General features: G+C 44.8%; 11 protein-coding genes and 2 long non-coding RNA genes across 28 annotated transcripts; 8 read left to right on the top strand and 5 right to left on the bottom strand.

Moving 5' to 3' along the window:
- The first annotated feature begins 2063 nt into the window (after window positions 1–2063).
- On the top strand, window positions 2064–13536 carry OAZ2 (ornithine decarboxylase antizyme 2). Its single transcript, XM_039339542.1, is given in 6 exon segments — window positions 2064–2232; window positions 8482–8557; window positions 8559–8639; window positions 10251–10426; window positions 11623–11708; window positions 12369–13536. Coding segments are annotated over 6 exon segments (585 nt in total). The 5' UTR covers window positions 2064–2212; the 3' UTR covers window positions 12515–13536.
- Window positions 13537–15046: 1510 nt separating this feature from the next.
- ZNF609 (zinc finger protein 609) lies at window positions 15047–90995 on the bottom strand. Of its 3 annotated transcripts, none has more exons than XM_039339536.1 (10): window positions 90711–90995; window positions 68350–69233; window positions 36398–36623; window positions 25050–25137; window positions 22062–24438; window positions 20755–21121; window positions 20047–20222; window positions 18625–18826; window positions 18371–18449; window positions 15047–17301 (listed from the first exon to the last, which is right to left on the bottom strand). In XM_039339536.1, exons 2-9 carry the CDS (start codon window positions 69100–69102, stop codon window positions 18376–18378), a joined length of 4263 nt encoding a protein of 1420 aa, XP_039195470.1. In that variant the 5' UTR covers window positions 69103–69233; window positions 90711–90995; the 3' UTR covers window positions 15047–17301; window positions 18371–18375. The 3 variants fall into 3 exon arrangements, with proteins under 3 accessions (XP_039195470.1, XP_039195473.1, XP_039195472.1); XM_039339539.1 differs by lacking the exon at window positions 90711–90995 and adding an exon at window positions 73603–74047; XM_039339538.1 differs by lacking the exon at window positions 90711–90995 and adding an exon at window positions 72840–73574.
- Window positions 90996–99813: 8818 nt separating this feature from the next.
- TRIP4 (thyroid hormone receptor interactor 4) lies at window positions 99814–140540 on the bottom strand. The gene is made up of 13 exons (XM_039339535.1): window positions 140416–140540; window positions 139429–139595; window positions 138791–138927; window positions 137698–137925; window positions 137079–137157; window positions 135696–135825; window positions 133496–133711; window positions 131860–131983; window positions 129725–129912; window positions 125211–125335; window positions 122210–122301; window positions 107121–107223; window positions 99814–100082 (listed from the first exon to the last, which is right to left on the bottom strand). Exons 1-13 carry the CDS (start codon window positions 140523–140525, stop codon window positions 100015–100017), a joined length of 1767 nt encoding a protein of 588 aa, XP_039195469.1. The 5' UTR covers window positions 140526–140540; the 3' UTR covers window positions 99814–100014.
- A 6039-nt stretch (window positions 140541–146579) lies between these two features.
- On the top strand, window positions 146580–151694 carry PCLAF (PCNA clamp associated factor). The gene is made up of 4 exons (XM_039339534.1): window positions 146580–147172; window positions 148293–148370; window positions 149838–150003; window positions 150939–151694. Exons 1-4 carry the CDS (start codon window positions 147121–147123, stop codon window positions 150997–150999), a joined length of 357 nt encoding a protein of 118 aa, XP_039195468.1. The 5' UTR covers window positions 146580–147120; the 3' UTR covers window positions 151000–151694.
- A 1077-nt stretch (window positions 151695–152771) lies between these two features.
- CSNK1G1 (casein kinase 1 gamma 1) lies at window positions 152772–185645 on the top strand. Of its 9 annotated transcripts, XM_039339524.1 has the most exons (14): window positions 152772–152892; window positions 156820–157215; window positions 158763–158803; window positions 159109–159178; window positions 159925–160076; window positions 161236–161470; window positions 162716–162801; window positions 163330–163414; window positions 165015–165163; window positions 166100–166201; window positions 167973–168080; window positions 170421–170527; window positions 180717–180774; window positions 181452–185645. In XM_039339524.1, exons 2-13 carry the CDS (start codon window positions 157038–157040, stop codon window positions 180769–180771), a joined length of 1368 nt encoding a protein of 455 aa, XP_039195458.1. In that variant the 5' UTR covers window positions 152772–152892; window positions 156820–157037; the 3' UTR covers window positions 180772–180774; window positions 181452–185645. The 9 variants fall into 9 exon arrangements, with proteins under 9 accessions (XP_039195458.1, XP_039195454.1, XP_039195459.1 ...); XM_039339520.1 differs by having other exon boundaries at window positions 180717–185645; XM_039339525.1 differs by lacking the exons at window positions 180717–180774; window positions 181452–185645 and adding an exon at window positions 177393–179059.
- Window positions 185646–187194: 1549 nt separating this feature from the next.
- PPIB (peptidylprolyl isomerase B) lies at window positions 187195–193485 on the top strand. The gene is made up of 5 exons (XM_039339530.1): window positions 187195–187386; window positions 189429–189542; window positions 190670–190763; window positions 192293–192477; window positions 193061–193485. Exons 1-5 carry the CDS (start codon window positions 187210–187212, stop codon window positions 193181–193183), a joined length of 693 nt encoding a protein of 230 aa, XP_039195464.1. The 5' UTR covers window positions 187195–187209; the 3' UTR covers window positions 193184–193485.
- A 664-nt stretch (window positions 193486–194149) lies between these two features.
- On the bottom strand, window positions 194150–204532 carry SNX22 (sorting nexin 22). 2 transcript variants are annotated; one of them, XM_039339531.1, is made up of 7 exons: window positions 203756–204532; window positions 200868–200951; window positions 199962–200066; window positions 199576–199661; window positions 198587–198619; window positions 196903–196976; window positions 194150–194610 (listed from the first exon to the last, which is right to left on the bottom strand). In XM_039339531.1, the coding sequence occupies exons 1-7, from the start codon at window positions 203843–203845 to the stop codon at window positions 194453–194455; spliced, it is 630 nt and encodes a 209-aa protein (XP_039195465.1). In that variant the 5' UTR covers window positions 203846–204532; the 3' UTR covers window positions 194150–194452. The 2 variants fall into 2 exon arrangements, with proteins under 2 accessions (XP_039195465.1, XP_039195466.1); XM_039339532.1 differs by lacking the exon at window positions 198587–198619.
- A 152-nt stretch (window positions 204533–204684) lies between these two features.
- On the bottom strand, window positions 204685–227415 carry SNX1 (sorting nexin 1). Its single transcript, XM_039339519.1, has 15 exons — window positions 227224–227415; window positions 223058–223160; window positions 221959–222095; window positions 220343–220409; window positions 218420–218463; window positions 213403–213544; window positions 213111–213189; window positions 211891–211966; window positions 209782–209895; window positions 209552–209645; window positions 208035–208240; window positions 206853–206996; window positions 206480–206560; window positions 205826–205897; window positions 204685–205113 (listed from the first exon to the last, which is right to left on the bottom strand). The coding sequence occupies exons 1-15, from the start codon at window positions 227356–227358 to the stop codon at window positions 205063–205065; spliced, it is 1545 nt and encodes a 514-aa protein (XP_039195453.1). The 5' UTR covers window positions 227359–227415; the 3' UTR covers window positions 204685–205062.
- LOC120306374 lies at window positions 215036–230021 on the top strand. Its single transcript, XR_005556257.1, has 3 exons — window positions 215036–216057; window positions 226254–226396; window positions 229911–230021. It is a non-coding gene; the product is annotated as an uncharacterized LOC120306374 (long non-coding RNA).
- A 4688-nt stretch (window positions 230022–234709) lies between these two features.
- On the bottom strand, window positions 234710–251995 carry PATL2 (PAT1 homolog 2). Of its 4 annotated transcripts, none has more exons than XM_039339513.1 (18): window positions 250929–251995; window positions 250149–250260; window positions 248975–249300; window positions 247723–247791; window positions 246515–246580; window positions 245049–245195; window positions 244715–244801; window positions 243584–243714; window positions 243420–243497; window positions 242481–242646; window positions 240090–240207; window positions 239918–240015; window positions 239564–239608; window positions 237837–237985; window positions 236882–237041; window positions 236157–236297; window positions 235332–235429; window positions 234710–235239 (listed from the first exon to the last, which is right to left on the bottom strand). In XM_039339513.1, the coding sequence occupies exons 1-18, from the start codon at window positions 250965–250967 to the stop codon at window positions 235086–235088; spliced, it is 2184 nt and encodes a 727-aa protein (XP_039195447.1). In that variant the 5' UTR covers window positions 250968–251995; the 3' UTR covers window positions 234710–235085. The 4 variants fall into 4 exon arrangements, with proteins under 4 accessions (XP_039195447.1, XP_039195450.1, XP_039195449.1 ...); XM_039339516.1 differs by having other exon boundaries at window positions 248975–249230; window positions 250929–250947; XM_039339515.1 differs by lacking the exon at window positions 245049–245195.
- On the top strand, window positions 237845–242476 carry LOC120306375. Its single transcript, XR_005556259.1, has 3 exons — window positions 237845–237979; window positions 238757–238847; window positions 242341–242476. It is a non-coding gene; the product is annotated as an uncharacterized LOC120306375 (long non-coding RNA).
- Window positions 251996–254703: 2708 nt separating the features above from the next.
- On the top strand, window positions 254704–260555 carry B2M (beta-2-microglobulin). The gene is made up of 4 exons (XM_039339533.1): window positions 254704–254862; window positions 257738–258016; window positions 259120–259156; window positions 260027–260555. Exons 1-3 carry the CDS (start codon window positions 254790–254792, stop codon window positions 259131–259133), a joined length of 366 nt encoding a protein of 121 aa, XP_039195467.1. The 5' UTR covers window positions 254704–254789; the 3' UTR covers window positions 259134–259156; window positions 260027–260555.
- Window positions 260556–262219: 1664 nt separating this feature from the next.
- On the top strand, window positions 262220–273582 carry TRIM69 (tripartite motif containing 69). Of its 2 annotated transcripts, XM_039339517.1 has the most exons (9): window positions 262220–262823; window positions 263818–263913; window positions 264230–264463; window positions 264838–264860; window positions 265606–265730; window positions 266127–266590; window positions 271304–271443; window positions 273237–273322; window positions 273543–273582. In XM_039339517.1, the coding sequence occupies exons 1-8, from the start codon at window positions 262329–262331 to the stop codon at window positions 273241–273243; spliced, it is 1584 nt and encodes a 527-aa protein (XP_039195451.1). In that variant the 5' UTR covers window positions 262220–262328; the 3' UTR covers window positions 273244–273322; window positions 273543–273582. The 2 variants fall into 2 exon arrangements, with proteins under 2 accessions (XP_039195451.1, XP_039195452.1); XM_039339518.1 differs by lacking the exons at window positions 271304–271443; window positions 273237–273322; window positions 273543–273582 and having other exon boundaries at window positions 262243–262823; window positions 266127–266997.
- Window positions 273583–284296: the final 10714 nt, after the last annotated feature.

The following is a 284296-nucleotide window of genomic DNA, read 5'->3' as shown; positions in this document are numbered from 1 at the left end:
CTGCCATAAAGAAGAGGGAGTCAAGCTATTCTCCAAAGCGCCTGAAGGCAGGACAAGAAGCAACGGATGGAAACGAACCAAGGAGAGAAGCAACCTAGAACTAAGGAGAAACATCCTGACAGTTAGAACAATTAACCAGTTGAACAACCTGCCTCCAGAAGCAGTGAATGCTCCAACACTGGAAGTTTTTAAGAAGAGACTGGACAGCCATTTGTCCGAAATGGTATAGGGTTTCCTGCCTGAGCAGGGGGTTGGACTAGATGACCTCCAAGGACCCTTCCAAATTTACTACTACTACTATTATTATTACTATGTAGAAGCCATGATGTCATGTGTGAATGCAGCCACACAGCGTACTAAGTTGAAGTATGGTTAATTGGGTGTAATGGTGAGGGGGCTGGCTTGGAAACCAGGAGAGTTTTAGGAGGCTGTGAGTTCTAGTCCCACCTCAGGTATGAAAGCCAGTTGGGCAAAATTGGGCCAGTCCCTTTTCAGCCCAACCTACCGCATTGGGTTGTTATTGTAGGGCAGGGGTCTTCAAACGTGGCCCTTTTATGACTTGTGGACTTCAACTCCCAGAATTCCTCAGCCAGCAAAGTCCACAAGTCATAAAAAGGGCCGAGTTTGAAGACCCCTGTTGTAGGGGAAAAAAAGGAGGCAAGAGTATTAGAATGCTTGGCCTGAGTTTCATATAAAAAGCAGAATAATAATCTAATATCTTGGCTTATCAGATCTGTGAAAGATGATGATCCAAGATGTCAGGAAAGGAGCACCATATTTGCTGCCATTTATTGGCCACAGTGGATTGAAATCCTAATGTATGACTCAGTATATTGAGTGAACCCAGACACATCGGCATGGACTTAGTCCCGCACAAACAAGCTGAGTGCTCAAGGATACACACAGCACTAATTCCCCTTTTGGCACCACACATAAGAAAACACACAGACCTTCGATGCTGACCAGCCAGTTGGCTAGGGAATTCTGGGAGTTGAAGTCCACACATCTTAAAGTTGACAAAGGTCAAGAAACGCTCCTCTATAAACAACTCAGCTTCTAAAAATGGAAAAAGACCACCAAAATTAACAAACGAGATCTTTAATAAAGGTGATCCTTATTTAGCAACAGCCTTATTTAGCGACCATTTGCGGTTACAGCGGTAAAGAAAAGCTAATTTAACCTCGCATTTAAAACTTTGCAGGTCTATAGCTATATCTACACACACACACACACACACACACACAGAAATGCACACATGCAGACATATACACACGTTTCTTTTGTGTAAACATATATATATATATATACACATATATACACATATATATATACACATATATTTAAAGTCAATCAGATAAAAATAAAGAGCTCTGGGATATAAGGTAAAAGGCTTTTTTTAATTAATTGCTGAGCTTTTGTTAACAACCTGTTAACGTCATCAGATTGATTTTAAATGTTCATACCTGGGATTCCAATATTCAAAATTATCAAAGGCATATATATATATATATATATATATATGTATAAACAAATAAACATAAACAAATGCATACACAAACACACACATATATAAATACAGATGGTTGTTTTGTGTGTATGCTTGTATCTGTATATATAGATAAAAACACACATAAATGCAGACGTATATACACACAGACACGCATATATATAAAAAAACACACACATACATATATAGCATATATATACATATATACATACACACACATATATATAGACAGCTATTTCTTTTGTTTGTATTTATATACACACACACACAAAGATACACATATATATGTACAGTATACACATATATATACACATATATACAAAACAGAAACACACACAAAACACACACGTATAAAAACACAAACACACCAGCCCAGATAAGATTCGGTACTTTCCCGAGGGCGGCCCACGTGCCTTCCCACGCCAGCGCTCCCCGCGGCGCCTGCGCAACACGCTCGGGAGGCGGAGTCTCCGCCGGGCTCCCCCCCGCGTCTTTGTTTCGAGCGGCCTGTTTCCCAGGCAGCCTGGCGGCGGAGGGGGCGTGGCCATGCAAATGAGTAACGGGGCGGGCGGCGGCAGCGGCGGCGGCGGCGGCATCGGCTCTCGCTCTCGCTTCGTTCGCAGCGCGGTCGGTCGGAGCTCGGCGCTCGCCCACGGAGGAGCTGCTTGAGGGCTGAGAGCGAGCGCCTCCCCCCGAGCCCCGAGGATGATAAACACCCAGGACAGGTCCGCGGGGGGGGGGCGCTGGGCGGGCGGGGCCCAGGCCCGGGCCTTCTTCCCCCCGCCAAGCCTTTTTGGGGGGGGGGGCTCCACAAGCAGCCCCCCCCACGCTGGCAAGCGTGGATCAGGAGGGGGGGAAAGGGCAGCGAAGGGGGGGGCTCCAAAGAAGGGGGGGTCGCTGCAGGGTTGCGGGGGGGGGAGAAGGGGGCTCCTTGCCCCCTCCCTCGGGCTTTGTTCCCCCCCACCCGGGGGAGGGGGCTTTTTGCAGGGAGCCAAAGAGGGGAAAGAAAAGTGGGGGGGGGGAGAGAGGAAACAAAAACAACAGCAGCAGGCCGGAGGGGGCGGGGCGGCGCTGCTGCTCCTCTGCACGTCCACACCGCCCGTGGGAGTGGGGGGGGCGGGTCGGCGGAGAGGGTGGGGGGGATCCCCTCCACCTCCTTGAACTCGGAAGCTGGGAAAGGGGACGCTGCCCCGGTTTTGGCCCCGGCTGGGACCGCGTTTGCACGCACCCAGGCAGGCAGGCATGCATGCACACGTTGCCCCCCCCCCGTGTTCCAAAGCTTTCTCTCTTTAGGTCCCCCCTCCCTCCCCAGGGTGGTCGCCCAGGGATTCCCCCCACCCCCCGATTGGCTTCATGGGTTGCAACACTGCCCGGAGGTCTTCTAGCTAGCGGAGGGAGGGAGGGAGGGACTGGTTGGGAAGCAAGGTTGGGTTTCAGGTCTGTTTGGTTTCAGGGAAGCCTCAGGTGTTCTTCTGGAAGGGAGGCGGTGGGTGGGTGGGTGGGTGGGTGGGTGGGGGCGAAGTCCTGGTTTCGCTTAACAAAGAAACACATCTGGGGCAAAGAGGGGGGGGACCCTCTTTGGGGAAGGTCCAGACAGCAGGGGCAAAGGGGGGGACCCCCTTTGGGGAAGGTCCAGACAGCAGGGGCAAAGAGGGAGGACCCCTTTGGGGAAGGTCCAGACAGCAGGGGCAAAGGGGGGGGACCCCCTTTGGGGAAGGTCCAGACAGCAGGGCAGGGTCGGGTTGCAGAAAAGTGACCAGGGAGCCTTGGACAATAGGTGGACATCGGCAACCTTTGACTACCTGGCTGAGGTCCAGAACTTGGCTCTCTGTATTGGGAAAGGTCTTGGAGAGTCTATTGTGACTCAGCCTGGGATGGAGGAGGAGGTTCTGGTCCACCTTTTTTCCGGGAAGTTACTGGTCTTTTCTTGACCGGTGCCTTTGGAGGTCTTGCTAAGAGCAGTGAAGTCCCTGTGTGGGCTTGACGGGAACAAGGTTTCCTCAGGGTGGGATAGATAGCAATAGCCATAACACTTAGACTTATATACCGCTTCACAGTGCTTCACAGCCCTCTCTAAGCGGTTTACAGGGTCAACATATTGCCCCCGACAATCTGGGTCCTCATTTTACCAACCCTGGAAGGATGGAAGGCTGAGATGATATGGTGTCACTATTGCAAAAAAGAATCCCCAGTGTTGGGATCCTATATTGGCCTGGATAATAGCTGGCGTACAGGAGCCTGTCTTTTGTGCTAGGGAAATAAAAGCTTGTATTTTGAAGTTGGCTGTGTTTTCTGGGAGTATTGCTCTTTCCCCGATCTGCTTTTTCCTCCGATAAAAGCAGTCATAGCTACACCCAAGATTGTACATGCAGTTACTTTTGTTCCCAGAAGTGAGTTGGCCTTTCACACCAAACTCTTGATGGAAAGTCGCCATTATATTGGGGACAAATGGAAAGGAGCTATCACCTAGATCAGGGGTCCTCAACCTTGGCAACTTTTAAGACTTGTGGACTTCAATTCCCAATTCCCAAAGCTGGCTGAGGAATTCTGACCTAGATGGAGAAAGAGATCAAGTACACACCTCTGGCCTGTTTTATTTTCTGTGCACTCCTGCAACATTTGCAGTTGAAAGGAGGTTTGCAAAGGAGTTTGAATTCCAGCAAGCCTAGCAGTTTCATGCTATGGTGATTAGCCTTCTTCCAACATGATAATTTGCACTTTGTGGAGTTTTATATTATATACTAGTTTGCATTGGACAGAAGCCAGTAACTATTTTTGGAAGGTGTTGCATATATTTTCCTTGCATCGGGTAGGTTTCCTAGAAGTGTTTATCTGAAGACAGTTTTGGGGAGTGGAGGGAAAGTTGTGTCTGCTTAAAGTAGTTTCCTATTTATTACTGAACGACGGAATTCTGTCTGCAGGAGTTGAAGGATTTGAAGTGATAAATGCTATTTTAACGACGAAAGGAGCGCCTTCAAGCTCAGAGTTGAATTTAAGGATCAGGCTCCGTCAAGTGCTTTCAGCAACAGCCTTTCAGAAATGCAGCTCCCTTCCTTTCAAAACAAAATGTTAATATCTGTTTAGGAATAGGGTGGTGGTGGTGAAAGTTTTATCTTATTCATAAATGTTTGCAAGTTAAGCTTTCACTTTAATGGCAAGCAATGTGTGATTGAAATCGTTTGCAAAACAGGAAGGCTGTTTATTTACAGTTACTGCAAGGCAGGACTTCTTTATTTTATCGAGGCCATGAGTAATTGGTGAACTTTAAAAATAAAACTACAGAGCCCTTGTGGGTCTGGTCCTAAATTTATCTGAATATGTGGTTAATGGTTAAATCTGGATGCTGCCTACCCATAAAGCTCTCATCAGGGAGGATTTTTTAATCTACTTAAGACCTTTGGTGTTACGTAAACAGTGAAGTAATTCCATCTCCCCAGAGACCCACCAATCAGCTCAGCGATAGGACTGGGAATGATCCTTTTAACTATACTGTTTACAAACGGCCACATAAACTTCCTTGCAAGTGTTCTTCCCTCTTCCAAGTGTCAGGTCCAACTAATCTTAGATTTGTTTCTGCTAATAAGTTGGCTGAAAAAAACATCAGGTTTGGCATAGCAACTATAAAATGTGTTTTTCATTGTAAAATGTGTTTTCCTTTGGAGTGTCTGCTGGATAACCAGATTTCTTTTATCCCTATCTGCAAAATGCTTGTTTTTCTATCTTGGGTTTTCCTCTGCTTGAAAATACAGCGCTGAAGGAGTTGGAACTGTAGAGGAAGTTTGGCCTTGTAGTTTAATATCCATTCTGTTTAGTGAGTTATACACAACCCTTTGTATTTATCAGTCTGTTTCCCACGCTGGGCATGTGTCTGCCAGGAAATGTTTATAATTCATACACCCGACATTCAAAAGACTGCACCTTTGTTCTCAGTTCAAAACAGGAAAATATAGGCCAGCCAGTACAATGCATTAAGTTGGTTAGTGTGTTGATAATTCAGAATTTTTACACCTCTTTTCTCTGTTTTGTATCTCCTGTAATTGGGACCACAGCATCTGGAATTTGCCTCCAACAAAGTTATTCTCCTGTTTTTTGTTTGTTTGTTTGTTTTGGTGCTTTTGAGTCAGTGTTGATTCTTGGTGACTGCCTGGACAAATCAATGCAATTTTCTTGGCAAGGTTTTTCAGAAGTGGATTGCCCTTACTTGCTCTTTGCCAGCCCTGAGAAAGAGCAACTGGCCAAAGGTCATCCAGCTGGCTTTGTGCCCAAGGCAGAACTAGAACTCCTGGTCTCCCAGTTTCTAGCCTGATGCCTTAACCCAGTGGTTCTCAACCTGTGGGTCGGGACCCCATTTGGGGTCAAACGACTATTTCACGGGGATCGCCAAACGCAGTCCGCCATTTTTTTCCCCTTTTCCTTAGCTGTGCTACTCCCTTTTATTCTATTGGCTTTTGAAAGCCAATAGAATAGACTCTCTTGAATAGAGTCTAATTCTATTGGCTTTCAAAAGCCAATAGGAATTGTCCAGGCTGTCTCTGCCCTGCTGAGCCCGCCAAAAGTCCCAGTCTGCAAACGGTGCTGCACCAGTTGAGTAGTCCTTGACTTACGACCGGTTGGAGATCGCGGCATTAAAAAAGTTGAGAACCGCTGCCTTAACCACTACGTGAAACCCTGCTAGTTGGGAATTTACCATTCATAATTCATTTAGAAAGGAACAGGACCAGGAAACCTGCTCTTTATTATGCATAAATACAGTGTTACTTCTTTTTTAAAAAAAATATTATGCAAAGCAAAAGTGTGGATGCGGCCCATACTAGGACAAATTCTGCAACATTCACAGATAATCAGTGGAATTGACTTTGTAAACTGTTGCTGCTGTTGTAGAACGAAATCAGATGCATCCTGAGAGGGTTTTTCTCCTCGTCAGTTGAGTTAAGGATAGGATTAGTCTATAGATCAGGGATGTCCAACCGTGGCAACTTTTAAAACTGGCTGGGAGAATTCTGGGAGTTGAAATCCACAAGTTTTAAAGTTGCCAACGTTGTACATCCCTGCTTTAGGGCCTTAGTCTGGAAGAATGAACTGCTTCCTAATGGGGGTTGATGGTGAGGATCTTAATTTTCATTGCTATATTTGATTATTCAAGCTTCCTCCGAGCAACAATAATGCTGTATTGTTGAGTGGAGAAAACAAGCACATCTGCCAGCTGTATTGGAGGCTACAGTGGGGAGGGGTGGACAAAAAAAAAAAAAAAACATAGTCTAGCATTATGCTTTACCAGTCTCCGCCAGACACCAGCCTGACAGAAGAGCTGTTTTTCAGTCAATTATTGCAGTGAATGTGGGTGATGAAGAGAGCTAGGCCAAGTCAGTGTATGCAGACTCCCTTCCTAGCAACCTCAGTTGCAGCGGCTTTGTGTCACTGAATGGGCAGAGCGAATTTGGGATTAAAAAGAAATGATTTTTTTTAATTTTTTTTGGGTTGAGAACAAGCTGCTCGACTTCCAATTTAGCACTCGGTTGGGTCCTGCTGTCTAACTGTAATTGTATTCCATTCAAGGTAGTTGAGTCTGTTGTACAAGAACAGCTTCAAGCCTCCGTTTTGAAAATTAGGATTAGCCCACTTGCCAAGGACGTGCTTGAGGAGCCAGGTGTCCTGTTTAGGCAGCACAGTATACAACTACCATTTCTCTGGTTAAGTGAGATTTGTTAAGTGAGTTTTGCCCCATTTTACAACCTTTCTTGCTGCAGCCGTTAAACGAATCACTGGGGTTGATAAGTTAGCAACCCGGTTGTTAAGTGAATCTGCCCTTCCCCCCCCCATTGACTTTGCTTGTCAGAAGGTCATAAACATGAACCAGTTTGCAAGCCTCTGGATTCTGATCACACACTCCTGGGTCTGCTGTGAAAAACGGTGAGACGTCCTATTTTTCAGTGCTGTTGTGCCGTTTGAACAGTCACTAAATGAACTGTTGCAAGTCGTACGTACAACTGGATTCAGCCTGTGTGTGAACTGGTTTGGGGAGCTGTCAGAAAGAGGCTACGAAACGATACCAGAAAGAGACCGCAAATTGATACCGCTTTCATCTGAGATTTCTGCTTGTTTTGTGTACAAAGTTTAGAAAATATAGGCTGAGTTTGCAGGTGTCTTCTTAGAATGTCTTCAAATACATTCCTAGCTCTGAGCGAAAGGAACGATAACACACAAAACCCTGATATGAAATATGCAATGTTGTGCATCTTGGATTACAGCTAGGCCTGTTGGGGAAAATGGGAATTACAGCGTCTGTTTTTACAAAACCTCAGCAGAGCCGAAAGTGTGTGTCTCTACACCAGTACCAAGGATATTGCAGCCAGCTGCACCTGTGCAGGTGTTATATGGAGTTTAATAGATGGAGACAAGGGTGTGGTATGGGAAGGATGCTGTTAATACCTATTGTATCTTTCCTGCCAGATTGAGATTTCATCTTAAACCAGTACAAGGCTATAATCAAAAGATGAATGCTGTACAGCAGTATTTCTCAACCTTGGCCACTTTTAAGGTGGGCAGATTTCAACTCCCAGAATTCCCCAGCCAGCCTGAGAATTGAAGTCCGCCCATCTTAAAGTGGCTAAGGTTGAGAAACAGTGCAATGCTGGACACAAAGCATAACCGTCCTTCGCTGGGCAGCTACGTGGGTGGCGCATTGCCTAAATATTAAAATAATATATTGCAAGGTTGAACGCAACAGCCCTAGCTTGCTTCTGGAAAACATGTAACCCCCCCCCCCCTCCCTTTAAAAGGCCTGGTCGCTCTGTCATTTGTTGAAAAAAAATGTGGTTTAATCCTGCTCTTGTGGTCATTTGGCCAGCAGAAAAATGGGATTGTTCAGACTGCCCTGTGGCTGTCTTTATCTTGATAGTGGCTGTTGTGCTTCTGAGTTTTGTTTGGATCTTGCAGGGGTTTGTGGTCCTCACCTTGTGCTCTTTTTCTTCCAGGAGTATCTTACCTTTGAGTAACTGCCCCCAACTACCGTGCTGCAGGCACATTGTTCCAGGGCCTCTGTGGTGCTCCTGATGCCCCTCACCCACTGACGAAGATCCCCGGTGGGCGAGGGGGTGGCAGGGATCCTTCTCTTTCAGCTTTGATATATAAGGTGAGCCTAATTCCGCCTCTCCTGGGCTTTTGCTGCGAGACAAGAAGCTTTTTTTCCTTCATAGAACTCCAGGGACACTCTTGAGCATTTTTCATTTCTGTGTCCCCAGTCCACAGCCCTGTGTAAATTCAAGCCTGCTGCTTCTGGAAGCTCATTATTTTGGGGGCTGGTTGCCTTGGAGATCTTTTTAAATAAGTGACTTCTGATACTTTTTCTAGCACCTCTCAGTGTTAATTGCTTTGTTACTTTTTTTTTTTTTTTTTTAAGAATCCAACATGTGAGAAAATACAATGAAACCAGGCTCTGCGTCAGGTCAGTTAGATTTTGAGTTCACGAAAAGAAGAAAACAAGTACGGTTTCCAATTCTCTCCCTAGGGTGATGCTTTGGTAATCATCCAACTGTTCTTCTCCCTGGAGCTGTTTCCATAACACTTACAAAGCTCACACTGAAGCGTTAGGCACCTAAATATCTTAGAACTGGGAAGCGAAAATAATGGGCCACATGAAGAACTTTGCAATGATGAAATTTCTGGGTCAGTGTAGAACTACTACCTAGGGCAGTGGTGGCGAACCTATGGCGCGGGTGCCAGAGGCGGCACTCGGAGCCCTCTCTGTGGGCACACACGCCATGGCCCCAGCCTCGCCTCCCCCCGCGACCCCCTCCTCTCCAGCAGCCCCCCTGAAGGAGAGTCGCCCTCGAGCGTGGCCCACACGGAGCAGCACAGCCAAGGACACGGCAGCCAGGCAGCGTAGACCAGACTCTGCCCTCACACCCCATCATGCAGTTGATGCTGCAGGGCGCGGACATAGGACGTGGCCGCCATGGCGCTGCTGGGCTGCCTGGGCAATCTGCAGCGGGCCCTGGAGGTAGTGAGTGGTCCTGTGGGTAGGCGGGGCGGGGGGGGAGAGTGGGGGGCGGGGCCAGGTTTTGGGCAGTCTCTAAAAGGTTCACCATCACTGACCTAGGAACAACTTTATAGGTATTAAGAGATGTTTCCTCTTGTGTTAGCAAGGAGAAAAGGGTCTTTTCTGATGCTGAAGCATCAATACGAGCTGTTACATCCACAAGACTTGGCTACCCCATCAAAAGGCACATTGTTACGAAGCTTAGAGATGGATGGTGTTCTGGATTCTTAGAAGCGGATAGTATTCTGGATTGGTAGAATCAAAAGTAATGCAAAGGCCAGGTTTTTTTTTTCCCCTTGTTTTTCTAAAGCTGCTTTACAATCGGTTCCCAATTTATGTCCTGCATAAAGTGTAAGATGGAGCAGCTATCAAGCGACCACGCTCGTAATATAGCGACACAGTTCTGTGGCTGCCAAGGCTAGTTTTTCTAAGACCATTTCTGTTGGCACAATCCGTTTTTGAAAATGGGTGAATTTTGTGCATTTCTCTGAATGAATCGGGGTACCTCTTGGAGATTGATTTATTAAATGTACTCAGTTGAGTCATGGAGGACAGCGGGTTGAAGTTTCATGATTGTTTTTTTTTTAAAAAAGCAGAAGCACGGGTTGGTGTCAGTTCCCATAAAAATGAGGAATCGGCGAACTTACTTCTTGTTCCTGTGGTTCTAACCCTTGAAAAATGTTTTTTTCCCCCTTTCTTAAAAAGGATGAGAAGCTCACTGTTAACCAAGATCTTCCAGTGCACGATGGGAAACCACATATTGTCCACTTCCAGTACAAAGTTACGGAAGTAAAGATCTCCTCTTGGGATGCAGTGCTATCCAATCAGAGTCTTTTTGTGGAAATTCCTGATGGCTTATTAGCTGATGGGAGCAAAGAAGGGTAAGATATGCACAAGTCTCCCAAAGATTATACCCCAAGGAACATAGTCACCAGTAGGAACAGGTTGTGCGCTCCTGACTTCTACAAATTGCTGGGCATAGATTTATCTCTCTTTAAGCTCCTGGTATTTTGAAGATGGTGTGTGTGTGTTTGTTTGTGTGTGTGTGTGTGAGAGAGAGAGAGACAGAGAGCGAAAGAGACAGAGAGAAACAGAAAGAGAGAGAGATAGAAAGAGAGTCACAGAGAGAAAGAGAGAGGGAGGGAGGGAGGGAGAAGCATCATCCTGCCCATGCATACTGATTTGCGATCCAAAGAAGCTCATGCTGTTAACATTTTCCCTTTGGGTTAAGCTGGCTTGAGTCTTCCATTTATAAAAATGCTTCAGCCAGTTTATTCTTTCCTTTTGCCATAATTCTTTGGTTCCCTGCGTTTCCCCTGTCAAAATGCTTTAAGTACAATTGCATAACTGATTAATTACAGCCAGCTAAAATAAGCAGCTTGGAAGATATAATTAAAATGGATGTTAACCAAATCCCTTCTAAGTTAAAATCGCTGCTGCTTTCCGCCTCCGATTAAAACCTGGTTGATCCGCTACTTGCTTGATCAGTAGGCGAGATATCCTCAGCCAAGCAAGAAGAGCAATTTTTATAAGGCTATTTAAATAGGTAACTCAAAAACCATCTGCAATGTGACACTATTCCCTAGCCCATGCAGTACAGAGGATTGTTACAGCTTAATATTTGTTTATAACTCTAGCTGCAAAAAAAAAAAAAAAGAAGTTATGCATAGCCCACTGCCTACAAGTTGGATGCAGCTTGCAGAAATTGGTCTGAAGTACCAGACCACCAGGCCTCCCCCAGCACACAGCTTCCATAGGAAGTCTCTTATGATAACAGTCTCCTGGTGTTCAAATAAAATTCGTTAATTTTTCAGACCTCAGTGCTTGAAATGCTTCCTGCCTGAGCAGGGGGTTGGGACTAGAAGACCTTTAACTCTGCTCGTGTTATTTTGTCCCCACTTCCTTTGTTTTGCACTGCTGTGCAAATAACCACTCATGCTTGGTTGGTGTCTTGACCACCTTCCGTTTCCCTCCCCAAATTCTGCGCAGCCGGTTTTCCTCCGCATGCTTTCTTGCCCAACGTAATGCTGGGGGGAATGAGCTGAGTGTAATCTTCTGTTTTCTCCCCACCTGCCAGATTATTAGCGCTGTTAGAATTTGCTGAAGAGAAAATGAAAGCAAGTTATGTCTTCATTTGCTTTCGAAAAAGCAGAGAAGACAGAGGTAAGTGCTTAGAACCTGCTTCATTCAGAACACTTTGTGGGTGTGGCATTTCCCCTTCCAGTTGAGTAATGACCCAGGTATAATTGCTACCAACAGATACCTTAAATTGCTGGCACAATTTTTTCTCTTCCCCGTAAATTTCTGAGATCGAGTTGGATTTCCAGGTCGGAATATCTGCTGAATGACAAGAACAAGCAGTGTTCCGCGGGCTTGAGATGCTGTCGTGTGGTTTAGGCCATTTGCAGCTTTCACCACGAGCAGAGCAAACTCACTTTTGTTCAGAATACGACTTGGAGGAATTGATGGAGTGGACAGCAGACAGGCAGTCCTTGACTTACAACAGCTCCTTTAGTGACCGTTCGAAGTTATAGCGGTGTTAAAAGTGACTGAGGACCGTTTTTCAGACGTTAACGACTGTTGCAGCCTCCCTGTGGTCCCGTGATCAAAATCCAGCCACTCGGCAGGCTGGTTTCAGAAACCTCAGCAGAATGGAACCATACAGCGATGCCCGATGTATACAGAAATCCAGGGCATTTGCTTTAGGTCCACATGCCTTGAAGTCCACATGCCTTAAAATTGTCAAGTTTGGGAAACACTGCTTTAGGTATAAAACCGGCCCATGTGTTGTTGATCTGATTGTGTTCCTTTTCTTCTTTGCAGCTCCGTTACTGAAGACATTCAGTTTTCTGGGTTTTGAAATTGTGAGGCCTGGTCATCCTTGTGTCCCATCGCGGCCAGATGTGTTGTTCATGGTGTACCCCCTGGATCAGGTCTCTTCTGACGACGATGACGACGATGACGATTAGACCTAGTGCAGCGTTTCAGTGGGGCCTGGACATGCGTCGAGCACGAGGGGGGGCTGAAATGCCTCTTCTGAGGAAAGGGAAAACAAAATTTTTCTGGACTGAAACTGCATTTCTTATTGTTAGAGTGACCTGTATATCTTCTGAGTTGACTTTTCCATTGAAATGTGTTACCTAGCGAATAATATAAAGTCTGCACATGTAATTGCACAATAGTAAATGGAAGGTAAATGGAGCTCTGAGGGGGCCCCTGCTGTTAAAGCCTAGTGAAGACATCCTGTCCAGCCACACGGTGGCTAAGGAGCCCACAGACAGAGAGAGGGGGGGGGGGAAAGCCTCAATTACTCGTTACATACATGTTGGGCTACCTATTAGTTTGGGTATTTGGCTTTCATTTTAAATGCATATTTATAGGTTCACTCAGACTCTTAAGCAGGGGGGGATGTTTTGAGCGTGGAAATATGAGGAATGGTAGCTTTTTTTTTTTTTTTTTTTGCAAATAGATGATTTGCACCACTGGGTTAATCCATATTCTGGGGTGCTGACAAACTCTATCCTCTTTCCGGCTTTTATTAGGTTAGCATTAACTCTAGCGCTGCTTCATTTAGAAGGGGAGGGGGAGTGAACGGAAGGTGTGAAGCTGTCCTTGCTTCCGAAGGGCATCGCCATTCCTTTCGAGAGGATCAGGGCAGTCTTTGTGTTCTACTGTGGAATTGGAGAAAGAACCAAGTCAAACGAAGCTTTCCCTTCCTTTGGAAGAATGTCTGGCCCACACCGAAGTCTGTGGATTCTGGAATCGTGACTGGCACCTTGATTCGTCCCTTGATTAGGATTCAGTCCTGCGCATCTTCAAAATGCATTTGGAAACTTTTACCTAAAAGTAGTTCTTGTAGTTGACATTTCGTGTCCCCATCCTTCCCTTCAAAATGCCCTCTTGGAATAGGAGATGATTGCTATCATGCTTACTTTTCCTTAAAACAGCCAGTTCCTTCAAACGTCATTCACAATATACAATTCTAAAACGGTTCTTGTCTATTTACTTGTGTTACCCAACGCACTTTTCACTTCTCAGGCATTTATCTTGTGCAAAGTGGGAGCCATCTGGCTATCACAGAAGGGAAACTCTTAAAAAACCTAGGGGTGAACGATAAGCTGCCTCTTTGCAGGAAATTCTACTTAGTATTCCGTTATCGTCTGGGAGGGTCTTGATTTGCCTCACTGCTTTTTAGGGCAGCAAAAAGCAGTTATTTTTCAGGCTTGCCGGTTGGAGGGGGGAGTATGTCTTTGGCCGGTTTTAGGGGAGGGAACAATATATAATTGATATGGGGATAAAACAAAACTATCTGTACCCTCTCAATTTTTGCTTGTAAAAGGCTGGATCTCGCAACTATAGGCTTTAATATTAGCCAAAACCTGAAAATTTATTGGAGTAACGTATTGATAAGGGAAGGAAAAATAGATAATAGAATAGGTAGGCAATGGAAGATATTCCTCCATAGAGGTCAGGGGTAGGCAACCTTGGCTTTTATGACTCGTGGACTTCCAACTCCCAGAATTCCTGAGCCAGCATGGGAGTTGAAGTCCATGAGTCATAAAAGAGCCAAGGTTGCCTACCCCTGATATAGGTTTATCATTTAGGGTTACCTGGTTATTTGATAAGCAATTCAATCTGTGCTGTCCAGTCCAATGTGACACCCTCGGATTGAGTTGTTACCCAAAGTGCTGAACCAACATCCTTTGTGCCTATCCACATCTGCGGTCCTACATATCTGTGGAATACCATATTGGAAAGGGCAAAACATTAAATCAATTTGCTTTGTGAAATACCAAAATTTGAGAGAGTAGTGTGAAATGTTTTCACACCATTTCCACTCCTGTTTTGTTTTTGTTTTTTACATTGACTTAACGATTTCCTCTAGACTATATCTTTGGTTTTTAATTCTTCACTCAGGAAGTTCTGCAAAGCAGAAAAAAAAAACCCTAGTGAACAGTAGACTGCAAAAAACTGTCTACTTACTAGACCAGTGATGGCGAACCTTTCAGACTGAGTGCCCAAACTGCAACCCAAAACCCACTTATGCATTAAGTGCTGGGTGGGCATGGCCAATTGGGTGGGCGTGGCTGCGGTGGTAACAGCAGACTGGGTGGGACTAAAAAGTTCAGTCAGTCAATCCCAACTTTGCAGGATCTTTTCTTTCCCCGCGAGAAGTTGAAATTGATTGAATCTTTTTTTTTTTTTTTGCACACGGCGGTGGAGGCCTAAAGCGAAAAGGTTTTATAAAACCCAGCTGACGGCCTAGGACTGGGGCGACGGCGTGTGTGCCCACAGAGAGGGCTCTGAGTGCCGCCTCTGGCACCCGTGCCATAGGTTCACCACCACTGTACTAGACTGATCCAGCTGCTCAGGCCAGAATGCTCAACCTCTATGTAACTGCACAACTGCAGAAGCAACGTGGAACCTGAAAATGTATTTCTAGTCCTTACACAAGTTCGGGAGGTGGGCTAATGTTAAGTTAAATAATTTTTACACAAATATGACTATCTGTATTTTTTTTTTAAAAAAAAACAACAACAGCAATACACTAACACCAATACAAACAAAAGGCCAAAGCTTTGCATGCACCCAAGAGGGCAAGGATCCTGCTGCTGAGGTAGGGCCTTTCTTATACAAATACCTTACCTAGTAAGGTCAGGAGCATAAAGTCAGGCCCGGAAGAGAACTCCCGTCATTCCTTATCCTTTTTTTTTTTTTTTTACAAGAGCTTGCTACAACACGGTGCTTCTGTAAAGGCTCCGCCTCGAAGTAGGTAACCCTGAGGTTTACTCGCTGACACTACAAGACTCTCTCGCCTTGTCGCATTTTGTGGCTGTTGCATTTTGTGGCTACCTGAGTCATGACTTCATAAAACCGTATCAGGTGGTGAGCGCTCTACTATTGAATGTTCTTACAGGCCTGTGCTGGTCAGAAAAGGCTTGCAGCCTCCCAACTTTTTTGCCTTTGAGGTGGTCCTCTTGTTTGGGTGAGAAGTCCTAGGTCAGGGGTAGGCAACCTTGGCTCTTTTAGGACTGGCTCAGAAATTCTGGGAGCTGAAGTCCACGAGTCATAAAAGAGCCAAGGTTGCCTACTCCTAGGTGATAGCTCTAAGGCAACCATTGGAAGCTCTCCCTGCAGGAGGCCTTGAAGGGCAAGTGCCAAAAAGGCAGAGAGGATGCTGCAGCACACTTCCTAGTGTGCTTTGAGACGGCGGGAGTTGCTACCAAACGAGACTGTGCCCCAGGGTAAGCAGTCTCTTCTGCTTGCTGCCCCCCCTCCCCCAGGTACTTTGATGAAAGCTAGGTGAGGACTCCAGCCGGGAAAGGAAAAAAGAAACCCCGACAAATTTCAAACAATTCCTTTTTACAGTATGTACAAAGTCCAAGAGGCAGCGGGTGGCCTCGCGCAACATACAGACAGGAATAGAAAGACAAGAGCTGGGAACTTGCACCGCTCAGACAGACCGACCGACCGCGCCCATTCCTGAAGAGTCAGCTTGGGAGGGCGGGACTTGGGCCCCTTACCATTCCAACTGACAGCTCTGCAGGAACCGGGGGTCAGATGGGTCCGTCAAGGACACTGGCAAGGGGTAGGGAATGAGAGACAGCCAGGCAGAGGTCCGGCAATGCATGGGGGGCTGGGGGGCATTTAGCAGGAGGGAACTGCTTCTTGCCTGCTTACCCGTGTAGAAGCTGCAACCGCAGCAGGGCTTTGCAGGGAGGGGGCTGGTGGCTAAATGTCAGCAAGGTCAAGCTTGGTTCTTTTCGAAACCGCAGGGCACAGCCAGCCCTCGCTTCATTCCTTGCCGAGAAGGGAGGGTTTTCCAGGTGTGGGGAAGGCCTGAAAAATCAAGCAGCTCTGCCCCAGACAACCGGGCCACGGCAGCAAGGCTTCCTTCCTCTGTGGAAAGGGCTGGGGAAGACAGGAGCGACAGGCACCCTTCAAGCAGAGAGGAGCGACTTGACTGCCGGGCCACGGTGGGGGCCCCGACAGAAGCAGGACCAGCCTGCCCGAAGGCCATGTGATCGGCAGTGCTGAGAGGTTGTTTTGTGCTGGGGAGCAAAGTTGCTGCTGCCTCGCAACACGCAAGTCCCGCCAGCAGGGAGAGGGCTTAGAAAAACGGCGGGTGGGACGGCCTTTCCGGGAGCAGCAGGCCCCAAGGCAAAGTGCTACAGAGACGTCCGGTAACCTTTTTCCTGACCGAGAAAGGCCAGCGTTGAGGCAGGAGAGCCTCGGGCTTCCGGGGCTCTTTGCGAGAGTCCACCTACCTGCTTGTGCCACGTGACTACTTCTCACCAATGAAAAGAATGGAGAAAGAGAACCCCAAACCCACCATCTGGACCTTCTCTTCCGCCAACTCTGGAATGGCTTTCTCGGCTGCAGCCCAGGAACCAGGGAGCCGCTGTGTGGGTGGAACGCGCAGCTCGTGCGCTCCTCCTCCCCAACGTTTTTTTTTTCCCCCAAAGGTCCTGCGATGTCACGCTGCTTCTTTCCCAGAAGAGTTCTGGAAAACGGCCAGTCGCCCCAAGTCAGATGAATAAATATTTCGGCAAGTCCCAGCTCCGTAACTCAACTCGTACGGGGCTCAGCGTGTGCTCAGTGGGGGGGAGGGGCAGAGTCTGCATCACACTGTGGCAGGACCGTCAGGCAGAACAATCAACGCCATTCAACTGGTGTCTAATGCAGTTTCCAGCGCTTCCTCATGTGAGCCGGTCACATGTCTTGGTACAGCCCGGGTTACCTTATCGGTCGTGTCCTGTTGGAAAGAGAAGAGAGAGAGGTCAGCAATCTCCGTCTCGGCCACAGGGTGGAGCCAGAGTCACAGCGGCTCGGAAGGTGGACCTGGCGGATCTCGCCTTCCCAACAGGAGAGGCGGGTGGGCTTAGAACAGACATGTCAAACACAAGGCCCGGGGGCCGGAGTGGTTTCATGTGGCCCTTGAAGCCATCCTGGAAACAGTGAGGGAATGGCCCCCCGCTGCCTTGGCCCTGGCCCAGGCCGGCCGGAAGCCAATGTACAATTTTGGGGTGGCCATCTATGCTAAAACGCATTCAGCCTTAGCTCCACAAGGCATCTGGAAACAGCGAGGAACCAGCCCCTGCCACATCGCCCGCGCCCCCTGGGTGCATGCTGGGGAGGGGTCACCCTTTGTGAGGAATGAAGAACAGGACCATGCCTTGGCGCTTGCCCCGGTCCCACCCCCTTCTGCCAGAGACCCCCAGATCTGTCCCACTCCTGCCCAGGCCCCTACTGGCACCCTTGACGCGAACGATGTAGAGCTGGCCACGCCCACCCAGTAGGCCACACCCACTTCATCCACGTCCACCCAGTTGGCCACACCCACCCAGGCCCCACCCAGGGCAACTGCAATGCTGATGCGGCCGTCAATGAAATTGAGTTTGACACCCCTGGCTTAGAACTAGGAAGTGGGCAGTTCCCTGGTAGAAAACCCACTACAAGCAATGCTAGCTAGTCTTACATCCATTGCCCAACTTCTAATTTTCATCAGAACCTAAGAATAGGAAAGCAGTCCCAAAGGTGCTTTTTCAAAGGGCAACTGGACTTTTTTTTTCTCTCTCTCTCTCCTTCCCCTCCTTGAAAACCTTTTGCTTCTCACCCAAGAACCTTCTTCAAATCTGGTCAAGTTCAAGAAAGAAAGAAAGACAGAAAGAAAGAAAGAAAGAAAGAAAGAAAGAAAGAAAGAAAGAAAGAAAGAAAGAAAGAAAGAAAGAAAGAAAGAAAGAAAGAAAGACCTCCAAGAAAGTCCAGCAGCCTCTTTGTTCCTCCCCACAGCCCCTGAGGCGGGTGTGTTGGGGTGTCCTTACCATTTTCACCTTCGGGGCGGGGGGTACAGGGAAGGAGCGGAACCTTGCTGACTGGCAACAATGGCTGTAGATGAAAGACCTGTAGAGGAACGGCAAAAGATATTCCCCCAAGACCATTAAAATCGCAAATGTGGGATGGGTGGCTATGTAAACTGAATCAATCCATCGAAATATAATACTGAATTTGGAATCCTCAGCCTCCCCCCCCCCATCAAATAACACCCCTCTACAGAAGTACCCCATCCCGTTCTCACCTGTTGCATAGGGCAGGTTATACTGGGCTGGGAGCAACGAGTAGCCCAAGTGGTGATGGTGGTGATGCGTAGACATCAGACGCTGTGAAGGGGAGGAGCGGGGCCGGTCCACACTTCTCTCGGCCCCACTGGCTCCCCCTACACTACTGCAGCCTGCGCTGTTTCCTCCTATCCCACAGCCGCTGCGCTCCTTCTCGCTTATCTGCACAGCAAGCAGAAAAACAGACAGTTTCAAGCCCAAGCGTGAATCTGTTAAGGAAGGGCAGGTTGTTGCCCTGCAATTGTCGGTTGGCTTTCTCCAGTCCCTGCAAACTCCAGCCACCAGGCACGACAAGTATCATATGCTCCAATCACGGGAGGATCCACGAGAGAAGAACCACAGGCTCCGCTCCAATCAGGGCAGGATCCACGAGAGAAGAGCCACAGGCTCCGCTCCAATCAGGGCAGGATCCACGAGAGAAGAGCCACAGGCTCCGCTCCAATCATAGCGGGATCCACGAGAGAAGAGCCACAGGCTCTGCTCCAATCAGGGCAGGATCCACGAGAGAAGAGCCACAGGCTCTGCCCCAATCAGGGCAGGATCCACGAGAGAAGAGCCACAGGCTCCGCTCCAATCATAGCGGGATCCACGAGAGAAGAGCCACAGGCTCTGCCCCAATCAGGGCAGGATCCACGAGAGAAGAGCCACAGGCTCCGCTCCAATCATAGCGGGATCCACGAGAGAAGAGCCACAGGCTCTGCCCCAATCAGGGCAGGATCCACGAGAGAAGAGCCACAGGCTCCGCTCCAATCATAGCGGGATCCACGAGAGAAGAGCCACAGGCTCTGCCCCAATCAGGGCAGGATCCACGAGAGAAGAGCCACAGGCTCCGCTCCAATCATAGCGGGATCCACGAGAGAAGAGCCACAGGCTCTGCCCCAATCAGGGCAGGATCCACGAGAGAAGAGCCACAGGCTCCGCTCCAATCATAGCGGGATCCACGAGAGAAGAGCCACAGGCTCTGCCCCAATCAGGGCAGGATCCACGAGAGAAGAGCCACAGGCTCCGCTCCAATCATAGCGGGATCCACGAGAGAAGAGCCACAGGCTCTGCCCCAATCAGGGCAGGATCCACGAGAGAAGAGCCACAGGCTCCGCTCCAATCATAGCGGGATCCACGAGAGAAGAGCCACAGGCTCTGCCCCAATCAGGGCAGGATCCACGAGAGAAGAGCCACAGGCTCTGCCCCAATCAGGGCAGGATCCACGAGAGAAGAGCCACAGGCTCCGCTCCAATCAGGGCAGGATCCACGAGAGAAGAGCCACAGGCTCTGCCCCAATCAGGGCAGGATCCACGAGAGAAGAGCTGTACGTTCTGAGCCAGGCTCAACCAAAAGGCCCGGCGTTGAGAACTGGTTAGTGCAGCCCCCCCACCAGCACTCACCGTTGGCGATTTGCTCTTGTAGTGGCTGGCGTGCTGCTGCAGGATGTCCAGGGCCTTGGATTCAGAGCTGGACTTACAGCCAATAATGGGACTAGCTCGGGATTTTTCGCTTTCCTCGCTTCCAGAGGATTTACTGCCGTAGGGGGAGAACGAGTAGCTGGAGGGTAGGTAAGAGCCTGTGGGAGAGACACCAGTCAGCATTTCTGCCCTGGGTTGGCCAGAAGAGCCAGCCTCCCAAGGGAACCAACTGACCATCACACATTCTACAGCAGTGGTTCTCAACCTTTTTAATGCCGCGACCCCCCAACCGGTCGTAAGTCGAGGACTACTCAACCGGTCGTAAGTCGAGGACTACTCAACTGGTGCAGCACCGTTTGCAGAACGGGACTTTTGGCGGGCTCAGCAGGGCAGAGACAGCCTGGACAATTCCTATGGGCTTTGGAAAGCCAATAGAATTAGACTCTGTTCAAGAGAGTCTCTTCTGTTGGCTTTCAAAAGCCAATAGAATAAAAGGGAGGAGCACAGCTAAGGAAAAGGGGGAAACAAATGGCGGACTGCGTTGTTTGGCGACCCCCGTGAAATGGTCGTTCGACCCCAAATGGGGTCCCGACCCACAGGTTGAGAACCACTGACTTAGAGCCTTCCCTCCTGATGCATGATAGAAATCACACGTAACCAACCACAGGGTTCCCTTTCAATTCCCCCTACCTGGATAGTTCTGCATCATGACGGTTGGCATGCCACGATAGCTGGAGTGGCTGGGGTCGTACGACTGACTGTAGGAATAGCCGTGCATGTAGGGGATGTAGGACTGGTGCTGGCTGAGGGGGGAGGACACGGGCACGTGGGTGCCGGATCTGGCTTCTTTCCCCACTAAGCGTGAGTCCTCGCTGGAAGGCATTTTGCAGTCAGAGTTGGTGCTCTCTTTCCCATCGTCCTTCACGATGGATTCTTTGCCACGGCTCCTCTCCTCCTTTAACTTTCGCTCCCTTTCTTCCTTCCACCGCTCATCCTCCATTTTGATGTCAGGGTATTTAGCGGGGTAAACGTAGGTCCACATGCGGGGTTCGGCCTCCTGCAGCAACATAGGGTTGAGTCAGTCAGGGGACTAGCAATTCCACAGCCCAGAACTCGCCATATTGGAAGCTGGGGGAAGCGCAGGTGGAGTATTTGAAAAATAAGAGTCCATGGAAGCAATTCTGTATTCACACGGATCCCTCCCACCTTGTAAAAGTTGTACCTCTGGGCTTTGTGGGTTTCCACCTACCATTCAAATCCCTCTCTGAAGCATCGCATAACAATTCACCCAAATTCTTAAATTCTAGTTACATTAGCAAGCAGAAGTAAATATATATTATAAATGGTTCATTCCTATTGATTAGTGTTACTTCATTTATTACCACTGGCCTACTTTATTAAGACCGATCAGCAAGCTAAACACATCTCATTCACAGTGAGCTGGCCCAGCTTTCGAAGCACTGATCAAAGTAAGACAAAAGCTACACAATTCTTATGCCTTTTCTGCTGTGTGCATCCCTAAACATCTATTTGGCTGTCCAAAAATTAAACATTAATGTGGGTGGGGTGGGGGTGGGAGTGATTAAATACCATCCAGGGTGAATTAAATACCAACAAATCTGAACCAACCAACTATAGTTGCTCTAGCCCAGGGGTAGGCAACCTTGGCTCTTTTATGACTCGTGGACTTCAACTCCCAGAATTCCTGAGACAGCTATGCTGAGGAGAAAGGGAGAGGTTTCCAAGCTGAGTCATGCTGGCTCAGGAATTCTGGGAGTTGAAGTCCACGAGTCAAAAAAGAGCCAAGGTTGCCTACCCCTGCTCTAGTCATACTTATTTTGGCAGAGATTCCAAGATCCCTAACTCGGGAAACCAAACAAGCATCCACATTAATGCTCTTCTCACTTCCTCTCCGTGTAGTTTTCTGGACCCAGAAATCAGCCAGTTTGACAACAGCCCTCCCAGTTCACCCACCCAGCATCCTCCTCTTCGTTTACCTGTCTGTACCAAAGCACTGGGTCCACCTCAGCCTGACGACCGCAGTCCAAACCCGCCTTGGAGTCTGCCGTCTCTTTGCCAAGATGGCTTTCATTTAATTTCCCCTTCAGACCTTCTATAGTCTGGCCTTGGAGTTTTGTGGAGTCCTCTAACTTGGGGATAATGACCGACTTGGCTACATCGCTTCCCTGATCCTTGGCCTTATTGAGTCCAGGTTTGACCAGGTCAGTTAAGCTGGGTGCTTTGGTCAGAGTGGGTGGGAGAGAAGTCTTCTGCTTCCACTCCTCCTTGAGGACCACCTCTCTTTCCTTCAGTCCCAGATCCAACTTCTTCTCCAGCCCGCGCTGCTGCTGCTCCAGACTCTGGCGCTGCTTCTGCTGATCTTCGTACTGTTGCCGATAGGCTGGGTTGGTGCTGAGCAGGTGCGCATGATAGCCTTGCTCACTGTAGCCGTAGGGAGGCACGTAGGCATATTGGTTGTAATAGAGCGACTGCATGTACATGTTGGACCTCTGCTGTATGACGGACGGCTGCTGGCTTGAGGGACCCAGCTCTGCCTTCTTCTCCTCACAAGTCTCATTCTTCTCCTTCACCTCCGGGCTCGGTGGCTCGTCATCTTTCTTCAGCTTCAGTGCCTGGCTCTCTATGGACGTCTGGTTGATGGGGTTAATGGGGCTGGGACTCGACTGGGCGTAACCTGGTGAATAGTAGGCCTCAAAACCTTGATAGTAAGGAGATTCCTTGTTCTGAGGCTGAGAAGGAAAGAGGGCTTTCTTGGCCCCTTCCTTGGCCATCGGATCCGGGTCCTTGACCTTCATGCTCTCCAGCTTCCCTTCCCCATCCTCCCCTGCATCGGAGATGTCAGAGTAGGCCGGGCTATTCGTTTTCACAGAGCTGGCTTCGGCCCCGTTGTGGGTGACCACATGAAGTGGAGTCATGGGCTGTGTGGGTGCCGTGCTCTCTAGCCGGCTGGCTCCCCCGATGGATGGGCTTGGGGCATTGTCAGTGAAGCTGTAGATTTTATCCGCCTCGGCTTTAATGCTGGCCAGGCGGCTCTGGTGGGGGTCAGAGGAACCGTTGAGAAGGCTCTCTCCCTTCACCCCCGGATCACTGGGCTCCCCACGGAAGGGACTCTTGCCTTCCTCAGCCCGACCCCCTGTCCCAGGAGTCAAGGGGCTCTCCGCTTCCTTGGGCTCTTTTTTTTTCTTGTCCTTCTTTTTCTTGTCCTTGACAGGGGTCAGTGTCGGGCTGACGGCGAAAGGCTCACCCATTACCGTTGGCTTAGGCTGAATGGGCTTCAACTGGGGGCTGTTAGGCATGGCCTGAACCACAGTTGTGGTGAGACCTGTGGAGGAGCCAGGGCTAGCAGCAGTGAACGTGGCTGCCTGAAAAGTGTAGATCTGGGGTGGAATGGCTGGGGCTATGGGCCGGGCAGACTTGATGCTCTTTGAGGTGATCTTCTCGGGCTTGATGCTAACCAGTTTTTTCGTTTTTTCCTTGTCACTGCTCCTCTTCTCTACGGAGTCAAAGCCGTCATTGCTCGTCTCATCGGGTATCAAAGGGCCGTCCTCAGAACCGTCATTAGAAAGAGCACTGGAATCGGGATCTCCTTCGGCACCTAATTTCTTCTTGCAAGTAGCTTTGAGGTTGAACTTGTTGGATGAGGAGGGGCTGTGTGGTTCTATCAGCCGCACTTTAGGAGTAGTTGAACGGGCCGGCGAAAGAGAGCCCTTCTGGCTACCGGAAGCACCATTGCAGTTGCTCAAGTCGGCTGGGAGAGAGGATTCCTCTCCATACTCACTATCCCCGTCAGCCTCGGGCTTGCTGTCATCATCCGTGTGTGCGTGGGCCTGGTGATACTTGAGTCCATTAATGTGCTTGTATTTTTTGCTGCAGTTAGGATGGGGGCAGTCAATGAGGATAGGAGAGGGGCAGTTCCTATCCAAAATGGCAGGCTCCACTTTGATGGTGGTGGTGGTGGCGGCGGCGGCGGCAGCCGCCGCCGCCGCAACTAAAGGCGTCGCCGTTGAGCCCATGGAGTTTGTGCGAGCACGTTTGCTTCCCTTTGAGTCCTCAGAACTGGAATTCACTTCCAGATCAGAGAGAGGCTTGCTCTTTCGCTTGGTCACGGATGAAGGACTGGCCTTGACCTCCTCCGAAGTGCCGCTGGGGGGGAGGCGGTGCTCCGAGGAGTTCTGGCTGCCTCGGCGTCCTTTGCTGTTGGTCCCTGCCCGAGTCTTGCTGCTATTGCTGGAGCCTTTGGTATCTGAGACTGTTGTGCTTTCGGTCATTGGTGGGTTGCTACTGGGACGCACGCGCTTGCCTCTCCCTCGGCCGTTCCGCATCTCCAGGTCGCTGGTGGGAGAGTCGCAGAATCTAGGAGGCAGGAGAGCAGACGTTAAGAAGAAGCTTTGAGTTTAGCCCTTGAGCCATTCTCTGACTCCCTATCTCCCAAAGCTAAAATGTTAGCGCCAAGGCAGTGGTGGGATCCTAGGCAAGCTCAGACCGGACTTTCCCAGCTTTTAGCACCTTCTCTCTAGCATTCAGAGACAAAAAGAGGTTTCAGAAAAAGCACAGTCCCCCCTCTGACAGTCGTTGAACAATCCATTAGCTAACCTTTCCCAATTCCTCTTAGTAGTTCAACAAAAAGGTACACAACAGTTACTCAGCTGAGATACACTACTGACTGGTTTTCTAGGTAGAAGTTGCCTTGCCAGCTTTCTACGAAAAAAAATGAGAAGGCTGATTACCCCAGGTACGTTTTCTTCAAAACCTGTAGCTGCTTGAGTTCTTATGTCACATTGATTTTTTTTTAAAAAAAAGTGCTGCAAGAGGAAGAAAATGCACAGGCCGAGAGTTTCTCAATATTCCCTAAAATTATAGAGTCTTTTCCCTAGCAGACTCTCCTCTCACCCCGCCTACAGCTCATGAATGAGCACATAATATCAGCACACAACACAGAGAGTCTCTTCATCTGGTTATTTTACCTGGGTGGTGCCCAGTCATGTTGTGTGCAATCCAGCAGCGTACCCACATATGTCTTATTCCTCCAGGTAACATTCACCACCAGCATGCCTGTGAGGAGGAAGAAGAGGATGGTGAGTGCCCGGGTCTTTGGGGACAGCAACAGTTTCCCACCCTTTTTCCATCGTTCTCAACCACAGTGCAAAAAATATCCTGCCAAACAAGTCAGAACAAGTGTGGGTGGTGACTAAAATTCTATGCAGCTACTAAAATCTATTCTGGGTAGCTAAGTCAGCAGGAGAACCTAGACCAGGGGTGTCAAACTCAATTTCATTGGGGGCCGCATCAGCACTGCACTTGCCCTCGGGGCCGGGTGGGTGTGGCCTACTGGGTGGGCGTGGATGGAGTGGGCGTGGCCAGCTCTACGTCATTCGCATCAAGGGGGCCTGTGGGGGCCTGGGCAGGACTGGGACAGATCTGAGGGTCTCTGGCAGAAGGGGGTGGGACCAGGGCAAGTGCCAAGGCATGGTCCACTGGAGGAGCCTCACTGTTCCTCTCAGGCCACGTGAGGGGGGGCTGGATGGTGGCGCGGGCTGCCCGGAGCCCTGGTCAGCAGAGGTCAAACTCCCAGCCTGGCCCTTGAGCATCCACAGCCCCAAGCCCAGCCCCACTTCCCCAAGGGGGCGCCCAGCTGCTCTTACCTCCTCCTCCTCAAGGCTGCTGCTGCTGTGCTTGCTCTCCTTAGCCAGGTTGCTCATGATGGGTACCAGGGCAGAGTCAGAGGGAGACCCATTCCCTCTCCACGGGAGGAGCCCCGGCTTTGTATCCAAAGCTTCCTTAGCAATAGGATGGGAGACCCCCAGGATAGGCCAGGAGGAGGGGGCAAGGGGATGGTGAAAGGGCAGCAGGGCAGGATTTCCCTCAGACCCTCCCTCTCCTTCTTTCCTTCCTTCTTTCCTGAGGACAGAGTGGTGGGAAAATATCTGAGATGAGGGAGGAAGAAAAACAGACAAGAAACGCGGCTGGGGAGGGGTCGCCCTTCGTGAGGAATGAAGAAATGCACCATCGCCTGGAAGTGGCCAGCGCGATGGTGCATTTCTTCATTCCTCACAAAGGGTGACACCTCCCCAGCATGCACCCAGGGGGCGGGGGCAACGCGGCAGGGGCTGGTTCCTCGCTGTTTCCAGACGGCCTTGTGGAGCTAAAGCTGAATGCGTTTCAGCATAGATGGCCACCACAAAATTGTACATTGGCTCCCAGCCAGCCTGGGCCAGGGCCAAGGCAGTGGGGGCCGGTCCCTCACTGTTTCCAGGATGGCTTCGCGGGCCACATGGAACCACTTTGCGGGCCTCATCCAGCCCCCGGGCCTTGTGTTTGACATGTCTGACCTAGACAATATTTGCTTTGGGCTTCATAACTACTTATTTCTTTCATATAGGAAGATCCTCCCCGCTCGAAAAGCTACTGGCTGCAAAAACTACAGACCAGACTCATAATGTTGTTGAGCTTGGATAAACATAAAGACATTTTGGCAATAACGTCAAGAAAATGGCAAGGATACGGTCACGCGGAATCAATTCTGACTCAAAAAGCATTTTTACCCATCGACCTTGATGGGGGTGAGGGTGGGGGGGTAACATAAATAAGAGATGTTTTTGATCAAGCCAAAAGCCAAGCTGGTTCAGCAATTTTTTTCCATCGTGTTCAATCAAGTGCACCTTTGGAAGTTTTTAGAACACAACCCTTTTTGCAATAATGCAACTGGTAGTGAGGAACACTGTCAAGATGTTAGATAGCCACCCTATCTATTAATTGTAGTGAGTTTTGCAGATAGCTTCTCCTGGTACAGACTTCAATGATCACTTAGATCAGTGGGTCTCAACCTGTGGGTTGGGACCCCATTTGGGGTCGAACGACCATTTCACAGGGGTCGCCAAACCACACAGTCCGCCATTTTTTCCCCCTTTTCCTTAGCTGTGCTACTCCCTTTTATTCTATTGGCTTTTGAAAGCCAATAGAATAGACTCTCTTGAATAGAGTCTAATTCTATTGCCTTTCAAAAGCCAGTAGGAATTGTCCAGGCTGTCTCTGCCCTGCTGAGCCCGCCAAAAGTCCCATTCTGCAAACGGTGCTGCACCAGTTGAGTAGTCCTCAACTTATGACGGTAGAGTAATCCTCGACTTACGGCCGGTTTTGGGGGGGGGGTCGCGGCATTAAAAAGGTTGAGAACCACTGCCTTAGATTATCTTGGGATACCTGCTCTCTGGAGAGTAACCCCAGAATTGGAGACCCTAGCCGATCCCTTATCCATAAACAAACCCATAAATCGTCTATTTTTAATCCTGGTGTATTGATATAATTATTTTCAAGATCTTACAGTAGAAGTCCAAATAGTCCTAATTTGTCTAGTTCTTTAATTAGTTTATAATTTTCTTGGATCAGGCTGGGAAAGTGGTTATCATGCATGACTCTGCTTTTCTTCATCAGTTCGTAGCAACCACAGTGAGTCAAACCAGTTCTTCAAGGTAATAGGATGATTAATCCTCTTTACAGTAGACTACTTACATTTCTCTTATGGTTTGCCATTCTAGGATAACTGCCTTTGGGGGTGGTGCTCTCTGCTGAAGTGGATCAGCAAAATCTACCTTGACTGCTCAGACACTACCACAGCGGTTCTCAACCTGTGGGTCGGGACCCCATTTGGGGTCGAACGACCATTTCACGGGGGTCGCCAACCAAGCAGTCCGCCATTTTTTCCCCCTTTTCCTTAGCTGTGCTACTCCCTTCTATTCTATTGGCTTTTGAATGCCAATAGAATAGACTCTCTTGAACAGAGTCTAATTCTATTGGCTTTCAAAAGCCAATAGGAATTGTCCAGGCTGTCTCTGCCCTGCTGAGCCCACCAAAAGTCCCAATCTGCAAACGGTGCTGCACCAGTTGAGTAGTCCTCGACTTATGACCGGTTGAGTAGTCCTCGACTTACAACCGGTTGGGGGGTCGCGGCATTAAAAAGGTTGAGAGCCACTGCACTACCAGGTCATTTTGAGCTGTCCAAGTCAGTATCCCTCCATCCTGAGAAACAATGATAGTCTCCTTTTCCTACTATTTGACTAGCTACTGTTCATAAAAGGGCCTGAAGAGGCTAATGGGAGAGATAATATGACCTCCTTACGTTCCTATGTTCTTTTGGTGCAAGTATACAAACAACAGCCACATGTGGTACTCATCTACTCTCTATATTGCCAGCCTTTCCTAAACTACTGTTCAAAAAAATCAGAACTAGTGAGGTCTCATAATGAAAGACAAAGCATCTCCAGCCACAAGTTTCCTGTTATCAAAAAAAACAAAGCCCTCCACTGAGTCCTAGTTCATATTTTACATATACGTTAAGATCCATATACTGAAAACTAATTTTCATCTGAACAATTTCTTATGAAATAAATACATATCTGTTTACCAGGACCAGTCACAGAATTTGGATTTCTATCCTGAAGATTTTGAACAGGGTCTTGGTCAGAAAACGATTGCATCCTATAATATCAGACGTTAGCAGAATTTAATTCAAACAGGCATTCCTTCCAATGACTACCTGCCCTGATTTTATCACAAAATCGCAGGTGTGCTCATGCAAGAATCTGGGAAAGCAATGTGGGCAAATCTCTAACCCTTTGGGGAGATTAGAGAGAACAATTTAGAATGGGAAGAATGCAAAACAATCTAGAGCAGTAAGATCAGTAGCACCTGCTTCAGTCATAACTTCTGTTTTTTTCAGAAATTAACTATGTTATTAAAAAAAACTAGTATCTCTCTCTCTCTCAAGCCAAATCCTAGTCTACACTACAAAATTCTTTTTCTTTGGACAAAAATCTTCCCAGATATAGAAAACTGATATTAGCATGTTCTAATACAGTGGTTCTCAACCTGTGGGTCGGGACCCCATTTGGGGTCAAACGACCATTTCACGGGGGTCGCCGAACAACGCAGTCCGCCATTTTTTTCCCCTTTTCCTTAGTTGTGCTACTCCCTTTTATTCTATTGGCTTTTGAAAGCCAATAGAATAGACTCTCTTGAATAGAGTCTAATTCTATTGGCTTTCCAAAGCCAATAGGAATTGTCCAGGCTGTTTCTGCCCTGCTGAGCCCGCCAAAAGTCCCATTCTGCAAACGGTGCTGCACCAGCTGAGTAGTCCTCGACTTACGACCAGTTGGGGGTCGCGGCATTAAAAAGGTTGAGAACCACTGTTCTAATATTAGCCAAAATAGTACAGAAAAGAAACAATACGAATCAGAGCAACTTCCAGGAAATAAGGTAAAAACAAAAGCAGGTTGGACCACATTTGAAATACAAAATAATACTTTTCTTTTAAATTAATATTAACGAGCAAAAGTTGTTTTGTATGCTTTGAAATATTTAGAAAATGTCTCTCTTCCACCAAAAATCATCCTGTTTTGTTAACTCACACACTGTTCATATATTCATAGGAAATTACTGTGTCTGTTCAGCAGTTAATGATTTACAGACCTGATTAGCCCAGTAAGAGTGGCCGATTACTAGAAATGACAAGAAGGTTATCTCAACATGGCTGTAGCTTCAATCATGTTGCCCTCTGCTTCAGCTTCTGTAGATATTTCACCCTGAAAACCTTTCTTAAGTTTTGCAGGATTGGACTGGGAAGATAATGGAAAATGATTCCTTCGCCATGAAGCAAAGCACATGTGGGTATACATTCCGGTGTTTGTGCTTTATGCAGAAAGCAAGCTGGCAATATGTGGTGTTGCAAGCACTCAAGTGGGCTGTGTAACACATACCGGACGACTTTGGGCCAGTCGCTCTCTCTCTCAGCCCAATCCACCTCACAGGAGTGTTGTTGTGGGGAAAACAGGAAGGAGGAGTATTGTGTGTGTTCACCGCCTTCTTGAGTTTTTTTTTTTGTAAAAAATAATAAAGGCGGGATATAAATAAGATCAATAAATAAAATTCTCTCCAATAAAATTCTCAGGCAGAATTACTGTATTACTCGAGTGGTAGTACAGCAGAGAAAAAAAGGAGACAGCTTTGAATAATGGGCAGATGGACTTGGAGACTTAAGTTCTGTAATACCAGGATGGATTTGGGGATGCAGGGGAGAGACCAAGGGGGAAAATCTTATTTTTGCTCTGGAAGTGGCTTAGAGGGAGGGAGGGAGGGAGGGGGATGAGCAGATTCCTTCCCCTCCACCTCTCCGGTCCCTTTGCCTTCCTAAGGGAGATCCTCTTGCTAACTCCGGAGCCGCCAAGATGACCTTCCACTCCTCCTAAGGCCTTCCTCTCTACTTGGGGAGGGACCTCTCTTCCTGCAGGTGTCAGCATCAAGCAGGAGGCGCCAGCTTTTCAAGGCACGGCAGGCTTTGTACAGTTTCACGCTCGGGCTTCACACACCGCTTTCCTGCAGAGCCTTACAAGTTAATTGTGTGGCAATGCGCCAGCAGCTGCTTCCATCTCCGTGCTGGCAGGTCAGATTAGAAAGGACGTCCTGGCAGCTTGCCCGCTGCCATGATCACAGGAGAAAGATGGAGAGCTCTGTAAAGCAGAGACCTCAGTGGTGGTTGAACTCAATTCCCCCCCCCTCTTTTGCCTGCTGCTCTGGCAACCAAACAAAGCACAAGACTAATTGTAACTCCTGCCTGACACACCGTGTCCTAGATTTAACCTACCTCAATCAATCATGCACAGGGAGGAGGGGGGGGTTGAAAGAAAACCCTCCTAGCAAATAAAGGCAGAATTATTTTATGAAATGGAAGGTGATTTGCAAAGCAGCCTTTTAACCTGCCTGTCGCTGAAGAAACACCACCTTTGCTGGCGAAGAAAGCCGAGAGGGAGAAACGGGAGGACCGTGTCCTGCCAACTCTCCCAATGCGGGGCCAGCGATGACCGCTACATTCGGAATAACGATACCGACGGTTTATTATTTAGAAGCCACTAACTCAGGGGTTCTCAACCTGTGGGTCGGGACCCCATTTGGGGTGGAGCGACCATTTCACGGGGGTCGCCAAACAATGCAGTCCGCCATTTTTTCCCCCCTTTTCCTTAGCTGTGCTCCTCCCTTTTATTCTATTGGATTTTGAAAGCCAATAGAATAGACTCTCTTGAATAGAGTCTAATTCTATTGGCTTTCAAAAGCCAATAGGAATTGTCCAGGCTGTCTCTGCCCTGCTGAGCCTGCCAAAAGTCCCATTCTGCAAACGATGCTGCACCAGTTGAGTAGTCCTCGACTTACGACCGGTTGAGTAGTCCTCGACTTACGACCGGTTGGTGGGGGTCGCGGCATTAAAAAGGTTGAGAACCACTGCACTAACTGCTTTGAAAGAGCATTTTGTGAAGCAATAATACAAGATAAAAACTTGATTTTAATGGGGCCAAAACAGATAAGAGCTGTCATCCAGTAGTTCAGCTACTGAGCCAAAATTGTTTTGTGCTGGTATATAGGCTGGTTTAGTCAGATTTTTCAAAGTGCAGCCATTTTGTCACTGGGCAATTCACGGAGAGAAGATTGTACCCATTTGGCATTTCCAAACTCCTTTCCTACATTATTATGGTTACATATCTGTAACTCGGGAACTGCTGTGTGGTGTCCAAATATAATCTGCCAAAGAGACACTTCTCTTAGGAGCATTAATGTCCCCAACATTCAAAGCGTGGTTTTATTGGAAAAACTTTCGTTTCACCTTGTGCTTCTGTTTGTGTTTGCTACCTTGTGACTGCACATGAAAACTAGCATCATTAAGAGAGTCTTAATGAACCAATCCTGCTTTGTCAACATTAGTTCAATGGGGTTTTTACTTCCTTTTTATTTAAAGGAAAAAAAAAAACATTTCCCCTCTCATATAACACACATTCTTTTGTGTTTTTTTAAGTTCGGATTTCACTTGTTTGTTTCAACCATGGCAATTTTGCTGTGCTTTGCACTTGTCAGCCTAAGTTCAAAATTATTTTTAAAGCATCTAGCTCTGAATACATGAACATTGTTTATTCAACTTCAGTACTGGACTGGGTAATTCCTTCTTCCTCTTAAATTTTTTTTTTTTAAAGAAAGCCACAGGTCTCTAGTGCTACAAAGAGAAACCAGAAGTGTGAGAAATGTTATTCTTCCTTTTAAGTATCCTCCTTTCACCAATTTTAGTTCCCCACTGCTTATTACCATTAAAGGCTAGAGAGGCTGGGGGGGACGTGGATTTTATTTAATAGAAAGGATGTTCCGACAGCTCCGGCGATGGCCACTGACACTTTCAAACTGGCATACACGCTGCAATTTGTACACTAGAGCTTCATCACGAAGTTTCAGCTCTTGCGGCAGAATTTAATTATGCAAAATTCAAAGAGCTGGCCTGCTATAAGCTTACAATGCAAGGCCCCCCCTTTCTTTCCACTGGAGACTTGACAGAACTGCCTGCCCTCTTTCAGAGAAAATGTATACCTCTCAAAACAAAAAAAGAAAGAGAGAGAGAGAGAGAGAGAGAGAGAAATATTGCAACCCAGAGTGCTTCTCATCCACTAGATAAAAGGGAAGGAGGAAGATTTGGAGGAAGATGATTCTTTCTGATGGTTCCTTTGTGCAGCAGCTGCTGTTGCCATGCAGTGATCCTTGTTGCTATGAAGATCTGTGTGTCAGACAATGGGGTTGTTTTTTTTTTTTAACTGCAAGCCCCACTGCTATTGGCTGAGACATTTCCCAGGTGTGGGGCAACGGTACTCCAAGCCTCCCCGACTTTGAAGGTGGCGGAAACGGGTTTGCCTCCCACCTGGAGCAGATCTGCAGCCATCAAAACCCCTCCCCTTCCATTACTGGCTCCCCTCCAGATGGCATCCATCACAATTAAGAGGAAATGGGAAGCAGGCGGCTGGCAAGGCTGTGAGTGAGTGGAGAGGGCTGCGTTTTGGTATAATTAAATCCATTAATGATCTCAGCAGATCAGCACTGCAAGTAACCGAATTAGAGAAACTGCTATGATTGCCGTCTTAAGCGTCTTTACAATATCCTTGCTGTTATTCAGCATGATGTATGTCTGCACGAGGCAGGTGAACAGAACAAGCAGTACTGTAGTTAGAAGTCTGTTTACTCAGCGAAAAGAGCAGATGGCTCTGAAAAAGCTCTCTGTGGAGCCTGCAAGGACAAGGGCTACAACTTGGCGCAGAGGTCAATCATTTCAGAAGAGACAAATTTAGCCGTTAAGAGCTCTGAACCAGCGTTGTTTATGCCCACAGGAAACATTTCCACCCCTTTGCCCTCCTGCGTAACTGGGGCATCCTTTAGACTCAATTAAGGCAAAAAAATAATAATAATAAAAATGACAAATTTCTTAGTTAATTGGCTTGTAATCAGTTCAGATGCAAGAGTTCCAATTTATCTGAGTATCAATGAACTACATGTTTAATTGTACTGGAAACTGTGGCTTGAGCAAAACTTAACAAATGAAGTCTTCATTTTATACTGAAAATAAGCCTGGTGTCTAATATCATGTATGAACTAAGTTGCTAGGTTGTTGTTAATTGCGAAGTCGTGTCCGACCCATCGCAACCCCATGGACGTTCCTCCAGGTCTTCCTGTCCTCTACCATCTTCTGGAGTCCATTTCAGCTCACGCCTACTGCTTCAGTGACTCCATCCAGCCATCTCATTCTCTGTCGTCCCCTTCTTCTATTGCCCTCAATCTTTCCCAGCATTAGGCCCTTCTCCAGTGAGTCCTTCCTTCTCATTAGGTGGCCAAAGTATTTGAGTTTCAACTTCAGGATCTGGCCTTCTAAAGAGCAGTCGGGGTTGATCTCTTCTAGGACTGACCGGTTTGAACGCCTTGCAGTCCAAGGGACTCGCAGGAGTCTTCTCCAGCACCATAGTTCAAAGGCCTCAATTCTTTGGCGCTCAGCCTTTCTTATGGTCCAACTTTCACAGCCATACATTGCAACTGGGAAAACCATGGCCTGGACTATACGCACTTTTGTTGGCAGGGTGATGTCTCTGCTTTTTAGTATGCTGTCTAGATTTGCCATAGCTTTCCTCCCCAGGAGCAAGCGTCTTTTAATTTCTTGGCTGCAGTCCCCATCTGAGGTGATCTTTGAGCCCAGAAAAATAAAATCTGTCACTACCTCCATTTCTTCCCCATCTATTTGCCAGGAATTGAGAGGGCCGGATGCCATGATTTTGGTTTTCTTAATGTTGAGTTTCAAGCCAACTTTTGCACTCTCCTTCTTCACCCGCATCAAGAGGCTCTTTAGTTCCTCTTCACTTTCTGCCCTTAGCGTGGTATCATCTGCATATCCTAGGTTGTTGATATTTCTCCCGGCAATCTTAACTCCAACTTTTGTTTCATCTAGCCCTGCCTTTCTCATGATGTGCTAGGTAAGTAGCCCAAATATGCAAGCAATTGCATAAAACATGTTCAGTTTGCTGCCCAAACACTGATGTTGTTAGTGGTACTTGGCATCTCAAGGATTTGAGGGAAAGAGAAGAACCAGCATTTTTAAAAATCTTCTGCTTGCTCACCTAGGAAAGACATTTGCTTGCCACAGACAGCAAAAGTAAATGAACAAGGATCGTGGGAATCTGTTTCCTGGCTTGGCATCATATATAAGAGAAATGCATTCATCAGGCAAAATTGTATCACCTGAAATCTAAGTGCCATTGTTAACTAAGGAGCCACTGTCTTGCCCAATACACAATTAGAAGACACAGCAATATAATAATGCAAAATTGATCTAAGATGCAAAGACTTTGTTGTGAGGGTTATATTATTTCTCTGACAGTACGAACCATGGCACAGCTGGAGCAATGTGGCAGACAAGAACTCTGCGTGTTTACAACGAGTGCAGGCTAAAAATAGTTAAGCGGCAGGAATCACAGAATAACCTCTAGGCAAGATCTGAAATTATAGCTATCCTAGAAAAGGGTAATTCTGCAAATGTTCAAGATGGTAACAAGCAGGAAAGGATGAGTATCGTCATCTCAGTTGCCTCCTGAAGTAGTTTTCTCTGAAATATGTGGAAGGTGCTCAGATCCTGATCAGCAGGTAGACCTTCTTGACAATTTTCAGGAGTTCTGGTAGGGTGATGGAGCTTGGGTTTTTTAGGATGTAAGTGCCAGTGTCAAAACCTGACCAATTTGACAATAGGTTGGCCCCTTCTTTCATCAACAGCTCAGGAACCAATATTTCAAATTGCCACTAACGAGAAATAGAAACATCCACCTAAACGCAACTTGACATCTAACAGAGCTATCAAATGGTGAAAGTAAGAAAACGCTGCACGAGCTTTCTATTTTGGTCTCATCCTGTCTGGCGGGTTCACCTATTCATTAGAATGTTTTTCAGTTATAGAGAAAAAGAAAGCAATCAGCAGAAACCCCAAATATACCGAAGGCGATAAAGCTGAGGGATGAGATAGTTGGTTCTGATCTTCAGTCAACCAGCTTCACAAAAGCTCCTGAAGATACACAAGTGTGTGGGCCAAGTAAGTTTGGAAAGCACATTTGTCGGCATGCCTTTTTGTCTTTCCAAATTATAACCTCTCAGAATCTGTCAATTCCACTCTGACTGGCATCACATCAAAATGGATCAGTAACAGCCAAGGATATGCATTTTGCATCTCAGCAAGATGCTTCTTTGTATCACTCTCTCCAAAGATAATTGACTATCTCCCAATTGTTACTGGCTCCTTGCCAAGGCAAATCATACCTCTTTAGAAGTTTCTAAAGGGGTAGCTGCATTAATCTCTTGCGGCAGAAACAACAAAAAGAGAGTTTTATGATCTCTTAAAAAGACATTTTTGTGGATCCAAGTCTGCTGAAGATACAGTGGGAAAGCTGGTGGAAGAGGGCATTCTAGCTTACGAAACAAAGGAAGGCACTCATTCGTTTTTTTTGAAATGGAGATCAAAGGTTTCTCTCCAATTTAGAATATTTGCTCATCTTACAAACATTTACACTGCGTTCAGAGGTGCAAATATTAAAAGAGCTTAGCTGAACAATGACTTGGAAAGATGGCTTTAGAAAATGCAAGCTTGAATGCAAGCTTTAAACAAAGAACAGATTCATGAACGAACAAAGCTTCAAATCAATGCATTCATCTTTTTGACTCTAGGACAGGGGTAGGCAACCTTGGCTCTTTTATGACTCGTGAACTTCAACTCCCAGAATTCCGGAGCCTGCTGGCTCAGGAATTCTGGGAGTTGAAGTCCACGAGTCATAAAAGAGCCAAGGTTGCCTACCCCTGCTCTAGGACACAGGCCCAATATATGCGTATGCACATGCAAACCTGCAAATTAGAGTGGGGGTATGATCTACTATATTGTATCGATCAAAGTGACTAGCACTGGTCTAAAACAAGTATACTGAAGGACACCTACCGTCTTCTGTCTCCTGCCACACGATGCCTTCCAGATTAACGCTGGTGCCAGGTTCACAGGGGCCCAAGCATTCTGGTTCAGTAGCTAGTGCCACATCACAGGTGTTCACCCCTACAGAGCGAGTGCGTACCATTATCTGTTCACAGGGTGACGAGATATCATTGTTAACAACGGGGACAAGAAGATGCAGTGGTAGCACTGCAGGGGTGGACACAGGAGACTCCATCTGGAAAGACAGAAAACGAAGCAGTCACAACTGAGGCATGACAACAACTGAGGGATCCCTGGGTCCCACCACCACATGCATCTTCCCAAACCTGGGCTACACTTGATCTTACCTTCAGGAGTGGTTGTAGTAAGTTCTTCTCTAACGTATTTATTGGTGAAGAATTTTAGAACAAGGGTGTCCAACTCTGGAAACTTTTAAGACCTGTGAACTTCAACTCCCAGGATTTTCTAAGGAATTCTGGGGAGCTGAAATCCACAATGTTAAAGTTGTCAAGATTGGACACTCCACCCCACCCCACTTTAGACAGGCTGACCTGGCCATTCTGACCAGCTATGACAGGGGTGTCAAACTCAATTTCGTTGAGGGCCGCATCAGCATTGCACTTGCCCTTGGGGGGGGGCAGAGTGGGTGCAGTCTACTGGGTGGGCATGGATGGAGTGAGTGTGGCCTACTGGGTGGGCATGGCCAGCTCTACATCGGGGGCCTGTGGGGACCTGGGCAGGAGTGGGACAGATCTGAGGGTCTCTGGAAGAAGGGGGCGAGATCAGGGCAAGCGCCAAGGTATGGTCCATTTCTTCATTCCTCACAAAGGATGACTCCTCCCCAGCATGCACCCAGGGGGCAGGGTCGATGCGGCAGGGGCTGGTTCCTCGCTGACGGCCTTGTGGAGCTAAGACTGAATGCGTTTCAGCATAGATGGCCATCACAAAATTGTACATTGGCTCCCGGCCGGCCTGGGCCAGGGCCAGGGCCAAGGCAGCGGGGGCCGTTCCCTCACTGTTTCCAGGATGGCTTTGCAGGCCACATGAAACCACTTTGCGGGCCTTGTGTTTGACATGTCTGAGCTATGGGAAAAGGTTTAGCCTTTCCCCAAGAACACAATTATATCCATTCTTCGGCAATTGTCTCTCTGCTAAGCTGCCAAACTAATGGATATTCATCTGGAGAGAAAAAGAGGTAAAAAATCTAGGCAGACACGTTCATTTACTTGTTTAAAACATTTGTAGAGCTGCCCATCTTATATCAAAGTGCCTCATGCAAGTTTATGCCTGAATTGTGCCACTTTAGACTTCAGATAGGATTTTCATACGGAACAAATGTTCCTCCTTGATAATGGGATTCCTACACGGAGCAAATTAGCATTATAAACGTATACAACTTTCTCCATGACATCTAGGTTTTCCATCTGAGGGTACGTATAAAAGTCCAATCTCTCTGCCTGGTGAAGGACATGGGTTTCCTATGAAAAGGCACTTGATGCCTGCTATCAAGTGTCTATATTGTTATTCACCCAACCCAGAGATCTAACTGTTGCATATAGCAAAACAATCTCACTCTCCCAATTTAAGCATCCACCGGAAAAAGTTAATAGATTTCTAGGCTGAAACATGAGAATGCTGGCTGCTCACCCAGAGCGCACTCCTTCCATAAAACAAGGCTTCTAACTTGGCTATTGTTGTCCCTCGCATCATCAGCTAATTCAAGAACTCCATGACATGTCACTCTGCAGTTAAGTGATGGTCTGAGTGTCTTTTGGTAAGTGCAGACACATCCAGGGAGATATAGCCTTCAAGATGTCACTCTGGGAAATCTGCCCGCCTGCGGCAGACTGGAGCTTGGCTTTTTGGTTTCAGATGAGCCCAGAGCTCATCCCCTTTGTCAAAAGATAACCTGCATCCTCTTTCCCATGAGTATTGGTGACCATAAAATCAGAGGTTATTTATGGAACGTGACTGCCAACAGCCATGCACTCTCATTCAAGCTAATTCTGTTTTTGAACAGTTGCCAGATCCTTGGTTGCTGCAAATTCTCTCTCTCTCTCTCTCTCTCTCTCTCTCTCTCTCTCTCTCTCTCTCTCTCTCTCTCACACACACACACACACACACACACACACACACACAGCTAGCACTGTCTTTTTGTGAAGCAATTAAACACAGTGAAGCGGAGCAAGCTGAATCTTGCACGCTCAGCGTTGCTTGTCCAGAACATCAGAGGAGCATCTATGCCTTTTTTTTTTTTTCTGCAAACATTTTTACAGAAGGGAAGAGTTGCAGCCCTGATTTATTAAACCCCTTCAACTGACAGGTACAGCCATGCCTAGAAGATAGTAGAATTATCTTGAAGCCCGCCAGGGCCTCTGCTGGACCAGGAAGAGAAGGAAACGCTTGTATTTATCCTTCGGTGCACACAATCTCATTAAATCTCCCCCATCACATAAGCAATAACTGAGGGAAACAGCTGTCTACCCTCTGGCAAGGTTCGGTGCCCAAGAATGTAGGCACTGCTGAGTTCTGGGAATGGATTTTCACTTCCAGTCAAGTTAACACAGCAGGGGGAAAAAAATCACCCTGAGTGTCACTGCCTGTTTGCCTGCATTAGGCCCTTTTGCTTCTGTGTACATGTTTGCTCTGGACAGCTAGCCAAACAAAGCCGATCTTATCTGATCAACATTTAATACTGTCTGCCTTTTTAATCTGTAGTGATCGAGCTGGCTGTGTTTGTCCAGGCAGATAACAGAAGCTATACCCCCCCCTTTTTTTTTTCCAAGGGCAGTAAGCCATACCTCAGATGTGCAAGCTCCCTGATGTAACCCCCCATTTGCAGGGCGACTGCGTTCTTAGCATAACACAAATGCCTTTCTCGCTCGCTCTCCTTGAGTTTGTCTATATGTATTTGTGTCCACAGGGAATGGAGTAACTTACGTTTTGCTGAACAGGATCCTTGACCCTGTTGAGTACCCTTGTGGAGGCATACTGACGTAGTCAGCTTTCTGCTCCGCTTAAGAGAGGCACCAAGAATGAAGGATAAACACGGTGCCCTGTTTTCGGCGAAGCAGAAATTCTAGGCTTTCCCAGCACAAAAAAACAAGGGCAGTGGGGGCAGCTAGACACCTCACCCAAGTCAGAACATAAGCAACACATTATTACTGCTTTATCACTGCTAAGATTCCGGAAACAGAAGTCAATCAATATTTATTGGACCAATCAAAGCAAAATTTAAAAGAACCAAAACAGAGTGAAGCAAATAAATACAATAATGTATTAACAGTTCATATATGTGAGGGTTTCCAGGCTAAGGAAGGCTGTATTAATCAAAGATGCCATGCTATTTCCCTTCTTTTTTTAAAAGCAGCTCTGACAGTAGTAACTAAAGGAAATAATTTTTGATTCTAACATTACAGGCTGGATTGATTCTCTGCACAATAGGTGCATTCCCAACACTGCCAGCTTGAAGGTCTTACCACCAGGTAGAATAAAGTAGAGACTTCTGCCTGCTGTTTGGGAGAGAAGAAAACAAACCTAGTCAGCTGCTCCAGAAATCTTTATGCTCTAATCCTGAGCAGATGTTCGTTCCTTCTCATGTATTACAGCAAAACATTTGGCAAAGAACGAGGGACCGTCAATTTGTCTTGGAAGATGGAAATTGGTTCACCACAACACTTCCCTGGAGGCAGAGTTGGGGCACTTCTTGAAGGGTTTAGACTCAGAAAAGTTGTAGGTTTGCAAACTGCTCAGCTGCTCTTCTACTATGAAAGGTAATCAGTACTCAGCAGAAGAAGGCTAATTGCTACTCCAGCTTTGCTAATTATCATTTGGTCACGTTTGTAATCTGCATTACGCCACCATGCATTATAAGCAGCTTGCTGCGAGCCATCTAATAAGTGAGAAGCCTTTATGGGATTTCATATTTCACTCTGCAGTGGAAGAAATCTACTGTCATTTATCAGCTGTTGGGGCACAGGAGGAAAAGGGAATGGCGGCTAGCTCAACCTTCCCCCATTAGCTTTTGAAAGGATGAAAGAAGAGACAACAGGGGGGGGGGGAGAAAGAGAGCTCTTAAAGAATTTATGACACAATGCTGCTGACCAACGTACATCTGACGGGGAGAAAGGGGAAAGGGAGTTGTTTTTCTATCATTGATCAAGTTTCTGCCTTAAGCATGTATGAACTGCAAATGAGAATAGGATGTTTATCTAAACAAGGATATAGGTATTAGTGAGAGAAAGTTTTTGACCTCTTTAGAACTATCTGTAGTCCTGCAGTATAACGACCTGTTGCTTGCTTTAAGTCCTACCATAGATAAAGAAGTTCTGATTAAACAAACACCTCAACAATGTACTATGTCATGTCTTTATTGAATACACTCAGCCAGCATTTACCATCTTTGTTGGGAAAAATACATAATAAAGCTTTAAATTTAGCCTATCGTTAATACTATATTTTAAAAATTGAGCTGCTTTTCTGTACGCATTTTTGTCACTTTCTGTTCCATTTCTTTCCCTCCCTTTTTTGTGTCGTCCCCCGTTCTAGAATAAATAAATAAATAAATAAATAAATGGTTCACATTAGCACTTGCAAAAGTTCTAGATCAGGGGTAGACAACCTTGGCTCTTTTATGACTTGTGGACTTCAACTCCCAGAATCCCTGAGACAGCCATGCTGAGGGAAAGGGAGAGGTTTCCATGCTTAGCCATGCTGGCTCAGGAATTCTGGGAGTTGAAATCCACGGGTCACAAAAGAGCCAAGGTTGCCTACCCCTGTTCTAGACAAATGGTGTTATCTTTAAGGGGAGCTGTCACATGACACGTTTACTAAATGCTGATGCTGAAATCTTTCATGAAGTACATGGGTTGCAGAAGTGTAATGTACCTTTTTATTAAACTGCAGTTATGGATACAAAATGCAGGCACCTATGGGATTGTAAATTAACTTTAATAATTAGTATATTTTATTCCTTTTGTTCTGTCAAACATTGGTTAGAAATTATTTTGCTAATAATTGGTTATTAACTGCCACTAAATTTCTGTGATGTAATTTGAGGGTGCTCTGGGAATTGCAAAAAAAAAAAAAAGGGGGGCGGCTTAGAAGTGGTATAGGTTGGCAGTTATCCAGCTGCTGTTATAGTGTGCTTTAAATAAACACTTTTCACCCTTCTCTTTCTTCCTATTAAATGAAATTTATTTATGTTAGATTTGTCTGTTGCCCATCTCATCTAAATGGCATGGGGTTGCAGGACGCAAAATGGAATTGTTACATGTCTAAGTTGTCATATGCATATATCTATAATTTGCATTCTGCTGCAGTGCTCTAACAATTCACTGCAACGTTTTAGATTTCAACTTTAATGTGAGTTATAGCCAACTGAAGAGAGAGAAAGCACAGGGCATTATGATACTATTTGCTCTCTGTAAGAACGAGATGAAAGCATTTCAAGATTAAGTAAACATCAAAGCACCAGATGTATCTCCAGTGCCAAATATTTACATTGCCTCCTCTGAACCTAGTCCCCTACAGGTAGGTGGCATTAATATTCTCATATTAATAATAATGATAAAGTTGGAAGGGACCTTGGAGGTCATCTAGTCCAACCCCCTGCTCAGGCAGGAAACCCTATAGTACCATTTTGGACAAATGGCTGTCCAGTTTCTTCTTAAAAACTTCCAGTGTTAGAGCATTCACCGCTTCTGGAAGCAGGTTGTTCCACTGGTTAATTGTTCTAACTGTCAGGAAGTTTCTCCTTAGTTCCAGGTTGCTTCTCTCTTTGGTTAGTTTCCACCCGTTGCTTCTTGTCCTGCCTTCAGGCGCTTTGGAAAATAGCTTGACTCCCTCTTCTTTGTGGCAGCCCCTTGAGATATTGGAACACAGCTATCATGTCCCCCCTCGTCCTTCTCTTCGTATTTTTTTTCTATTTAATACAAAGCCAATTTATTAAATCATAAAGAACCTGTGACACTTGTGACAATGAGAGTTACCTCATGGAAAGTCTGATGTTTGAACACATTTGGTCTAATCAAAAAGGTATATTTTAGAATGCTAACCCTCATATAATATCAATTTAGTATACTAGCGACATAATGTATATATTATTCCTCATTAAAGAGAATACAGAGTACATTTTGTCATGGATGTTAACAATTCTTACCTTCTGCGCCTTTTTTTTTAATTCATGAGGTTTAAACATGAAGTTTAAAATATTAGATACAGAAACAAGGCAGTGGAGATACCGAGCAATTCTAAAACAAGCAAGGACAGTCAGTCCTTCAGGGCAGAATGGAGCAGGCAACCTGAACCACTTCAATACTAATACTAGCGAGAAGTAAATGAAAAGCTGATAATTTCATGAGGATTACTAAACAATGGAAACCGCCCCCCCAAAAAATCTTCAAGTTTTGGAATCGTGATCAAATCCATAAGAAACTGCAAGGACTCAATAACTTGATTCATAATGTGAATACGAAGTGTATTGCAATGTGAAAAATGTTAATGCTCACGGCAAAATTTCATGTATTCCCCCCCCCCGTTCAATTAAAAGTTAAATGTAGCTCATGAACAGAACATGATGACAAGATCTCTTATCACACCGGCACCTGTGGGTGGTACAAGAGCTGTGCCTGACTCTGTCACGCAGTGTCTTAAGATGTACATATTCCAACTGTCACTGTCAAGAATGCCTTGTACTATAATTGTTATGTGTGGCAACATCACCTTAACTGCATTACTGTGCAATTTTAAACATAGTACTATTTTAAAAGGATATGGAATAAAATTTGCCTTTATAGACTTTTTTTTTGCTGGCAAAGACTTTCTCCCCAAAGCACAAATATATAACCCTGGATGGTAGAGTTACCATTTTAAAATCTTATTTACAGCAGGCTCTGAGAACATCTCAAATTGAGATTATGTTTAAGAGGATACATTACTTCCTTCTCATAATAAACATGGCGAACAAGATAGGAAATTGTTCACATCAAAGGTATATAGTTCTAAATGCAGATTTGTTCGTTACAATGACTCCAATGTCATAATACTTGCTACAGAAACTGCTAAAATGGCCAAGCACTTCTCGTTTTATTAAATGGCTTGTAAATATTATCTAATAAAAGCAAATGCAATTTGCATTGAGATGACTGAATCTTGATAATCTATTTTGTTCATATTCTAACAGCTGTGTTGAATTAAATATAGTTCAATATACAAACAGTAAAAGGTGCCTACAATACTTTTTGTGTAACTACATTGACAAGTAAATGTAAACATATGTGTAGCTTCTTAATTTAAAACTGCTCTTTAGTATTACATAAAACTCCATAATTTAGTTTTAATTAACACAGTCCTATTAATTTTTGACAGATTGTTGCAAATCCAAGTTAAATATGGGCACATGAACTGCCAATGTGTGTGTATGTATAGTATGTGTGGATATAGATATAAATGAAAAGCTAATACCTGAATATTGACTGGCTGTATGACAAGATGTCCCTACCACGTTAGACTCCAGAACGACAACACTGAAGAGGTTACAAAAAAAGTTTGCTTTTATTCAAGTCTACAAGATATGGCCTAAATTAGAAACTGATGTCTTTACCACTTTAGCATTACCAACATTCTCCTTAGTTGGTCCATCTACAGACGCTACAAGGAATGTGTTTGGAGAGACCAGCTGTCATATTTATGGTTGATAAGGTCATTTCAGGCAACGTATTTGGACCAGTCTTCAGTTAATTGGCATGACTAGAGAGTAATCATTTTGCAAACTTCCAGCAAGGCAAAGACTATTTCAACCATCTGTGTGTATCCAGGGTGTGGTCTCCAGATTCTTTTTTAAGCTTGGCTAATAGCAGGGGGGGATTTCTTAGTTGCTGCAACTAAAAGCCACATATGCTTATCAGGAACTAGATCCATCCCTTTCCTCTGTCTTGTGAGGAGTTAAAATTGTACATATTTAAAGTGTTAGTTTGGACTCTCCTGGAATGGCTATTATTTTCCTTGAAAATGTGGTTCCTTGTCCTTCTTGCTCATAAGACCTATTGCTTCATAACTGTTGTTTTTAAGACTTAAAGGCACAGTGTGAAAGTACCTGCAGATTTGAAGAACATATATTTTACAGTGAGTACAGGTTCAATGTTACCGAGCGCCAGCAGGGAAAATCAAAGAGATGGAGAAATACAGTAAAAACAAAGCAAAATAAACACAAGCTACTTCTTTTGGATGCGATTCCTCAAATTGCAGGACAAGTGGGCTGGCTTAATACGTTTTCTCTAACTCTGGCTTTTTGAAGAAATCACCAATAGATTACCAGCAAAGAAAAAAAAATCCAATTTATATTTCAAAAGTGGCTTAACCATTTCAAACTGAGCTTAGCCCAGCACAAAAGAGAAAATGTGATGAACAGACTGGCTAGAAGTGAGTCACACAGACTAATCCACTATGAACATAGGCTGAGGGCTGTTTCTAGGAAGAATCTTCTTTTTCGAGTTCTATGTCATTAATACTTGAAAACTTTCTTTTATCATTTGTTCTCCATTAACTACAGGTAGTCCTCGACTTACAATAGTTCACTTAGTGACCATTCGAAGTTACAACGGCACTGGAAAAAAAAATGACATGACCGTATTTCACACTTACGACCGTTGCAGCATCCCCAGGGTCACCTGATTTACGTTCAGATGCTTGACAACCGACTCACATTTATGACGGTTGCAGTGTCCTGGAGTCATGTGATCCTTTTTGCGACCTCCTGACGAGGAAAGTCAATGGGGAAACCAGGTTCACTTAACAGTCATGTTGCTAATGTAAGAACTGCACCAATTCGCTTAAAAATGTGGCAAGAAAAGTCGTAAAATGGGGCAAAACTCACTTAACAAATTTCTCAGCATCAGTTTTGGGCTCAATTGTGATCGTAAGCTGAGGACTACCTGTACAATGGAGAGTACAGTGTAGTTTCATGCACTTCTTATTTCTTGTATGTTCCATTTTCTTACCATCAAGTATTTTTTTTTTTTTTTGGAGAGGACAGTATTCACCTCTCCCATTAATTCATTCTCCACTTCAGAAAAGCTTTACACAGCTGGAAGCTTATACTATATTAGCTAAAAAGATTAGCTATTTTCCACCCTAACATTAAACATAAAACCAGGGTTTTATAAATATGTTTGGCAGGGTGAGAATGAGGCCATCCACAGCAACTGTGGCAAGCTCTCCCTACTGTTATTATTTTCACTTCCCTTTCCCCTTCCCAGCTGTATCCAAAACAACACATCATAGTCTGTGCTTTAAAGTGAAACTGGGGGTTCGCTTCCCATTATGATGCACAGCCCTGTTCCTAACTAAAGGGGAAAGCATGATTTATTGATCTTGGTGTGATAGCAAACAATGAGGAAAACAAAACCGATGTGCATGAGAAGTGTTCAATTGGCCAGAATACTGAGATATTTAGTCCTCTTTGGAATAAATCCCAATGTTTGGGTTACTTAAGACGGGCAAAAGAAAGGTGAATTCCGTGTAGTAGATTGTACAACTGAGATAGTATGACATATCCTCCCACTTTCCTTAACTAGCCACCCAGAACTATATGTGCGATGAGAAACCAAATTAACTGCAGAAAAGGGTTCCAAGGAGAGAAAATTAGAATAACTCCATCCTCCTCTGAAGTATACAACTTGCAAGTACTGGGGCATGCATATCATAACAAGTTGGAGGCTTTAATAATTAATAGACTGAAAGAAGATGTCTTTTCTTGCCTGAGGGATAAACAGCTCTGAAATTATGTTGTCTTGCCTACTTAACAGACTTTAGAGCGCCAAACATCTTTCGCTTCAAAAACGTACGTTAGGTTATAAATTCTCCTCCAACCTGTACACAGCATGTGGGTTAATATTTGCAACAACACTGCATGCTCATTTGTTCTCTCTGGGTCTCTGCTGGCACAGAAACTTCTATAAGGATACCAAAAGTTTTGACACGCGTCGCTGTGTCAGGGCTCCCCGGTATGGGTTGAGGAGAGATTTTTATATTCACTAAATTTTTTTTAAAAAAATAAATAAATAAAGAGATTTTAGCAAGATGGTGGCCTTTTATATTAGGACTGTTGAGTTGAAGGACTGGTTTTTCCATTATAAAGAATAAACCATGGGAGAGGAAAGACCAACCCAGTATAGTAAATAATTTTCTCCATTTAATCTATGTCCACACATTAAAGCATGCATAATCTGTCCCTTTTTTCAAAACAAGTCACAATGGTGGTTTTAGTGTCCATCATCCTGGGCTTGGAAATTAATTTGGGCTAGGACTTAGATTAAATCTATCTTCTACTTTGGATGGAAGTTCAAGGGAGGGTTCCCGGGCTGTGGGAAAGAATGGAAAGTTGAAAAAAAAAAAGATAATTAAAGAAAGCAATACAACAATGTGGTCACCAAAAAAGCTGTATGAAGATATTCCCACATGATCTCCAGAAGTGGAGTTTGCTTTGAAGAGCATCTATGCCATTTTGCCATCCTAATCTATATACTTGTATGTCATTTTAAACTGAAAAATAGAAAAAAAAAATGAAAAAAAAGTAGAAGACTCTCCACTTAGTTTCACTGCTCAGTAAGAATTTGTACCTTGACTCTTTTATCTGCTTTGGTAAATATCGCAGCACTTCTATCAACTTTACACTCCTGAGTTATTGAGATAAGGATACTGATATCATGGCTCCACGAAATCCTGACTTGTACTTGAAGCATTCATTGTGCAGACACTGAAGTCACAGGATCACAAGTTGTAGAAGATACATTAGTTTAGGCAAATCAATTGTTGCTCACTGGGTCTGGACACGAATTTTTATCCATGCAAATGCTGCTTGGACACATACTCAATATGGATGTTTCAAAGCTTTGTTATCTCCTAAGATCACATGATGAGCAGATGTTTAAAAAGTGTATTTTGGGATTTAGAAAGTGTTTTCCTTTGATTCTGGAGGGTTTGTTTAACCAAAATAAAAGGAAAATATACAGGAAAATGTTTTAAGTTTGGAGAGGCATATTATTTGCAACTTTAACATATGCAAAGCACCATCTTAATCATTTACAGCAGGTCTGCTCATCCAACACTTTATATAATATGGCTGAGCAATCATTTCACAAACTAATAGTGCAACTCCACTAACTATACAGAACAACCAGGCATAAACATCTCATGTGAGTTGTTTAGTCACAGTGTGTCCAAAACCAATAAAAATAGAGTTGCTTTTCCATATGATCACAAAGAGCTTTGGGGCTCCCACAAGAAAGATGATCTGATTGCAATTCATGGCAGATAGTTTGCCTATCGCTTGTTTGCACTGTGTGACTTTGCCACCCACAAATTCTCTGAGTGTAATGTTTGCACTTCTTATTTGCTTGCAATGCAAACAGGGAGTTACATGGATCACAGCAAATTATAGCTTTTGGGGAAGCACGAGCCTTTCTACACATTAACCAATTTTCACTCTCCGTAAGAATGGAAGCTATTTCAAATTTTCAACTATACAAGGCTGCCTATGTGAATCACCATTTCCTCATATTAATGACAATCCCCTTTTGGTATTGAGAGGAAAAGAACATCCCCTAGCACAGTGGTTCTCAACCTGTGGGTCGGGGCCCCATTTGGGGTCGAACGACCATTTCACAGGGGTCACCAAACAACGCAGTCCGCCATTTCCCCCCCCCCTTTTCCTTAGCTGTGCTACTCCCTTTTGTTCTATTGGCTTTTGAAAGCCAGTAGAATAGACTCTCTTGAATAGAGTCTAATTCTATTGGCTTTCAAAAGCCAATAGGAATGGTCCAGGCTGTCTCTGCCCTGCTGAGCCCACCAAAAGTCCCATTCTGCAAACGGTGCTGCAACAGTTGAGTGGTCCTCGACTTACGACCGGTTGAGTAGTCCTTGACTTACGACCGGTTGGGGGGGGTCGCGGCATTAAAAAGGTTGAGAACCACTGCCCTAGCAACTGAAAGGTAGAAATCACCATCCTGAAATGTGCATGTTTTTTGTAGTCATCTAAACCAGGGGTCCCCAACCTGTGGGCCATGGCCTACTACTGGGCCGTGGCTTCTTGGCCACCAGGCCACCTGAAGGGATGGCCAGTGCACTCACCCCCACACTTGCAGTAGTGCCATCCCGAGCATCCCACTGGCACCAGAGCCATCATGAGCATCCTGACAGTGCTAGCACCGCCCCATCCCGAGCATCTCGCCAGCGCTAGTGCCTCTTTGACCATCCCACCTGCGCTAGCACCATCCCATTTGCAGCACTTGCGCAGCCCGTGTGTGCATGTGCTGGTGCGTGGCCCTTTTGCACGGGCGCATGCGCTCACGGCCCATTTGTGCATGCGCGCGTGCTCATAAAAAGGCCTGCCTCCCTTTCCGAGCAGCCAAACCAAAAAGGTTGGAGACCTCTGATCTAAACTGAATGCCAGGAAGGATTGAATGGTAGACATTTGCTCCAAGCTGGAAAGAAAAACAAAATATAGACCATTATATCAAGATTTAAATTCAGGAGAAAGGAAGAGGGGAAAACAAATTTCAGGACTACATACAGAAGAACCAGAGATGAGGTGAGATGGACCACATTTCATGCAACACTGCAAAAGCAGCTCTGTTAAATCAGATCGACAGTCTATCTTGTCCAATATCTTGTTTCCCACAAGGGAGCCTGGTTTCCCACCCAGCTGCCGGTTAGTGCTCAGCCAACAGGTTTTATCTTCTCTCATTTGGTCTGATTCTTTATTAAAGCCATTAAAACTAGCATCTACTATCATTTCTCACAGTATAGAATTCAGGAAAATTACCGTAATGCCGGCGTACAAGGCGACCCGGCGTATAAGACGACCCTCGTCTTTATAGCCAGGCCACATTCCTAGAACGTCGTCTTATACGCCGGAAACTACCAGTATTTCCGGCGTATAAGACGACTCGGTGTATAAGACAACCCCCGTCTTTGGCACCGATTTCAGCGCTCGCGGAAGTCGCCTTATACGCCGGCATTTACGGTAAGTATGAAATGAATGACGAAACGCACTTTCCTTCCGCCGTCTGCCATCTACGGTCAATCAGTTCCATTCAGCCATTTCATGGGATCCATAAAACAAGCTGTTGCCCAACTATTTACACCAGGGGTCTCCAACCTTGCCCACTTTATGATTTGTGGGCTTCAACTCCCAGAATTCCTCAGCCAGCATGGCTGGCTGAGGAATTCTGGGAGTTGAAGTTTACAAGCCATAAAATGGCCACGATTGGAGACCTCCGATCTACACAGTAAGTGCATAAAGGCAGCTCTTGCCTTACAATCATTCATTTAGTGACTGTTTGAAGTTACAACAGCACTGAGAGAAAAAAATCACTTGAGGATAGCAGGCAGGTAAAGGTACATTTATTATAATAAACTATAATAATCCCAAATGTTGAGGGGAGTACAACTATAAGAGGTTCACCTGATAATTTCATGCACTTTTTATTTACCGCTTAAGGTATGTATGGAAATTCTCTCTGGAGCCTAAGCGTGTTGAAGCTGGACTACCTATTTCTGCAGCTACAGAACTCTAAGTAGCTAATGCCACTCAGATCCCAGCAGGAAAATTACGGTCAGGAGAAAGCTTGTCAAACATAGGAATATTTGCAATGATCACCCACTGGTTGACTCACTATAACTGCAGTTCACTCTTTCCTGTATGGTTTAATAGCTTCTGCTATTGCTGCTTCCTGATTTACTATGTTAAAAGCATTCATTGCACGTGTTGTAATTTCTCCATTCTCTAACTCTTCCTGGTTAGCTGCATACTGTACCACTTGTAGAGGGCTGGTATATGCATTTGTCACAGTCTTGCTCCTAACCAATCCTACCAAACAAACCACTGCCTACTACTGTATTTCGGAACAGCACAATGAGATGGGCTTGCCAATTTAGTGCAGGCAATTGCCTTTTCTCCCAAAGCTGGATCTAGGTTTTAGAATTGTTGAGAAATTAAGAGATGGAGGGAGGACAGGATTGTCCTGGACCTGGTACAGAACCATATTAAAGGAATATTGTCTTTTTTAAAGACCAAGATTTGCCAAATGCATGAGTTATTGGATTGGATTAAAAGATACAAAGAAGGAAGGATATGAAAAATCACAACATTCTGTTGTTATTCTGCTGTGAATGAGCAAATGTGATTATTATTATTATTATTTTTTGCCATCTTGCTACGAGAACTTTTTGAATACATTGAATCCCTACATCATCTAAGCTATTTACTCCATCAGTATTGGACCTTGGAATTTATCCAACCCAATCATCATATACAAAGATACAAAATGGAATAATTCATCTATATCCTTGGTTTTTTCCATGTCACTTGCCCAGTTTGGAAATTCTCAGATATTCCATTTAACCTTTCCAATTCTTCTATTCTCAGAATGAACAATCAACGCCATCAAATTTTAACTTTATAATGTTCCTCTGGCTTCTCAGAAAAACAGCAAGACAAAATACATTTAGCACAAACCAAGAAACAAACAAAATCATGGCATCTGGCCCTCTCAATTCCTGGCAAATAGATGGGGAAGAAATGGAGGTAGTGACAGATTTTATTTTTCTGGGCTCAAAGATCACCTCAGATGGGGACTGCAGCCAAGAAATTAAAAGACGCTTGCTCCTGGGGAGGAAAGCTATGGCAAATCTAGACAGCATTCTAAAAAGCAGAGACATCACCCTGCCAACAAAAGTGCGTATAGTCCAGGCCATGGTTTTCCCAGTTGCAATGTATGGCTGTGAAAGTTGGACCATAAGAAAGGCTGAGCGCCAAAGAATGGAAGCTTTTGAACTATGGTGCTGGAGAAGACTCCTGCGAGTCCCTTGGACTGCAAGGCGATCAAACCGGTCAGTCCCAGAGGAGATCAACCCCAACTGCTCTTTAGAAGGCCAGATCCTGAAGTTGAAACTCAAGTGCTTTGGCCACCTAATGAGAAGGAAGGACTCACTGGAGAAGAGCCTAATGCTGGGAAAGATTGAGGGCAATAGAAGAAGGGGACGACAGAGAATGAGGTGGCTGGATGGAGTCACTGAAGCAGGAGGCGTGAGCTTAAATGGACTCCAGAAGATGGTAGAGGACAGGAAGACCTGGAGGAACATTGTCCATGGGGTCGTGACGGGTCGGACACGACTTCACAATTAACAACAACAACAACAAGAAACAAAAGTATAATTACTTGCCGTTTGGGACAGGCTATCAGAAAATCAAGCCTCTTGATGCGCCTGGCTGACGTGATAGCGACCAGGAAGGTAACCTTGAGAGACAAGGACCTCAGAGTACAAGTTTTGATAGGCTCAAATAGCGATTTGGTGAGGGCCCGTAGGACCCATGACAATTCCCAGGAAGGATACCTATGTACCATGGGTACTTTTGTGTTGGTGGCACCCTTGAGAAAGGAGCGTATCCTGGGATGCTGGGCCAAGGGAGCAGAATTGACGCAGGTAAGTAAGGTGGACAGGGTCGCAAACTGCCTGCAGATGGTATTAGGCGCTAAACACCTGTCGAGGCCCTCCAGCAAGTATTCCAGAATGCTTGGAATTGTCATGTCCGAGACATCTAGTTGCCGCCTCTCGCACCAAGTGTCTCATCAAAAGGAATGGGAATATTTGTGCAGAAGGCATAAAGGAAGATAATCTAGATGTATTGCAGAGACAAAAGGTTCAATGTTCCCATATAGTTAAGAATGTTGCAGAGCATGATTCGTGTGTTCATCTTCTACATAGAAGACTTGGCCATGCAAGCTTTAAAGTTTTGCAGCAAATGCAAGAGTTTGCAGAAGGGCTAAATTTGAAGGGATGCAAAACATATTTGGACTGTGCCGTATGCAAAGCAGCGAAGTCAAAGACATTCCCAGTTAGTAAATATAGCACAAGACCAACAAAAAGAGCTCTAGAACTAGTCCATGCAGATCTGGTGGGACCTATGCAAGCCAGTTTGGGAGGAGCAAAATATGCACTGGTAATTGTTGATGATTATAGCAGGTATTCATTTTGCTACTTGCTTAGAGATAAGACAGAGGTGCTACAACAATTCAAACAGTGGGTAAGTTTTGTAGAGAGAAGGTACAGACAACAAGTGTGTCAGTTGCAAACTGACAGAGGTACTGAATTTATGTCAACTAAATTCCAACAATGGTTGGGGCAGTTGGGGATAAGACACAGACATATAAATCCTTACACAGCAGCAGAGAACAGTGTAGCTGAAAGAAAGAATGGTGTTTTGCAAACAATGAAAGATTCATTATTAGAAGATTCTGGTATGAGTAGGTCATATTGGGGAGAAGCCATATTGACTGCCAATTATATAGTTAACAGGCTGTGGAGTTCCTCCATTAATAATACTCCATATGCCATTCTATATGGGAGAAAGCCATCACTGGCACATTTGAGAATTTTTGGAAGTACTGCATGGGTACATATTCCAAAAGCAATCAGAAGAAAGGGACAGCAAAAGGCAAGAAAGCTCAGGTTTGTGGGCTATGAGTCAGGGTTAAAAGGATATCGCTTTAGCGATGGAAGTAAAAGAATTGTAATTTCAAGGTCTGCTAATTTTGCAAAACAAAATTGGGACAGAATTAATGCAAATTCTGGGTATGTCTCACTTAATGAGGGTGATCTATTTAATGACAATAACTCATCTAATGATGGAAAAATGGTTATTGAAGATGTCAATGTTCAGGGAGGAGAGGCTGAACAAGACATGAAGTCAGATAGACTTGAGACACAGGAGCAGTTAATACCATGTAGGTCAGAGCAATGTAATAAAGGAATTCTGCCTGACAGGTATTCTGCCAGCAAGGTAAAGATTTGCAATGTGTGGTATGAGCTAAGAAGTTATAAAGAAGTGTTGGCATTACCAAAAGCTGAACAAGAAAGATGGAAGGAGGCCATGGATAAAGAGATGAAATCCATGGGAGACCATGAAGTATTTAAATCAGTGACTTTGCCACAGGGAACCAAAGCTGTGGGTTGTAAGTGGGTATATAAGAAAAAGATATTGCCAAATAATGATGTACAGTATAAGGCCAGGTTAGTGGCACAAGGTTTTCCACAATTAAAGAATGTGCACTACAATGAAGTATTTGCGCCAACTGTGAAAAGTGAGAGTATAAGATTAGCACTGGCATTGGCAGTGGCATATAAGCATAAAATCTGGCACTTTGATATCACAACTGCATTCCTCAATGCTGAGTTAGAGGAAGAAATTTATATGATCCAAGCACCAGGATATGAAATTGCAAAACCTAACATGGTGTATAAATTAAACAAGGCTATTTATGGGCTGAAGCAGTCAGCCAGAAACTGGAATATCTGTTTAGATACTGCTTTAAAGGGTCTTGGATTTAAAAGTTGCAAAGCTGATAACTGTATATATACTAGACAGTTACAAGGAGGGAATTGTCTGTTATCATTTGTGGATGATCTTTGCTTCATCGCGAAGGATGCATCAACAAGTCAAGGAATTTGCTGATAAATTAGGAAAGAAATTCGAATTAAAGAATTTGGGAGAAATAAAAAATATCTCGGTGTAGAGATACAGAAAAATGAAAAAGGTGGTTATATTCTCAGTCAAAGGAGAAAAATTGAGCAGTTACTGGAAAAATATAATATGAAAGATTGCAATACTGCTCCCACACCCATGAGTACGGATTTTTATAATAGTTTAAGTGTGGACAAAGGTGAAACCTGTGATCAAGAGATATATCACTCAGCAATAGGGAGTTTGTTATATCTATCACAGTGGTCCAGACAAGACATAGCTTGCGCAGTAAGCATTTTGAATCGTTTTACTGCTGCACTTACAAAGTTACATTGGATAGGTGTAAAAAGGGTTCTCAGATATTTAAATTTGGGTCTTCAAATACAGATTACTGAGGAATTGAAATTAAAGTGTTATGTCAATAGTGACTATGCAAATGACATAAACACAAGGAAATCAAATTCTGGGATTATAATATTCTTTGGAGGGACTCTGATTGGATGGAAGTCCAGAAAACAAACAACTGTTGCTATTTCAACAGCGGAAGCAGAATTTATTGCTTTATCTGAATTGTGTTCTGAAGTAACATGGTATGTACAGTTGTTGCAAAATTTAAATATTAATGTAAAAGAATCTGTAAAGGTATTTGAAGACAATGCTGCCTGTATAAAAATGGCAACTGGTGACAGGGTGAAGAACAGAAGTAAACATGTAGACATTAAGTTATTGTAATATCAGGGAAGCTGTAAAAGGAAAATTGATTAGTTTACATCATTATTCTTCTGAGGATAATTTGGCAGACATGATGACTAAACCATTGGGTAGTGTTCACTATGGAGACTGTATTAAGTCAATAGGCCTGATGTCTCTTCCTGTCATGAAGGGAGGAGTGTTGGGATATTCATGAGTAGGAAGAGTCATGTGGTAACTCAGTCAGCCAATGTGAAGAAAGTGCCACTGAGTCTGTGCAAAAGGTATTGAGTTAGGAGCTGAATTTTCACTCTCAGTTTTGTCTCTGTATCTCTCTGTAAGAAGTCTTCATTGAGCTATGTTGCTGTAAAGAAGAATGTATGGTATTGTAAATATTTTGATATGAATATAAAGAAATTTATTTGAATCAGCTAAATGCAGTCAACTGTGAGAGCTTCTGATTTATTTTTTCACCAACGGAGAAATTAAAATTCTTTAACAGTAATGTTGTCAATGTAGCTGCTGGTTGAAAAGAGGCAGGGAGGTAGAGCAATGTGTTACCAAACAATTCTCTCTCCATGGTGCATTATCAGATTGTTGTACAGTTTATTTAGCAAGGAAAACCAAATAACAAGAGCAAAGCAAATAACTAAAGACAAACATCCCCAAACTTTAGGACATTGGGTTAACTTTCCTGGCCTTCATCATTCATTTTTTTCACAGGGGGCGGGGTGGGTAATATTTGCAAACGGATAATTGAAACTGGATGTGGTTTAAATTAAGCACTAGCAGACTGCCCAGTGTAGGTTCATCTCCTTCCTCCGTCAATCAGTCTTTGCTTGCTCCTTGCTAAGCTATTTCCCGGAATTCTTTGATGGACGTGTTAGGCAAGGATCCAAGCACATGGATGTTTGGAAAGAGGCTGCACTCTGGCTGTAAAAAGCATTTTTAGAATTAGAACACAGAGAACTTGAGCACAACCAGTGCTTGGAAAGAATGTTAATAGGCTCTTTCCATGATTTTATACCAAGGAATAAACCATGTTTTTCTAATAAAGGAGTTGCTGCTCCTAAATACAATTATTCGTGCAAGACAGAAGCTTGTATTTTGCAGTCGTGAAGAGAGCTTTCTTGATTGATCACATTTCACTAGAGACACAAAAAGCTACATATTGCTAGAATTCTTTTTAACCTAGACGGTCTTACCCATGAAAAAGAACCCTACTCCTAAATGGCAGTAAGTTCATTCCAAACGCACAAAAAAGAAAAAAGAAAAGAGAGTACAGTAGCTTCCATCTGTTCAACAGATGTGAAGGGATGATTCCATGCACAAAGAAGAGCAGAAACTAAGCATGCAGTTCATGGTTATAGCAAGTTGTTGCTCTCATTCCTATCCACAGGATATTCAGATTTTGCCATTAAAGGAGAGCAACAAAGCAAAATGCAATTCCTTTCCAATCTGAAGAATCCATATCCTCTCACCTACGTGCCAACTGTAATCGATAACATATCCAGTCGACTCCAGAATTCTGACTGCATCATATTGTTTGTAAGAGCTTTGGCCTACCGTTGTTGAAAAAGTTTAAAAATGATTAACAATAAAGCTCTAGTATTTCTCAGAACAATTATGTGATTTGCAAACTAGACTAAGGAGTGAAAAAAGAATAGAGTTTTAACAAGTGATAGGAATTAAAATAGTAACAAGTCTTTGAAGGCCACCATGCTGAATGAATGGGGTGGAATGAATAGGGTGACAGGAGAAAGACTGAATAGATTAATCAAAGGATTAAACAGACGATTGAGATCTGAGACTGCATTCACAATGTCAAGCCAAGATTTTAAACTACAGTCTACTGAACAAGCCAGAGTCGCATGGTTTATACATAATAATACTACACCATAATTTTATATCTTACTAAACCAAATAAAAAGTCATATTATGACTAGGTACATGCAAATCAAGATATTTTTACAATTAAGAGAGATCAGCATTTATTGGCATGTTCACAACAGCACACTGCGCAACATACAGCACTGTGCATATTGTCTGTAATCCTTCATAGTACATCAGTGGAAAGGAAAATAGTTTAGGAAAATATTCATTCCATTCCAAATTATTTAACTAATAGAGAATATATAACAAAGATGAATAAGTCACATGGAAATAAATGATACTTATATGTAGCCTGAACAGTAACCCACATCTTCAGAGTATTCTAAAATAAAGTTCAATGAAAATACCAAGGATAAGGTATGCACTTAAAACCATACCTATATGATTGCACCGTTCAGGATATGTATTTAACACAATTAATAGAATTTACTTTCAAGTAAAATGTGATAAATCAAATTCATCATGTTGACTACAATAAGTATCTTCCATGAAATATGTGTGGCATTAGCAATATTTGTAGCAGTGTACAACATAAGAAAACTATTGCACTTTTTCTATTTAATTGTTATAATTTAATTTGCATTTTCTAAAGAAACTTTTAGATATACAGGATAAGGAGTATGCGTTAAGATGAATATATACTTCTAAAACTGCCTTCTCCAATGTAATGTTCTTCAACTGTAGATTAGAATTCCCAGAAATCCTGAACAGCAAGTTTATTTGAGGGGAAGGATTCTTTATAACATCCAAGATAAATCCTGATAATAGCTCCGGACACTCCATCAAGCATGTTATACACACTGGTTGTAATAAAAATGTTGGAAACATCAGAAAAAGTATACAAAAACGCACAGATAATTTATTTATTGAATGTCAGTGGACACCCAACTTCTCTTTGGTTTTCACTGGCTTCAGCTGAGAAAACCTTAACCTTCTAAGGGTTGGATGTATTCAGCTACTCAATACAAGATTCATTCAGCAATTGTTACTTGAGGCAAAAATGTCAGGAATGTTTCTGCATTGCAAAATCTATCAGATTGGCATGACAAAAAGGAACATCAGTTGGCAGGACCACTGATGGGAGCACACTTAGCTATCCAGACAATATGTTTAGGAAGTATTTACCTGTTGGACACAGAGATTGGCAGAACCCAATTTCAGCATTTTTTACATGAAACTAATTTGGTTTAAATCCTATTTCAAACAAACCCACATTCAGCATACCTAATAGAGAATGAGCCCAAAGTAATTTAGCGGAGCTGTTTTCGCTTCTGCAGCTGCAAAGGGAAAACCTGCTTTTGTATGTTAATACTTGCAGCATTATTATATCTGAATACAACAGAAGATGCAGATAACAGTGATAAGGTAGAACGGACCTGATTAAAATCGTTATTTTGCATTTAACATTTCTTTCTTTAAAAAAGCAAAACTGCATCCATCTACCTCCCCTTGTTCATTTCCAGTAGACCCAGAATACGTTTCATGGCAATATTCTGTTAGGGCAGTGGTTCTCAACCTTTTTAATGCCGTGACCCCCCCAACCGGTCGTAAGTCGAGGACTAGTCAACCGGTCGTAAGTCGAGGACTACTCAACTGGTGCAGCACCGCTTGCAGAATAGGACTTTGGGCGGGCTCAGCAGGGCAGAGACAGCCTGGACAATTCCTATTGGCTTTTGAAAGCCAACAGAATTAGACTCTATTCAAGAGAGTCTATTCTATTGGCTTTCAAAAGCCAATAGAATAAAAGGGAGTAGCACAGCCAAGGAAAAGGGAGAAAAAATGGCGGGCTGCGTTGTTTGGCGACCCCCGTGAAATGGTCCTTCGACCCCAAATGGGGTCCCGACCCACAGGTTGAGAACCACTGTGTTAGGGTACCTTACAGGGTATTACAATGGATGGATGGAGGCACAATCATGGAACATAGAATCAAAGGTTCCCTATTAATAACAGAAAAACCTCTATTTCCTTAGGTGTAGTTGTCTGTATTATGTTCCTGCTATTATTCCCCTGCTCAGGAACCCAATGACTTGCCAGAGCTTTTCAGCTGCAGCACTTAGTTTCTATGAATTTGCTGCTTTTGCTGCCAACCTAAGTGTGATTCCAGTGCTGGCCCATTTCCCAGGCATGGGCAAAGGCACCAGTTTTCCCCTTCCATTTGCTGACATATCAAATCCTTCAAAAATTACCTCCTCTGGCAAGCGGACCTGAAGAGCAGAACAAAAGCCATCTGCCATAATGCCTGCTAGGAGAGTCCAGAGGCTCTAAATCAACCATGCAATACCTTTAGGGGCTTACTAATACGAGATGCAGATGGGTCCTGAACCAGGCTAACGAATCTGGAAAGCACAAAACAGGAAAAAGATAAAAAAAAAAATGTTTTGTGGAAATATAACGGGGTTTCAAGCTATCGCTAAATATATCCCATCTTAAATAATAGACGTTTCAGGTGCACAGAGGACTTTGACTCAGCACACACCTTTCCCTTTCCGAGGTTCTCTCCCAGGAAAACTACAATGAACCATACCTGATCACCTATCTTATTTCTTAAGACACAGTGGGCACGCTAAGCCCAATATGAGGCCCAAGGGCTGTTCTTCTATCTCAAGAACCCAACATATGTCACACAGACAGCTAAAGAAACGAGGATCCTGCTATTAAGAACTGAGAACTGTTAGGAGTGGGGGCATCTTTGGTATCAACTACATCAGGGAGAATATACGTATTTTTAATTATCAGATGCTCTATTACAGAGGCCCCCAACCTTTTAGGCACCAGGAACCGGTTCTGTGGGAAGAGATTTTTCCACGGACCGGAGGGGGCGTGGTTTCGTGTGCTGCCTGCATTCCATGGATGGAGCTTCACTTGTTTGCTGATTCTGGCATGCTGAGGCCTGGTGCTGGTCCACAGACGGGGGGGGGGGGTTGGGGACCTCTGCTCTATTACATCATGGAGGGTTGTTGTTTTTTAAGAGAAGCATAAAAGCATATTAGATATCCTTTAGGAAACCTTACTTTGAACAAGTATTCTTGTGAGCATACTGCATTAAACCTTTCCTTGACTATTAATATATTAGGCTCACATTAAACCATAAACAACAGTTTTAATAGCTTAATGTACTCTACGAACCAAGTAATCACAATAAGCCATAATGCTTTTTTTTTTGTTTAGTGTGCTGTGTAAGCTACTGTAGTTTACCATGTTTGATGTTTTAGCATCCGTAATAACCACACTGCCCAAATGTGATTTAGAGAAAAAATAATTACAAAAACGCCAAATGTTTTAGTTTTTTCCTATGAACACAGTGGTAATCTTATAGGCACCACTGCATTTGTCGTTCGGCCTAATGAAGATTTAAAAAATGGAATAAGCTATAACGTGTTTGGCTAATGTTACTGCCTAAGCCAAAATAATTCTCTCATAGGTTGAGTGATGTTTGAACAGTCAACAAGGAAACGGAAGGCAAAATAAAACCATTGGAAAGACTTCTTCAGAGCACTATTCTTTTGCTAGAGGCTAACAGTGGCACTGCAGATGCGAAGCACAAGGCAACAACCCACTGCACAGCTCAATGGCGTTTTTACAACTCCGAAAATGTTAGAGTGCTGTGAAAAAGAAATGGTGGTGATGCTTATCTAGGATCATAATAAAGATCTGATTTGATGAAATGGTGATCTCAGGTTGATTGAAGCAGTGAGTATGTAAGCACGTATGTCTCAAAAGGAAAGCAGAATAAAAATGAAACAAATCATTAATGTGTGCGTGTGTGCGTTACTTCTCACTGAATGCATCTCTTCTACTCACAAGGTTGGTGTAACAGAACAAGAACAGTGTATTTCTCAATTACAATACGTCTCCAGAAAAAAAGCATCTCAAACCTATGGCATCTCAGGGTTAATGGTACATGCCTTTATATACATACTGGATACCAAATTAGAAGCCAATGCACCAGATTTTGGCCTGGTTTCTAAAACAGGGAAGGGGGGGGGGAGTAAAGAAATAAACCTTCATTTGCACATCCTCCAAAGGGAGCCCAGTCAGCAGCTAATCAGGGAGCACAGCAAAAGGAGCAGAGTTTGAGCAGCAACTGGAAGCTCTAATAAGAGAGGACCACCTTTTGGTGCATTCCAGAAATATTTAGGTCAGAAAGCAAAGGAGGTAACACATCACAGTAAATAAGTGGAAATTTGAATGCAATAGTTCGGTGGTGGCGAACCTATGGCATGGGTGCCAGAGGCGGCACTCAGAGCCCACTCTGTTGGCACATACGCCACCGCCATCAGGCCGCCACTGCTGCCCAGAGCAGGAGCCCCACCCAGCACAAAGGAGGCAAAGCGGCCGACTAGCAAGCTCGAGTAGAGGTGGTTAGACTGGAAGAAAAGGGAGGGGGAAGCATTTTACATGTGCGCATGCGCACACGGGGCCGCAAGCACGCATGCGCTGCAAATGGGGCGGGGCTAGTGCCTATATGATAATCACTAGCCCTGCCCCATTCTTGTGTGGTGCAGCGCCTTGTATCTGCAGCCTGCGACGCAGCGGCTGCCATTTTTGCGCCTTGCAGCACAGTGGCCCATTTTTACGCCCCTGTTTTTTCCATACCAGAGGTGGCACTCAGAGGCACCTCCTTCCCCCCCGCGCGAGGGCACCACAATGCTGATGCGGCCCTGGCACTTTGTGATAAATAAGTGGGTTTTGGGTTGCAGTTTGGGCACTCGGTCTCTAAAAGGTTCGCCATCACTGCAATAGTTAATAGGTGGTATCTCCACTCCTAGAATGGAAAATAAAAATCAGTGCAACTACCCTAACGCCACAGATAATTCCTGACCTCTTTGCAAATCTACTGGCCTCAAAATATTTCGGGTGCATTGGGAATTCTAGCTACGAATAAATAGCCTTTTGGACGGATAGGTGGAAGGGAAAAAGTAAACGTGAATAGCAACAGCAGTGTAATATCTGCTTGGCTACAAACTGCTTTTAGTAGGAATGGGTATATTTACTGCTGCTGGCATTTTTAGAATCACAGCAACTGACTGGCACCACTTAACGGGAATGATAAGCATGCCTCTACTCTAGCTCGCTGGCCTTCAGCCCTTGTCATCGGGAGCAGTTGCCTGGCTTAGAAGGAAGGAAATTGATGGCTTGGGAAATTGTCTCTGACAGAGCCGCTGCCCTTTTTGTCACATCTCCAGGAGAAGAGGGGTTCGAAAGCTTGTGGCTATACTTAGCTCAGCATTGTTTTTGTTTTTTTCACACCGAAGTGCTTATGGCGAGGGCTTTGCCCATTATTTTTCCAACAATCCCATAAACACCATATCCCTCCACCGACAAATGTGTGAGAAGCCCTCCAAATGTCAGCTCCCTCAGTTATTTCGAGTGTTGTTATGTTACTTCTCTAACTGCCCTGGTGCACTTCCTAATTGCTTTTGTGTCCAAACCACTGAAGAATTACTTAGAAATTTTAACAATTCAAAGTTTGGATAAATGAGAGGAAAGGGATTCAGAAGGCACAAGCTTTGAAAGTCATCCCTCCTCCTTCTAGATCTAGACAGAAGCCCAGCTTATTATTACTGTTCATTCCAGCCAGATGTTTGGACTGGACCTAGCATTTTCACCCATCTATTGAATCCTTCCCAAAGACCTGGGATGGTGTTAAAAGGTATCCTGGCAGGATGTAAGCTGTTCCAAGTAAAGCTGCCATTTGCAATTAAGTGATGGTGATTCTGTCAATGCCATATTATTATTATAAACATCTGCCTACTTCAGGTCCTTGGGAAGGGCTCAATAGGTAGACAAAAATGCCAAGTGCAACATAATTCCCCTTAAAGATTAAGAGGACATGCTATTAGTTAATCTGCAAGCTCAGGCATAACTATTCTGCTTCAAGAAATACTTAAAGGTAACAAATCCCCTCTAAGTAAATAACCAGTAGAAGCTCTAGGAATTTAAGGAAAAGAACAGACAGAAGCTTATCTAATCATAATAGTTTCAGCATAATAAAAAGATGTGTTTTGAACTTAAGCTCCCAGGATTGCACACCACACCACCCATTAGAAGTATTTATTTGACTTTAAACATGTAATCTATCAACTCTCAAGTTACACAGCCTGTGTTTGTGTCCAACCTTTTGGTTTGCTTGTGCTCATTGGGTGAAGAGGAATTGTCTTGGGCTGCCTATAAAATATACAATATAGTTAATGTGCAGCATACAAATCACATAACAATAAATGATCTTGTGGGGCTGCATTACAGATAGACCTGATGACCGTTTTTCACACTTACGACCGTTGCAAGCAGCCCCAGGGTCACATGACCAAAATTAAGAGACTTGGCAACTGACTTGATATTTACGATGGTTGTCGTGTCCCTGGGTCATATGATCATTTTCTGTGATCTTCTGACAAGCAAAGTCAATGGGGAAGAGAGATTTGCCTATTAACTGTGTAACTGACTTAACAACTCCAGTGATACCCTTAGCAAATACGGCAAGAGAGGTCGTAAAATGGGGCAAAATTCACTTAAGAAACATTTCACTTAGTAACAGAAATTCTGGGCTCAATTGTGCTCGTAAGTGGAAGACTACCTATACTAGCAGACCAGAGCTACATACAGCCCGTGGGCCATGAGGCTCTTGTGAAGGTCAAATTAAATTGGTACCACATTTGCAGATAAAAGCAATGCAGAAAACCACTTTATATGCTGTATAAATCTCAGTGCACGCTTTATCTAGAAAACTGTATTTTTGAGTTAATTTGAGAAAGTTCTATTTTGAGTTAACTGTTTCATGAGAAAGCAGACAAATAAATTAAAAAAGGAGAGCTGAAGTACGTTAACTTCTAAAGTCTTACTGAAGTGTGTTAACTTTTACAGTCTTTATCAACCCTTTTACCTCAGAAGCAGACAACTCTGAACACAACAGCTCCAGAAGGATACCCCAGCAGTCAGCTGAATTTATTTAAAACTGACAAAATCAAACAAGTTTAATCTTGCCATTAATTATGACTTATTATGAGCCATATTTCCAAAATCTCTAAATACATATATATCCATCAGAAAAAAAGTCACATAATGCAAAATACAAAATAAGCAGTTTAAAAGGTCAGGATATTTGGGGGGAAAAGAAATTAATTAAATTTCATTTTCACCAACATTATTCACTGTCAGGTGCAAGTAACCAGGAACAGGAGTTCAAAGCACTATAAGTTTATTACAGGCTACCTATGCACAAGACTTTGTTCTACTAACCGTCAAGGCAAATTGGCAGTAGATAAGAGTCAACAAAATTCATAGAGAGCTGGACTTAAGTCTCTTGTGGCTGCACCAGGATTCCAAACCGATGACGCATTTGACCCCACCTTTGGACTCCACCTGGCCATCTCCCACATTCACTATACTTCTCCATGCCTTTCAATCCTATGTTGCTCTCTGTGACCACAATAAAATTTGATTTGATCCTTGCAAACTATATATGCTTTAATAGTTTTTAATTAAGTGAGAGCTGTTTCATAATATCCCATTGTGTGAAGCGCTAAGGACCAAGTCCAGATTTCTACATTAGTCTGTGACATGTAGATTTATTGATTGTACAATTTAAAAATATCAGATTCCTAAGGCTTCCCCAATTCATACAGAAACAAGCAATTCTTGAACTCTTTACCTGAACAAGGAAGGAAGGAAGGACATACAATTCTCCCTTAGCAGCCATAATTTGGGAACCGGTTTTGCAATAGTTTCAAAACTGCCATCAGCAGGAGAGAAGGTTAAAAATGATGATTGAAAATAATCAGTATTATTTAATCAGTATTAAATATTTACTGTATTTCACTTTCTTATCTTTTTATCTGAAGGTCCTTCATGCTTTGCTGTTTAAAAAAACCCAACTCTATTTTCACTAGGCTAACTCTGTGCCAACTGAAATGCAAATGAAACTATAAATATTTGTTGATAAGAATTCTTTAAAAAAAAAAATCAGGTCCATTGTTGTTCAATATGATTGCTGTGATTCAAGTCTTTATTTCCAGAACAGATAACTCTTACCTGTTACCTGTTACCTTTTATCTAGTTTCCATTGGTGGGGAGGTGTTTGCTTTTGGTTTGCTTGAAAGATTAGGCTTCACATAATCTGTCTTTGGCTTTACAATCACTAAGGAAAGCCTGTTGATCTGATTCAGACAAGAACATTTCTGAATGTTCTGAAACTCTTTTGGTTTCGGAAATTAAGATTTATTCTCTGCATTCAGAAATGAAAAAAAAAACTCCACTAATAATACAGTGGTTTCATATTCTTGTATTTTAGAATGAGCTAAATTTTTTCCCACTCATATGGAACAAAGTACCACTGTTTATGCTAAAGTGACACAGGACGTTTTCATTTTGCTTCTGCCACAAAGAAGGGAGGGTTTCTTCTCCCTCCCCCAGTTTAAGATTGTCATGATAATCTCAACTGGGCCTATAAATAATTACTGACATACATTATGAAAAGCTTTGATTTGTAAATTGAGATTGGTGCCTCTCCCCAACTATAATTTTTAGTAGGAGAGTAACTGAGTCTTCTAATCCTTGACAATGACAAAGAATGCATTCAGAACACTATGTGTGCAAGACCAGCTGCCCGTACATACCTCTACAAGAAGCTTATTAAAATCCCATCTTCCTCCATTTAATAGCATCATGTCAGCATCCCGTATCTCAGAGGAGCATGCTTTCTCTCTATCCCATCCCACCCCGTAACTCTTAAATTAAAACAAAGCTGCAACAAAAGCAGGGGGGGAAAGTGAAGCTGTATTGTCCACTGGTTACCCCTTGTTCTCCATTTGTCCTAAATCAAGCCAGACAGTCACAGCAGAGAACAATGATAACAGATGGAGCTGCCAGTCCACTAGGTTGTTCCTCCTACTCTCACAGGCACTACAGAAGTTGTTGCCCCACAGCAAGAAACTGCCATTTATTGTGCTATTATCAGCACAAGCAGTACATAGCCAGAGTACTGCCAGCTGCCAGCCACACAATCTCTGAGCTGGCAGAAGGAAGCTCAAACATTAGTCCCCTGATCTTCCAGTTATTTCTTTTCCAAGGTCATGGGCAAAAGAGCCTATCACAAAAGAAAAGGAAAAAAAACCCCACAAATATTTGGTGTTATACCTTACAGAAACATCTATCTCCCAATTAACACAACAGCCTGGGCGAGAGATTTACAAGGATGAGTAGAATCTTTTCTGATGCATGCAAAGTCTCTTCTGGAAAACCTTTTCCTAACTGTTTTATTTTCTGTTCAAGGCCAAATCTAATACACAGGATTCTTCTAAGGTGCCTTGAAGTGGACTCTGTTGCTACTCCAATTTTGTAAGGATATGCATTACTGCCAAATTCAAGCTGAACAGTTTTTCTTAAATTTTTTTGCCCTACAGGTAAGTGGGAATACAACTCCCACTGGATGTGCTGCCTGGAGATAATAGAATGAGAAGCAAGCAAGACTCTTACTAAGGCATGTTTTCCAATTAGGTTTACCACAGGGCATTTTCCTTGCTATAAAAAGCAGAACCAGCTCTATGCTCAATTTGACAGGACTAATCAATTTTGTTTTAGAATCTGGAATCTAAATTCCACATATTACAGAACTAGTGTGACAGTTTTCTGTAGACATTTGTGGGTTGAAAAAAGGCGTAATACCGCCAGTTTTTTTTCCTCTTTATACTGCACAGAAGTAATGACAGTTAAGCTTCAATATAAACACAAACCATTACCTATAATCAATAGGAAAGAAGTAAACTAGCTCAGTAGTACGGGCAATAAACATACAGCGAACCAACATCTCCATTCACTTGTTAAAAAATATCTGCCAATCCTTCAATATCTGCTATTTTAGCTGTATTCCAAAGTATATTCTAGCTCATGGTATTGATAGAGAGGGAAAGAAATTAAAGATATAAAGATACTAATCTTCCCTTCTTATATAAGCCTCCTGAAAATGCAGATTTCAGTTATTAAATATCACGAGGCTTCCAAAGCACTTAAAGCAAAGTATGTTTTCTTTTTCCTCCACAAATAGCTCTTGCCATAAAAACCATGATAGGAAAGTGATGAACCTTGACAGCACTCTGGAGAAAATGATACTGAATAGGCATTTCCCCTTTTTTTTTACAGTGTAAGCTCAGTCCCACTTCAGCAGCCATCTGGAAGGCATCAGGCTGGGGAATGGCTACCCTGTAGTGGAGAAAACAAGTGTTCACAAATCCTATCTAAACCCAAGTGGTAGATTTTTGTTTCCTTTATGAGATAAGTAGGTAGCTTATGTGCATTTTCCCCTGCTTTCCCACATCAATATTTTCCACATAAAAATAATAATAAAGCAGGATCAGGCAATGCATACATGCATACATAAAGCGTTGCTATTTCCAGAATCTAGGCAGAATAAAGTAATACGCTATCAGCTGGGCTACAGATCTGATTCTCTGAAAGCCATTAGCTCTAAGCATTTCCTAGATGAGCACCTGAAGGGTCAAGTAAGCCTTATGCACCATCCATGAAGATGCTCTTTTCTCCTCAAAAACAATACATTGCTATAAATAATTCAGTACGGGCAGGGGACACTTCACAGATGTGCTGGGAGATGCAGTGGCAGAAATAATATATCAAGTTATACAGCTCACACAAGCTTCTAAACCAGTATTTCTCAACCTTGACCATTTTAAGGCATGTGGACTTCAACTCCCAGCATTGCTGGCTGTGGAATTCTGGGAGTTGAAGTCCACCTGCCTTAAAATGGTCAAGGTTGAGAAACACTGTTCTAAACACACAGTCTGCCTTTAAAATCTTTGGAAGCAACCGAGAAGCTTTATCTGTTTCATTCCTTCTGTTCTTCCTAGGAATACAGCCAGTCCTCAGTTAATGACCACTTGTTCGGCAACTGCTTGACGATAGGATGGTGCTCAACAAGAGGAACTCATGACTGGTCCTCTAAGTTCTAGCCGTCCAGCGCCCCGTTGTCACATGACTGCAATCTGTGTACTTGGCCACTGGCTTGCACTTTCAATGGCTGCTGTGTCCCATGGCCAGGGGATCAACATTTGCAACCTTTCCAATTGGCTTTCCACAAGCAAAGTGAATGGAAAGCTGTCAGGGAAAGTTGCAAGACACTATGCTAAGTCTTCCCCACCCAACAGCAGCCACCACCCTCAGCCTCCCCACCCGACAGCAGCCACTTACCAGCATGCCAGACTGCTACATGGGACGTGCAACTTCCTGTCATTTTTGGGTCGTTGGAATTGGCAAAGTGGTAATGAGGTTCTTGCTTAACAATTCACGATCCTTGCTTAGTGACGGCAATAGGGACTGCTGGGATTGCCAGTGTGGTCACAAGACACATTACAACTGCATTGCTCGGTGACAGAAATTTTGGTCTCAATTACTGTTGTTAACCAAGGACCACGTGCCTACGATAAATAGCCCGAGTTACAGGCTACACTAAAGTCACTACCATTCTGTACAAACAATATAAAGCACAGGATAGGAAGTTCCCAGATTCTTTTATAGCATCAATGAAGACGATTAATAGCTACACCTTCATCATTCCATCAATTGCATTTCAGAAACAACCCTTCACGTCAACAGATTTAAAAACTACAAAATCAACTTTCCAGTTCTTCTGGGCCAAGAATGACACCCACTTAACTATCAAGATTCCAGAACAAGGGACACCATATAGCAAAATAGGACATCATATAAACTACGGGACAGCATACTCCACCCGTTATTAAGGAAAACACTGTGGATATTAATATTAAAATGATATTAATGGTTTCAAGCAAAAGCAGCGTCCAAGGAACCCCCCCCCCCAAAAAAAAACCAACCTGTGTCTTACCTTCTCTGATTTGACCTTTTTGAGCTGTCGGCACTCGCTCTCCCCATCTTCCAGTTCTGATTTAACTCCCAAAGGGTTGAGCGCAGATCCCGTGTCAATAGCTATACCTCCAAGCTGCTCGGCGGCGGCAGCAGTAGGATCAGGTCCTTGGCCGCCGTCGTACTGCCCAACCCTGACCGCCAAGGCAAGCGGCTGGAGGACCGTGGGCTCCTTTTCTGCTGGAGTACCCACACCCTCACTCCTTTCTTTCTTACTCTTGGAAGAGCCGCCTTCCTTCTCCTTCTTTGAGTTCGCCACGCTGCGAGAAGTCTTGGCTGATTTCTCAGAGCCTTTGGGGGCCATGGCAGCCACCAAACCCCCAGAGTTCACGCCCTCCCCCGAGCGCCCCTGAGCCTCCTTCTTGCCAGCAGTCCCCTCGCTTGGCGTGAAGAGGGAGGATCCTGGGGCAGCCTTACCAGTGTCCTTGCTACTTTTACTCCGCTTGGATTTGGACTTGCCTTCCTTGTTCTGCGGACCTGGCACCGGAGTCACAAACTTGATGTTCTCTGGCAAGGTCGCCACAGCGTTCGGGGCTGGCAGGCCCACCTCCTTGGAGCCCGACATTTCCAGTTTCTGCTGGTCCTTCTCCAAATCCGCGTCCAGGTCAATGATGAGATTCCCTACTCCAATGTCCCATTCATCCCCACTGTCGTATGTCTCAACTGGGTTTGCATCCACTCCTTTCCCTCCAGTAGCTCCACTGCTCAAGGACATCTTAGAGTTAACGGCCACCTCAAGATTCGAGCCTGTTGGCTGCTCCTTCAGCCTCAGGGTGTGAAGTAGCAGCTTCAGCTATGTTCTCAAGCCTCCAGGGATCAAGAAGGACCCAGGTGATAACATAATGGCTGAAAGGAAAAGCAGGGACAACATATAATTACATTGCCATTATTTAGGAAGTGTATTCTAAAATCGTACACAACACACCAACAGGGGAAAGGATTTTACATGCAGAGTAATTGAATAGCATCACCTAGTCCTGCTTTCATTTCAGGCTGAAAATTACGAAATAGCGTTTTCCCTTCAGTCAGCCAAATACCAGCAAAGGGCAGTTTCAGATGTGCCTATGAACCCATGGCTGCCCTTCCATCTGTGGCTTTCTTTAAGCGTTATTGGGTGTCTTTTTCTGCTCCACGCTAAGCATGAGATACTGATGATCGGTACTGTAACACATGGGGAACACTTACGGGAACACAACAGCAACACCGTTTTTCAGAGAGATGGGTACTGTATTTTCATTTTATTCTCTAATTCCACAAAGCACAAAGATTATGCTTCGGTAGCACAAGGATGCAGATTGATAAAATAGATCGGGAGGAAGGAACACAAGTATAATATTAGCAGTTAATTCATATGATTGTAGTTGCCTGTACTATTTTCCATGCGTTCCCTCACAGATTCTCTGACTTTGGCTGCAAACAATCTGCTCTCTGACAGATCATTATGGAGATTTTTCACCTCAGGAGCTGGTATTAGAGCAGGAAATTTAAAAAACACAGCAGTGATTTTGCCTTTACGGTAGATAAATATAGAAGCATAAGCAACTGCAGAATCAGGAATGGCTTGGAAAAACTGCAGCCTCTCGCTACCCCACCTTCTGATAGAGTACATAGCTTACAGTACTACTATTTGTCTCCCAGAAATATTCTGGCTGATTGGCTTGTCACATCTTCTCCCTAAGCCTTTATTCCACCTAATGAGATCAGAAGCAACCTTCTTCCTATCTGGAGTAGAAGGGGCAGAGCCACAAAATGAATTATCGACGTGCCCTATCTTTTTTTAATGTACTAATAGAACAAGAAACATGTCCTACAGTCAGAAGAGCAGGAACCTGTGCATACTAACACTCCTTGAAAATCATCAGCCTCGTGCAATTTCATTTTTTGTTGCCGTTGTTCAAGAGGCTGGAAGAGAAATTACAGCATTCTACAGACATTTCTGCCAAATTGAAAAGGCTTATGGGAATTAAGATTTGCAGAAGGATGCCTGCTCAGAAGCACTGTTGTATTAAATATAGCCCAAATCCATCTTCAAGCACGTATCAGGAGACTGCATACATGGTTTATCCTAAACCAAGTTAATAATGTGGTTACTATTAATAATTAAACCTCCTCGGTTTAATACGTCTTTATAAGTCATGACAATTATTTTGATCCCAAGACCGATTTGCTTTTAACACAGAGAAAAGCATTGTGCTTTTTGAGGATTGAATGTTGTGATACACAGATTAAATTGTCATACTGAAAAATGGCAGATGACAGAATTTGAAGAGTTGCATTTCAGTCTTGATTATAAATCTGGCATGCAGTGCTCGGCTCCAAAGCAAGAATGAAGCTTCAGATGGGGTTGGTGTATTTACTGTATCTGCCAGAGGTTCTTTAAAGAAGACATGCTTTTTTCCAGACTTACACATGGCCCCTGAAAAATATGTTTACCATTCAGCTACAGTGTAAGCTCAGGAAAAAAAAAAAAAAACAGCATCTTTAAGGAGCTGCTGGCAGGCACAGTAAATCCACCCTTGCTGGATCTGGAACGCCTTTCCAGCTTCAGATCTGAATACTGCACACCTGGCAAATAAAAACAGGGAGTGTTAACTCTCTTTATGCCAACCAACTCTGTCAGTACTAAAAAAGTAAATATCTTCCACGGCAATCATATCTTTATACTCATCACAGAAAACTGCAATCAAATACGAGCTAATCTTGTTTTTTCTTATATGTTACAATTGCACTTCTGTCATAAATATTACCTGCATTCGGTACTTGAATGCTTAATAAAGCAGACTAGGCTCTCATCATTTGATCAGTTGAGCAGAAGCACACATTTTAAGAACATAGAAAAGATGTATGTGGAAACTTTGGCTTTTCTATCTATAGATTAAATAAGTAGTCTACTTTCAAGCTCATCTCAAGATACAGTGATTTTTACCTACAGCAACATAACACAATTCTCCAAAATTTTCCTTCTCCCTCAAACATAAACAGTTCTAGGCAAAATATTACTGTATGTTGTTCCTCCCGTGTTCACATAATCGCACAAAAGGCTGCCTATAGAAACTATGCCTTGCCTTGTAGGACAAATAGCAATAGCACTTAGACTTATATACCGCTTCACAGTGCTTTATAGCCCTCTCTAAGCAGTTTTACAGAGTCAGCCTCTTGCCCCCAACAATCTGGGTCCTCATTTTACCAACCTCGGAAGGATGGAAGGCTGAGTCAACCTTGAGCCGGTCAGGATCAAACTGCTGGCAGTCAACAGAATTAGCCTGCAATACTGTCTTTTAACCACTGCGCCACCACAGCTCTATATGCGCCAACAAATACTTACTACAATGGGTGGAGGTGTTATACTAATACAAATTAGAGTTCATAATATGAATTCCACTTCTGGTGTCTTAGATCCATGCCTGTCTAGGCTTCTTTGGGTGTGGTTGTGTAGGTATGGGTGTGTGAATAATTTCTGCCCAAACTCTTGTTAAAATAACCCACGTCTTCAACAACACTAAGATTACTACAGTGTGCTTGATCTGGGATTATTTTTGAAGGCTACTCAGAAACAGGAGTTGGTACAAAAGGGGTGTTGTCTTACCTGAATGCCTTTTCTCAGCACAGAGATGGAGAATGCAGTAGCCTTTATAGCAGCAGATGGAACTGCTACAATCATATTATACTCATATTTCAGGTGTTACATTATTATATTGGCTTTATGGAACTTGGCTCCCAAGTATCTTCAGGATTGACTCATCCAATTAGAAATGCCCATTCTGGGCACTTGTTCTCAACTGGGGTGCTTACCATAAACCATGTGGAAAAGGGGGGGGGGAGAAGGCTAGGAGTACTTCCCTGTGGTGTCCCCTACACTTGGAACAGCCTTTCCTCAAAGACCATGCTGGCAGCTATCGTTGTAGAAGGCAACTGACATGGATTTTTCCCAGAGCCTTCACGGTGCAATTTGTTACCATGTACTCTAGAGTTGTGTCCTGGTTATCATATATATTAATATCCTATTAATAATATTGCTTGTTTTATTGAATGTATCTCAACATTTTATCGTATTTTTAGTTTTGCTGTATTTTTACTATAAACTATGGATCTCTTTTATATGGCGGCATATAAATATAACAGAAATAAGCCAGAAGTTTGCCTTTTGTATGTTACACGCAAGTCCCAATATTTAGTTTTTTTTTAAAAGTATGGCTGGAAAATGTAACTAATAAACTCTGTGCACTGCGGATTTAACCAGAGGTCTGAAATCATACATCCTACTAATCTAACTATACCTTAGCTTGCGGCTTGTGGCACGCTGCCCCTCAAAAATGTGTAGTGCAGAAATCAGAAATAGGCATCCAAACCCCAAGAAATTACTGAGATCAGTCCAAGCATAGGAATTCTCCTCCATTTCCTTCTTGTCATGCAGAATTCTACCCGTGCAAAGCAGAAACTGCATGTACTCACTTGTACAACTGGCAGTATTCCAACAGGATTCTAAGGGAAGTCTTGGAACAGAAATACTGAGAGAGACAGCTTCTCACTTGGGAAAACCACACATATGCAGGGCCAGACATAAATATTTTAACTCCATTAAAGGCTGCACGAAACCACCATCAGCTGCATCTGCATTCCGAGAAAGAGTTATGTCACTAAAGAGCAACTTGACAGTTCACTTCCAAATTGTAGTCTCTATAAGGACACCTCCTCTAGATTTCGCAAAGACTCTGTTTTGACTTCTCACACAGTTTCTGCTCTCTTGCTGATCACAGCAGCCTGCACGATGCTGACCTTTGGCGGAGAAGTAAGAGGCAAAGAAAGGCCAAGTGGGAACGACAACGTGACGCCGAAAGATGGATTGATCCCACCAGCAGCTTCAGCTACATACAAAGAGAACGTCTCCTACCAGCTACATTCAAGCCTGCAGAACTCTTGAGTTGCTTCCAGACATTACCCACAGCAATTTTCAGCCTGATTAACTTTCAGGAACGCCATCGCTGAGGAACAACAGAAACGGTGGAAAATCTCCAGCGCCAGGCAACCACAGCTCCAGAGCTTGGCCAAGCTCACAGCATTTCAGATGGTTGCCTTGCCTTTCCAGGGCCGGAGCAAGCCAGCTTGCGTGCCTTCTGGCTCCAGGCGATCCCCAGGAAAACAAGGGAGAGCAATCAGAGCAGAACAAAGCAGCTTTTGAGATGGATCTGCCTCTGACAATTGTTAACAGACCTACCTTGGAGGGCCCAGAATAATTCCACTTTGTAACCCGGGACCTTGTTCCGTTAACCCCATCCAGCCTCTGAGGTGCCTCCTTTTCCGGAGAGGGCTGTGGAAGCCCGAGCAGCTGCCGTATTCTAGGGCCGCTCCTCCCGTCATCCTGGGGTTGGCAGCCAGCCCACGGCTCTCCTCCATCCACCACCTCGACACAGGCTCCTTTTTTGTTTCCTGACTAAAGAAACTCAGGGGGATGCATCTGGCTTGGCAGAGGACGCTGCTGCACTCTGAGCTCCTAACACTACAGAGCGGAGCTCCCTCCAGCTGCTTTGTTCAGGTTGAATCTTTCTTCTCTTTCTTTTTTTTTCCTTTTTCCCTGAGCAACTCCCATGTCTTTTTGTAGCCTCCTCTTTAAGATGTTGCTCTCTCTCTCTCTTGCGCTCTCTCCAGCGATGAAAACAATGTTGAATGAAAGCCAGCTGGCAGCCAGAAGGAGATGAAGGAATCTGCACAAAGGAGCTTCCTAACTCACTGCTTTCGTTCAAGGAACTGTCTGCTGGCAGGGGGAGGCGACGGCGGGGGGGGGGGGAGGTTTGCTTCTCTCTTTTTGAGGCAAGATCCCCCTCAGACTACAAAAAAGTGAAAGGGTTACAACTCCTGCCCCCCCCAATCCCTTGGCCCTGTCTATAATATGCATGCCCAACCACAAAGATTGGGATGTTACAAGGGAAGCAAGATCAAAATGAAAGATAATATGCCCACATAGGATTATCCACACCTGTCTGTGACTTAGAATAACGTACAAAGTCGTTCTAATTACGAAGGGTCTACGTGAGTCATTATTTATCCGGATTCTCATCTTAGAAATAATTGCACATCAAACAGTCCAAACAAAACCACACACAGAGGATTTTACTCGACTCACTCTTTATGACGATTTCTTTAGCGCACCACAGATGGATTATCACCAGGGTACAAGGTGGAGCAGAGAGTGCTTAAAAAGTAATAAAAAGGCAAGTTTACTTTGTGTCAAGGGGTAACGCTTTTTTGACACAAATGACTACAGTCATAAAATATGTCCATTAGGCTGCTTCTGAGTTATGCCCATGTATATAATTATATGACACTCTTGTAAATGAGGGAGCCAATAAACAGCAAGACTTCAGAACAGTTTGTATGATCTGAAAAAGCAGCTTAATTTTTTTAAAATCAATGTTGTAAATCACAATGCAGCAGGCAATAGGTTACATTGCCCCAAATAACAGACATGGTAGTAACAGGTTTATGGATAAAGGTGCTTATTGTGCCCAAGAAAGTTTCTACCTGCCTAAATAATCAGACAATCTGATTCTTGAATTTAGTATTTTTTTTAAGTTCAAATATTCAGTTCATGTATTGTGGCAAGATGGATGGCAAAATAAATAAAATAAAAACTATTTTCCTGTTCAAATGTTCCAAGATAACATGATGACTATAGCTTAAATTAAACCCCAACATTTCTAGCTTTCAGTTGGAGATAGCAATTTAAGCGACAACTTTGTGCAATTCAAGGGATAAAATGCCAACACCCCTAACATTCATATTTCTCACAATCAGAAATGGTTTCTTATGTTCTCTATGTAACTTTTATCCTCCCAATGAAAATACTGATCTTTTAAAAATAAAGCAGAGTCTTTTTAGTTGAGAAAAATGACTTTTTTTTTTTACCATGTTGAATAGATCTGCTTTAAGATTCATCCCACATGGTAGGTTTCTTCACTGTACACATAATCTTGCGAGTTCTCCTTTGCGACTGTTCCAAACTAAGTTTGTATTTCATGAACACACAAGAACCGAATGGAACCGAATGCTCTAAATAAGAACATTTAGAGCATGAAACTCTATTAGCCATGAAGGTTAATTGACACTTCCAAATTGAGAGGCAGCATGCCACTGAATGCTTTTTAATGGAAGACAACAAAGGGGAAGGTGATTGCTTTGATTCCCTTTTTGTGAGCTTCTTGAGAGCATCTGGTCAGCCTTTATTGGATTGAGGATGCTGAATGAAGAATTCTGATCTGGCCCCACAAGGTGGTTCTTGTGTTTTCCATTTCTCATCCCTCTTTTCTAGCCAACCCTCACCTCTATTCAAGTTTACACAATAACAGCCCCAAATAAATTGACCCTCAAGATGGACCCATCTTGCCATTTCTGAAATTAAATGCCTGGAAGACAAACAAAATGCTTAATCTTCTCTTACTTTAAGGCTACATTTTGACACAATAACAGGTAATCAAATTAACAAAATGGAGGTGCTGTGTTCATACAACCAGCTTATGCCATTTTCACTCTACATCCTTTCTCCTCAGAGGAGGAACTACATCAAGGAATCACAATAGGAAGGGACTTTAGGAGAGTTATCTGCTGTAACCCTGTTCTTACTGGAACTACCAGTGGTGTGTAACAGATTACCATCCAATTTCACTTTGATCTCCAGCAAAGGGGAACTCACGACTTGATTCTAGACTAATGCTCTTGTTAATGTAGCCCAGGATAGCATTTGCCTTTTTAAGAGCCGCATCACACTGCGGGCTCATGTTTACCTTGTAAACAACAAGGAAACCCAGAACCCTTTCATATATATTACTGACAAGCCAAAGATAGAAAAGAAAGGGGGGGAAAATACAAAGACGTATCTTCCAGTCTTCTTTATAGCAGTTATAACTACATAGTTATACTTCATATAGTTATGGGGTTTTTAAAGATAAATTGCTGTTCCATGCCACTGAGCATCCAAGGAAGAGCAATTATAATAATGGCTTATTATTATTTAGTACTGCCAAGTGGAAAACATCCTGGGCAAAGACAGGTAAGGAGAAATAAGCCTAATAAACCACAAGCAACAATTAAAATGCTAGCCTGCAGAGGAGTGAGCAAGGCGTACTAGGTTTAATGGTGACCTCAAATATGTCCCCAAAAGCTCCTGTTCACTCCTTCAAACACCACTACAGGTGGGCAGCAGACAGGTTGAACTAAAGGTTTCTTCAGAGGGATTAGAAATGGGAAGCTTGGGATGCCGTGGTGCCTTCAGGGAAGACAATAAATAAATAATAAAGCCAAACCAGATTCTAGACATAAAAGACGGTTGCTGTGTTGGCTAACAGCTGCAGTTCCATTCGTTCAGCAACTAATTAAGTAAGGCGTGTTGGAACGAGATGGGCTTTGTATGTAATAGACTGTTTACCTGCATTTGTCATCTTCTCCTGTCATGATGTGAGAAAGTAAAAACTGCGGTGGAAAGATTTGTTTTTGCCCTGAAGCAGAAAGTTACCCTCTTCATTGCAATGGAATCCCCATTCCTGACTATCATATCTGTAGGGTTCCCATCAATTTGAGAGAATGGAAAACAAGACAACTGTATGTGGACACCCCCTCTCACATTGCAATGAAATACAAGAGATCTATTTTACTAGATTAACCACATACATAAATTAAATGCATTGTATCAATGATATGTAAGATTTGTTTTTGCACGGCTGCTGTCAAATCAATGTTAATATGATAAAAACATAACAATTACAAACGGCAGCAAGCCTAACTACTTAATATATTAGTTAATAATTAGCACATGAAAAATAAAAACAACAAAATTCAGATTTTGCATGTAATTGAACAAATGACCTTAAAAATAAGCTTGATGTCTAAAACACACACACACACACACACACACAGAGGGAGAGGGAATGGTATTGTGTACATACATGTTTGTTACAAAAAAGACTTGAAAAGATACAAGAAAACCAGAGAATGAAACATAGTAAATATTAAGGTAATACACCATGTGTCTCTGATATACACTTTTCCTCTTTTGTTAATGAAAAGAGAAAATGAACCAGACAACTTTAAACAATATACCTAGAGGAAGGGTTATTTTACAAAGTAACATTAGCTTTGCTTCTTTTTCCACAAGTTTTATTCCTACTGGCCCATTCCTAAAGCATATATTCTTTTTCCATTCTGCAAAATATTATAAACTAACGTTTTATAAAGCAAATATATATATACATGCGAACTAAATTAAGTTGCTAACTTAATAAGCATGGTTTAATCTGAAAGCAGAATATGGATTTCTTTAATGCATACAAAAGAACACACCTAGTCCTAATCTATCTTCTGATTATTCAATCGAGACAGAACAGTAGTGTAACACAAAAATCAATATTTAAACCATGAAAAAATCTTCATCTTATTAACAGCTCCATCTTGGCTACTTTTATGCAACTATAAGTAATATAAACGTACAATTATTTGATTTCTAAATATGAGCTATTTTTAAAACAGATTTAATAGGTAAAACACACGAGAACCCTATTTTATACTTCTAACTGCAGTTCTGTTTTGATTTTCTTCTAATGTCATGAAACACACTGCAATTTCTCTCTCAAAGGGAAATGTAGAGATATTTAATATTTTTAACTCAGCTTAAACAGCTGCTCTACATATCATGAGTGTACCTGAAATATAAAAATGCACAAAAGACAATGCACACAATGAACTGGTAGCTTTTCAGTCCACTGTGACTGAGAGGGTCAGAGTAAAACTCTTGAAAACTACCAATGCCAACTGGGACCTCATATTTTCTACCGTAAATTAACACTTGCACTTTCTGGGAGATATCCTTCTAATCACTAAAAAGATGGACCTGGAATAAAAGGCTTAAACTTCATTTTCTCTGTTCTTTTTTTTTTTTTAAAAAAATCTACCCGGTAGAGATTAAACCCTGCTTCTCAACTGCATGAACTGACTTCAGCTGAAAGGTAATATAAACAGGACACTTTATTATTCAACAAACAGCTCACAACATGCATTGTGATTCCCTATGGCTTGTGTATCAGAGCGCAGAAGGCTCACTAGTTGACATGAAACAAGATCCTTCCAGCAAATAATTGGGCAGATGACCTAAAGAACAAGATCTTACTGGGGTGGGACTGTACCTGAAAGGAATCTCATATTAAACCCAAGTGCCATTCTTGGTCACTTCTGAAAGTGGAGCTGTAAAAATGGAATCTATTACCGGGGGGGGGGGGAAGAGGAGTATGTATCTGTGAATGTCTATCCTATTAATGTTTAGGAAGACAAATCTAACTATCTGGCTACTTTGCAATTCTCCACTAATGGAATCCATGCCAATAAGGCTATAAGGCTGATATTCCCTTAATAGGGATAGCAATAATGTCTCCCGTAACTGTTTACTGCTAACTTACAAGCCCACAGGATGGACCCTTAACCCATCTGCTGATAGAAGAATAAAAAATTCACCTCCCCAGATTGCTTGCTCTACAGGAGATAGGCAAACTATTTTGCTCTCTAGGATTAATAGGATTTGGATAAACATTTGGAAGAACAATCTCCTGCACCCAATGAAAACTTAAATTTATCTTACCTATAAAGACAGGATCCAGTCTTTACATCAATTTTTCCTGATGGAACACATCGAGGTCACCCTGAATTGATAGGCTGGGCAGTTTTCTAAACTGCCTAGCCAAGACTAAGACCATCAGTAAAGATGCTCATAAAGATATGCTTAATTGGCTCAAAAGGAATTGGGGTCAACATCCTGAGGACCAATGTTAAATCCCATGATGAGAAACGGAGAATAACTGGGGGAGAAATAAAAGCCTGAAAGAAACTTTCCCTATCCGTCCAAAAGTATAATTTGAATGGTGGCAGCGTGTCTTGTCAGGGCAGTGGTTCTCAACCTGTGGGTTGGGACCCCATTTGGGGTCAAACAACCATTTCACGGGGGTCGCAAAACAACGCAGTCCGCCATTTTTTTCCCCCTTTTCCTTAGCTGTGCTACTCCCTTTTATTCTATTGGCTTTTGAAAACCAATAGAATAGACTCTCTTGAACAGAGTCTAATTCTCTTGGCTTTCAAAAGCCAATAGGAATTGTCCAGGCTGTCTCTGCCCTGCAGAGCCCGCCAAAGGTCCCATTCTGCAAAGGAGAAGGAGGTGCTGCACCAGTTGAGTAGTCGTCGACTTACGACCGGTTGAGTAGTCGTCGACTTACGACCGGTTGGGGGTTGCGGCATTAAAAAGATTGAGAACCACTGCGTCAGGGTATTTGACACCAGGTTTTTATCTAGATCACCTTATAGCAGGGGTGTCAAACTGCCGGCCCATGGCCCGGATGCATCATAGCAAAACTGCACCCACCCCATTGCCGGCAATGGCCCCCCCGAAAAAAATCACAACACATCGCGACACGTCACGTGACGTTGCGAGTTTGATACCCCTGCCTTATAGGAAACCCAGAATTTCCAGTATTCTAGATTCCTTCTCCTGTATAGTCAGACAAACATCTGCCAGATCATCTGATGTATCTTTCCAGCAGATAATCTTCACTCTGAAATCTGAAAACTGGGGTTCACCAAGCACCCCTGTTCCAACTTCCAAGCACAAGCACAATTTTTGGTCTGGGTAAAGAACAACGCCCTCCCTCAGCAATTCTGCTTTGCCCAAAGAAATTTCATAATTATTTACCTCCATGCAGAGAAGGACAGGCTCGTGAGCCAGAAGGGAATGATCACAATTACTCATGCCTTGAGAAGCTTCGTCTTTTATGCTATTCTGGACACGATCTGTGTCAGTGAAATAGTACAGAGCAAACCCCTCTGGCCATGACATTACCAGATCATCTATCTCCTCTGCTCCGACATCACGGAAAAATGAGAAATGGCTCACCTGCCTGCTCTGTTGCAAACAAGATGATCAATAACAAACCGAATATCTCAGTTATCTTCTAGGACAGTGTTTCTCAACCTTGACCATTTGAAGGCATGCGGACTTCAACTCCCAGAATTCCACAGCCAGCAATGCTGTGGAATTCTGGGAGTTGAAGTCCGCATGCCTTAAAATGGTCAAGGTTGAGAAACACTGTTCTAGGAGATCTTTGGTAAAATGTCCACTCTGACTGTGGTATCTTCTGGTGGCTGAGCCAGTTCACTGTTGTGCTCGTTGTTTATGTGGTCTTCTGTTTACCTCATTAAGGGATTCACCTCCTTCTAAAGCAGTGGTTCTCCACCTGTGGGTCGGGACCCCGTTTGGGGTCGAACGACCATTTCATGGGGGTCGCCAAACCACGCAGTCCGCCATTTTTTTCCCCCTTTTCCTTAGCTGTGCTACTCCCTTTTATTCTATTGGCTTTTGAAAGCCAATAGAAGAGACTCTCTTGAATAGAGTCTAATTCTATTGGCTTTCAAAAGCCAATAGGGATTGTCCCATTCTGCAAACGGTGCTGCACCAGTCCTCGACTTACGACTGGTTGGGGGTCACGGCATTAAAAAGGTTGAGAACCACTGTTCTAAAGGCCCATTGATCTCATACCTCCCTGGGGGAGGGGGGGGTTTGATGCCAGACTTGGCTATATTATTGTCCATCTTTACTAGGAAATCTTTTCCCTTCACTGGATGCTTCAAGTTCAACAATCCCAGATACACTGCCTGAATCTCTAAGCAACTGATTGGCAGGAAGGCCTTAGATTGGGCCACAGGTCCTCAACTGAGAGACACAAAATGACTTCCTCATCCTGTTGTTGACATCTATGGTTATCTTTTCTCTGTTTGGCTGTTTGAGAACTATACTTGGGGGTTAGAATAGATTACTGCAAATCCCCACTTCAGGGATCTTCCCCCTGCACAGGACTATCGGGGTCACTCAGATCCTGGAGGCTATCTATTCCTGTAACAAGAGCAGAAACAACTGGACCAGTTTGGAATGAACATGTGGGGGTAATACTATGTTCTGAGTTGTTCTGGAGATAGGAAGAGGTCTTCCCTCTTTCAGTCTATCATATATTCAGATGCAGTATTTATCTGAAGGGAACAAGGGAGCTCTTCTCTATGTTTATCACAAAGTTATAATCTCTAAGGCAGTGGTTCTCAACCTTTCCAATGCCGCGACCCCATAATTCAGTTCCCCATGTTGTAGTGACCCCCAACCACTTATACATCAACGTGTGCCAGGGGCGTGGCCAAAGAAAAGGGGGAAAAAATGGCGGACAGCCTTGTTTGGCGACCCCCGTGAAATGGTCATTCGACCCCAAATGGGGTCCCGACCCACAGGTTGAGAACCACTGCTCTAAGGAATTGCAGTTAAACTAATTCAATTATTTTTCCATTGAGGGAACTGTGATTAAAAGATCATCCAATGGTCATTCTAATGAGCCCTCAGGTGCCTGATCAATTATGCCATCACTTTGAATAAAAATTCCAACATTGGACTGAAGGGGACAGACATGAACTGGCCCGATAAACTGAACCATGTACACAAATCTGAGATATTTCCAGTAGGCTTATCAGCCTACCCAGCATGACCATCAACAAGTTATAGAGGCTAGCCAATTGTTTGGAATAAAGGCTTCTAACCTTAGTCATCCCAGTCCCAACGCTGAAGGTCAACTGTCTGATGAACCTGTTTGGTGGCTTGAAAAAGAATGGCGGTTAGGCCAGAGTTTCCTGGTTTGGAACATATTCTATTGCACTGATTATCCATAAATGATCTATGACATCTCCTATTCTCCATTATATCTCCCTTTCTTTGAAACTGAGGAAGGTAGGAATCTCTCCTTCAGTTTGTCTCTAAACTGTCCCACATGCTCCAATTGGATTGTCTACTTGCCAGGAGACCCTCTACCGGGGAGCTGATAGCATCAATTGGAAGGATATTTCTTCTGAAAATTTTCTCCCCTACCCTGATGACTATTTCTATGTTGTCTTGAATATTCCATACTTCTAAGTGAAATCATCTAGGAAGAAAAAGCAAAAAGGCAAAAAGAAGGTAGGTGGCCTTTTCCTGCATTTATTTTCTTGTTTATATTGTTTCTGCTGCTGACAGAGCCGTCCTATTGGCCTTATTTTCAATTAGGACCAGGTCGATCAATTCCCCAGACATTTTCTTGTAAGTCCTGCTCACAATAGTGGTCTGGAGCAATGGTTTCCCTGAAACCACAAGCTGGCTAAGGTCCTGGAGGCTTCTGTCTGCACATCTGCCATTAGCTTGGCTATTCTATAGACCTTGGTTATCTCTTTCAGATCTCTCTGCTCTTTGGGTAATGCTCTGAATAATTATTAGGGCCAAATTGTCGCACCTCTACCCAGCATGGATATTAGGCATCTAACCTGATTGCAAACTGTGCAGCTTCATGAATCTACCGGAGCAAACTGTCTCTTTTCCATTCCAGGGGGTCTCACAGACTGATTGAAAAACCTCTGGAAATTTTACCTGGTGCTGCCAAAAGAGATCCCTGACAGTGGCTCCAGTTAGCATGAGTTACCATCATGTGGTTCCTTTTCTGAACCAAACTGCCTGCTCTGTGGGTGAGGCCCTTGGCCCATTCACAACAGTGCAATTATCTAATGAGAACTTCAACTGGAATCGCTGTGATGTAGACTTTTCCTGTATAACTTGAGGCCCTACTAGAGCGCAGGCTGTTTCTGTATATGACAGCATTTACATTAACAAATCTTATCAAGCAGCTGTTTAATATTAAAAAAAGGTATTCAGCTTGATAAAGTACAATCAAAAATTTCTGAAGTTGATTTTAATGTTTCCTGGTGCATTCCAAATGCTGTAAAGCTGGCTTTATCGCCTTAGAAGCCCTGATCTGGCAAAGCAGACTACTGTAGTGTAAAGGCTTAAGCTGATATATTATCCAGAAGGCCTAGTCCTCTTAACTCTACTACATGATCAACATCACTCCTGGGTTTCAAGGGAATCAAAACTAAAAGGTTGCAGCCTTTTTCCAACTCCCCTAATAAAATAATGTGTATGGGATTTGATATACAAAACAACTTTAGCAGAACCACCCATTGCTACTTAGTTGAAAATCCAACTAAAATTCTCACTTCGCCCTAACGCTTTTAGTGATTTTCCCTCAAGATGCTGGCATGCTTTTTCTCTGGCCTCTTCTAGTGTCTTACTCTCTGACATTTTGCAAGGTAGACTTGCTGGTATCCCCTAAAATGATGCTTATATCCATGCCTTTCCAGAGCTGCTGAGTCAGTGGCATGCGTACCAGTGTGCTGCTTTTTCTACAGGGATACTTGTCATTTACTCATGGCACCTCTTTTAAACAAATATCCAAGTAGACAACATTCCTTTTGTGTCAACCTCTTTTTTTATAAGATTTCATTCCAGACAGAATTTACACAGTGGCAAAATATGTCTATGGCTATTAGGAAAAAAAAATAGCATTGCAGATTCTATAAAGGTAAATTAACTTTGACATTTTGCTACATTTCAAAGTGGATTTTGGATTTTCTTTGCAATTTCTTCATATTAGGCATTCTTTTTCCCTTTCACAACTTTGGCTGAATAAAATAAAGCAAATCCATAAATTAATCTAGATTATAAAATACAATAAAATAAGAAATTGTTTTTATCTTTGTTTAGTCCAAGTGTTTTTTTTCCTGATCTATCATCTACATTGTGTAGCTGTATTATACCTTTATAATCCTAATATTAGAACTAAGAAGCATTCTGATAATTAGATCTTAGTGTTAAGGTTTTACAGATTTGCACAAAATTTAATAATCCCTGTAAGATCAGTATTAATCTGTTATTTTATACCTTAATCTTGTAATTTCATGTGGCCTCTGGTAGTGTCAGACTAGATTTTTTTGGGCTATTTTTAGTCTGTTATGTCATGTAACATATGACACCATTTACCACATTTTATTATCTTATTTTAATTTCAATAGCGAGAATAGTTTTAGTTAGATCTTAGCATCCTATTATGTGTTATTTTTTTTATTAAAAAAGTTTTTATTTTCCATTTATTCATACAAAATACAATTAAATTCCTAACCATTGGTGCCACCTGCCCATTCCCCCCAGGCTGCGTCCACCCTCTCTAATCCTTTCCCACTTCCCTCCTCTTTCTCTCCTCCCCTCCTACTCTCTTCCCCTCCCCTTCTCCTCTAACCATCCTACTTCCTCCCTACTCCTTCTTCCCCTCTCATCCCTCTCACACACATGAACGCAGCATAGGGGAAATGCCCAAGCGTTTACCATGTCTATATTATCATTACCCACCCACTCACCCACCCACCCACCCTCAACCCTCCCCCCCTCGCTTCCCAGAGCAGAATACAGGGTTATTATTAAAAAAGTTAACAATAATAAAAAAGAAAAAAGAAAAAAAAAGAGAAAAAAAATCATACTTAACCTTTAACTCCCCTTAAATTAAGTCATATAAACAAATCTCTACAACAGTTACTATCTAATAACTATTATGTGTTATTAATCCATATAATTATGCTGATTTACTGATTTTTAAAGCCAATCACTGAATTGCACTTTATATGAAGGCTTAATTGCAGGAGAAGATGCTGTCTCTGGGTGTTTGTGTATCAGAAGCTCTTCATGCGCATACTCTGGATACAGAAGTTCAAAAGCTTGGAAATGTCTGTCCAGATAATTCTGTGAATCCCCCAAGATGAGCTCACTCTCTGTCAGAAGTAGGAGGCTCACAAAGAAAGAGCAAGAGCACAAAACAGTTGCGAACAAACAAAAGCAGCTGCTATTGCTTGGCTACAGTGATCTGATTCCAAGCCCAGATCTCTAGTGAATTAAGCACAAAGACTACAGCAAACTATATCCTTCTCCAGTATCAGCAAATGAACCTAGCTAAACTGCCACCTGCCTGCACAAAGCTCAGAAGTCCCCCAGCATCGGCTCAAAACTATTTACAGAACCAACTAAATGCTTCTTTTGACACCCTTCCCCTAACCTTTCAGTAGCTGCTCACCTGAATCAGCAGGTATCCCAGGTTTGCAAGAACTAGAGCAGCACAGGAAAAACCAGGCTCATCCCAGCATGGCTGTTCTTTACGACAAGGAATTTTACATACATACCGGAACCTACTACTCTCCGCACCAAAGTTCCAATCCAATTCCATTCCCACACACAAACGCACCCACAAGATTTGAGGAGGAAAATTTGAGCTTGTTTTCTTGAGAATTTCTCCAGGAGCAAATGGTCAGAGAATCCAAACAGCAAGCTGTTTGCTGCTTAAAATTTATCACTCCCTTTTTCCAGCATATACCCAGCACCAGGCCAGATGTATGTGAGTATCACCTGACATCATTTTTAGGGTGTCCTGGACTCTTGGCGAGGACGTGCAGAAATCTACGCAGTTTTCTTGACAGCTTTTGTTGGAAGTGGTCGCCATCTTTCGAGGACTAAGAAAGAGTAACTCCTCTCGCTTTATCCCTAAACTTACAACAGTTCATTTAGTGACCATTCAAAGTAATAAAGGGCACTGACAAAAGTGACTTATGTCCATTCTTCACACTTATGAACATAGCAACGTCGCCATGATCACTTGATCAAAATTAAAATGCTTGGCAACTGACTCGTATTTATGACAGTGGCAGCGTCCCAGAGTCACGTGACATTTTGTGGCCTTATGACAAGCAAAGTCAATGGGGAAGCCAGATTCACTTAATAACCATGCTGTACTTAACAACTATGGCAAGAAAGGCTGTAAAAAGGGGCAAAACTCACTTAACAAATGTTTCGCTTACCAACATAAAATTTGGGCTCAATTGTGGTCGTAAGTTGAGGATTGTCTCTAGTAGAACCTCTAGAACAGGGGTCTTCAAACCTGGCCCTTTTATGACTTGTGGACTTCAACTCCCAGAATTCCTGGCTGAGGAATTCTGGGAGTTGAAGTCCACAAGTCATAAAAGGGCCAAGTTTGAAGACCCCCTGCTTTAGAACAAGGGAAAGACTGCTTGCCCTGAGCTCGTGAGCCAGTCTCCTGCTTACTAGCTCAGTGCATCCTTTCCCCCCAAACATTGTTAGTTCTCATTTTGATGATATTTTATCACATAAAAGTTGATTGGATATTATTGCTGCAATTTTACCTGCTGTTAAATTCTGCTTGTTCTTATTCTTTATAAAAAAAAAAAAAACCTTGAAAAGCATTATAATCTCTAATTAGGGATTGTAATTTAAGAATAAGAAGCATTTTTATCAATAAAACAGCATTAGGGAAAACTGCGGCTATCTTAGCAAATTAGGTCATGATCAATCTTAACTAAAAGAACACACTTGAAATTAAAATCAGCAAATTACAATTTACATATTTTATACAAAGTTGCTTGATGGCACATTTTATTCTGATGGTATTCAAAAAAATCTATAAAATTTAGAGTGAAAGAAAGAAAATCAGTAGCTTAAAGTATTCATTTTCCTGTTGCTTAAGCCTTTGCACATGCGCTTCCATGCTTTCAGGACAAATTTTGATATATTGGTGTTTAGTTTAACAACTGATTACACACATTCTCCTAAACCACCAGTTAGGATGTATAAAAGGGGATTTCTCTCCAAATTATTCTCTATTTCCTATGGAATAATGTGAGCAGACCATTGTTGTCTGTTGTATTTCTAAAGTGTATTATTTATTTAGCCAAATGCATATGCTACCCAAATTTCACAAATAAAACATTAAAAACAAGAAAAAACTATGAACAAATGAAAAATAAAAGATAGCGATAACAAAAACAAGACGGGAACAAAATTATCCCGAATAAGGGTTATTTATGAGGTTCCAGGTGTGAGCTGGTCTTGAATCCTTGTGTCTGGTCCACAATTATTTCCTGTTGTAGAGAGTATGAATTAGCTACCTTTGAAATATTCAGATTGATTCATTCTGTGGGAAAAATGAAAAGTTCTGGGACAAAGCAGAACTTGATGTGGACAATGTACCTTGTTTTGCACATTAATCACGCAGCAGTTTACTTTGTTTAGCAAACAGACTGTGCTGCTGCAATATGAGATCTGAACAAGTGAAGTAATACTTGTAAACTGGAGAAGAATTTGTCACCCACACATCTTCAAAATACAAACATACTGAGACAAAAGTAGTAAAACAGCAAGGACTGAACAGTCTTATGCTTTCAGTCAAAATATGAAATTATTTCTCATTCACTCTTTATAAACATTGATTTCTTACACCAAAAGATGGTACTAACCCACCACCACCAAAATGGCAGCAAAATCTCTGAACATAAGACTATTTGGTAAAAATTATAACTCCTACCTTAGAAAACCGAAACTTGTCAAAGAATCTGTATGGTGATTAGACATCAAAGTCTCTGATTTCTCATTTCACACAATGGGAAAGCATGACAACAAAACCACAACATTCTCTACATCTGTCTTGAAATGAAGAAGATCCCAGAAAGCTATTCTGGCTATAAAGCTAAGAAAATCTCACAATCACAATCTAGATGGTATTCAGAATATAATGACTTAAAACTAGACATATATGGATTGCTAATAGTACAACTTTCTGATATTACAGTACTAACAAAAAGATTAAATATTGTTAACGTTCATTTCTCTATTAATATCCAACACAATGGAAGTCTAGTAAGAATATTCAGAATACCAAGAAAGTAAGGAAAAAAAGATTATTGTGCAAAAAAACTACTGAGATGCATTAAAAAATTAACAGAAAATAAACCTGAGAAATCTTAATATTTATTTTAAAATAGTAACTAGCTGACTATTTAAAAATATTCCTTAGGATTTCCACTGAGATTACTTGTCATCTATAATTCTGCAAGACAGTCTGTAACAGATCAAAAAATAATAAAAAACATAACAGTATTTGACCAAAAGTGCTAGCTACTGCTTGTACTAACATTCTGTGCCTATTTACTTATACAGAAATCCAAAACTTTAAGGACTTAGTTCCTATCAAGTTTACACTGCAGAGGTAGGACACAGAGTAAATACAGTTTACTCATTTGAGGTAATAACTTGTTTGTGCAGATCCTGCACCTCTATCAAAAGAGCAAAACAAGGTATGAACTCTTAACTATTCCACAGATTTAACCTGATAAGCAGTTTGCTGGAGATAACTGTGGATGTATTTTCCAGTACATTAACATTTAAAGATTAAGAATTCCATGCAGTTCACAACACATGCAGGCCTAAAAGATTCAGCGTAATCTATACTAAGATCACAAAACAGGACTAGGTATAAATTAGACCATTTTCAAAGCCATGATACTATAGTATCACAGATGGGCCGCAAAATAGATCAATGAAACGGTTTAAGTTTTTGAAACTCATCAGAAGTGATAACTGCTACAACAGAACTCCTATAACATACACCTGTCCTTCTGAGAGGTAAAAGTAGAGCTTTTAATTCTATCATGCTAGGGCGCTGGTTTTTGAAGAGAGTGGTTGATGGAAGCTAAGATACAAAAGGCGAGAATTCAGCTTCAGAACAGCTCTTATATATCGGAAGCAAACCCTGACAAAAGGCATTTGTTCCCAAGCCAAATAACCAGTCCAAATAAATCCCAAATGTAGGCATAAATAAATAAAGCTAGCTGCAACCAGTTTGGCTCAGGCAGGACCTTTCAATCTACCCATTCATTTCCTCCTACAACCATCCGCAACTGTTAAACAGCTTTTACTTCAACCCGCTGAGAGCACTGCTGATGAGCTGTCATTTCTCACTCTAGATTCAGGAACTCTTCAAAGACAGAAGGATGGTCTGTACCATGTGAGGCAGCCAGACTGGCTAGAAATATCATGCAAGAAACCAGCCCTGAATGCCATGTTCCTGATACACCAACTATAACTTTCAGATGAGGCAACTCCTTCAGGACACTGAGATTTTATGTAACTGTTGAGAGATGCAGAAAGCACCAGCAGGATTTTGTTGCATCAGACCTACGACAAACCTGCCAATAACTACAGGTAGTCCTTAAATTACAACCACAATTGAGCCCGAAATTTATGTTGCTAAATGAAACATTGGTTAAGTGAGTTTTGCTTCCTTTTATGACTTTTCTCGCCCACGGTTGTTAAACCAATCGTTGCATTTGTTAAGTGAATCTAGATTCCCCCTTGACTTTGCTGCTTAGAAGAAGGCTGCAGAAGCTGATCACATGACCCAGGACACACGGCAACCGTCATAAATACGAACCAGTTGCCAAACCTCTGAATTTTGATCATGTGACCACGAGGATGCTGCAACTGCCGTACATGTGAAAAAGGGCCAAGAGTCACTTTACAGGGCCCTTGTAACTTTGAACGGTCACTAAATGAACTGCTGTCAGTCGAGGACTACCTGTATCCACCCGGGACAACTAAGAACTTCCATGCAACAACTTTCACATGACCAGGACCTAACCCAGTCCTGGTCCACAAGTAGGAGGTTGTAAAGATATTTTACCCTCTGTAAATATCTTTACAACCTCCTCTAATGAGCCGAAACCGGGAGCAATGAGACTTCTCCTGTTGTGGTGGTGTGTCCAAAAGCCAAAGACCCAAAACGCCACCGATTAAACACGTGACAATTCGAGCCTCTCCGAACAAGCTCAGCCGTCAAGCACCCTCGCCCGACACTTGCCCCGTCAAATGGGTCCCCGGAGCCGAGGCAGGCAAGCCCAAGAGACCGGCCGCCGCAGCCCTACCCCCCTCCCCATCTCGGGGTGCCCCCCTCCCGGGCTTCCCGGCCGCGGAGACGCCGAGTTCCCCCCGAAAGCTGCGAAACTCGCCGGCGGCGCTTTGAAACGCCCGGGGGCAGCCAGGCGCCGCGGGGCTCCTCCAAGGGGTCTCCCCGAGGCTGGCGGCGCACGGGCCCGGAGCGCCCGCGGGGCCCGAACCGCCGCCGCGGCCTCAGGCGACACTCGGCGGTGACCCCGGCCGTGCCCTCTGCGCGGAGGCGACCCCGCAGAGAGGGAGGGAGGCCGGCCAGCCCCCTCCCCGCTCCCCTTCCTTCCTCCCTCCCTCCCGCCCAGGGGGGCTCCGATCCTCGGGACCCCCCGCCGGCCCGGAGCGCCCCTCTGTCCGGGCAGGGAGCCCCCCCCATGGCGGCCGCTGGGCGCAGCGGGGCTTTTGTGCAAGGGGGAGGGGGGAGGGGAGGAGGGACGCCCCCCCGCGGGAAAGTCCAGCCCCCGCCCCGCCCCCTTGGCCGGGGGAGCGTCCCCCCCCGCGCCGCCCCCGCCTGAGGCGACGACTCCCGCCGCTCCGGCCTCAGCAGGAGCCCCGAGCCAGGCCGGGGCCTAGCGTGCCGCCATGAGGAGCTCGCCCGCTCTCTCGCCCCGCCTCACACTCACTCGCGGGTCCCGGCCGGGGCCGGGCGCGCCCCTCAGCCGCCGCCGCTGCCGCCGCCTCCTCCATGAAGCCTCGCTCCGCCGCCGCCGCCGCCGCCTCACGGGCCCGCCATCCTCCTCACGACCGCCGCCGCCGCCGCCGCCTGTGGGAAGGGGAGTGTGCGCGCGGCCGGCGCCGCTGCCTGCGATCCGGCTCTTCCCGGCCCTCCCTCCGCGCGGCCGCCCGAAAGGGAGGAGGGAGCCGAGGCGCTCGCTGGAGCAGCCGCCCGGCCCGGCTCGGCTCGGCGGGAAGGAAGACGCGGAGGCTGGAGCGCCAGCGGGAAGCCCGGGCGGGAGAAGCGTTCCTGGCGCGCGCGCGCCCAGGAAAACCCGGAGCTTGGAGCGGATCGGGAAGGCGGCGGCGGCGGCGGCGGCGGCGCGGTTCCAGAAGGCGGGAGGAAAGGTCGTTCCGCGCCGCCCGGACATCGGGCAGGGCCTCGGCCAATGGCTGCGCCTCCCTTCGAGGGGGTAAAGCGGGTGGCAGGAGAGAGGGGTCCCCTGCCCCGCCTGGCCGCCTGCGGAGGAGTCGGGGTGCAGGGGAGAGTGCCAGCTTCAGTGGTGGGATTCAGCCGGTTCGCACCACTTGGGCAGAATCGGTAGCTCGTTTTGTGTTGCCCGGGCCCAGAATGGACTTCCGGAAGCGGCATCCACGTAGAGAACCGGTTGTTCCCCTATTTGAATACCACCACCACCGGTGCCGGGGACCCTTGTGAGGCGGGATGCATTGGGGTGGGCATCCTCTGGTCCTGCAGAGGGAGGGGGGGTGATGCTTCCAAGCCCACCCGGCCTCTAGCAGGACTCTTGGGCAGGAATTCTGGGGGGGGGGGTAAATGTCTACGGAGGTTCTCAGTCATCCAGGTACGGTTGTCCCAAAGGTGCTTTCCTTCCCCCCCCCCCCAGGAGGCAACTGGACTGTCTTGCGTTTCTTTTGAAGACGTTTCGCTTCTCACCCAAGAAGCTTCTTCAGCTCTGACTAGATGGTGGGAAGGACTTTTATTGCTTGCAGACAGATGGTCATTTGCATTCCTTTTAGAGCAGGGGTCTTCGAACTTGGCCCTTTTATGACTTGTGGACTTCAACTCCCAGAGTTCCTCAGCCAGGCACACATGTGCCTGGCTGAGGAATTCTGGGAGTTGAAGTCCATAAGTCATAAAAGGGCCAAGTTTGAAGATCCCCGAGTTGTTGAAACCAGGGTGACCTGAGTAGTGCAAATGTTTGTGTGCAGCTTTCTTGGGAAGGGTAGTAGATCATTGATATGGGGGGGGAGGACTAGGGCAGGTGCCAGCATCCTTCACCTGAGACCATCCAGGTTGGGACACTGCTTGGAAATGGAGTTCGGCAACATCTGGAGGGGGGACAGATTTCTCCACTTAGCATAATTGTTAAGGTGAGGATTTCTTGTACTGTATTTTGGGAGGGCGTTTGAGGACAGCTCGAGCACCTCCCACAGAAAGGAACAGGAGTGATTTTCAGGTAAACCTGTTTCAGATTCTGATGCTAAGTCCATTTGCATATTCACCTCAACCGCCTTGAGACCCGTGCTTTAGGAATAAGCCAGCCCAGGACTAAATTGCAGGGGTGTTTTGCCCACTTAATGAGGTTTGGGCTGAAATGATTTGAATGGCTACCTCCACCATGCTTAGAGCTGCTGTGCGGTTTCCAAACGCTCTTTGCATAGAGCCCAGGACAATCCTTGGGGACCACGCAAGCAAAGTTGCACTTCTGAATCTAGACATCTCACCTTATAGCAGTGGTGGCGAACCTATGGTACGGGTGCCAGAGGCGGCACTCAGCCTTCTCTGTGGGCACACGTGCTGTTGCCCCAGCCTTGTTTCCCCCCGTGACCCCCTTCTCTCCAGCAGCCCCCCTGAAGGAAAGTCATCCCTGAGCATGGCCCACACGGAGCAGCGCAGCCAAGGACGTGGCAGCCAGACAGCATGGACAAGACTCTGCCCTCACACCCCAACATGCAGTTGATGCTGCAGGGCACGGGCAGAGGGTGTGGCCGCTATAGTGCTGGTGGGCTGCCTGGGCGATCTGCGGTGGGCCTTGGAGGTGGTGAGTGGTCCTGTGGGCAGGCAGAGCGGGGGCGGGGCAGGGGGTGGAGCAGAGGCGGGGCCAGTTTATGGGCACTTGGTCTTTAAAAGGTTCGCCATCATGGCCCTATAGCAAGTGGACTCATAAATTCTGCGTTTGCTCTCTCCTTCAGAGAGCTGCTTAATCCAAAGCCATTTCCAGGCAGTGGAGTGTGCATTGCATAGGTCAGTGATGGCGAACCTTTTACAGACTGAGTGCCCAAAAACCGCCTCCACCCCATCCCGCCCACTGTGCCCCACCCCATCCCACCCCTGCTCCACCCCCACCCCAAAATTCCCAGGGCCACTCACCGCCTCCACGGCCCGCCGCAGATCGCCCAGGCGGCCCAGCAGTGCCATGGTGGTCACGCCCTCTGCCCATGCACCTGCAACATCATCTGGGTGTGATGGGGCATGAGGGCGGAGTCTTGTCCCGGCTGCCATGCCCTTGGCTGTGCTGCTCTGTGCGGGCTGCGCTCGGGGGTGACTCCTCCAGGGGGGCTACTGGTGAGGAGGGGGTCGCGGGGAAAGGCAGGGCTGGGACAATGGTGTGCATGTCCACAAAGAGGGCTCTGAGTGCTGCCTCTGGCACGCGTGCCACAGGTTCGCCACCACTGGCATAGGTCTTAAGATTTTTTTTTTTTTCTTTAACAAAAGCATTCAAGAAAGAGGAACGGTAGTACTTGGCTTACAACCATTCATTTAGTGACCATTTGAATTTACTTACAAGCAGTGCAGCATCACCGTAACACGTGATCAAAATTCAGTTGCTTGGCTACTGACTCATATTTATGACGGTTGCAGAGTCCCAGGTCATGTGATCCCCTTTTGCAACCTTTTGACAAGCAAAGTCAATGGGGAAGCTGGATTCACTTAACAAAATATGGCAAGGAAGGTCGCAAACTGCCGCAAAGCTCACTTTAGAACTGCCTTGCTTAGCAAAAGAATTTGGGGCTCAGTTGCGGTTGTAAGTCGAGGATTATTTGTATTAGAAGGAGAATACCAAATCGGTCAGACTATAGTAGTCCTGGGTGTGTTCTTGCCGTTTACCCACATTTTTAATATCTATCCTACAGTATCACTGCATGCCATCAGGTGGCATTTAGGTGTAAAGCCCTTTTAAAAACATAATTATACCTATCAGCAAGTAATGAGCCAACTCATCATCTTGTATTTGTTTGGAATTCATTGCAAGATGTTTGAGTTGTAGTTGAGGTGTTGCAACAGAAAATTAGGGCAGTGTTTTGTTTTAATAAGGATTGCTTCATTTTACAAATCATTTGCGGGAGGAACTTTTTCACCTTCTCCTTAGGAATGCTAACTTAGATACTTCCGTGGGGTATAGCTGATCAGTCTCTAGCACAGGCATTTAAAAAAAAACACCACCACACAAGTCCTTAGGTCTGTCCCTCAATGGTGCAAGAATGTTGGTCTGGTTTTATTTATTTAGAGTATGGCAAAATGAAAATGTTAAAACACACATCCCAATTACATTCTCAGTGAGCAAACCTGAAACTAGAGATTCAAAGTAGCTGATTCACATAGTCAATACGTGATGGAGTTGCATAAAGTCTCTGGGATTTCCTTGATACGTGGGACAAAGAAGACTCCCTGAATTGTGCAGGAACCGTACACTTGGGCATCCCCTGGGCAACAGCATAGAATCGGCTCATTCTTACACAACGGCAGCCAGACAATCCTTGTGATCTTCTGGCTTAAAACACATCACGATGACAAGGCCTCAGGAAAACAGCTCTTCCGAGGACGTAGCGTAGAGATGTCTCAGACCAACCATCCAAATAGAGGAAATCTTGGTGTGGGTACAGGAAGCTACAACCTTAACTGAACCGTGTGCCCATCCCGGCTCAGCGCCCCGATGCCCTCTGTCCAAGATCAGGTGCTGGCGCTGAGAAGAGGAGGGGATGGAGACCGTTTTCCTGACTCAGCACTGCAGATTGCCCAGCTGAGAGCCCCTTCAGGGCATGATTTACAAGGCTGATTGCTGATTAGATTGTTCTGTCCAGTTACACCATAAATAAAAACTGCTTACTCTCCTAAGGGGAGTCGTGTGGGCCGCCCTGACCTGCAGCTGCGTGCTTCTTCATAGCCCCGGGAGATTTATTGCTGTTCCAGAGCTCCATCCGACGGTCTTTAAATTAGTCCTGTTTGGCCTTCCTTCAGCTGGCAGTCCATTATCCTCTCTGGCAGCCGTTTGGGGGGGGGTCTGATCTTGGCGTGCCCTCCTAAGAGCTCTTGGCCCGTGGAAACCTCTTCAGCCAGCGCCTCACTGAATCTATTTCGGATGCTTGAAATTGAAGTGGAAGCCAGAGCCTTAGGGCAGGTGGTCCTCGACTTACGACTTTTAATTGATCCCCAGAGTTTTGTTGCCAAGGGAGACATTTGTTACGGGAGTTTTGCCCCATTTTACGACTCCACTGGCCACAGTTGTTAAGTGAATCATTGCAGTTGTTAAGTTGGTAACCCTGTTGTTAAGTGAATCTGGCTTCCCCATTGACTGAGGGTCAGATGGTTGGAAAAGGGGATGATATGATCGGGACACTGTGACCAACATAAATACAAGCCAGTTGCCAAGCGTCCAACTTTTGATCATGGGACCACGGGGGATGCTGCAATTGGTTATAAGCATGAAAATCGGTCACAAGTCGGCAAGAATAATATTTGCACCATATTGGAAAAATGAAAGAATACGACCGGATAATGAAGAAATAATTAAAAAAAAAAAATTAGAATGCGCAGAGATGGGCAGATTGACTATGAGCCTGAAAGAAAAAGAAGAAACAGATTATTATCAAACCTGGGATTTATTTTACCGATGGCTAGAGGGAAGCATAAAGGATTAGGAATTAAATATGTATTAGCGTGTTCAAACTCAGACAGCACATTGGTGGGAAAATTATTATTGTTATGTATGGAAAAAATTAATAAAAGCTTATAAAAAGAAAAACGGTCATAAGTCACTTTTTTCAGTGGCGTAATTTTGAACGGTTACTAAATGGACTCTTGGAAGCTGAGGACCACCTGTACCTCCGAGTAACCAGCTCTCCATTTGGATAGTTGTCCCCCAAATGAGATCAGAGGCGTTTGCTGTCCTCTCAACCTGGGTACGATGGCCGCCCAGCATCACTTGGACAGCGTGAGAGGCCTCCTGCAAATTTAATAAATGTGTTCGGTGTAGGACAGGCCTGCACAACAGCGAAACATTCAGCTTTTAGTGTCTTGCACACCTAGCTTGCCTGCTTGGTTCGTGGTTTGTGTGTGAAGTGAATCCACAAAAATGGGGTTGGGTTGGCTGTGATTGAGTTATGTGCAGAATGGCACGGGTGAGGGCAAATTTTTGTGAGCTTTCTTTCCAAAGACCTGGCAGCCACCTCGGCTCAAAATGAAACGAACACATAGGCTGTTATTATGTAAGCAAACAAAAGTTTAAGGAAGCAAACTAACCTACATACCTGAAGCGCATCGGGTGGCAGCTGGCTTGGAGCCGAGGCAGTGTCTAGGTCAGGTAGGCAACCTTGGCTCTTTTATGACTTGTGGACTTCAACTCCCAGAATTCCTGAGCCAGCAGGGATGGGGAACCTTGCTGATTGGCCATAGTGTGGTCAAAACATTCGATGGTCAAAGCTGTGGTACCCCACCAGTGTCTGTTTGTGTATTGTAGAGTTATTCTTGTCTGTGAAAACTGATGTGTGGGTTCTTTTCCAGGCACAATTGACCACATCATGGTCATCAGCCCCTGATCCCCACACCCTTTTTTAATGTGCAACTTTACTTTTTTAGGAATGCAACCAAAATAAATTAGTATTTTGGGGGGTAACTTAAGGTCCTGTTGATTCATTTTCATAGAATCATAGTCAAATGGGACCTAAGAGGTCATTACGTCCAACCCCATGCCTGCTGCAGGATTCACTACATCAGGGGCCCCCAACTTTGGCAACTTTTAAGACCTGTGGACTTCAATTCCCAGAATTCCCCAGCCAGCCGGGAGTTTGAAGTCCACAAGTCTTAAAAGTTGCCAAAGTTGGGGACCCCTGCACTACACCATCCCCAATTTTCTTTTAATTTTGCAGATTTTAAAACGGCTGCCGATCGCTTAGCCCCCATGTTGTACAAAGATAGGAAGAGATTCTTGCACCGTAGACTGTATTGCTTCCTGGCAGTGACATTGCTTGTCTCAGGGATCTGATGCCCACATGAGTGTATTCATTTATCATTCAGGTAAATCTATTTTCCCTTCATGGGAAGAAAGGCTAGGAAGGAGCAATGGGGGGGGGAGAGGAAAGGACATTCAGAGGAAAAAACATTGCTTTCTTTGTTTGATTTCACATTCTCTGTCTCCTCCCCCAAACACTATCAACCTTCTGTTGGGAATTCCATACAGTATTGTCATTTAAAATAGAGTATGTGTGTGTGGGGGAGGGGAAATCACGCAGATTGTCTCCTTGGAAGCATTTTGCAAAAGGACTCCCCCTCTCCTTTTTTTTTTTTAGCATCTTATTTGTGAGTCTTCCCCAACTTTCTTGATAGTTTAAAGCAGTATTCATTGCGATCCAGATTCTATGGGGCTACTTGGAGGGCAGATCCATGCACACCATACCGCAGTAGGGATGTTCTCAGAACATCTGTTTGCTCCCCTAAAACCATCAGCGCATAGTATTATCCATGGGATATTCCTGAATTTCTGAACCCCTTCCTTGTGTCCCGGCTTTCCTTCACTTTTTTTTTTTTTTTTTTTTTTTTACTTTAAGCCATGTTTAGCTGTTACACCCAAACTGGCTGGATTGCATCCACCATCTGGAGCCACAGCTGGTTTAGTAACTTGGTTTGGTCACTCAGGAGCAAATCATGTGCTGCTTTGACAATAAGGAAGGGGAATCTCTGTCCTAGACCGGGTTGAGCCATAGCTCCTTGCAGACCCTAACACTGATGTTGTTACCTAGTTTGGTAATGAAACATCTGCAAGAAAACAAACTCAGAGAGCACCAAGAACCCCACACTTCTGCTCCTTCCTCCACGTCCTCAAAATCTTTTTCCCCCTCAATAATAATAATAATAATAATGGACCTTGGAGGTCATCTAGTCCAACCCCGTGCTCAGTCAGGAAACCCTATACCATTTCGGACAAATGGCTGTCCAGTCTCTTCTTAAAAACTTTCAGTGTTGGAGTATTCACTGCTTCTGGAGGCAGGTTGTTCCACTGGTTAATTGTTCTGTCAGGAAGTTTCTCCTTAGTTCCAGGTTGCTTCTCTCCTTGATTAGTTTCCATCCATTGCTTCTTGTCCTGCCTTCCGGCGCTTTGGAGAATAGCTTGACTCCCTGTTCTTTGGGGCAGCCCCTGAGATACTGGAAGGCTGCTATCATGTCCCCCCTCGTCCTTCTCTTCATTAAACTAGACATACCCAACTCCAGCAACCGTTCCTTATATGTTTTAGCCTCCAGTCCCCTAATCATCTTTGTTACTCTTCTCTATACTCTTTCTAGAGTCTCAACATCTGGTGGATGGAGCTCCTGGCCCATGGCATCGGAAAGTATAGTCTCCAATGCAACAAGAACACTGAATAGGCAATTACAGCCCTTAAGCCCAATAATCAATGTGCCCCCAAGGTCGCTCGCCCTGTCCTTCACAGCCTCCCACCTATCCTAAGAGTTGTACCTTGTGAGAAATGGCACTGCGGCAGTTTCCACAAGGCAACCTTCCGACTCATTTGGGGAGAGGAGAAGAGTTGGTGGGAGATTTGAAAGGAGTGTCTGGATAAAAGATGGCAAAGGCTGCCAAGGGGAGGCGGCGTGCCCACGCACACGGGTGTCCATAGGAACTCCAAATGTCACCAGGAGGCAGAGAGCATCGGCAGGAGTAGCTGCCAAGAGAAGAATCTTTCAGTTCAGCTCATCCGGCTGCGTTTTGGCTGGCAGCACTGGATCCTCTCCAAATGGGCAGGTTGGAACGGCAACCTTGCCATGAGCTGCAGTGGGCAGCAATGGCGCTTGGCCTGAACATTCATTCCAAGAATTCAGACGGGGGAGGGGGAGGGAGTCTTCGGTTTCCTTCTCCCCCAAAAGTTCCTTCCTCAAAACATCACCCAGCCCTTGGCCCCATCGTTCCCAGTCCTCCACCCCTCCTCACACAGACTCCAATTCCCTGCTTTCCCACCGTCTTCCAAAATTGAGAGTTGCAATCCCAACCTAGTGCAAGGATACCGGGCTAAAGAACACCGGTGTGAATGAACCAGAGCGTTATCAACCCTCAATCTCTTGCAGAACAGTTCCGTGAATCCATCGGTTGAAGAGAGGGAGCAAAATGCACTTTTCCACTCTCGGTGCAGGACATTTCAACTCAGACGCACAAATCCACCCTTAGCCAGCTCTTCCGGCTTCTCTGCCGATGCCCACGGGCACGGGTGTGTTTGTGTGAATAAAAGCAAATGATTTGAGGCGAGGTGTCGGGTTAGGAACAGGAGGAGAGCCGTAGACAGCCCATCCTCAACCCTACTGTTGACCTGAGTCCCACTCTGTAAATTAATGAAAGGGGTGAAGGCAAGTTGGCTGGCTGCTGCTTTACACAACTCTGACACGTCTTCCCAAGCCAGGTGCTGTTGGGATCCCCTTTGGCGACCCCCCGCCAGGCAATGTCAGTGGGGAAGGTAGATTCGCTTTACAGCCATGTTACTAACTAGCAGCTGTAGTGATTCACTTAACAACTGTGGCAAGAGAGGTCGTAAAACGGGGCCAAGCTCACTTAACGGCTGACTCGCTTTGCCACGGAAACTTTGGGGTCAATTGTGATCGTACGTCGAGGACTACCTATATAGATCGCAACATCCATAACTAGGAGAAAGGTGGAAACTATAATCCAAAGAGGACCCCAAACAGTGTCCAGCTGGTCTAAGACCACCCCTCTAAATCCTGGGGGGAGATGTTGAGGCATAATTCGACCCTCTCCAAGGACCCCCTTTGGTCACAAACAATTCAGCGCATTTTTTTTTCTTTTTTGGCTGCGATTATAATGATGCAAGATAACAGCAATTTCCTTCTTTGTTTTCTTCTGCTTCGAAGCCTTGAGTTCCTAAGGTGCTTCCTCATCAGCCCTCCTGGGGGCCTCCGCTCCTGTTCTTCTCCGGGGTCCGGGAGAGTAGGGTGGGGACTGCAGTAGAGGAGGAGGAGGAGGATTTGGGAATTCAGATGGCTACTTTCTGCTTCATTAACCCTTTCTTGGCTCCCTGGTGAATCTTGGAATCCAGCTTCCCTGAAAAGAGAGATGGGAAAAGAATGGGGATGGGGGGGGGGAACTATTCAGTACTTATTCTTCAAGGCTGTTTGTAACTCAAATCCATTGCAGGCTCTAAGATCTCTCTCTCTCTCCCAGCCCCAGTGGGCTGCTATCCTTGAATTTTCCCATTTCAGATCAGAGGGCAAGTCCCAAAATCCAGCTGCGGAGCAGAAAGCCTTGAGTAGAAGGCAAGAAGCAGGGAAGAGCAAGAAAGAGGACTGTATGCCCGGCAAAATGGAATGAAAGTGGGCAGTCTTTGCAAAACAGGTCCCAACGAGCGAACGCGCCACTTAATAAAGCTTGGAAACAGCGGGCAACAGAGATTCTGGATGCAAACATGGCTCTCCTCAGGACAAAAACTTTCATGTAGCCTTATAGTTGCATTCTGAAAGTCTATGACAGTTTTTCTTAAGATGAGTGGGCTTCAACCTGCCTGCTGCCTCGGGAATTCTGGGCGTTGAAGTCCACTCACCTTACAGTTGCCAAAGTTGAGAAACGTATTTAATTCAATCCTGAAGGAGGCCTCCAATTTTTCCTTCTTCACCATCTCTTCATCTCTCTTCACTAGGCTAAGCCAACAAGTAGGTTTGTTCCACTCCACTCAGGACTGCAAATCGTAACCGATGACTTAGCAACCCAACCAACTCTGGCTCAGTCGATAAGCCACGGTGAAAACAAATCTGGCTTTGCTCACTGTCAGCTCCCATTTCTTTTTCAGCTCCCTCAAGGCAAGCTGCTTACTAATTTCACACGGTTTTTCCTTGTTTTGCTCAAACCCCCAAGTTGATTCAAAGCCGGCAAGATGAAGCAGTGGAGAAGAATGAAAAACCCGATGAGGGGGGCGTGATGCAGCTGAAGTCCAAAACATCTCCTGGGGGGAAAACACTTGTTATCTGGCTGAGATTGTCGCCAGCTTAACCACAATAAGCAAATGCCCCGATAGATATGGGTTTGAAGGACAAAGCATCCTAGGACACATTACAGGCTGCCGGTGCCCTGCCAGGAACTATCACCCGGGGCCATCACACCGTTCAACCAAGCAGTCTGCATTCTGATGTCTTGGACCGAGCAACTGGACCCTCTGCCATAGGGCTTCCGCCTCGCAATGCCCCACCTCATCTTCCTCCCCCACTAGGCCCCACCATTTCAGTAACTCTGCACGGCACGTCAAATGAAAGGGCTGCCAACAGAAGATCCTCAGATTGCCTAGCTGTTTTTTTCTTGCCGGATGAAAGGCAGATAAGAACCTGCTGACCTGAAATGATAGGCGAATGATGGCGAACCTTTTAGAGACCGAGTGCCCAAACTGCAACCCAAAACTCACTTATTTATCACTGGGTGCCAGGTGGGCGTTGCCCACTGAGTGGGCATGGCTGTGGTGGTCATGGCAGACTGGGTGGGTGTGGCCAAGATGGGCGTGGTCACCTTGATGTTGCTCATGGGGAGGGATGCCTGTGGGGGACGGGACGGGCTGGGGAAGATCCAAGGGGTCTCTGGCAGGTGGGGCGGTGGGCAGGAGGCTCGTCCTGCGGGGTGAGGCGAGGCAAGGTGAGGCAGGGCGAGGGTGCCATTGTCGCAGAGCAAGGCGAGGCAGGGGATGGGGCAGGTGCCTGACACCATCGGCCCCCGCACTCAGAGGCCAGTGAGCCCATGGGGGCCGACAGTGTCCGTCAGCAGCCACAGCCTGCCGGCCCCTCGACTGGTGCACTCTGGGGCTCTGCAGCCTGCCGCCAGCAGTTCAGAGAAGTCGCCTTTGAGCTGGACGGCTGGCCGACAGCTGAGGAGACGATGCAGTGGGTCGTGCCTGGGAAATGGAGAGAATGTGAGGCCAGGAGGGATGGGATGGAGGGGAGGGAAACCAGCCGTGCTGGGATGCATCCAGCCATGTGGGACCTCGGCAAGTTAGCAGGCAGCTGGTTGAAGAGGGACAGTTGCCATTTCTGGGGCATGGCGCGTGTCCCCACAGAGAGGGCTCTGAGTACCGCCTCTGGTCCGCGTGCCATAGGTTCGCCACCACTGAGATAGGCAATCTGGCAGTTCAAGCCCTGGTAGCAGCGTGGGACGGGGTGAGCTTCTGTCACTCGCCTCTAGCTCCTGCCCTGCGAGTAGATAAATGGGCACCATTCTAGTGGGAAAGGCTAGCTATGCGAAGAAATGGGAGCCAGTGTTGGACCTGCCTGGGTTCAAGGCAAGATTGGCGGAAGAGGCCCTGGAAGATGTCATCAACCTGAACGCCGCTAGCCAGCTGGGACAAGCTACTTTGTGCAAGCTACACACAGTGGATAAACATGCAGGCACAAAAGCGAACAAACTAGCAATTAGGCTGCCAGGACTCCTCTGTAAAGTGTAAATCTCCCTGACAAATGTAAGCCATGCCAAATAAATACGGGCAGATATTTCCCTACAGGAGGAAGAGTGGTGGGGTGGGGAAGGCACAGAGCGAGTCTTAGTCCACACCCTTGGTGCCCTGGCTTTAATTTTTGCATGCTAGAGACATACTTTCCAATGCTAGCTGTATTATTTTCTCACCTGCCCTAAGCAACGGTTCTTGGCCCGATGTCTGTCTAAAACGGAGCCAGGAATATCTGTCAACAGCGTGCCAGGGACCCTCCTGTCAGAAGCCAACCAAGCCCTCGGGGAGGTGAGGGAAACCATCACTGACTGATAGAAACAGACAGGAATTGGATTCTGGAAGGGAGAAAGTTGATCTCCCAAGGAGAGAGGCATGCCACACACTCACTGCTTGAGCAAACAGGCAGAATCGAGATTTGCCAGGCGCATTCCTGTTCAGGGCTGTCTCGCCACAGCTGCCTGATCAGCTCTCACAACAACAGGCTCTCTGCTTCGCGAGACAAAGCCACAGTGGACGTCAGGAAATCAAGCCACATCAAGTCACACATACCAGTGTGTCTACTACAAACACAGGAGGGCGAGCCAGTTGCTGCAAACCAGGCCACCCCTGCAGAGATACCAAGGCTGTTTCCCAATAGGGGAGACTGCAGTGATTTTACCATGCGTGGTTTTTTTTTTTTACTATAATAAAATAATGGCTGAGAGGGGAATGCCTGCCGCAGGTTCACTAACAGGAGAAACAATGAAACAGGAACAATGTATTTCACACCAGAATGACCTCTGATGTTCACGTAACACCTTGGACTCACTATTTAAAAATCCCCCCTCCTCTCAAAGCAGGAGGAGGGGATATTTTGCTGATTGCCCAGGAATTTGGTTGCTTTGAGGGCTCAGAACAAAAGGCCATGGATTTCGACATTCAAACACTCTGGAGATGCGGAAGGAGAAGCAGCTTTCTTTGGAAATCACAACTTGGCACTTACTGAAATCCCTTCTGGCGTTATTCATCATCTCCTTCAGAACTCTTTAAAGGCAGACAGCCAAAAAAAAAAAAGGGGGGGGGGGAATGTGATTGGGTCATCTGTGCATCAGAGAAATTGGAGATTAGGTGAGACAACAGGTTAGAAGTCAAATGTAGAATTTCAACTGACCCTCAGTGGGTTGTTTTCCCTGTCTTAAATAAAGTCAACAAAAATTATTTTTCCATCAGGAAATGGTTAGGATTGAAAGATTGAAAACTCCTGACCCCTGAAGTTACACTGACTCCAGTTCCTCAAATCAAACCACATGATTGTATAACGTCCTTTAGAGACAAAAGTTAGGATGTTACATGTCCAGTTCTACAATTATCGTGGACCAGAAGTGAGACACGTTCCTTTCTTATTCTCCCCTTTCCTTTGAGCGTCTGCCTTCAAGGAACATTTTGTGGTTTGTCAAACTGCAGTTTCCTGCAATTTCTAAAATAGGAAACTGCTTTAAGTACCACTTACAAACCAAGCCAGATTTTTTCTTGAATCAGGACACCTAAAGATGAAAAGAAAGGAAGAAAAAAGGAGGACTTGTGGAAACCCAAGGCTTATTTTTCAGGACTAAGATCACCCCATTTAATTTAGACCACTGATGTAGGAGATGACCAGGCTGAGTTTGAGGAAGGGGTCAAATCCGTCATCAGTCACGGAGTCCCTTCAAGCCCGTAAAAGATCTAAGTCCAGCTTACCATGAATTCCTTCTACTCTTATATCCTGCTAATTTCCCTGGCTAATAGTAGCTGAGATTCTTGTAGAGAGCTTAAGCTTTCAATAAATCTTTATGCCCTTTTAAACTGCCTGAATCTCCTGGTTTTCCTAGCATTTGACAACTGATTAAACAGAAAATCTGCAAGATTCTTTCTTTCTTTCTTTTCTCTCTCTCTGTGTGTCTCTCTGTATCTCTCTGTCTTTCTCTGTCCTCTCTCTCTCTCTCTCTTTCTCACTGTCTCTCTCTCTCTGTCTCTATCTGTATCTCTCTGTCTCTCTCTCTCTCCATCTCTCTCTCTCTGTGTGTGTGTCTCTCTGTGTCTATCTCTGTATCTCTCTGTCCTCTTTCTTTCTCTCTCTCTTTCTCACTGTCTCTGTCTGTATCTGTCTCTGTCTCTATCTGTATCTGTCTCTATCTCTCTCTGTCTCTCTTTCTATTGCTCTGTCTCTCTGTTTCTCCCTGTCTCTCTCTCTCTCTCTGTCTCTCTCTCTCTCTGTCTCTATCTCTCTGTATCTTTGTTTCTGTTTCTTTCTTACTGTCTCTCTCTGTCTCACTCTCTGTCTCTCTCTCTCTGTGTCTGTGTCTCTCTGTCTCTCTCTCTCTCTGTCTCTTTCCCTGTCTTTTTCTGTCTTTCTGTCTCTTTCTCTGTTTCTGTCTCTCTGTCTGTCTCTGTCTCTTTCTCTGTCTCTCTCTCTCTCTCTGCACTCTCTCTGTGTTTCTGTCACCCTCTGTCTCTGTGCCTCTGTCTGTCTCTCTCTCTGTCGCTGTTTCTGTCACTTTCTCTCTATGTCTCTCTCTCTCTCTTTCTGTGTCTCTCTCTCTGTCTCTCACTCTCTCTTTCTGTCTCTCCTTGTCTCTTTCTCTCTCTCTCTCTCTCTCTCCCTGTCTCTCTCTCTGTCTCTCTCTCTCTGTCTCTGTTTCTCTCTGTCTCTCTCTGACTGTCTCTCTCTCTCTCTCTCTGTCTCTATCTCTCTGTATCTTTCTGTTTCTGTTTCTCTTTCTCACTGTCTCTCTCTCTGTCTCTCTCTCTCTGTGTCTGTGTCTGTCTTTTTCTCTCTGTCTGTGTTTCTGTCTATCTGTCACTCTCTGTGCCTCTGTCTCTCTTGTCTTTGTCTCTCTCTGTCGCTGTTTCTGTCACTTTCTCTCTATGTGTCTCTTTCTCTCTCTCTGTCTCTCTCTTTCTGTCTCTCTCTCTCTGTCTCTCTCTCTCACTCTCTCTTTCTGTCTCTCCTTGTCTCTTTCTCTCTCTCACTCTGTCTCTATCTGTCTCTCTTTCTGTCTCTCTCTGTGTGTCTGTCTGTCTCTATCTCTTTCTCTATCTGCCTCATTCTCTGTGTGTGTCTCTCTCTTTCTCTCTCTCTGCTTCTGTGTCTCTTTCTCTCTGTGTCTCTGTTTCTCTCTGTCTCTGTCTGTCTCCCTCTCTCTGTCTCTCTCTCTGTGTGTTTTTCTCTCTCTCTCTCTCTGTTTGTCTCTGTCTCTCTCTGACTGTCTCTCTCTGTCTCTCTCTCTGTATCTTTCTCTTTCTCTTTCTCACTGTCTCTCCCTCTCTGTGTGTGTCTCTCTCTCTCTCTGTCTCTCACTGTCTAACTGTCTCTCTCTCTGTCTCTCTCTCTCTCTGGGCCTCTCTCTGTCTGTATTTCTCTCTCTCTCACTTTCTCTCTCTCTTTCTCTGTCTGTCTGTTTCTCTATGTCTCTCTCTCTGTCCCTCTGTCTCCCTCTCTCTCTTTTTCTGTCTCTTTCTCTTTCTTTCTCTCTCTCTGTTTCTCTCTGTCTCTCTCCCACTCTCTCTGTTTTTCTCTCCCTGTCTCTTTCTGTGTGTGTCTCTCTCTCTGTCTCTCTCTGTCTCTTTCTTTCTGTCTTTGTCTCTCTCTTTCTTTCTGTCTCTCTCTCTGTGTCTTTGTCTCTCTTTCTCTCTCTGTCCTTTTCTGTCTCTGTCTCTCACTCTGTCTCTCTCCCCCTCTGTCTCTTTATCTCTTTTTTTCTCTCTGTGTCTGTTTCTCTGTCTCTCTCTCTTTCTCTCTCTCTCTCTGTTTCTGTGTCTCTCTCTGTGTCTCTGTTTCTCTCTGTCTCTGTCTGTCTCTCTGTCTCTGTCACTCTTTCTGTCGTTGTCTGTCTTTCTCTCTGTCTCTCTCTCTCTTTCTCTGTCTCTTTGTCTCTCTCTCTCTCTCTCTCTGTCTCTGTCTCACTCTCTCTGTCTCTGTTTCTCTCTGTGTGTCTTTCTGTCTCTCTCTGTCTCTGTCTCTTTGTCTCTCTCTCTCTGTCTGTCTGTCTCTCTCTCTCTCTCTGTCGGACAAATGGCTGTCCAGTCTCTTCTGAAAAACTTCCAGTGTTGGAGCATTCACAGCTTCTGGAGGCAGGTGGTTCCACTGGTTAATTGTTCTAACTGTCAGGAAGTTTCTCCTTAGTTCTAGGTTGCTTCTCTTCTTGGTTAGCTTCCACCCGTTGCTTCTTGTCCTGCCTTCAGGGGCTTTGGAGAAGAGCTTGATTCCCTCTTCTTTGGGGCAGCCCCTGATATATTGGAAGTCTGCTATCATGTCCCCCGTTTCCTTCTCTTCATTAAACTGGACATCCCCAATTCCAGCAACCGTTCTTTATATGCTAATCATCTTTGTTGCTCTTCTCTGCACTCTTTCTAGAGTCTCAGCATCTTTTTTACATCGTGGTTACCAAAACTGGATGCCGTATTCCAAGTGTGGCCTTACCAAGGCCTTGTAAAGTGGTATTAACACTTCACGTGATCTTGACCTGTGTGTTGGGGGACGTTGCTGGCACCACTGCTGCTGCTTGCCCCTAGTCCCACACTGCCTGCCAGGACTGTGTAGCTGTCAGATAAGTCTAGGAGACCCCCTGAAGAAGGAACGACCCCCCCCCCCGAGTTATTTTGCCAGCCTCCTCCCTCCTTCAGGAATAGATATCTCTACTTACAGATTTTATGTTTGCCCTTGATGGGAAACTTAATAACCATCTCCTGGGGGTTAGAACAGATGAAGACAAATGGAGAAGCCGACTCCTGGCTCAGCTGGGGATACTAGAAGGAAAAAAGAGGAGAGAACAAAAGCATCAGCATTACAAATAGGTCAGTGGTGATGAACCTATGGCATGCGTGCCAGAGGCAGCACTCAAAGCCCTCTCTGTGGGCACGCTCGCCATGCCCCGGAAATGGCAACCATCCCTCTTCAACCAGCCGCCCACTAACTCACCAAGGTCCCACGTGGCTGGATTCATCCCAATACCCATGCGCTCACTGGGCTCTGTGTGCAGGGGCTGATGGTGTCAGGCAGCAGCTGCCTCGGCCCCTGCCTCGCCTTGCCCTGTGACAATGGCACCCCTGCCCTGCCTCGCCTCACCCCGCAGGATGAGCCTCCTGCCCACTGCCCCATCTGCCAGAGACCCCCTGGATCTCCCCCAACCCTGCCCAGCCCCCACAGGTATTCCTCCCTACGAGCAACATTGAGGTTATCATGCCCACTTTGGCCACACCCACCCAATCTGCCATGACTGCCGCAACCACGCCCACCCAGTGGGCCACGCCCACTCGGCCATAAATAAGTGGGTTTTGCGTTGCAGTTTGGGCACTCTAAACGGTTCGCCATCACTGAAATGGGTTATCAGCAACCACAATCAATTAAGGGAAGAGAACTACCTACCGAGGGAAGACTACATGTATTGAGGGGAGAAAATGTTTCAAGCCCTATGGAGCAAGTTGAAATGTAAAGGCAGAGAAGAGCTCCCCTGCCACAACATTTCTTCAAATCTCTTCAAAAGGAAGGCCAAGATCAAAGGGTGCAGCAGCCGAGGTGGCGCAGCAGTTAGAGTGCAGTACTGCAGGCTACTTTAGCTGACTGTGTTCAGCAGGTCAGCGGTTCAAATCTCACCGGCTCAAGGTTGACTCAGCCTTCCATCCTTCCGGGGTAGGTAAAATGAGGACCCAGATTGTTGGGGGCAATGTAAATATATATATATATATATATACATTGCTTACTGGTGTACACCGCTTAGAGTGCTTGCACTTAAAGCGGTATATAAGTCTCATAAATAAATAAATAAATAAATAAATAAATGGGACCACACTGTGCATAGGGCAGCGATGACGAACCTTTTAGAGACCGAGTGCCCAAACTGCAACCCAAAACCCACATGCATCATTGGGTGCCGGGTGGATGTGGCCCATTGGTGGGGTGTGGCCCATTGATTGGGCGTGGCTGCGGTGGTAACGGCAGACTGAGTGGGACTAAAAAGTTCAATCAATCAATTCCAACTTTGTGAGATCTTTTTTTTCCCGTGAGAAGTTGAAATTGGCTGATTGATTGAACCTTTTTTTTTTTTTTTGCACACAGCAGCGTAGGCCTAAAGCAAAAAGGTTTTATAAAACCCAGCTGAAGGTCTAGGACTGGGACGACGGCGCGCGCGCTCACAGAGAGGGCTCTGCGTGCCACCTGTGGCACGTGTGCCATAGGTTCGCCACCAAGGGTATAGGGTTTCCTGCCTGAGCAGGGGGTTGGACTAGATGACCTCCAAGGTCCCTTCGAACCACCACCATCATCATCATCGTTATTATTATTATTAATTTGAATTTAACTTGGATTTGTGCAGTGAGTAAAGGAGGGGACGTCTCAATCTAAAGTGCCCTTTCCAATCCTATAACTCTACAACCATTAAAAAAAATAAATGCTATACAGAAACAATAGTAGTTTGTTCCCGTCATCGCCATCTCTTCCACCTATTCCAAAAGACCTGTGATTCTAAAAAAAATGACAAAGTGGTAAGAAACAGATGGCCATGCTCCCTCCCCTCCCCCAAACTGGCCATCTTCTGAGGTTCCTCCCTGGGGGTGGCAGATCACCCCCTCACCCCACGAAGGACGTCTAATCTGATGCTTCCTTGGGAGAAGGAGCACTGCAAGGGAGAATCTGCCTATCCCAGCCACCCCACTGCCAATTTCAGAAGGTCTATGCATAGGGTGGTTATGGAGAGGACCTTAATGCTTGGCCAGATGGCTACAGCAGAAGGCACCTTTCAGGCAGCTAGGCCTCAAGCCACTGGGAACAGGAAAGTCTCTTCGACTGTGAAATGTCAGCTGGTGGAACGTCACGTGCGGGCAGCCTTCAGAGCCCCAACGGGAAAGCTGCAAAAGGCAGCAGTGTTGTGAAGGCCCACTTGGTGAGATGGCTTTTCACTTCTTCTCCCATGGGGAGATGGTTAGACCGAGGGTCTTCTCCACAGCATATGCAGAGAACTGGCTCGTGGAGCGAGCAGGGAAAGCAACAGCAGTAGCACTTAAAACTTACATACTGCTTCATAGTGCTGCACAGCGCTCTCTAAGCGGTTTACAGAGTCAGCATATTCCCCCCCAATTATCTGGGTCCTCATTTTACCGACCTCAGAAGGATGGAAGGCTGGGTCCGCCTTCAGCCGGTCAGGATTGAACTCCTGGCAGTGGGCAGAGTTTGCCTACAATGTTGCATTCTAACCACTGTGCCACCGGACAGACAGACAGACAGACAGACAGATAGAGCAATAGCACTTAGACTTATATACCGCTTCACACTGCATTACAACCCTCTCTAAACGGTTTACAGAGTCAGCCTCTTGCCCCCAATAATCTGGGTCCTCATTTTACCGATCTCGGAAGGAGGGAAGGCTGAGAGTCAACCTTGAGCCAGTGAGGATCGAACTGCTGGCAGTCGGCAGAGTTCGCCTGCAATACCACATTCTAACCACTGTGCCACTTGTAAACCATTGGATTTTTTGGGACCATTTCAAAGCAAGTCAGCTCTCAAAAAGTTCAAGAGCCGAGGTGGCGCAGCAGTTAGGGTGCAGTACTGCAGGCCACTTTAGCTGACTGTGTTCAGCAGGTCAGCGGTTCAAATCTCACCGGCTCAAGGTTGACTCAGCCTTCCATCCTTCCGGGGTAGGTAAAATGAGGACCCAGATTGTTGGGGGCAATGTAAATATATATATATATATATATATATATATATATATCTATATATATATATATATATATATATATATATAACCCGAACAACCAAAGACCTATATACAAATACCCGCGAAAACCTCAGAAAACATATATATATATATATACATTGCTTACTGGTGTACACCGCTTAGAGAGTGCTTGCACTTAAAGCGGTATATAAGTCTCATTCATAAATAAATAAATAAATAAATAAATGAGGATCTGATAAATCCAGGCAAAGGCCTGCTTGGATCAAGGTTCTGGGTCACTCCTGGGATAACTAGAAGTACGTGTGAAGCCCAGAAGCAGAAACTCCTTCAACTCCTGCCCTCAGCAACTGATTGAGATAACGTTTCCTGTGCATACGGTGGAAACATGACTTGGTTAATTCAAAGAAGCATTTCAGGGGAACAAAAGACAGGGTGCAGCCCCCAAAGGCAAGGAAGGAATCCATAAAACGGAGCAACTTTCCACCAGAGAAAAGAGTGTAATTTTGACCGTTGGCACCCGTGAGCTCAGCCAGAAAGCCTCAGCATACTAAAATCACCTCCTACAAGAGGCATTTCAGAGCTCGATGGAATACTGAAGGAATTCATTTTAAGACAGAATCCCATACTCATCTGCCAAACGCTGCAAGGGACAAAGTCTGAATTCCATTAAACTACCTTTCCCCAAATCATCCTACTTCTCCGGGGCTGGCTGCGTTAGGCTTGTGCGCGTCTTCAAGGCTAACTGATTTCGGGTGTCAGAACTTCGGAACCAAAATCCTGCCGTCAACTTAGCGGCTGACTGAGCACAACAAAAGCAGAATTTCCACCAAGGCAGAATTTCACACATGAGGATCCCTACTCAGCAGCATCGCCACAAGTCGCCCCCAACAGCAGATCTCCAGCCCAATATTGACTACAGCTGGAGAGGAGAAAAGAGATGAGGATTATCCCCTCGTGGGCACCTGTCCGCTATTTTAGCTGGCACCATTCTGAAGTGATCCACCAGCTCTCCCCACCAGAGCCCTTTTGTTGGACCAGAGATGACCAGAACCACGTGCCATGAAAACTGCTCAGCCAGGGTAGCGAAAGGAAGCCTGGGGCTACCCATTCTCAGAAAAGGAAGCACAGGGGTCAATTTCTTCTCCGATGTCCTTTGCTTCTCTTGGCATTAGTCAGGCCTAGAAGCCCGGCACCCAGACTAAACGAAGGGAACGGTTTCCCATCCGGGGGAAGAATATTCTATTCTGCCAGTGTCGTTTAAATTTAGCCCGCAGCCGGCTTTCACTCTGTCCACAAGCCAGCTTATGAGTTGGAAACTAATCTAGTTTACAGCACATCAAGACAGAAGACAGTGACAAACCCTATTTCTCCCCCCCCCCCTAAAAAAAAAAAAAAAAGGATAAAGGAGAACATTGGCAGAGGGTGACTGAAGTGTACCAGATAGGTTTTGGTAATCTCTTTTTTACAAACTGAGTAGGTGGGCAGGAGAAGTTCCGTTTCATGCCCCATAAAGCTGTGCAGGCTAATACTTCAGGTCCTTAATTACTAAGTAGGTATTTTCGCCTCTGTTCTTGCAGGAAATTGCTTGCCAGTCCAGCAAGAAAATTGCTCTTTCGCTATCGAGCAAAATAAAAATACAGCGAAGGGTCCCGTTCCGGCCCCCACCCCTTTTAGCAAGCAGATTAAAGTGCTGATACCAGAAACAACTGTGTCAACCTTTCCAACCAACAAGTCTCTTGAGAAGAAGCAGAATCGATCTTCCAGACAAAGAAGGAACTTGGCTCAAGTCCACTGGATCCTCTTGGGAGGTGCGCATTGTCAGCAAATGGACTTTCTTGGTACTTTTTTTTTTTTTTGAAAAGGCTTCGCTTTTCATCCAAGAACTGAATTGAAGAACTTCCTTCGATGAAAAGCGAAACATTTTCAAAGAAAACACCAAGAAGATCTAATTGTCTTTTTTTGGGGGGGGAAGGTCAGGTGACCCTGGGGATGCAACATCGTAAGTATGAAAATCAGCCGTAAGTCACTTTTTTCACGGCTGTCACTAAACGGTCGCTAAACAAGCTGTTGTACGTCAAGGGCTACCTGTATATACCAATTTGGATTCCTGAATGAAAAACGGGATTTAAATCTAGGATATAGAGCAGGGGTTCTCAACCTGTGGGCCACGGCCCGGTAATGGGACAGGCTGACCAGTGTGCACACGTGCGCAGCCCCCCCTTACTTGTACTAATGCTGCGGCTGCGGGATGCAAAAACGGGCTGCCGCTGCACCACGGGATGCAAAAACAGGCTGCCGCCACGCTGCAAGGTGCAAAAATGGATGCCGCCGCACCACGGGGCAGGGAAATGGGCCACCATGCCACAGGGCAGAAAAATGGGGCGCCGCCATGCTGCAAGGTGCAAAAATGGATGCCACTGTACCATGGGGCACGGAAACGGGCCACCGCCAAATCATAGGGCAGAAAAATGGGGCGCCACCATGCCACAGGGCAGAAAAATGGGCTGCTGCCACGCTGCAAGGCGCAAAAATGGATGCCACCGCACCACGGGGCACGGAAATGGGCCACCACCATGCCACAGAGCACAAAAATGGGCTGCCGCCGTGCTGCAAGGTGCAAAAACAGCTACCATCGTGCCGCCGGCCACAGAAACAAGGCACTGCACCACACAAAAATGGGGCAGGGCTAGTATCACATGGGTGCTAGCCGTTTGCGGCGCATGCATGTTCGTGGCCCTGTGTGCATGCGCGTGTTCCCCCTCCCCTTTTCCTCCGGTATGCCGACCGACAAAGGTTGGTGACCTCCAATGTAGAGAAAAAGACGCAGCTGCCCCAAGATCTGACAAACGGTTGCTTGAGTTGCACAAGCCATCTGCCCGCTAGGCCTCAGCATAGTTGCCTCAGTTTTGACCAAACACGACCAGAGCAGCGTCTCCAATGTACGGGTAGCCCTCAACTTACCACAGTTCATTTAGCGACCATTCGAAGTTCCAACAGCACTGAAAAAAAGTGAATGGTGACCGTTTTTTCAGGCTGACGACCGTCGCCGCCTCCCGTTTGTCAAAATTTGGCCGCTTGGCAACTGGCTCATATTTACGACAGTCGGGCCACGCGATCCCCTTTTGTGACTTAACTGCCATCCGCTTAACCACCGGTAAGACTAACTTAACAACTGCAGGGACTCACTTAACGAGGCTGGCAAGAAAGGTCGTACGAAGGGGGCCAAACTCATTTAACCAACGTCTCGTTCGGCGGCATAAATTTTGGGGCTCAGTTGTGGCTGTATGTTGAGGACTACCGAGTATTCCAAGAAGGAAGGAGTGGGGTGGAGTTTTCAGAATGCCTGGATGTGAGGAAGTCTGCAGGCAAGGACCGGGGAGAAAAGAACTGTGCAGAAATGCTGCTGCCGCTGCTAATGGTGGGGCAATCAAAGCGGCTTTGTTCCGAAGCAGCACTTGCAACCTCAACCGCTGAGGTGGCAAAGCACCGTCTTGCTGTGCTATTCAAGGCAGGCAGCCTCTCCCGTGGAGGCTGTCAAGAGTTTCTCTCTGCTGCTCAAAGATAACAAAAAACAGGCCGGCAAGTGCTTTGACTGCTTTGAAGGGGAGGTGCAAAGAGCCCCACCAGGCTACTTCGCTTGCCTTTTATCTAGCACTCATGTCAACTCCCTTTTCTCGCTCTTCGCCGGGGCCAGCCTGCCAGCCTCGTGCTGCGAAGTGCCAGTTCCCTGAGCTGGAACAGGGGCAAAGAAGGCGAGCCTGGGAGAGGCACCCCTGCGGCTAATCTGCTTCTCTTTCACCCTTATCAGCGGAAGGCGGGATGCGGAGTTCCCGGGCCAGGATCAAGGGAGGGTCTGCAGAGGCAAGACGGGACTGGAACCAAGGGAAGCCTTCTTGCTGGCTTCCAAACAAGGGGAGCTGAGAATGTGAAATGAAAACAAGGAGTGAAGGGAAGCCGTGTCCAAAACAAGAGATGGTTACCATGGACATCAGCAGAGGAACAAAAGAGGACAATCCCCTTCTCCTCTTCCAGCATACCTAAAATCTAACACAGATATGTCAAACACAAGGCCAGGGGGGGCGGATGCGGCCCGTGAAGTGGTTTCATGTGGCCTGCGAAGCCATCCTGGAAACAGTGAGGGAACGGCCCCCGCTGCCTTGGCCCTGGCCCAGGCTGGCCAGGAGCCCATGTACAATTTTGTGGTGGCCATCTATGCTGAAACGCATTCAGTCTCCCTCTGACTTTGCCCTGGTACCCATCATGAACAACCTGGCTAAGGAGAGCAAGCACAGCAGCCTTGAGGAAGAGGAGGTAAGTGCAGCTGAGTGCTCCCTTGCGGAAGTGGGGTTGGGCTTGGTGCCACGGATGCTTGAGGGCCAGGCTGGGCATTTGACTGCTGCCCAGGTCTCCGGGCAGCCCGTGGCACCATCCAGCCCGCCCCCCATGGCCTGAGAGGAACAGTGAGGCTCCTCCAGTGGACCATGCCATGGCCCTTGCCCCGGTCCCACCCTCTTTTGCCAGAGACCCTCAGATCTGTCCCACTCTTGCCCAGGCCCCCACAGGCCCCCTTGACACGAACGATGTAGAGCTGGCCACGCCCACCCAGTAGGCCACACCCACCCAGTAGGCCTCACCCACCCTGGCCACACCCACCCGGCCCCCCAAGGGCAACTGCAATGCTGATGCAGCCCTCAATGAAATTGAGTTTGACACCCCTGGTCTAACACAAAGGCAAGAGGATTTATCCACAATAGGATTTTTTTTTTTTTAAAAAAAAAGCTTTTTAGAACAAAACAATTGAGTGAGGGTCTTAGGGAGAAAGTTTTGCCTGATCGGGCTGCTGGTGAAAAGGTCTTGTGGCCCTTGATATTCTCAGGCTGGCTACTTAGAAAGGACCCCAAAGACAGCGTAAGGCATGTTCACAAAAAAAACGGGTGTGTGTGTGTGTGTTTCTAGGTTGTTTAAACACTGGCCTCAGCCTGGCATTTTCCAGATGTGTTAGGTTACGACTCCCGCTGGCATTGGCTACATTGGCTGCGGATGAAGGGGTGTGATCTCTGAGCTTGGTTATCTGCTTGCAGACATTTCATGACCTGACTAGGTAACATCATCAGCGCTGACGATTAGTGTTGTGCTTTGCCCTGCCAGTGTGGATGGAGGCGTGGTTTTCTCTTTGGCGCTTCCGTGAGTAAAGTATTGCAATTGGGAACAACTGAGCAGAAAACCACAACCCCATCAACCTTGGCAGGGCAAGCTGCTGTATATAAATGGGGAGCAAAGCCCACAATTATCTGCACTGATGACGTTATCTAGTTGGGTAATAAAATGTCTGCAAGCAAACAACCAAGCTCAGTTTTATTTATTTAGCATATCGCAACGTTAACCAAGCTAAGAGAGGATCAAAGACTCCACAGTTCAACCCCAAAGTGCAGAATCCCCTTCTACTAGGACAGGGGTAGGCAACCTTGGCTCTTTTATGACTCGTGGACTTCAACTCCCAGAATTCCTGAGCCAGCCATGCTGGGGGGAAAGGGAGGTTTCCAAGCTGACCCATGCTGGCTCAGGAATTCTGGGAGTTGAAGTCCACGAGTCATAAAAGAGCCAGGGTTGCTTACCCCTGTACTAGGAGATGAGATGTGCAGTTGTACACATCCAGAAGGCATCAGGTTGGAGAAGATCTCCTGAGAATTCCAAAGAAAATCCCAGCATCTCCACCCATAACACCAGGGATCTTCCTCCACTGAGTTTTCCCCTTCCCCCAAATGGGAATACACCTTTCTTCTATCAAAAATCCACAAAACAGCAGCTGTTGCATTTTCTAGCGGTTAATGCTTGGATAAATCAAACAGAACAGTAAGCCTCCAGGTTTCACGAGACCAGCCTTATTTAACAAAACAAAACAAAACAGAAACCCACAAAGAACTGAACAAGCTTTCCAGTTCCTCAAAAAACAAAAGAAAGATGGGGAACAATGGCCACAGTTCCTGGAAATTGTAAAATTCCACAGCCGGAATGCTCCATATTGGGGATAATGACAAGCAGTCCTAGACGTACGTTCATTTAGTGATCGTTCAGTTACAACAGCACTGAAAAGAGGGACTTATGACCGTTTTTCACTCTTACGACCACTGCAGCATCCCCAGGGTCACGTGATTTACATTCGGATGTTCGGCAACTGACTCATATATAGGACAGTCGCAGGGTCCCCGGGATCCTGTTGATCCCCTTTTGCGACGTTCTGACTAGCGAAGTCAAAGGGGAAGCCAGATTCACTTAACAACCGTGTTACTTAACAAATAATAGTGATAAAAATAAATAAATAAATAAAGTTGGAAGGGACCATGGAGGTCATCTAGTCCAACCCCCTGCTCAGGCAGGAAACCCTATACCATTTCGGACAAATGGTTGTCCAGTCTCTTCTTAAAAACTTCCAGTGTTGGAGCATCCACAACTTCTGGAGGCAGGTTGTTCCACTGGTTGATTGTTCTAACTGTCAGGAAGTTTCTAATAATAATAATAATTATTATTATTATTATTATTATTATTATTATTAGTTGGAAGGGACCTTGGAGGTCATCGTCCAACCCCCTGCTCAGGCAAGAACCCTACACCATTTCGGACAAATGGTTGTCCAGTCTCTTCTTAAAAACTTCCAGTGTTGGAGCATTCAGAGCTTCTGGAGGCAGGTTGTTTCACTGATTAATTGTCCTCACTGTCAGGAAGTTTCTCCTTAGTTCTAGGTTGCTTCTCTCTTTGATTAGTTTCCACCCGTTGCTTCTTCTTGTCCTGCCTTCAGGCACTTTGGAGAATAGCTTGACTCCCTCTTCTTTGGGGCAGCCCCTGAGATACTGGAAGACTGCTATCATGTCCCCCCTTGTCCTTCTCTTCGTTAAACTAGACATATCCAATTCCAGCAGCTGTTCCTTATATGTTTTAGCCTCCAGACCTCTAATCATCTTTGTTGCTGCAGCGATCCACTTAACAACTGTGGCAAGAAAGGTTATAAAATGGGGCAAAATCCACTTAACAACGGTCTCACTTAACTACAGAAATTTTGGGCTGGGCTGTGATCATAAGTGAAGGGCAACCTGTATTCTAGCCTGGTGGCTGTTACTTCCTTTATTGGTATTTTCTGTTTGTTTGGATCTTTTCTGCCTTAAGTCAGCTCCAATTTTAAAGCAGCCTACAACATGGCGATATGGAAAATGCAGATACAGCAACAGATGAACTAGTTCTTGTTTCACTATTTCTCAGCGACCTAAAGTGGTTTTCTTGTTGCTTGCAAAGCAACAAGGTTGTATAAGTTGTATAAGTTTTTTTTTTTAAAAAAAAAGAAGTCATGCAAGTCCAAGTAATGCACCCTTTCTTGAAAACTTGAAGTGGCAAGCAAACTCCAAGAGGGGGGAAAAAACCTACAGCAATAACTCTTTTATACCGATGACAGTTCTGCAAATGCATACATGTAAAGGCGGCTGAATGCATGAATGAAAGGGACACCTTTTCTTCTCGGTCACGTATGTTGGCGGCAGCTGCGATGAAGGAAGTAGCACACTCGGTGTTTGTGGAATAGGGATATCAGGGCCAAAACAAGACACGCATAAGGGGATCTTCCCAAAGCAGTGGAGAAGTGCTTTTTCACAGTCTGCACGGCTTTTATCCAACAGATGTCGAGCAGCAGGGAAGCCTGCATGAACCCAGCAGCTGATCCGCAAAATTCAGCTGAAACCGGGGAAAGTATAAATAGAGACTCACATCATTACAGGCTTCCAAGCATCAGAGTACCCTTTGCTTGAGAAGCAGGACACAGCCAGTTGGCTTGATCGGCCATCCAATTTCTCTAACGTAAACTGCCTGCTGATTGTCAAGATGCTGAGCGGCTCCGAGCTGACACTGTTTTCAGGGATGTGTTTAATCTATTAGCCTCTCGCTGAAAAAAGAAAAGGAAGAAGAATCTTGGCGTCTCACCACAGAATGCTTGATAGGCTTTTCACCTGTTTCGGCATCGGAAGATTAATTGGCTTCTAACAAGCCCGGCTACTTTGAAGAAAAGACAGAGATAGGGATAAGGAAAAATGCTCTTATGTGATAACAAGAAATCACCAGTCGGACCAAGACCAACATTCTTAGCAATTTCTGGAGGAAGCAGACAGGGGAAGTGTGTGACAAATGGTGGGTTTTGGGGTTGTTGTTTTTTTGGGCAGATTAAGAATATATGGATTTATGTTCTGTTAGGTTTGTAGGCATTAAGAGGATCTCCTTTGGGAAAGGGCTTGCTATAAGGAAGTCTAGCCCAGGGCTCTTCAACCTCGTTCCAAAATTATGATGATGACAAGCAAAGTCAACGGGGGGGGGGGGAGTCAGATTCATTTAATGACTGCGTGATTCACTTAACAACCGTGGCAAGAAAGGTCATAAGATGAGGGAAAACACAAACAACTATCTTGCTTAGAAACAGATCTTATGGTTGTTAACTCGAGGACTATGTGTATGACAGGTTTCGGCAACAATATACCCCACACCGAACAGGGGATCTGCTCAACAGCCGCTGAGTTTGCTCAAAGGTCGTAAAATCAGGCCTGGTCACCCAATGACCTGCTTTATGACAGTCTAGCGCAGTGGTTCTCAACCTGTGGGTCGGGACCCCATTTGGGGTCGAACGACCATTTCACGGGGGTCGCCAAACAACGCAGTCCGTCATTTCCCCCCCCTTTTCCTTAGCTGTGCTACTCCCTTTTTTTCTATTGGCTTTTGAAAGCCAATAGAATAAATTCTCTTGAATAGAGTCTAATTCTATTGGCTTTCCAAAGCCAATAGGAATTGTCCAGGCTGTCTCTGCCCTGCTGTGCCCGCCAAAAGTCCCATTCTGCAAACGGTGCTGCACCAGTTGAGTAGTCCTCGACTTACGACCGGTTGGGGGTCGCGGCATTAAAAAGGTTGAGAACCACTGGTCTAGCGGCTACGAGCAAAACTGCCAGAACTTAATTACAGTCATACATTCAGGGACTACCTGTATGTAGTGGTTCAGGGGTCTTCAAACTTGGCCCTTTTATGACTTGTGGACTTCAACTCCCAGAATTCCTCAGCCAGGCACATGTGGGAGTTGAAGTCCACAAGTCATAAAAGGGCCAAATTTGCAGAGCCCTGGTATAGCCTCTCCCTGAACAGCTGACCTCTAAAGCGGGAATAGGAAAACTACAACACCCAGAAGCCCCTGCCTTTAACAATATAGTCTGGAGCTAACAGAAAGTAGTTACATGCCAACGTAACTGAGTAAGACATGAAGGGAGACGGAAAAGCTCTCAGAACGTGGATTCCAATCACGGCAGAGGAACCAGTCTGGTTGGTCACCCTGTTCTTTAGGGAGCTGCTTATTAACGCAGCGCAAGTGACGCTGCAAGTTTCAGTGGCAAAAACAAGCAAAGCCCAGCCAAGGATGTGCTTCCACAAGAAGCTGAAAAACGCATACCGCAAACTTGCAGAGCTGTGGAATTCACACAAGACGAAGCAGGAAAAAATATCTCATTTCAGAAGAAGTTTACATAGGACAAAGAGGGTGGGGTGTAACAAACCTTCCTATCCCTGGCAATTCGCCAGGCATCTGGAAATGGAGGCTGGGAGAGGAGAGTCAGGGGGCTCTAACAAATAGGAACTGGGGCCTGGTAGCTTAGAGAAGAGGTCCCCAACCTTTTGGGCACCAGGGACCAGTTCCGTGGAGAGAGGTTTTTCCACAGACCGGAGAGTGTGTGTGGTTTTGTGTGCTGCCTGCATCCTGCAGATGGGGCTTTGCTTGTTTGTGTGGACCGGTTGCTGGCATGCCGCGGCCCAGTACTAGTCCACGGACCAGGTGTTGGGACCCCTGTCTTAGAGTTTGCCTCAGGGAGATAAATATTGCCCACCCAACTCAAAGGAGTAGAAAACAGCTGCTGAGCATCTCGGGAGGTGAAAAGGGAAGAGACACGTATGCTTTGTGACAGCTCCCAGCTTTGGAACAGCTTACCCCCCTCCGGCAAGGAAACATCCCCCCCCCCACTTCTCCAGCCTTCCAGAGAACAGTTAAGATTTGACTCTTGCAGAAATCCTTGGAGGTTAAAGAGCTGAACTCAATGCACGGAGTTGCTGCTGTGGTTTGACTCTCACAGTGCTACTGTTGTATTGCATTATTACCTGATGTCATCCAAGGCCTAAGGCAAGGGCAGGCAACCTTGGCTCTTTTATGACTTGCGAACTTCAACTCCCAGAATTCCTGAGCCAGCCATGCGGAGGGGAAAGGGAGAGGTTTCCAAGCTGAGCCATGCCGGCTCAGGAATTCTGGGAGTTGAAGTCCACGAGTCATAAAAGAGCCAAGGTTGCCTACCTCTGGCCTAGGCCTAGGTCGCTTTATGACTCGTGGACTTCAACTCCCAGAATTCCTGAGCCAGCATGGCTCAGCTTGGAAACCTCTCCCTTTCCCCTCAGCGTGGCTGGCTCAGGAATTCTGGGAGTTGAAGTCCACGAGTCATAAAAGAGCCAAGGTTGCCTACCCCCGGGTTAAACCAACCGAGAGAGATAGGAGAGATTTCAGATCTACCCTGAAACCTGCCTGCAAAGGGAACAGAATGAGACAGGAAAGAGCTTGTGGCTTTGTTTTGTTTTCATTTCTACCCAAGGTTCTAGCTCCCAAGACGCCTCCTTGCTGAGAAAAGCTTTCTAGAACATCTGAGTGGGCAGAAGGTTGGCGTTTCATTTAGTGCAACCCAAACGTGGCATTCCTTTTTCTCCTGTTCCTAGAATGGCTGCCCAGCCCTGCTCAAATGCCAGGAGTCTGATCTGAAGACAGCCTATGAAACGTTAAGTCCCAAATTTCAATCTTTAGTCCCTGGATCTCCTGAGAGATTCCAGTGACTGGCTAAGGAACTGTGGCTGGCAAAGGAGAAGAGTTTTTTCTGTCATGGCTCCCACCCTTTGGAATATCATGCCCCGCAAGGAGAGATCTGCCCACACCTCCTGGCCTTATCAAGGAGCCTGAAAACCTGGATCGGTCAACTGGTTTGGGGCCCGGATGGGGACATCCCCCCACTTTGCAGTTGGCTAGTAAATTACTAGAAGATCCCGACCTCCGTCCTGTCCATACCCTGGTTCTTTTTATCAGTTTTAATATTAATTCTAACCTTTTTAAATTTCAAACGCCCAATGTTTTCAAGTTTTTAATCTTCTAATTGTTTCAAGGCCATGGTGGCGCAGTGGTTAGAATGTAGCACTGCAGGCTGATTCTGCCCACTGCCAGGAGTTCGATCCTGACCGGCTCAAGGTTGGCTCAGCTTTCCGTCCTTTCGAGGTCGGTAAAATGAGGACCCAGGTTGTTGGGAGGACGATATGCCGACTCTGTAAACCGCTTAGAGGGGGCTACAACGCAGTGTGATCGAAGTGCTATTGCTAATGTTATTATTCTGTTATTTATGGCGTAGTAAGCAACCCAGAATTGCTTGACAGCGAGATGGGGGGGAGGTTACAAATTTAATAAGTAAATAAGTATATAAATAAATAATAAATAGCTGGTGGAAGAACTCAGAGGACCTGCTGTCAATCAAAGCAAGACTGTGGGAAAAGGAGTGAAGATGTAACACTTAGCTACCCAGAGAAGTGGGGTAGAAGGACCTAGCACAGGGGTAGGCAACCTTGGCTCTTTTATGACTGGTGGACTTCAACTCCCAGAATTCCTGAGCCAGCCATGCTGAGGGGAAAGGGAGAGGTTTCCAAGCTGAGCCATGGTGGCTCAGGAATTCTGGGAGTTGAAGTCCACGAGTCATAAAAGAGCCAAGGTTGCCTACCCCTGATCTAGCAGAACAATCTTTACATTTTCTGCATTCAGGTCCTTTGAGGATGCAGCTGTCTTCAACTGCACTGATTTTACAACTCTTTTGAGGACTGGGGAGAAACAAAAAAGGCCGTTTATTTTTAAAGCAACTGACAAAAGCGACTCAGCTTCAATCACCACAACCTCCACCCCTCAAAACGAAACAAAAAACCCCTCCCAAGAAACAAGTAGGGGTAGGGTTGGGTTTTGGTTTTTTTTGCTCATTCACCTGTTCCTGAAATTGCTCTTGTGACAGGCAGTCAATCAAGTCCACGCAGCCGAGCAGACAGCCGGAGGGATAATCCTGGGGAAATTCCAAATCTGCGGTAAGCAGGAGAGAAAATTATAAGGCAAGCTCACGCATGTGCCTTGAGTTTCTGCCGTTCCCCACATGGTCCTGATTAGCCTTTGCCAGCCCTCGCGTGCGCTCACTCCATGCAACTTTCAACTGCTAATTTAATGGTTTGGATGAAACACAGGCCTCTTAGGGAGCACTGCCTGATAATACACACTTGTGGAGAAAGGAGTTCATGGCTGCATCACCGGAAGCAATTCCCCATCAGGATCTTAAACCGAGAACGTCCACGTTTCAACTGTTATCCTTCCAGCCACAAAATAATCTCCTCCAGGTTAAGGTGACCCTTCAAAGGTTAATGTTGTGTCCTGCAGGCCCTTAACACCTTCTTCAGGGCTAAGAAACAGCCCTCTCTATGAACCCATTTCCTGCAATCCGATGATCATCAGATGTAGGGGGTAGGCTTGTCTTGAGAAACTCACAATACATACTTGAGGGGAATTGAGAAATAAGAAACACATGGCGACAGGATCAATAGGCTAGCGAAATAAATAAATAAATGGGGCTCTGGAAAAATGGTTTGTTGGGCTATAGCAGTGGTTCTCAACCTGTGGGTCGGGACCCCATTTGGGGTCGAATGACCATTTCACGGGGGTCGCCAAACAACGCAGTCCGCCATTTGTTTCCCCCTTTTCCTTAGCTGTGCTACTCCCTTTTATTCTATTGGCTTTTGAAAGCCAATAGAATAGACTCTCTTGAATAGAGTTTAATTCTATTGGCTTTCAAAAGCCAATAGGAATTGTCCAGGCTGTCTCTGCCCTGCAGAGCCCGCCAAAAGTCCCGTTCTGCAAACGGTGCTGCACCAGTTGAGTAGTCCTCGACTTATGACCGGTTGAGTAGTCCTTGACTTACGACCAGTTGGGCGTCGCGGCATTAAAAAGGTTGAGAACCACTGGGCTATAGTAATGCACAAAGAAACACTATGTGGAGTCATGCAGCGAACTAATAAAGCAGAAGGTATGTTGTCGAATTTCAACCCTGCTAGAGTGGTTTGTGGTTTCACACACTGCATAACAGCAGTCAATTGTAGGTCAACATTCATTGTTAAATAATCCACGGTTTTACATGACATAAATGTCACGCTTTCATAAATAACACATATATGGTGTCTTTTCTCTCTTCCTTCAGGTTTCCTGTGCCTGTGGCTATCTTTCTCTCAAAATCTCCTTTCCCTTTAAAGCAATTTCTTGATACCTATTTATCCAAGCTAAGTAAGCTCGGTTGTTTTGAAACCATTTCCCTTGTGTGGTCTTTTCCAAATGTTACGTCATCGCGACAATGGAGAAGGCGAAAGAGCCAAGAGAGCATGGACGTAAAGAATGGCACATGAGGAAAAAAAGCACAAGGTTTTCATGGAAACATTTTGAGCGCTGTCTTTCCAAAGCCTCTTTGCTCTACAACAGCGGTTCTCAACCTATGGGTCGCGACCCCATTTGGGGTCGATCGACCATTTTTCGGGGGTCGCCAAAAGCGTCGATCCGCCATTTTTCCCCCTCAAGGGGCACAGCTGTGCATGCGCGCCGCGCACAGATGCGCCGCCATGCATGCGTGCCGCACACGTGCACACCGCCGTGCGTGCGTACCGTGCACGTGCACGCCGCCGTGCATGCGCGCCGCGCACGGGGGCGCCGCCGCATATGCGCGCTGCGCGTGGGAGGTGCCGCCGCGCATGCGCGCCATGTACCGGGTGCCACCACCGCGCATGGGGCGGCGCACGGGGGCGTCGGCACCGCGCATGGGGCGGCGCACGGGGGCGTCGGCACCGCGCATGCGCGCCACACATGGGGGCGGTGTCATGCATGCGCACCGCACATGGGGACGGCGTCATGCATGCGCACCGCACATGGGGGCGGCACTGTGCATGCGCGCCACGCGTGGGGGCGGCGCCACGCATGCGTGCCGCGCAAGGGGGCGGCGCCACGCATGCGCAGAACGTTTGTGTGATGGGGGGCGCCGTCACACAAACGTTGAGAACCACTGCTCTACAAGCTATGAGCATAAAACATACGAAAAAAGGTAAATAATAATTAAAAAAAAGATGTAAAACAGACATAAACTGTTTCAATTCCTTCCTTTGGGATAGCTCTATAGGGCCGTGGTGGCAAACCTATGGCACGGGTGCCACAGGCGGCACGTGGAGCCGTCTCTGGTGGCACGCGAGCCATTGCTGGGCCAAGGTGCTTCCTCCTCCTCTCCATGCATGCGCAGTCTGGGAATAGGCGACAGTCTATAAAAGGAGCAACTTTCTGCGGAAGTAACATTTGCTGCAGACAGCTTGAGAGCGAGCACAAGTCAGAACGGACAGCGAGTGAGCGAGCACGAGCCGACAACTCGGTGGCCACGCCCACTCAGTGGCCACGCCCACTCAGCACCCGGCAATGCATAAGTGGGTTTGGGGTTGCAATTTGGGCACTCGGTCTCTAAAAGGTTCGCCACCACTGCTATAGGGCATTGCATGCCAAGACAACTAGACACAGGGACTGTTTTTTTTCCTCTTGTGCCATCACTCTGCGGAATACCTAATTCTCACAGTTCTGTCTAATGTGTATGTCTATTAAGCAGTACATTATTATTTATCCTTCCTCCTTTTATTATGGTTCGGTGTGCGGTCAGCCAGATGTTCCGACTGGATTAGGCATTTTTGTCTACCTCTCGAGTCGTTTCCAAGAACCTAGGATAGGCAGATGTGGACGGTTACTATCATTACCCTGTCTGCTGCTTTGCATGTACAGCGAGTGCTTCGGTACCAGAGTTAAATTCCTTGGAGCTCTAATCACTTGGCCGAAGAAAGTATTTCACTTCCACTTTTTCTCCATTTTCCTTCTGGCCTTCCAGGGGAAAGAACCCCCAACAAAGATAAAAGGATAAAGCTCACCTTCCCGGAGCAATGTTCTGTAGGTGGCCTCCAGCTCAGAGATTTCCTGGGGGGAAGGTCTTTTTGCCGTGGCTGCTATCCATAGCCGGCCTCTGTGGGATGTGTACCAAATTCGGCCTTCCACTCTGTGGAAGAAAAGAGAAGGATCGGAAACGGAGCCCACCTCCCCGTGGGTTTCTTTCTTTTTTTTTTTTAAATAACAAGTTTTATTAATTTTTCAATTTTTACATCCAAGTAATTAGGAAGCAACGTGGTGATAGGGTAATCCATAGTCCAATAACAAAATCATTCATGTATAAGGTTGCATCATTAAAGGTTTCCTCTCTATTTCCCTTAATTATTATATTATATTCAAGTTATTACATTTCTAGATAAAACTCAATCAATCAATACATTTATCACTAAAATTTTACTTATACATATCCAAGTTCTGTTTTTTAAGCTTTACTTAATTCTACTTACCATGTTCCAGTTTAACCTTTAATAACCATAATGTTTAAACTTCGAGTAACCCTAATTTCCCTGATTTCATTACAAGATAATTATCGTGTCTAGAATACACATATTGTTCCGAAAATTACATTCTTACTTTATTTCACAAATATATTCTATTTCTCGTCCTGGTAGCTCCTCATTTGCTAATAAAATATCTTTCATTGTCACAAACCCATTTCCATATTACATTTCAAAACAATAATCTAACAGTTAATTTTCATTTCCATTATAAATCTAGGTCCTGAATATTAAATCAATCAATATCTCTAAAAATCCCCTTAACCCATTAAGTAAAATTTTAAGCTATTCCATCATCCCGTGGGTTTCTTGACATGTCACTCAAAGAACATTTTCTTTGGAAACCACGACATGAAATCCTGGGTCGACCTCTAAGCCAATCTCAGTCTCGGAATGAGCCTCAACAAATGAAGAGGAAATGGCCGAAACAAAAGGGCAGAGAGTCCTTAAAAAGCTTAACCACTAAGGAGACTCACAAAAGAGTCAAGATTTTCCAAACAGGTAGAAGCAGTTTTACACCTTCCCAGTTTTCCAACAGTAACTGAGGTTTATCCCTGCATATTTATCAAGGGATAAGAGAAACGTTTTTTTTTTAATACGGAAAAAAGGGTTCTTTGAAAGATTTTTTTCTTTCCCTAGAGTTCTTTCTGGTGTCAGAAGACAACCAAGAAAGCTAATATATAATGGGTATGGGTATCACTAAACCCAATAAAATGAGGAAAGTCCAGGGCTTAATTTGTAAAATAGATGAAAGTCAAAGTCCAAATGTACTTTTAAATGCATGGGGTTTTTTTCCCCCCACCAGTGCAAAACTGATGGGATGGTTGGGCTTTTCATTTCGAACCAATGACCTCTAAACTAAGAAGGTTGTCTCAAAATGCCTGAGAATCTAGGCTAAGGGGGGGTGGGATGGGGGAGGGAGGAAAGGGCTGTCTTACAACCATAGTCATTTTCTTTGGGAGAAAGGAGCTAGGGAAGAGTTACTCTGCTTATATGTAGCTGCTCAGCTGGCATTAAGCCCTTTCCTCTAAGGAGCTTAGAACACTAAATACAGCCAAGTCATTTTTATCATTTTGTAACTGTGGAAGAAAGACAGCAAGGAGGAGGGAACCAACATAATACATTTCATTTAATGACAAAACAGCCATTTGTAAAAAAAAAAAAAAAAACACCTCTAGCCTCTGGGTCCAATAATATCTTCCCCAACGTATCCCACTGGGTCCTTGTTGCTGCAAATGTGACCCATGATCAGCTGATTGTCCATTAGATTTTTTTTTTTTTACATCCAGCCTTACAAACCTGTGCTCTCCCTAGAGCAGTGGTTCTCAACCTGTGGGTCGGGACCCCATTTGGGGTCGAACGACCATTTCACGGGGGTCGCCAAACAACACAGTCCGCCATTTTTTTCCTCCTTTTCCTTAGCTGTGCTACTCCCTTTTATTCTATTGGCTTTTGAAAGCCAATAGAAGAGACTCTCTTGAATAGAGTCTAATTCTACTGGCTTTCCAAAGCCAATAGGAATTGTCCAGGCTGTCTCTGCCCTGCTGAGTCCGCCAAAAGTCTCATTCTGCAAACGGTGCTGTACCCGTTGAGTAGTCCTCGACTGACGACCGGTTGAGTAGTCCTTGACTTACAACCGGTTGGGGGTCGCGGCATTAAAAAGGTTGAGAACCACTGCCCTAGAGGTTGCATGGCTACACTTACGACCCCAATATAAAAGTGATGGGAATTATAATTCAACGCATTAGAAAGCACCAGGGTTGGGGGGAAAGCAGCATTAGAACATGCAGCAACTGTGTTCAACACACACCCAAAGGTGTTTTTTTCCCCCTTCAGCTAGAGAGGTGGAAAACAGCACCACCTGGTGAATTGATCAGAAGGGTTAAAAAGTGTTCAGGCTAGCAGTAGAATTTCTGGGAGTTGAACTCTACAGGTTTTGAAGTTGCCAAGGTTGGACTCCCCTTTGTCTACAGGTAATCTTTGGTTAATGACTGCCCTGTTTAATGACGGTTTGAACTTATGACGGCGCTGAAAAAATAACTTTACACTTGGCCCTCGCAGTGGGCCACAATGGCACCAGGGTTGAGTGATTACAATCTGGAGGCTTCGCAACCCACAGATGTTTACGACTGTTGCGGTGTTCTGGGGTCATGTGATCACCTCTGCATCACATGCAGACATGTGATGTTTTGCTTAATGACTGTGTCGCTTAGCAGTGAAGTTGCTAGTCCTAATTTGGGGACTTATCACTAGCCTCTACCAGAAATTTGATTCTGATCATCTTCTATGTATGAAGTATTAGTAAGTTAATATAATTTTAAGAGAAGGGTGCATCCTGCTCGGTGGAAAAGAACCAACAGAATAAAAAAGGCAGAATCAATTCTTGAACACCCTCAGAAAACAAAAAAATGATTGCTGGTGGCTATCAAAGACCTACTCCCATGTAGCAATTTTTCCAGCCTCCCCCTGCGGAAAAAAAACCATTGTGCCATATTAAGCCCCCAAAGGATATTTTTACAGGTTACGGCAATCCTGAAGGCTTACAAGCCACAGGGGGAAGAAGAGAAGCACATGAATGTCACAAACATGAAAAGAAAGCAGCTAGAGCTCATTAAATCACACCAGCAGCCCCAATTAAAGAAACGCCAGCGTGTTTTCCCTAAAGCTTGCGCTCCTGTAAAATGGCAACGCCACTTAGATGAGGCCAGTCAACCTGATTTGCAATAGCAGCTGGGCAAACCTGGTGTCACACCAGTGGCCCATTTTCAGCAGAAGGCATATTAAATTCAGCTTGCGACTATCATGGAATTCCTCTGTTCACACCACGATGCTGGGCAGATGCTGAATTTCTCCAAAGAAAGCTCACCTGAGTAAATTCACGTGTTAGGCTACAAAGTGATTTCTTTGGTTTATGCTTAGGGCAGGGGTAGGCAACCTTGGCTCTTTTATGACTTGTGGACTTCAACTCCCAGAATTCCTGAGCCAGCATGGCTCAGCATGGAAACCTCTCCCTTTCCCCTCAGCATGGCTGGCTCAGGGAGTTGAAGTCCACGAGTCAAAGAAGAGCCAAGGTTGCCTACCCCTGGCTTAGGGTGTCCTATGATACTGGCAATTACAGTTGGTAAAGCGCACTTATGGCTTAATGGTGTTCAAAGCCTGCCCCAGAAGCTTATTCAAACAAACCTTGGATGCAGTTGAGGGAAGTTAGCCCCCCCCAGAAGGAAATATTAAAAAGGAAAATATATTTTTCACCAAAAGGATTTTTTGGGAAAGCAGAAACCAAACCTGGCCCCAAATTTCTTTGTCCCAAGCAAGAGCTAGCTTCATACAAATGCAAATGTAAAACCATCAGAAAGTTGGAGCCAGAGCAATCAAGAAGACAAAAGAGAAGATCTGCATACTCCACCCAAACTCTAGGAGACAGCCCCATCACCTGGGAAGCAGGATATGATACTAGAATTAAACCATAGATATCAAGGCCTAGACCAGCGGTTCTCAATCTTCGTGTGACGGCGACCCCCGTCACACGGACGCGGCGCGCATGTGCGGCCTCTATGCGTGGCGCGCATGCGCAGCGCCACCCCCTGGGGGGAAATGGCGGATCGCATTGTTTCGCGACCCCCGTAAAATGGTCGATCGACCCCAAATGGGGTCGCGACCCATAGGTTGAGAACGGCTGGCCTAGACAAACACTCAAACAGCCTCAAAGTTCATGCCACAGGAACAGGAAACTATTCCAAACAAAAGGCTAGAGAGGGTATAAAAACCGACTATACCATGTGCTCAGCCCTTCTCTCCTCTGCTCTTTCCTGAAGAACCATCTTTCTGCTTCTTCAATAAACTGTAACCTTCTTCCCAAAGCAGTCACCATGTTTGCTTATTTATTCCCGGCTTGGATGAACCAGGATGAAGACTTTACTTCTAACACAGTAAACCGTGATCTAGTGTAATAATGCATGAACTCAACCTCAAAGTGCTCCCGGCGACAGATCTCTGTTTACCTCTTGATCCCTTTGACCAGCAAGGAGGCCCAAGGCTGATGCAGGCTCAGACACCAGCCGCTGTCTGAAATCTCCTGGATCTCTCGATCCTGAATTCGTAAGCGACTTCGTTCTGAATCTGTGAGGCTCCCACTCTCTGCAGAAACGTCCATTTTCCGGTATGGGAGCAAACCAGCTTGGTCCACCCACTTCAATATAATTTAAAAGAGAAGTAGGTTAGATAAACAGAAATATTGATGTATAAAATAGATAAGAGTAATTTTGAGAGAGGTGCCGCTCGGGTATTTCCCCTCATCTGTATCCGAAGAGGGATGAGAGGGGAGGAGGAAGGGATGGAAGGAAGTAGGATGGTAGGAAGGGATGAGGGGAGAGAGGTGAAGAGAGGAGAGAGGGAGGAGGGAAGTAAGGTAGAGAGGGTGGATGCAGTGGGGGGGAGATGGACAAGCGACACCTAAGGTTATATGTATGAATTTATTTTAAAGGTATTTTTATAATGTATTGAAAGTATTAAATGTATTGAAAAATGAAAAATAAAAATTTTTCAAAAAAATATTTATAATTTAAAAGAGAACAAAAGACATTTTTATACTTAGAATTGTACAATGGAAGATAGGAATAGAAAGGGCTTTTTTTTTTTTTTTTGACTTGGGCTTAAATGCCAGCGGCGTTCCTTATTGTCACTGAACTGAGCCGAAGGAACGAAAGATAAGTTATTGTGAGAGCTTAAAGCAGTGTTTCTCAACCTTGACAATTTTAAGGCATGTGGACTTCAACTCCCAGAATTCCACAGCCAGCAATGCTGGCTGTGGAATTCTGGGAGTTGAAGTCCACATGCCTTAAAATTGTCAAGGTTGAGAAACACTGGCTTAAAGGGACCTCATTAGCTATAAAACAAGAAACTGGTTGCCAATGCAGCAATCATAAAACAGTCCATCTAAGTTTGTATTCTCTGGCTGAACTACTCTAGGAAAAAAAAACCTAGAAATACTATACAGGCAGTCGGTGACTTGTGAGCACCACAATTTCCACTGCTAAACAGGACAGCGGTTGTGAGACAATGGTTTTCCTTTTTTTGGCCACCATTGTTAAGCAAATCACTTGTGCGTGTTAAGGGAACCATGAGGTCATTACTGAATCCAGCTTTCCCCACTGACTTTGCTTGTCAGAAGGTGGCAAATGACAACGTAAGCCACTTTTATTCAGGGCCGTCGTAACTCTGAATGGTCCACTAAATGGACGGTTGCAAGCTGAGGGCTTCCTGCACCACAATGCAAAGGAGAAGGTCCAAAGGTGAAATGCATCTTCTGATCGGTTTCACACTCAGTACCATCTGCTTATTTTCTTCTAAACGTGACGGGCAAAGCCTGCCACCCATTGTGTGATACGTGAACCCAGACACTGAGGTTTATTCAGTTGGCTTTAGCTTAGCGTTATCTGTCAGCCTTTCCGACAGGTTGGTGATGCTCACAGCGACGGGTCAGAAGAAAAGTTATATAGATGAGGGGAAAAAAAAAAAAAAGAAATTCTAACTCTAGGACAGGGGTAGGCAACCTTGGCTCTTTTATGACTTGTGGACTTCCAACTCCCAGAATTCCTGAGCCAGCATGGGGGAACTATGGCCCCTTCATGACTCGTGGACTTCAACTCCCAGAATTCCTGAGCCAGCATGGGGGAACTATGGCCCCTTCATGACTCGTGGACTTCAACTCCCAGAATTCCTGAGCCAGCCTGGCTCAGCTTGGAAACCTCTCCCTTTCCCCTCAGCATGGCTGGCTCAGGAATTCTGGGAGTTGAAGTCCACAAGTCATAAAAGAGCCAAGGTTGCCTACCCCTGCCCTAGGACGACAAACTCCGCAATCTATTCCTGCAAAGACAGACATTAGATCAGGGGTTCCCAACCCCCGGTCTGTGGACCAGTACTGGGCCACGGCATGCCAGCAACCGGTCCGCACAAACAAGCTAAGCCCCATCCGCGGGATGCAGGCAGCACACAAAACCACGCACCCTTCGGTCCGTGGAAAAACCTCTCTCCACGGAACTGGTCCCTGGTGCCCAAAAGGTTGGGGACCTCTGCATTAGATTATTGGGGGGGGGGAAGGAGTTCATAAGAAGGAAGAGAAAGAAAAATTACTGACGACAGGAGCTGGCTGGAGAATGTGTGGGTTCACCAAGACACCCAATTCTTCGAGTTTCCGGTCTGGATTTTGCTTTGCCTTGACCAGAGTGCCGCTGCTGATGGCTTCAACCGTTTCATCCAACCTGCAAGGACAATCAACCAGTTTTCCTCCAGTTCCCACGATATTCTCTTCACTCATCTAGCTACGGCTGAAAACCCCCTTCTCAGGCAAATGTGGACCTGTGTCCTTAATGAGCTGCAAATGCTGAGCAGGCATTTGCTCAATTATTTAACAGCATCCTCAATTACCCTGGTTAGCAAGTCAGTAGTAACCCTCTTAAGGCCTTGAGCCTGCTCTTCCGTTCCCCGCAGGAGCTTTTATGGAAGCTTACTATTCAGTAGAACAGGATGAATTAAGGAAACAGACAAATCCATCATGGCAGCTGATCTTTTCCTATTGCAAGGGTGGGACTATCGTCTTCGCTGCCTGCTTATTAGCCCATGGTGTGGATGCAGAACCAACAGGATATAATCAGCCTGCTGTAAATTACAAAGGTTTCGATCTGTGGCTGAAATATTAGTCTCTACTGACCCAGCCCAGCAGGGAGAGATGCAGAAAACTAGCTTAGCACTACAGAGTCCAAAATCTCTTTTGCTAAGCAAGACAGGTAAGTGAATTTTGAAACATTTTCTGGCCACAGTTAAGTGAATCGCTGCAGTTGTGAGGCTGTTAAGCACATCTGGCTTCCTCCATTGACTTTGCTGGCTGGAAGCCAGTGAGGAAGATTACAAATGGTAATCACGTGATTCTGGGACACTGCAACCGTCATAAATATGAATTCAGTTGCCAAGAGTTTAGATCAGTGATGGCGAACCTTTTAGAGACCGAGTGCCCAAACTGCAACCCAAAACCCACTTATTTATCGCCGGGTGCCAGGTGGGCGTGGCCCACTGGGTAGGCGTGGCTGTGGTAGTCATGGCAGACTGGGTGGGTGTGGCCAAGGTGGGCATGGTCACCTCGATGTTGCTTGTGGGGAGGGATGCCTGTGGGGGCTGGGCAGGATTGGGGGAGATCCAGGGGGTCTCTGGCAGGTGGGCAGTGGGCAGGAGGCTCGTCCTGTGGGGTGATGCGAGGCAGGGGGGGGGGGAGGGAAACCAGTCGTGCTGGAATGCATCCGGCCACATGGGACCACGGCGAGTTAGCGGGCGGCTGGTTGAAGAGGGACGGTTGCCATCTCTGGGGCATGGCGCGTGTGCCCACAGAGAGGGCTCTGAGTGCCGCCTCTGGCACGCGTGCCATAGGTTCGCCACCACTGGTTTAGATCATATAACCATGGGGATGCTGCAAGGATGTATGAAAAACGACATTTTTTTTCCAGTGCCGTTGTCACTAAATGAATGACTGTAAGTCAAGGACTACCTATATTTGAAGGGACACAAGTCCTTCCTTTCAGTCATTCATAGAAGACCCTTTCAGGGATGCTTAAACAAGGATCCATGAATGAATGAATGAATGGAGGAACAGAGAAAAACTCTAAGCCCCTCCCAACAGATCCACTCCCACCCAAAGCACACCCATCTTTTCCAGAAGGACTTGCCTGTCCCAATTGTGACCTTGAGTCAACCTCTCACTCCCACTGCCCCAGGATCCTTACTTGCTGTGATAGTCCGCCAGGTTGTCACTTTCTTCGCGGACCTGCCGACCCGCAAAGTCGATGGTGACCTTCCTGGACAGCCGCGAGGCGTGCCGGAGTTCGTACAGCTCCTTCGCTCTCTTCTCCAGCACCTGCCTCTCCTGCTTGGACAGCCACTGGTTGGAGTCGGTAGCAAAGTAATCAGACTCGTCGTCAATTACTTGAGTTCGTCGCACACTGCGGGAACAGAATGGAAGAGGAGCGGCACCGTTACTACTATCCACTACAGCAGAGGCCCCCAATTCTTTAGGCACCAGGGACCGGTTCCTTGGAGAGAGGTTTTTCCATGGACCGGAGAGCGCGTGGTTTTGTGTGCTGCCTGCATCCCATGGATGGGGCTTTGCTTGTTCGTGTGGACCGGTTGCTGGCATGCCGCAGCCCGGTACTGGTACACTGGACCAGGGGTTGGGGACCCCTGCACTACGCTCTCAGCATTTGGGAAGCAGTCTTATATCAATCCAGACTATTGGCCCAGAGGCCTCTACAGCAGTGGTTCTCAACCTTTTTAATGCCGCGACCCCCAACCGGTCGTAAGTCAAGGACTACTCAACCGGTCGTAAGTCGAGGACTACTCAACTGGTGCAGCACCGCTTGCAGAATGGGACTTTTGGCGGGCTCAGCAGGGCAGAGACAGCCTGGACAATTCCTATTGGCTTTTGAAAGCCAATAGAATTAGACTCTATTCAAGAGAGTCTATTCTATTGGCTTTCAAAAGCCAATAGAATAAAAGGGAGTAGCACAGCTAAGGAAAAGGGGGAAAAAATGGCAGACTGCGTTGTTTGGCGACCCCTGTGAAATGGTCGTTCGACCCCAAATGGGGTCCCGACCCACAGGTTGAGAACCACTGCTCTACAGTCTTCTGAATGGCAGCATGGGGTGTTTCCAATCATTTGTCATTCAATCCCTGTAACCAAAATGAAAATTGGGACTCCCTTCACGATATAAAATAGGTGTTCTTTTAATAAACCGTGGGTACTTCAAACGTATATTTGATACATGAAGGCTCTCCAACTTTTCAATGGAGTCCTCCATGATGAACTTAGCCAAACCTATTTATTTATATCCTGCCCCTATTGTTATAAAAAATTCAAGGTGGCGAACATATATAATACTTCTTTCTCCTGCTATTTCCCCCATCTGTCAGGTGGGCTGGGCTGAGAGAGAGGGACTGGTGTAAAGTCACCCAGCTGTTTTTCATGCCTAAGGCAGGACTAGAACTCACCACCTCCTGGTTTCTAGCTTGGTGCCTTAACCACCCACTGTTTGTTTTCCTGTTCCAAGTAAAAAATAATCGAAGTACAGTAGGATTTTACCCATAATGGACAGTATAAGCAGCCTGGGGCTACGGCAAGAAGCATTTTTTCTCAGTCCAGGTGCCCAAGCCCTTCTATCAAACTGCATCACCCACTTGACGTTCTCCTGTCAAAAGGCAAGTCCAGCCAGCAGAGATTCTCACTGTTAATGATCTACCCAGCGGGGTTTTTTTCTCTCTCTTCAGGAAAGCAACTTCAGGTTTTCCATTAAAGGGGGCCTGCTGACTTAAAGCTGAAGCCTGGGTGGCTGCTTTTAATAGAAAGCACAAGAGCAAGGCTCAGTGGCCAAGGGTGTAAACTGCAGGTGTGATTCCTTCTAGCACAGTGGTTCTCCACCTGTGGGTCGGGACCCCATTTGCGGTCGAACGACCATTTCACGGGGGTCGCCAAACAACGCAGTCCGCCATTTTTCCCTCCCTTTTCCTTAGCTGTGCTACTCCCTTTTATTCTATTGGCTTTTGAAAGCCAATAGAATAGACTCTTGAATAGAGTCTAATTCTATTGGCTTTCAAAAGCTAATAGGAATTGTCCAGGCTGTCTCTGCCCTGCTGAGCCCGCCAAAAGTCCCATTCTGCAAACCGTGCTGCACCAGTTGAGTAGTCCTCGACTTACGACCGGTTGAGTAGTCCTCGACTTACGACTGGTGGGGGGGGTCGCGGCATTAAAAAGGTTGATAACCAATGTTCTAGCACAACTGTGAACAAAGCTAGCTGACTTGGTGCCCGCCAGGTGCCTCAACTGTACAGGCTAGGTAGGAAACCAGGGAGTCAAAATCCAATACCTTTTGGGAGCCCTCAGCTGGGGAAAGTTAGTCTATTCCTCCTTTTCTACGTTACTCGGACACATACCTGGTTTTGTCATACTCCAGGAGTTTGTCTTTGTGCTTTATGGCCATCTCCAGACCTGATTTAAGTCGAGCTTCTCGAAGTTGGAACACGTCTTTGTCATTTATGTCCACCTTTCCAATATTTTCTGTACCTGAGGGAACGCCCCCCCCCCAGCCCCAAGAAAAGCTCAATTTAATACAAAGAAGAGGGAAGCCTGACATTAAATGTTTACCTTTACTACTTTTAGGGGGTGTGTGTGTGTTTTGTTCTTCACTTTTATAAACAACGATATAGTGGAGATTCTGGCATTATAGATAGACTTACAACAGCTCATTTAGTGAGCGAAGTTACAATAGCCCTGAAAAAAGTGACTTGGGACCGTTTTTCACACTTACGACCCTTTGCAGCATCCCTATTGGTCACGTGAGTAAAAGTCAGCCGCTTGGCAACAGACTCTTATTTATGACGGTCACAGTCTCCCGGGGTCATGTGATCATCCGCCTTTTGCGACCTTCTCACAAGCAAAGTCGATGGGGAAGCCGTTAAGATTCACTTAACAGCCGTGTTACTAACTTAACAAACGCAGTGATCCACTTAGCAGTAACAGGAAAGCTTGTAAAACGGGCCAAAATTCACTTAACAAATGTCTCACTTAGGAACAGAAATAGACTGCCTGTCTATTCAAATATCCGTCTATTCGTAGGTAACGTTTTTGCAAACTATACCTTTGGTTTACTCAATAAAACAAAAGGATTAGAACACAAAATAAGAATAAATCGTGCCTAGAGTACCGTTGATGCACTTCTTAAAAGAGGGAAATGTACACCTCTATATTTATGTGTCTATATACTCTGTATCATTGTTCATGTTTTTTAAAAAACACATGCAGCTAAACCAGTAGTGGCGAACCTATGGCACGGGTGCCAGAGGTGGCACTCAGAGCCCTCTCTGTGGGCACATGCACTGTCTCCCCAGCCCCGCCTCCTCCCACAGCCCCCTCACGAGCAGCTCCCACGGAGAGTCGCCCCTGGGCGTGGCCCACGCGAAGCAGCGCAGCTACATGGTAGCCGGGCAGCGGGGACAAGACTCCGCCCTTGCGCCCCGTCACGTGCAGATGCTGCTGTGGGGCATGGGCGGAGGGCGTGGCTGCCATGGCACGGCTGGGCTGCCTGGGTGATCTGTGGCAGGCCGTGGAGATGGTGGGTGGCCCAGTGGGCAGGGCGGAGCAGGAATGGGAGGGCGGTTTTTGGGCACTCGGTCTCTAAAAGGTTCGCCATCACTGAGCTAGACAATCAGCCCAGATTTTTGACCACTGCAGGGTCCCCTCATCACATGATCATGATTTGCAACCTTCCTTGCCAGCTTCCCATAAGCAAAGTCAATTGTCCTTCAAAAAATACCAACCTCCCAACAGTTTCTTTAACAGCTTTTGACTCTTATTGGAATCCCGCTGCAAGACATCCTGTTCTTCTTTGGTGCACACCTACAAGAGGAGAAGAAACAGCAGACTGAACTTAAGTCTTCCAACTACATGTAGGAAACACCTTTGCTCATTGTTACCCGGGCATAATTTGTCCGCTGTTAAGATGGCTCTCAAAACTGTAACTTCATCTCCATTTGGTATGAACACGTTTTTAATTAAAATGAAGCAGATTAAAAACCACAAAGCACCAAGTAAGGCTCCACTACCTTTTAATGGTCTTTGGCTTCATCCTAGACACATTTCCTGACTGTGTTATAACTCAGTGGTATGTGGCCTCTCTAGTTAGGAATACATTTCTCTATTTTTTACCAGCATATATGGCTGCTATGTTACAGTGGGAGCTTCTGTGCTGTAGGCAAAGGGGTTTTGGAGTTATAAAGAAGTATTTCTTTCTTCTTAGTGCTAAACGTGTATTTAAAATACAAACTAAAATGTAATCTTTCAAAGAGGGTTCTCCTTAAAACAACAGTCTTGTCCACCCTTTTTTACTTGCTGCTTTTATAAAAAAAAAAAAAAAAACTACAGGAAATTTTAGCATACCAGAGTTCCACAGAATAGGCAAGGCCCAGACCCCTCTTGTTCACAAACGATCCGCCCACACGTCAAACAGTTGTTGATGAGCTTGTGCTTCTGGGCCAAGCATTCACAGGAATGGCGCCCTGGGAGCATGACAGCTAGCTTGTCCTGGCCTTCTTTCGTGTACAAATTAACGTATTTTGCCTTCTTCTTGGAGGAAGAGCAGCTGCTGCCTCTGGGGATCTCCTGGGCCTGTTATTATGGCAGAGAAAGAGGGATAAAATGAAGGGAGAAAAACACACCAGAGAGCAGATACACTATCACAGACAGTGTGTGTGTGTGTGTGTAGATAGATAGACAGACATAGATAGATAGATATAGATTGATAGATAGATAGACACATAGACACATAGATAGATAGATAGATAGATAGATAGATAGATAGATAGATAGATAGATAGATAGATAGATGGACAGACATAGATAGATAGACAGACATAGATATAGATAGACACATAGATAGACATAGACAGATATAGATAGATAGATAGATAGATAGATAGATAGATAGATAGATAGATAGATAGACATACATAGATAGACAGACATAGACATAGATAGATAGACAGACATATAGACAGATAGATAGATAGATAGATAGATAGATAGATATAGATAGATAGACAGACAGGCATAGATAGACAGGCATAGATAGACAGACAGACATAGATAGATAGACATAGAGATAGATAGATAGACAGACAGACATAGATAGACAGACATAGACATAGATAGATAGACATAGATAGATAGATAGATAGAGATAGATAGATAGATAACCTCCTGAACTGAAATTAGTTCCCCATTTTCCTGAAAGATAGGCATCATTTTCACAGCAAAATAATGGGTAAACATTATTCTATATTTATTAAAAACAATTTTAACTACTCATCCATCCAGGGTTTTGTAGTATTTGGATTAGGTGAGCCCTTATTATGCACCATGAAGTGCAGTGGCCCCTTTAAAAGCACTAAGTGAAATAATTATAATCAATTGCATAAAAAAAGTACTCCCAAATGAATGTGTTCTAATAACAGTAGACACCAAATGCACCTACCTTGGCTAAATCAAGCGGTGTTTTTACTTTCTCTACAGGCTGACAGGCTTCAACATAAATGGGTGCTTCCTGTTTATTTCTCCCTTTATGCCTTCCTCTCTTTGTCTGGTCTCCTGGCCGAGGTGTATCTAAAATATCTAAAGTAACAGGAAAAATATAGCAGAAGCTGTTCTTGGTCCAGATTTTTTCCTCGCCCTTCTGCAAATATCTAAATCTTGGTTTCCCCCAAATGGTCAATATCAAGTTCCCCCCCTCCCCAAGGATCAATGGGACAATCCAAAGGATTGATAAACGTCTGGGGGTCAAAAGGGGATCAATAAAGGTCTGGAGATCAATAGATCATCAATAAATGATGGGAGGTTGATTGGGGTCAAGTCATCTTTTGGGGTCTCTGTAGAACTCCTTGCCAATTCCCAGTCCTGAAGGTGAGGTGGCTAGTGGCAAGAGTGTTACCCAGCACTGGGTGGTCAGCCACCAGCAAGACTAGCCTTGAGTTGTCTCTGTTGTTGTTACTGTTATTATTATTGCTAATGCTATTAAAGTAGTATTTATTAAAATTAACAATTTAACAATGATTTGTTAACACCCTCTTTATTCCTGAACACACTTTTAAAATCTCATTTTCTGCTCCTACTCACCATCCTTTTTGTGATACAGCGGCAAAGGATCCAAAGTTGTAGAACAGGACTGTTTCCACCTGGCTACAAGCTCATCTATGAAGAACTTCTTCTGGCCATCTCTCCCTTGGATCAAGTCTGCGACATACTCCCGAATCTCTTCCTCATCCTCGATAGACAAAATATATCTAAAAATATACAGAGGATTATGTATAGGTGCCTATGAAAATACATTCTGGGGGGGATTCAAGATTGAGAAGCATTGGCCTAGACCAAGGGTAGGCAACCTTGGCTCTTTTATGACTTGTGGACTCCTGAATTCCACAGAATTCCCAGAATTCCTGAGCCAGCATGGGGGAACTATGGCCCCCTCATGACTTGTGGACTTCAACTCCCAGAATTCCTGAGCCAGCATGGGGGAACTATGGCTCCCTCATGACTCGTAGACTTCAATTCCCATAATTCCTGAGCCAGCATGGCTCAGTTTGGAAACCTCTCCCTTTCCCCTCAGAGTGGCTGGCTCAGGAATTCTGAGAGTTCAAGTCCACGAGTCATAAAAAAGCCAAGGTGGCCTACCCCTGCCCTAGACTTTGTTACCGGGATCTCTTATCATTGTAATGATCGTTGTTATGTTTACTTACAAATGCACACAATCACACAATAAGGCGTTGCGTGAATGCAGTGGCCATCCTCTCAGACTCAGGCACAACTGCCCAAGGCTGTCCCCTCACTGGGTTAAAAGGCCGGGCCGGCTTCTTCCATGGCCCGCACCTGTTGAACTTCTGCCTGTTGCCCAAGGGACAAAGAAATACCCTCGGTATGGCAACTGGCGTTCTTGCCCTGCCGGGGCCAAAGGAAGCCAAACGACAAGGAGGCAGGCCGGAAGGTTCCCCCCCCCCCCGGGACCCCGTCCCGAGGCAAGCGGGGAGGGCAGCCCGTGATTCGAGGACATAGCGGGGAACGCCGGCTCTGCCCCGCTTCCCCTTTGCCCCCGGCTTCCCAGCTCACTGGATAATCTCCTCGCTGACGTCCAGCCCAAAAGTGCCGCGTAGCTGCCCCATGCACCACGACACGAGGGCCGCCGCCGCCATCTCCGCTTCTGACAGCGACGCCTTCATCACGGGGGAAGAAGAAAGCGGGTGCACACACAAAGACACGAAAAGCCAGCCGGGCTTCGGCTCGGTGCACCGCGCAGAGGCGCCGGCTGGGCAACGGTGGCCGCGTATTTCTGGTTCCGGTGCTGATCCCGTCTAACTACAGCACAGCGACCTTGAGGTTAGAGCAGGGGTGCTCTAACGTGGCCATTTTAAGACTTGTGGACTTCAACTCCCAGAATTCCCCAGCCAGTCAGCAAATCCACAAGCCTTAAAGTGGCCTAGTTTGGAGAGCCGTGGGCTAGCTAGAGGATTATAAGAGCAGTTAAGGCTGCTGGGGAGTCTCGGGTTTGGTCTGATTCCTGCTTAGTTCTGAAGCAAGACAAACAAACAGCCACACAGCCACACAACTTGACCAATTTCATTGGGGGTGCAAAAAGGAGAGTTGTGTTCAGGGGAGGCACTGAACCATGGCAAGAAAGGTCGTAAAATGGGGCAAAACTCACTTAACAAATGTTTCACTTAGCAACATAAAGTTTGGGCTCAGTTGCAGTCATAAGTCAAGGACTACCTGTAATTAAATAATATACTCAACTGAACTGAAACTAAAACCATATTAACCACTGAGCCTTGATGAAGGCTGCAGTTGAACACTAGAGGGAACTAAAAGATTAAAAGAATAAAAATAGTTAAGGGCGACAACTCTTTTTTTCTTAAAAGCGTTTATTTTAAAATATAGACAGAAATATTAATAACAAATGTCTCAGAAAGGATGCAAATGTCTATGGGTAAACTTTTAGAAGATAAAGAACAAGACTTTTCTTCGACATAGAGATGTTATAGAGTATGAATGCATGGAAGATAACAAAAAGAGATTATCAACAGGGGAATAACAAAAGTCAAAACTAGAAAAGGTCCAGGATATGGGACAGCTGTTACAAAAAATCCTGGACATTTTGTGGTCTGTTAGAATGTAAGTAAAAGGTTAACCAGCTCCTTTTTTTTCTTTTTTAATCAGGAACCATTTGGAGAGGGGGAAGGCTGAGAGGGAGGTTGAGGAGAGATAATTGTTAACTGGGGCAGAGTAAAAAAGAGGTGGAGGAGATAAAAGCTAACTAACATCTAAAGCAGGAAAATAAGTTCAGTTAACCCCTTATGACAATGGAAGAGTAATTCTGTAAGAAATTATGGAGAGGTTTTATGGCTGTAACACAATACAGGACGTGATACAGGTAGTTCTTGACTACTTACAACAGTTCATTTAGTAACCATTCAAAGTTACAACTGCACTGAAAAAGGTGACACAGTTACAACCATTGCAGCATCCCCAAGGTCACGTGATCAACATTCAGATTCTTGGCAACTGGTTGATGCTTAATGGGGAAGCCAGATTCGCTTAACAACCGGATTACTAACTTATCAACTGCAGTGATTCACTTAACAACTGTAGCAAGGAAAGTCGTAGAGTGGGACAAAACTCACTTAACAAATGTCTCGCTTAACATCAGAAACTCTGGGCTCAGTTGTGGTCATAAGCTGAGGACTACCTGCAAACGGTTTCTTTTTATCTGTTGCTAAAGAAAATTTTGATCTCTTACATTCAACTTATCCTGCAAATACGTGAAAGAATAAAATGTAATTCTACCTTCTCCCAAGATCACAAAGGAAATAATAGAAAAGAAGGGCTGGCAATATTCATAAAACGGGTGAATATAAGACCAGATGAATTCCATCTATGAACCCTAAACCTATCAACTTTGGTGTAATAAAAGCAGAAAGAATAAAGAACATTTATTTCCAAAAGAAACTTAAAATAAATTATGCCACTTCTGTTCAAATAAAATTGGGTTTTGATACACGGGGTGTTTAAAACTTGGTAAGCCGGGAACTCTGCCGATCAATGTTCCAAGCAACATATTTTAAGTTGCTTGAAAATTCAAAAACAGGACATGATAGTTATTCCAAAGTGGGTAACCTGATGCAAAAATACATACCCCCACACAAAAAAACCTCCCCCCTTGCCTTCCTGGATCCCACTCCTCCATAGATATTAAGGCACAAAAAGCAGAACAAGAATCTGACCCCAAAAAGTATAAAGATCTGAGCTGACAATGCAGGAATTTGCAGGAGAAAAAAACAAACGAAAATGCAGCCAAGTAAAACTGGGCACAGGAAAGAAACAAAGAATCTTGCAGGATTTAGAATAAATGCATTTGAAGAATAATAAAAAAGAAGAGAACCAGGAAGAAATTAAAAAGACAAAACAAAAATTTCTCTCCTCAATTCTTACCTTCACGTTGTTTCTGGACGGACACCTCTGAAGCAACTGTTTCTGTATCCTGCAGGAAGTGAAGCGTGCTGCAGTCTGCCCCTTAAAAATTATCTTATCTTCTTTGAGAACCTTGAAATAAGCAAAGGCAGTTTGCTTTTAAACCTTTCAAAAGGAGATTGCCGACTCCACTGGTTAAAAGGCAGAGCGAAGGGCTTATCTGAGGTCTTGAGGCAACTATTGGGCAATGTGGAAAGCCAATGGTTGTTCCCCTTAATGAAAATTGTTTTCATTAATAACTGAAAGCTTGGATGCTGTCCAAATATTAGTAGGGTAAAGACTGCTCATAACTGAGTTCCTTTTTTTAAAAGGTCTTTGTTTTCATCCTTTTGGGTTTATTAATTATTGTCTCTGAATAGGTCTTTTATTCTTGATTGTTTTGTCTCATGTTGTTCTATTGAATCAAAATATCTTAGTGGAGTTGGATAGGATCAAGAAAGTCCGGTGTTTCTCAAACTTGGCAAATTTAAGAAATGTGGGCTTTAACTTTAAGTTCCTAAGGGTGATAGCTTACATTTCTCCCTCTTGAAAATCTTTATTTTCTCATCTCAGTCTTCCAACTTGCCCAGATTAAATTGCAAATTCTGTTAGCCTGGTGTTGGCAGGACCACCCAATGTTGTGTCATCCACAAACCTGAAAATCAGCACATTAATCCTTTGATCTACATCCATGGTGGCGAACCCATGGCATGCGTGCCATAGATGGCGCTCAGAGCCCTCTCTGTGGGCACACACGCCATCGCCCCAGTCCTAGGCCTTCAGCTGAGTTTTATAAAACCTTTAAGCTTTAGGGCTCTGCCGCCGTGTGCAAAAAAAAAAAAAAAGCGTTGAATCAATCGATCAATTTCTCGCGAGAAAAAAAAAGATCTTGCAAAGTTGGAACTGATTGATTGAGCTTTTTAGTCCCACCCAATCTGCTGTTACCACCGCAGCCATGTCCACCCAATGGGCCACGCCCACCCGGCACCCGATGATACATAAGTGGGTTTTGGGTTGCAGTTTGGGCACTTGGTCTGTAAAAGGTTCGCCATCACTGTTCTAGATCATTCATAAAAATGTTGAGTAATACTGACTCCAAAACATGTCCCTATTGGACCCTCAGTGTTTGTGTGTGAAATATATATTCTACTTTAGACACGTTTGGGGGAAGGATTAGAATAAAAATACCTAACATTGATATTAGGGCCACATCACACAATTCACAACGGCTAAAAACAACCATATGGATTAGCAAAATAAAATCTTGGTTGAAACCAATTATTTTCTCCAGGAATTTGAAAAAGAGAAAAAGGAGTAAAGAAACCAAACTAACAATCCCAAAAATCTCAAAGTCAAAAGAAGCAGAGGGAAAAAGACATATACTTGGAATATGTAAGGAGACATCTTTATTCTATTCTTGTTTAAACCAGCCCCTTCTGACACCATCCCAACTTTTCTATAATGGGGTTCGTTATTCATCTCCATACCAATTAACTTTGTCTCATACCTCAAGGCCCAACCTTGAGATATAAAATAAATTCAACTTTGTAGCATCAAAATCTCCTCCTCCCTAAAAATAATTCTTTGTAATTTTCATCAAAAGGAAAATGTCTCTTTTTTAAAGAAAAAGTTGAGTCCCTAAGCTGTGAATATTATACAGCTTTCCTGCTAGGACATTGCTCCACTGTTTATGACTAGAAAATGGCTAGCTGCAGATTGCTGACTTCTTGCATTCTTGCATTCAAGGACACACATCTGCAATTGGTTACAGGAGCCGAAAGACAAGGCTAAATGTTTAGCTAGAGTTTTGCCATGGGTTCATCAGCACTTTTATTGTTATACCCAAATCTAAACACAACCAGAAGAGCTAATATAGCCTTCATAAGTTTTAGTCTCCAGGCCTTTAATCATCTTAGTTCCTCTTCTCTGCACCTTTTTCAAAGTCTCAATATCTTTTTTTGTAATTTGATGATCGAAACTGGATGCAGTAAAGCTGGAAAATTGGATGAATTGGATGAACCAGCAGACATTTTGCACAAACACAGCTCCCCTATGACATTCTCCTTATATAATGCTAAAACTCAGTTAATGGTGTGGGGAATTTTTAGGGAAACCTTCCAAGCTTGCATTGTTACTGTTCTTTTTTTTTTTTTAAGTAAGTTTTAACAGGCTTGCAATTGTCTATTTTTGGGGGATGTGGTTATCAATACTTAGTGGAATGGGCCACCCAATGATTTAGATCATCCTTCATAAAATGTGTTTTCCCCAAACTGACATGGTCAAACCAAAATAGACATTTTGTTTATTTGTTCCCAGAAGCAGTTTATTGCAATGATTAGCCAACTGTTGGAGAAAAAGGCAGTGGAAACCTTTGCTATCAAGTGGAAACACAAGTATAACTTTTAAACATAGAACATCAGGAAATTCCTGCCGCTTTTATTTATCTTGTTGGCTTCATGAACAAGGGAAGCACTAGGATTCAGTTGGACTGTCTATACTCAACTTCCTCTTTTACTGAAGCAAGAAAACAATTGCAAAGAAAATAAAAATGTATTTAGAAAATAAATATTAGACAATCACTGTATATTCCATTTCCGATAAGCATTTATCTCAGGCCTGGGAAGATGCTTGTGATAGATTTCTCAATCAACAAATTAACCCCAGTTGTTCTTGGCATTTTGCTGCTGGTGAATGACAATGGAACTCAAGTGGCTTAACATCAATTAAGCTTTGAGGGTTATATTACAATGATAATGGATGGAGTTACAGAAACAAGCTGTCTTTTATCACTTTCAACCAAAGTTTGATGGGTTTAGATTGGCTGTATTGTAAATCTAATTAAGTTGAGCTTTGATTGGATGTGGAATGGAACTGTTTACTTTTCCAGCTAGGTAACAACAAAAAAGGGTTTAAGGAGGTGTTTATTGGTAATTAGCAGGGGTCTTAAAGATAAGGAATGAGTTCTCTTTGTAATTCCAGATTTAAACAAGGGGATTGTGCTTCTAATTTATACCCCGTTTTCCTTGAGATTTATTTAGCATAGATGCTATTAGATCTCTACAGGATTATCCTTGGTATGCATGTTTTTTTCAGAGTAATATCTCACTAGCTGGCTTCGTATAATACACTGGGCTAAAACATGGTTAGCTAGTGCAGCACTGCACAAACTCAGCCAGCGTGGCCAGTTCATAATCTGGTGTATTACACATTTATATTTTTCATATCCTTGGATTCCATTCTTTACCTGATTCCATTCTTTACAACTCCTAGAGCAGACATGTCAAACACAAGGCCCAGGGGCCGGATGCGGCTCGCAAAGCAGTTTCATGTGGCCCGAGAAGCCGTCCTGGAAACAGTGAGGGAACGCCCCCCCCCCCGCTGTCTTGGCCCTGGCCCAGACCAGCTGGGAGCCAATGTACAATTTTGTGGTGGCCATCTATGCTGAAACGCATTCAGTCTTAGCTCCACAAGGCCGTCTGCATGCTGGGGAGGGGTCACCCTTTGTGAGGAATGAAGAAATGGACCATGCCTTGGCGCTTGCCCCGGTCCCACCCTTCTGCCAGAGACCCTCAGATCTGTCCCACTCCTGCCCAGGCCCCCACAGGCTCCCTTGACGCGAACGATGTAGAACTGGCCATGCCCACCCAGTAGGCCACACCCACCCTGGCCACACACACCCCGCCCCCCCCCCCAGGGCAACCGCAATGCTGATGCAGCCCTCAATGAAATTGAGTTTGACACCCCTGTCCTAGAGAGGTGGACGCGTCGTGGGCTGTTCTCCTTTTCTTCCATTTTTTTTCTTTTTTCTCCTTTTCTTTAGATCTGCTTGTTACTTTTTATGTAAAATCTTCAATATATAATAACTATATTTTTTTGAAAAAAAAATGCATAACGTTCAGTTATGATTGCCCGCCTCGGCGGAGGCGTCCTTCCCTCGATTCAGACCCAGAGGAGCCCAGTCAAACTTCCCCTGATCCGGTTCCTTCGACCGGCGGCGGCCCGGGGCTCGGGGATCCCGCCTAAGGGCGATTCCGGTCGGCGAAGTGAAGCCAGACGCGGCCGGAGTTTTGAACCGCGGGTGAAAGTCGCGGGCTGGCTCGTGATTGGCCGTTCGCCTTCTCCGCCTCGGCCAATGGGAGCGCGGCGCGCGCGCGGGAAGCCCGAATATTGCGGCAGGAGGAAGTAGCAGCTCCGCCGTTTGCTGGACAGTTTCGCCTTTTGCCTTTTATTCCGCTTTCCTTTCCCGGGTTTGGTTTTATTCCTTTTTCTTGGGTTTTTTTTTTCTTTTTGGTGCGGCGGCAAGGGACGGGCATGGTGCGGACCAAGGCGAACAGCGGAGGCACCGCCGGTGCCTATCGGAAAGGTAAAAGCATTTGCACAGGCTTAACCGGGATGCAGAAGTGAGTGGGATACAAAACTAACCAGGATGCAGAATTTAGTGGGATACAAAGCTAACCAGGATGCAGAAGTGAGTGGGATACAAAGCTAACCAGGATGCAGAAGTGAGTGGGATACAAAGCTAACCAGGATGCAGAAGTGAGTGGGATACAAGACTCACCAGGATGCAGAATTAAGTGGGATGCAGAATTAACCGGGATGCAGAAGTGAGTGGGATACAAAACTAACCAGGATGTAGAATTAAATAGGATGCAGAATTAATCGGGATGCAGAATTAAGTGGGATACAAAGCTAACCAGGATGCAGAATTAGTCCAATTGCATAAGGTCTCCAGCAATTAATTACCTGCTTTAAAAGGTTAGGTTCGTGCATGATGGTGAGCCAGGTAAAAAAGAAAGAAAGGTACAACTAACTCACTTAAGCAGCGTGGTTTGTAGCTTCCTGGTTAAAAGAATGGTATGGATTGTCATATTTAAAGCAGCTGCCTTGCATTCCTCCATTTTCCTTCTAAATGGGGTGGATTTTAACTACGTTTTAGGCCATTAAGCCGGATTAAAGACACAGCAAGCTGTAAAAAAAGGCTACTGAGATTAGCATAGGGTGCACAGGCCCGTTAGGTTGTCAGCTTGACCATGTTGATTGACCCCTGGGTGTGTACTGCAATTCCCAGTGCAATCCCTTTGGAATGTAGAAATGCTCTTATTCAAGGTAGCCCTACTTTGCATGGTTGCTGTGGAGATAAAATACACAAAAGTCAGCTTTCTGTGATTCCTCTATTTATTTATTTATTTATTAGCCTCCTTAAAGGGAAAGGAGTGCTGACTTTTAATTCAAGAAGACCAAAGATAAAGGGCTTGTCTTGGGCTGCTTTCACGCAGCATGGAGAACGGCATCCAGTCAACTTCCATTAGCTTAGACTGGAAACACCCTGAAGTAGGGCACATTCAGTCTTCTTACCATTTTAGCACCTGCATTTTTTGATTGTCCTACTGTGTGCGGAATGACAGAGAAGCAACTGGTCTGAGGCCTTCGGACTTTATGGAATCTTTAAGTATAAATAATCTCTAATCCTTTCTTTGTGCCAGTGGTAGCTGCTAGAGCTCCGCGGAAGGTGCTGGGCTCTGGACAGGCGAGTGTTAGCTTGTCTCCTACATCAAGGAAAGGTGAGTGTGTATATCTGACTGGCTTTCATGTTCCTTTGGACAAAGGCTGCAGGCCGTTGGTGCTTTTCAATTTAGAACGGCTCTGCAAGTACCTCGACTTACAGCCCCAACTGAGCTCAAAATTTCTGTTGCTACGTTGTGACCTTTGTTGAGTGAGTTTTGCCCCAATTGATGACTTTTCTTGGCATAGTTGTTAAGTGAATCACTGGGGTTGATAAATTAGTAACCTGGTGGTTAAGGGAATCTGGCTTCCTTATTGACTTTGCTTGTCAGAGGACACAAAAGGGACACAGCAACCGTCATAAATATGTAGCAGTTGCTAAGCCTCTGAAATAGGATCCCAGTTGCTTCCGTAACTTGAAAAATGCTCATAAGTCACCTTTTTTCAGTGCTGTTGTAACTTTGAACAGTCACTCAATGAACTGTTGTAAATTGAAGGCTGCCTATAATCCGTCTGAAGCTCCACTTACCTCCTTCATGGTGCTTCGTTGCTTTCCTTCAACTTTGTTTTAACCAGGGCTCTTCAAACTTGGTCCTTTTACGAGTTGTGGACTTCAACTCCCAGAATTCCTCTGGCTGAGGAATTCTGGGAGTTGAAGTCCACAACTCGTAAAAGGGCCAAGTTTGAAGACCCCTGGTTTAAATTAACACTATGCTGCGGCTGTTTAATCCAGAGCTGCAACACAACAGGGCTGTTGCCAAATATAATACGGTTGCTGGGCTTTTCTAACATTCTGCTGTTTCTTCTGGCGTAAATATATTTGAGCCGGGCCTAAAATAATTTGCGCTTTTAATGCTCTGGGCTGAATTCCTCAAATGTTTTAAAAATAAGTAGCAGCTCCACATACACTTCCATGAGAGCAGATCCTTGAAACTGCTGATCTGATGCATTCCGGCACTCTTGCCTTACATTTTAGCAAAGATGGCTTGTTTTAAGTAACTAGGGATAGCTTGTGCATTCAGAGATTTATCCATATGGGGGTTAGAAGCCTTTGTAGCTATTATTGGTTGTCTTTGATTTACAGCCACAATTGAAACTGGAATTTAAGTCGCTAAATGATACAGTCATTAAATGAGTTATCGAGTGACCAGACCTGACTACAACTATTTTCACCCTGGTTTAAGCAAATCATAGGGTTGTTAAGTGAATCTGGCGTCCCCAAGGAACTTTGCTTCTAGGAGTTGGCTGAGAAGGTTGCAAATTGCCGTCAGATGATTGCAAGATGCTGCAACTGTTGTAAATGAGAGTTGGTTGCTAGATGCCTGGATTGTGGTTGCATGACCCACACGGGGTGTGCCACAGTCAACTCTGAGGACAGGTTGCAAATCACTTTTCTCAGGGCCATCATAACTTCCAACTGTCATCAAACAAATGATCATACATCGAGGATTGTGATATGTAAATTGGTTATGTTGCTTTTTTCTTTGTTAGCTGGGCACTGATAAATTCTGGTTTGCTTTCTACAGCTGAAAGTAAGTATGCAGGAGGCAATCCGGTATGTGTGAGGCCAACTCCAGCCTGGCAAAAAGGAATTGGAGAATTCTTCAGGCAAACTCCCAGTCGCCTGGAAAAGGAGAACCACAACTTGGAGGAGGAGCCCGGGTGCAGCGAAATAGGAAAACGCAGAAAGAAGTAAGGATGGCTATCTGCACATTCCTAGTGGCAAAACACCTGCCACAGTAGCCAAGGTTTAATGTTCTCTAGAACAGTGGTTCTCAACCTTTCTAATGCCGTGACCCCATAATACAGTTCCCCATGTTGTGGTGACCCCCAACCACTTATACATCACCAGGTGCCAGGGGCGTGGCCAAAGAAAAGGGGGAAAAAATGGCGGACAGCCTTGTTTGGTGACCCCCGTGAAATGGTCGTTCGACCCCAAATGGGGTCCCGACCCACAGGTTGAGAACCACTGCTCTAGAAGAATTTGGGAAATATGTTTTCAAACTTCTGCCTCACTTGATCTAACCATTTTAGTTACTGCTCAGTGAAATGACAATTCACTAGCCTAGTTCACTCAGTACAGCATGAGTTTTGGGGAAGATGTCCAAAACAGATTTTTATTAGTTATTAGGGGCAAAAGTTTTGGGGAAACTTACCATATTTTCCAGCGTATAAGACGACTCGGCATATAAGACGACCCCCGACTTTGGAGACGATTTACATGGTTAGAAAGTCATCTTATATGCCGGAAAATACGCTATTTTCTCATAGTGGGGCCACGCAATGACGCTTTATTTCATTGCTTTTTGCAAGTGATTTTTAAAAGAGTGTTTCCAGCATTGCCTAGATTCACTGACCTATATAATAGAATTTTCGACCTGTGCTTTGTTTCAGTAGATCACGTGCTGAAATCTTTATTCATGGCAACACAGAAAAAAAGGAAGTGACTGTGTGACAAGGGAGTTTAGGTTGCTAATCTGACTGGAAAACAGATTCCAGTTCAAGATGAAGGCTGCATGCCTTTACAATATTTTTAGCCTCTTCTAATCCCAGCTGTTGAAAATACAGGTTACTGGAATTTTAAAACTATGAATGATTGCTGACTTGTATTTTCTTTCCATTGACAGAGCACGTCCTTTGCCTCCCTGTCCTGCAGAACAGGAAGAATCTGAAGATGATCAAATGTGAGCTATCCTGCTTCTGGCAAGCAGATCTTATGCGCTCAGAGTGTTATGTATAGGCTGTATATATATATTGCATATATTCCGTTTGAATTTGAGCCTTTATGTTGATAAGCATCTAGTTCTAGCATACTACTCTGTTGACTAAAAAGTTGACAGACTAAAAAAAGGGACAAGTCATTGATACAATGCTCTTAATACTTAAGTGTTTTAATGATTCTTAACTAGTAACTACATGCTTTGTATTAAAACTCGTTTTGCTGCTTTATGCACTTCTGTGCCATATCGGTGTTAAATAACATCCTTATGCTTCTGTAAAAAAAAGTTTATTTGACTGTTGCTATGCTAAATACCGAGTTTTTTCTGTAAACTAGAAAATGCTGAATAATTCTTTTGGCTTTAAAAGAAATAAGGCCCAAGAAATGTACCTCATTACAGTGGCGGAATCGTAGAATTTCTACATGGCTCTGTATAATAGCTCAAGTAGGCCAAATTGTGGTACGAAGGCAACACGAAGCACAGAATCGCTGATATTAGAAAGAACGTATTAATGCTTCTAAAGATGTTCCAGTTTGCTTCCATCTTTGTTTTGCAGCACTGTGGGTGGAGTTTTCTGGTTTTCTGGTTAACCAATTACTACATTACTTGTAATTGTGGAATTGGCCTAATAAAGATACAATGCAGAGTTTTTATAGAATTCAGCATAGCTGTCCTTGCTTTCTTTGTAACTAGTTTGTCTCTGTGCAGACTACAGTTACTGTAGTTCTTAAATCATGATGGATTATGAATGTTCATAGTATCGAGTTTTGTGGCAGCGGGAAAGATGGAAAAGAGGTTCATTTTTAACATGTTTGGCCCAATATTCTTCAGCTGTGTTGAGATTAGAGTTTCCAGAATTCCCATTATCTCTAAAGGCCATTGCGTTTGAAGTCAGAATAAATCTTCTCTGCTCCTTTGTAAGCATACGGAGAGGTGCTATAAGTTTCGTAGCTTTTAATGTAGGATGAGATTCTTACTAACTCAGCAAAACTTCTGCTTATGAAATGGTTAGGCTGAAGTTGAGCAACGTTCTAATTAAGACCCTCCGAAACGCCACAGTGATGTCTGTGGGGTATTTCCAAAAAGTCAAGATGGCCACTTTATTTATTTATTAAGTGGGATTCCCATTTGAAAAGAAGTTGTCTCTTCAGTTGGACTATTGTGGCCATCCTCTTGAATGATGGAATAATTCTTGGAATTGAACTCCACCCATCTTTAAAATTGCCCAGGTTGAAAAATCCTGCTCTGAAGCGTGATTGCCTCAGAGGACACTTGATGCACAAACGCCAACCTTGCACAAACAGTGGAAGCCAGTGTTGATAAAGTGACGGATAATTTGCATGACGGCAACACTTGTGGGGTGCAGAGCTACCTCTCCCTCGCCCAGCACCCTTTATTTTCAGGAGGGGAGCCTAGCACAGATTTGCCTTGGTCATCCTGGATATTCCCCACTTCCTGGGATTTCCCAGTGGTCCCCCATCCCTGTTCAAGGCGAAGATTGCTTTCCAGGATCAGCGCAGAAACAAGTCACGTGTCTCCTCCCGGCTGAAGGAAACCCTCCCGCCGCCGCGCGCCTGCGCAGCCCCGCCGCCTGAAGCCCCGCCCTATTCCGCTTAGCAACCGGACGCGGTTGCTAGGGCAAGTTCGGGCCGGACGGGCCCCGGAAACACTTTTGTGACGCGCGCCTCGGGCCGGCTGGCGTCTCTCCGATAGGGCGCCGGCGGTTGTAGGGCGTGTCCGCGGGAAGCGCTTCCGGGGTGGCCCGCTCCCCCCCCCCCTTAGAGCGCTGAGCGAAGGAGGGGGCAGTGGCCCCGGGTTCGCGCCCCCTCCCAGCCGGGAGAAGCGGCTTTTCCTCGGGACGGTAGGAAGGCCGAGCGCCGGCCCGCCTCGTGCTGGCTTTCTGGCCGGGGGCGCCCGCCGTTAACTGTAGCCGACGGGAACGCTCGCGAGAGAGGGCGGGAAGGGGGTCGCTCCTCGCCCTGCGCTGCTGAGGGGGCGCCCCGCAGGCCCGGAGCTGAGGGGGGGGCACCCGAGTGGGGGGGCTCTTACCCTCCCCTCCCCCGCCTCGGGGGCGGAGACCTCCGGCCATGCGGGGCGTTTAAACGCCGCCCGGGCTGTCCCTCGCCTCCCCCCCCTCATTTTGGGTCGGGGGTCGCTCCTCTCCGAAGCGAGCCCCTTCCCCTCATTCTCCCCCCTCCCCAGGCCCGGCAGCCTCTCCGTGTGGCGGGCTCTTGCCTCGGCTGCGATCTGGGAAGGAGACAAAGGAAGGGAGAGGCAGGCGAAGCCCCCGCCCCAGCCCTTCTCGCGGCCCGGGCGCTGCACGTCTGAACGGACACGTGGAGAGCCCGCGGGGAGTCCGCGTGGGGAGGCTCGGACGAGCATCGCCTCCTTCCTCTCCCACTCCCGTCTGGGGAAACGGCTGCCCAGGCCTGTGGGATGCCTTCCCGTGGGTTGGCTCTGTGTGCGTGTGTGTGTGTGTGTGTGTGTGTGTAGGGTGGGGTGGGAAGGCGGGGGGGTCCTTGGGGGCCTCTGAGCTTGGCTGTTTTCTTGAAGACGTCTCCTTGTTCCTTAGCCTCGTTTGCAAATGCCCCCTCCCTTCTGGCACTGATGGCGATACCTAGTGGGGTCGTGAAAGGTCTGCCCGGGGAAAGGCCAGGGAAGCTCAAGAGAGCAGCAAGGACTCCTCCACGTGTCTATGGAGATTCTCACCTAGGCAGGTCAAGTATGTGGTCCCAAAGGTGCTTTTTCAGAAGGCAGACGGGCTTCCCTAGGTTTTTCCTTGAAGACGTTTTGCTTCCCACCCAAGAAGCTTCTCCGGTTCTTCTGAGGAAGCTCCTTGGATGAGAGGTGAAAGATCTTCCTCGAGGAAGGAAACGTGGTCCCAGTTGCCCTTGGAAAAAGCACCTTTGAGGCAGATCTGCGCCGTTCAACCCCGAACTATAAATTCCCTCTTCTGTTGGAAAAGAAAGTTTCTCTTGACTCTCCACATTGGTGTAGGAACCTGTTTTTGCCTGAGGTTTGAATTGCAACTTGGATAGGATAACTTTTAGCATGGGCTCCCTCTGGGACAAGCCAAAGTAAACCCTTTGTAAGGATGTAAGCACCAAAGGAACGTGGTTTTCTTTCTTTTTCTTTTTTTACTTTCGGGTTTCCTCTTTGCTTGTCTTCTTGATTGCCTTGTTTTTCTTTCAACCTGGATGACTCAGTGCTTAAAGTGCAGTGGGTTTATTACGGTCTGTAGCTGAAAAGGATGATCTTTTTTCCCCCGCAGTACTTCTCTCTGTTGGACGTAACTCTGACGAAATTCCTTTTTGACTTTTGGAGAGTTAGGTTTGTTTGGTAAATATCAATCTGGAGATCTTGCGTCCACAAATTAAAATGCTGCGTATGAGGATGTTGAAATAGGTATACTTCAAAAGATGGAAGTGAGAGGTACAGACTAAAATAAGGGGAATGTTAAGTATAGTTGACTTGGAAATAATTTCCCAAATCAAAGAAATATTATTGTGTGAAAGAATAAACACAGTTTTCGAAAGTGGAGCAAAGTATAGTAGTAATTTTTTTAAAAAAATCCTAGATTATACCTTTTGCTAGAAGTTCACATATGGAACACCACTTCTTTCTGTTTGGCAGAAAAAAAAATCTGCAACAGATAATTATTTTGACAGTCTGGTGTTATATGGACATATATGCCTTTGATTTTGGAGGAATGTGATTAAATGTTCTTAAAATTATGGAATACAATTTTATGAAACACCTTAGACTTATAAATGACGACAACAGAGATATTTATATAACTTCCTTTAAAAATACTTCTTGATAATAAATATTTATGGAGATTCTCAATCATTCAGGTCATGATTGTCCCAAAGTTGCGATTCAAAAGTCTACTGGGCTCTCTTGGTTTTTCCTTGAAAATGTTTCACCTCTTATCCAAGAAGCTTCTTCAGTTCTTTATAATATATTCACCACGACTATGGATTACAGCATGGTGTAGTCATATTCATTCAGTCAGTAAGCTGGGAATAAAAAGAGGAGAAATGTTGTTTATTAATCTCTGTTATTTAGGGGTTACTTAGGGCAGAGTAAAATCCAGTGGTGCTTAATTCTCTTTTCAGCCTTTTTGCACTATCAATTTCTCCTATAGCTACTTGTTTTCAGCTTCTCAATGCTGTTGCGTGGGCACAGCTATGTGCCACTTCCATGGCAACCATCTTCGGTTGTTGACTGTTCTTCAAAATCTGTTCAGATTAATTGAAAACATATATAATTGATATGTATTGATGAGTCGGTGGTTGCATTAGTTCATGGTATTTATTTAGTAATTCATTTGAAATGGATGCGTCTTAATACGCTCAGTTGGCTTTTTGATTTTAGAACCAAACTCTTAAATCAGGTTATAAACTCTGTTCTCCCCCCCCCATTAGTTTGATGTTTATATAAGTAATTCCACATATAACCCATCAGCAGTTTTGTATTCCTTGCTTACTGTAGTAGCATTAATTATCTGAATGTATTTCTGGCACTTTTTCTTTTTCTTTTGTGGCAGTTGCATTAGACAATACTATATCATGGGATACTCAACTGATTTTTTTTTTAAAAATAACTTTAATATTCATCCAGCATACATTTGAAATGTTAATATGATATAGGACAGAGTAAAAAATATTTAATTGGCATATCAGTCAAAATCTAATGAAAATGTTAAATATGTGGGTGGCATATTGCTGGTCCCAGTAATGAGTGATTTTCTATTTGTGATACTCAAAATATTGTCTCCTCTAAACAATCAAGCAGTGTCTAAAAATTGCTGTAATACAGAACGGATCTCAGATGTTCCTTAAAAACAAAAAACTTGAGTTTCTGCTTAGGTCTCAAATTTTGATATGTTTAATGCATCAGAATATTTAACTTCTTTTATTCCAAAACACCTCTTTTGTTTTAAGTCACACTTGACACCAAAAGATTAAACTGTTTTGCTTTCAAGGCAAATTTCTTATGAGAACCACACAGTTCAGATTTGGTTGAAGCTCAGTTTTCTCTCCCTTTTCATGCTGCTGGCTTGAATAGGAGTAGGGGGAGAAAATCGCTTCAACATAAAAAATATTAGCCGTTATAGGTAGTTATCTATATGTGCAGCTCAGATGTGTTATTTCTGGGGTATTTTTTACTTCACGTTTTTGTATACTTTATATATTTTATTTTGCCAGATGATTTACAGTCTTGCCCATTATTACTTACTATTTTAAAAGACAAAAGAAGAGGGCATTCTGGATTATTCAGGACAAAGGTGCCTTGCCTTCTTAATGGCCCACTACTTTTCCTGAACTCCTGTAAAGCTCATTGTGTTATCACAGCCACCTAAGTTCCATGAGGTTCTTACATTCTAGGGGGAGTGTAGTGACTCAGTGTCAGCCAGCCAGATTGGTTTCACCACAAACATGTAGTTGGAACAAACAATTTTGGGGGGTTGAACAAGCAAAATGCTTTTATGCCTTTCCTTTCCAGGCCAGGTAGGATCCTATCATTAGGTTACAAGTAAATCGCAAACCTGTAGTATCAGGGATCGGTAACTTCGACATAGTTTGTTTTGGCTGTCTAGCAAATGCAGGCGCCCTCAAATAATAGCTTTTTGTCTTAATCTTCCTGATATTTTTTTTTTTTTTGCGTCTAACAACTCTTTGAGTCATTTGCTTTTGATACATAAGAAGGACCCTATTTTGATTTACCTTCTTTCTTCCCAGATAGGATTTTGATCTTGCCCTTTTTGTACTTTCTCCCTCTGAAGGTAGCGTAAGGTTTTCCTCTACCTCGCTGAGGACTCAAGTGAAGTCATCCCCGGACCTTCCGCGACAGTGCCTGCACAGCCTGGATATGATGCCAAAAGATCTCCAAAGTATTTTATAGTTTGACCCAATGATTCTTCTGGATCTATATTTCTCTCTTCAAGAATAAGTGCAAAGACCAAATCTTACTTAACTACCAGATATTTTTTATTGCAAGATCATGGACCATATTACTAGGGAGAAAGATGAAAGGCGAACAGGGAAAGCAAATCCAGGAAGAAGCACGCATAGTTCTCGAGCATCAAGTTCCACTTCGGCGGCTGGAGTGCTCATGGTCGGGCCCAATTTTAGGGTTGGCAAGAAGATCGGCTGCGGCAATTTTGGGGAGCTCAGGCTAGGTAAGAGCAATGCAGGTTCAGGAGCTTCCAGTTCTGGCTAGCAGCTGGTCCCTGTCTTACGAACACAACTGAGCGCCAAATTTTTGTTGCTAAGTGAGACATTTGTTAAGCAACTTTAGATCCACTGCAGTTGTAACAGGGTAGTTAAGTGAATCTGGCTTCCCCATGGACTCTGCTTGTTAGAAGGTCACAAGAGGGGAATCACATGATCCTGGGACACTGTGACCGTTGTCAATGTGAGTCCGTTGCCCAGCGACTGAATTTTGATCACGTGACCACGGGGATGCTGCAACGGCCGTAAATGTGAAAAACAGTCATGTCACTTTTTTTTTTACTGCCGTTGTAACTTCACTAAATGAACTGTTATAAGTTGAGGACTACCTGTAATGTGATTATTTAGAATCGGGGTCCCCAACCCGTGGGCTGTGGCCCACTAGGCTATGGGAGAAGCTGGCCAGTGCATGCATGTGTGTGCGTGCACTCACACCGACTCGCACTGCAGCCTCGTGAAAATGGGTCACCCACACGGCCTAACGGGACGCCGTGCAGCAAAATGGGATGGGGCTTGAGAGTGTCACATGGGCCTTAGTGTCACCTTGTTTGCATCACGCTTGCGCTAGTGTGGTCCCGTTTGTGCATGCACGTGTGTAAAATACTCTCCCCTTTTTTTCCCTCTGCTCCACCAACCGAGAAAGGTCGGGGACCCCTGATTTAGAAAATATTGCCAGGGGGAATGCATCTCATATTTATACAAAGGTAGTCCTCGAGGTACGAGCCAACGGGGACCAGAATTTCCATTGCTAAGCAGGGCAGTCGTTATATGAGTCATGCCTCATTTTACAATCTTTTTGCCACGGTTAAGAGACCATGTGAATCCGATTTATCCCATTGACTTTGCTTGTCAGAAGCTGGCTGGGAAGGCTGCAGATGGGGATCACGTGACCCTGGGAATGCTGCAGCCCTCATAAATGCATGCCGGTTGCCAAATACCCAAATTTTGATCACATGACTCTAGGGCTGCTATGGTCATAAGTGCAAGGATGCATTATAAATAACTTTTCCTAGCGCTGTTGTAACTGAGTGATCCTAAACACATTAGGGTCCAAGACTACCTGTACATATAAAACACGGCTCATAGCAACATTTTCCTTCACCTTTTGCTAAAATGCATACAGGCATCATATAATACATACGTGTAACACAGGTTTCTGACTTCCTGTTTGTTAGTGAACTTTGGTTTAGAATTCTTGACATTAACTGGGACTTTTGTTGCTTGGATGACACCTCTACTGGTAAAGTTTTTTTGAAGAATAATTCTTTCCTGTATATATTTACTTTCCAAAATACATAGAATAAATTTTAAAGATTGAATAATTAATCTCAGAAGATGGATGATTGAGGATCACGTGAATTGTAAACAAAAGTTGATACTAGAAAAAAATAAGCTATTGAACCTTTTTAAAAAATTTTAGAAAACCCTAACAGATAAAAATAACAATTTGTATGTCCTGTTTGGTATTTGAAACACATTTCTCTTTCCCTTGCAGGCAAAAATCTTTACACAAATGAATATGTAGCAATCAAGCTGGTGAGTAGTTTTGTGGTTTTTAAAAATTTCTGCATAGTGAAGGTTAACCAACAAGACAATTTTTTGTAGCATCCAGCCACATTTATACAGCCATCCGTCTCTGAAATTTGACTGAGTGGCAGAAAATAAAACTTTACAATAGAAAGGTCTTGCTTTGAATGGCTCTGTGTGTGTGTGTGTGTATTTCAAACTGGAAAACAAATTTGCAAAATTGATTGAATGTATTCCTGCTCCTACATTGTAATTTAGTGAAACAATCCACCATTAAAAAAAATCAGTCTGTTTCATTGTTTTGTGTTTTATAGGAACCATTAAAATCTCGTGCCCCACAACTGCACTTAGAGTATAGATTTTATAAACACCTCGGCTCATCAGGTGAGACCTCTTTCTCCTAAGGGTTAAAATAAATTGTGGCAAAGGGGTGGGATGAAACTGGGACTCACCCAAGCATGTATTTGAAAACCACAAATATCCTAGATATCAGAGGTGCAGTTTTTAGCAGTGATAAATGTAGTGCATATCATCAGATGCAAGACAGGAGCCAAAGTAACATTTGCTGTACCCCAAAAATCTTCACCGTTGCATTTTTAAAGTAATATCTCTCCACATCGCATTTATCAATTGATTTGAAACCTGGTGGTACCTTTGAAAAGTAGCTGGTGATTTGATTCAGTTTGTCCTAAATGGAAAAAAAAAGAGTAACCTATCTTGGAGGCTATCTATCTAGCTCAGGGGTAGGCAGTTTTGGCTCTTTTATGACTCGTGGACTTCAACTCCCAGAATTCCTGAGCCAGTATAGCTGGCTCAGAAATTCTGGGAGTTGAAGTCCACGAGTCATAAAAGAGCCAAGATTGTCTACTCCTGAGCTAGCTCTATAAGCCATCATCAAATTTAATGAATTGAATTCTGCCCGTGACATAACTGTGGTCAAGAATGACTGCACTGGCATAGGTCTAATTCAAAATTTGGGGTTCCCCATCTCTTTTGAAAAGGAAAGACCAAATGAAATCTGGGATATATTTTTCTAGAACTTTTATTTGGGTGGCCCACACCAAAGCTGTGGTTTTGAGGGGTTTTTTTTGTGTGTAGTTATTATTATTATTTTTTTGTATTTGTTTCAGTTGAAGGCTTCCCACAGGTATTTTATTATGGTCCATGTGGAAAATACAACGCCATGGTCCTGGAGCTCCTTGGTCCAAGCTTGGAAGATTTGTTTGACCTCTGTGATAGAACGTTCACTCTGAAGACTGTCTTAATGATAGCAATTCAGCTGGTGAGTAAAGGAACAACTTCACGGTTGTGTAAACATCCTCCCTTCTTCCAACCCAAAGTATTTCCAATTACAGCACGTATAGAAATAGTTCCAGTTACAGCCTCTTTTTTTGGCTCTTCTTATGGAAACTTTCCTTTATAAGTTTAATTTTGGCTTTATTTAACTAGCATTGAATCAGCAAAGAGTTTCCAAAATGGAGCTCAAGCACATAAGAGAGCACTAACTAAGCTAAGCTACTAGTTTGAGTACAGGTGTTTTGTGGCTAAGATTTGTGGCTGCATCAAATGAGTATTATGAACAGAAATAAGATTATGGGCAATGGCTTTCAAACTGTTTACTGGGGACTGTTAGATAGTTTGGGGTATGTTGTGGTCTTTTCTTGGTTCATTTGGTGTAACAGTATAGGACAGGGGTGTCAAACTGCCGGCCCGCAACTGGCCCGATACGTTGTGTGACATCACGTGACGTTGCGAGTTTGACATGTTTGGTATAGGACAATAATTTAATCCAGCATCTTTAATGAACAAAATGCGCAAGCCAGAACAATTTCTTTGTGTTCTTTACAAGGTAGCTTCTTAAACTGATTATGATCTACTTGCTTATATTTTCCATTTCCTTTAGCTAAATCAGTGGTTCTCAACCTTTTTAATGCCGTGACCCCCAACCGGTCGTAAGTCGAGGACTACCCAAATGGTGCAGCACCGTTTGCAGAATGGGACTTTTGGCGGGCTCAGCAGGGCAGAGACAGCCTGGACAATTCCTATTGGCTTTTGAAAGCCAATAGAATTAGACTCTATTCAAGAGAGTCTATTCTATTGGCTTTCAAAAGCCAATAGAATAAAAGGGAGTAGCACAGCTAAGGAAAAGGGGGAAAAAATGGCGGACTGCATTGTTTGGCGACCCCCGTGAAATGGTCGTTCGACCCCAAATGGGGTCCCGACCCACAGGTTGAGAACCACTGAGCTAAATAAAGGAATGCATTTTCACTGTGGCAAAAAAAGCATCTTGGTATATATAGCTAGTAGGTATTTTCGTAACTAGTGAACCTGTTCATGCGAACTTTAATTCAAAATCCTAGTCCTGAACACTTAGCAAAGGATTTTTAAGAGATCTAAGAGATCAGAGATCTAGAATAACTTACAGTTGCGCCTTTTTATAGATTACTCGAATGGAATTTGTGCACTCAAAGAATCTCATTTATCGAGATGTCAAGCCAGAGAATTTTCTCATTGGCCGGCAAGGAAGTAAGAAAGAACACGTCATCCACATAATAGACTTTGGATTGGCCAAGGAGTATATTGATCCTGAAACACAAAAACATATACCTTACAGAGAACACAAGAGCCTTACTGGAACAGCAAGATATATGTCCATTAATACACATCTGGGCAAAGGTTTGTTTGGTATAATATGCTGCATTAACTGATAGTTTTCTGGGCTGTTTATATCACGCAAACATGTTTGGGAGCTGTTAATTTTCGTATTGTGACTCTCTTTAAAATTAGATAGCAATATGACTTCGGCATGCGTGCAATAAGTATGACTTCAGAGAAGTTTACATTACTAATACATGTCCTTGCATAGCTGTTTATCAGTTGGGATTGAGTTAGTGAGCCAGCATTTTCAGAATTGTTGTCTAATAGGAAATGGGAATTACTAGTGCTGTTATTCAATTTTTCCTTATTCGTCTCCTTCTGCAAGCAAAATAAACCACAGTAGCTTCTTCTGCCATTATTCATTGTGACACATGAACTGAAATATTGTGCTTTTCCACACATTAGGAATAAAAACAAAACAAGGATAAATCAGGCTTTTAAACCTATTTATATTAAGAGAGCAATAAGTCAGGTGTACACATTACCAACAAAAGTGCGTATAGTCCAGGCCATGGTTTTCCCAGTTGCAATGTATGGCTGTGAAAGTTGGACCATAAGAAAGGCTGAGCGCAAAAGAATTGAGGCCTTTGAATTATGGTGCTGGAGAAGACTCCTGCGAGTCCCTTGGACTGCAAGGCGTTCAAACCGGTCAGTCCTAGAAGAGATCAACCCTGACTGCTCTTTAGAAGGCCAGATCCTGAAGTTGAAACTCAAATACTTTGGCCACCTAATGAGAAGGAAGGACTCACTGGAAAAGGGCCTAATGCTGGGAAAGATTGAGGGCAATAGAAGAAGGGGACGACAATGGAGTCACTGAAGCAGTAGGTGTGAACTTAAATGGATTCCAGAAGATGGTAGAGGACAGGAAGACCTGGAGGAACGTTGTCCATGGGGTCGCGATGGGTCGGACACGACTTCGCAATTAACAACAACACACATTACCCAATAAAATAAATAAATCTGAGCAAAAGTCAGAAATAATGATAGTGCCAAACATCTGGAGAACTCCAGATTGTCCAGCTTAGTTTTAACACAGATGTGTTCCATTTGAACGTGAGAATGGCTGTCTAGAGAATATGAAAAATAATTCTGTTGTACATATAGAACAAACCTTTACTAAATCAGTAATTTCTCAGGCTCCTTGCTTACGTGTCTGCATATGTATGTCTTCTCACTGGAGTTAAGTTAATTACTAGGAATGTAATTACTAGCGTAATATGATTAAGATGTTAGAGCAGTGTTCTGTTTTCTTCCATGTTTTAGAACAGAGTCGACGAGATGACTTGGAAGCGCTTGGACACATGTTCATGTATTTCCTTCGAGGCAGTTTACCCTGGCAAGGCCTTAAGGTAGATGCTAAAATGTGTGCTTAATCAGTTGGGTTTTGGCAGATGTGTTAATTATGTGCCTCTTCTGACAATTTATTTTTATTTTCATCCTTTGGAAAGAACCTCTCACTGTTAACATCCAGGTTTTGCCCCACCTAATTTGATTTATTAGATTTGTTAGGCCATTCTAGAAAACGCTGGGTGGCTTACAAAATCCCAGAAAAGTAAAACAAACAAACAAACAAACCCCCCCACAAACCTCCCACAATTATGAATGATCGTAATTTTCCCAGCAAGTTAAAAGGAAAGATAGTGTACAGAAATTGGACCGATTTTATTTTATTTTGCGGATTTCTTTTTTTTTTAGTGTTGGTGTTAAAAACAAAACTTACTGAGTTATGGTGCAAATAAAGACGTATCAGATGACATGCAAGGACTTAGTTAAAGATTGTTCCTCTGGTTGCTTCATCTGACCTTCTCTCCAGGACCACATTCTACCTATTACGACCCACTAATAGTTTTTAAAATTAGAATCTCTGCATTTCACAGGCTGATACACTGAAAGAGCGATATCAGAAGATTGGGGACACAAAGAGGAATACTCCGATTGATGTTCTCTGTGAGAACTTCCCAGGTAAGTTTCAGTTCTGGTGGCTTATCGTTTCTGTAAATTACTCCTTGAAATAAGAACTATCAAGACAGTGATTTTTAGAAAGTAGCTAGTATCGAAAAATATGCTAGTATAAAAAATATGCGCATACCTGGAAACCATAGTTTAATACACGACTATCTTCAGAGTTGGCCACAGATTTCAATTACACTTTAAAATCCGACTTTTTCTTGAACCTGTATGAATAATTACTTTCAAACTCCTGACATCTCAAATGCTTATATTAACTAGGCAGATCTTATCAAGGTTTATCAGGTTTGTGACCACTTGACACATGTTGCAATCCACTTCCCGTTGGATAAAATGTTTTTGCAGTTGGCTTACAGCCACACACCTAGGTGTTTCCGTCCTCTGCAGGCTGCAGTGAATAGTTTGTGCTGCCTAGGCTAAAAGTAGCAGATTTGATATGCTGGCTGGGGGATTCTGGGAGCTGAAGTATACAAGTCTTAAAAGTTGCCAGAGTTGGACACCCCAAGTATAGATGATAGACTTGGATTAAAATACATAGCAAGTTCCAGGTGAAGTGCTCAAAGCCTATTTTCCTTGGAGCAAACAGATGAAAGGCATTCTTGATGCTTCTCTTAGATATTTTTATAGCTTCTGGTTCTATCAACCTTTGTGCCAATGGCCAGGATGGACCCTGAAAAACGTAGTTGGTGTAATTCCAGTCTATCCTCCATGTTCAGTTCTGTATCTGCCAGAAGATAGCTTCTTGATCACCGAATTTGAAACTGCGTGTTGAAACTGCTTTCTAAAATTGGAAACTTAAGACTGTAGTGCTTGAGACTCTCTTATCTAACCAAGGAGAAGAAAGAAGAGATCTGAATGTGTGTAGCAAACAGTGATTAAATGAGGGAGGGTCCCTCTGAAACATCTTTAGAATGTGAAGTTCTATCAGCTTACTTCAGTTCTTTCAGAGATGACGTAACCCCTGGCAGAGCCTTGCCTATCTCTGCTCTGAATCACCTGGTCTTTTTTATGACTTGGACTTTCTGTTGAGTTCAGCTCTTTCAGTCTCAGCTCAACAGCCCTTCAGTGTAATAAATTCACAATATATGTAGGTTATAATTTGCATCCCAGCAGCACTCAGGCTATTTAAAGCAAGCAGACTGCATCGCCTTCTTTATCAGCCCTGCGTGTGTGAGTGTGAAGATACACCTGCATTAAAATCCATTAAGTCTATAAATTTCTGCTTCAGCTTGAGTTTTTGAAGTGACTGTTAGCTACGTATTTGATCTTTATACCCACCAGCGCGTTTGAACAGTTCGGAGAACGATATGAATAAAAGCCATCTCTCCAGAGTGGGTGCCTACTAATTGTTTTTGCCAGTTAGTCCTTTTTCCTAAGTCTGCAAATATTTCAGTTATGTACTTAAGGAAGCCCTTTTAGAGAACCGTGGCTTGGTCGCCCATCCAGGCCACAGATTTGTTGATCTCACCTGCCTCTGTAAACTGATAATTTAGGGGGTTTAATCTGACCAGGAGGTAACGCTGAAATGTATTCTGCTTCTACTTCTTTCTGAACAGATTGTCTGATGTTGCTTCTTCCTAATTCCCTTTAACAGAGGAGATGGCCGCTTACCTTCGTTACGTCAGACGACTAGACTTCTTCGAGCGACCCGACTACGATTACCTGCGAACGATTTTCACAGAATTATTTGAAAAGAGGGGATTCGCCTTCGATTATGCCTACGACTGGGTTGGCAGACCAATTGTGAGTTGCAATCCTGTGGCATCTGCTGTATCTTATTTATTTATTTATTTATTTATTTATTTATTTATTTATTTATTTATTTATGAGACTTATATACCGCTTTAAGTGCAAGCACTCTCTAAGCGGTGTACACCAGTAAGCAATGTATATATATATTTACATTGCCCCCAACAATCTGGGTCCTCATTTTACCTACCCCGGAAGGATGGAAGGCTGAGTCAACCTTGAGCCGGTGAGATTTGAACCGCTGACCTGCTGAACACAGTCAGCTAAAGTGGCCTGCAGTACTGCACTCTAAGTGCTGTGCCACCTCGGCTCTTCCAGAAGTTTCTCTTTAAAAGCCAGTTGGGCAGAGCGTCATGGTCTCGTTTATTTGGAAAGCAAGATCAAGACTACCTGTACAGGTGGTCCTCAACTTAACAATTCATTTAGTGAGCGTTCGAAGTTACAACAACACTGAATAAAGTGACTTATGTCCGTTTTTCACAATTACACGCCTTGCAGCATCCCCGTGATCACGTGATCAGAATTCAGGTGCTTGCCAACTGACTCGTATTTATGACGGTCGCAGTGTCCCAGAGTCACACAATCCCCATTTGCGACCGTCAGACAAACAGCCAATGGGGAAAGCCAGATTTGCTTAACAACCAGGTTACTAACTTATCAACTGCAGCCATTCCTTTAACAACTGTGGCAAGAAAGGGGCAAATGGGGCAAAATTCATGTAAGAAACATCTCACTTAATGACTGAAATTGTGGTCGTAAGTCGAGGACTTCCTGTGTTTTGTCAGGAACTTTCCAGCAAACCTAGGTGTTCATACTTCTATTTTTCTTTTCAGAAGGTTTCCCCCCCCCCTTTTGAATGGGGGAAGTGTTACGTTGTTTTGTTTTGATTGAATGGGATTCACACTCCATGTCTTATGTTTTATTTTCCAGCCCACTCCGGTGGGACCCATGCATGTGGAATCAGGACCCTCCGTGATCAGAGATCCCCATTTACATCGGGATCGATCCTCAGTACAGCCTTACCGAAATCAGGTTGGTTCACCTTATGCCTTAGTGCTTTAAAATGTGCCTCCTTATTTCCAGTCTGTTGTTAATTCCCAGAAGGACACCTAGAAAAGCCAGGGCTGTCATTGGCCTTATTAATGCCGCTCTTCGTTTTTGTCTAGCAAGCTTTCTCTTAACAACTCTGCTGGGGCTGCTTTTGGGAGGGGGTGTGTGGATATGTCTTTAAAAGAAGAGTAGAAAATACTCAGGTCCCCGATGCTAGTTGGAAGAAATGACAGCCTGAGAATGGAGAGCAGCAGAATTGCTAGCTCACCTTTGGTTTCAAAATCTACTTGAGTGCATTATTGTGAGAATGATGATGGGCCTTTTGAAGTGGCTTTCCCTCTACAGCAGTGTTTCTCAACCTTGACCATTTTAAGGCATGTGGACTTCAACTCCCAGAATTCCACAGCCAGCATTGCTGGCTGTGGAATTCTGGGAGTTGAAGTCCACATGCCTTAAAAGGGTCAAGGTTGAGAACCACTGCTCTACAGGCTGAAATGCAGGGCCCATTCATTCATTGCGCCCTCATTGTTTGTTTTTACTTCCTTGATATGCAGTAAAGAATCAAGATCGCAAGAGAAATAAAATCAATAAATATTCGAACTACGCCAGCAACAGGGTTTAGAAATAACTGACAATCAGTTGACAGAAGCAGTGACATAATAAACAAACTAAGCTCTTTCTAAATACCAATACATTTATAAAACATACCTCTCAGATCTGCAGACTTTTAAAAAGAGACTAGATTAGCTGTGACTCCTTGGATCATCTTTTCTGAGATATTTCCTTACCTTCATTCTTCAGGGCCTTCCACAACGGCAGAGCTTCCAATGTTCTTAAAAAGTGCTTAAAAATCCAGGGAGCTTTTCAGAGATGTCACTGCCTTGAAAGTAGCCCACACGGAACTGTCTAGCACAGTCAAACCCCAGCAGCTGACCCCAGGACATATTTTGTGACTTTTTCTATTACGTCTTAAAATTCTTTGCAATAATTTTTATGACCTAAAATATTTTCCTAAGCCAAATTTCAATTCCAAGAGCATCCTAAAATCCTGGATTTTGGATGCATTCTGTTAGCCCATTTGAGGTACCTTGGTTGAAAAAAAAAATTGCGTTACGATGCAGCATTTCGTCCAGCTACAGACACGAGTGTTGTACTAGTACAAGTAGTCCTTGACTTACAAGTGTGTTTAGTGACCGTTCCGAGTTACAACGGCACTGGAAAAAAGTGACTTGTGACCAGTTTTCACACTTAACGACCAGTTTTCATGTGGCCCACAATTCAGACGCTTTGGCGATTGACTCCTATTTATGATGGCTGCAGTGTCCTGGGGTCACGTGATTCCCCTTTTGCGACCTTTTGACAAAGCAAAGTCAGTGGGGAAGCCAGATTCACTTAACCACCGTGTGACTAATTTAACGACTGCAGTGACTCCCTTCAAGATAAGAGAATAAAATAGGGCAAAACTCGCTTAACAGATGTTTCACTTAGCAACATAAATTTTGGGCTGGGCTGTGGTCGTAAGCCGAGGACTACCCTGTATATAGATTTCTTTTCTGATTTTAACCTCAGGGAATGCACTTCTGCCTTGACTGCCTTGTGCCTTTCGGCAGCCTTGTCCAAGGGAATATTTGATGCCTGAAGTGCTTTGCTTCCCTGTCCTTGAGCTTTTTCACATGCTTGCTTGGTTCCGTTTCACCTTTTTTGCCTTCCCTCTTTGCTCTCTTTGCTTTCCTGCATGCTGATACCTGGGCAGCCTATGTCCGAGCGCAGAGGAGAGTGGGAAATTCCAGCAGTCCGGCAGGCCAATACTTTGTTTCTGACCTCTCACTTGGCTACCGACCGGCATGGGGGATCTGTCCAGGTATTGCTTATTTTTTTTTTCCTCTCCCGCACAGCTTTTTGGCCATCGCTCCTTGGGCATGTGCAGGGTCCCCTCCGCCTTTTAGCTGCACCGTTTGGCTTCTGCTAGAACAGTGGTTCTCAACCTTTTTAATGCCGCGACCCCCAACCGGTCGTAAGTCGAGGACTACTCAACTGGTGCAGCACCGTTTGCAGAATGGGACTTTTGGCGGGCTCAGCAGGGCAGAGACAGCCTGGACAATTCCTATTGGCTTTTGAAAGCCAATAGAATTAGACTCTATTCAAGAGAGTCTATTCCATTGGCTTTCAAAAGCCAATAGAATAAAAGGGAGTAGCACAGCTAAGGAAAGGGGGGAAAAAATGGCGGACTGCGTTGTTTGGCGACCCCCGTGAAATGGTCGTTCGACCCCAAATGGGGTCCCGACCCACAGGTTGAGAACCACTGTGCTAGAATGATGAGGGTGGGTGGGCATGGCATCAGAAGTGTGTGAATGCCAAAAGACTGAGAACTTAAGTGCGATGTGTCAAGGTTCCGACTCATGAAACAGTTCAAAGAACGTCCAGGCATTGTTTATCCTAAAAAGTCTTTAATTGTGTAACAGAGTGTGGGCACAGCATGGAGGATGCCAAGATCTGAATTCCCCTCCTCTGAGAACATAGTATTCCAGTCTAATTCCCTTCTCTTTTTTGCAGTCATAAATCACTTTCTCCAATTCATTGTTTCCCTTCCCTTCTATCTTAAAACTAATCCCCACACACATTCTTTCGCCTCCCCTCCCAGCATCATCTAATTTAACTCTAAAAATACCACACAGCTTATACAGAGAGCGGCTGCCTCTTATATATTGTCAAAGCAAGAACATCCAACGTTAGCAGCGTTGACACGATGTTGCTGTATTGCCCTGCGGGTTTTTTTAGGAGAGCCTCTCCCCATCTGGACCTCTTCCACAGATGTGGACTTCAGCAGGATTCCCAAGGGAGACCGATCTGGCTGGAGAAATCTTGGAATTAATCCACATCTGGAGGTGGCTTAAACTGGGGAAAGATTTTTAGGCAGAACCTAGAACACAGACGCTTTGTCCAAATCCACCTTCCGTATACACTTCTCCTCATGCAAGGAAGGCCAGGTCTTGTGTCACATAGTACAGGTAGCTCTCAACATGAGGCCATTTAGTGACCGAAATTACAACGGCACAGAAAAACAGGGACTTATGGTACCGTTTTTCACACTACCGTTGTAGCGTTCCCCCAGGGTCACGTGATCAAAATCCAGACGCTTGCCAACTGGTCCATCTTTATGACGGTTGCAGAGTCCCGGAGTCACGTGACCTCCTTTTGCAACCCTTTTGATAAGCAAAGTCAACGGGGGGAGCCCGATTCACTTCACAGCCTTACCAACCTACCCACTGCAGTGATTAACAACTGTGGGCGAGGAAGGTTGTAAAATGAGGCAAAACTCACTTAGTAGCTGCCTTGCTTAGCAGCAGAAACTTGGGGCTCCGTTGTGGTGGTAAGTATGTTCCTGATTCTTCCGATTTCAAAGGATTTGCGCTGCAGCCAGCTTAAAAATTAGCTCCATTGCTCCTTGCAGGATTGTATGTTGTCAGTCAAACACTTGTTAAGGATCTTCTGCACAAAAAGAGAGACCTAAGCATGGACAAAAAAAACCCTGAAACCACTTTCTGTTTTCCTTCCTGGTACTCCGTTGCCAGAATAACTGGTAACGTGATTTCCCCCTTTGGTGCTGATTGTGGGTATCACACCCTTGGCTTCCTGATCAACAGATGTGCCAAGATGAAGAAAAAGAGGGCTGCAAGAGAGAAGGAGAATAGGGTTGATAACCCACCTGGGATCCTCAAGATGTCTTGGTTTAGGCCAGCGGTTCTCAATCTGTGGGTCGGGACCCCATTTGGGGTCGAACGACCATTTCACGGGGGTCGCCAAACAACGCAGTCCGCCATTTTTTTCCCCCTTTTCCTTAGCTGTGCTCCTCCCTTTTATTCTATTGGCTTTTGAAAGCCAACAGAATAAACTCTCTTGAATAGAGTCTAATTCTATTGGCTTTCAAAAGCCAATAGGAATTGTCCAGGCTGTCTCTGCCCTGCTGAGCCCGCCAAAAGTCCCGTTCTGCAAACGGTGCTGCACCAGTTGAGTAGTCCTTGACTTACAACCGGTTGAGTAGTCCTCCACTTACGACCGGTTGGGGGTCGTGGCATTAAAAAGGTTGAGAACCACTGGTTTAGGCTGTATTTGATGCGGCTTTGACACACACGCACACACACACACTGGCTTCAAGTCCCTTATTAACAGGGTTTTGTTTGTTGGTTTGTATTCTTTTCAGGTGGTAAGCTCAACCAATGGTGAGTTGAATGTGGAAGAGCCAGCAGGAGCACCCTCCAATGTACAACTTGCAGCCCGTACTGAGGTGGAAGTAGTAGAGGAAGCTAAGTATGTTTGCTGTCAAGCAAGGTTTATCCCTGCATCATCTCCATGTAAAATATGTTGGTGTGTTTCCAGGCTTTGATGCACCCGTGCCCATTACGTGTGGTCAGATCCCTTTTTCCCCCGCTTTCTTTCTTGCATGGATAACCATGGCGTTGCTGGGCGCAGCTTTTTTTCCCCCTTGGGCTGTCCAGGTCATGCTACTTCTGGTCAATGCATGTGCTGCAGATATGACGGAGGGTTTCAGCAGAATTTGCAACTGGCATGTGTAGCTGATTCCCCAGGAGTTAAGGCTGTAGCTTTTGCTCCTATAGGCACTTTGAACCATTTCAATTTCTTTGTGTCCTCTCCTTCTCCATTCCCAGTCTTCTTCTGAAAATTGAAGTTCTGTTGTGCTTTAACTCCTCTTTGAAAAGAGAGGATTTTGTGTCCAATAGGGAACTTCTTCTGGCTCATGGAAGTTGTGAGTTATTTTTCCTGCAGTGGGATTTATTCTGCTTCTGTTAGAAGTCAAGACCATTATTTTCATCTCTACCATCCAGGGCTACTGTGCATGATTTATCAGCACTGCGGGAACCATGATAGGGAGCTTCTCCCCCCTCCCCCCTTAATTTCTTCTTCTCCATAAGGGAGGTCAGAACATATTTGGTTAATTAACACTGAGAAGAAGGTTCCTTAGTGGGGCACAGCAGTGCTGTTTGTCTTGCCTTACTTTATCTTGCGTTGAGACTTTGGACAGTCTTTCAGCAATCATAACAAGCAAAATTTCTGTAAGTTTTACGACAGACGTCATCCTCTTTGCTAGACTAAAGGTGAACTTCAGAATGTCCTTTCCAAAAAAACGAGTTGTCTGTGCCTTAAGTTTAATTATGCTTCAGGTTCTGAAGCCCCAGCTAAGAGGAAGTAATTGCCTAAAAAATCTTTTCAGAAACAGTTGATCACTTTGCAAACATTTTCACCTTCTCCCTTAAGGAAAAAAAAAACTCTATAACATCTTTGAGCTTGGGAGAATTTTATTGTTTTTATTTTAACAAGCACAAGTATCCTTGTGACAAAAAACGTGGTCTTTGATTTTCTTTTCCAGTTGATAACTTTGTCACCCAGCAGGTGGTCAGTGACTTTCTAGGGTTAAAAGGGTGGAGACGGGATAGAGAGATTAGGTTAATTTTTAAAAAATTATTGTATTTATACAAAGTGCTGGAAGATTCTTCAGCAGTTTAGCAGCAGGGTTTTTTTTTTTTTTCAGGAAACGTTACGGAAATGAGCTAATCTTTGTTGTTGTTGTTGTTAATTGCGAAGTCGTGTCCGACCCATCGCAACCCCATGGACAACGTTCCTCCAGGTCTTCCTGTCCTCTACCATCTTCTGGAGTCCATTTAAGTTCACACCTACTGCTTCAGTGACTCCATCCAGCCATCTCATTCTCTGTCGTCCCCTTCTTCTATTGCCCTCAATCTTTCCCAGCATTAGGCCCTTCTCCAGTGAGTCCTTCCTTCTCATTAGGTGGCCAAAGTATTTGAGTTTCAACTTCAGGATCTGGTCTTCTAAAGAACAGTTGGGATTGATCTCTTCTAGGACTGACCGGTTCGAACGCCTTGCAGTCCAGGGGACTTGCAGGAGTCTTCTCCAGCACCACAGTTCAAAGGCCTCCATTCTTTGGCGCTCAGCCTTTCTTATGGTCCAATTTTAACAGCTAATCTTTAGCCCTTAAGAATGTCTGTTTGGGCCATAGCATTAATAAAATGGCCAGAATAATCCTTCTGTATCTACTAAGCAAAGCTAGACCATCATTTTTGTGATACGGCCAGTCAGGCTGAAGGAATGTGGGCTCACTACTTTTCTCCTGGTTCTCCTCATCTCTGGAAGTTGATTTAGAGCAAATCCTACTTAGTTCCAAGAATCTTTTATTCCCAAGTAATTGGACCTAGGATTCCGTGTCATGGACATTGTCCTTGAAAACGTTACGTCCTGCTCCAGTTTCATGAGATAAGTTTCCTTCTAGGATGGAAGAAATTAGGATTGTTGGATCTGGATTGCAAAACAGCTAACAGAAAACTGACTGTGGTCCTTTGGATATTTGCAGCTCAGAACTGAAAGCTGTAATTGAAGTGGAAGTTAAAGGAAAGGTTAATTGTTCCCTGGAAATCACAATTGTTCTCCACTTGTTGTCAATGTTTGTGGCACAGTGCCTCTCCCGAACCAAACCTTCCACGGAAATGGTACTTCCAAGGTTTATGCTCCGTTATCTCGGGGCAATGATTATTTCCCAGATGGTTCTCAGTCAGCCAACACTCATAGTGCCTTGAATTAGCTGGGAGTCCAATTTCATCCTAGGTTTTGCAACTTCTTTTGATTTTTGCCAGGCCAGCCTCTTTGAAACCACCTGCTGACAGCGTTTCCAGAAGCATCTTCTAACCGAATGTAAAGTTGCATCTTTATTCTTAGTGATCGGTCTTATGTCATAGCGCTATTACATTATTGCCCATCAAAGCGTTAACGTGTTTGCATCTGGACCTTTCTAGGGAGTCTCCTTAAGGCAGTGTTTCTCAACCTTGACAATTTTAAGGCATGTGGACTTCAACTCCCAGAATTCCACAGCCAGCAACGCTGGCTGTGGAATTCTGGGAGTTGAAGTCCACATGCCTTAAAATTGTCAAGGTTGAGAAACACTGCCTTAAGGTTTTCTTTTCCCAAGAGCATTTTCCAGCCCAATCATCTTGCTCTCATTTGCCAGGGCCTCACTGAACACATTTCCCCCCGCTCATATTCATCCCTGGTGCTCTGAAATGATGCCTCAGAAGTGCCCATCATGGTCTCTCTCTTCCTCGGGGATTACAAGAGGATTAGGTAGAACCAGACACGAGAAAGTAGGTGGAGCTGGTGAGGACCTCAGATCCACAATGCACGTTTGCATGAACTGCCGTGACTTGCTTTCCATCTTACTCTGAGCTAATGTTTCCTTCTTTCCTTTCTGTGTTTTTATTTGTCTTTCTTTCTTCCTTCCTTTCTCCTCTCACTGTCTGTTGTAGCTGCCTGAAAATGCTCAACTTGTGGTGAGTCGCGCTCTCTGGTTCACGTGCAAGGGGGAGTGAATCAGACTAGGCTGTGCTTAGCCAAAAGCAAGGCGAAATTAATCGATTGGGCAGAGCGGATAGCGAAGGAATGGCCTCCGTAGGGCGAGGCAGAGAGGTTGGTGCCTGGATTGGCACATCAGTGGCTTCTTTCTTTATAAAAAGAGGTTGTGGCAGAGTGTTTTGAAAGCCTGAAGCCTTCTCAGCTTGTCCCCAAAGTTGTTGAACGATCTAGGTTTTTTCCCCCTAAGCAGTTCATTTGCCAGGGATATACTTTTTCAATCCTTGATTGGTAAAAAGTGTGTGTTGTTAGCAGTTTTGGGACAGTTTCCATTGTTTCGTGGAAGATTTGGGCATTTCCAATGCTAGGGATCTGTATGATGAGAATAGTCCTACTTTTGACTCAGAAACTACCATCTGTTGTCTAAAGTAGAGCTAAATTCCTTTTCCCCACACATGGAGCCACATACAGGCAGTCCTCAATTTACAACAGTTCATTTAGTGACCGTTCACAGTTACTACAGCAGTGAAAAAGGTGACTTAAGACCGTTTTTCACACTTAACGACCGATGGAGCATCCCCATGGTCAGGGATAGGCAACCTTGGCTCTTTTATGACTGGTGGACTTCAACTCCCAGAATTCCTGAGCCAGCCATGCTGAGGAGAAAGGGAGAGGTTTCCAAGCTGAACCATGCTGGCTCAGGAATTCTGGGAGTTGAAGTCCACGAGTCATAAAAGAGGCAAGGTTGCCTATCCCTGCCCATGGTCATGTGATCAAAATTCAGAGGCTTGGCAACTGACTCACATTTACGACGGTTGCAGCGTCCCAGGGTCCCTTCGGACAAGCGAAATTAGTGGGGAAGCCAGATTCACTTAATAACCATGGAACTAATTGAGCAACTGCAATGATTCGCTTAACCACTGCGGCAAGAAAAGTCATAAAACGGAGCAAAACTCACTGAACAAACGATTCACTGAGCAACCTAAATTTGGGGCTCAGTCGTGTTCGCAAGTTGAGCTGGGGGGGGGGCAGTTTTTAACTACGCCAGCCTGTAGCTTGGTAAAAAGGGCATAGCATACGAGTATCCTTTATTTGGGGGGGGGGGCTTCTGAAAAGAATATCTTTTGGGCTTTCCGTTCCAACAATAATTCTTAGTACTTCAAAACTGCGTAATGCCAGAATATGAATTTTCAAGGCTTAACGTTATTGGGGCTCCCTCATTGGAAACATGCTGTCTCAGGCATTTCTGGGCTAGCAGGGGAGGTTAGCATCCAAAATAATCCTTGCTTGTTTTGCCTTGTGGGGAACTTTGCCCATGCTTTTAGAGTTCCAGATGTGGTGATGGAGGAAAGAGACTAATTAGGGGGTATTTGAACCACAAACTGAATAAGGCTTGTAAAGTTTCCCTGTCACATACCGGCTGTTTTGGCTGAGGATTTCTCTCTCGAAGATGGACAATGAACAGTCCCACCTTCTGTCTTCCCTTCCCCTCCCTCCCTTCCCCTTCCCTTCCCTCCCCATCCCTATTCCGTTTCCCATCCCATCCCATCTCATTCTGATCACCCAGCTTATCCCTTCGGCCAGATTCATCCTGGAACTGGGAATAGTCCTGTGTTTGAGGAACATCCCTTTGCTTTTCTTGGAAGCACGGGATGGCCATTCAAACAACAACAGACCCTCATCCACTTTAGTTTGTTTCCCCCACTGAGCGAGCCGCCCTTCGTTTTAGAACATCCTTGATTTTGCTTTTGCATGTGTGCATGTTTAACTGTATACCCCTAATTGGCCTGAGGGACGTTGAAAGTTCTGAGGCGACCAGTATTAGTCAGGGCAGTTTTGTAACCTAAAATGAACTCATCTCTCTGGTTTGGTTTAGGATTTGGCATTTTAAGGAATTTATTTGGCCATCAGTGTCCTCTGTGGCAGTGGCCCCCAACCTTGTTCTCACCAGGGCCCGGTTTCGTGGAAAACAGTTGGAGGGGGTGGGGAGCATGCCACCTAGATCCCTCACATACAGAGTTTACAGTAGGGTTTGTGCTCCTGATGATCTGAAATGGAGCTGAGGCGGTGACGGTAGCGCTGGGAAACGGCTGGAGATATAGACGAAGCTTCGTTCGCTTGCCTGCCGCTCACCTCCAGCTGCGAGGCCCGGTTCTTAACAGGTCATGGACCAGTACTGGTCCTTGGCTCTGTGGTTGGGGACCCCTGCTGTACGGGACTCCTGTGACTTTCCTATTTTTTTTCCCCCCCACACCAAGCATCTCAAGATGCATCAGATGCTATTCCTGATAGACCCCCTGACCTTGGGATTATTTCTCAGGTAGTTCTGTAAATGCTTTTGTGCCACAGATCTTCATCTTTACCAAGCTATGGCTATAGCTTATCCCTGACAAAAGCCACAAGTAGACTTACGGACTTACGGTGAAAATAAGCAAGAGATAACTAACTCATTGGCTAACCACATTTTCTGTTTCCGTACACTTGCAAAAGAAATGCTTTCCTTCTGTCTGTTTTTTTAGATTGTAAGCCCCTCGGGGTATGGACCTCTCAGACCTGTTCTTTGTGAATATGCTTGGTTGGTGCTACAGAAAAATAAAATAAAGACAGTTTTGCAGAAGGCCATGCCTGTGTTCACCTATATGCAGCCGAGAGTGGTTTCTTAGTAATCACAGCCTCTTATCAAGATTTGCTGGGCCATCTTTGCATGCAAAATAAATATTGGATCATAAAATGCCAAAGAGCGCCACATGTAATGCCAGGACACTGTCAGGGTTCTTATTGGGATGAATGTTATATTACATAACATTTTATTGATTTATTAAATTTATATTGCCACCCATCTCACATATGTGACTTTGGGTGGTGTACAATAAATGATATAAAACAATACTACGCAACAATTTAAAAGCATTTTTTTTTAAAAAAATAATAAAACAGTTAAAACGCACATAAATAAGACTATGGAAAAATAGATCAACAGGCTATCAACACTTGTGTGCTCCCTGCTTCCCTGGGACCTCCAAGCCTGTTATTTTATTTATTTATTAAATTTATTTGCTGCCCATCTCAACCACAAGGTGACTCTGAGTGGCATATAGAAGCAAGTTCTTTCTCTGTGTCTGCTTCTGCAATGCTCTGTTTAGCACTTCAGAAAAAAAGTTTAGAAAGGTCAAAGGCCTGAGGGAATCATGAAGACCAATTTTTAAATATAAGATGTCTCCAAAGACATCAGCCCAGGGGATTTTGTTTTTGTGTTTTTTTTCCCTCAGATTTGGCAACTTTTAAGACAAGGAGACTTTCGACTCCCAGAATTCTGGAAGTTGAAGTCCACCCATCTTAAAGCTTGCTAGCTTATTCCAAAGCCATGGAGTTTAACCATATCTACACCGAGTAGCAGAGGCTGTCTGTGTTTGAGGCAATATTTTATAGCACTTCTTGGGAATATCAAAATGTGAACCAATGAACAACCCTCATCAGCCACTGGGTTGCTGAAAGAAAGACACCCATTTCTAGCAGTCTCCAATCCCCCCCAAATATTCTTCCTGTGTTCATGAGAAGCCATCTCTGCCATGGTTGGTTTTGTGAAGATCCTCCTTTCCCAAACGACACCTCCCGGATCTATTGGGCCAGCAGCGGTGCTGTCTTTTGGTCGTTGCAGTCCCAATGCATCCGGATGCGGTTGAGTTGAGCAAAGGCTAGCCTCAAATGAAAACCTTGAGTGGGGGAAATAGGTGTGTTAAAGAGACTCTTGCATATGTGGTCCTTCCATGTGACTCTGTGTCTCTGCTTCATTTCATAGTGAATTATTGCGTAGGTGAAGGCTTCCCAGATCCACTCCAGGCTTCTCATAAGAAACTGGATTGTCTCATTCTGTGAACCATCCATCCTGTGTCATCATTAAAGGAGGCCATCTGTGCAGAATAAGTCACCCTTAGTTTCCTGCATGCGCCTCTAAGGTTTTACCGCTCATCTTCCTTCACTTTGGTTGTTCATTTTATCCTTGATTAAAAAGAAAACCTTGTCAAAACACTAGCTATGTCCCCTTTCTGTTTTATTGTAGTTATTTTTTTTGGTGAGGTTTTGTCCATAGACCGGATTACATGCTCTACATATTTTCCATCTCAAAACAATCCATCAACCAATCAGCTAATCAAGTACCTGAGGATATTTATTTCAGATCTAAATGTAATCTGGAGTAATTCTCTATACTCTCATAGACATAGCCTAAACAATTGGTCAAGGAACTAATTGTCTAGGAATTCTGGATGTGACCATTTGGCTAAACAATGAGTACGTGAACTGAAAGAGTCATTTAGACCAATTAGAAGGTTGCTGTGTCCTCCCCCTGCCCCTCCCAGCATCTTTTTTCTTTTATTTATTAAATTTATATGCTGCCCATCTCACTGTCCAAATCTCTTTTGGGGTGGGGTTGATGCATTCCAAGAGATACAGGACTTTTTGTGAGATTGGTACTCTACCCAATTATGGTGTCCTCAATTCCCAAGGAAGACTATCTTACATAGCAGAAGTTGGTGGAAAGTACATTATTTTTGTGGAATGGATCTAAAGAAAAGTTAACAAAGTTAATTTACACGGGTTGACATTTTTCTAACATACTGTGGTTTCCATAATTTGGCTGGATTTTATTTAATGCATTGAAACTTATAGTGGTAATGAGGCCAGCAAGCTGTGGGTTTTTTTTTTTTGTAATTTATCCCAGGGAGGCCAGGACAAAGTATAGCCCAGTATTCACCAATCTGCTGCCCTTCCTCTCTGTTAAATTACAATTCTGTCATCCTTATCTAAAGGTGATAAAACTCCCGTCACTTGCAGGACATCAAACTGAGAAAAGGTGCTGTAGAACATGGCTCTCCAACCTTAGCAACTTTAAGACTTGTGTGGACTTCCAACTTCCAGCTCGCTGGCTGGGGAGTTCTGAAGTCCACAAGTTTTAAAAGTTGGCAAGGTTGGAGATCCCTGTTGCAGAAGAAATACGTAACATAGACAGATTTCATCTAACACAGGAGAAAGGCCATTTTTAAAGACCAGGGTTGAACTATTGAAGATAGTGAGAGGATCACTTGGGCATTCCAAGGAAGCAAATCTTTCTAACTATTTGTTCCATCAACCGATGGTATGCTTTGGTTTAGAAGGTTTTTTTTTAATGCATATTTTAATTGATGAAATGTGGCTGTTAGAACCTTGGAATAAATGTTAATAATAAATAGGATATTAATTCTATTTCATTAAACGCTAAAGAGAAATGGCACCCTGCTTTTTAAATATGGAAGCACGCGCCTAACAAACAGTCACTTTAATTTCCTTTTTTAAGGAATTGGAAGTACAAATATCTTTGATAAGAACACACTAGGACAGTGGTTCTCAACCTTTTTAATGCCGTGACCCCCAACCGGTCATAAGTCGAGGACTACTCAACCGGTCGTAAGTCGAGGCCTACTCAACTGGTGCAGCACCGTTTGCAGAATGGGACTTTTGGTGGGCTCAGCAGGGCAGAGCAGCCTGGACCATTCCTATTGGCTTTTGAAAGCCAATAGAATTAGACTTTATTCAAGAGAGTCTATTCTATTGGCTTTCAAAAGCCAATAGAATAAAAAGGAGTAGTGCAGCTAAGGAAAAGGGGGGGAAAATGGCGGACTGCGTTGTTTGGCGACCCCCGTGAAATGGTCGTTCGACCCCAAATGGGGTCTCGACCCACAGGTTGAGAACCACTGGTCTAGGATGTAAAGGATTCAGACAGTTAACATGTTCAGATGCCATCAGCCAGGTTTATGCACTGACCCTAATTTGAATTGTGCATTCAGTTCCCTATCGAATAAAAGGGAAATTTGCCGTTACGTAAAGTAATAGGAAGGTTTGAATAAAACCAGGATGAAAAATATTCTTTCCATTAAAATGTAACTAAGGAAAAATGAGCAAACATGGATTACTGATTTAACTACATCTCCCAGTTTGAATGCATTTGTTTATACTGAAATAAGGAGGAAGAGTATTAACAACACTTAATCGCCATCTAATTTAGATTACATCAAGAGTTTGTTTCTCTGTCAAAAAAAATATATATTTTCTAATGAGGAAAGAAGACCTTCTGTTGAAATGACACTCCCAAAACGTTATCGCTTTTGAAACCCTCCAGGATAACCTAAGTCCTTATTAGGCCAAACACTTCATCCTACTTATTCTTAAATACTCCTCTCTAATCTCCCTATGGGCAACTACTGTGAGTTTCCTCTGCCTGTGCTATATATAGGTCTGTCCTGACAGCATCTCATGCAAAGGTCTTCATGCTTTTGAATCTCTAATTAGACACTTCCAGCTTAAGAGCTTTGTGTTTGTCCAGGTTGCATTTTTGAGAAAATGGGGGCTCCGGCTGCTTTGGGGACGCCGTGGGTCTTTTGGATGAAAGCTACCCTGTTCACCTTTCTGGTTGGTGTGAATGCAAGTGGTGTGGGAAAAGACGGAGAAGCTGGAGGTTAGAATGGATTGCGATAAACTATGGCAGTCCTTTTTTAAAAAAAAAAAAAGAAGAAGAAGAAGAAAGAAAGAAAGCATGGATGTGTGATCCTAATGAGTGCAGACTGTCCCGTTGTGTTATTTATTTATTTATTTATTTATGAGACTTATATACCGCTTTAAGTGCAAGCACTCTCTAAGCGGTGTACACCAGTAAGCAATGTGTATGTGTATGTATGTGTGTGTGTATATATATATATATATATATATATATATATATATATATATATATATATATATATATATATATATATATTTTACATTGCCCCCAACAATCTGGGTCCTCATTTTACCTACCCCGGAAGGATGGAAGGCTGAGTCCACCTTGAGCCGGTGAGATTTGAACCGCTGACCTGCTGAACACAGTCAGCTAAAGTGGCCTGCAGGACTGCACTCTAACTGCTGCGCCACCTCGGCTCATAGGGTCCTCCGGTTGGACAGGAGAGGGTGGATCGGGGAGGGCGCCTCGCGTGCTTCTGAGAATGAAGAGGTTGGCTCCATCCTGTCTTGTGCTAGTTGTGTTTGAAGGAGAGGGGTTTACCGGGAGGGCCCTGGGACGCTGTATTGATTGGCTGTGTTCTTTGTGCTCCAGGTGCTGCTGCTTCTATAAGAGGAAACGAAAGAAGTCTTCTCAGCGCCAGAAATAACAGGTGTCTCCTGAAGGCATTTTTTGGGGGTCTTTTGCGTACCTGCTGTTCCTGCCACGTCTTATTGAAGGGGGCTCCTGTTGGGGAAGGTCAAGAAACAAGGGACACTTTAAACCAAAAAGAGGGAGAGAGAGAGAAAGAAAGAAAAGAGAGAGAGGAAGGGGAAATTCCATAATAAACATTCAGGTGGATTCCCCAGATGGTCTCCCTCGTTCACTCCTCAATACCTGAGGCTTCTTTTGATGGAATCAGGAGAACATCTCCCTCCCTTCCCCCTGCAGGCACCGGTTGCCCTTGATGGAAGACGAGGCTGGCTACTTTCCTTCCTAGATCCCTTCAGTGAAAGGGGGGGGGGGCATTCCTGGCGAATGTGCTTTGTTCCTTCCTATGGGTTCTCCACGTGCTTCCCCCTCCCCTCCCCTCCCCAGGGGCTGTGGTGAAGCCTAGGGCCAAGTGAACTCACGGCTGCGAGGGAAGAATGCTGCTAAAAGAGCCCAGGTTTCTCCTACATCCACAACTTTCCCCGGGCGGCCAAAGTGGGATAATCTTGGATGGTTGCCCTTGGAGAGCATCCCTGGCAGTTAAGCCAACAGTCGGAGAATTGCAATCTACTCTTTAACAGTTGCCTTGATTTACTGGCATTCTCCTTTTTTTTTTTTTTGTTCTCTTCTTCTTCTCAGAATGATTGGAGAAAACTGTCCGTTCTCAACGAGCATAAGTTGTTGCACTTTTAATTTTATTTCATTTTTTTAAATTGTAACACGATGGATGCATATTACGCCTGTTTTGTGTGTGTTCTCTCCTCGTCGGCGCGAATGAGGCTAGCCCACGTGCTCAGCTTCCACCCCTCTTCGTACAGGCTGCCCGTCCCTCTTAGGATTCCACCAGGACTGTGGCCAGGTTCTGAACGGCCCACCCAACGTTGTCCGTGCCCTGCCGCTTATTTGAATTTTTCCAGCTTCTTATGGAACACCCCGGTTGTGGTTTTGTCTCCGTGGTGCCTATCTTGACCGTCCTGAGATCGAAAAAAAACCTTTTCTGCTGGCAGGAGAAGCGAAGTCAGCTGGACTGAACTTTTGGACAAGTGACCGTGGAAGGAGGGAGGCACTTTGGCCTTTTTAAGCAGAGCAAAGCTCGGCCAGAGGGAGGACGCTGCCGTTGCCTTATACTTCTTCTCTGGTTCGGATTTTGCCCAGGTTTTCCAGTCAAACTCTACAGACTTTAGAAGAGGGTGCCATCTCTATAGTGCCTGCCGATCTTTCAGCTTTGTGGCCTGGGCCTGATGTCGATTACACTTAAACCTGGATACGCAAGGAGATCAATATCAAAAGTGCAAGTTTTTTTTCTTTCTTTCTCCCAAGCAGACGGGACTTTGGGGACACTTTGAGAGGGGTTGAAGAGGCTCCTTCTTGAAAAGCCTTGGATTCACCTCTTAAAATCTGTCTAAAAGGCAACACAACCCTGTTGATCAGCGACTAGTTTTTGGGCCCTCCTGGAAAGGAAGCCACCTTCAAGATTGTAGGGGGGAGAACCAAGCAAGAGTTCCTTGTTTGCCAATGAAATAAGGGCTAGTAGGGGGAAAAGCCACTGGATCCTATAACAACTGGATTCCTGCTCATCTCAAATACTCTTTTCATGCCTGGTGTTTGTCTTAATGTTAAAATCTCGCCCCCCCCACTTCTCTTTGCAGAGCTCTAGAGTTCTATTTCCCCCCCTAAAATGGGGTATAACGCAGAAACACAACTCATCCTCCTCCTCTTTCATCACTGATAAGAGTTGAGAGTTTCTCCTTGGCGGTCCTTAAGAATTAACTTACTGTCCGTTAAATACCAGTTGAAATGAGCCTTTTATTCCACTCTTACCATGGGACTCAGGCTTGCTTTCTGGAGGAGATCAAAGCTAACAATTCAGAAAGGAGAACTGCAGCTCTGTAATTCCAGCAGGAGCAGCGCTTAACCTTTCTCTCGCCCATTTTGAAAATTTGCATCCTGAAAGTGAAATATTTTTACACTGAGCTAGGGATTCCCCCCCCCCCCCACAACAACTTGAAGCTTGCAGAAAGGGAGAGCTATGTTTTAAACTACAAACAACTTTGTTTCTAAATCCTCAGTAAATCTCTAGAATGAAATAGCGACTAGGGAAACCGATCTGCTCTGGATCGCTTTTAGGATTTCCTTTTGTTATAAGCTAATCATTCATTTTGCACAGAGCAGTACAAAATGGAAAAAAAAAAACAGTTGTCCATTGCTTCTTCGGAAATTGTAATATCAACACTTGGATCTGTAGCCTCCCCTCTCCAATGAGGCAAAACATGTTGGCTTCCAGTCGCGGATAATTTACTTCTCAACTATGTTGAAAAATGTACGTGTCTTTCCCAAGTGTCAAGTCTATTTAACAGTGAGGATTGCTTTGCTTCAGGAGTCTTGAATTCCTTATTAGCTTGACACAGTTTTTCTGTCAGAACAGATATTTGATATCTGTTTAGAAAATAAAGATAACGATATCCAGTTATCTAGAAAGAGAGCTTCTCACACATATGCATGTTCATCAGCTGTTGGTTATTTTGTCTGGGAGGGGGAAAAAAATCAACCTCTCTTGAGCCAAGAATCGCAGACCTCTCCATATTCTTGAAGTTAGTAAAACTGTTTTGTGGGTGTGATCACTCTTCTTTTATGGGTGTGATCACTCTTTTTTATATAAATAAGTTCAAATTGCTAATTTAGCTCTGCATGAATGTTCAAAATACGTACCTACATCGCACTGAGAATGACCAGCATCAGCATTAGCAAACTCTTTAACTTCATGGTTGCTTTGATAATTTAGCTCTCTTTCAGTTGTTACCCTTTTAACATAACTCAACCATCCCCTGAACCAACGATGGCGCTTCCAGGGATGTTTGGTCTTCAAGAAGGCCTGCCCAGATGTTCCTAGGTCCAAAATCTTTGCTTCCGTTTCTTTCATGTACCATACCTCCTACAAGGGGATGAGCAAACAGCTGCTCTTCTTCTTGATTCATAGCAGTTCATAGATGTGTCTTTCCCAAGGTTTGGCGAGCACGTACTTTTTACAAAATGTAAGCGGGAGATAACCAGGGTGAGCCCCTCGCCGCGTGTAGCTTAGTGTTGGGGCGGGGTGATAAACATGCACTGCCAAATTTGTACTTTCCTGCAAGTGCAAAGCCATAATCTTTGCTTTCTCAAGATATTAATGAGAAGAGGAATAGTTTTATGTCTTGTCTTTCTCGGGGCCTCGAAGGCTGCGAGTTTAATAGTTGTGAGTGTCGGTAACTGAGGAATGAGAGATTGGCTGCTTTCTGCAGGCCTTGATGTTGGCACGACCGCTGGCAATGAAAGGACCCAGTTGCAGATTTACTTGGCCTCCGCAGTCCTCCGAGCTGCGTCTGTGTGATGCGTATCCCCTAAGTAATCGGAAACAAACTTGTCTGTCTTCAAACTAATGTTTTTACTGTCCATGGCATTGTTTGTGAAGGGTGGAGAAATGTAAATTGTACTGAAGTGATAGGAATTATATTAATTATACCAAGGATCTGCAGATGGGCAGATTGCAGTGCCCTGCAACTCCCCCATGATCCTGATTTAGCCCAGCTGATGGTGGGGGATGCTGAGATTTGTAATTCAGCTATTTCAAAAGGGCCCCCTCTGTCCCTGCACGGCGTGCGTGATTCTCAGAAGGGGGAAAGCCTTCATTTTGTTCCTGGATTTGTAGGCAGCAAGCCTTGAGTTTGAACGTGGGCAGCAGCCTTGGCTTCTGTTCGCTTTATTGCCAAACGAGAAGAGAGGTTCTTCGCCCTGACCAGAACGCCTTCGCGCAGTAGACCCCTGTCTTTTCTCACCCTGCTAGATCCCAGGAGAAGGCCACCCCTTTTTCTCCAAGCTGGGGGCTGCGTGTTCCCTGGCTCCTGGGTCCAGCTCAGAGCTTAATCTCTCTTCCTGAAAAATGTTGAGTGGGTGACAATCCAAGCAACCTAGGCAGAAGTAGGAAGGCCTTCACGTAACCTCTCTTGTCCTTTTCAGACTCAGGAATGTAATCGCTTCCCCCCTCCCTCCAAAACGAGATATTTCACGTCACCCACCCCCAACTGTGCTGTTGCCGTATGACTTTAGGTGCTACCTTGTGGAATTTAGAACAGCAGTTGCCTTTTCCACTTAGGAAGCCCACTGGATGGGGGCAAAAGTGGGTTTCGCCATGATCAGAAGAGAAGGGAGCTAAGACTTTGGGCGTCTGGACCAGAACCAAATATTGCATCTTCTCTCCAGCAGGGAAGTGCAGCTGAGTGGCTCGCTCCCATTGGAAACCTCGTGATGTATATTTTATTACGTCTGTTTCTTTTACCTTCGTCGGCCGTTGTGCTTTCAAATCGTGGGATGGGGATAGCGAATGAGGGCAGCTCTTCTTACTGTAAAGAAAAATCAGCTGTGAAAATCTTTTTAGTTCCTCTTTTTTTTTTAAGAAAAGTATTATGTGCACTGTTCTGATTCTTGTTAAAATGCCTTTGGGGTTTTTTTATTTTAATGGTTTCATTTGAAACACAGGATGCAATGTTTTACTGTCCTCTCATAATTCGTGTTCTGCAGTGGCCGCTTGGTGGGGAACACGAAATATCTTTTCCAGATGAATGTCAGTTTGAGATGCATCTGAAAACAGTTCAGCCAGGATAAGGGCTTATCTATGCCGTGGGTGAAAAAATCCTTCCTTTTAAGCACTGGTGGGGTTTTATTGTGCCAGGAAATGGGTCTTTCTGGGTTCGCCTGTTTTAATGGGACATTGCAAGAAATGTTGTGTACCTTGAATACATTCTTCCCCCTAATGGCACCATTTTAATGTAAAATAAAACATTGACTTTGCTCTGTTCATTTCTGGTCTGTTCATGGTTTTGCCACAGATCTTGGGCCCTGGAATTAACATCTTGAAATCAGAATGAAAACAAATGCTAGAGTGTGTTTCTTTATACCGGCAGTCTTTGATTTATGACAACAATTGGGATGGGAAATCCAGTTGTAAGTTGTTGCGGTCGCAAGTTGAGACATTCACAAGACCAGATCGGTTTTTGACATTTTTTTGGGGGGGGAGAAGTTGTTAAATGAATCACCATAATCATTAGGCAAATCCATTCTTCTGAATGGCCATGTTTTTTCTGGAAACCAGCACAAAGCCAGAAGTTGGCAATAAACCTCAAGAATGACGTCACAAATCAGGTCGTCAAACATCATGCGCCTCCTCAAAATGTTAACTTGCTGTCTGCAGAGACATTTTTCAAAATGGCTTAAGTGCTGCTGCTTTACATGTATGTATGTATGTATGTATATATGTATGTATGTATGTATATAAAACCTTTAAAATACTTATCTGCATATCAAGAGCTTAGCAACATTTATATAAAAGATTGCTGGAATCACCGGGATGTAATTGCTTGATCAAGCAAGCCCACTTTTGGGGGCGTTAAATCTTACCCTTGGATTTTTAGGTATCACTGTTAACACACATCACCGTTTCCTAGTTTCTGCTAATATAAAATGCCAAAAGGCAGGCCAATCTTTTACCAAGCTTCTAGCATCAATTCTCTCCTGGACCTAAAAGATAAACCTATTCAGCAGTACTGTATCAAGCAGAGTAGATCTGCTTTATATTTTGGAGGTTAAGCCTACGGTTTGAATAATTAATATAAAGTTATATAATCTGGCGATGAAGCATTTCAGGCCAGTCTTGATGATGCTCTGAAGCAGTGTTTTTCAACCTTGAAGTAGACTTCGACTCCCAGAATTCCCACAGCCAGCATGGCTGGCTGAGGAATTCTGGGAGTTGAAGTCCACCCATCTTAATGCTGTCAAGGTGGAAAAGCATTGCTCTAAAAAGGATTCAGTTCACCCTGGAGTAACTTCGGTCACAGCCTTATGGCCCAACCTCTTTGCGTCTACAGCCGGGTTTCCCTCCAGGCGGATCTTCCCTTAATTGCACCCGCACAACAACCTTGCAGGTAGGCAGGGCTGAGAGCAGCAGCAGCTCTGTAGCTTAACGGAAAGTCGAGCCGTGACCGACGTCCGCTTGCTATGCTGACCCCTAGAGGAGCGGAGCGGTAACATTCCTCGCGCGCTCCTTTCTGGGTAACGTAGTTTCGCCAGAGAAGCCTTCCTTCCTTCCTTCCGGCCTCCTCGTGGTTGTCCCTTGGCCCAATGGGCGCGCCGCCGCCCTCCGTGCCACTTCCTCATTGGTCCACGCGGCTGCCCAATACGAGGCTGGAAACGTGGCATTCCTTTGTCTCAGCTGGGTTCTTCTCGCCCCCCCCCCCTTTTGGCGATGGAACGCGCCAATCCCCGCCGCTGAAGCTCTCGCTCCGCCCGGTTCGGGCTTGTACCATTAGGCAGGCGATAGGGGGACCGAGGGCGGGGAAAGGAAGGCTGGCGAGGGGGAAGGGGGCGGATGCTGGCGGCGCGGCGGGCACTGTGGCCGGGCTGGCGTGGCTGGAGCTGCGAACGCAGGAAGATGAAGTTGCTGACGGCCGCGGCCCTGCTGGGGCTGGGCGGGGGTCTCCTGATGCTGCTCTTCCCGGGCACTCATGCAGAGGAGCGCAAGAAGGGTCCCAAGGTCACGGTGAAGGTGAGCAAGCGGGGGGGGGGAGGGGAGGGGAGGCACCCAGGCTCAATATTCCCCGTGCATCGCTCCCCCCTCCTCGACCCACTTGCTTTGCAGCGGGATTCGGCGCCCGTGCAGCCCCCGTCCCGATTGCAACCCCGTTGCAACAGCCTGGCAGCCGGCCAGTGCCCGGAGGGGTCTCCTTCCCCCCCCCCCCGCTTCTGCTGGCCAGTTTTTAGTCTATCCGCGTGCATTGGCACGCGCGCACGTGTGGATGTGCACGCACGCGTGTATCGAGGTCGGTGGGGTGGTGGGAAACGGGAACCTTAATCCTAGGAACCGGCCGCGTCCGATCAGATGACAAGGAGCCGCCGGGAGGCTGCCCATGCCTCGGTAGGTGGCATCCAAGGTACGTGGACAGATGCCGGGGAGGTTTGCACGCGAGTAATGCAGGCACGGACGCCCCCCTATGAAGCAGGGACTCCAGGAGTAGGATTGCCGGTCATCCCGTGGCAGGGTGAGGGTTGGCAGGCTGGCACCGGAGAGCCCAGAAGCAGGAGATTTGCAGGGGGTTATTTTTGCTTGCTTTCTGGGGACTGTAACTGCCGCATCGCTGGCTGCAGGATTGCTCACGAGGAAGCCCCCTTGGATCCAGTGGGATTAACGCCTGGCTGGTGAAGTGCACAAATTGCAGCCTAGCCTTGTAGAGCCCCTGAAATGAAGGAGAGCCTTGACCAGGGTGATGACATGGCATTTTCCAAAGACCTTAAAAACTGGACTGTGGTTTCTAGACGAAGAGGAAGGAGGTTTGGGAGGGATGAGGGCAACCACCCAGGCCAGAAGGATTGGGCCTCTCTTCCACTCCCAGGAACCGTTAGCCAAGTCCGAGATATCAATAAGAGGAAGCCGTTGTATATTCTAATAAAAGCATCTTAAGGCTTGTGCCCGTTCAGACAGCAGCCTTGTGTTTTCACACACAGGTCTGGTAGAAGCCTCCAAGGACATCACACACAGTGAGGTCTCCACTGCAGTTACTCAAATTGTGTCGTCTTCATCCCTTGCCTGATACGCTTACATGACTTAAATTCAAGGAGTCTTCAATTTATAATGGTTCGTTTAGTGACTGAAGTTACATCAGCACTGAAAAATGACTGTTATGACCATTTTTCACACTTATGACCCTTGTAGCGTCCCCCTGGTCATGTGATGTACATTCGGATGCTTGACAACTCATTTATGATGGTCGCCATGTCCTGGGGTCACGTGATCCCTTTTTGTGACCTGATCAGCAGAGTCAATGGAGAAGCCCAATTCACGTAACAACTGCAGTGATTTACTTAACAACTGTGGTAAGAAAAGCGGTCAAAACTCACTTAACATCTGTCTCATTTAGCGACAGAAATGTTGGGCTCAAATGTAATAATAATACAGTTGGAAGGGACCTTGGAGGTCATCTAGTCCAACCCCCTGCTCAGGCAGGAAACCCTATACCGTTTCAGACAAATGGCTGTCCAGTCTCTTCTTAAAAACTTCCAGTGTTGGAGCATTCACCACTTCTGGAGGCAGGTAGTTCCACTGGTTCATTGTTGTAACTGTCAGGAAGTTTCTCCTTAGTTCCAGGTTGCTTCTCTCCTCAATTAGTTTCCATCCGTTGCTTCTTGTCCTGCCTTCAGGCGCTTTGGAGAACAGCTTGACTCCCTCTTTGGGGCAGCCCCTGAGATACTGGAAGACTGCTATCCTGTCCCCCCTTGTCCTTCTCTTCATTAAACTAGACCTACCCAATTCCAGCAGCCGTTCCTTATATGTGGTCGTAAGTCAAGACTACTTGTACTAGACTTTGTCCTGAAACCACAGTGCAAGCTTAACCAGGCAAACCCTCAATGTTTGCAATTCTTGTAGTGGTGCTTTGACTCCGCTACAACAAAGGGCAGTTGGTGACCAAGGAGGGCCATGTTTCAGCAACCGGTGCCAGAGTTGGCCTCCAGGAATCGGGTTCTGAATTCAGAATAGGAACACATTCGCCGAAGCAGCCAGTTCTTGATAGCAGCCTGTGTTTCTCTCCCCAGGCGTATTTTGATGTTAAGATTGGAGAGGAAGAAGTGGGGCGCATTGTCATCGGCCTCTTTGGAAAGACGGTCCCCAAAACGGTGGAGAATTTTGTTGCCTTAGCCACAGGAGAGGTAAGTTGGACATCGGCTCTGTCATGCGGTCATTTCTGAGTGACCGCAAAATTAGGGGTTGGATTGGTGCAAGGTGATAATGCTTCACAAGCGGTAGATAAAGCAGAGAAACTGATAGCTGTGGGTGGCTAAACAAATCCTCATGATGTTCTTCTAAGCAGGGCTGGCCCCACAGTTGAGTAAAAGGGGGTAATCACCCCCTGGAAGCAGGTGGTTGACGTTACGAAGAAAGTAAACCACTCTCCATTTATTAATAATATTGGATTGGATCTATTTAGCTGTTTATTTACAGATTTGTGTGGTTGCCTGTCCTGGGTCACAACTCACAACAATAATCCATAAAATTCTGGCTCGCCTGGATGAAGGGGGAACCCCTCTTAGTGAGAAAGGGGGGTCTTTTAGAGGAGGAGAGTGAGGAAGTAGAAGGAAGGGGGAAGTGAAGAGATGAGAGGGGGATGCGGTCTGGGGGGAAATGGATGAGCAGTGCCGGAATTTGTGTGTTGTATTTTAACTTGTTATGTATCTGAATTTTTTTTCTTACGATTGTAATGAAAATAAAATAATAAAAAAAAATTAAAAAAAAAGAGAAAGGGGGGTCTTTTGTGCTTAAAAGCTTTTTATTTATTTATTTATGAGGCTTATGCACCGCTTTAAGTGCAAGCACTCTAAGCGGTGTACACCAGTAAGCAATGTGTATATGTATGTATGTATGTGTGTGTGTGTGTGTATATATATATATATATATATATTATATATATATATATATATATATATATATATATATATATATATATATATATATATATATATTTACATTGCCCCCAACAATCTGGGTCCTCATTTTACCTACCCCGGAAGGATGGAAGGCTGAGTCAACCTTGAACCGCTGACCTGCTGAACACAGTCAGCTAAAGTGGCCTGCAGTACTGCACCCTAACTGCTGCGCCACCTCGGTTCTTTTTGGTGCTCAGTTGGATTAGGAAAACATTGGATCCATTTTCTGTCTGCTGAGACATTGTTTTTTTTCACTTGCTGTTTGCGATTCCTGAGTTTGGGGCACTGCCAATGTTTAAGGTATGGGTCCCCTGCGTCCACCACCCTCATGCTTTGCTACTTTTGTTTGCCAGAAAGGATTCGGGTTCAAGGGCAGCAAGTTCCACCGTATTATCAAGGACTTCATGATCCAGGGAGGAGATTTTACTCGGGGCGATGGAACAGGAGGTAAGGCTCAGGACAGGAAGTTGAGGTGGTTCCAAATTCAATCTCTTTGAGGCGCGTCATGTTTTTTGGCAAAGACGTCCTGTAGCAAACAATAGGTTTGATTAGCAACCACCCTGATGTGCAAAAAGTTGTACAACTGGGTCTGCTTTCCAACCCTCACAACTTATGGCTACACTGGGCAGGCTATAGTAAGTGGAGTAACATCTGTACCCCCTCCAGAGCGTGGAAACTACGACTCCCAGAATTCCTTGCACATCCGAGGGTGCCATCTTTAATTCTTGGGCACTACTGCCTCAGTGAGATGCTTTTCCCTAAAGTATCATGTCCTCTTGAGTGGGTTGATCTCCCTGTGTAGTTTTCATTATTTTTTCAATCCTGCCCTTCAGTGCGAAAGTCGAGATAACAGTTTTAAGATACGCATATATATATATATATATATATATATATATATATATATATATATATATATATATATATATATATATATATATAAAAAGAGCAAAGAGGCTGTAAAGATCACCACAGTTAGGCCAGTGAGCAATAAAATCAGTTGTGAAAGAAAGAGGAGGAGGAGTTCACACAGTACTCTGAGCTACAATATGGTTTATTTGGTACTGCAATGTGAAGAGTGAATCTAGCCAAAGAGAGCTCAATTATAGATTGGCATGTGAACCTAGTGATTCGGTGTATCATGGATAGGTGAATCTTGGTTTAGGATTGTGTGGAAACACAATGGCTGAAAAGCAAGGAAATTGGTGCTAATGAGTTCCTGTGGTGTGGATAGGTTCTTCCTTAACATCTGAAAAGGATCCAGGGATCTCAGAGAAGCTGGGAGATGCTTTTCCCTAAAGCAGGGGTAGGCAACCTCGGCCCCTTCATGACTTGTGGACTTCAACTCCCAGAATTCCTGAGCCAGCATGGCTCAGCATGGAAACCTCTCCCTTTCCCCTCAGCATGGCTGGCTCAGGAATTCTGGGAGTTGAAGTCCACGAGTCATAAAGGAGCCAAGGTTGCCTACCCCTGCCCAAATGCCTGAATTTTGATCACGTGACTGTGAGGAAAAAGTATTTAAAGCAGGGTTCTTCAAACCTGGCCCTTTTATGACTCATGGACTTCAGCTTCCAGAATTCCTGAGCTGGCACAGCTCAGCTTGGCAGCCTCTCCCTTTCCCCTCAGCGTGATGGCTTGGGAATTCTGGGAGTTGAAGTCCATGAGTCATAAAAGAGCCAAGGTTGCCTACCTTAGGCCTAGGCCGGTTTATGACTCGTGGACTTCAACTCCCAGAATCCCTGAGCCATCATGGCTCAGCTTGGAAACTTCTCCCTTTCCCCTCAGCATGGCTGGCTCAAGAATTGTGGGAGTTGAAGTCCACGAGTCATAAAAGAGCCAAGGTTGCCTACCCCTGCCCTAAAGTATCATGTCCTCCTGAGTGGGTTGATCTCCACATGTGGTCCAGGTAGATCTCAGGTTGAGACTCTCAGTCTCTGTTTTGGGCAGCATTACGTCTCTCCTGTTCTCATCTTTGCCAGGGAAGAGCATTTACGGAGACCGTTTCCCAGATGAGAACTTCAAGTTGAAGCACTATGGGCCGGGATGGGTCAGCATGGCTAATGCCGGCAAGGACACCAACGGGTCTCAATTCTTCATCACTACTGTCAAGACTTCATGGCTGGACGGCAAGCACGTTGTCTTCGGCAAAGTCCTGGAAGGGATGGTAAGCAGGACTCCAGTTGGGTTGGGCGAGAGTCAGTCTTGTCCAGGGTATAGATCTGTGTTTCTCAACTTCAGGTTGTGTAGACTTCATGCTGGCTGGGGAATTCTGGGAGCTGAAGTCCACATGTCTAAAACCCATCTCCCTGCCTTGTCCTAAATAAAAGTAAAGGTTTTAGAGGCCTCATCATCCTTCCCAGCTGGATCAGACAGGAAACACGATCAGATGAGCTCATTTTATTGCCAGACTATTTAATATAGACTGTTGCAAGTCTGAAAGTACAAATCTCTCGCCTTCTATTTTTATAAGCTGATAAGTTAGGGAGGATCTTCTCCAAGTTGCTTTCTTGGCTTGTTCTGCAGCTCTGGGCTTCCCCTCCTCTTATAGGACCATTCTCTAGGTAGCATCTCTTCCCTCTCCCTCTCCCAAGGTCATTCCCATATACTATAACATTATGTTCCTGGACTCTCAACTGACCCTCCAAGCTGCATTAGAACTTGAGAGGGTGGAGACCAGAACAGTGAGATAATGTCCTCCATGGTAGATGGGGCCATCAATTCAGGACTTTGTTCCTATCTCTTTCTAGGATGTTGTCCGGAAGATGGAAAGCACCAAGACAGACAGTCGCGACAAACCCCTGAAGGATGTCATCATTGCGGACTGCAACGTCATTGAGGTGGAGAAACCATTTGCCATTGCCAAAGAATAATCAGGTTGCTGGAGGGCCAGGTTCTGGTCTGCAAAAGGGCTGGAGGCCCTACCTTCTTCCCGGGGCCTCATTCATCCTCCTCCTCCTCCAGCTGCTGAGCACCCGCTGCTCTCTTTCTCCCCTCCATGCTGGGTGGGGGGGCCTCCATTTCTGCAACCACCGCTCAACTTCTTCCATTTCCATCATCAGCCTCGGTGGGCAGCGGGGCCCCTTCCAAGGGGCCAGGAGTGTTGCGTCGTCTCAATTCTTTTTGTAAAAAGCACATGGACCAATAAACATGACCATTGTGTTTTTTTGTAGAACTTCTAGCTTGCCTTTGTCTTCGTCAGCCAGGACCGGGGAACCCAAGCCGATTGTAGTTGATGCCACGAAGCGTGGCTTAACACATGCTGTAAGCCCAGTTGTAAAAGTGGGAGCTCTCAACAATTGCCTTTTGATGAGCAAAACAGGACAAAATCCTAGTAGTGACTTCCGATTTTGGAAACAGAGGAAGCTGCTCTGGGCACTCCAGTGGAAAATGGCGTCATTCACAGTGTGAAGAACTTTAAAAAGTTGGTTTTGAGGAACTGGGCTAAGCCACGATAGCCCACCAGATCAGGGTTTCTCAACCTCAGCAGCTTCAATTGGGTGAACTTTTAACTCCCAGAATTCCCAACTGGTGGGAGTTGAAGTCTACCAATTGCAAAGTTGCTAAGCTTGAGAAACACTGCTGGATCACAGTGCCCATTTTCCTCAGCCATACTAGGAACGTTGGCAGTGACCCAGACCCCCGTTTGGAGGGCTATCCAGTTTTCAACAGTTGGGAGGATTACCAGCCTTAAACAAAATAAGACCGACAACCTCTGTCCCAGGGAAAAGAGGGAAAAGATTAAACAACAAAGGAGCACAGGTGTCCCCCTTTGCTGAGACCGAACAGGATTCGAATTGGTACAAATTCTGAGAGTTGAAGTCCACACCTCTTACAAGTGGTTGAGAAACTCTTATTTTACTAGTAGTGTCTTCCTAAGTAAGACCAATGACCTTTCCAGATGCTGTATTCTCCTGAAGAGACGTAGCCGAAATAAACTACAGTGGATTTTAATGGATAGCCTACTCAACAAGTCTAGAATCTACTATGGATCTTCCCCTGTTCCCCTGGTGAAACGGAAGAAGATGCTCAGTAAGCTGTGTCCTTGATCCCTCTGTTTTTTCCACACAAGCTGGGGGGGGGGGAGGGGGTGTCTCCCCTTCCAAGGGACAAAATTGCAAAGCAGGCAGCTCCATGTCTCTCTAGGCAGGAAGGAAAGGAGCAGAACAGCAACTCCATGCGTCTCTGTCATTGTCCTTTGCAGCCCCAAGTCCATTAAGAGCTTTGCTTCCAGGCAGATGATGGTCTTGGGTGTAGAGGCCCTGCAGGACACCGCTTAGGATTATATTCGGAAGCAGATCTGAATGAAAAGAGTGGAATATGGCGTCATTCACAGTGTGAAGAACTTTAAAAAGCTGGTTTTGAGGAGCTTGGCTAAGCCACAATAGCCCACCAGATCAGGGTTTCTCAACTTGTAGCCGTTTGCAGTTAGATTTCCTACCTTTTTGCAGTTGGGAAAGCAAAACTGATGGTGTTGCTCAGGGCAGGGATCTGCAACCTTGACAATCTTAAGACTTCAGTTCCCAGAATTCCTCAGCCAGCATAGCTGGAAGCTGGTCCCCAAGTCTTAAGGTTGTCAAGGTTGCAGACCCCTGACTTATGGAGTGGCTGCCAACCACAGGCCCAGAGATAAATTAAGTCTTTGCCCCCACCTGAGCCAAGAAAGTGGGACATAAAGCTTAAGAATAACAACAACAAAAGCCGTAAAATACAACACTTGGTACTGGAGTCCACTTGTTGAACTAACTTAGGGTTCAACCAGTTCTACAGTGAAACTAAGGTTCTGGGGGATAGTGGGTAAGTAGGACAATTTTAATAGTTCTCTTTCCTCTTAAACCAGGATAAGAGGGGCACACTGGTTAACAGCCAGCCCATGAAAGGCCTGGGCTCTTAAGCCAAATTTTCCCAGCTTTGTATGCTCTGGGTAGATGGGCTTTGGGTTCCAGAATTCTTCAGTTGCCATGCAGGCTGGGGGGATTGTGGGAGGGTGAAACCATCTCTGGAAGGACTCCACACCAGCGTTTCTCAAGCTCAGCAACTTTTAAGACGTGTGGACTACAGCTCCCAGAATTCCCCAGCCAGCAATGGAATCCACACGTCTTAAAAGTTGCTGAGGTTGAGAAACACTGGTCTTTATCAGGGGTAGGCAACCTCGGCTCTTTTATGACTCGTGGACTTCAACTCCCAGAATTCCTGAGCCAGCCATGCTGAGGGGAAAGGGAGAAGTTTCCAAGCTGAGCCAAGCTGGCTCAGGAATTCTGGGAGTTGAAGTCCACGAGTCATAAAAGAGCCGAGGTTGCCTACCCCTGGTCTATACTTTCTGGAAGAGGTGAGGGACCCCTCTAGAAGTTTCTGCAACCCCCTTCCCCCCGCCCCCAGCCTCCTCCTTGAAAAACATGGCTTGGAGCAGGGGTGTCAAACTCAATTTCATTGAGGGCCGCATCAACATTGCGGTTGCCCTCAGGGGGCCAGGTGGGTGCGGCCTACTGGGTGAGCGTGGATGGAGTGGGTGTGGCCTACTGGGTGGGCGTGGCCAGCTCTACATCGTTTGCGTTAAGGGTGCCTATGGGGGCCTGGGCAGGAGTGGGACAGATCTGAGGGACTCTGGCAGAAGGGGAGGGGGACCAGGGCAAGCGCCAAGGCCTGGTCCACTGGAGGAGCCTCACTGTTCCTCTCAGGCCATGCGGGGGGGGGGGTGTCTTGTGGAGCCAAGACTGCGTTTCAGCATAGACGGCCACCCCAAAATTGTACATTGGCTCCCGGCCGGCCTGGGCCAGGGCCAAGGCAGCGGGGGGCCGTTCCCTCACTGTTTCCAAGATGGCTTCGCGGGCCATATGAAACCACTTCGTGGGCCGCATCCGGCCCCCCGAGGCCTTGTGTTTGACATGTCTGGCCTGGAGTGAAGCTTGCTGGGTGCAGTCATTTTGAAGAGCATAACTTTCCACACTTCCTCCCTCGCCTGCAAGGAGGAAGGGGAAGCGGTCCTCACTGCAAACCTATCGCAAACTTATCTTTTGGCCTCGAAACTCCCACTGCATTTTGCCGTAGGCCTCAACATGACGACCGTAATGGAACTTGCCCATTATAGTTGTATGCTGGGACGGCGGTAAATCGGGTCGGTCATGTGACGGACCAGATTTTATGACCTTTTTTTTTTTGCGCCAGTCATTAAGCAAAGGCTGCAGTCATTAAGCGAAGCCGTTTGCGAAGCAGCTGGCTACAAGTTGAGGATTTATAAAAGTCTGCACTTTCTCCCTGGTTTGGCTTTCATCATACCCTTCCAACTTTATTATTATTATTATGGTTCATCGCACATCAGCCAGATGTTCAGACTGGATTTGGCATTTTGTCCACCCGAGTCCTTACCCAGGACCTGGGATAGGCAGATGTGGATGTTTGATGGTATTATTATTATTACTACTACTACTACTACTATTACTACTACTACTACTACTACTACTATACCCAAAGCTTCCGAAACACATTTGGCCTTTCCCAGCCTCTGCTGGATGGCACAGCCTTGGCTAACTGGTGTTCCCCTTCCTCTGTCACCCCCACTCCCCCCCCCAAAAATGGCTTCTTCAAGGCTTACCTGTGGAAGATGGGAGCACATACGGATCGCTGTGGAAGCTTATGCCAGGCCGGTGAGAGAGCTGGGCACAGGGGCTGTTGGAGAGAAGAAAGTGCCACCTTGTGTGTTAGAACAAGCAGGAAAGGGGCAAAGAGTAGTAGAATTAACAGTCGGAAGGGAGCTTGGGGGTCATTTAGACCAACCCCCTGCTCAAGCAGGAGACCTTATACCAGTCTGGCAAAATGGTTGCCACTTGACTTGATGGGCATTTTCCTTTCTATAAAAATAAGGGGGATGAGAAGCAAACCAGCCAACAAAGAAGTTTTCATGCTTCACAGAAAGAGAGTGCGAAGAATAACAGAGCTGGAAAGGACCTGGGAGGTGTTCTAGACCAACCCCCTGCTCAGGTAGGAGAACCTTCTACATTACCTATATCTTCCTTCCTCCATGTTACTCAGGGTTCTTCAGTGCTTAGAATAAGCAGGGAAGTGGGGACTTTTTTCTAGGCTGGGGGCTACTCAGAATTTGGGGTGGCATGCCAGGGGTGGCAGTCAAAGAGAGACAGGCGGAGTTGGGGGACTTGGTGATCTTCCTTCCTGCATCCTATGCAATGTCACTTTCCAGAATATTTGCAGCTCAGGGTTGAACTGTGGGGTTCTTGGTGCTTTCTGAGCTTGTTTTCTGAGCAGGCATTTCATTACCAAACTAGATAACATCATCGGTGCTTCAGTGATGTATATGATGACCAGGCACTGATGATGTTACCTACTTTGGTAATGGGATGTCTGCAAGAAAACAGCCAAGCTACCATCTGATCAAGTTATAATTACTAAAATTTTAGATCGTGCAGAAATGGATAGTTTAACACTGGAGATTAAAGAGAAAGATGATTCAATTTATTTTAAAACTTGGGAAATTTTTTTACCAATGGTTAGAGATACGTAAATGATGGGCTTTTAGCTAAGTTTTAGATTTTAGGTTAACAATATTGTTATTTTTAGTGTGTTTAAAAGATAATGTGATAATTATGATCATTTGAGAATGTGCTAATGATGATAATGTTGATTAGATGAGATTTTAATAATTTTGTTTACCTATTCAAAGGAAATCTATCAATTTTTAGTATGATGGTTACACTTAACTTCATTGCATGATTGCTGATTACGATATGAATTGTTATTTAATACTTAGAGCTGGACGGAAACTTGTTTGTTAAAGCATGAAATTATTGTTGGGGGTTGCCTCCATTATTGTATTTACCCCTACCCTACCCCAAATTCCACATCCCTCCCTTTTCCCATACCCATATTGATCCTATCCTTTTTTACCTATACAAAATTTAATAAAATATTTTTAAAAAAAGAAAACAGCCAAGCTCAGAGAGCACCAAGGATGCCACAGAATGTGACTTGCTTAGAGCTTAGAAATTGTGCCTAAATATTGCTGGAGAAATAGGACTGGAAGAAGCTGGCCTTCTTGTGTTTTCTAGATTTATAGACAATCTTGTCTTTCTCCTTAAGACCCAACAGCTCTCCCAAAGCTGATTTCTAAGAGTGATGGAAATCCGATATATCTAGAACATAGAAGGTTGTCAAACATTGGAATAAACAATGAGGTCAAGGTGGTACTTGGGACCCCCTCACCCATCCAAAGTTGGGGTGCTCCCCCAGCCTCTCCCTTAAAAAAAAAACAGAAAACAACTTGCCTGAAGTCCTGAAAGGAAGAGTTCTCCTCCCATCTGTTGAAAAAGAAACCAAATACAAGGTCTTCAACAGAACAAAATATTTGTAGCTCGGGGTTGAACTGTGGGGTCCTTGGTGCTCTCTGAGCTTGGTGGTTTTCTTGCAGACGTTTCATTATCCAACTAGGGGACATTATCAGTGCTGGAAAGAGTGGAGTTTTCAAACTGGGTAATGAAATGTCTGCAAGACAACCAAGTTCAACTCCACAAAGACAGTTGTCTGACAACTCCACAAAGACAGTTATCTCCACAAAGTTGTCTCCACAAAGACAACTCCATCGTGGGCGCTCCATCACTGGAGATTTTTAAGAAGAGGCTAGACAGTTACTTGTCTGAGATGGTATAGGTTCTCCTGCTTCAGCAGGGGGCTGGACTAGAAGACCTCCAAGGTCCCTTCCAGCTCTCTTCTAGTCTAGTTGAGTCGAGTCTATTCTATTCCTATTCTATTCTATTCTATTCTATTCTATTCTATTCTATTCTATTCTATTCTATTCTATTCTATTCTATTCCTAGTCTAGTCTAGTCTAGTCTATATTCTATTTTATTCTATTTTATTCTATTCTATTCTATTCTATTCTTCATGTCTTCATCTACTACTTCATCTATTACTCTGAATGCAATCTAAAAAAAAAGACACTACACTTTATTGTAGTTTGTGAAGCAGCCCTTGGTGTTGGATTTTTCACTGATTGTTGGCAGGGTGGGGAGAAGGGAAAAGGTTGAGATAAGAAGGATGCAATGGAATCCACGTAGAACAGAAGCCCTCCAGATGATCCTGCACTACGACACGCAGCAGCGTCCATCCCCATTGGCCACACTAAAACGGACTGCTGGGACTTGTAGTTCAACAGCCCCTGGAGGACCACAGGTCTCCCTGGTCCAGCTGTGGGCACCTGCAGGGAGATGGGATCTGCTGCTCCTTCCTTCTGCTTCCACTCCCGAGGAATACTCACGCCAAATGGGGCTCCTGCTGGCCTTGCCAGAGCTTCAAGAAATGAAGCAGTTCCTTGGGAAGAGTTTGGTTCTGCAAGATGACGCCCTGCAAGGAAGGCAACAAGTAGGGGAACTAAAACCCTCCCTGAGGCATATAGCAAGAGGAAGCAAATGGGAGAGGTGGCTTCAGCAGGGAATAACCATCTCCCTCCCCATGCTGTAAATCAAAGGCCCCCAACCTTTGGGGCACCAGGGACCGGTCCCGTGGAGAGAGGTTTTTCCACAGACTGGAGAGTGCGTGGTTTTGTGTGCTGCCTGCATCCCACAGATGGGGCTTTGCTTGTTTGTGCGGACCGGTTGCTGGCATGCCACGGCCCAGGGATTGGGAACCCCTGTTGTAAATCACCTGCAGATAAGCTTCTAATCCCGCTCTCCGTTGCTGCAGAACCTTCACCATCCAGTTTGGAACCCGTTTGGGTGGGAAGTCGGGAACCTGGCAGCTCCCCTTGATCTAAAGAGAGAACCGAAGACACGGTGCCTGTTAGGACCTGGGCGCCCACAGAAATGGACCAAGAAACTGCCGCAGTTCTGAAATTGGGAACCTTTGCAGGGAGTCCTCCACTTACAGCAGTTTAGTGGCCGTTCAAAGTTACGACAGCACGGGGAAAAAAGTGAGTTACGGCTATTTTTCATGCTGCAGCATCCCCAGGGTCACATGATCAGAATTCAGATGCTTGGTCCTCGCAGTTGCAACCGTATTCGCACCTCCGTGGTCATGTGATTAAAAAAATGAAGGCGCTCGGCAACCATGTTGGCGCTTGGCAATATATATTTACAGCAATTGCAACAATCCCAGGATCAATTGATCGCCATTTGCGACCGCCTCAGCTGGCTTCTGACAAGCAGTGGGGGAAGCTGGATTCGTTTAACGACTGTGTGACTCATTGAACACCAGTTTATAGATAACAACAGCTGCAAAACCAATATGAATGGATTCATCTGCATATGGCCTGGTGCAAGGTTCAAAATGCAGAGAGAGGAGAAACAGATAGAATCCCTGATGCACCTCCCTCTTGTCTCCAGCAGGTGGCAGCACATAGCCAGCTTTAGCTGATCTCCAGAAGCTGAAAGAAGGCCTTCCTTGATCCAATGCTCTTTGGAAGGGAGACCACTATGAAATCCCAGGGTTCTGGCTAAATTAGAACATTGAGGGGTGAGAATCCCCTAAAGGAAACAACCAACCAACTACTTTTGTGCTGATGGCAGAAATATGAAAGCTCAACCGAAGAAGGAAATGTCCCCTTTTACTCACCCTTTTATGAAGTGCGTAAAACTCGCTGTAGCGCTTCTCCACGCAATGCTTCCTTCCGTTACACACGATCTCCACTTTGAATACCTGCAACGGCACCCAGAGGTGGGTCAGATTCACAGCCCCTGCCTTCAGTTACGTCCCAGCTGACCTTCTGCTGGGTTCAAAAGACTCTCCTTGCAGATTGCACCCTCCCAGATGTCCTGGCTAGAGAGACCAGACTGGAAGGAGAAGCTTTGCAGCACTTCTGAATGAAAGATCCAATTTGGTCATCATTCCGGCTTTTTCTACATTGGCAGGAACTCGAGGGAGGCTCCGTGTTCAAGCAAAGGAGACAAATGGGAGGGGCCAGCAGAGGCTGGCCTGAAATCAGAAGCCGCTGTGTCTTGGCTGGGAAAGTCTTCACAACACTTCCTGGGCAGTTCCCATCTCTCCTAAAGTCTATGTGTGTATCCGTGCAGAGAGACCGCACCTGATACCTTTATGCGTCTGGGTGTGTCTCCATCCTGCTTTCTGTTTTTTAGAAGTAGCCAGTCCTTGCTTTCTTTTTACTAGGGTTGCGAGGAAAAGACTGGCCCAAGGTCGCCCAGTCAGCCTAAGGCAGGACTAGAACTCACCATCGCCTGGTGGTAGGCCTAAAGTCACCCAGTTGGTTTTCATGCCTAAGGCAGGACTAGAACTCACTGCCTCCTTGGGGATTGCTCCAAGTCACCTAGCCAGCTTTCATGGCTAATGAGGAACTAGAACTCCCAGTCTCCTGGTGATTGGCTCCAAGTCACCCAGCCGGCTTCGTGCCTAAGGTGGGGCTAGAATTCACTGTCTCCCGGTTTGTAGGCCAACGCCTTTAACCACTACCCCAAAAGGGCTCTTTGTAACAAACACATTCTGTTTCTCAATCCAGGTTCCCACAACTGCTTTCCTTCCTAATTTGTGGATTTTCTCAGAGGCGTCTAGCTGAGCTCATAGGACAGTGATGGCGAACCTTTTAGAGACCGAGTGCCCAAACTGCAACCCCAAACCCACTTATGCATCATTGGGTGCCAGGTGGGCATGGCCCATTGGGTGGGTGTGGCCCATTGGGTGGGCGTGGCTGCAGTGGTAACAACAGACTGGGACTAAAAAGTTCAATCAATCAATTCCAACTTCGCAAGATCTTTTTTTTTCCCCCCGGCGAGAAGTTGAAATTGACTGATTGATTGAACTTTTTTTTTTTTTTTTTTGCACATGACGGCGGAGGCCTAAAGCGAAAAGGTTTTATAAAACCCAGCTGAAGGCCTAGGACTGGGGCGACGGCGCGCGTGCCCACAGAGAGGGCTCTGCGTGCCGCCTCTGGCACCCATGCCATAGGTTCGCCACCACTGTCATAGGAAATAGATCAGGCACCCAGCCAACTTTCCAAAAATCCACTTCTATATCAATAAAACCAGCCCCTCCCCCTTGACCTGTAACTTGATCCCTTCTCCTTACAAGGTCCATAAACTTCCTTTTAAAAGGTTCAAACTGCATTGGGGAAGCGAACGTGACAAAATGATGGGTGGTGCCTTCAATCCAGGATGTTAGGGCTAGGAAAAAAGAAACAGCCTTCTGCCAGGACACTTGATTGAAAGTTGAAACCTGGCTGCCTAAGGATCCACTGCCTGGCTTCCTTGCTTCTCCTTCCTGGCTGTGGTGTGGTTTACCAAAAGGACATCGTCCCACTACACAAATTTACCTTAGAGAAAATTCAAACAGGATCCTCCTCCAAACATTAACACAGGCCTACCAGCCCCTCTTGCTTATGAGGGCACAGAAGAGCCACACAGCCCAGAGAGAAAGTCTGCATTCCCACAATATCCTGAGTTCAACAGGAGTCACTCAAATGTCTCCAGGCAAGAGAGGGGCTGCCTTAATCCCGCTGGACCGGAAGCTGACTCACACAGGTCTGGGGGGGCTGGGGGCTGGTGGGGGAACTCTCAGGTTTCCAGAGAGGCATTTCAAATCAATTCTTCCTTGGGTGACTTTGCCTGCCCACGCAGGACACAAAGGGCCAGCTGTTCTTCCCCAGCAGGTGCTTTCCTGACCAGCCTTCCAGCCAGAGCAAAAAAAGCCGGGCTGAATAAGCTGTTTATTGATTCCAAGCAAGAGACGTTTCTCTTGGTTCCTGGCTGGATTGCACAAACAGTGCGCCAGTGTCCATGTGCCAAGAAGATGTTTGCCTTCCTCAAAAGTATCCTAAAGATTCCTCTCACTTAAAGGAAGAAGGCCGAACCCCCGCGCCCCCCCCCCCCGGCCAGGATCCCTGGCACTGCATTGCACCTTCTGCACACCAAGTACCTGGGGACAATCCTGAGGGCCATTGCATTCTCTCTCTCTCTCTCTCTCTCTCTCTCTCTCTCTCTCTCTCTCACACACACACACACACACACACAGAGAGAGAGAGAGAGAGAGAGAGAGAGAGAGAGAGAGAGATGCTGCTAACTAGCAATTAGGAGGGAGTTTTGGAAAAACCTCATTCCTAAGAAATACATTTGCCTTTAAAAAGACTTCTTGGGTGGGTGGGTGGCTGTTTCCATAGGAGTAAGATCCGCCAGGCACCCGTTCAGACGTCCACGCAGTCCTCCCCACTCCTTCCCCCTTTCTCTCCTGGAGGGAAAGCTGCTTCCAAGCCAGGGAAGGCTTCAGGCTGCAGTCCGCCGGCTTGCGTCTCCTTTCCCTCTCCCGCTTGAACTCCGGCCGCCCTAACTCGGGTCAGCAGAGCCCTTTCCCACGGCCCCCGAGCTCGCCCTTCCTAGGCAAGGCCAATTGCTCCCTCCCGGCCCCCAGCTCCCCGCCCGCCCGCTCAGCCAGAGAGTCGCGGAGACGGAGGACCGGCCTGGCCCGCCCCGCCGCCCCGCTCCTGCCCCGGGACGCACCGTGCGAGCCTTGGCCGGACTGCGCTGCCGCCGAGGGGGCGAGGGCGCCCGCAGCCTCACCGCGCTCACCGCCACGGCCGGCTTCAGCATCGCGCAGCGCCGCCGGCCCAGCGCCCGTCCCCGGCCGATGCTTATACCCGCCGCTGACCCGCCTCGCCTCGCCTCGCTCCGCCCGGCCGCCCGCCCTGCTCCGCCCAGGCGCGCCGTAGCCGGGCTCCGAAGCGGGCACGTCTAGATGGGCTCAAGGGAGGAGAGAGCGGCGGCGGCGGCGGTGCTGCTGCTGCTCACGACCCCGTTTCCTTCCCGGGTGCCGCGATTTCCTTGCAAAGCAACGCAGGGCAGCAATGGCACCGGTGGGATTTCTGCCTGTCCTGTACCCGAAGGCGTGCAAGAACGCCCAGCGCCTGTTCTGACTCGCGAGCCAAGGTCTGTCTTTCTCTTTGGGTCCTTTACTACGGATTCGTCTAAACCAGGGTTTGTCCAACTTTGGCAGCCTTTTTAAGGCTTGTGGGACTTCAACCCCCAGAATTCCCCCAGCCGGCAAGAAGCCAATTGTTAAGTGACTTTTGCCCCGTTTGATGGCCTTTCTGGGCCCCGTTGTTAAGTGAATCGCTGCAATCGTTTAGTAACACCGTTGCTAAAAGACTGGCTTCCCCTTTGGCTTGGCTTTTCAAAGGTTGCAGAAGGGGATCACCGCAGCCCGTCATAAACACGAACCGGTTGCCGTGTGGCTGAATTTTCATTGCGTGACCACGGGGACGCTGCAACGGTCTTTAAGCATGAAAAACGCTTGTCGCTTTTCTCGGTGATGTTGTAACTCTGAACGGTCAATAAACGAATGGTTGTAAGCCATTCCGATAGCCTCAGCAACTTCCCACAACGCACTCACGCAGAGACCCACAGACACACGGAGAGACGAGGGAGCCAGCTTGCCCTGATTTTGAGTTTTTATTTTTCATTTGCTGTCGTCGCTTCAACGTCGAAGTCCGAAAACTGTGTGCACATTCCTGCCTGCGCTCCGCAACTCCTGGCGGGGCTCACCTTGTAAGCAGGAAGCGAGTCTCTTTTCAATAGGAAAATATATATATATATATATGTTTGTGTGGTTTGTGTGTGTGTGTGTGTGTGTGTTTATATATATTTATATATGAATCTAAATGGAAAAAAATAATAATATACAGTTAGAAGAGTTACTAGCTGGGGAAACTGCTCCTTCGGCAAGGAGGATCAGCTCTGTAGGATCCAAGGCCAAGAGGTATTAAGTGATCAAGGCAGTCCAGATCAGGAAGAAGGCTGGCCCAGCCCGCTTAGGAGATGGCCTTTGCTTCCGGAAGAAAAGCTTCCCAGTATTTCACCAGCTGGGGGGGGGGGGGAGGACAAAGAAAAAGAAAAGACATCAGAGAGCAATTCTCCAGCTGCTTATCAAAGATTCCTGGTATCCCGCTTCCCCTGTTTATTGTGACCTTCCGGGTAATCCATGGAAGTGGTGAAGGCACCCGGGCAGGAAATAGGAGACCCGGGAGTTTGTGAGTTCTAATCCTGCCTTAGCCACGAAAGCCAGCTGGGTGACTTTGATCTCAGTGCTATTGCTAAGCACTAAAATAAAATAAATAAAAGTCTGTTCACGTGAAAGGAAAAGCCCAAACTATATGAGTCTCCAAAGTTATGAGACTAATTTGTTACAGCTCATATCGCTCCGCCCTGCAGACGTGACCAGAGCTGGTCTTTCTAATGTCCATCTAGGGCAGTGGTTCTCAACCTTTCTAATGCCGCGACCCCATAATACAGTTCCCCATGTTGTGGTGACCCCCAACCACTTATACATCACCGGGTGCCAGGGGCGTGGCCAAAGAAAAGGGGGAAAAAATGGCGGACAGCCTTGTTTGGCGACCCCCGTGAAATGGTCGTTCGACCCCAAATGGGGTCCCGACCCACAGGTTGAGAACCACTGATCTAGGGGTGTATCAAAGGCATCAACGAAGGAGGGGCCCTATTTATTGATAAGCCAAGCTTGTCAATAAATACAGGATGTGACACCTGCCAAGGGGATGCACAGGACACCTCTCTCACCTGCTGCTGGGAATGGAGCAACGTCTCCAGGTATTTGGTCACGTGTGTCCGGAAATCTTTCGTTTTTTCTTTCTGTAACAGAAGTTTAAGAAATAAAAACACAGGCACACAGATATCTTCTGTGGTACAGGATACTGCAAGCCACCAAAAAAGAGCCCAGAACTGGGATTTGGCCTGACCATTTTCTGAATTGGCCATTAAGCCCACGTGTGTCTCAAGCTCGAGAAACAGCAGACAAATAGCCAGCTACAACAAACTATTTGTTGGAAAAAGTGCAACTGAAATTTTAACGCAACAGGCGGAGGTAGGACAGGAGAGGGGAAATCGAAAAAGTCGCAACGGAGGCCGGGACCGGATGAGCAAAGTCCTGCATCTTTTAAATATGGATTGAGCAGGTGGACTCTTGATAATTAAATTACATTTGAAGTCTCCCACCGTCTTTCCCGGGACTGAGAAAGCTGCTGATGGAAGGGAATCCAGGGCTGTCTTAACCAGGGAAGTGAATCTATTATTATTACTATTATTAATCTGTTTTCTATTATTTCAGGGAAGTGATTCTTTGGAGGCCAGACGTTGCCTCAGATTAGTTCTGCTTCTTTGGGCACTGTGAAATTGGGAGGGGCTCCGCGGTGCTAAAAGAGGCACCTCACCTACCTCAAACCGTAAGACCTCTTTCCGGAGGACAGCCGAGAGCCGTTCAAACTCCCGCTCGTACTGGGTCACGCGAGATTCCCACTGAATAAACGGAAAAAATGTACAATATATAAAATATATCAATGGGGCTCGTTTACAGCCGTTATGAGGACTGGCGGTATTGCAAGATTTAAAGGCGATAAAATGCAAGTTGCAACGGAGAACTAGGCTCCACTGTGGGGTCACTAGGAAGAAACCTTCCTAGCTGGCAGGCAGCAAATGTTTTAGAAAACAATTTTTTCAAGTTTTTAAACTTCTGTTACAGAAAGGGGAAAAAAAAAAAAACAACAACAGAAGATTTCGGGAGACACGTGTGTGACCCCCCCCCTCTCACCTCCGAGATCTCCTCTTTGGCTTGCTGAAGTTTGTCGGGTTTGTTGGCCCACAGAAGCCTGGCCTCAGTTTCCCGTTTCTTCTGCAGCGTGACCTGGGCATCTTGCCAGTGCTGCCAGGCCTTCATTCTCTGGTCAAAGGCCCCCTGTTGAGAGGGAGAGACCCACCGCTGGAAGGATCCGATCATCCATGGGGAATGAGGGTTTGGCTCAGAGGAGAGATCAAGGGTGCAAACGCCTAGCAGAGATCCGTGGCGCCCTTTGGGCCTGGCTGTTTCCTTGCAGACATTTCATGACCCAACTAGGCAACATCATCAGTGCTAGAAGGGTTTGCTCTCTGTTCGGCGTGAAATGATGTCCTTTCTAGCACTGAGGATGCTGCTTAATGAAACCACCAAGTCAGAGAGCATTTCCTGCCTGAGCAGGGGGTTGGACTAGAAGACCTCCAAGGTCCCTTTCAATCTATTCCATTCCACTACTATTTCATATTTTATTATTCTATTCTATTCTATTCTATTCTATTCTATTCTATTCTATTCTATTCTATTCTATTCCATAATTTATTATTCTATTCTATTCTATTTCATATTTTATTATTCTATTCTATTCTATTCTATTCTATTTTATTTCATAATTTATTATTCTATTCTATTCTATTCTATTCTATTCTATTCTATTCTACTCTACTCTACTCTATTTCATAATTTATTATTCTATTCTATTCCTATTCTATTCTATTTATATTCTATTCTTCTATATTTCATAATTTGTTATCCTATCCTATCGTACCCTATCTTGACAGTGAGAACAATGAATCAGTGGAACAACCTGCCTCCAGAAGCGGTGAATGCTCCAACACTGGAAATTTTTAAGAAGAGACTGGACAGCCATTTGTCTGAAATGGTATAGGGTTTCCTGCCTGAGCAGGGGGTTGGACTAGATGACCTCCAAGGTCCCTTCCAACTTTATATTATATTATGTTGTTGTTGTTATTATTACCCTACCATTCTAATTCCAATTCTAATAATTCTAATTCTATTCATTACTCCCTCATTTCAACTCTGAGCTACATCCTCTGAGCTCATGGACCCCTACCAGTATAAGGGACCACCAGCCTAGCCCTCGCCCACCGCAATAACCGAGGCGCTCTGTGGGCACCGTCTGCTCCACCCGGAGGCTCTTACCCTGACGGCGGCTAGCAGGCGGATGTAGTCGCTCAGGACTTCCGCCAGGAGGAAGAAGTCACCGTTGGCCTGTTCCTGGTGCAGCTGCTCGATCTTCTCTTCCACCTCGGCCAGCTGGGAAAGCGCCCGAGACAAAGCCGTGTTGTCCTCCGAGCTGCCCAACATGGCCAGGCTCTTGGCAAACTGAGAGGTATTCAGCAACAGCTCTGCAGGACGGGAGGGGAGCGTGAGAAGGGAAGGTTCCCCCCCCTTCCTTGCGAGTGACACGGAAACCCAGCAGAAAAAAGACCCCCAAACATCGCAAGGAGGGGATTGTGATGCCAGAGGGGAAAAACAAACAAACAAACAAAAAAAAAAACGCCAAAATCAGAAGCTCTGAATCCTAAAAGTCCATCCCTTTGGATCACTCCACAGCTAAGCTTGCTGGGAATTAGAGCAGAGTCAACTGCCCTCCCCATCTTTATAAAGTAAAACCCGGGGTTTTTACTCATTTATTACACGTATTTATATAGCCACTCAACTCACATATAGATGACACCCGCTGGCTTGTACAATTTTTTTTTTTAAAAAATCACTGTATAATAAAAACACTTTAAAAAAACCCCCCATCCCACTCTTCATGGCAGCAACGACACAATAACATCAGCCCCTTGACTGGCTCTGTCTTCCATTTGGGGGTTCCCAGGCCTGCTGAGAAAACTACATTTTTAGGGCCTTTCAGAAAAGCAATGGGGGGGGGGGAACCGTACCATAGAGGGGAATGACGACAATCCCTAACTGACAGGACTCATGATGGGTCCTATTTTCTAGAGGTTGTCTTTTAAGTTGGACATTCTTAACCTCAGGGCTGCCTGTACTCAATTCAAGATCCCGGATGCAAATCCTGAGGTTTTGTAAAGCTGAAAGGTGACCCTACAGCAGTGATGGCGAACCAATGACATGCGTGCCAAAAGCGGCCCTCAGACCCCTCTCGGTGGGCACACCTGCCGCTGCTGCCAGCTCACGCAAGTCCATTAGACCCCCGCTGGTGCCTGGAGTGGCAGCCCCACTCAGCACAAAAGAAGCGAAGCAGCTGGCCAGCAAGCTTGAGTAGAGGTGGTAGAGCATGCTCCCATGCGCTCGCTAGCCTGTGTGCGGGGGCTGATGGTGTCAGGCAGCAGCCACCCCTGCCTCGCCTTGCCCTGCAGCAATGGCACCTCCACCCTACCCCCTGCCTCATCCCGCAGGATGAGCCCCCTGCCCACTATCCCACCCACCAGAGACCCCCTGGATCCCCCCAATCCTGCCCAGCCCCCACAGGCACCATCAAAGTGGCCACGCCCATCCCTGCAATGTCCAGTCTGCTGTGACCCCCGCAGCCACGCCCATGCCTACCCCCACCCCAAGGCGGCCCTGGCACTTTGCGATAAATAAGTGGGTTTTGGGTTGCGGTTTGGGCACTCGGTCTCTAAAAGGTTCACCATCACTGCCCTACAGTTTTCCCAACTACCCTAAGCTAGTCCATCTGGGGAGCTTACCTTTTCTGTGATTGACCAGCATTTCTACAATGGCGTGCAGCTTCCGCAGACGTTGCTCCTCGCATTCCACCTCCTGGAGCTTCTCTTCAAACCACTAGAAAGGAGAGACAGGGCAGAGAACCCGCCCAAGAGTCAATGGTAGGAAGAGAAGGCGAATTCAGACAACCCAGCCAGGGGCAGGAGATACAAGAGTGGTTTCATACGTATCACTGAAATGCTCAACGACTTACAATGTCTGATTCGTTCATCTTGATGGTCATTTTGTTGACTGCATCTGTGGCTCTGTTGAACATCTTCAGGAGGCCGGCTCCACTCAAGGTTTGGGTGCCCACAGCACGTGGCAGCTGAGAAGAAGATGGGAAGACAAATCAACCACAGCGCGCATTTGGTAAATCACTGCTTCTCAACCTTGACCCTTTTAAGATGGATGGACTTCAACTCCTAGGATTCCCCAGTCAGCTGGGCCGGCTAGAGAATTCTGGGAGCTGAAGTCCATGCATCTTAAAGTGGCCCAGGCTGAGAAGCAGTGACACCTACGGTGTACACCATCTTGATCTCTTGAACAAAAAAATGGGGTGTAAATCAGCAGAACCAAGGTGAGAAGATTGAGATTCAAGTCTCCCCTCCATCATGGAGTTCACTGGTGTGTTACAGAACTTTCCTGGGTTACCAACATAAGCTTGGCTGAATCAGGACACGGATGAGAGACTACCAAGGTAAACCAGGATAGATTAGGAAGTCCAAAAACGTATTTGGAAAAGGACGTGGCAAACCCTTTGGAGTCGCCGGAAAACAGCACGGCTGTGTTCACATGGGGACCAGGATCTGAGCTGAGCTCATCTTAGAAACGAGCATCTACAGAAATTGGGAAGCATAGAAAAACTTGGGATGTGAAGACCACACAGCTCACAGTTGCAAAGCTTTGTGGTAACTCCTAAGCCGCACACATACGAATCTTGTAGCCAAAGCCACACACAACACTGGCTTCCTCTTCAACCAGTCATCTGAGAGCAAGAAATACAGAAACTTCAATTCTACAGATTTAAAATGAAAAGGAACAACCATGGGCCTGCATGGAAAAAAAAAAAATAACCAGGGCTCAAACGTTAAGGCTCTTTCGGCCATCCCTTGCTTTCTCCAGACCAGTCACTCCCTCCAAGGACATAACCACATACTTCTACTCCGTCTAAAATGTGTTTTATCTGCTTCCCCCCCCCCATCTTGGGTAATCAGTAACCCTGTATCCTGCAAGTCCACCACTTTCTCAGCAATCATAAACGTTTCTGAAGGTGGCTTTAAACACTCAAAGAGCTGGTGTGACTCAACACGAAAACAGAAAGAGAGAGGAGAGCAAAATCAGGAAGAAATAAAGACTCAGCCTCCAAGGAGGGGGGGAGGGCAAAACCTTCTAGGTCAAGCGCCGCAACTTGTACTTTGGAGTTGTCAGGAAGTGCAACACCAGGAGATGGTGAGTTCTAGTCCTGCTTTAGGCAGGGAAGCTGGCTGAGGGACTTTGGGCCAATCACCAGGAGACGGTGAGTTCTAATCCCGCCTTAGCCATCAAAGCAGTTGGGCCAATCACTGGGAGACGGAGAGTTCTAGTCCCGCCTTAGACACAAAAGCCAGCAAGGTGACTGGCCAACTCCTCTCTCTCTCATCCCAACACACCTCACAGGGCCGTTGTGGGAAAAAGAGGAGAAGGAGGAAGGAGTAGCAGCTATGTTTAAGTTATAGGTGGGAGGAGAAAAAGTCAAATTTAACCCCCCCCCCCAAAAAAACCCCCTCACATGCCAGCCTCTCTTAATCCAGAATCTGGATTGTCGGTTTGGCCAGAAGAAGAGCCGTGTTCTGTCAGCATGTTGCAATCACCGTCACCCGGAGCCTAACTTGAACGCGGCTCAGCAGAAAGGAACAAAGAGGAACCGGCTGAATCAGCAGAATCCTTCAGACCCCTCTTCTCGCCAGCCAATCTGCGTCACTCTTTTCCCATGGTTGGCTTGTTCTGAAAGAAGCTGAGATTGCGTTCCACTTCACCCCCCTTCTCAGCCTTCACAAAGCCGTTTGTTCCTGAAAACGGGCCATTGAGCTCCAGCACAGCAGAAAAAAAACCACAACGTGGGTCAATTTCTCCAATATTATCCTTGTGCCAAGGTCACTTCTTAGGCCAGGGCTCTTCAAACTTGGCCCTTTGATGACTTGTGGACTTCAACTCCCAGAATTCCTCAGCCAGGCACGGAATTCTGGGAGTTGAAGTCCACCAGTCATCAAAGGGCCAAGTTTGAAGACCCCTGTCTTAGGCCGTAAAAGCGCAGATTTAGGTTATGATAGCAAAAACCCACCTCCTCTTTTTCCAAGAATTCCCGGACATCTGGGTCCTGCAGCATGGTGGGGTGGCTTACGGTTCTTTGAATATATCTGTGGAATTGGAATAAGGAAGTTTAGTGTACTTTGCTGAAGAATCCCTCACTTTAAAAGAGAATTACAAGGCATGCTTATATTTGGACACCATCCATGGATTAGAGGAGGCATAACCACACAGGTACATCCTGCTACTAATACTGGGGACAGGGATGGGAGAATAACTAAAAAAACATAACTCTAATGGCTGATTCCACTCCACCATGGAATTCACTGGGTGATTTTTGGCTTGTTACAGACTTTCTTGGGCTAGAACAGGGGTCCTCAACCTCCAGTACGTGGACCAGTACTGGGCTGCAGCATGCCAGCAAGCAAAGCCAAGCCCCACCCGCAGGTTGCAGGCAGGACACAAAACCACGCACTCTCTGTCCACGGAAAAAACTCTCTCCACGGAACCGGTCCCTGGTGCCCAAAAGGTTGGGGACCTCTGGGCTAGAAAGCTAAACTGGGCTTGGGATGGGCGACTACCGAGGAATGCCAGAATAGGCTGGGAAGTTCACAAACATTTTGCGTAAAGGAGATGGCATAAATCGTTTGCTGCTGCTTGAAAACAGAATGGCTGTGTCCACCAGGAACTGAGCTATCTTAAGGGAGGCGTTACGCATCCCTTGAAACTGGAAGCATTGGGAGAAAAAAACCAGAAGAAAAACTGGGGTTCTCCGGGCGGCTTCCCCTTCTCACTTCCATATGCAGGGGAGAGATCTGAAGCAATTTCCACCTGGGTGAACTTCATCGGCCTTAGCTTCTCCTGGAATCCATTCCAGCCAAGAGGATCAGATTTCAGGAAAACGCAGCCCAGGTTCCAGAGAACAATTTCCATCAACTGTTCACAGGAACAGCCCTATTGAACAAATCTCTGAAGAACGTTGGAAGGACATGTTCTCCTGCGATCAATTCCAGACGGGTTGAAAGGTGGATGAGATCCTTCACAGGTTGACACCTGAGGACCCCCAGTGGCAAATAACTAGGGACTTTTGAGATGCAGTGGGTATTTGTTCCTCTTGATCACAACCACGGTAGGTGAGCCCTTGAGTTTACTTCCTGCCAGGCAAATTCCCCTACCCGGAGTAACAAATCAACCACACCACCTTGTGGCTTTACCAAGCTGCAACAGCCACCAACGAGACACGGAAACACCAACCTTTCTAAGGCAGCTCTTCTTTTCTCCAAGAATTCTGTGGAGGAAGAATCTTCTTTTCCAACTTTGAGTTTGGTCATTCCTGGGACAAGAGAAAAGAAAAACAAGGGCAGACGTTATCTGCATGGTGCATATAACCAGGGGTGCAATTTAGATGTCTCCTGAACGGCTCAGAGAACTTTGTAACACCTACTGGTGTCATCTGTGTACTGATGGTCCTTAAGTTACTCTGGTGAATGATAGGCCGTTGTGTTGAACTTGGGGAGATATAATAAAACCCTGCTGGCCTTCTCACCTATTAAACTCTTCTCTGGAGGCGGAGGAACGATGATTCCGAGCTGCGCGTGTTTCTCCAACAGCTTCTCATATAAGCCCAAAAAGTCACTGAATCGTCTCTTCACAGAGAACTGCTGGTTCCTAAACATTGGCAGAGTGGTCTGAGGGACAGGAAGAATCAGGTTAGCAAAACAAGTCTTTTTATATATATAAAAGCACGAAGCCGAAAAACACCAGCCTGAAGATGACGAATGAGACTTCGTCGAAACGTCACCAAGACACTTCCAATTTGACGTGGGAGAAAACCCGAATAACCAAAGACCTACATACATATACATATACATACATACATATATATGTCTTTGGTTATTCGGATTTTCTCCCGTGTCAAATTGGAAGTGTCTTGGCGATGTTTTGACGAAACGTTTTATAAAGGTAATAGAGGGATAGGGTAAAAAAGGATAAGACAATGGGAAACATACAAAAAGGTTAGACCAGGGGAAAGAGGTAACACCAAAGTGGGATTAATCCCACAAAATAACATCGCTTCAGCAAGTCTACCAGTCCGGGTTTACAAATTAAATCTTAATAATTACTCTATTATTAAACAACTTTCCATTTAATCATGTAAATAACAAATTAGTCAATAAATCTCATTCATTTCACTACTTAACAATGCTTAGTATCAATTATAATCACTTTAAAATAATAATATATTACATATTAATTATAGTTTACCATATTATTTAAGATCACAAATATACAAAGAGGAAGAAGAAGAAGAAATAAGAACAAGTTCATACAAATAATCATGGAATATAAATACAAATTATCAATTATCTCTTTAAATTTCATAACCTTTTCTCATTCTAGTGTGTTTCTAACCGATAATAAAATTTTCCCCATGTTTTAAAGTAAATTGTGTCTTCTTTCTCTTTCATTTCTAAAGTCAATCTATCCATTTCTGCACATTCGTTTTTGTTATTATAAGCCTGGTCAGATGGTAAATTTTCATTTTTCCAAAATTGGGCAAATATTATTCTTGCAGCTGTCAAAAACAGGAGTCTTGATACAACTGAGACTGCATTCTCAAATATCTGAAGGCATTTCACACAAAAGGGAGTAGATTTATTCTCTAGGGCTCCAGAGGAAAGGACCAAAGAAAAAAAAATTAAAAAAAATTCACAGCTATTCGGAAGAGCTTCAACCTGGCTGAGCACCTGCCAGAAATACCTGAGCGCAGCAGGAGCCCAACTTTATGATGTGTGGGATTTCAACTCCCAGAATCCCCCAGCCGGCATGTTGCTCAAGTTGAGAAACATTGCTTTAGTAAATGTTGCTATGGACAGGTGATTAGACCGGCTGGCTTTTACGCAACAGGTTAACTCACAGACACAAAGACAGGGATACACACCTGGACTGAAAAACCTGAACTGTGTGTACTTTAAAGTCTGCCTTTCTACCCAGGCTCCCTTAAGACTTCAAAAACAGAGGAAGAAATAATCAGGAAAATATTGGAATGTGCAGAGATGGACAGATTAACTATGAGGTTGAAAAACAAAGAAGATGCAGACTACTATCAAATTTGGAACTTATTTTATTCTTGGCTAGAGAAAAGAATGAAGGATTAGGAATTGAACATGTATTAGCAGAGCAAACTCCAGACAACTTGTTGATTGGAAAAATTAACATATGTTGAGGGGAAAAAAAAACCAATAACATTTTTATATATGTAAAAAAAAGACTTCAAAAACAAAAGACAGCCTACAAACTTTTCAGAAACGACATTCAGGATTGTGCGGAACATGCAACTCGGTTATTGACAAGCAAGACATGATTAAATTGTTGCCCCATATTTTTCATTCTCTCTCCCAAGGAAGCAAGCACCTAATACTCCTGGCCTCTTCCTCTCTCCCCCCCCCCCACAACAACCCTGTAGAGTGGACTGGGAAGAAAGAGAAGGACTGGCTCAAAGTACAACTTGATGCAGTTAATCTTTTTTTTTTTAAAAGGACACGCAAACAGTGCTAGCGATGAAGCTGCTGCGTTCTTGAAGAAACCAAACACAGCCAGGATAAAAAGAGGCTTTTGTGTAGCCAAGCACCACGTCAACTGCCTTTCGGCAAGACTGGACATCTCCTTTCAGAATGTAGCTAGCCGTGAAGCGCGGAAGAGGATTTTGACGCACAGCTTAAGGACAAGCTGACCCAGTTATGCGGCTAGTTGGAAGGTGCACCAGGTATTTCCGCCAGTTGGCAAAAGGCAATAAATCGGAAGCCAAAGCCAAAGACACGGCAAATTAATGAAAGGAAGGTGTAATGGAGGGAAACCAGCCCTTTATGTGGTTAGTTGGAAGGACTGGTATCAAATGCACCGGGCGCTTTTGAGATGCGATTGTGAGAAAAAAAACCAAACAGATCTTGGCACTCAATAAGAAACTTGGGCTTGGCTAGGAAAATTAATGCTTTACTTTAAGGTTCATTCCCGAGTTCAATTCATTTTATTGTGGGAGGAGGAATGGCATCTTTGCTATCTCCAAAATTCTTCAAGCACTGTGACATTTATTGCTGCAAATTTAGAAAACAACAGCAGTTTGTTTTTGCTTTTTTTTTGGTACTACACGGAGGATCTCCTGCTGCCTGGGCTTGAGGACTGGAGCGCTAGAATTGCTTCTGTAAGTATTTTAAAATATTATTATTTTTTTGTTACTCTACACTACTGTACTGCTGGTAAGCACTTTGGGAACTGTTCAGGTCTGGCACTGCCGAGAGAGCAATGTCACAGGTAAAAGTATACACACACACACACAGTTAATGACAATAAATGGGACTAGAATTTCTCTTGCTAGGTGATGCAGTTGTGATGTGCTAAGTCATGTGAAGGCGCCGCTTAACAACAGCAACCCCGGCAGCCTCTACTGCCATCATTAACCAAATCCACCTGTCATTAGGCAAGGCCCCTCTTGGATCGAAGCCATTTCTGGCTTGGTCCCTGCCAGATCTGAGCCAATGTAAGGTGAGGAACTGCCTCCTGTTAAACTCACCCCACCTGTCTAATTCTCCCCCCACTCCCCCATCTCTGCTTTTTGGCATCAAAATAGGTAGGCTTAATGCACCTATTATACAGGGAAATCTTTTGATTTCCCAGGAGCCGAAAACTCTCCTCGTCTGACGTTTAGGAACTGGGGAAAAATAAAAGAATCAAACAAAGCTTCCCAGCCCTAAAACAGGTGCAGATGATCTACACCCCCCACCCCTCCTTCTTGAAGCGTTTCATCGGGGAGGCTTTCCAAAGTCTCCATTCAAATTTACAGAGGAAGAAGAGGAGAAGGAAATGAACAGATGAGGTTATGGTCTCAACCGAATGCTGTTGTTTGAGCTGTCCATGGGATGGCTTTGCTAAGAGACCATCACAAACAACCCGTGTCTTCAGAGAACACGCCTGGCGCCTTTTCAAAAGGGAAAGACGAGACTGCTCCTTCTCCGAGCACCATGAAGTCCTGAAGACAAAGCCTCAACACATATAACCACCCACACATAGACAGGAAATGACCGGAAAGATGAACCCACATGGAGTTTTTGGACAGGCGGTGCGTGAAGTTCATTTAGAAGACAGTTGCCTAGCAAAGTGTCAACGCTGCTAACATCGGATGTTTTTGCTTTGACAACAGTTGGATATGCAGCCATTTTCCTTCTTATGTTTTACTCTTAGAATTAGAATTGGAATTAGATGATACTGGGGGGGGGGGAGAAGGAATGTGCACGGGAGTTTAGTTAGACATAACAATACTGGATCTAGTGTGTGAACCAAGGTTATTGAAATAAGAGATGATAAGAATTGGCCGGGCTGGAGAGCTGGAGGGAAAGCCTGCATTTCAAACTAATTGGAGAATGTGATTTATGACTGTTAATTGGAGGAGGGAATTGTGCTTTGATACTATGGGCTCAGGGGAGGGGAATTCAGTTTTTGGCTTCGATTCTGTAGTGCCTGATGTTATGCTACTCAAAACAAAGATTCTTTAAGAGAAAACAATGCCTGGAAGTTCTTTTGAAGAGTTTCATCTGTCAGAACACAAAGCTTAAACGCTTGGTGACATCATGGGGCCATCACCGTCGTCGTTTTAAAGAGATACAGTAGTTCGTATGGAGATAACTTGCAAGAACTGGCTGGAATTAAAGGAGTGAGAGACCCTCTGGATTTTTCACCAAGATCTCTACATTCACCTTCTGCAACCTCGGAGAGGACTTCAGCTTCCATAGTTCCTCAGATCATTTGATGTCTTGGAAGTTCATATATATCCCATCAGACTGTTTTTTGCATTTTCTCCACCTCCTACAATTCTAAAGTAGCCACTGCCTAGCCTAAAATATCTTAGAAGGCCAGCTGTGACGATTTTTGCATTGTGGATTCTATAACTGCATAAAATGGCAGGATGCTTTTTACGCAGGCATCCCAGACATTGTCACAGTAAACCCTAATCTTCAAAACTTTCCAAACTCATCCTTACACAATGGCAATACAACTTTAAGAATCAGTGCCCAGATCCACGTGTGTATCTCTCCCCCCTTTTGTTGCTTTTAGATTATAAAACTGGGTGCCAGGACATCCCTGGTTTTGGAAACAATCACACAGAATCTGAATAATAATCAGGTTCTCTGCTATAAATCAGCTTTTCCTTGTAGTTTGAATTCGGGGGTGGAAGTAGGGAAGAGTATAATTAGAACAGTGAACAACCCCTTCATATTTCCTTCCTCCTATAAATTGCAAGGTTCATATTGTTGGAAGAACACGAAATCTAAATTCAAAAGGAAAAAGGACATAAAAGAATTACTCTTCCTTAAATCAGTGTTTCCCAATCTTGGAAATCTCCAGGATGTGGACTTCAATTCCCAGAATTCTCATCAATGGTTATGCTGGCGGTTGAATTCTGGGAGTCGAAGGCCACACTCCAGAAATTCCCAAGATTAGAAAACCCAGACTTAAGTGGACCTGATGCCTTGGCAGTAATGGGGAAAAAGAAATAAAAGCCAGCATACCTGTGTGGACACTTTGTAAGCAACGTACGCATTCATTCCGTCTCCTGCAGGAACAAAAGAAGAAAACTTTTATAGTTTCAGCAAGCTGTAACAACCAGAACCCTTAGTGATTTGGGGTTAATGTTCTTTCTTTGTGGGCATCTGTGAGCACAGAGGAATCCATTGTCAATGACAGTTGCTCAATCTCTTCTGCTAACAACTTGGGGATTCTAAAATGATTCATGGTCTTGATCAACAGGATTGCCAGGATTTTATTCAGGCAATTACAGATATTTACTTCTTTAATCCCTCACCAACTCTGTATGGAATCTTTATGGTTTTTAGCCCGGTCTTTAATCACTACACCAAACTGGTTTTTTTCTCTAGGCAGCTTACATACATTAAAACCGTACTAAGAATCAAAATATGCTTGAAAACCTCAATACACATACCTTTATGTACACACACACTGAAGACAAATGGTTACTACAGGTAGTAGCTTGTTTAGTGACCGTTCAACGTTACAACAGCACTGAAGAAAAGTGACTATTTTTCACACTTATGACCACTGCGGTGTCCTCATGAGCACGTGATCAACATTCGGACACACGGCACTGGTTCATATTTATGACGGTTGCCGTATCCTGGGGGTGTGTGTGGATCACGTGATCCTCTTGTGTGACTTTCTGACAAGCAAAATCAATGTGGAAGCCAGATTCACTTAACAACTGTGTTACTAATTTAACAGCGGCAGTGATTCACTTGACAATCAGGGTAAGAAAAATCATAACACAGGACAAAAAAAGTCACTTGACAAAAATTCTCACTTAGCAACATAAAGCCTGGGCTGAATTGTGATCATACGTTGAGGACTACCTGTATTTACATGATTTCTTTTGCACAAGGGATGCCTACTAACATTGCTTCCATCACATCAATCCCAAAAGGAAGAGATTTGTAAAGCCAGGAGTCTGTGAAGAGGCTCCCTTCAGGGTGCCAAGCTCCGCTTCCTACAAATATCAGCCTGGTGCAATAATTAGGGACTTGTTACACAGGGTAGAAGGAGCCTTGCATACTGCCCCACGCTGAACAATTACATGGCTGTTAGAAAACTAAAGCAGCTGAAGAAAAAACAAAAACAAAAACCACACAACACACAGAAAGAGGAAGGGATGCCAAGAGTTGGCCAAGCGATTCCTTTGGGGCAGACAGCTTTCATTTGAGACAGCCACAAGCCTAAAGTAGAGCAGATAATATTCCCCAGGACCAGAGTTTCCCTGACATAACCCTGCATCCACAGATACTGTTTATGCAGCTGCAATTAAAGCTGTACCAAGAGCAATCAGGTTTTGCAGCAGCTGCTGCTGCTTCAAGGAGAATACACAAAAGTTTCCAAATGCAGATGGGTCCTTTTTCAGGCGGGCTTGGAAGCTCCCCTACCTGTCCCAAGATGCTGACAGCCTGGGAATCATCGGCTCCTGCGTGATTCATCAGCTCTCACCTGATCTATCTTTAATGTACATCAGCGTTTCTCAACCTTGCCCACTTTAAGATGTGCGGATTTCTGAGAGTTGAAGTCTGCACGTTAACCTTGCAACAGCTACAGTTCATAATGGCAAGGATCAGACTTGGACTGGGAAAGAGGAAATCAAAACTCCAGTCTTTAATGTCTTCCATGCGAGTCTGGGTCACCTGCTTTGAGCCTAATCCACTTCACAGAGGTAGGTGGAGGATAGGATGCTACTGATGGGGAATCTGAACTCACTGAAAAAAAAAATACTGATGTAGCAGGTGTCAAAGGCTCTAAAAAAAACAAACCTCAAGGTAGCAACGATGCTGAAGTCAGAAGGTGGATAGAATGCATTTAGTGAATTTAGTCCAACAGAGTTAAACCCTGCACGACGACGCTGTCAAACTATTTCCATTTCGTTGTGACTCACTCACCAATTTTCTCTGGATCACTCACTCCCACGGAAAGTTCAAACTGGTCTTCCTGCTCTTCCTCTTCCAACTAGGTAAGGAGGAGAGATTACACATAGGTCAGAAACTTTTCTTGAACCCAATTTAAGGTAGATATCAAGCGATGGGAAGCCAAGGCAGCTCAAATGAGTACAGGTTTATTGCATGATAAACGCTCTCTACAAGAATCTTAGCGACTAACAGTTGAAGCAGATTGGCGGTAGATAAGAGTCAATGGAATTCAAGGTGGGCCGGACTCAGATCTCCTGTGGGCACGAAGAGACTTGAGACTGATGACACGTTTGATCCCTCCCTCGGGCTCAGCCTGGTCTTCTCCTACAATAGGATACCCCATATTGGAAAGAGAGAGAGAGATAGGAAGACAGATGGAGACCAATCAGAAGCCTCAGCTCTCTCCAGGTTTTTTTCTCACTGCCCTTTGGGAAGCATCTTAGCTGCTGACTTTTTTTTAAGCATTTGTTCTACTTTTGTTTATGGGTGTTACGTGTACGCTGCTTTTCCTAGCAATTATATCCTGAAAGACAGGAGATAAAACAGAGCTGCAAAGCATAAATAAATAGTATTTACCTTTGCTCTGACTTGAGCTTATATTGCAAAGTTGAGGGGCAAAAGTCAAAATGTTAACAGGAAAGGGGAGACAAGAGCCTGCTCTACGCACAAAACTTCAACTTTTAAGAGTCGTGCTAGAACAATGATGGCGAACCTTTTAGAGACCAAGTGCCCAAACTGAAACCCAAAACCCACTTACGCATCGTCGAGTGCTGGGTGGGTGTGGCCCATTGGCTGGGCATGGCTGCGGTGGTAACAGCAGACTGGGTGGGGCTAAAAACTTCAATCAATCAATTCCAATTTTGCAAGATCTTTTTTTTCCCGCGAGAAGCTGAAATTGACTGAACTTTTTTTTTTTTTTTTTTTGCACACGGCGGTGGAGGCCTAAAGCGAAAAGGTTTTATAAAACCCAGCTGAAGGCTTAGGACTGGGGCGACGGCACACATGCCCACAGAGAGGGCTCTGAGTGCTGCCTCTGGCACCCGTGCCCTAGGTTCGCCACCACTGTGCTAGAAGATGGAAAAAGTATGATGCCCAAAATACTGTCAAAGGAACAGCCAACATATTGAACTTGCCTTTCTTTGCAGGGAGAGAGGATCCGCCCCTTTCTCTAGGACAGGGGTAGGCAACCTTGGCTCTTTTATGACTGGTGGACTTCAACTCCCAGAATTCCTGAGCCAGCATGGCTCAGCTTGGAAACCTCTCCCTTTCCCCTCAGTATGGCTGCTTGGGAATTCTGGGAATTGAAGTCCACGAGTCATAAAAGAGCCAAGGTTGCCTACCCCTGCTCTAGGAATAAAAGGAAGGGTAACAACCACTCTAGTTTTATTATTTTAGGGAGAAAGAGACTTGTTTGCTGTACTGGGGCTTCCCTGAGGACAGGGCTTGTGTGTCGGTGGCAACTCATCTTTGTGCAATGTGATGGAACTGCATGGAAAAGAATGGAGACTGCCTTCCTTATTACACAGGACATAGCTGAATAGACAACTAGCTACACGGAACAGATAATTAGCAAACACGAAAGGCCTTACCTCCTCATAGGTTTTTGACTGCTGCTTAGAAGAGGAATGGGTTGGTTTTTCTAGAGAGGGGGCAGGACTGAACACAGTTGTTGTCTTCTCCTTTGGCTGGTTTTGGCTATTATCCAGGGACAATTCAACAGTGGCATCTGTAAAAGAACAAAAGAATGCTAAGTTGATTTCTTTTTTTCAGATGCTATATTTTTCCTATCCTGCTCTATGGAGCAGAGAGTGGGTCTCTGACAGAAGGCCACCTGAAGAGACTAGAAGCATTTGAAATGTGGATTTACAGGTGGCTGTTACGTATAAGCTGGGTTGACAAGATCAGAAATGAGGAGGTGACAAGCCACCTGGGAAAGCCAAGGGAAATCATCAAAACAATTAAAAAACAAAAATTTAGAATATTTTGGACACGTGATGCGACACCCAGAAAAATACGGCATACTCCATTTAATCCTCCAGGGAAAGATGGAAGGCAAATGAGGCCCAGGCAGAGGAAGAACATCGTGGCTTCAAAATCTAAGGGACTGGTTTGGACAAAACTCAGCAGCACTTTTTCGTGCGGCTGCTGATAAAAACAGGATCGCCAACATCATCGCCAACATCCAATAACGGATATGGCACAAGAAGAAGAAGAATTGATGAAATTCCACTTTCCTGATTGAGGGTAGTCTAGGCAGGGGTCCTCAACCGTGGCAACTTTAAGACTTGTGGACTTCAACTCCCAGAATTCCTCAACCAGTCCACAAGTCTTAAAGTTGCCACGGTTGAGGACCCCTGCTCTATAGAATTTCATCCCAGGGTGGAGTCACTTCCTGTGAACATGACAGATATTCCTGGTACAATCACTTCCCTAAGTTGAATCATTTACTTAGTGAAATTTCTTTAGAAATGGACAATCAAATCCAATCCAAGAAGACGGAACACGAAGCTACTTGTTCTGGGCCGCAACATCCATCCACTCCTCACTTTATTGCTCTTGCCGTCCTTTTATCTGCATTTTTTGATTTTAATGTAATTTCTTGGATTGCTGTTAGCCGCTCAGAGTCACCCTGATTTGAGCAACATAAATTGCCACCCTCTTTCCATCACGACATGCAGCAAGACCAACCTGCAAAGAGATCTGGATCTTCTTGTTCTTCCTGGATGCCATTTGTTTTTAAATTGTTTTCCAGTGGCACTGGGGATTCCTTCTTTGGGAGTTCTGGCTTACTCTAGGAGGATAGAGAGCGACTGTTATTCCAAGCTGCAGAATTAAACCTGGTTTTTGAGACAGAGGCAGAAAAACAGTGTTCCAATATCTCAGGGGCTGCCCCAAAGAAGAGGAAGTCAAGCTATTCTCCAAAGCGCCTGAAGGCAGGACAAGAAGCAACGGATGGAAACTAACCAAGGAGAGAAGCAACCTAGAACTAAGGAGAAACTTCCTGACAGTTAGAACAATTAACCAGTGGAACAACCTGCCTCCAGAAGCGGTGAATGCTCCAACACTGGAAGTTTTTAAGAGATTGGACAGCCATTTGTCTGAAATGGTATAGGGTTTCCTCCCTGAGCAGGGGGTTGGACTAGATGACCTCCAAGGTCCCTTCCAACTTTATTATTATAAACCTAACCAAAGAGTTTGGCAGTACAGTTTGAGCTATACACGTAGTCCTCAAGTTACAACAGTTCATTTAGTGACCGTTCGAGACTACAACCATACTGAAAGAAGTGACTTATGACCGTTTTTCACACGTACGACCATTTGAAGCATCCCCACAGTCACATGATCAAAATTCGGTCGCTTGGCAACTGGGCATGTATTTATGGCGGTCGCAGTGTCTTGGGATCATGTAATCCCCTTTTGTGACCTTCGGATAAGCAAAATCAATGGGGGAGCCAGATTCACGGAACGGCCATGTTATTAACAACTGTGGGAAGAGCCGTCGTAAAATGGGGCAAAACTCACTGAACTATCTCGCTTAGCAACAAAAACTTTGGGCTCAATTGTGGTCATAAAATGAGGACTATCTGCATGGTCCAAGAGAGTGACAGTCCAGGGCCAGTTGGCAGACCCCAGCTTCCCGTTCCTGCCCTTTGCAAAATCTTCCCATTTGAATCTGTGTATTTTTTTTCTGAAAGGGCCAACGGGCCTGGAAAGGGCTCTGTTGCTTTTAGGGTTAAATTAACAATGGAGACATTGCATGCTTTTTTTTTCCAAGGCCGCTTTGTCAAGCTAGCACATAAAAGCTCCCTGGTTTTTACCCTTGCACCTCCCTCCCACCTCCCCCCCCCACGCAGAGACAGCCTTGCCACTGTCTGCATCGCTGAGCAACGCAGTTTGCCAAAAGACAACAGCTGTCTGGACAGGGTGACGGTCCCAAGAGGCACCAGAGACAGAACTGTGGGTGCTAGAAGTCAGGGCTTTGTGTTGGTAGAACAAGCCTGGTTTAAAAACAAACCAGGTTTAGAAGTCACCCCGCTTACAGGTCACTTCTGAGAAGTTTTTAGCCCTGCAGGTCAAAATAACTGGTCTATTTGTCTGAAGCTGTGAGAATCTGTACCCCTCTTACATTTCTGCAAACACGAAAGCTTTACAACATTCTCACGTGAGGTGGGCCAGAAGAGTTGAGCTATTGTGTAAATCCACATTATGAGACATTGCAGGAAGTTGGTTTGCGAGCATCTTTTTTTTTAAAGCTTCCCGGAGCTGCAGCTCACTTCCCCAGATTTGCAGTGTGTTAAACTGAACTGGAGCTCACAAAAGTTTTCTACCTTTGAATAAAATTTGTTCATCAGGAAAAGAGCAAGCAGCCTCTTCATTCTTCCGTAGCTCTAACCCTTTGCCAAAACAAAAGTTTCATTGTGCTCGTTAATTCTGTGTTTCTGACTGTAATTTTGTGTTTCATCTGCTGGTCTGGTGACCGAATAAAAATTAATTTGATTTCTTTGCTCTTTATGTTCTTCTATTTTTCCTCATGCTTTTCCAGGCACTCTACACTCCATTAATACGATTTCAAAAATGTGAATTCTTTTACTTACAAGTGCTTGTTTTCTGTTAGTCCCCTTTAGCATTTTCACAAAGAACTCAAAGCATGCTGATCATGATGAAACCCTCGTTCTGATCACAATGGGAGGGGCTTCCCACATTTTTAAGACTTTTCTGCTGAAAAGTTGTGCAAGGGCCACTTCAGACTGCTTTGTTGTTATGTTCGCATGTGCATAACTGTTCCCTACTCACTGTCAGAAACTAAATGCCAATTTTTGGGTTTGTTTTTTTTCACAGGAAGTTTCACTCCATCTGTATTCCTTAATTTTTTGCACTTATTGCATAAATTGCTTACATTCAGCATTTTCCTTTGAAACAGAAGGGTGGGGCCTGACCTCAAATCCCCTGACTTTTTCTCCTTTGCCAATATATTAAGTGTTTCTGGATTTTGCAACGCAAGGAAGCCGGTCTCTATCTATTCTCCTTGCCTTGAAAATCATGTCACTTAAGATTTTTTTGAGGCAGATTGAGACATAACTGTTGCATCAAAACTGCAATATTTAAAGGACCTTTGCATCCATATGGTCACAGCCCAGGATTGCTGCCAAACTGACAGAGGAACATGACCACATCAACGTCACCCCAGTAAGATAACTTTCCCAGCCATAAGGATAACCTTTATTAATGCTGGCAGCTTAATGGCAGATGCTATTATAAATATATAATTCACAAAATTATAGAATGAGCATTTTTATTCCTGGCAGATCTTCAGAATTACTAAAAGATTATTCTGAGGCTAAGATAGCCATTAGTGTATTCCATAAGCAGATACAAATGATACAAAAAGAATAAACAAACAGAACAAAAGCCAAGCACAACAAAATTCCAAGACATTACCTTATTTTTTGAAAAATAGTAAGCTAACCAGCAGCTTATAAATTGTAAACACACGCTATGTATTTGTGGCATTGATTTTAGATATTGGACTAGGATTGGGGAGACCTAGGGCAAAGTCTGTTATCTCCCCCAAAATCCCATTTATGAGTCTGGCTTTCTCACAGGGCAGCCTAATTTTCAGACTTACTGCTGTGGGGATAAAATGGGATAAAACGCTGTGTATGTCCCCTTAAACCCCTGACCAAAACGCGAGATTTGAGCCCAACAAATAAATGGCAAAATATTTTGCACTACTTTAGAATAAAACACCGCATTCAGTTGATCTCGACCGATTTAAAAAGTCTAACCAGCATCCAATCTGCTTGCTAGAGGGATGGGAGGCCACCAAGGAATGTCAGGCCTGTCCGCTAGATTTGGAAATGAACAAAACTACTTCCCTTTCCAGGATTTGAGCCTTTGTGAACGGAATTAGCTGGAAGGGCAACAGCTCAATGAAGCAAGATCATAAGGGCTGCTCTATAAACGGATGTCAAAGGGATTCAGGATGAGCCACCCAGCATCTGTGAAAGACCCTCTTTCAACTGAACTGTAAGTTATCCGCAAGGAAGCAAACCAACACAAGGCAAAGATGGGGTGTGGAGCCAGATAGGGGAGAGGCGGGGAAAACATTTCTGGCTGAAAACCAAGCAGAAATTCAACCCTAAACCTGAACCCGGGTCCAGACTTTCCCTCCTTACAGACGACCCTTTTTGCAACTCTTTTGCAAAACAAGCCCAAGACGGGAGCTTTGAACAGGCAAAGATGATGTCCTGGGGCTGAACATGAAGCGGTGCTCCTAAAGCAGCACTGGGTGCCCTGCCCAGGTTGCAACCCCCCCCCCCCAGGGACAGATACAGAGAGAGACCCGGGGATGGGCTGGACTCCCACTCCCATCATCCTGGGCCACCTTTCCCCCCCCCCAAGGGCGCCTGTTTGCAAAGGGAGGGAGACCCACCACACCCAGCAACCGAGGAGGCGAAGCGGGGCTCCCGGGGTGGGGGGGGTGTCCCTCCGGGGGGGGGAGAGGGGGAGGAGGGCGACTTTCTCCCAGGCTTGCCCTACTTGGTTGCAACTTGGAGAAGGGGGGGATCGTTATCATCTGTAGGGGAGGTGCCGCATGCCCGCGGCCGGGAATGATGGGAGCTGTAGTCCTCCCCGGCACAGGTCCCGGGAGAGCAGCCCAGGGCGGTTTTCCTCGCCCGGGGAAACTTTCCCAGGCTGCAGGAGCGAAGAGGGAGGGAGGGGAGCGAGCGGGGTGGGGGGGCTCGGGGGGGGCTCCCACCTTTTGCAAAGCCCGGCGGAGCGCGATCCCTTCCCTTCCTCCCCCCCGCACACAGACACGCGTGGGTCGCCCGGTGGGCACCGCGGGCACTCACGGCGTTGCCGGTGAAAATGTCCTCCCCGTCCAAATCGCTGTCCGGCTGGGGGCCGCCAGGACTCGCCTCGGCCGCCTCCGCCTCCGCCGGGACAGGCGGGGGCAGCCGGTCCACCGGGGAGCCTCCGGACGCCATCTCGCCGCCCAGGCAGCCACTTCCGGCTCCCCTCTCGCTGCCCGGCCGGAAGCCGCAACAGGTGATTTATGGCCGAGGGGGCGGGGCCGGGCCGGGAGGCGGGGAAAAGCGATCCGGACGCCCAATCCGGACTGGCAGCAGGACCTCGGGGCGGAGCGAAGGGCGTGGCCGCCCTGCAGCTCTTGGCGGCGCCTTTAAGAGCTGTAAGTGCATGTTTCGTGTGTATATATATATATGTAAATGCATGCAAGACAGAGGTGCCTATAGAATAATACACAGCACATAGGTAATAGATTTGCATATTGTACATGTAAAATGTATCATTCGTAATTTAAATGTATGCCACGCCGTGTGTATGAGGTGAAAACGATATAATAGATATAATGTGTATATTGCATATAAAATATATCATTCGTCCTGTAAGTGTAGGGCAGTGGTGGCGAACTTATGGCACGGGTGCCAGTGGCAGCACTCAGAGTCCTCTCTGTGGGCACGCGCACCATTGCCGCAGTCCTAGGCCTTCAGCTGGGTTTTATAAAACCTTTTCGCTTTAGGCCTCAGCCACTGTGTTGAAAAAAAAAAAAAAAGGTTCAATCAGTCAAGCTTCGGCTTCAAGATCATTAAATAAGCTTCAGTATAAACCAGTGGTTCTCAACCTTTTTAATGCCGTGACCGCCAACCGGTCGTAAGTCGAGGACTACTCAACCGGTCGTAAGTCGAGGACTACTCAACTGGTGCAGCACTGTTTGCAGAATGGGACTTTTGGCGGGCTCAGCAGGGCAGAGACAGCCTGGACCATTCCTATTGGCTTTTGAAAGCCAATAGAATTAGACTCTATTCAAGAGAGTCTATTCTATTGGCTTTCAAAAGCCAATAGAATAAAAGGGAGTAGCACAGATAAGGAAAAGGGGAAAAAAATGGCAGACTGCGTTGTTTGGCGACCCCCGTGAAATGGTCGTTCGACCCCAAAGGGGGTCCCGACCCACAGGTGGAGAACTACTGCTTTAGGCCTTGGCCGCCATGTGCAAAAAAAAAAAAAGGCTCAATCAGTCAATTTCACCTTCTTGCGGGGGGAAAAAAAAGATCTTGCAAAGTTGGAATTGATTGATTGAACTTTTTAGTCCCACCCAGTCTGCTGTTACCACCACAGTCACACCCACCCAATGGGCCATATCCACCCAATGGGCCACACCCACCCGGCACTCGATGATGCATAAGTGGGTTTTGGGTTGCAGTTTGGGCACTCGGTCTCTAAAAAGTTCGCCATCACTAGTGTAGGGTGTTTGGTATTTAAGATATAATGTAAATGATTATATATAACGTGCATACTATCATTCAAGGGAGATAGGAGGCAATATAAAGTCAATACACAAAATATATAGTGTATATTTGATAGAATATCTTACAATAGGTAACATTATAGGCAGAAGAAAATAGCTGCCCTGGATCATGCTTGTAGTTCAGCGCATCAGTGCTCCTGGTTTTGATGTCTTTCCACATGGAATGAATAATTGCAATTCTTTATGAGGCAGAATTAAAATCTCCTTATCGAAGGCGGCTTGTTATTTATGTACTTTATATATTATTTTACTTTTAAAAATTCAGAGGAAGGTAAAAACTAATGCACACTAATTTAAAGTAAGAAAAAGAGATCAAAGAGAAAGCTGAACGTGCAATAAAAATAGAAAAGAAAAAAGACATAAAGAAGTGGATTCTGAGCTTCTTTACAGCAGTTACAAATACTATTATAAATTTACCTCTTATTCTATGGTTACAAGCCTTCTTTCTATAATCTATCCTATCTAATCATCAAAACCATAAGTCAGAAGTTCATTTTCTTCTGTTTTGGGTAAAAAGCCCATATGGGGTTTCCAGTTAGCCATAAACATAGATATTGATTTTTTTCTGATCAAAGAAGCCAATTTAGCCATCAAGGCTTGGTATTTATTTATTGCATTCGTGTCACATTTTTCCTGCTGGAAGCTTAAATGAGATCTTCCACTCGTCCCCACCATAGCTACCTCCTGAAGAAGACTGGAGACATGTTATGTTTTGTGTGTGTGTGTGTGTGTGTAGAAGTATTCATGGAACATTATTCTTAAGAGAGATGTTTCTCTAGAAAAAAAAAAGTAACTGGAACTTGTCCAAAGACAATTTGGTGGTTAGAAGATGCACTGAGCAGAAGTAGAAACAAACCAGTAGTGATTGCACCTTGCTGTTGAGAAGCAGGAAATGAGAGAAACCACACAGACTGATGAGGAAGGCTACACCTTCATTATTTTGAGCAACAGAAGCAGCAGTACCTTGCTTTTGAAAAGTTGGGGATCACCTCTAAGCAGTTTGGCATGGTTTGAAGTAGTTTTAAATCTTAAATTTTGTAGATGCCAATCTACAAGTTACTTTTCTACAAGTTTGCTTTTCTACTTGAGCATCCCATTAATTATCAATGTTTGCTTGATAATTCTAATAAGCAAGTTCTTTCCTTCTTCCTCCTCCTCCTCCCCACTCCTCCTCCATCTCTTAATTGTTTCCCGTGTTTTCCGGTTGAACAGAACAGAATATTAGAATCGGAAGGGGCCTTGGAGGTCTTCTAGACCAACCCTCTGCTCAAAGAGCAGACCCTACACCGTTCCAGACAAGCGGCAGTCCCACAAGTTCTGAAGGCAAGTCATTCCACTCATTCATTGTTCTGTTTGGAAATTTCTCCTTAGTTCTAGGTTGCTTCTCTCCTTGATTAGTTTTGCTTTCTATACACGGAACTTTAGGTTTTCTGATCAACTTCCATACACATACTTCCTCCACTGTAATCTGTATAGAAAACAATATCCTGCCTTTCTCCATCTACGACCAGACCATCTTAATCTGCACTTGTGTTTCATCCTGAGTTGTGAGTTGTTCCCTGCATCTCCATCAGATAGCATCGTTCTTGAGAGGGTTGTACAAGGAGTTCCCCAATACACACTGTACGCACATTAGGAAAACATCTAGTTTATTAGCTTGCTTGCTTTTAATAATGTCTATTATCTTTAAGCTGTATAGCAAAGTGGTGGAAAATATGTGCTTAGATTTGCATCTTGGTTTCACTTAAATGTTTCATTTCCTTCACAGGCACCAGATTAATTATGTACAGACAGCATTGGCTTGGCTATTTCTGCCCTGTACTTCTGCTTTTGACACAGTTTTGTGTTGCGCTCCATTGCACTTAAAAGCTGGCAAGGAGGTAGATTCTAGCCTGGACATTTTAAGAGTAAGAAAATAGCCTTAAAAGGGGCAGAAGCCCAATTGGTGGAAATTCTCTCATCTTTACTAGCAAACAGATTTGCCAGATTTTTGTAGCAATAATAAAAGCCAGGTTCAGGCGAGACCTGTTGACTTCTTAAAACACTTGGTCTTGTGCACAGCTACATTTCTAGCTGGGGGACATTTACAACAGACTGCAATCTGTGCTGGCCTCTGTCCTTTCAGCATAGGAACAAAGTGCAAATTCTTCCTCTGATGCTTGGATAGATTATTATTCAAAGACAAAATTAAGGCAGTGAAGTTGACAGCACCCCAATGTGCAGAAAAGAACAAATGAGAAGTTTTGCTTTCCTCTATTCAGTACAAACAGCTGCAACCGGAAATTAAAGGGTGGGGTTGTAGATCTAAACTGGCTCCACTTTTTGGCTGATAAGATTATAGAAGCCTCTGCAGTGATTCAGCCGAGCATTTGCAACATCAGGCAAAGCTGAAGGAAAAGCCAAATTGTAATGCAACTAACTCTTTCAATGAAGGAGACTAAAGAGCTACCGGAATGATTATGCTATTTCCCTGTTAGGCTAGGGTAGGGGTCCCCAACCCCAGTCTGGGGACCAGTACTGATCCGCACAAACCAGCAAAGCCCCATCCGCGGGATGCAGGCAGCACACAAAACCACACACTCTCTGGTCCATGGAAAAAACTCTCTCCACGGAACCGGTCCCTGGTGCCCAAAAGCTTGGAGACCTCTGGGCTAGAGGAAAAAACTGCTCTCATTAGGGCATTGCTGGCTGTGGAATTCTGGGAGTTGAAGTCCACATGCCTTAAAATTGTCAAGGTTGAGAAACACTGCATTAGGGCAATGTTTCTCAATCTCGGCCCCTTTAAGATGCATGGACTTCTGACTCCCAGAATTCCCTAGCCAGCCATGCTACATTTATATGCATTTCCCCATGCTGGCTAGGGAATTCTGGGAGTTGAAGCCCATGCATCGTAAAGTGGCTGAGATTGAGAAATGCCGCATTAGAGACACAAGGAATCCAAGAGAGCTGAATGTGCAATATCTTCAGCAGCACAGTTTTCAGATTTATTACACTTAAAAAAGATCTTCCCGCAAGGATGGTCATGATTTTGCACACTAGACAGGGAACTGGGGCCTCCTTATCCAAATCGTTGGGCCTCCCTCCCAACCGTTCTAAATTTTTTGAATTTACTGCTTTGACAAAGTCTATTCTGTATGATCTAGCTGGAGGGGCCACCTGCGCAATTGCAGGGCATCTGACCTCTACATATTGACTTTGGGTTTTGCTGTTGACATATATACCAATGACCAGACATCTATACCGATGACCTTTGCAGTGATCTTTGAAACCTTGAAGGACATGATATTTTGGAGTGCAATTTCTCTTAGATCTTAAGAGTCACCATGAAGCTTTTCTGGATGTCTCCAATGTTGGATGGGCTCAGCTGATGGGAAGAAACAGAGGGATCTGCAGGATATGATTAAACAAGTCCATAGGGCAGCTAGCCAGTGTGACTGAATCTGTAGTTTGTGTGTGCATCCACACATAGAAAATGAAGAATTCACTTGTACCTTCATGGACACCAACTTGACTTTTTTTGACCATACCTTGCAGACTCCCCTGGGGAGAAGACAATGTCTGCTACTGGTTGTATCTGTAGGAGAAGGAATGGCAGAACCTGGGGGTGGGGTGAAAAGAGGGATCAGCCTAGAATCTCTACGTGGCCACAAGCAAACCAATTCTAGCACCCTTTGAGTGCGATTAAGCTTTATCTAACTTTAACCAGATGCTGTCCATTAATTGAGAAGATTCCTGTGCATAGCCATGAGTAGCAATAAAGCAGTTTAACTAGACCTTCACATCTGGACCTGGTCTTTCATGTCTGACAGTATCTCTCTTGGAATTTTTGAGAGCTGAAGTATCCACTTTTTTGGAGGCAACAAGCGTGTTCAAACTATCTTGGACAAGATCAAGCCAACTACAACCTCCCTCCCCCCCATGTCAAAATACCAGACAGGTTTTGAGTTGCTTTTAATATATTTTAAGTGCTAAACATACAGAAGACAATAAATAATAAAGTTCTCTCCTCCCATCAGAGTTTCCCAAATGCTCACTGTACAGGCCAGCCTATGTCTGCTTACTCAGGCTGAGCATGTTGGTGTGGCGTGCGCTCTAGTGCCAGCACTAGATATTTACAATTGGCACAGAGTATTACAAAAACAATCAAACAAGCAACAAACACAAAAACCCCAAACCAAAAAAAAAGCAAAACCAAAAACAAAATCTGTGTTGTTAAATTAAGGATCCAGTTCTGGAATAACTTTCTATACATCTCTAATAGCATCTGGCTGCTCGAGTCACTGGTCCAACTCCTCATGGGCAGGACCAGCAAAGTTCCAAGTCTTGTAGCTGCTCATGAAGGTGTCTTCTGTAAAACAAAGGCAAGTCTGAGATTCCACCAGAATTTCTGCAATTCTGCAATCTCATCTGTTAGTCACTCCCTCACCGCATTATTTGCAATCGATCAATCGATCAATCCATCAGAATAGAGCTGGAAGGGACCTTGGAGGTCTTCTAGTCCAGCCCTCTGCTCAAGCAGGAGAACTTATACCATCTCAGACAGGTGAATGTCCAGTCTCCTCTTAAAAATTTCCAGTGATGGAGCACCCACAATCTCTGGAGGCCAGCTGTTCCACTGGTTGATTGTCCTCACTGTTAGGAAGTTTCTCCTTAATTCCAGGTTGCTTCACTTCTTGATTAGTTTCCATCCATTGTTTCTTTTCTTGCCTTCTGGTGCTTTGGAAAATAAGTTGACCCCCCTCCTCCTCTTTGTGGCAGCCTCTCAAATATTGGAATACTGCTATCATGTCCCCCGCCCCAGTCCTTTTCTCTAGACTAGCCAAACAAAAAATAAGGGTTACCAAGTTACAGCAGTTATTTCATAATTATCCTTGCCTAGAAATATTGTCAAAGATGTTCATGGGAAACTGCTTCTGTGCGGTTCCTAGAAAACTATGGTTCCATGAGTCACTAAGAATCAAACAAGGTTTTTTTTTTTAAGACGAGCAGCTCTCAGTTGCTGGTCAGTCAACATTACACACTTTCTAGCAATGGAGAAGTGAGCTCTAACAGCAAGCAAAGCAGCTTAAAAGGAAACTCACCAATAAGTATCATGTTCTACTGCTTGTTTTGGCAGAGCACTATCAAAACTTCATCTCCTGAAATCCTGTTATTCAGTAATTAAGCACCATGGCTGGGCAGAAGGACACCTACAGTTATCTCAAACAAAACAGGTTTGAGTCTAATCTCACACTGATGGCTGTTTTCTTTTCTTGGTGCCTCTGAGTTGGTGTCCACTCCTGATGTCTGCCTGGACAAGTCCCTGCAGTTTGCTTGGTGTTTTTTTTTTTTTTTTCAAAAGTGGTTTTGCCCTTCCCTCTTTCCTAGGGCTGAGTGACTGGCCCAAGATTACCCAGCTCTGCGCCTAAGAGGGGACTAGAACTTAAAAGTCTCCTGGCTTCTAGCCTACACTACAACCACACTGGCTATCACCGCCAGCCCCATTTCTACTAAAGCTCTGCGATGGTCCAATTTAATCTTCAAGAGTTATTCAATGGGCAGGCAAGATCAAAGCACCAGTAGCCACAGTGTCTGGTCCGTACCTAGAAGTGTTTGTTTTCAATCCAGGGCAGGGCTAAGGAAGATGTCTTCTTGGAATGTTGCTCCTGTTATAAGGATTTCTAGTCCAGCAAGCTGTAAAAGATCTCCCTGCGTTGCTGTTAAGGAGGACTAAGTTTAGAAAATTTCTGAACATCAGATGAAAGGGAAGATTAAGATAGGCATTACAGAAAGATAAGAAGTCCTCTTTCTCATGACCATGGTCAAGAGCAGGGGTGGGGAACCTTGGCTCTTTTTATAACTTGTGGACTTCAACTCCCAGAATTCCTGAGCCAGCCAGGAGTTGAAGTCCGCAAGTCATAAAAGAGCCAAGGTTGCCTACCCCTGGCCTATCCTATCTAGCATGGCTGGCTCAGGAATTCTGGGAGTTGAAGTCCACAAGTCATAAAAGAGCCAAGGTTCCCCACCCCTGGTCAAGGGCCTCCTTCCCCAATTTCTAAAAGAGCAATGAGTTCACATGTCCCCTGTTATGAAAGAGGTGAAGATGTGGACCTGTTGGACCTCCAGATGTTATTGAACTACCAGGCCTAGAATCCGCCACTCTTGGCCATATTTGCTAAGAATGCTGGGAGTTGTAGTTCAGCAAGACCTCGAGGTTACATGGCCGATCAAAGACCAAAGAGAGCTGAAAGGAGGCGTGCAATTACCAGAGAAGTCCCTCACATCTTGTCAAGTGACTGGGCTATAAAGACCCTACAGCTTTCATCTACGGTTGCCCTGCCACACATGTCGAACCCTTGCAGATATACTTGCCTTCACATAACACACTCCCTTAACCATGGATAATCCTCAGTCCATCTGGACATCCAAGCGGTTCACAATGTCTTTGTCCACATAGCGACAGAAGAGGAAGAGAAGGTTGCTGGGAAGGTGAAGGGGTTCCACCATGGAAGTTTTGGGAACTTGAGACAGCTCTCTTGCAACAAGAAGCACCAAGTCCACCCTGCGAAGAATGGCACAGAGCAACAGTAGGCAACCCAGCACTGCTCAGGCCCCCCAGACTAGGATCGTTCTGCTCACCAGATGATTCCTTACCATTTTTCCAAGTCTTTAGTATCAGGCTTTGGGGATGTATCCGAAGAGAGCCATCTCTCACCATGGCTCAAGAGCAGGTACAGCAGCGAGATGGCAAACTTGGGCAAGAAGGTTGAGAAGATCAGGAACCCACTAAGAAAACACTTGGACTCAACTTAGTCACCATCAAGACAGGAAGAATTGAATTACACACCACTTAGATCAGTGGTGGCGAGCCTATGGCACGCGTGCCAGAGGTGGCACTCGGAGCCCTCTCTGTTGGCATGCGCACCACCGCTGCCAGCAGCAGGTCCATCAGGCCGCCACCGCCGCGCAGAGGCAGGAGCTCCATCCAGCACAAAGGAGGCGAAGCAGCCGACTAGCAAGCTCAAATAGAGGTGGTAGAGCAGAGCTCACCAATCATTGTTGGACTGGAACAAAAGGGAGGGGGAAGCATTCTGCACTGCAAATGGGGTGGGACTAGTGCCTGCGTGATACTCACTAGCCCTGCCCCATTCTTGCGTGATGCAGCACCTTGTATCTGCACCCTGCGTTGTGACAACGGCCGTTTTTGCACCTTGCAGCACGGTAGCCCATTTTTGCGCCCCCAGTTTTTGCGTGCCAGAGGCAGCACTCAAAGAGACGCCTCCCTGCCCCCCTCCCCCCAGGGCACCACAATGCTGATGCAGCCCTGGCACTTTGTGATAAATAAATGGGTTTTGGGTTGCGGTTTGGGCACTCAGTCTCTAAAAGGTTCGCCTCACTGACCTAGATGTACTTGCTAAGAAAAATCCTTCACATCTGAGTCTGGTATGGATTCCGCTCTGGATTTGTATACTCCCGTACCTTATTGCTGAAGACCAAAGTGAGGGACTGTTTGACAGAATCGGGCTGCAACTGGGTGAGTTCCTGGAGGAGATCCATCAACTCTCTAAATGTCAACTGTCCAATGGTGTTACAGAGAGGAGTGTAGAGGACAGAGAGGGACTGCCAGAATCAAAAGGACATGGAGGAGGAAGAGAAAAGCGACAAAACATTAGATCAAACTTGAGTCTTCTACTCTGGGAAAGATTATTGTATCCAGTCCACAGGCCAGAAATACCGTGGAATCCAATCAACCATTGTATCAAGCTGGCTTCACCCATGGGACTAAACCAGATTGTTGCTTGTTTTGGCCCAGCATCCTAAATGGACCACCCTTGTGATGTGTTAATTCAGGTTTATCCCTTCATATGTTTAGTGTAGTTAGCCAGATGTAGTTTATTCAAGAAATCGTGGCTAAACCAACTATGGTGCATATATGCAACCCCCCTTTTTAGCAATATCAACAGACCGAACCACAGAACCAATTCCGACTGTAAGCCACCCCACAAAATAAGCTTGGGACATCAACTCAAATTAAGTTCATCGATTTTGTCCAATTGTTTTCTGAAGACCTTGGGCCAGAAGAAGTCAAGTTGTTCCTTTAGGTGGTTCTCAGAAATGCACAACACTTGCCTTGCATGCAAAAAATCTCCCCCCCCCCATGCAAGGATCTCCAGATATCTGGATAATGGCCAAAGGAGAACTACCTCCTCCAATAGGTCCTTCTTGATGAGCATTGCTAGGTGTTGCACAATACTGACAAGGGTCATCTTGGCTCTCTCCAGGGACAGATGTGGCAGCAGACGGGCCACCAACCGCTTCCCTTTTCCTACCAGCAGAAGCTGTAGAAACTCCTCTTTCACCTCTCTGGAAAAAAAAAAAACACCCAAGAAAATCAAAGCAAAGGCGTTGCCAGGAAGGAGAAAACCACACTCCAGAGAGCTCAATATTATAGTTACAGAAAAGTCCTGGAATTTCCAGAAATTATCCAGAATCACTCTTGATAAGAGCAGCACCCAGAATTCCCAGCCAACGTGGTAGAGCGTGGCCTTCTCAAATTTGAAAGCAGGTGGTCATGTCGTGGGGAAGATGTGAACAACAGTTCCAGATGATGTGGACAATGTTAGGTTAGAAGACATTTCCCTTCAGCAGGAAAGCAGAAAGACGAAGAGAGAGAAACTGCTGATACATTAGAGCAGTGGTTCTCAACCTTTTTAATGCCGCGACCCCCCAACTGGTCGTAAGTCGAGGACTACTCAACCGGTCGTAAGTGGAGGACTACTCAGCTGGTGCAGCACCATTTGCAGAATGGGACTTTTGGCGGGCTCAGCAGGGCAGAGGCAGCCTGGACAATTCCTATTGGCTTTTGAAAGCTAATAGAATTAGACTCTATTCAAGAGAGTCTATTCTATTGGCTTTCAAAAGCCAATAGAATAAAAGGGAGTAGCACAGCTAAGGAAAAGGGGAAAAAAAATGGCAGACTGCGTTGTTTGGCGACCCCCGTGAAATGGTCATTCGACCCCAAATGGGGTCCCGACCCACAGGTTGAGAACCACTGCATTAGAGAGAGCAACTCAAATGATAGGCAGAATTCATGTAGACACAAAATCGTTGTAAAAGTGCCTTCCTGTTATTATTGCTAGTAATTTGTCTTGGACTCACTCTTTACCAGAATGCTCCTCAATTCTCAGTGCTTGGTAGATGCGTTCTACTACACGGACAAGTTTCTCGTATAATTGGGGATGCATCTCTTCTGGGGCCTGATCCAGTTTCCGCTGAATGTCCTCCATCTCCAGGAGTATAAGGTACATCTGTTTCCACAGCATATAAATATCAGCCAGGACATTACAAGATATTGTAACAGTTTCCTGCACATTATTTGATGCATTGCTTTGCAGCCTTCCTAGGGGCTTCAGAGTTTCTTGCATTTCTGGTTAGCTGCAGGATAGAAGTAAGGCAGATTTTTGTTGTACTTTTGAAGTTCAGGAATTTATGGAGAGGTCCATGCCTTTATTTCCCATGGAGACTCTGCCATCAGGGAATGGGGAAATTTCTGGCCAGAAAATGTTGACCTACAAGCTTCAAATGGCCAGACAGCCCAAGACTGCCAGGAGAAGCTATTTTGGAGAATCTCCCATTCTAGAACATAGTTCACTCTTCTGCAGATTGTGATCAAATTCATATAAAACATAGTAATCGCCCTTAAAAATGTAGACCCTCTGCTCAGAGTGTTGTCATAACAGAAACATACATCTATTTCCCAGGAAGCCATAATATTTTGAACATTTTTTAAAACTTTCATAACTAAGGAGCATTTTGATGGGACCATTATGGAGATTGATGGGAACCCAGCAAAAATCATCTACTCATTCAGGAACTTCTTAGAATAATCTTTTTCAAATCCCAGAATGGGACTTATAAAAGACCTTGGGAAGATTATTTGACAGTGAAGAGAAGCTGGAGAATTATTGGTCTGTAGGCAAGGGATCTAAGCCAAACTGGGAGATCCATGGAATTGCTAATACTTTGAGTTAAACTCTTAAAGAGTTGTGTTACACTTTCTACGATTCTATTCTAATTAGATGTCGTAGAATTCTGTGGCTTGGAAAGATCAAACTGATGACACCCTGAATTTGGATTATTTGACACTGAAGGAAGGACATTATTGTCACGGTATGTGGGAAGGACCTTTGGAGACTGGGCAAAGAGAGGCTGCTAAGGGAAAAGTCAGATAAGAGACTGCTTGGCCCTCAACTGGATAGTGGATGGGGTAAGACAGTGGTGGCGAACCTATGGCATGGGTGCCAGAGGCGGCACTCAGAGCCCTCTCTGTGGGCATGCGCGCCGTCGCCCCAGTCCTAGGCCTTCAGCTGGGTTTTATACAACCTTTTCGCTTTAGGCCTCCACCACCGTGTACAAAAAAAGGTTCAATCAATCAGTCAATTTCAACTTCTCACCGGGAAAAAAAAAAGATCTTGCAAAGTTGGAATTGATTGATTGAACTTTTTAGTCCCACCCAGTCTGCCATTACCACCAAAGCCATGCCCATCCAATGAACCACGCCCACCTGGCACCCGATGATACATGAGTGGGTTTTGGGTTGCAGTTTGGGCACTCAGTCTCTAAAAGGTTCGCCACCACTGGGATAAGAGGTTCAGAAAATAACCTTCCTAATTATTCGGGCTGCAAAAAAGATGGAGATGAGCGATGGTGATAGGCTTGTACTTTCAGATGTGCAAGATTCTATCAATGTAAGTTTTATACAATAAAGCAGAATCAGGTCGTCTGGTCACGATTCCTCTCTGGCTCACCACACAGGGCCAACAACCATCTGCTTTAATCTACCCAACTATTAGACAGTACGACGTAAGAAATAGCCAGCAACTTACTTTCTCAATCTGGTAAAGCACTTGTAGCCGCTGATTCCCTACCGCCTTGGGAAATAAAGAGGGGAAAGAAAAACATTGAGTCACTGGAAGAGAAACCATCTGCGCCACGTTCTAACAAGTCTGCGGGCCACTTTCCCCAGAATTTGAAACGCAGAATTCTCCAAATGAGTGACAGACAGTGGAGTGGTCAGACGACCCACTATCTTCATCCAACACCCAGGACAAACTTGATTTAATATGTTTTAAGATACCTGGGCGTTATTTCAAATGACCTCTCTCCCCCCAAATATTATAAAGAGAGGCACGTGGTCCTGCCATTCAGATAGAGCATGGACAAAACGATTGGGCACCTACCTGTTCCAGAGAGAAATGGTACACCGCATCGATAGCTCTGCGGGGACTGTAGCAGGTGGACATGGCTACCTGTCCCAAGGACCCTGGAATCCGCACTACTGGCAGAGGAAGTCACTGTCAGGAGACGTGCGTGCATTTCCATGCCTTAGAAACCCCCTTGCACAGGACTTACCAGATTCGTAGGTCTCCACTCTTTGGATATATGGGGTGACTAACTTAGGGACGTCCAGTTTACTCCCTGGCAGGAGCCCTTTCTCAGCTTGTTTGTGCTCCAGCTTGCGATAATATTCCTGAGGACAAGATAGGACAAACCTGCAACACGTACATTAGAGCGGGGCTTTTCAACCAGTGGTACGGGTACCACCTGTGGTCCATTGGCACCTGGCTGGTGGTACGCGACCCTCCTAAAAAAGTGGTAGCGGGGGAGGAGAATGAGCTGAACCGGTGGCAGCCCCGCACAAGCCTGAGCGAGAGACGGCTGGAGCTGCAGGGCTGTCAGGGCTCAGCGGAAGCGCCAGGATCAGCGCCAGACTCCAGCTGGAGCTCGGCGCTGATCCTGGCACTTCTGCTGAGCCCAGAAGAAGCGCCGATCAGCTGGAAAGCAGCACTGATCCTGGCGCTTCTGCTGAGCCCAGAAGAAGCGCCGATCAGCTGGAATGTTGCAGCCTCTCCAGGGTCTTGTGATTTACATTCAGATGCTTGGCAACTGATTCATATTTATGACAGTCACAGTGTCCCAAGATCATGTGAAGTGACCAAAACCTGCCGCAACCACCCAGCAGATGGGAGGAATAAAAACTAAACACCCCCCCCCACTCCACCTCCGCTGCCAATCCTCAACAAAGAAAACCTTGGACAGGAGGAAGAGCACCGATGGGTGGGCAGGCAGGTGTCTTGCTCGGCTGTGGCTTGGGGGGCACTTTTTTCAGTGCCATCATAACTTTGAACAGTCATTAAGCGAACTGTTGTAAGTCGAGGACTAGCTGTACTTTATCACTTTCCCCCCCCCCTTTTTTTTTTGTTATCAAGCTTTTGACCCCTTGCTAGGCGACTGGTGGTACTCGGATGTTGCCATATCCTAAAAGTGGTACAGTGGGTGAAAAGGTTGAAAAGCCCTGCATTAGAATTGTCTTTAGAGCATTATATTTGTCCTGTTTTCCACTGGCATCTTCAACCGGGATCGAAGGATGGTTCTGAAACCCATTTGGTCCAGGCTGTGATCTCCTGACCATTCACCTGTTCACCTGGCAGGACTTATTTTAAGAATATCTGGCCTTGCACCTGACCAAGAAAGCAGCTCATTTCAACCTCAGGATGCCCCGAAGCTCCAGGACCATGTATAGCCCCAAGACTTCTCACCAATGGCTCCCAAGACTCCCTAAATTGGCACTACACTGAAATGTTTACTCTGACCTAAGAGGAAAAGTGTAAGATATATTAATGGTTACACAAATGGTTTAAAGTAGTGGTTCTCAACCTGTGGGTCAGGACCCCATTTGGGGTCCAACGACCATTTCACGGGGGCGCCAAACAACGCAGTCTGCCATTTATTTATTTAATTAATTAATTTATGAGGCTTATATACCGCTTTAAGTGCAAGCACTCTCTAAGCGGTGTACACCAGTAAGCAATGTGTGTGTGTATATATATATATATATATATATATATATATATATATATATATATATATATATATATATATATACATTGCCCCCACCAATCTGGGTCCTCATTTTACCTACCCCGGAAGGATGGAAGGCTGAGTCAACCTTGAGCCGGTGAGATTTGAACCGCTGACCTGCTGAACACAGTCAGCTAAAGTGGCCTGCAGGACTGCACTCTAACTGCTGCGCCACCTCGGCTCCTTTCCCCCCCTTTTCCTTAGCTGTGCTACTCCCTTTTATTCTATTGGCTTTTGAAAGCCAAGAGAATAGACTCTCTTGAATCGAGTCTAATTCTATTGGCTTTCAAAAGCCAACAGGAATTGTCCAGGCTGTCTCTGCCCTGCTGAGCCTGCCAAAAGTCCCCTTCTGCAAACGGTGCTGCACCAGTTGAGTAGTCCTCGACTTACGACCGGTTGAGTAGTCCTCGACTTACGACCGGTTGGGTGGTCGCGGCATTAAAAAGGTTGAGAACCACTGGTTTAAAGGATAGGTTAACTTTTGATTCTTCTTCCTGGACAAGGGCTCAAGACTAAGCACTGTCCTCAGTCAGAAAAAGTCTGCACATCTTGGATGTAACTTGTTGGTCAAATGAACTAATGGGCAAACCAACAGTAATGTTCTTAAAGGGTCTGGTGGGAGTGAAGAGAATTAGGGAAGAGCAACTGTTGCAGAGTCCTCCAAAACCCCTTTTTGCTTTGGGAGATGCCTAACTTCTCGTGCGTTCCTTGACTTCCTCATCTTCGGTTCCTCCCTTAACAGCATCACTTCCAAAGGAACAAGGATGGATCTACAACTACAAGTGATTCATCGTGATGCCCATCCCAAATCCCACCGCTCTATGGATTCTCCTTGCCCAGCCTGCAGCTTGAGACTTGATTCCACCCGTTTCCTGCACTCACCTGGTAATAATAGTCATCCCGCTGGGGGTTTTCACTCTGCAACTGTAACATCTGTACCTTGATCACCCAATCTTTTTCAAACGGAATCATGAGAGCAGAGAAAGGATCCACTTCTGGCGTCTGAGAGTCCACGCTGGGGAGTCTTGGAGGTAAGCAGGAACATGATCTATGAGATACATTTTGAAGCCTTCTAACTCCCCTGGTCCAAGAAGTCAACTTCACCCAAGGAATAGATCCTCATTTTACTTTTAACTCACTGGGGAGATTTTGAAGGAGCTCTTGAATCATCTGGACCAACGAGCCATAAATGGAAGGTCAGTAACCAACTTAAATTTTATCCTGAAGGCCTTATCTTAAATCTGGGATTTGTTCCACCAGAGGGGAGTTAAGTGTGTGGAACGAGTACACGAAGCCACACAACCATTCATGTATAAGACTCTGAAGCAAGGGTAGGAAATCTGGGGACAACTTAGTGATAAATGATTCATGCCCAACAATTCAGCCCTGGTGGGTATACATTTGGGAAAAAGCATCTCAAGGAGATTTCCCTTTTAAATAAACTCAGTTAAAACGTGGCTGTGAATTCATATTCCAGTTTGCAAGATTCGGCGTTCATGCCCAGAGTAGCATTAATGATATTTTATTGAACTCTGAAAACAAGCTGTCTGGAGATTGGTCTGACTTTGGGGAAGGTGGAAGGTGCAGAAAGACGGTGGTTCTAAATGATAGCAATGATGGTGCACCGTTGGAACATCTGAAGGACCAGGTTGGGACAGACTGTCATGGGAAAAGTTGATCCGGTTGATCTGATGACAGGTAATCATCACTGCCATCTGTATAATTGTTGCCTCTTTGCTCTTGCAGCTACATGGAACATTGCAATTCGAGACCACAACTTTTACTTTGTGCTTCCCTTTTACATTTTCTCTTGTCCTTTACCTCACTTTTTGCCCTCGCTGCCTTTGAGTCAGAAATCGCTGATGTAAAGGATGCAACTGAGTCATTGCACTGGGCAAGCTACAGAAATGGAAGACAAAGGAGAGCAGTGAATCCCAACTCTCTCCAGAGGGGGAGACCAAAGAGTTGTCTGAACCCTTGTTTACCTGATCTTCTGCTGGCTGCCACTCAGCGGGCTGAAGGGTGGCGTTTCAGGGGTGTGCGTCAAAGCCCATGTTGGGCTGCTGGCGTTGGAAAACAATGGCTGGAAGGGAGGTGGAGAGGCATATCCTGACATCTGAAGAGGGAACACATGGAGGATTAGACCCCAACCGCTCTGGCCATTTTGTTCTCCATCAGTTGGTCTCTGACAGAAGGCCACCTGAAGAGACTGGAACAGGGATAGGCAAGCTTGGCTCGTTTATGACTTGTGGACTTCAACTCCCAGAATTCCTGAGCCAGCATGGCTCAGCTTGGAAACCTCTCCCTTTCCCTCAGCATGGCTGGCTCAGGAATTCTGGGAGTTGAAGTCCACGAGTCATAAAAGAGCCAAGCTTGCCTACCCCTGGACTAGAAGCATTTGAAATGTGGATTTACAGGCGGCTGTTACGTATAAGCTGGGTTGACAAGATCAGAAATGAGGAGGTGATAAGCCGTCTGGGAAAGCCAAGGGAAATCATCAAAACAATTAAAAAACGAACATTAGAATATTTCGGACAGGTGATGCGACACCCAGAAAAATACGGCATACTCCATTTAATCCTCCAGGGAAAGACTGAAGGCAAACGAGGTCCAGGCAGAAGAAGAACGTCGTGGCTTCAAAATCTAAGGGACTGGTTTGGACAAAACTCAGCAGCACTTTTTTGTGCGACTGCTGATAAAAATAGGATCGCCAAGATGATCGCCAACATCCGATAACGGATATGGCACAAGAAGAAGATCAGATGCAGCAGGAGAAAGATCCGAGGGTGTCACTGAGCCTTCAGCAGTTGGAAATCTCTTTCAAGGTCTTTGAGATGGAATCCAATCAAACCTTTTGTATACACTGCTTAACAAAGAAGACCTGGTTAATGGCACCTTTGGCTGCTTCTCCAAACCAGAGTAACGGAAAACCTTATTCTACCTGAATACAGGTAACCACTGTAATGGAGCTTTACCCATCACATTCATCACTCATGGCGGTCGTAAAATGAATGGGTCATACTGGCTGGGGAATTCTGGGAGCGGAGGTCCACACACCTCCAAGGTTGAGCAACTCAGTCCCAGAGGTATGATATTCAAATTGCAGAGCACCTCACCTGGCTAAGGCCAAACGGACGACGTATCCTGCGAGGTGGAGTGAATGGATACGGTAGTCTTATGGAAGGCGACATCACGGGAGGTTCCTGCAAGGCAGGAAGAGGACTGGGCCGTGAAAAAATTCATCAAAATTGAGAAGTACAAACATACAACTTGACCATATATAAAATGCACATTAAAACCAGAATCCCAAACTCTTGGAGATCTCTGCACCCACTCTAGTCAAACGGTTTTATTATTCAAAAACAGCTGCAACAAGGTTCCTTTTACAGCGCTGAGCTTTGGCAGAATCGGAAAGTTCAGGGAATCTGGAATTCAAAAGATTTCCCTTACTTGACGCATGAAACGCTGGGGAGTGGGACTCAGAGTCCTCCCGCAGAAAGCTGAGCAGTCCACGTCAGGGGAATCAAGGAAGCTGGTCCGCACCGGTGAAGTCAGGAAATCTAGATTGGCACGGGACCGGGACACCCTTTCTAGAGCCTGAAGGACAAGAAGTGGGGGACAACCCCGAATTGCAATTCACTGGGGTTATGGAGATGGGGACGTTGACAGACAGCAGCAAGAGAGTCAAAATCAAAGCACTGTCACGATGCAGATAAAAATCAGGCAAAGCTTCAGTCGTACCGTTGAGCGTCTTGACTTCTTTTGACCACATCTTCTGGACACCTCCCATGGAGATGCGAATGCGGTGCACTTCACTCACCGTGATTAAAAACCTGTATTACTGCGTTTAGGGGTAAGTATTTAGCTTCTGCTCCGAAGCAGATTGTCAGACCTCAAACCTTCCTCGTTTAAACCCCATTTCAGTTGGAAGTGCAATCACTTCTCGGAGGATGAAAGAGGAAGAAGCCAACCCTGGCCCTTTCCTTTTAGGTCCAAGTTATCAATCATCTTGATTTTAAAGTAATAAGAGGAAATAGTGTTAGCAGTAAAATATAAACTGGAGTGTCCTCCAGTGGCAGAAGGGTGAAGAACTACAGAAGATAAAAAATAGGCTACCAAAAAGCCATTTTTGAACTGATTAATCCAGAATTTTGTTTAATTAAGGCAAATGGGCCCAATATCATCTCTTGCTATTTCCTCTCTGAAATCCTTCCTTCCTTCCTTCCTTCCTTCCTTCCTTCCTTCCTTCCTTCCTTCCTTCCTTCCTTCCTTCCTTCCTTCCTTCCTTCTTCCATTTCCCCTCCCTCCTCTCTTCTCCTTTTCTTCTATTATTCTTTGGTCCTCCATATCCACACCAGGGTAATTCTCATTCTGACAATAAAAGATCCATCCCCTAAAATCTGAGCAGCTTCAAATACTTCTAGGCTCCTTCAAGCCACAGCAGACTGGGTTCACACATGATTATATGTGCTTTTTTTTTGGTGCTAGCCATACTGGATGAATCCAGCCATCAGAGTCTGAAAACCCTGCCTCATGGCTCCGTGTTTGATCCATGCAGCCCACCCTGCTCAGGGTCATTAATGCAGCCGAGGTGGTGCAGCAGTTAAGAGTGCAGTACTGCAGGCCACTTTAGCTGACTGTGTTCAGCAGGTCAGCGGTTCAAATTTCACCGGCTCAAGGTTGACTCAGCCTTCCATCCTTCCGAGGTAGGTAAAATGAGGACCCAGATTGTTGGGGGCAATGTAACTACAGATATACATTGCTTACTGGTGTACACCGCTTAGAGAGTGCTTGCACTTAAAGCGGTATATAAGTCTCACAAATAAATAAATAATGCAGCTGAGCTTAACCAAGATGGATAGATAGTGAAGCCAGGCCTAAGCCCAACCGTTTTGCTTTCAGAGAAAAAGAGTTACCTGCATCATCGATAGCGACGGGCTCCTCCTCAGAGTTGGAGTCCTCCACATACACTTTGAATGGGGCTGAACAGGAGGGGGGAAAAATAGATGCAAAAATGAGAAAAGGGACAAAATGTCCGCGGGCAATTCGTAAGGTTAAAGACGCCTAGTTTTCTACCGAAAGCATTGAAGGCTGCTTCTATGGCCCATTTGTTACCCATTTAGAGAGGCAGTGTCAGAATCCAATTATATTTCATTTCTAGTTATCGACTATGGAAAACCCCATTTCTGCCCTCTCTGGATTCTGTCATACTACGAAGGGGAAGGGGGATGAGCAAAGGGGTTTTATGGCTCTCACTTCCTTCATTAAAACTTCGAAGGGACTGAATGTGGATTCTCACCAAGAGGACTGACCATAACAATATGGCCATCGCCTTTCATCTACTACTCTCTGAAGTCTCCCTTTGGCCGGCAGTAAGGGAAAAGGGGGGGAACAATGCAGCGCCTGGAGTCTGGGATTCCTCCTGGAAGAACTGTGGGGTGGGGGGGTTGCTTGAAAACACTTAAAACATTGAAGGGTGGGAGAGAATTCCTCAGATCCTGTCTAGCACGCCTACAATCATTTTCTCTTAATAAAGATGCCTGTTGGAAAAGATATTCCAAGAGTTCTGTATTCTTAAGCTGTAAAGTGAGGTGGGTCCTTACAGGCAGTTTGGTCTAATGGTTAAGGCTAGAAAGCAGAAGGGGGCAAGTTCTAGTTCCCCCTTACTCACAAAAGCTGTCTGGGTGACCTTGGGCCAGTCACTTAACCGTGTTACTAACTTAACTGCAGTGATTAACAACCTTTGCAAGAAACGTCGTAAAACGGGGCACAACTCACTTAACAAATGTTTCACTTGGCAACAGAAAGGTCAGGCTCATTTATGGCCGTAAGTCAAGGACTACTGATATTACAACCTGGCTCTGACGATTGGCATGGGGGTCAAAGAGCAACAGGCGATCCTGGGGGTGGCTGGTAACGTGAGGGTGCTCCCTCCGCCTTGTAAAATTTGCAGTGTTTTAATTTTAATTTGGTTCACAGCTGATGTTTTCCCCACCGGTGGATCCCTTCCAAAGCAGCCCCTTCCTGTAAAATCCTGCCTAACCCCTGCCTCCTCCCCTTTTTTATTTCTTCCGTTAATACACATTTATCGGAAGGGGAGGGGGCAGGAATTAAACCGTCTTACCAAGTAACCAGGAGAAAATTCCGAAAAATGGCTGGCCACTTTGCTATCGAGAACAGCAGAATCTTCTTTCTGCCAAGAGAGAGAGAAAAAAAAAAGGGATTCAAAAAAAAAAAAATGTGACTAAGAAGATACGCAATATCCCAAATACAGAATTAGCACTTCTGAGACTAATTTTATTTTTCAGGGGCATTATCAGCATCACAAAATATCAGTTATAGATTTTATTTTTTTGCTATGCATTTAAGATCAAGGCATGGGAATTTTTTTTCTATAGATGTAATCCTCCTTTAGTCAATTACAAAATTATAATTTGAAGTCAGAATCGTAATGGATATATTTATTTAACATATGTTATTGTTGTTAATTGCGAAGTCGTGTCAGACCCATCACGACCCCATGGACAATGTTCCTCCAGGTCTTCCTGTCCTCTACCATCTTCTGGAGTCCATTTAAGTTCACACCTACTGCTTCAGTGACTCCATCCAGCCATCTCATTCTCTGTGTCCATGGGGTTTTCATGGCAAAGATACTGGAGTGGTTTGCCATTTCCTTCTCCAGTGAATCACATTTTGTCAGAACTCTCTGCTATGACCTGTCCGTCTTGGGTGACCCTGCACGGCATAGCTTATAGCTTCATTGAGTTATGCAAGCCCCTTCGCCATGACAAGGCAGTAATCCATAAAGGGGATTTAACATATACCTCACCTTTATTTTATCTTGTTTACAAAAAAAGCTAGGGTGACAAATATACATAATATCCTTCCTCTTCCTATTTTGTCCTCTACAACAACCCTATAGGGTAAGTTGGGCTGAGACATTGTGGCTGGCCCCAAAGTCACCCAGCTGGCTTTCGTGCTTAAGGCTGGACTAGAATTCCCAAACTCCTAGTTTCTAGCCTGGTGCCTTCACCACTAGATCAATGTGGGCCAAGAGAATTAAAACTTTACTCAGTGATTTACAGCCTGGCCACCTTCTCTCCACTTAACCTACTTCCCATGGAAGTCCCCGGGCATACCACTGCTGGGTCCTGAGAGAAGATGGGGTCTAGATGAAAGAAGGATCAAAACCTGAGCTTAGATCAGCTTTAGAGTCTGCAACGTTAGAGAAGCAATCTAGTGCCCTTTCAATGGATTGGGGGAGATGTCTTCCCTTCTTTCATAGCCAACTGGTCTACCACCCATTCTTGCAATCCTGCAGCTCATCTCCATCTTGAGAACATCTACCAAAGGAAGTTTCCCAGATTTCCCCTCACCTCCAGCAGACGCTGACCTCGTACAGCACTCATAACAGCTGGATCTTCCAAGTCATGCAGTTCTCCTGCATTCTTACTTGTAGGCACCTCTCCATGGTCGGTCATGGCTTCCTCGTCGGCCTCCATGGTGCCAGAAGCAAACTGGGGTTGAGACTCTTCGGAAAGACTTTCGTCTTCTTTTCCATCTTCTACCATCGGTTCCTCATCTGACGTTCTGGTCTCCTGTTCTCCTTCAGCATCGACCATCTCCCCTTCCCTGGGGTCAACCACAGCCACCTTCTGAGATTCCGTTGTCAAGGCCTTTGCCCTATTGTCTTCAGGGTAGGCTTGCAAACCAAGAGAACGAACATCTAGGTCAATACAGAAACACCCTTATGCTGAAAGGGAAGGTCTGTAACTGTAGTATGATTCTTACGTTATTACACTCTCAAAGTAAGATTTGACCCGATAAAGGTCCTGGGTTCAAGCTGTCTTCTTTTCTGAGATCCTTGCAGCCGTACTAACAAAATTTAGCATTTGGTGGATGTTACTAGACCCCCTTTAGTTGTCGAAGTAGCGAAGTAGCAATTTGTATTGTTTATTGTTCAAGTATGTTCATCCTCAATTTCCATAGGGATAATTATCTGCACCTTTTAAAGAATTGCCTTTATGTTTTTCTCTCTTATTTATCCTTTACTTGTATTCTTTTAAAGAAAAAAGAATTCAATTATGATAGCTTTGGTTTACTCTTGTCCTTCTACTACAGTGGTTCTCAACCTGTGGGTCGGGACCCCATTTGGGGTCGAACGACCATTTCACGGGGGTCGCCAAACAACGCGGTCTGCCATTTTTTCCCCCCTTTTCCTTAGCTGTGCTGCTCCCTTTTATTCTATTGGATTTTGAAAGCCAATAGAATAGACTCTCTTGAATAGAGTCTAATTCTATTGGCTTTCAAAAGCCAACAGGAATTGTCCAGGCTGCCTCTGCCCTGCTGAGCCCGCCAAAAGTCCCATTCTGCAAACGGGGCTGCACCAGTTGAGTAGTCCTCGACTTATGACCGGTTGAGTAGTCCTTGACTTACGACCGGTTGGGGGTCGCGGCATTAAAAAGGTTGAGAACCACTGTTCTACTATGTCATTACAAGCTCTCTGCTCCAACAAGAGAAGACAGGATTTGCTGTTCCGGTATATTTTACCTGAAGTGAATGTTAAGTTAATATAGAGATCAATTTCATCCTCTTCAGTTGCTTTGTCAATCAGAGTTTCTTCCCCTATGTCCTCCTCCATCATGAAATAATCCTCTAGGATCTGATTTAAACAAACAAACAAACAAACAAACAAGAAAATGGAAACTCATATAACATGGGAAAAAATAGGAAATTTGACCCAAACAGAATCTCAGCGTGGGCCAGTTCAAGAAAGTTTAAACTCAGAGTTTTGCTTAAACATCTGTCTACTTCAGCCAGAAGTCGTGTTTTGTACTGAGCCAGCATCATTGCTGAGTTACTACTATCTACGCTAGTAGTAGTTCAGTTCCTCTCCAACTATAAGACGGCCAATAATTTCGTTTTCTTTAAGATTCAAGCCCTAGTTTAACAGCCCAAAAGCCTCTGCTGAGAAGGATAAATCCAGCCTCTTCCTCCCTTCAGCAGTCACGAGGAATAATTCATATTTAGGAGGGAAGGCGAGGGAAGAAAGGAGGCGGAACAACTCCATGAGTAAAGGGAACTGCTAGCCCCGCGGAGCATCCTCTCCACTCCGCGCTCCGGAATCCAGGAGTCAGCCTTGCTACTACCGAGTGCACGGACACAGCTACCCCGGGGAAATGTACGACTCAACCCTACACTCGCTACTCAAGGGTAGTATTTAGAGGCAGGAGCAAGGAAAGCCGAGGAGGACGCAGCTTCCCACAAAGGCAAGAAAGACAAGGAGGTGGGGATGCAAACGCGCGGCGCTTCGTCCAGCCGGCTGCTTACCACGTCCGGCGCCCCGGCGGCTTCGCCTCCTTCGGCCATGGAGCCCTCGTAGCGCCCTCGCCCGGCTGCGGTCGCTCCCTGCGGCCATGCCGGCGCTTTTAAAGGGCCTTTTCGGGGGCGGGGCGGCGGGTCCGGGTCTCATTTAAACAAATACACCCCCACCCCTTTAAGGGACCCAGCCACGGGGGAGTCGGGTCCCGCGTGGCTCCGGTGTGCGGGGCCAGCTGCTTTGCCCGCTCCCTCCGCTCCCCTCCGGATCCCGCGGAGCAGCGAGCCGATTTGAGTTCGAATCGAGCTGACTGGAGTGGAACCCGGGTGTATTCCATCGTGGGTCAAACGGGTCGTGTGAAAGCGACCGCCTCGGTGTTTCCGGCCTCGGAGCCAGTCTGCGCGCCAGGCTGGTTTGCTGGACTTCGGGTCGCCGTCATTCCTCGCCGGGCTGGCCGGGGATGATGGGGCTAGTCCGGATGGGAAAAGCGACCGTCGTTTCTCAAGGATGGCTCCTCTTTCTCCGTTTACGGGGAGCGTTTTCTTGAGTTGGGGGGGGGCTTGCTGAATTAATTTCCCTTGGCTCGTCCTTGCTGTGTTCTCTCTCTCTCTCTCTTTCTCTCTCTCTCTCTCTCTCTCACACACACACACACACAAACACACACACACACACACCCTGCAGTCGGACCAGGTGAAAGGTAGCTAGAGCCATTCGCACAACAGGCTTGCTTTGGTTTTAACTTCGGGGCTGGTTCCCCCCCAACCCCCACGAGTCGCTGTTCTCCAACGCAGGTCCAGTTCCCTTGGCTCACTTGAGTGTATTGCATGAAGCCTAAAAAATGGATTAATTCAAGAACCAGTTTTGAACTCGTCCATCACAGGTCAAACATCTGCATTCATTGGGAGAGTTGATATGAAGAGCCATGGGAAGGTTGCGCTTTAAGAGAGCTGATCTGGGGCTTTACACCTGCCTCTCAGGTGCTCTTCAGCATCCACCATCAAAGGCTGTTGTTTTGAACTACCCACCAAACGGCTGATAAATCCAGCAAGGGAATGGTGCCAACTGCCTGGATAAAGGAGTCCAAAGTCCAAACTGCTTTACACAATCTCTGGTAGGTGTAGAGCAGGGGTAGGCAACCTTGGCTCTTTTACGACTCCTGGACTTCAACTCCCAGAATTCCTGAGGGGAAAGGGAGAGGTTTCCAAGCTGAGCCATGCTGGCTCAGGAATTCTGGGAGTTGAAGTCCACGAGTCATAAAAGAGCCAAGCTTGCTTACTCCTGGCTTAGACTAAAGTCAAGCATTGTTCTCACATGTAAAGCAAAGCTTCTCCTTTTGAGCTTCTGTTTAAGCTTTAACGGGAAGTCATTCCTCCCTACCCACCAGAAACACCGATGTTAGGGAGAAGGGTTTTAGCCTATCTGCTGAGTTGCTAACTTTCTACAAGAGAGGGATTGTTCCATTGGGTGGACGGACCTTCTACAGATAGTCCTTGATGTACAAGCATTTGTTTAACAACCATTCAAAGTTACAACAGTATTGAAAAAATTGACTTATGACCGGTGTTCACACTTGCGATTGTCAGAATTTGGGACCTTGGCAGCTGGCAGGTACAGGTAGTTGTAATGATTGCAGCATCCCAGGGTCATGTGATCTCCATCTGGGACTTTCCTAGTCAACGGAAGTCAACGGAAGGAGCCAGATTCCTTTAATCGCTACAAAATTCACCTAACTGCAGTGATATGTTTAACAACCGTGGCAGAAAAAGTGGTAAAGTTCAAGGCAACTCATTTAACAACCCTCTCGCTTAGCAAAGAAGTCTAGTCCCAATTGTGGTTGTAAGTCAACAACTACCGTACTTGTATCTCCTGCAATTGGATGTCAGATACAGCGTGAAAAAACAGATATGCAACTTTGGGATACAGGGCCTCAAGAAGAGGTGTCTATTTAGAAGTATTAATGTAAGAGAAAATTAATCTTATTGTATATAATACAGATAGGGAAATTTGGAGAGACGAGTTGCTCGGACATTACCCCTGAATTGTATCTGAAGAGGGATGAAGAAAGGAGAGGAGAGAGAAAAGAGTAAAGGAGGGGAGAAGGAAGTAGGAAGGTTGGAGGAGAGGAGAAGTGGGGAGAAAGGGGAGGAGAGTGGTGAAGGAAAGAGAAGAGGAGAGGAAGAAGAGGGAAGTAGGGAAGAGAAAAAAGGGAGAAAGAAGGTAGAGAAGAAGGAGTGTGGATACGGTGAAAGGGGAAATGGGCGAGCAACACCAAAAGTCATGTGTATGTATTTATTTCATTTTATTAAAAGTATCATATATGAATGTAAAAAGAATGTATGTTAACATCTTATAAATATCAGGTATATGTATGGGGGAGAGTTTGGAAAAATAAAAAATTATTTTAAAAAAATCACACTTGGAAGATCCCACCCCCCAAAAGAAGAGGTATCTATTTAGAATTATAAACTTGGCTTTGTTAGGGCCCGTTCCTTTTTTTAATCTGTTGGCAGGGTGTTTATAGATGGATGGATAGATAAGTTGCTTTTGAAATTACCTATCACAGCCAAACAGGCTGAAAGCTGTTTGTCAGAGAGCAAAGTTCGAAGCTATACATTTATCCTAGGAAATTACCTGGCTCTCCATATAAACACTCTGCCAACAGATAAAAAAGGAACTGGCCCTAACAAAGCAATAAAAAAAAAGAACTGGCCCTAACAAAGCTAATCAATTGCAGCTATTCCACCTTTTTTCTGGAACAATATTTTTTTGGGGGGGAAGGGTGGTATAAAGAAAAAAATTGAGAAAGAAGGAATATTACCTGGAACTTTGATTGCATGCTGTAACTCAAGTGTTTCTCAGCCTGGGCAACTTTAAAATGGATGGACTTCCAGCTCTCAGAATTCCCAGAGCAGAACAATTTTATGGATTTAATCGCATTTAGAAACAGCCCATTTCTCTCACAGAGCAACTCTGGGGAGGGTACAAGTAAGGCGTAAAAGCATACATTGTTCAGTAAAGGCCTAATTGAGGAGAATGTGCAGGGCTTTCATTGTTTGCTTCTCAGGTGTTATGTTTGTGTGTAGAAAGAAGCAAAGGGAGTAGTGAGGAAAAATGGCCAGTGGAAAAAGTTAGCTAGTTCTTAGATACTCTTGGAAATTTAGGCAGGGTTGGTGTGATTGATGATACTTGGATGGGAGACCAAGAGATCCCAGGACTGTAGATTAAGACTGAGAAGTTGAAGAACGTGGTAGAAGCAGCAAGCGGTCCTTCACCTTCTAAGGCACAACGGGACCTGCCTGGTTTTAACTCAACTTCTTGTTGTGATGAACCTTGCCAATGGTGGTTTTCTCCACAAACTTTAGGCCCGAGCAGCCCAAAACTTAGTGTGATCTGTAAACAGTCTCCTCTTGTCTATAAGATGGCTGTTATTTTTTTTTTACCCAACTTTGTGCTTGATTTGCTTTAATCATTCCCATTCCCAGGTTAACCCACAACCGGGATCGCCCCAGACGCCGCAATCCGCTTTCAGGATCTTCAGGGCAAGCCGATCCTCCTCGGTCCGCCCCTCCCCCCCCCCGAAAGCTGAGTTACATTTCTCGGAAATCAGCGGATCCTTCTCCATAACGAAAAACGAAAGTGGAAGTAGCAGCGGGCAGAACTGCGCCTGCGCTGGAAAGTCCCGAACTCCTGGAGCAGACGCTTGCGGGAAACCTCGTGCCTAGCTACCGGTGACGACACAGCTCTTTCCATTTTTCTGATTGGTCCAGAGAGAGGGACTTTCTCTCTTAGGCGTAGTTCCCCAGCTCCGCAGAGTCATTTCGGTTGCGATCCGAGGAGCGTGCAGGGTTGCTGCCAAAAAGCAAAAAGAAAGCATGGCCTCCAAAGAGTTTCTCCTCTGGTGCGTTGTGTTGGTGTGGGTCTCCGGTCCCGCGGAAGCCACGAACAGTAAGACAACTTCTCTGCTTCTCGGCGCGTGCGGTTTTTGCGCTCCTGCCGGGGCTTCCTGCCCTCCGTCCGGCGGCGGCGGCCACCTTCTAACCAGGGCCAGAAACGGGTGACTTGAGAAGTTGCGGTGCTGAAAACGGGCTTTCTTTTTCCCTGCATTGGTTGCATTTCTCCAGGAGCTTCGGGCGTCGGGCTTCCAGCCCGTGGGAGGGGTTGGGCATGAGCGGGAGGGCTTGGACCTCGAAACTCGCAGGGACTTTGGGGGGGGGGGGGCTAAAGGTGGGTTTGCGTCTCCTGGATCTGTCCCGGGTCAGCCCAATGGTTTGCTGGAAGATGTAGTCTTAAGACAGAAAGCCCGTCTTTCTGTGGCTTGGTATAATCTTATTTCTTTATGTCCTGCCTTTATTGTTTTTACAAATATTCTAGGAAATTAAATTTGTGTCTCCTGGGTCTGCCCCGGGTTAGCCCAGAAATTTGTGGGAAGGTGGGAGTTGCCGTCTTAAGGAAGTGGGGGGTGGGGGCTTCTTGCCTCTCTTTCTGTGGCCTGCTATAATCTTATTTCTTTCTATCCTGCCTTTATTATTGTTACAAATATTTTAGGGAATTGAAAGGAAAATGTCGACCCCCTTGTGACACTTGCTTTGGAGAGACAGATTTGATTGGAAGAAGGAAGAGGAAAATTGAATTGAATTTTGTTTTTTGTTTTTCTTCTTCTTTCAGTTGATTGGGATGTAGGAGAAGGAAATGGGAGGGGTTCTCTTTGTTCTTCTATGTTTATTACGTTTTTTAAAAAGCTGCCTAAACGTCACAGGATGGCTTAAACTATTCCAAAACAATAAAAAAAATCCCCCCCCCCCCAAAGGCAGAAGTTCTGGATGTGGAACACAAAGGCCTGTGATGGCCACCATCTTGTCTTTTGTTATAAACTTCAGGGCAACCTGATTTTCTTCCCTTTGCAGTGTTTCTGACGTAGTTATGCAAAAGGGAAAAAGAGGAAGACTTGAGTAACAAGTATTTTCTTTGATTTGGAAGGGAGGATGGTGTGCCAGAAAGAGGCATGTTTTCTGATATGGTGCGTTCTCCGAAAGTAAAATAAAATAGTTATAAAATAGTCGGGAAGGGCTGTTCTAGAGCCGTGGTGGCGAACCTATGGCACATGTGCCACAGGTGGCACACAGAGCCCTCTGTGGGTATGCGCACAGGTGGCACACAGAGCCCTCTCTGGGCACGCACACCGTCGCCCCAGTCCTAGGCCTTCAGCTGGGTTTTATAAAACCTTTTCGCTTTAGGCCTCTGCCGCCTTAAAAAAAAAAAAAAGGTTCAACCAATCAATTTCAATTTCTCGTGGGGAAAAAAAAAAAGATCTCCAAAGTTGGAGTTGAACTTTTTAGTCCCACCCAGTCTGCGGTTACCACCACAGCCATGCCCACCCAATGGGCCACACCCACCCAATGGGCCACACCCACCTGTCACCCAATGATACATAAGTGGGTTTTGGGTTGCAGTTTGGGTACTCGGTCTCTAAAAGGTTTGCCATCACTGTTCTAGAGTTCCGCAGTAGTTGCTAGATTTAGGAAAAGAGAGTCTGGGAAATTAACAGTGAAAAGAAGCTTGGGCTGTTAATTTCTGACACTTGCTGGCCTTATTTTTTTTTTGTTTTGCTTTAAAAATATTTATATCCCACCTTTATTATTTTTACCAGTAACTCATGGTGGCAAACGTATCCCACACACCTTCTTCCTCCCTGCAGCAACAGCCCTGCAAGGGGGTTTGGGCTGACGGAGTGACTTCTGGTTCAAAGGAGATCAGCCCAAAGTCAACTAGCTGGCTTTCATGGCTAAGGCAGGACTTGAACTCAAGGTCTCCTGCTTTCTCACCTAGTAACAGGGAAAGAAAAGGAACAAAACATAAAGATGATTGTGATAGATACATTGCCAAAGGGGAAAAAAAAATCTTTTAAAAGGGCTTTTAAAAAAGGGAAAGCAAAAAACAAACATTTTGTTCGCTCTAAAACAGGGTTTCTCAACCTCCACAGCCAGCAATGCTGGCTGTGGAATTCTGGGAGTTGAAGTCCACATGCCTTAAAATTGTCAAGGTTGAGAAACATTGCTCTAAAATCATTGTTTTTCAACCTGGGCAACTTTAAGATATGTGCACTTCAACTTACAGATAATGTGCTGACTGAGGAATTCTGGGAGTCCACACACCTCAAGAGTTCCATGATTGAAAAACATTGTGTGTGTGTGTGTGTGTGGCACTTTTATTTAATCTTTGTTCTCCGAGAACTGGGGGTGAGGATGGGATTTACAACTGTCACACCTCTCCCACACCTCTCTGTGATCGCAGTTACAAAGATTGACCGTGCCCTGCGGTCACATGATCTTAATTCCCAGCCTGCTTCTGACATGCAAACGCAATGGGGGAGCCGGAACCACTTAACGACCATGTGATTCGCTTAATGACCACAATAAAAGTGGTAAATAAAATCAGGTCCGGTCATGTGATGATTTGCTTAACGACCGCATCACTTAGCAACCCAAATTCTGATCCAAATTGTGGATGTAAGTTGAGGACAATCTGGGCCAAGTCAGGAGAATCCTGCCTGCAGTCAAAAGGATTCATTTGGGAACCCATTTCTTTGCTTCTTTTTCTTTTTCTTTCTTTCTTTTTTAAAGTCCCCTATATCTTTCTAAAGAGGTGGCCCTGAAGCCATCTGGATAGATCAGCTGTTGGAAGCCATGTTTTCTCTGGAAGCAAAATCTGAGGACCAAAATCTATCTCAAGGCCCTCTGGGCATAGTAAAGAAAATACAAGCAAGATTACCTGGGTTTGCAACATCTTCTCTTGTTTTTTTTTTCTCCCCTTCAACCTATAGAACCGCCAGAGGTGCAAATGTATTCCCGCTATCCCATGTCGGCTGGCAAGGAGAACGTTCTGCACTGCTTCGCGGAGGGTTTCCACCCTCCAAAAATCAATGTTACTCTTCTGAAGAATAACGCTGAACTACCCAACGTCAAGCAGTCTGATCTCTCTTTCAAGGAAGACTGGACCTTCCAGCTTCTGACTTACGCTTCGGTGGTTCCCAATGGAAAAGATGAATATACGTGCAAGGTGGAACACCAGGCGCTTCTGGCACCAAAGATTTTGAAATGGGGTAACTATTTTGACTTGACTTTCTGTTCCATTTCCTCCTCTCCCTCCCCATTCTTCCTCCACTTGAAACAGGAATAGTTAAGATGTCTTAAGCCATGGTTTAGCCCAGGGGTCTCCAAACTTACCCACTTTAAGACTTGTGGACTTCAACTCCCAGAATTCCCCAGCCAGCATGGTCCACAAGTCTTCAAGTCATCAAGTTTGGAGACCCCCTAGTTTAGCTGGAGAACACATCATGGGAGTCATCAGTCTAATCTCTCTCCACATATTGCTGGTCTAGTCTTCCTGGTCTCCTTCCCCTTGGTGAGGGATCCTGGGAGTTGTAGTTCAGCAACCTCTGGAGAGTAGAAGTTCCCCACCCCTCCTGTAAAGGGGCCAGTGCAGTGAAGCTATATCCTGGGCACTGAAGCAACCTTTCGTTGAACCCAGTCCTAACTTCCAATGAACCATGATAATCTGTTGGATTTCTCGCACTTTCTGATCTTCAATCTCCCATCTCTGACAAACCATGGCTTACTTTTTCAGCCTTTCATAGTTGAGCAGTCAGAAAACAGGCAATACATGAATACTGGAATTCTACTTTATTGTCATGGGGTATAATAACAAATGATAGTAAGCGTCCCTTTTCTGTATCTTAGGATTTCAGTAGACATATTTCTAAAAAGAAAGAAGTATAATCAGTTCACTAAGTCTGATTGTTTTTATTATTCTGTATTAAATTGTACACTTCCCAATTTCCAACGATTCTGGGCAGTTGGCTTGTAAACATCATGAAAAGGAATCTGTTACAGATCTGTTGTGGATCTGTAGGCTACTGCTGGATTTTGTTCTTGCCTTCCCTAGATCGCTTTCTTTTCTTTAAGAGGATTTCTCTTGAGGTTTTTCTGAAATATACTAACTCATTCTACAAAAAGCCTTGATAGAAAATGCTGCCAGAAAAGTCTTTTTAACCATTTAAGACAAAAAATAAAAATTTAGATGTGAACTTCTGGCTGAGCATGTGAAGCAGCAGCAAAGAATTAGCTTAGAATCTGTAGGCCCTCAATGATTTGATATACGTTTGAAGAAATGTTTGCTAAAAGTTTACTCTTTTGTCTTCTACAGAACAGGATTACTAAGCCAGTAGTCTCCCTCAAACAAGGTAAGAAATGGCTGTTTCATGAAAAGTGTGCTTCACAGGAAATATGAAAATACGTGTATTATGTTTATGTGTAGTATTATTACTAAGGGAGTAAAAAATCAAGAGAAAGCAGTAAACAAAATGAAACTAGAGAGCAATGTGTTTAAGCAGCTTTTGTCAGGAAAGAGACCTGTAAAAAAAAAGAAGAAAGCTTAAACTTCAAACCAGTGTTTCTCAAACTTGGCTACTTTAAGGTGTGTGGACTTTAACTCCCAGAATTCCCCTGCCAGCATGCATGTATACGTGTGTATGTCTGTGTGTGCAGAATCCACATGCTATACTGTCAAAAAGCGTAGAACACAATAACCAAAATTATCATAATTAATATTTCTACTGTACTTTTAAAGCAGAGCTGCCTTCATTACCTGCTTATCAAAAAGTTCTTTTTACTTAACCAATGTAGGTAAAACACTTTAAAAGTCTCTGCTGTGATTGGGTAACAGGTTCATGATGTGTCTAAAAAGGTTAAATCGTGGCAACTAGGCCAAAGTTTGTTAATCTGAGATATTTTGCTTCCCATTCAGGAAGCTTAATCTTGTTTCTTACCCAAAGAAAAACCAATTTTATTCAGTGTTGGATAATTTACCCAGGTTTGGCTGAGCACTGCTTTAAACACCTTTCACAATCTTTTGTCAATCCTTACAAGAGCCCGGCACAACTCTTGCAATACTTTTAAAAGTACTTTCCCCCTATTTTCATGATTTTAATATTTTCAATATAAATTAAGAGAGACTCAAACACAGATGTGAAAAACAATTTGGTTTCCAGTCCAGTCTATAATGTACTGTACTACATTTCTTTTTTTTTTAATGTAAAATATTTTTTTTCCAGATTTGATGAATGCTGATTTGAAGCACTAGTTCTGCTGATGATGTTTCTGAATTGACTTCAAGTGCTGTTTCTGCTTATCACTGATTGAAAAGCACCAATTTTAACTTTTAAAAACTTTTAAAAGCCAGGCCTTTTCAGGAAACTATCAAAGATAGCCCTCATGTGTTTATATAAATCAGCATTTGAACCATCGTGATTTTATAATAAGTTTTCTACATTTAGAGTCATAGTCCATATGGAGTCATCATCATAAATATAGTCTCATAGAGTCGAAAGACAACTGATTAATCAATTTGAATGTCTGAAAAGGCCATCACTTTCGCTTTATTGCTATGTTAAATCTTTTAGGAATTAAGAGTATTTGCTTCTGTTATTACTGAGACAAGAATGGAAAAATAGAATTTTCTAAAAATGGTAATTAAAGTTTCCTTTTATAAACTGCTGACAGTCTTACCCAGCACATAAGTTCATTTTGTTATCCTCCATTAATGTATACATAACCCTCCAATAAAAGCTATCTTACAGTGTTTTCTTTGGAAGTTCTTTGTGCCTTTGAATGATTGAGTGAAACACCTCAAAAGTACTTTACAATGAAACATTAGGCTACATAGTAAGCAATTCATTAAAAGAGTGTACATTAAAAAAAAAAAGACAATATAAGCTACATGAAACCTGGCCAAGATTCTCAGCCAAATTTAGCACACTGCAAATGTTTAGGCCTTTAACTCAGCCGATGAAATACATTGCACAGACAATATTTAGCAACAATATTTCTCAAAAATTGCATTGCCTGAGGATTTCTTTTGTCAGTAAATCATCCTGATATTATTTGGCTTATAAATAAATGCTTCAAAATCATAGCTCCACAAGATTTGGAGTAGTTTTTTATTTTTGCAGATGTAAGATTATGAAAACAATAGGTGCCGGTTTGTGCCTGTCTGGGAATATTGGATTACAATCAGTAGGAAAGTAACGTCGAGAAAAGAATAAAATAAGAGCCGTTTGGCAGCTATTATCCAGTTTGTTCTTGCTTTGAGAGCTTCCTGAGGAGATTTGAGACTAAATTTCCTAGGGAGCCAATGGAATCTTCTGGAAGAAGAAGACAGTTGGGGAATGGCAGTTAGAAGGCAGGACACTGAAAGCAGGTTAGTGAGTAACGCAGGCAAAAAACCAAGGATTCTTCTGAACAATAAAGTGGAGACTTTATTCTGCAAAATAGGTGACTTCCCTAGAAATGCTATAAATGATAGACCAATGGGTGGAAATTGGAAGCCAGGCTCAATTTATTTTGAAGCACCCCAATCCAATGCACATCTTTCAGAGGAAAGGCTAGATCAGTGGTTCTCAACCTGTGGGTCGGGACCCCATTTGGGGTTGAATGACCATTTTACGGGGGTCGCCAAACAACGCAGTCCGCCATTTTTTTCCCCCTTTTCCCTAGCTGTCCTACTCCCTCTTATTGATGGCCTCACCTACTTGGGGGTCACCACAACATGGGGAACTGTATTATGGGATCATGGTATTAGAAAGGTTGAGAACCACTGGGCTAGATGGTGACTTCTAGGTCCCAGTGTGGCATTTCTGAAAAAATATTTTCAAAGCAGGAGCTCTTTCCTGATCTGAAATGACATCAAGTGGAAATTGGTGAGTAATGTCTACAACTGGCCAGATTAATTGGTAGAACCTTTGGATGGTCTACAAAGGTGATTCTGCAGAGTTTTCAATCATTTAAAAAAAAAATACAGGCATGAAAATTTAACAGAAGATGGCAAAAATCAATCTTCCTCAATTGACCACTTCGGCAAGGGTGGGTGGCAAGAATTTTCATCAGAAGGACTTAACCCTGGGAGCTATACTTAAACATAACTAAAGGTTTGGGACTGGAAAAACTCATCTCATTCTCTCTCTCTCTCTCTCTCTCTCTCTCTCTCTCTCTCTCCATCCCTCCCTCCCTCCCTCCCTCTCTCCCTTTCTCTCTGTTTCTTTCTCCCACTCTCTGTTTCTCTGTGTTCCTCTCTCTCTCTCTCTCTCTCTCTCTCTCTCTCTCATCTATTAAACCTAATTGCTGCTCATCTCCAACAACTTTTAGCTGATCTAAAATCTAGCTGATTCATTAGACTCTAATGATTAAATTATCAACTTTATTTTGGTTAAAGATTGTAGATGATCCAATGATGGAATTGGAGGTGACCCCAGGTACATGAACTACTAATACAATCATTGTCATTTAAGACAATCGTTCTCACGCACGCTTTCTTCCCTATTTCTGATTGTTGCTTCAGTGTCTGTTCTTTCCAGTACAATGTCCACTTCCAGTAGCAAAAATCCGTCCACTTCCTCGCTCCTTTCCCTAAACGAACGAGCAGTGAGCCCGATTCTAGCCAGCTCATCAAACACCTCATGGGACCTGCATGCAGATGACTTCACCAAGGAGTTGTCCTGTTCCCTTTGCCTCGAACTATTTAAAGAGCCGGTCATTCTACCTTGCGGCCATAACTTCTGCAAACCTTGCCTGGAGGCTATCTGGAATAAAAAGGGTGTTTTCTGCCCAGAATGTCACGTCAACGTTCCTGAACGCAAGTTCATAATCAACCAAGCCTTGGAAAAGATGGCGGAGAAGATTAAGACTTTTCACGTAGGAGGCCAACAGCAGAAATGCATGGAGCATGGTGAACCACTGACCCTTTATTGGAAGCCTCAAGGGAAACTAGCTTGTTTCACCTGCCGTGAAGCTCAGATACCGAAGGATCAATGCTCTCAGTTTCTTCTCATCCCTGATGCAGTGCAGATATATACGGTAAATGACACGCTGAGGCCTGATCCCCATCAATGGTCCCGTGAGCCAGTCAAAGGGAAGCTTTTGAAGCATCTTTCAGCAGATCACCTCTTAATATTCTGCAGTATTTCTCAAGCTCAGCGACATTAAGCCGTGTGGACTTCAACTCCCAGAATTCCACAGCCAGCATGCCGGCTCTGGAATTGTGGGAGTGTGAAGTCCACGCTGCTTATAGTTGCTGAACTCGAAAAATCCCTTGTGTTTTGTTTGAAATGATCCACACTTCAAAGATGACCCACATTTGAAGGCTAAGGATTTGGGGCATGTCACTTTTTTTCAGTGCCGTTGTAACTTGGAACGGTCACTAAGTGAACTGTTGTAAGTCGACCTGCACAAATGCCTACTTCAAAAGTGTGTTAAGCAGATGTGCACGCTCTTTGAAACGCCCACTGATTTTCTGAGAGGAACACTAGAAGCCAAACTTTCCACAGGACAAAGAAAATGAGCCCAGTCAGAATCAAATGTAAAGGACACTTAATCAAATAAAACCTGTAAAAGTGCAGTTACGTGATTATTCCCCATGTTTCAAAGAGTATGACTTCCTTTCTGCTACGTTAAAACTGAAGAAGCAACACCTTTGACGGACTTGGGGTATTCTACCTAAGATTTTGATTAGAAAGTGAACATCTATATTGATACAGGTTAGCTTTGTATTGTAAACAATCATTTCAGAATTGAAAGCAATACTACATAACCTTGCAACTTAAAGACCTTTGGACTTCAATTCCCAGAATTCTGGGAGATGAAGTCCATAAGTCTTAAAAGTTGCTGGCAGTCGAAGTCCACAAGTCTTAAAAGTTGCCAAGTTGGACACCCCTGCTGTATATATTTGCAGCATTATTTTTCAACAAACCATGAGTTAGGTAGGCCTAGTGGGCATCTAGGAAACCTACTGAAAGATTCAAACAACTTTTTAATCTGGCTAAAACGTAGCTGTAACTTGTCGTATCCATAGGAAAGGCTACTCACATTGAGACTTCAGCTCAGGTCTATCCTGGTAAAACTGGATGTGTTGAAGAACGCCCAGGAGGAGAAAATATCCAGTCATAAAGTGAGTATCACGAATTCAGTAGATACCATCCGTCTGAATTTTTTGAGGACTGGGGGGAGGGAACAATATATTTATTCCCCCATTTTGAACACAAATACATACACTGCAAGCCAATAAAATCAGAATTGGTTTTCTTTCTTGGTAGCCATTATTAAAATGAGGAAGTGGGTCTAAAGCTATGTTGCAAAAGCTCATTTATGGTGTAATTATTGTTCCATGGTAAATAATAGATCAACAATCAGAATCTCTATAACTAGTGTCCGTTAGTTGCATGGATTTTTGTTTTCAATTTTTTTTTCTTTTAATTTATTTTCAGGAGAACAAATTACAGCTCCAGTACCATATCTCCTTGGAGTTCCTAAAGCTGCACCAGTTTCTTCACACCAAGGAGAAAATGTTAATTCATCAGTTAAAGGAAGAGAGTGAAATCCTCCTGCAGGAAATGGAAGGAAACCTAAACAAACTCCAAGACAGATCACAGATTGCAAAGGACACCTTGGTCTGCATTCAGGCTCGGCTGTACCAACAAAATTCTGCGGGTTTCCTAAAAGTAAGATTTCCAGATTGACACAGTTGAACGTGGTTTGGGATTATGTCTCTGAAGTCTCAGATTTAGGACGCTCAGGCATCTGCTTAGCACTGAGAAGAAGGACGTCGTTGAGAATTACGATGTCAAGTAGACAAGGTCAAAGATAGAGCTTGCAGCCATTTGGCTTTAAGATCATTTCATATATATTTTAGAAGAAAGGTATGAATGCTACCCAGGCCTTCAAAACTGTGAAGACCATTGAGAATTTTGAAATCTAATCTACTACCTGTTTTGCTTTGTTGAGTTATATTTGTGTTATAAATGGGTCCAAAGAGAAGGCAATTTAGAAATGATTCTTCTTCCTTTTCTCTTGTTTTTTTTTTTTCTCCTGACAGGGAATAAAGCCATTTGTAGACCGGTGAGTATGAGTCTATAAGGAAATATTCTAAAATAATTATTGCGGACTTCAAGAGTAGCAAAAATATGAAGATTAACCATCCCCATTGGTTGGCCTGATCTTCCTGGAGCTGCATATCCTGCTCTGTCTGAAGGACCCAAACAAACATAAATACATAAGGGTCTTCCCTTGGGATTGGGAATCCCAACATTCAACCCTTCAGCATCTATGTAGTTTTCTTCTGTGTTGATTTAAACACATGTAGCAGTGTTCAAGCAATGAATGAGTTCCAATAGAAGAGAATTGTTATTGTTCAGGGTTGAACTGTGTGGTCCTTGGTGCTCTCTGAGCTTGATGTTTTCTTGCGGATGTTTCATTACCCAACTAGGTAATATCATCAGTGCATGGATGGTGTTAACTAGTTGGGTAATGAAAGGTCTGCAACAAAGCAACCAAGATCAAAGAGCACCAAGGACCCTACAAGGAATAAGTTAATTGGTCTATGTTGCTACTTCATTTTTCCTCCTTAGCTCCATGCAATTATATCAGACAGGAAGAAATGCTGGGGATGATGTTGGCATCAAACACAGCTCTTTTTCATATAGTAGCTTGAGGACAACATATAGCAATTCTTTGAGGCAGGAAGTATTCCTCACTGCATTGCTCTTAGCCAATATATCCCAAGACAATAGTCGTTTCTGGGATTATCCCCCCCTCCTCTCCCATCATTACCACATTTAACTAACTCTACAAATGTCCTGTGTAGGATGGAACAGAAAACTGACAATTCGTCTATGGGAGAATTAGTGACTGGGACGCTCAGCCCTGGAGAATTCAAAGGCCCCATGCATTATGCCCTATGGAAAGAAATGAGAACCATCCTTAATCCAGGTAAAGAAGCAACCAGATCCAGTTGATCTTAACCGAAATGGATTTTTTCTCATTCCTATCATGGAAGAAGGGATGGTGAAGCTCATGGAACTGGCTGGAATGGCGAAAGAAGCTATTCTTTAGTCTAACTTTGTTTCCACTTGGAAACCACTGTTGGACTTCTTGCTAGTAACTGAAAGAAACACACATTTAATTTTGGGATTTGACACTTGGAACTGTTTATGATGATAGAAATACTGTGCACTGCTGTTGATTTTAGAATAAGAGCTTCATGTATTTCATATCTGTACAAAAAAAGAGAAGTTAGCGTACCATGTAGAAAGGCCTTGTTTATTATGTGTCAAGTCATGTGGGGACATTTCCTGTGCTTCACCAATCATGTCCTTCCTTCTCCAGACATCACCTTCATCACCCTGGATCCTAAAACAGCCCACCCCAACTTGATCCTCTCCGAAGGGTTGACCTGCGTCTGGCATAACGACATGAAACAGATTCTTCCAGATATTCCAGAAAGATTTGACTGCAGTGTTTCGGTCTTAGCTTCTGAAGGATTCACCACCGGGAGGCACTATTGGGAAGTGGAAGTGAAGAAGAAGACCAAGTGGACCTTGGGAGTTGTCCGGGAAAGTGTTAACCGGAAAGGGAATTATCCCCTATCACCCAAGGAGGGCCACTGGTTGATCAAGCTGAGGAATAAGAATGAGTTAAAGGCTGTAGATGTCTACCCCAAATGTCTAACCTTGTTTGGCAATCTGTGCAGAGTGGGGATCTATTTGGATTACGAGGAGGGCCAGGTATCCTTTTATGAGGCCATGGCCATGTCTCACCTCTACACCTTCACGGACACTTTCACCGAGAAGGTATACCCCTACTTTTGCCCGTGTCTGAACGACTCTGGAGAGAACAAGGAACCGCTGAGAATCATTGCTTTTGATATGTAGAAGCATGGTGAAGATGGAGATATCTCCTCAGCCAACATGTCTCAGCCTGGCTTTGTGGGAAAAAAGGACCCTATAGGATTGTGGGGTACGCTCCCAGTGCTGATAGAAGGGCCCAACTATTTCCCTTGGACTTCTGCTGGGGCTTACTCCCAGCTGTTTTCAACAGTAGAGTAGTTCCTTTGCCCCTTTCTGTGGTTCAGCTGGGACAACGGTCATGTCTTGAAAAAGTAGCCAGATGCCTCCTTGACCACTTAAACAGCATCTCCAATGAGATCGTCTGATTTCTTTCCGGGACAATTTCTGACTATAAGGTTGAGCAGAAAGATGTATCCCAAGCTATTAGTGTTCCATTCCATAACACACATGTGATTATAATAATAATAATAATAATAATAAAGGTATCTTGATCAAATCAAAAGAAAAAGTTAAATTTAAGCATGGCTTTCCCCCCCCCTTCTGATGTTTGATGGAAAACTCACTTCTTCAGAACTGGTGTGAAAACAGGAAAACGTTCAGAAACCCGAGGAAGTAATACAGGTAGTGCTCAACTTTCAACAGTTCATTTAGTGACCATTCAATGTTACTACATCAGTGAAAAATGAGACTTATGACCATTTTTCACAATTACGACCTTTGCAGCATTCCTATGATCATGTGATCAAAACTCAGATGCTTGTCAGGCTGGTTCCTATTTATGACAATTGCGGTGTCCCAGGGTCACGTGATCTCCTTTTGTGACCTTCTGGCAAGCAAAGTCAATGGGGAAGCCAGATTCACTTAACCGTGTTATTAGCTTCACAAGTGCTGTGATTTGCTAAACAACCGTGGTGAGAAAGGTCGTAAAATGGGGCAAAACTTAGCAGCCATGGAAATTTAATGTCGAGGATGGCCTGTATTCCAAAACGAACATGGGCTGTTGATTTCTGTTACTCTTTGCCTATTCTGTGGGTTTGAAATATCACTGTTAGCGTGATTACGGTTCACATGATTAATATATAATCATCATCACCATCATCACCATCATCATCATCATCATCATCAAATAGAGAAAGTCATAGAAAATGATAAAATTAAACTGCTCTGGGACTTTAGAATTCAAACAGACAAGCACCTGCAACATAACACCCCAGACTTAACAATTGTCGATAAGAAAGACAAAAAAGTCTGGATAGTGGACGTGGCAGTGCCTGGAGACAGCAGAATAGAAGAGAAAGAACTGGAGAAGATAACAAAATACAAAGACCTACAAATAGAAATAGAAAGACTGTGGCAAAAGCAAGCAAGGGTAGTACCAATAGTCATAGGCTCCTTCGGTGCAATCCCAAAACAACTGGAGCACCACTTGAACACCATTGGCATTGACAAATTCGCTATTAGTCAATTGCAAAAGGCGGCCTTATTAGGAACTGCTTCATCCTGCGACGATATCTGTAATACCATCAAACATCCACATCTGCCTATCCCAGGTCCTGGGTAAGGACTCGATAGGTAGACAAAATGCCAAATCCAGTCTGAACATCTGGCTGACTGTGTGATGATGCATAATAATCATAATAATAAAAATTGGAAGGGGCCTTGAAGATCTTCTAATCCAACCCCCTGCTGAGGCAGGAAACCCTACACCATTTCGGACAAATGGCTGTCCAGTCTCTTCTTAAAAACTTCCAGTGTTGGAGCATTCACCGCTTCTGGAGGCAGGTTGTTCCACTGGTTAATTGTTCTAAAAGCTGCTTTTGGAATCTGCAAGCAGGCTTCAGGGCTTCTTTTAGGCCCTTTATTTCCAGAGCTGGGTGCTCCAGGCTCTGGATTTAACTGCCTTTTGTAACGTCCTGACCGGAGAGGAGACCCCCCACCCCATGAAGAAGAGGAAACCCAGGTCTGTGATTTGTCTGCAGCTTCCACTGGAGAAATGCACACCCATGTGCAAAAATGCATGCAAGAGAGGATCAGAAGCAGGTGCAAACCGCTCCCTTCCTCCCTTCAGGGCGGAGACATTTCAGGGCCTTCATTTGGACGGAGAGGAAACGGGGGACCGATGGAGCTTGGCGAGGATCCTGCTGGGCCTCAAGGCGGGATGTTTAGAGGCCGCAGCGCCTGGTTTTCGCAGAGCGTCCCCCCAGAGCTCTACCACTTTTGGGGTGAGGTGGGGGGGCGAGGGAATCCCCCTGGGATGGGGGAGGGGAGGGAGGAAAGCAGGGGAAGCCCCCATAGGGGTGAAGGGTCCTAAGTCTTCCCCCAATTGCAATTAAGGGCTGCTGGTGAGAATCGGGCAGAAATCAAAATGGCGCCCATGTCATTGAACCCCCCCCCTGCTCCCCAGGCGTTGAATTTTGATAATGGCGGCTGGGCACCCCAGCAAATCCCAGAGGAAAATTCCTCTACCTGGGGTGGCTGAACCTAGAGACAGCCAGTCCTCTTTTTAAGAACAATTACAGGGAGTCCTTGACTTATGACCGTAAAGAAGGAACGGCTAGAATTTCCATTTGCTAAGCACCCCCCCGACTTCGTGACCTTATTTTTTATTTTTTTTGCAAATCACGGCAGTTGTTAAACGAGTCATGGAGTCGTTAAGCGAATCCAGCTTTCCCCATGGACTTTGCTTGCTGAAAGGTAGGTGGCAAATGGCAATTGCATCACCCTGGGACAGTGCAGCCTGGGTAATTGCGTGCCTGCTTGCCATGTGCCCAAATTTTAATCACCTGACCGTGGGGATGTTTTGCCAGTCGTAAGGGCAAGGAGCGGTTGTAAGTCACGTTTTTCAGAGCCGTTGGAATTTCAAACGGTCACTAAATGAACAGTTGCAAGTCAAGGACGATCTGTATTGGGATTTACATCCAGATATCGATGTTAACTTTTCAGTCTTTTTTCCGAGAAAAGCCTAAATCTTGGTAGACTAAGTCATTGGCAAAGGATAGACTATACCAAGTAGTCCTTGACGTAGGACCACAATTGGGCCCAAAATTTCTGTTGCTAAGTGAGACGTTTGTTAAGTGAATTTTGCCCCGTTTTAGGACCTTTCCTGCCACAGTTGTTAAAGTGAATCATTGTAGTTGTTAAGTGTGAAAAATGGGGTCATAAGTTACTTTTTTCAGTGTCGTCGTAACTTCAAACGGTCACTACATGAACTGTTGTAAGTGGAGGACTTACCTGTACTGTGACTTCACATTTTTGTGTTGCATGATCTTCCCTGTGATGTTTTCCTGCAGTTGGTGAAGGAGGGGTGATAGTGAATTTGGAAGCTGCTGATTATCTCTTCAGCAGCAATGCTTCTCACCCGGATACAAAAAGGTATTGCAACTCCGCTTGGATCAGTATCTTACACGGTCTTATTTTATCCTCTCCCTTGGAGGGCTCAAGACACCATGCAGTTCACTCTCCTACATCTTATGAGCCAAAAGTTATGGCTTCCTGCTAGATTTTATTTATCTCTAGCTTCAGCTAAATTCTTGGCTGCGGTTTAGAATTCAATTATTTGATTAAGAGCTGCGAGTAAACTGCATGGAGGCCTAGAGGTGAAGACACCTCTTGCTTGGAAGGTTGAGAATTCAATTCTAGGCAGCGGCAGATATTTCTCTATCAGGCAGATGTTTCTCTATCAGTTAGAACAGTGGTTTTCAACCTGTGGGTCAAGACCCCATTTGGGGTCAAACGACCATTTCACGGGGATCGCCAAACAACGCAGTCCGCCATTTTTTTCCCCCTTTTCCTTAGATGTTCTACTCCCTTTTATTCTATTGGCTTTTGAAAGCCAATAGAATAGACTCTCTTGAATAGAGTCTAATTCTATTGGCTTTCAAAAGCCAATAGGAATTGTCCAGGCTGTCTCTGCCCTGTTGAGCCCACCAAAATTCCCATTCTGCAAACGGTGCTGCACCAGTTGAGTAGTCCTCGACTTACGACTGGTTGGGGGGTCGTGGTATTAAAAAGGTTGAGAACCATTGAGTTAGAACAATTAACCAGTGGAACAACCTGCCTCCGGAAGCGGTGAATGTTCCAACACCAGAAGTTTTTAAGAAGAGACTGGACAGCCATTTGTCCAAAATGGTATAGGGTTTTCTGCCTGAGCAGGGGGTTGGACTTGATGACCTCCAAGGTCCCTTCCAACTTTATTATTATTATTATTATTGTTATTATTATTGTTATCATCATCATCATCATCATTATTATTATTATTATTATTATTGCACAGAGAGGAAAATATCTGCTGTGAACTCCATGTGGGAGTCAGGAAGGGCATCCAGCCAGTAAACTCTCCATTCAGTTGCCCTGACTCTACCCTGAATAAAAGAATTAAAGGGTAGTAAAAAGGGGAAAAAACGAAGAGCTGTGAGTCTTTTAGAGTCTTGTGTCATTTAGATAGATAATTGTGCATATAGATAAATTATCATAGACATACCCACCACAGTACAAAAATGGGCATCACATTGCAAAAAAATGCTCCAATTTTGCTTGATGTGGATATTTAACAGAGATGAAGAAATTGCTCTGCGCTCCGGATGCGCAGATTTATCAGAAATGTGCTTTCTGAAAATCTTAGCTACCTTCCCTTGTGAGGTTGAAGTCTGACACAACACAAGCAAACGTGTTGAATTGTTTCACCTGACGTTCATAAGTTTCCTTCTTCTTGTTTAGAATACACCAAAGTTTAGACTATCTAGAGGGCCGACTCACCGTTTTTCATTCCTGCTTTCTTACTGCGAGTATCAATGCCGAAATAAAAAACACCGTGCCTCTAGGACATTTCATTCTCCTACCAGCCAGCTTGCAAAAAGGTTGTATGTATGGACCAGAATGAGCTATACGTTTAACAATAACAATAACAACAACAACAACAACAACAACAACAACAGCAACATCTGCCTCTCTCAGGTCCTAGGGAAGATTCTTTCTTTCTTTCTTTCTTTCTTTCTTTCTTTCTTTCTTTCTTTCTTTCTTTCTTTCTTTCTTTCTCTCTCTCTCTCTCTCTCTCTCTCTCTCTCTCTCTCTCTCTCCCTTCCTTCCTTCCTTCCTTCCTTCCTTCCTTCCTTCCTTCCTTCCTCCCTCCCTCCCTCCCTCCCTCCCTCCCTCCCTCCCTTCCTTCCTTTTAGCCTCTTTCTTGCCACAGTTGTTAAGTGAATCATTGCGGTTGTTCAGTTAGTAACATGGTTGTTAAGTGGATCCATCTTCCCCATTGACTTTGTCAGATGTCACAAAAGGGGATCACATGACACACACACTCACACACACATATATGTATATAGTGTACGTTCTTATTTATGTTTTTTACTTGTGTGTAGTGTAGTGGGCAGCACTCAATTTCATTGTGAGTTACACAGTGACAATAAAGATATTCTATTCTATGATCCTGCAACCATCATAGATATGAACCACTGGCCAAACATCTGAATTTTGATCATGTGACTATGGGGATCCTGCAAGGGTTGTAAGTGTGAAAAATGGTCTTAAGTCATTTTTTTTCCAGTGCTGTAACTTGGACCGGTCACTAAATGAACTGGTGCAAGCTGAGGATGACCTGAATAAAAGAACAGCTGGTACACTTGGCAAGAAAACCCCATCAAGCAATTGCAACTACATATATTATACAGTAGTAGCCAAAATTGTGGAAACCTTTTGGGAAAAGTGTAGTTTTGAGCTTTGATGGCTAATAACACCACTTTTCTTTGGAGTAGTACCATAACATTATATATCCATGGAAAGATAATTTAATCAAGAATGTAATGCAACAAAGTTTGTTCAATTATCTGTACTGTATTCTAAGAAAAGTTATAGCCAAATAATCAGAAAAAGGAAGTACAACTTGCTTAGGTTGATCTCAGGTAGCTTTCTTTCATCTAATTGTAGCCAATGAGCATGAGTGTTTAGAGAACCAATTGGATGTCCTCTTGTTTTGGCAATGAGCCAATCAGATCACAGTAGGATACAGTTATTGATGTCATGTATTGAAGCTGAGAGAAGGACAATTTGTCAGGGTGTTATGTGATGGCTATCACGTTGGTTGGGGTTTTTTTGTGTTCTTTCATTGAGTGAGCTTGTAAAACACAATAAAATTAAAGTAATGATGCAAAGAGTTGACTAGTCGCCCAAAAAGTGATGTAAAATAGTATTGTTAAGTGAACAGGGCTACAGTTATAAAGAAATTAGAAGAAAAATGGGTGGAAACTTAATCAAATGTGGCATTTCTACTGTACACTTTTCCCAAAAGGTTTCCACAATTTTGACCACTACTGTACACAGAGAAGTAATGGGTGTGGATTTGTACCTGTATGGGTATGCATGCCAATGAGATCCATTTGTTTTTCTAACTATATCAGGTTCGGACTATATTGTAAGCATAGGATGAATCTTTTTAGAAATTTCCCAGGTGGGAAGATAAATTTCCAGATAAGGCTGGAATATAGATGTTAGTATTCTATTATAAAAGATGCATCACATTTAATTACTGTGCATAGTAAATTTGGCAGCTAGTGTGATTGCTAGTGAAAAATGGCCCTGTTGTTACATTAATAATTGAATAACCTTTCCCTTCTTGAGTGGTTTTCTTTTTTTCCTTTTGCTTTCACTGTAGAAATTAGAAAAAAAATTGGCCACTTTATCTGGGAACAGATAACCAGTCCAGTTCAGGACTTACACTACCGTCCACTTGTACTGCAGGTAAGAAAAAATATCTAGAATGCAACAGTTAACAATACCATTGCCCAGAGTTTTTTTAATTTTTGTTATTTTTCCCTCAGGCAAAATTGTTCATAGAAGGTAACTACTGCCCCATATAAGAGAATAAGATTTATGAGGCTGATTGGATTTCTTTTATAAACTGGTATAGCCAGATGGAATAATGAGACATTTGAAATTAAGGTTGTTTTTCTGTCCGCAGTCTGGTCCAACGACTGAATCAAAAAGCATCAAGAAGCAGGAACAGATAAGAGACAAGAAAGAGCTGGAGAAAGGGTATAAATTTGAATGGAATCAATGATATGGAAATTGATATGTATTGAAGGGTAATGTATTGACTGAGAATAACTAATTAGTCTAATTCATCTGTTTCTCCTGGCTCTTGAAAATGATTAATCAGAGCAAAGCCTGTAACCCTGATTCTTAGTTAGCAAAATGATAGATGAGAAAAATGATAAACTGAAATTAAAAACATCCCTTCTCACTGTATTTATCAATAGAGGAACTGTGATAAACCAGAGCAGGGGGGGCGGACTAAAAGTTCTCCACGGTCCCTTCCAGCTCTGTGATTTTAATATTTACGTTTCTTGCAGCCAAGGTCCAAGGACATCTGAAACAGGGAAGCTAACCTACATTCCTCTTCAAGATTATCCATCAAGTAACATGGTGACAGGTATATAAAATATATAAAATACGTTACTAAGACATATAGCTCAGGAGAGCAATAACTACCATATTTTCCGGCGTATAAGATGACTTTCTAAACCATGCAAATCTTCTCTGAAGTTGGGGGTCGTCTTATATGCCGGAAAATACAGTAGGTTTTCTAATGTCTCATGATGTTGGACAAATTAGAGGATGTTGTGGGAGACATTCATCTCTCTATCTAGCTAAACTCCTTTTTTATGAGCCTGTAATCCAGACATGTCAAACTCGCGACGTCACGTGACATCACACAACATATCAGGACGGTTTTGCCATTGCAGGCAATGGGGTGGGCGCGGCTTCCAGATGACGCGTCTGGCCCGCGGGCCGGCAGTTTGACACTCCTGCTGTAATCCCTTAATTCGGGATAGTCAGAGGGCGACTGGATGGAGATGAGCGTTTACTGTCTGGATACCCTTCCTGATGCCTACGCAGAGTTCACAACAGATATTTTTTTTCTTTGCGCCAAAGGAGAGAAACATCTGTCACTTCCTAGGACTGAACTCTCAACTTTCTGAGTGAGAGGCAAGGGTCTTTACCATTAGGCCACATCTATCTATCTATCTGTCTGTCTATCTATCTATTTATCTATCTATCATCTGTTTATTATCTTTATCATTTCTATCCTATCTATCTTGTCTATCTGTCTGTTTGCCTGCCTGCCTCCCTGTCTATCTATCTATCATCATGTGTATCTCTCTCTCTCTCTCAGTCTGTCTGTCTGTTTGTCTGTCTATCTATCTATCTATCTATCTATCTATCTATCTATCTATCTATCTATCTATCTATCATCTGTTTATTATCTTTATCATTTCTATCCCATCTAGCTTGTCTATCTGTCTGTCTGTCTGTCTGCCTGCCTGCCTGTCTATCTATCATCATGTGTATCTCTCTCTCTCTCTCAGTCTGTCTGTTTGTCTGTCTGTCTGTCTATCTATCTACCTACCTACCTACCTACCTATCTATCTATCATCTATCTGTACAATGCATATTTATTAGCATTTCTTTTCTAGGTTATACCTCTGAGAAACAATTGAAGAAATTTCTCGGGGAGATACGAGATTTCATTCCTGGCTGTTCTGGTTATTTAGCATACTGGATTCCGAATGAGACCAATCTGTTCTCTGATGTGAAGATGAAATTAAAGAGGAAGTCGTGAATAACTTCCCTATGAAGAATGATGTTCGGTTCTCAGTTAACTTCCCTGCAGTTTTTATGCCTTCTTTTTTTTTTCAGTAGAGTTTGGAACGTTATTATTGCAAAAGCTGTTAAGTGCAAAAGTTGTGAAGTTTCATGCTGCTCTTTCTGTGAATGATTCAATCTGACCAAATTAGGGCATGTCCTCTCCTTAGAATTCCAGTTATTAAAATGTTGCTACTGTTTCATGAAATCAGTGCGTTTTAGATTCACTGTGTTTTGACATTTGCTCTGCCATGAAATACTAGCATTTTTATTTATATTTATTTACATCCCGCCATTATTATTTTTATGCATAATTCAAGGTGGAGGACATACTTAATACTCCTTTCTCCTCCTATTTTCCCCACAACACCATCGCTGTGAGGTGGGTCGATCTGAACGAGAGTGACTGGCCCAAACTCCCCTGGTTGACTTAAGGCGATACTAGAACTCGCCAACTCCTGGTGATTGGCCCAAAGTCACCCAGCGAGCCAACTTTGATTAACGGTTGGGAATATCGACTGTTAGTTTCATCTGTGTTTGCTGCTCACAGCAATCTTTTGAAAATTGGGAAAAGGATCTAAATGGTCACCACGATGTAAAAAAAGATGCTGAGACTATAGAAAGAGTGCAGAGAAGAGCAACAAAGATGATCAGGGGACTGGAGGCTAAAACATATAAGGAACCATTGCTAGAACCCTGGGTATGTCTAGTTTAACGAAGAGAAGGACAAGGGGGGACATGATAGCAGTGTTCCAATAGCTCAGGGGCTGCCATAAAGAGGGAGTCAAGCTATTCTCCAAAGCACCAGAGGGCAGAACAAGAAGCAACGGATAGAAACTAATCAAGGAGAGAAGCAACCTAGAACTAAGGAGAAACTTCCTGGCAGTGAGAACAATTAATCAGTGGAACAGCCTGCCTCCAGAAGCAGTAAATGCTCCAACACTGGAAGTTTTTAAGAAGAGACTGGACAGCCATTTGTCCGAAATGGTGTAGTAGGGTTTCCTGTCTGAGCAGGGGGTTGGACTAGATGACCTCCAAGGTCCCTTCCAACTTTACTACTATTATTATTATTATAAATGGAGAGCAAGTCATTCTTTTGAAAACATTAACTTCCTCTGCCAGATACTCTGCGGTGGGGAATTAGTGCTGATTTTGTCCAGACTATGCCAGGAGATGGCAGCATTGAGCCAGCCTGAACTGATCTAAAAAAAAAAACAAAAGAATTAAGCAATACGGTATTAATACTTGAGTTATATTATAATATACTGTAGAATGGTCAAGAACACCCTGGAGGAATGTAGTGACCAACTACTCCATATTGTAGCCTAGAAAATGACAAGGTATTCAGGAAATCACCTGGAATGAAGCCCCCTGTCTCTGTTTTAAAGACCAGCATGTCTAATACAGGATCAATCCGTAATTCGTTATTGTGAATTACAGATTCAGTTTTACTGACCATTTGTTTAGCGACTGTTCAAAGTTACAACAGCATTGCAATAAAATAACTTGTGGCCAGTTTCCACACATAACAAACATCACAGCATCCCCGTGGTCACGAAATCATCATTTGGACAAGGGGCACGTATTCAGGACAGTTGCACTGTCCTGGAGTCACGTGATCCCCATTTTGTAACTTTATCAGCTGGTTTCTGACAAGCAACGTCAATTGGGGGGGGGGGGGAGAGGAAGATTCACTTAATGACCCATGATTCATTTCCCAACTCATTCGCTTCACAATTGTGGGCAAGAAAAGTTTGTAAAATGAGGTGCAACTCGGCAAACGACTGCCTTGCTTAGGAAATTTTTGAGCTCACCTGTGGTCGTGAGGACCACCTGCATAATACATTTATGGGGCAGAGGGGGGGAGCTAAAGAGAGGGAGATACAGAGGTTGATAAATCTGTAAGAACACATGTTCTTACAAAGCAAGAATCCTTCGGTTTGATGTTATTCAATGCATTGTGATTCTCTTCCTGGACCACGAGCCAAGTTATGTGGTCAGATCCGTTTGTGTAAGAATGAGTTATGGTGAAACCAATGTGTTCTTTTCACCTGTTCTGTGCTCTTGGCAAGGGTGTTTCCTAACATTTGACAAGGGAGTTAATTGTAGAACAGCCAAGTTAGAAATACGTCCATTTACAGAATTGCTTCAATCTCATCTTAATCCCTTTTAACACTGCAAACAAATAACCACATAAAAATGAGACTGCCCTTTCCATGGACCACATAATTATAAAACATGATATTTGAGGGGCTCCTACAAAGACAAGGTGGGGGGTGTCAAACTATTTTCCAAAGCACTGGAAAGAAAGATAAGAAACAACGGATGGAAACTAACCAAGGAGAGAAGCAACCTAGAACTAAGGAGAAACTTCCTGACAGTGAGAACAATTAAACAGTGGAACAACCTGCCTCCAGAAGCGGTGAATGCTCCAACACTGGAAGTTTTTAAGAAGAGACTGGACAGCCCTTTGTCTGAAATGGTATAGGGTTTCCTGCCTGAGCAGGGGGTTGGACTAGATGACCTCCAAGGTCCCTTCCAACTCTATTATTCTAAGTTCAATGAATTTTGATTCCCAGCGTGAATTTTCTACAAATTTAGAACAGCCTCCAGGAGGAGCCCTTTGATAAAACTTGCATGTGTGATGGAAAGTGGGGAGAGACGAATGTGTGATTTCAATTCTGCAAAAAAAATGATAACTAGGTATGATTTCACAAAGGAGATTAATGCTTTTAAATCTCTACAGCATAACTGTGCTGCAAAAAAAAAAAGGGGGGGGAAGTAATTTTAAAGTGAGCAGCTGTTCAAAATCATTAAGCTAATTTACAGATGTAGGGAATGCAAATACACCATAAATTCCTATTTCAGTTTGAAAGGCCTCTGAATCTTATCTTCTCTCCCCCTGGAGATTGGGAGGAATTGAACTACTTCTATTAGATTGGATTACAGGATTGTTTCGTTAATTAATGGGACAGATCACAAAAGCTTCTGCCATCAGAATTAATTAACTACTATGCTAGATGCTGTAAAACCCTTCGACCGAAAATAGCATTGTGATTTCTTTAATTTCCAACACACAGCGCACAGGAATGATGCTATGATTTCTTTAATTTCATGTAAAAAAAGGGGCCAGGTTTTAATTGGATGGCTAGGGAAGTTATTTAAATAAAAAATGTCCGCATATTGGTGTAATACAGCAGCCCATGGATGCAAATGTAATTGACATAGCATGTTGGGTATCTCCGACTGTAGCATAATTCAATGTGTGAGGTCCTTGGTGCTCTCTGAGCTTGGTGGTTTTCTCACAGACATTTCATGGCCAAACTAGGTAGCGTCGTCAGTGCACTGATCATTGTACACGTCATTGGAGCGCTGAAGATGTTACCTAATTTGGTCATGAAATGTCTGCGAGAAAACCTCCAAGTTCAGAGATCACCAAAGACCCCCACAGTCATCCTCTTCTCCACTCCTCAAACCCCTCTCCCTCCTAGCATGGATACTGTTCCCCACATGGGTCATAAAATGTCTTCAAGAAACCCACTATGCTCAAAGAGCACCAAGACCCATGTTCAACCCCAAGCTACAAATATTCTCTTCTATTGATAGTTCAGTGTTCTTCCAAACAGCTCAAGGCATCAACCTCTGGCCAATTTATTCTCATTACAACCCCTCCTACAGAGATAAGATTTAAGGAAACTTAGCAATCTTCATGACTGAACACAGAAGGAAACCTAGATTATTACTTGTCTGGTTCTTTAGCCATATCTTCCTTAATTTGGTTTCTGGACCACAATTCCACCTTCCCAACCACCATCTCTGAGGTGTTGATGGAAATTATCCTTTGAAACATCAGCTGCTGTGCTCAACTCATGTACCAGCCCATTAGTGACACAGCCTTGTTTCTCGTTATGTTGTACACTGGGGTGTGATTGTTGAATGGAGATTTCTTGGAGGAGCCAATCAGCCTTGTGTCATCTAATTAGAGAAAACCCCGGCATGGGACATGAGGTTCTTGTGGCCTCAGACTTAATTCCTTTGCCTTCTCTAACTCATCCACCCCAACATCTTTTGCCGCAGAGACAGAAGCTGGCAAGGTCAGCCTTTGAACGTTACATCCCTGTTCTTTATGAATTCCACTTTTCAGAAGGGATACCCAATAAGTCTGCAAGTACAGGGAGTCCTTGACATACAACTGTTCATTTAGGGACTGTTCTAGATTACAACGTCACTGAAAAAAATGTCGATGGCGATTCAGTCATCCAGATAACTACTATGCAATCTGCTGCCAACGTCCGTATTTTAAACATTGTACAGTTGTGGTTTTGCTGATGTGGTGCAAACAGATCACTTTGCAACCTTGAGATCCATTGATGTTTGAGCACCTTCCTTCTCCTTTCATTAACATTTATGAATCGCCAGAGGAATGTACACTGTTTATCCTCTAGTACTTGACCTCTTGACTTTACATTTGTAATATTGAAATCCTGTACTATTTCAGTTACTTCACTGCATGAGCTCACCCTCCCGAGATGTTTCCCCATAGTTACCTTTGTTAACAATGCTTCTCTCGTTCAACAGCAAATTCCTTTGTTTTCTTCTATGAGGTCACTAATGAAACTACCAGCTAGGACTGAGACTAAAGGAGATGGAAGGAAGAAAGGAAGGAAGGAAGGAGGGAGGGAAGGAGGAAAGGAAGAAGAGAGAGAGGGAGATAGGAAAGGGAAGGGAGGGGAAGAAGGAAGGAAGGAAGGAAAAGAGGGAGAGGAAAGAAAGGGGAGGGAGGGAGAGAGGGAGGGAGGGAAGGAAGATAGTGAGGAGAGAGGGAGGGAGGGAAGGAAGGAAGGGAGGAAGGAAGGGAGGGAGGGAAGGAGGAAAGGAGGAAGAGAGAGAGGGAGATAAGAAATAAAGAGGAGGAAGGAAGGAAGGAGGGAAGGAAAAGGAGAGGGAGAGGAAAGAAAGGGGAGAAAGGAGGGAGTGAAGGAAGGAAGGAAGATAGTGAGGAGAGAGACGGAGGGAAGAAAGAAGGAAGGAAGGAAGGAAGGAGGGAAAAAAGGAAGGAAGGAAGGGAGGGAGGGAAGGAAGGAGGAAAGGAGGAAGAGGGAGAGAGAGAGATGGAGATAGGAAAGGAAGGGGAGAAAGGAAGGAAGGAAGGAAGGAAGGAAAAGAGGGAGAGGAAAGAAAGAAAGGGGAGGAAGGGAGGGAAGGAAGGAAGGAAGGAAGGAAGGAAGGAAGGAAGGAGAAGGAAGGAAGGACATGTTTTCTTCTTCTTTATGAGTTGGGGAAGGCATTCATTAAACCAGTTTCACAGGTCTTTGGATAAAGTGAATTCCAACTTAAAACAAATGCCAACTCAATGGTGTAGAAACGCAGATACTCATACATGAACTGATTGCTTGAAGTTTCCTGAACTAATTTATTCAGTGAAATACAATTATCACTTAGTTTTCCCAGCTCCCTTATAGTGGTAATATAATAATTATTATTATTGTAGAAATGGAACCATATAGGAAAAAATGCATTTATTAAGGGAATTTGCATGCACAAATGCAGCATTTGGGAGAAATACAGTATTTTGCAATGACCTTAATTGTCTCTTCTCTCTCATAAACGGCACATAGTGACATGCCCCCAAAGTGATGCCAAGAGGCGGTCCTTAAGAGCGGATCTAAATTTCCAGAGTTCTTTGTGTGGTGTTTTCGGCTCCTTTGTAAAATCTATTCTTCTCTTGCAAGCTGGAGATTTTCCTGATGCTTTCTTGAAAGAAGCAAAGGGAAACACACACACACACACACACACACACACACACACACACACACACACCAGGATTTGATTTTCTGAGTTGCTTGACCCCCTTCCCCCAAATCTTCTCCTATTTGATGGGTAATAGGTGACTAATTGTGAAGTTGTGTTGATTCAGTGGCTTTGTGGTAGATCGGCTACAATTAGTATGAACGGGAGAGTCTCAGCTGCGAGAAATAATAATAAAGAGCAGGGAAGCAATGAGCAATAGATAACTAGCTATGTAAATCATTGGCATTAAGCATGGATGCTGAACTGGGCTGTCTATTTTAACAGCTCACTTAATACTTTTCTCACCTCCTTCTCCCCCTTCCTCCAATCGTTCTTCTTCTAAGGTAGAGAACCCAATTTGAATCAGTGACCCTGGATAGAACATTAACACGGTCCCCAACATACGACGACAAGAGAACTCAAAATTGCTGTGGCTAAGTGAGACAGGAGTTAAGTGAATTTTGCTCCATTTTACAAACTTCTTTGCCACAGTTAGCAATAGCACTTAGAATTATATACCACTTCACAGTGCTTCACAGCCCTCTCTAAGCAGTTTACAGAGTTGGCGTATTGTCCTCCAAAATTCTGGGTCCCCATTTTATCGACCTTGGAAGGATGGAAGGATGAGTCAACCTTGAGCCGGTCCAGGATCGAACTGCGGGCTGCGGGCAGAATTAGCCTGTAATACTGCATTCTAAGCATTGGGAAGGAAGGAAGGAAGGAAGGAAGGAAGGAAAGAGGCAAGCAAGCAAACAATAGCACTTAGACCAGTGGTTCTCAACCTTTCTAATGCCGTGACCCCATAATACAGTTCCCCGTGTTGTGGTGACCCCCAGGGGTGTGGACAAGTGGGTGTGGCCACCAATAAGAGGGAGTAGGACAACTAGGGAAAAGGGAAAAAAATGGCGGACAGCGTGGTTTGGCGACCCCTGTGAAATGGTCATTCGACCCCAAATGGGGTCCCGACCCACAGGTTGAGAACCACTGACTTAGACTTATATACCACTTTACAGCCCTCTCTAAGCAGTTTACAGAGTCGGCATATTATTCTCCAATGATTTGGGTCCTCGTTTTACCGATCTCAGAAGGATGGAAGGCTGACTCAACCTGGAGCCGGTCAGGATCGAACTGCTGGCAATGGGCAGAGTTAGCCTGCAATACTGGGTTCTAACCGTGGCGCCACCATGGCTCTTCTTGTTAAGTGAATCACTGCAGTTGTTAAGTTAGACACACAGTTGTTAAATGAATCTGGCTCCCCCACTGATTGCTGAGCAGAAAGACACAAAAGGGGATCACGTGGCCCGGGTACATGGCAACCGTGATCAGTTTGAGCCAACTGTCCAAATTTTGATCACATGATCAATGGGGGTGCTGCAACGGTCGTGAAAAACGGTCATAGGTCACTTTTTCCAGTGCTGTTGTAAACTTTGAACAGTCACTAAACAAAGGGTTGTAAATTGAGGATTGCCTGTGTGCTTCTAATTTGCTGTCTGTACGATATCTGACTGGACCTGCTTACCTGCATCTATGTACATATAGCCCATGATTATTTTGCTCTCACCTGGATATCCTTCACAATTGCCTACATCTGAGTTCCATTTTTCTTTTCTTTTTTAAATACCAGCCCTCCAGGGTGCTGGTGCCAAACTGGGTTTCAAAGTTTAAAATCAGTTGAATAAATAGTCTTGCCACATCCCAAAGGGTTCATTTTGCTCTCCAAAGAAAAGAATCCGTTCTATTTGGCTGTGATCATTTTGGTGCTTGGTATGAAAAGGCCTGATTCATTTACTGCAGAGTTCAGACAACATTTAAGAGCCATAAAGCAAATAATTTGAAAGAAGCAATTGTACACCAAGTTTAAAAAAAAAAAAAGATATATCTCCAAGAAATTTGGTACCAGTTTTGTACTCATTCTGGAAGGAAAACCATCATTTATTTTTCATCAAATATAGTCACATCAAATAAACCACCAACTTTTAGCTTTTTCTTCCTTTAGTCCTCTAAGCTTACATAGTCGTCAAATTTATTCAATTCCCCCACCCCTCCTATCCTATGTAGAGTTAACTTCCCTTAAGCCTGTGGGTTAAATCTGCTTCAACGATGTAAAAGCAGGCCTTCCAAAGTTTTTGTAATCTGAAGGAAAAACTTAATGTATAGTTACAGGATAAGCTGGTTAATCTCCCCAATTAGTCAACTAACAGCTAAAGTCCCAAATTATTGGTTCTCAAGGCTGATTCATGAGGAAGCTAGCAGCTCTTTCTCTGCAGAGGATCCTGGAAAAATCTTGTCCTCAAGTAGTTCAGTTTTAGCCTCTTTGATGTCCATTTTTTTTTTTTAAAAAAAAATTAAGGTATGACTTTGCACCAGATTTTCAGGCCCCCTTATTTTTAAAATTTATGATGAAGTTGTATATCTAGATAAGTAGGTAGAGAGAGAGAGAGAGAGAGAGAGAGAGAGAGAGAGAGAGAGAGAGAGAGAGAGAGAGAGAGAGAGAAAGATGAACAGACAGACAGACAGATGCTTGTTTCAGAAAAGAGAGAAAATGCAGCTGAAAAATTTGATTATTATGTAATAACATTGAATATTAGAAACTTTTTCATGGGGCTTAAAACATGCCATGTACTTTATTTATTTACTTACTTATTTGCATTATTTGCATGGCCTCCCATGTTAAAACTAGAACTCTGAGTGGCTCACAACCATGAGATTAAAACAACATCCTATCAAGAATAACAAGAAAAATATATAAATAAAAGATCTGCTGCCATAACCAAATTCCCTTTGAGGCATTTGTTGTACCATTGCACGGAAAACTTTATTTCATTTTTTTTTTTTTTTTTTGCAACTGCTTTGTTGTTCAGGGCATCTGCAGATACAAAAGAGGTGGGTCTTCCATGGGTGTATGTGTGTGTGTTATAAATGCCATCTTGCCTTTTTACTTCCCCCCCCCCCCTGCTTCTGTCTGTTGGAAACTACCTGGTACTTTCCTGTTAGATTTGACTCCATAAAGTTTTTGCGAGTTTTGCTTCAGCTAGACCTGGATGTAGTAACTTGTATTTCTCCATACTTACTTACCTATATTATGAAAGCTTTGGTGTTGCTTAAGTCTCTCCTTTAATCTGCTATGAATTTGTGCCTTCTCATTTTTATAGAATGATAGGATAGTCTGGATTTTCCCCCACTCCCTGTATCATTCTAAGATTTGATTTGACATTTAATAATCCATATTTTTCCTTTTTGTGGTTTCTTTACAGAAGCTATAAAGTAAAGTTAAAGCAG

This window comes from Crotalus tigris, unplaced genomic scaffold (genome assembly GCF_016545835.1).
Source record: "Crotalus tigris isolate CLP2741 ecotype Arizona unplaced genomic scaffold, ASM1654583v1 scf7180000017735.2152567, whole genome shotgun sequence".
NCBI classification, from domain to species: Eukaryota; Metazoa; Chordata; class Lepidosauria; order Squamata; family Viperidae; genus Crotalus; species Crotalus tigris.
The sequence above is the reverse complement of the archived record's forward strand: the minus strand, read 5'-3'. Positions and strand labels throughout refer to the sequence as shown.

Coding starts and splice junctions, on each gene's coding strand:
- PATL2 (XM_039339513.1), bottom strand. CDS start 250,967: ATGGCCGAAGGAGGCGAAGCCGCCGGGGCGCCGGACGTG. Junction 237,042..237,836: donor GAGGAGCATTCTGGTAAAGA/GTGAGTCCAAGA, acceptor TTTTTTTTCCAG/AGAGGTGAAAGAGGAGTTTC. Junction 235,240..235,331: donor ACTAAAGACTTGGAAAAATG/GTAAGGAATCAT, acceptor CATTCTTCGCAG/GGTGGACTTGGTGCTTCTTG.
- PCLAF (XM_039339534.1), top strand. CDS start 147,121: ATGGTGCGGACCAAGGCGAACAGCGGAGGCACCGCCGGTGCCTATCGG. Junction 147,173..148,292: donor CGCCGGTGCCTATCGGAAAG/GTAAAAGCATTT, acceptor TCTTTGTGCCAG/TGGTAGCTGCTAGAGCTCCG. Junction 150,004..150,938: donor ATAGGAAAACGCAGAAAGAA/GTAAGGATGGCT, acceptor TTCCATTGACAG/AGCACGTCCTTTGCCTCCCT.
- SNX22 (XM_039339531.1), bottom strand. CDS start 203,845: ATGCTGAAGCCGGCCGTGGCGGTGAGCGCGGTGAGGCTGCGGGCGCCC. Junction 200,952..203,755: donor GTCCGGCCAAGGCTCGCACG/GTGCGTCCCGGG, acceptor GTGCCGTTGCAG/GTATTCAAAGTGGAGATCGT. Junction 199,662..199,961: donor GATTAGAAGCTTATCTGCAG/GTGATTTACAAC, acceptor CCTTCCTTGCAG/GGCGTCATCTTGCAGAACCA.
- B2M (XM_039339533.1), top strand. CDS start 254,790: ATGGCCTCCAAAGAGTTTCTCCTCTGGTGCGTTGTGTTGGTGTGGGTC. Junction 254,863..257,737: donor TCCCGCGGAAGCCACGAACA/GTAAGACAACTT, acceptor TTCAACCTATAG/AACCGCCAGAGGTGCAAATG.
- ZNF609 (XM_039339536.1), bottom strand. CDS start 69,102: ATGTCCTTGAGCAGTGGAGCTACTGGAGGGAAAGGAGTGGATGCAAAC. Junction 24,439..25,049: donor CATGACTGGGCACCACCCAG/GTAAAATAACCA, acceptor CCTGCCTCCTAG/ATTCTGCGACTCTCCCACCA. Junction 20,223..20,754: donor CATGATGCAGAACTATCCAG/GTAGGGGGAATT, acceptor TCTCTCCCACAG/GCTCTTACCTACCCTCCAGC.
- SNX1 (XM_039339519.1), bottom strand. CDS start 227,358: ATGGCGTCCGGAGGCTCCCCGGTGGACCGGCTGCCCCCGCCTGTCCCG. Junction 222,096..223,057: donor AGATCCAGATCTCTTTGCAG/GTTGGTCTTGCT, acceptor GTTCTTTTACAG/ATGCCACTGTTGAATTGTCC. Junction 213,545..218,419: donor CTTACAAAGTGTCCACACAG/GTATGCTGGCTT, acceptor CCTGTCCCTCAG/ACCACTCTGCCAATGTTTAG.
- TRIM69 (XM_039339517.1), top strand. CDS start 262,329: ATGTCCACTTCCAGTAGCAAAAATCCGTCCACTTCCTCGCTCCTTTCC. Junction 263,914..264,229: donor AGAAAATATCCAGTCATAAA/GTGAGTATCACG, acceptor ATTTATTTTCAG/GAGAACAAATTACAGCTCCA. Junction 264,861..265,605: donor ATAAAGCCATTTGTAGACCG/GTGAGTATGAGT, acceptor TGTCCTGTGTAG/GATGGAACAGAAAACTGACA.
- TRIP4 (XM_039339535.1), bottom strand. CDS start 140,525: ATGAAGGCGTCGCTGTCAGAAGCGGAGATGGCGGCGGCGGCCCTCGTG. Junction 137,158..137,697: donor GCCTATTCTGTGGAACTCTG/GTATGCTAAAAT, acceptor CTCCTCTTGTAG/GTGTGCACCAAAGAAGAACA. Junction 135,826..137,078: donor GTTAAAGAAACTGTTGGGAG/GTTGGTATTTTT, acceptor GCGTTCCCTCAG/GTACAGAAAATATTGGAAAG.
- CSNK1G1 (XM_039339524.1), top strand. CDS start 157,038: ATGGACCATATTACTAGGGAGAAAGATGAAAGGCGAACAGGGAAAGCA. Junction 158,804..159,108: donor AATATGTAGCAATCAAGCTG/GTGAGTAGTTTT, acceptor TGTGTTTTATAG/GAACCATTAAAATCTCGTGC. Junction 168,081..170,420: donor GGCATGGGGGATCTGTCCAG/GTATTGCTTATT, acceptor TATTCTTTTCAG/GTGGTAAGCTCAACCAATGG.
- PPIB (XM_039339530.1), top strand. CDS start 187,210: ATGCTGGCGGCGCGGCGGGCACTGTGGCCGGGCTGGCGTGGCTGGAGC. Junction 187,387..189,428: donor GTCCCAAGGTCACGGTGAAG/GTGAGCAAGCGG, acceptor TTCTCTCCCCAG/GCGTATTTTGATGTTAAGAT. Junction 190,764..192,292: donor TCGGGGCGATGGAACAGGAG/GTAAGGCTCAGG, acceptor CATCTTTGCCAG/GGAAGAGCATTTACGGAGAC.